Source organism: Microcebus murinus, chromosome 8 (genome assembly GCF_040939455.1).
Source record: "Microcebus murinus isolate Inina chromosome 8, M.murinus_Inina_mat1.0, whole genome shotgun sequence".
Lineage (NCBI taxonomy): Eukaryota > Metazoa > Chordata > Mammalia > Primates > Cheirogaleidae > Microcebus > Microcebus murinus.
Window position 1 is genome coordinate 50,669,529 of NC_134111.1, and position 288,358 is coordinate 50,957,886.

At 41.0% G+C, this 288,358-nt stretch overlaps 2 protein-coding genes, 1 long non-coding RNA gene and 1 pseudogene across 6 annotated transcripts; 2 read left to right on the top strand and 2 right to left on the bottom strand.

Annotated features, from left to right (window-relative positions):
* Positions 1–72,863: 72,863 nt before the first annotated feature.
* Positions 72,864–148,566, top strand: ITGA6 (integrin subunit alpha 6). Of its 3 annotated transcripts, none has more exons than XM_076005655.1 (26): positions 72,864–73,253; positions 105,158–105,282; positions 107,116–107,195; positions 108,717–108,972; positions 110,957–111,088; positions 113,363–113,479; positions 114,608–114,818; positions 116,759–116,952; positions 117,085–117,173; positions 117,775–117,893; positions 122,716–122,814; positions 123,057–123,118; positions 127,743–127,903; positions 128,084–128,227; positions 130,045–130,157; positions 130,282–130,471; positions 130,562–130,645; positions 130,745–130,824; positions 130,978–131,055; positions 131,143–131,245; positions 132,539–132,712; positions 134,104–134,202; positions 134,305–134,415; positions 134,514–134,612; positions 140,299–140,424; positions 146,357–148,566. In XM_076005655.1, exons 1-26 carry the CDS (start codon positions 73,072–73,074, stop codon positions 146,516–146,518), a joined length of 3,390 nt encoding a protein of 1,129 aa, XP_075861770.1. In that variant the 5' UTR covers positions 72,864–73,071; the 3' UTR covers positions 146,519–148,566. The 3 variants fall into 3 exon arrangements, with proteins under 3 accessions (XP_075861770.1, XP_012637398.1, XP_012637397.1); XM_012781944.3 differs by lacking the exon at positions 113,363–113,479 and adding an exon at positions 143,673–143,801 and having other exon boundaries at positions 146,357–146,595; XM_012781943.3 differs by lacking the exon at positions 113,363–113,479.
* On the bottom strand, positions 147,142–180,557 carry LOC142872356 (uncharacterized). The gene is made up of 2 exons (XR_012920567.1): positions 180,443–180,557; positions 147,142–149,054 (listed from the first exon to the last, which is right to left on the bottom strand). It is a non-coding gene; the product is annotated as an uncharacterized LOC142872356 (long non-coding RNA).
* On the top strand, positions 180,229–207,513 carry PDK1 (pyruvate dehydrogenase kinase 1). Of its 2 annotated transcripts, XM_012781946.2 has the most exons (11): positions 180,231–180,552; positions 182,811–182,952; positions 185,179–185,250; positions 187,554–187,738; positions 188,049–188,144; positions 189,150–189,227; positions 190,773–190,849; positions 192,928–193,026; positions 198,066–198,176; positions 202,227–202,340; positions 204,520–207,513. In XM_012781946.2, the coding sequence occupies exons 1-11, from the start codon at positions 180,351–180,353 to the stop codon at positions 204,658–204,660; spliced, it is 1,317 nt and encodes a 438-aa protein (XP_012637400.1). In that variant the 5' UTR covers positions 180,231–180,350; the 3' UTR covers positions 204,661–207,513. The 2 variants fall into 2 exon arrangements, with proteins under 2 accessions (XP_075861771.1, XP_012637400.1); XM_076005656.1 differs by lacking the exon at positions 198,066–198,176 and having other exon boundaries at positions 180,229–180,552.
* Positions 199,384–199,708, bottom strand: LOC142872355 (10 kDa heat shock protein, mitochondrial pseudogene; annotated as a pseudogene).
* Positions 207,514–288,358: the final 80,845 nt, after the last annotated feature.

A 288,358-nucleotide genomic window follows, 5' to 3' on the forward strand; every position in this document is an offset into this window, starting at 1 on the left:
GTTTTGGATGTAACAGCAATGCACCTGAGCCAGCTTAAGAGGAAGGGGACATTTGTCACAGGATACCAGGATGTTTCGTGAAGGCAGGAGGGTTGCCGAGGCCCACTGGGGGAGTTGCGGGCAGAGCTGAGGCACAGATGGGATCCTCTGCTCAGATCCCCTGCTCTGGCCTCTGGTCTGCCTTCCGCCCCCGTGGGCTGTTGGCGCAGATGTGATTGTGTGGGGGGTGTTCCCGGTAGACACGATGCCCTTGTAGGCAAGAAAACAAACTTTGGAGCTGCTCTCCCTTGCAAACTGAGTGACCTTTCCAATTCAATACAGCTACCAGGCAATCCGGGTTCTGTTTTTAGAAAAGAGATCGAATTATTGCAACAAGCATTATTATATCACTAAAGTCTACTGAAATTATTTTGCCTTAAATATTTGTTCCTTATAACCAGAAAGGAGCAAGATACTGTGGAGGAATGAGTTAAGCTCCACATATCTGAAAATAAACTGATAAAGTATTTTTTTTTTTTTAATAGAGACAGGTTCTTACTCATGCTCAGGCTGGTCTCAAACTCCTGACCTCAAGGGATCCTCCTGCCTTGGCCTCCCAGAGTGCTAGGATTATAGGTGTGAGTCACCATGCCTGGCCCCAATAAAGTTGTTAATGGCTATTTTGTGTGTGTCATTGGGCGGGTGGCTATCTTGCAGGTTGCTTGTGTCAGAAAACTTTGTTTGGATTCTAGTTTTTGAGTTGTAGGCATGGCTGATTGGCCCTGTTCAAGAGAATGAAGGTATATTGGTTCTATGGAAGGCAAATTTAGATTCAGAAGGACTAAGTCAGATCACATCCCTTGAACATAGCTATATATAGCGAAACACTGGTATCAAAGTCCTTGCTGATACAGCAGGTGTCTGTCCTGTCCCCAACACCATTCCTGCATCTGGGACCCCTAGCACACTAACCTGGAAGAATGCTGGCACTCCTCACCCACTCCATTACCCAGCTCACCCACGTGACCTCAGAGTGTCTGCCGAGCCTGGGGACGAGCAGTCACACCTGTCCCCCACCATCCTGGTGGCATGCCGGAAAGCCACAGATTGGCCTTCAGAGCAGCAAAGGCAGCAGAGAAGCCTCAAAGGAATGCTGTCATCAGCTGTTAGTGTCTCATGCTCTGCCCATCCTTGGCCCCTCTGTTCCAGGATTCGGTCCTTTGCACACTTGATAAGAGCCAGAGGCGTTGCTGTCTTCATCGAGGCAATTTTAAGGCATGTCAGGAGTGAATCAGGCTGTTCCTGCTGACAGAAGATCGTGAGGCAGATGGTGTGACAGGTGCTCTGAGGGGCTGCCCTTGGGGGCATCTGGAGTGGGAATGTCCCATGGCTTGTGTGCTCAGGTAGGGGAACAGGGAAGAAGAAACAGAGATGGAGGCCGGGCGCGGTGGCTCACGCCTGTAATCCTAGCACTCTGGGAGGCTGAGGCGGGTGGACTGCTCAAGGTCAGGCGTTTGAAACCAGCCTGAGCAAGAGCAAGACCTCGTCTCTACTATAAATAGAAAGAAATTAATTGACCAACTAATACATATAGAAAAAATCAGCCGGGCATGGTGGCGCATGCCTGTAGTCCCAGCTACTCAGGAGGCTGAGGCAGAAGGATCGCTTGAGCCCAGGAGTCTGAAGTTGCTGTGAGCTAGGCTGACGCCATGGCACTCACTCTAGCCTGGGCAACAAAGCGAGACTCTGTCTGGAAAAAAAAAAAAAAGAAACGGAGATGGAGATGTGGTTGGTGAGGACACAGTGATCCTCCCTGCTGAACTCCATCTCTTTCAGACACTAACATCAGTGTCTTCAGGTGGGTTTGACATATCACATGTTCCAATGACCCACTGATGCTTTTCTTATTTATTCTGTCCTTGTGATAGAATACTTCCAGGGGTGGGCAACCCCTTACCTTCTATGGCATACCCTTCTATCTCTGGAGATGACAGCGAGAAAACTCTTCTGTTAACCTGGAAGCAACTTACATGTCCTAGAGTAGGGGGTGGTTGAATATCATGTGGAATATCATGTGGAATACTATGCAGCTGCTGAAAATATATTTTCAAAGAATCTGAAAATGATATGGAAAGATACTCAAAATGTTAAGTGAGAAAAACAGAAACTAAAACTATTTATAATACACAATCCCATATTTGTAAAAATGTATATGTGGGCCTATGTATTTATAGAAACATATGCATATTTGCATTAAAAAGACCAAGACAATGCATTAGTTGAATCACAGAAAATTTTGTTATGGCAATTTTGCTATGGGGCGAGGGGCAACTAAAAAGCCATTCCCTTATCCCTTGCCAGCCTTTTAGAATATAGGGTGGAAAAACCAGTTATCCCTTTTTCAGTCTGTCTTTGCAGCTAGAATTGGCTGTGTAACCCCAGTATGGCCAATGAGATATACAAGGACATCTGAGAAATGATTTCCTTTCCTTACAAAAGGATAGCACCATTAAAGAAACAGTCCTGTTTACTATATTGGCTGCCCCCTCACTGCCACCCTCCTCCCTCACCTTAGGTGCAGACTTGTGTTGTTAGAGCTTCTGCAGTCATTTTGTGACCATGAGGCCACAGACAGGAGGATGGGGCCAACTCTCTGAGGAAGGTGGAGAAGAGTGTTACAAAAAGCCTAGGGCTTACACCACAGACTTCTTCTAGGCATCTTTTTAAGCAGCAGAAAATGATTTTTTATGAAGTCATTATTAATCAGGTTTTCTATTACAGTTAAACCAATACTAATGGGTACATTTGATTTCTTCATTATACATTACTCCAGTTTCTCCCCAAAGTATCCAGCCACCATCCTGATTTCACTCCTCAGAGCCATACAATCCTAATCCTTCTCCATGTGGCAGAATTTTAGACATCTGTAGAGAATTCTCACATCTCCCCCAATGCTTGTCTTTTCCAGCTAAACAGCACTGTTCCTGCATGTGCGGTTTGGAGTTCCAGGATCACACTGGTCATTCATTCTCTGATTGCACTCTGGTCTGCATTCTTCTACGTGACAGTGGGTGGCCCCTGAAGATGCTACTCCAGGGGTATAACCAATAAGAATGAAATGATTACCTACTCATTCCTTTGCATCTCATTTTTTCTATTGGAACAACTTCAGATCCCATCTGCTTTGCAGGTGCCCCCGTCTGAATCAAAACCCTGAGCCCTTTCATGTGTTTCGCAGTTTGTTTTATTTATATATTTTTCTATCTCAAGTGCAGGGCATTTTGTTCATCCTTATTGAGTTTCCTCTTATTAAATTCAGGCTCACATTCTAGCTTGTGGAGACTTTTGTGGATCCTAATTAGGTATTTGCTGCTCCTCTCAGCTTCCTGTCCTCCACAAATTTGATAAGCATGCCTCCTGTGTCTTCGTTTCAACTCCTCGATAACAAGTGCAACCCAGATGTCAGTTGACGTCACCCTGTCTTTTGAGATTTAAATAAAATTAGCTCAATCCCCCTATCACACATCCTGTGGCAAGTCGATGCCCTCCTCCCAAAGATCTTTGTAAACTCTCAGGGCGTTCATGATCACTTGTGGTTACACATTCCTCCTTCCACTGGCCTTGGGCTCAGGCACCCCCCAGCTCTGTGGCTGCTCTCCCTTCTTTGGTTCATGCCAGCAAGGCCCTTTCCCTGCTTCCTTTAGAGAAACTGCTCAGATAAGACTCTTGGGGTGTGGCAGACTCTGTTCAAGACTTGCAGACCTGGGGGCCAGGTGCAGTGGCTCACACCTGTAATCCTAGCACTCTGGGAGGCTGAGGCGGGAGGATCGCTCAAGGTCAGGAGTTCGAAAACAGCCTGAGCAAGAGTGAGACCCCGTCTCTACTAAAAAAATATACAGAAAGAAATTAATTGGCCAACTAAAAATATATAGAAAAAATTAGCCGGGCATGGTGGGACATGCCTGTAGTCCCAGCTACTTGGGAGGCTGAGGCAGTAGGATCACTTGAGCCCAGGAGTTTGAGGTTGCTGTGAGCTAGGGTGATGCCACGGCACTCTAGCCTGGGCAACAGAGTGAGAGTCTGTCTCAAAAAAAAAAAAAAAAAAAAGACTTGCAGACCTGAGGTGTGTGGGGCGTGTGGTGTGATTGCATAACAGGTACTCCAGTCATTAGAATTAATAAGTAGCCTTTTTATTTAAAAAATTCAGGATATTATGCAGATACAAATATTTTGATTATATGTAATGCATTGCCTTGGCCAAGCCAGGGCTACAGTGAGTCCTTCCCCCATACAGTGCCAAAAATCAATGGTGAACTAGCACTTCTTAATTATCCTGCATAGAGATTGATCGCGTCCTTCAAAGTGAGGTATCACAAGAATGGAAATAGGTCACCTTTTTCTGTCCTTGAGAGTCCTTCAGTAATAACACCACCAGGACTTCCTCCCTGGCCTCCCTTCCCCATGTGCTCATCAAAACCACCGGAGAACCCAGTCCTAGGAGTTCACATTTACAGCCCTTGTGCTGACCGGGGCTGGGAGAGGGGAGTAAGCAGTGGGGACACTTCAGGGCAGAGCCTGGCTGAATTCATGGAGGAGTCAAAGTGTGTTTTAGATGTCCCCACTTTCCTTTTTCATTTCATTTTTTTTTTTTCTGAGATTGAGTCTTGCTGTGTCACCCAGGCTGGAGCGCAGTGGTGTCATCATAGCTGACTGCAACCTTGAATTCCTAGGCTCAAGTGATACTCCTGCCTCAATTTCCCAAGTATCTGGGACTACAGGTGGATGCCACCACACTCTGCTACTTTTGTATTTTTATTTTTTGTAGAGACAGGGTGTTGCTCTTGCTCACGCTGGTCTTGAACTCTGGGCCTCAACCAATCCTCCCACCTTGGCCTCCCAAAGTGCTAGAATTACAGATGCCAGTCATCATGCCTGGCCTTAATTTAAAATTTAATAATATATTGCTTGTAATCCAATATAACCAAAATACTATTTTATCATGTATTAGGAGGTGAATTGTGTCTCCTCAAGATTCATGTGCTCAAGCCAGAACCCCCAGGGCCTCAGAATGTGACTGTACTTGAGATAGGGCCTCTATAGAGGGAATTAAGGTAAAATGAGGTTGTTAGGGTGGACCCCAAGCCAATCTGCCTGGTGTCCTGATACAAAGAGGAAATGTGGACACATGAGAGACACCAGGGACACACACACAGAAGAGACCATGTGAAGAGGCAGCAAGAGGGTGGCTGTCTGCATGCTAAGGAGAGAGGCCTCAGAAGAAACCAGGTCTGCCAGCCCCGTGATCTGCGACTTCCAGCTTCTTAAACTGTGAAAATAAACTGTTGTTTAAACCAGCCAATCTGTGGTATTTTGTTATGGTATTCCTAGGAAACTAATACCATGGAGTCAACATAAAAATAATTATTAAGGAGTATAATATGTTGAAAGGTGATTCCCCAGAAGTCATGTCCTAACCCCGGGCACCTGTGAATATTGCCTTATTTGGAAAAAGAATCTTTGAAGATGTAATTAAATTAAGGACCTTGAGATAAGATCATCCCGGATTATCTGGGTGGGCCCATTGGCAAGTGTCTCTATAAGGGACAGAAGAGGAGAAGATACAGAGATACAAGGAGAAGGCCACACGAAGACAATGGCAGAGACCAAGACAATGGCAGAAACCGGAGTGATGCAGCCACAAGCCAAGGAATCCTAAAGCCTGGCCCTGCTGACGTCTTGGTTTCAGACTTCTGGCCTCCAGAACTGTGAGAGAATAAGTATCTAGTGTTTTAAACCACCAAATTGTAGTCCTGTGTTACAACAGCCCTGGGAAACTCATATAAGGAGGGATTTTATGTTCTTTTTTCATTCTTTGAAATGTGGTGCATATTTTTTATTTCTAGCACAACTCAATTCAGAGTAGCCAAATTGTGTGCCAGTTTATTTGGGAAGCGATCCCAGACAGAGTGAGGGACGAGATGGAGGAACGGGGGCGGGATGCCAAGGTGTGTTATCTAGCTGGCCCCCAGCACACCCATCCTCCTTGGAACATCTCACTTTCATGTTCTTGTGCCCACGATGGCCAGCACCTTCCAGGTACAAGGGGACTTTGGGGCTCTCAATTATGTGGGATTTCCCTTCCAGGGCAGCAATTTTTTCAACCACAGCAGGGTCCTTGGCTGGTGCTCATGGCCTCAGACAAGCTGTGACTTGTTGCATGACTGCCTCACTGAAGGTACTTGCCTTGGTGTGGGTGCCCCAGCTTGGCCTGTGCCCTACTTCCTCCCCTGGACTGGGGCAACCCCTCCCCCCCAGAAGCCTCATGGTCCAGCCCAAGGAAGTTTCAAAAGAGCCTATTCTGTTACAGACCCACTCCGCCTAGGATCTTTTTTTGGGTGGCTGGAGAAAATAAAATCTTATTCTCTTAGCCATAGAATTTCACATCCCCTTACCAGTATTGTTGAAAAAATACTTTCATAAGCTACCTAGAGAGGGGACTAAAGTTCCAAGAGACATGGTTGAGTACTAATAGATGTTTGTTGAACTGTTTTCTAATGGAAGTGTTGGGGGACCTTACTGCCATGCTTCTCTTTTGCTATTTTTTTATTGAAGTAAAATTCACATAACCTAAAATTAACCTTTTTTTTTTTTTTGAGACAGAGTCTCGCTTTCTTGCCTAGGCTAGAGTGAGTGCCGTGGCGTCAGCCTAGCTCACAGCAACCTCAAACTCCTGGGCTCAAGCAATCCTCCTGCCTCAGCCTCCCGAGTAGCTGGGACTACAGGCATGCGCCACCATGCCCGGCTGATTTTTATATTACATATATTAGTTGGCCAATTAATTTCTTTCTATTTTTATGGTAGAGACGGGGTCTCGCTCAGGCTGGTTCTGAACTCCTGACCTTGAGCAATCCTCCCGCCTCGGCCTCCCAGAGTGCTAGGATTACAGGCGTGAGCCACCGCGCCCTTGCCTAAAATTAACCATTTTAAATTGAATAATTTCATGGTGCTTAATATACTCACAAAGTTGTGCAATGACCACCTCTATCTAGTTCCAAAATATTTTCATCAACCCCAAAGGAAACCCCTTGTTATTAAGCTGTCATTCTTATTGTCCCCTCCCCAGCCCCCGGCAGCCACCAATCTGCACTCTGTCTCTATGGATCTACCTGTTCTCAATGTTTCATAGAAATGAAATCACACCATATGTGACCTTTTGTGGATGGCCTCTTTCACTTACCATAATGTTTTTGAAGTCCATCCATATCGTAGCAGGTATCAGCTGAGTAACACTGCATTGTATAATGGGAGAGGCAAACTGAGCACCAGAACTGACTTCCCCTAGGCTTGTAGAAGCTGTGTGGGGAGATAGAGAGAAGGGAATGTGAAATTGCGGCCCACAGAGAAAAAATTCAAGAAAAAATTATAGATGTTTAAAAAAAGACTTTTGGCCTGGCGCGGTGGCTCACGCCTGTAATCTAGCTCTCTGGGAGGCCAAGGCAGGCGGATTGCTCGAGGTCAGGAGTTCGAAACCAGCCTGAGCAAGAGCGAGACCCCATCTCTACTATAAATAGAAATAAATTAATTGGCCAACTAATATATATAGAAAAAATTAGCTGGGCATGATGGTGCATGCCTGTAGTCCGAGCTACTCAGGAGGCTGAGGCAGGAGGATCACTTGAGCCCAGGAGTTTGAGGTTGCTGTGAGCTAGGCTGATGCCATGGCACTCTAGCCCGGGCAACAGAGTGAGACTCTGTCTCAAAAAAAAAAAAAAAAAAAAAAAAAAGACTTTTATGAAGGTTTTAGTGTGTGGTGTGAGATGAAATCCTTCTTTGTCTTCCTGTGAAATCTTCATTGAAATTGACATCATTAATGTTTTATGACTTTAGAACCTTTTTGTTTTGATATGATAAATTGCTAAATGCAACGTTATGATCAGGGCAAGCACTGAGTCTCGGATCATCTGGTTACTTGGGTGGAGCAGCTTTGGGTCAGAACTGACTTTCCTCTGGGAGGTCCCTCAGGTTTGGCCTCTCAGTGGCGTGAGTGTAGATGGTGATTCTGCCACAACCTGCATCCAGCCTGTCTGAGAGCTAAGCCCGGTTTTGTCATATCAACATATAATTTGGCTGCCTAAAAACAAAAGACAATCGCTATGGTCTAAACTTCTGTGTTCCCTCCAAATCCATATGTTGAAATCTAAAGCCCCAAGGTGATGGTATTAAGAGGTGGAGCCTTTTGGAAGTGATTAGGTCATGAGGATGAGCATTCATGAATGGGATTAGTGTCCTTGTAAAAGAGGCCCGAGGGAGCTTGGTTTGCCCTTCCCCCAGATGAGGACACAGCTAGAAGGTGCCATTTCTATGGACTAGGAAACAGATCCTCTCCAGACACAGAATCCACTGGCACCTTGATCTTGGACTTTCCACCCTTCAAAACTTTTTTTTTTTTTTTTTTGAGACAGAGTCTCGCTTTCTTGCCTAGGCTAGAGTGAGTGCCGTGGCGTCAGCCTAGCTCACAGCAACCTCAGACTCCTGGGCTCAAGCGATCCTCCTGCCTCAGCCTCCCGAGTAGCTGGGACTACAGGAACGAGCCACCATGCCCGGCTGATTTTTTTTATATTATATATATTAGTTGGCCAATTAATTTCTTTCTATTTTTATGGTAGAGACGGGGTCTCGCTCAGGCTGGTTTTGAACTCCTGACCTTGAGCAATCCGCCCGCCTCGGCCTCCCAGAGTGCTAGGATTACAGGCGTGAGCCACCGCGCCCGGCCACCCTTCAGAACTTTGAGAAATAAATTTCTGTGTTCATATGCAGTCCATAGTATTTTGTTACAGGAGCCTGAGAGGTTTAAGACAATCACAAAATGAGTCAGGCTGGCCTCTAAATTAAATCTTCATTTTGATCCCCTGTAACAGGGTGCGTTCTCCATACCCTCACTCCCAATGTAAAAGGTGGAGGTGGGGGCATCTGATAAGGCCTCATATGAGGAAGGATTTCTGAAAGCCTTGAATTGCTTTGCTCCCTTCCCTGGAATGGGGTAGAGAAGAAAGAATCGACTTTCCTATTTAGATTAGATCATGGGGAAATTCACTGTCGCACAGAAGCATAAACCTTTGGCCAACACAAAGCTTTTCTTAATCTGATTAGGTGCCTGGCATTCAGAATCATTTAGTGCCTATTGCATAAAATGAATAAAAATGTGCTGAACTTCAGCTGCTTAATAGAACAAATAAGATTAGAATTTACTAGGCTAATACATCACAAGAAAGAAGGCTGTTTCCCTTTGGGGAAGCTAGAGACCTGTGCCTGGGGACTCATTTGAACACGGGAGAGCCCACAACAACAGATAACAAACCTGTCAGAATCCAGAAAAGGGAGCGCACCCTTCCCCAGATTCCTCCTCTGCTCTGGTATTTACGGCTGGAACTCACCAGTTCTGATGTTGTTTTTATAGGATCGGCTTGAAAGGCAATTACCTTAGAGCATTGACTTTTAGTATCCAAATGATTCCATCTAGAATATGTAAAAAGGCAGGGGAAACTGCGTTCAACTCCACCTTCCCAACCCTAATTTCCTTCCTTTCTTTTCAGTTAATAGGTCTCAAGAGGCTGTTTTAAGACAGTATGTTCAGAAGCTCTCAATTTTTTTCTTCCGCTTGAAATGTTTTCTCTCCTGATCCACAATATCACCTCTCCACCCAAAAAGCAATGATTAAATATGGCTATGGCTTGGCTTTGAAAAGGAGGGAGAATGGGGTGGGAGCAAGGGTGGGGCAGAGAGGGGCGCATGGGTCTGAAACCAAATGAAGACATGTGTGGCCAGTAGGGACTCCCAGACAGGCGAGGGGCACATGCCTGATAATATCTGGACTCTTTCGTTCAGTGCCAGCCACCTCCTAACAGCGGGGGAGAGGTGGGAGTGCCTGCCGTGAAGCCACTGAGAGTTATGCCTCAAAGATCACCTTGGACTTGACTTCCATTATTGATGTTGATTTTCCCAAATCATCTTTGGCAAAGGAGCATGGACAAATGAACCCAAGGTTATAAATGGGTTTGAGCTGTGAGCACTTGATTGCTGAACACTGCACTGACCGTTCCCAAAGATACCCGGGCAAGGGCAGGGGCCACTTCAACACCATGAACTTCACAACCATGGACAGCCGCAGAAACCTGTCGTTTGAACATTTATCGACTAAATAGGCAGTAAGGACGCCCAGATGGGCAAACCTATTTGGGCTTTTGCTGTTTTCTTTGGTGAATCCACTATCTGAGGACATTTTCTACAGTTCCCCGCCTTGTGTGCCCTGCTCCAGCCCTCCTAGCGTCCTTGCTGTTCCTTGGACATACCTGGGAGGCTCCCACTCCAGGGCCTGTCTAGTATAAACACTGTATTTATCTTATGCCCCTCTATCCTGATGCTCTCTTTCTGATAGCAATATGTCACTCCATCGCCTCCTTAGATCTTGGTTCAAATGCCCCCTTCGCTGAGGGTCCTGTCCCTCCCACCTCCCTGGCTCCTGCATTTACTCTGCTGGACCTTTCACTTACTTGCTCCTCGTCTCTCTCCCCGAGACCATGAGCTCTCTGAGGAGTCTTTGTTGTTCACTGCTATATCCTCATCACCTAGACTGATGCCTAGCGTAAAGTAGGCACTAAATAAGTGTGCAATGACCAGATGAATGAATGAATTTCCTCCTAAAGCCACTTTCCTTGGGAGGAATGACATTTCTGCATGTGCACATTGAGAGGAGGTTAATATCTAGGGCCTGTAATGTGTTTTTGCTATTTTCATAACTACCCCCAAGCAATGCTTTTTAAACATATTTATTTCCTGGTGAAAGTAACAGAAACATAGGAAATTCATTTACTCATTTAGCAAACTTTCCTTGAATACTCACTCTACAATAAATTCTATGGTGGGTGCTAGGGATTCAAAAGTTAACTAAGATGTAATTGTTGACTTCAAGAAACTTCTAACGGGAAAAGAAAAACAAACCAAAGAAAAAAAACAACACGTTTTACAGTGGAAAGTATATTACATTAGTCAGGGTAAAAGGCTAAGCATTGGGGTAAAAGGCTAAGCACCTTTAACAAATAGACGCAACAATTCTGTGGCTTAAGGAAACAAATGTATTTATCTTGCCTAACAGGGCCGGTGGGTAGCAGCATGCCATGCCGCGCACAGTCATGGGCAATCCTGGTTCCTACCATATTGCTTCCCTTCCATCCTAGGACCTCGTCCTTCTCTGCATGGTCGAGGTAGATTAGATTATTGCTCAAAAATAGTTACTTCCTCTCCCAAACCTTTATGCGAGATATATTTTGCTCCTCCCTTTGAATTTGACCTCCATCATGTGACTCCTCTGGCCAAGGTGACGATGTTAGCAGGTGTGGCTCAAGCAGAAGTTTGACACGTGCATGCATAGTTAGGCTTGCCCTCCTCTGTCCTTGCTATCACAGTAAGAGTTTCCGTTAGCTAGCTGCTGCCCCTTCAGCCTGGGCCTCAGAACGAACACTCGTGGAGCAGATCAGAGGTCAAACTCAGCAAGGAGGCAGGCCCTGCCAGACCTACGGCCAACTCTCTGAGAGAAGAAATGATTGCTCTTTTAAGCCTACATTTTAGGGTGGTTTGTTACCTTGTGATAGCTCACTGATACAGCGTCAATGCTAGGTCATGGTGCACCCATATTCCAGCTCACAAGGAGGGGAGAAAGCCTACAGGAACAGTGCAGTGAGGCTGAGGAGTGGTACAAACCACCTCCACTCACATTCCTCACACGGTCACACATAAGTGCAAGCTGGGAGGATGGGTGGAGCTGGCAAAGTTAGTCTCCAGCAGGGTGGCTATGTGTCAAGCTACCACTCTATTAGTATGGAAGAAAGGGAGAATGGATTTTAGGGGATAGCTAGCAGTATCTGCTACATGCAAGCAATGAAAGAAATGCCTTACTCTGGAGAAGTGAAAGGGACCATCGGAAGAGATTACCCAGAAAAACAAGGTACGTGAGCAGAGGCTGGAGGGGAGTAGGAGTTTGCTTAATGAAAAAGGCAGAAAGAAATATATATAAAAGAGAAAGATATACAGGAAACTATGGCTTGATCTGGGGTGGTAAAGAGATTGGTGTGATTGGAGAGTCATAGATGGTACTGGAACGAGAGCAGATGCAAACAGAGGCATAGCATCACTATGATATTTGGGTAGCTGAGAGAGCACGTGGTTGTTTGATTTTACTTTCTATCCTGATAGATCTTTATGATTTTTCCATTGTCACAGAAAAAAATAAAATGAAGCATAAGTTTTACAATTTGCAGAGTTGATTGTGTGTACCCTTTTTGTTCTGACTTTTTTCCACCTAGGAAATGCAGAAGGTGGCTCATGCTCCCACCTGGGTGCCTCCGTGACTCTGACATGGTCCTCACCCCTGTGCCTCCAGGGAATCACAGTGCTCCTTTTCCAAACCTCTGCATTCCTATTCAAATTCCTCAACTTCCCATCTACAGATGCTATCTGGGAAGCACATATATTTTTCTCCCTACCTCCCTAGCTTCTGACTTCCATACAAAAACTAAATGAAGCCAAAAGATTACCCCCAGACCAAGAAATGGGGCTTATGATTTTCAACACCCTAAATGTTCAACAGTAGAAATGCTATTATAATGCAGCTTGTTACATGGGATTCCTTATATAGGAATCATGTCCCGATAGCTGGACGGGCTAACCCTCTAGTCGGTTAACCAGGTATGAGCCATGCTTTCTGACAAGTCCATCATAATGGGCCTTGTCTGTTCTGGACTCTTGTTTCTGCTTGCTCCTTCTCCCCGGCCTGGCTAACAGAAGCTGGAGCCCACATTTTATGTGGCTTCCTGGTCTTTATTCTTTTTAAGTGCTCTCCATGGGGGAGAGCTTTATAGAGAGATGAAATTTATGTGGTGTCAGCAGAACCCAGCCCCAGATGTCCAACGCTGAAAGAATGTTTTCAGGCAGGTGCTGCTACCCGTCTGCTTCAATCAGGCTCTGATAAATGGCAGATGTCTTCACACTGCAACCATCAGCACGAAGTCCGGATACAATCACTCAGGATTCCCGAACTCATCTTCTCAACACTTACAAAACCGCCTAACCCTCAGTATATTAAACCAGCCAAATTAAGCAAACAGGGAAAATAAAAACTCCTTTTAAGTATATTATTTTCTACACGAAAGCTCATTGTCTGTGTGAATTTTTGGAAAAGTTTCCCCATGACATAATGTGCCCGCAGCTACCTCAGAGAAGGTGGAGAAGCAGCCCTGCTCTGGGAGCCTTATAAGGGTTTTGGAAGAAACTCTTGGGATCTGGCTTTTAGACACACTATGGGTTGCTTCCCTCTGACGATTCTGGGCGACTCTCACTCTGAGGAACCAGGAGAAAGTGAGTCGGCTTCTCAGGGGCTGATGGTGCTGCAATTTGAACATTAGGCCTTCTATGTTCCCAAAATGTCCCAGCTCTGCCCAGTCCCGCCGGTGGAAGAGGGAGGCAGCCCAAGGTGGCTCCTCGCCCATCACTAATCCTGCTCTGCGGCCCCTGATTGCTGATTGGACTAGAATAAGCTGTGACCAAGGCGCTGCCATCTATAGGCTGGCCGGTCAACAGAGTTTACCTAATAAGGATAAAGATAGCAACCAGCTGGACCAATCAAAGCCTTTTCCTCTCGGGCTTTGACTATAAACCGGAGCCGGAGAGGAAGCTCCAGGCAAAAGGCACATAGCTAGAGAAAAGTAGAGACAGAGTGAGAGGATGAGTCTCACACTGCTGGGGTCCTGGCGTGGGAACCCATGACCTCCTACGGCTGAGCCAATGGAGAAATTATCTCGTGCAAGATATTGCACTGTGTTGCAGTCGTGTTTAGAGCCCTAACCACAAAACAATGAGAATAGTAAAAGCTGTACACTTGCTGCGTTAGGCGCCGTTCTGAGCATTTGGCGTATTTTACCTCATTTAATCCGCACAATAATACTGTGTGGCTTTTATCCGTCTCTCCTTATAAGGAGGAAACAGACACTGACAGGACAAGAAATGTGCCTAAAACTGCCCAGTTGGGAAGTGGCTGGAGGGGAAGTTCAGGCTTGTGTTCTGACTCCAGACCTGTGCTTTTACCATTCTGAATGCTGCCAGTCAATTCCTGGGGGCTTTCACAGGTTTTTTTTGTTATTGCAAAGGTACTACATACAGGCATACATTGTTTTATTACGCTTCACTTGATTGTGCTTTGCAGATAATGCATTTTTTTTACAAATTGAAGGTTTGTGGAAACCCCTCCCCTTTGTCAAGCAAGTCCACTGGCACCATTTTTCCAACAGCACGTGCTCACTTCATGTCTCTGTCACATTTTGGTAATTCTTGCAATATTTAAAATTTTTCTTTATATTATCTCTGTTATGGTGATCTGTGATCAGTGTCTTTGATGACACTACAATTGTAATTGTTTTGGGGTGCCAAGATCTATGCTCACATAAGACAGAGAATTAATGAATAAATTTAATGAATAAATGTTTTTGTGTGTTCTGACTGCTCCACATCCCACTGTTCCCACTTTCTCTCCTTCTCCTTGGGCTTCCCTGTTACCTGAGACTCAACAATATTGAAATCAGGCCATTGATAACCCTACAATGGGGCCTGGTGCAGTGGCTCACACCTGTAATCCTAGCACTCCAGGAGGCCGAGGTGGGAGGATCGCTCAATGTCAGGAGTACGAGACCAGCTTGAGCAAGAGTGAGACCCTGTCTCTACTAAAAATAGAAAGACATTAGCCAGACAACTAAAAATATATAGAAAAAATTAGCCGGGCATGGTGGCACATGACTGTAGTCCCAGCTACTTGGCAGAAGTATTGCTGGAGCCCAGGAGTTTGAGCTAGACTAATGCCAGGGCACTATAGCTGGGGCAACAGAGTGAGACTCTGTCTCAAAAAAAAAAAAAAAAAATTAAAAGAAAGACAATCCTACAATGGCCTCTAAGTTTTCAAGTGAAAGTAAGAATTTCACGTTCCTCATTTTAAATCAAAAGCTAGAGATGATTACATTTAGTGAGGAAAGCATGTTGAAAGCCAAGATAGGTCGAAAGCTTGGCTTCGTGAGTCAATTTGCCAAGTTGTGAATGCAAAGGAAACATTCTTGAAAGAAATTAAAAGTGCAACTCCAGTGAACGCATGAGTGATAAGAAACCGGAACAGCCGTATTGCTAATAGGGAGAAAGTGTTAGTTCTGGACAGAAGATCAAACCAGGCACAACATTCCCCTAAGCCAAAGCCTAATCTAGAGCAAGGCCTTAACCCTCTTAAATTCCATGAAGGCTGGGCGAGGTGAAGAAACTGCAGAAGGAAAGTTCGAAGCTAGCAGAGGTTGGTTCATGAGGCTTAATGAAAAAAGTCATCTCTATAACCTAAAAGTGCAAGGTGAAGCAGCAAGTGCTAATGTAGAAGTTGTAGCAATTTATTCAGAAGATCTAGCGAAGATCATTGATGAAGGGGACTACACTAACAACAGATTTTCAACGTAGATGAAATAGTCTTCTATTGGAAGAAGATGTCATCTAGGATTTTTATAGCTAAAGAGGAGAAATCAATGCCTGCCTTCAAAGCTTCAAAGGACAGGCTCACTTTCTTATTAGGGGGTAATGCAGCTGGTGACTTTAAGTTGAAACCAATAATACTCATTAACATTCTGAAAACCCTAGCGCTCTTAAGAATTATGCTAAACCACATAGTGAGTGCGATGCACACCGTCTGGGGGATGGACACGCTTGAAGCTCTGACTCGAGGGGAGAGGGGAGGCAAGGGCAGTATATGTAACCTTAATGTTTGTTCCCCCATAATATGCTGAAATAAAAAAAAAATTATGCTAAACCTACTCTGCCTGTGCTCTATAAGTGGAATGAGCAAGCCTGAATGACAGCACATCTGCATGCAGCATGGTTTACTGAATGTTTTTAGCCCAGTGTTGAGATATACTGCTCAGAAACAGACTTTTCAAAATATTGCTGCTCATTGACAATGCACCTGGCCACCTAAGAGCTTTGATGGAGACGTACAAAGAGATAATGTTTTCATGCCTGCTAATGTAACATCAATTCTGCAGCCCACAAATAAAGAAGTAATTTGACTTTCACGTCTTATTATTTTATAAGTGCACTTTGTAAGACTATAGCTGCCATGGATAGTGATTCCTCTAATGCAATCCCCAACCCCCAGGCTGCCGATCGGGTATGGGTTTGTGGCCTGTTATAAATACAAACTGGGTGCACAGCAGGAGGTGAGTGGCAGGTGGGCGAGCGAAGCTTCATCTGCATTTACAGCTGCTCCCCATCACTCGCATCACCACCAGAGCTCCATCTCCTGTCACATCAGTGGGGGGCATTAGATTTTCACAGGAGCAGGAACCCTACTGTAAACTGTGCATGTGAGGGACCCAGGTTGCACGCTCCTTGTAAGAATCTAGTGCCTGATGATCTGAAGTGGAGCTGAGGCGGTGATGCTAGCACTGGGGAGAGGCTGCAAATACAGATTATCATTAGCAGAGAGGTTGCATTATGGTGAGTTGTATAACTATTTCATTTTATATTACAATGTAATAATAGAAATAAAGGCACAAAGAATGCAGTGCACTTAAATCATCCCGAAACCATCACCTCTGCCCCCCTGGTCCATGGGAAAATTGTATTCCATGAAACCTGTACCTGCTGACAAAAAGGTTGGGGACTGTTGCTCTCATGGATCTGGGCAAAGTAAATAAAAAAGCTTCTGGAAAAAATTTACAATTCTAGATGTTATTAAGAACATTTGTGGGCACAGTGGCTCATGCCTATAATCCTAGTACTTTGGGAGGCTGAGGCGGGAAGATCAATTCAGGCCAGAAGTTCGAGACCAACCTGAGCAAGAGCAAGACTGAATCTCCACAAAAAATGGAAAAATTAGCCAAGTGAAGTGGTGCACATCTGTAGTACCAGCTACTTGGGAAGCTGAGGCAGGAGGATCGCTTCAACCCAGGAGTTTAAGGTTGCAATGAGCTATAATGACACGACTGCACTCTACTCTAGCCCAGGCAACAGAGTGAGAACATGTCTCAAAAATAAAGAATATTTGTGATTCATGGGAGGTCAAAATATCAACATTAACAGGAGTTTGAAAGAAGTTGATTCCAACCCTTGTGAATAACTTTGTGAAGTTCAAGATTTCAGTGGAGGAAGTAACTGCAGATGTGGTGGAAGTAGTAAGAGAACTAGAATTAGAAGTGGAGCCTAAATATGTGACTGAATTGACATGTGCTGTCATCTCTTGATAAAACTTGAATGAATGAGGAGTTGCTTCTTATGGATAAGGAAAGAAAATGGTTTCTTGAGATGGAATCTACCCTGGTGAAGATGCTGTGAACATTGTTGAAATGACAAGAAAGGATTTAGGACATGACATAAACTTAATAAAGCAGCAGAGGGATTTGAGAGGATTGATTCCAATTTTTTTTTTTTTTTTTTTTTGAGACAGAGTCTCACTTTTGTTGCCCAGGCTAGAGTGAGTGACGTGGCGTCAGCCTAGCTCACAGCAACCTCAAACTCCTGGGCTCAAGTGATCTTCCTGCCTCAGCCTCCCGAGTAGCTGGGACTACAGGCATGCGCCACCATGCTCGGCTAATTTTTTGTATATATATTTTTAGTTGGTCAATTAATTTATTTCTATTTTTAGTAGAAACGGGGTCTCGCTCAGGCTGGTTTCGAACTCCCGACCTCAAGCAATCCGCCCGCCTCGGCCTCCCAGAGTGCTAGGATTACAGGCATGAGCCACCGCGCCCGGCTGATTCCAATTTTGAAGTAAGTCCTCCAGTGGGTAAAATGCTATCAAAGGGCATCGCATGCTACAGGGAAATCTTCCATAAAAGGAAGAATCAATCCATGTGGCAAACTGCATTGTTGCGTTATTTTAAGATATTGCCACAGCCACCCCTACCTTCACCGACCACTACCCTGGTCAGTCAGCAGCCACCAACACTAAGGCAGGACCTTCTACCGGCAAAAACGTCACAATTTACCAAAGGTTCAGACAAATATTAGCATTTTTTACCAATAAAGTATTTTAAAAGTAAAGTACATGCTTTTTTAGACATAATGCTACTGCTCACTTAATAGACTACATTATAATGTGAACATAACTTTTATATGTACTGGGAAACCAAAATATTAGTGTGACTTGCTTTCTTCCTATGTTCACTTTATTGCAGTGGTCTGGAACCAAATGCTCAATATCTCCAAGGTACATGTTTAACAGACAGCAAGCAAAGAAACCAACTCTACTAAGGTGAACCAAAGAGAATTTATCCGAATGAAATGAGGCAGCTTGGAGAATGTGAGGAAACATTGGAGACCCAGGCGTGGAAGCACAGAAGGTCAGAGCTCTGGTATCAGAACCGAACAGACACTGATGGCCACAGTGGGCTGAAGGAGTTCCAACCCTCTTCTGTTCTTGCAGTGCCAGGCAGGGAGGCCCACTGGCCTATGGGAGCTGGAGTCCAACACCCACCCTTTGGCTCCCGAGAGCAGGGCACTGAGTAGATGGCCCTGTCAAGCCCACACACAGCTGGGAAACAGAGCTTCCCCGGAAGGAAACTGGGAGCTTTCCCCTGGAAAGGGAACGGATGGTAAGTAGGCAAAACCAAAACATGTCTGCTGTTGGATTCATTGTATATGGAGATAAAAATCTCCTGAAATGCCACCACCCAGAGATAATCAACTTGTTACATTTTGGTGAATATTTTTCCAGTCTCCTCTCTTCCTTGTGAGATTTTATGAACACAACCATCACTCACAGCTGTCCCTCTCCTTCCCCCAATGCTCCTCTCTCCCAATCTTCCTCTCTTGCTTAGGTCTAAGACTTTACAAATGCTGCTGATCTGTCTAAATCTTCCCTCCTTCACTGCATCTAGCTCAGTGTTTCTCCAGAGATTTGTGGTGAAGAGTCAATTTTGTTTTTTAAAAAGTGTCCAATCTGTTCCTGACCATTACTTTTGTAAAATGCCATAAAATTAATTACCAGGGAAAATAAAACTTGGAAAACAGATATATAAAGTACATTTCCAATTTTTCAATTATTAGATCAGTAGATATAAAATTACTTATTTGTGGTTTGTGTGTGTATGTGTGTATATACATATATATGTAAAATTTTATCAAAGTGTCTAAACTCTAACTCTCATTCTCTGTACTTGCCCTAGAGTAGACTGGTAACACACTTTGTAGACACTTAGAATGGTATTGTTCTAGATAACACCAACCCTCTCTTTCAGTCTCAGCTAAGATACCACTTCCTCCCCCAATTTTTCCTGATAACACTCCCTCCACGCCACATCTGGGCTGGGTGGTCTCTGAGAATCCTGTGTGTCCCCCTGTCAGAACACTGATCAAGCTGTGTTTGAACTGGATCTGTCTTCCTGATTTGGGGGTGTTGCTAGTTGCCTCTAAGTGTGTCAACCTCTTGCAAAGGTTCAGGGCTTCAGAGTCAGTAGCCCTCACAATCCCTTCTGTAAGCCAGTTGGGCAAAGGAGGTAAGTCTATGTAGACCTGTTTGTATAAGTGAAGAAACCTATTTGTATCTCATTAAATGTAAGGTGCCGTGAATTATAAGATGCACCCTTGGTTCAGCAATGTGAAAATAAGAATTGTAAGACACAACCTGATTTCAGAAATGGTAAAATGTGGGAACACGTGTATCTTTGAACTGATGGTGTGTGGTTGTTGAAATCTCAATCGTCTGTCTTTCGAGTAATTAAAGTCTCAATTGTCTCTGTGGAAAGAAGATTGTGTAGAAAGGAAGAATACATACAGTAAAGCATATTTAGATGTATCATTGTGAATATTCCTGCCAATAGAAGTTATTTGTGGTTTTTTGTAATCCTTTACAGATATTATCACTAATCTCTCCTTCATTCCTCCAAATTATGCATGTACTGGTATTCTTATTCCTCACTCTCATCTTATCCTTTATGTAAGTAAAGCGCTGGGTGGTTGGGTTAGTTACCACGATGTTGCAGTGAGTGACTCACAGAGGAATGGAATATCTGCTCTCCTTAGCCCCAGGTAACATTGCCTAGAGCTATGCTGGGAAGATCGCCCTGTAAGACAATCCAGGAAACCTAATTAACAGGACAGGTCTGGTCCTGACTTTTCACTTTTTTCATCTTTTTATGGATGACCAATGAGGAAGGGCTGTGACAGAGCTATCTGTATTTTCTGGTCTGGGAAACAGTTTCTTTGAAAAGCTCATAAATTGACCTATTAAGACTATTACCAAGGTTCCAAGACTAAACAAAAGCCACAGCTGCAGACTCCAGTAATATATAAACATGAATCTATGTTAATTGGAATGTAAAAGTGCCCAGAAATCTCTCAGTGCCTAAATTATTATGTTTCTTTGTTTTTTTTTTTTGTTTTTTTTTACTCATCTATGACAATTGCTCTCATAACTTCCTCTATTTGCTGGACTTCACTGTGCAGTAACCAGAGTGTGTTTATGTAGATTAAAATATCTATTAAATAGAATGATTTGGGACTTATCCAATTTGATCCAAAATCAGATTTGGCCAGGGCATGGGGAATGTGTGCATTCTAGGATATGGATATATAAATAGTTCATATTGTTTAAAAAGACAACCAACAAATGGCAATGATAATGCCAAGACTCCCAGGTAGACCAGAGATGCTAGAAATAAGGAGTAGAGGCTCAGGAGTGTGGAACATTTAGAAAATGATGGGTCCAGAAAATGTGTTATGTCCTGGATATGAGAAAAACACATTGCCATAGAAACAACATGAAAGTGACCATTAGAGTCCCAGCCCTTCCCACATATAACTGTGTAGCCTACAATGAAGCCACCCTCTTATCCTGAGAGCCCCAACCTGATTACTGGCAGCTAGGATTTGGGAACCAGGAGGAAGAGGATGGAGAAATAAGCCACTTGCCTTGGACCTTCCTTTTCCTGTCTTTATCTTTCCTGGATCCCCCTCCAGGCAGCAGTATTCTTAAGCTGCTTTATCTGGACTCTACCAGACTCTACCCAGGTTTGCTCTTTTTCTCCAAGGGCCCCAAGCATCTCAGTGATTTCCTTCCTTTTTGCCCAAACCAAACTCTCATTCCCTCTTAGCAACTGGAAAGCAGTGTGAATTGACTGGTGCCAATTTGTGTTTGACTGATCATTTCCTGTACTTGTCTATTCTCTAGGTCTGCATTTTTAAAAATTTTCTCCAACCTATGTCCAGTGGGTGGACTATCGGCATTAAAATGGACAGAAGTGAGAAATTTTCAGTGTGTGCAGAAGGTGGATGGGATTTAAACACATACCCATAAACACATGTATATAAGTATGATGAAAATGCACATATATTTGCATGATATGTCAATTATGGTTCTTAGGCGTCAAGCAACAGAAACAAATGCTGATTAATGTCAACAGAAAAGGCATGAACTTGATGACTGTGGAGTAACTCACAGAATCAAAAAGAAAGTTGGAGAATTAGACTTAGGTTGGGTAGGAATACTGAAGTCTGAGTGGAAGGGGAAGGTTCTAAGCAAGAGGACTGACAGATGCTATCTTATGAGAAGGAATCAACTCCAACAGTCATTTTGTCACCTGGTTCAAGATTCAGATTCCTGAGTAGCCTTGCTCGGGTCAGAGACCTTCTCCTTGGCTGGGGGTGGGCAAGGTGCCTTGACTGATGGTCCCAACCAAGGGGAGAAGTTAGTTCACTAGGGTAGGACCGGGGTCCTGTCCCCAGAAGAGTGGAAGGAAGCAGGCTAGATGGCCTACTCTCTGCCAAGTGCTTCAGGCACCAACCTCCTTGACCAGCCATGCTTACAGGTGCGTGCTTAGGATCAATCTCTTACTCTCTACTTTCTACCTTTTTTTATTTTAGAACCCACAGCTTCTAAAACATCCAAATTGGTTCACACAGCAGCTCTCACAGTAATAGCAGCTCTGAAAAGTACCTGGTCGGCATGTCCTAGGTCATTGGAAGTCTGACTGCTTCCTCCCAGCACAGGGCCAAGGGCTGGGTTGGTCTTCAGGTGTAGCACTGTTTATTTTGTTCCTCTGGGCAGTGTTCCAGGGCAGAGGGAGCTCCTTCCATGGAGAATTTCAGGAAGGCTTCATGGTGACATGTAAGCTGGGTCTTTAAGGAAGTTTGGGGATTTTTCATGCAGAGGAAAAAGGAGCCAAAGGACCATGGGATTAAGTCCACTGACATTCCCATCCCCTCATAAAACTGTAGAGTCCTTCCTTTGTGACTGCCATTGATCTGGCCTCTTAGAATGCGGAGAAACCCTTGCTTTGCTTAAGGTAGCCTTCCTGGCAGGTGCCTTTCAGCATTACTTATTTAAACAAAGTCTAATTAATGCCCAATGGAAGGAACAGTGCCACAGATTAATATTTAACTTGTTGGAAGGGGCAACTGTGTGTTGGGGTTTAGTAATAGATCTGCGGCAGAGGTTGACTCAGTCTCTGCCTCATCGGCACTCCTTGGGTCACTCTGTTCCCTAGACCACAGTTTCTACTTGACTTCATTCCCCACCCCCTGTCCCCCATGCAGAACTGGGAGGAAACATGGAAGGCAAAGCCTCAAGCTATGACTTGCTAACTAAAGGCGTAGCTGAATTTAAGTTTAATATTTACTCATCCAGTAAATGCTCCAATTAAGACTAGAGATTTAAATCTTAAAGCCCCACCCTGGAAGAACAGAAATGAGCTCTCCCAAAGGGTTTTGTCCTGGGTTATGAGTAATCCTTTCTGCCCTACAGTCAGATGGGGTTAGGCAGATCTTCCTTCCAAGCTCAAATGAGAGCATACTAGGATTGTGGGTTGAATTTTCATGGGATACCCAAATGGCTTCCCGAATAAGAGCTGGCTGTGTACATCTCCAGTTCCAGATAGCAAAGAAGGAATAGCCCCAAAGCAGAAGCGAAATGGGATTTTCTATGTAGGGAGGGAATTTACTCTAGAAGTAGGAGCAAAAGTCAGACATTCTGGTCAAATCCTGGTTCCACCGCTGCTTCCTGTGTGACCTTTGGGTGTGACTCAAATCTGTAAGCCTTAGTTTCTCATGGGTAAATTGCAGTAATAGTGTCTACATCATGAGGCTGGGGAGAGAATTAAACAAAATAATCCATGTAAAGTGCTTGGTATAGAAGTGCTTCAAGAATATCTGCTCTCATTCACTTGATCATTCATTCAAAAAATATGCCTTGTACTCAAAATGTGTCAAATAATGTGCAAGGTAATGGAAATGTATAAAACTATTCTTTTCCTGAAGAAGCCCACAGGTTAGTGGGGAAGCTAAAAGAGAAGCTATTCTTCTATGTTGTAATAATTGCAATAATAAAGATGTTACCTAAAAGTGCTATTACTGTGTGGAGGGAGCTCCTTCCACGGAGAATTTCAAGAAGGCTTCATGGTGACATTTAAGCTCGATATTTAAGGAAGTTTTGGAATTTTTCATGCAGAGAAAAGAGGAACAGGTATTCCAGAAAGAACGAACATCCTGAGCAGAAGCACAGCAATGAGCAAAATCTCAGTGTGTTTGGGAAGCAACAGAAAACAGCTGGAGTACCAGGGCGCGCGTGGGCTTGGCGGGCAATGAGGCTGGAAGGTCAGGGCCAAGGATGTCCTGGGCCGTGGTAAGGTGTTTAGACTTTATTTTGTACTATCAGCTTTCCATTAAGGAAGATAATTTTACTGTGGCCATGGTGGGAGTATTTACAATGTGGAAATTGGCAAGCATTACAAACCCAGCCTTTTTATTTCCCAGAGTTTGTTGTTAAACATTTACCACCATATCACGGCATTTACACACACACACCTGCCCCGATGGAGGTTTCTTCCATATTTTTTAAACACAGGTGTCTCCACCTTTACTGTATGTCTCAGCACAACCTACCAAGGAAAACCTTGTCACGTATCAAAATATTGTAGTATACGCATCATTCACCATTAGAGTTTCTAACCAAGATATTTATCTGCCTGCCTGTTGTAGTAAGTAGAATTGACATTACAAGACATACTTAGGTACTTAGATTTCTCCCTGATCTCCCTTTAAGGAATTCCAGATTGTGAGGGGCCTCCCCCAAATAAGAAACCTATACCTACTTTCTTAGGTGTGGTATTTTTTCTCCCTATTTTAAGGCCACATTTAAGAACACGCCTGGCATAAAACCAGAAGTCTTACCAATTTCCCAAGTCCTTGGAAGAGCAATCACTCAGTGGCCGAGGCTAAATTTACATTAGATGAACTCTTTTGGCCTTTCTCGCTAGCAGAAATATATTTATGAATTCAGTGGCTTCGCTGTAATGTTATTTCCTTTCGTAGTACAATTAAGCCAAGCACAGGCTCAAAATAGAATCAAATCCTGAGTAAATACTGTTTCAAAGCTGATGTAATATCTTGCTTTTTGCAAGCTGCAATTGAACATACATATCTAACGACTAGCCATGCAGGAGGCGAGCCAATGCTTTCGACTTCTAATCTACTTAATGGTATAAAGGTTAGACATAATTAAATATCTTTGAGCTTGAATCTTTCAGTGCAATAAGTAAATGACATTGAATTAAATCTATCCAGGGGATAAAATAAAAACATTTATCAAGGTAGCAATTCTGAAGGAATAACTCTCTTTCCAGTCATACTTAAAATGGCTTGGCACTTTGGTCAAATGCCTGAAAAATATGTATCAACGTTAGCATATTCTTGGTAATGGCACTCAGAAAGAGAGTGAATGGGAAGGTAAACTCTCTCATCTCAGTCTTCCCTGAACCCCAGGATTTCCTTTTTGTTTTGTTGGTTGGTTGGTTGGTTTCCATATTGTCCTATGAACTTGCTGGAAGAATATTGAAGGTCCAAAAGCAGCAATACCTTGAGCAGCAAAAGTCAGGCCTTCTCATTCGGCCACACTGAAGATTTTTCTGCATCTGATAGCTAAAAGGCAAGATTGAGGACAGGCAAAGACCGCCTTGAGAAGATTATCTTTTCCTGTAATAAAGTGCTTGGCTCTTGAAATGATGAGCGCTCTCCTTGGCCAACGGAGCAGAATTCCAGGAGGTGCTCACAAGCATGACCTCCTGCTGCCTCAGATCCTATCTAGGGCTGCTGCTCTGAGATCCTGGTTCCAACTCAACGTGGATTCTCAGTGCTGGGGGGAGCTGACATTAGTGGCCCCTCTCTACTATTTGCCTGAGAAGACTGTGGTCTGAACAGCTGCCTTTGCAAATGTAGCCTTGCACATCCAGGCTCAACGCTATTCTGTCCTGCCTGTTGACAAGAAAATAAGTCACCTATCTGCTAGCCAATAAAACAAACTGGGTGGACAGGATTCCTTGCAGATAATTCCACAAGGCAGTCTGTACTCATTTGCAGAGAGACCAGCACTGCTGTGAGCAGGGGCCAGAGGCTAGAGGAAGGGAGTGAGTAAAGGAGAGGAGGGGGCTGTGTACCCAGGGCCCTGCACAGAGACAAATCACATGGTGTCATGTGAAAGTGACAAGAATTTCCATTAGCTGCTCTGATGCCCTTGTCTCTAGGATCCCAGGGGTCCCCTCTAATCTAAAATTTTAATCTTGGCCATTTCCTTGCTTATTAGAATTAGGGAATGGAGAAGAGAATGTTGGTGTGGAGATCTTCTCCTACCTTCATTCTCTCTCTCTCTCTCTCCCTCTCCATATACACGTGTGTACACAGGCACACGCAGGTGTACAAATGCATGTGTACACACACACCTACACTTGTGTGTATATGTAAGTCTTTATATCAGAATTTGTTTCTGATCATGTTTTGCATTTTCACAGATATTTTTCTGCATCTCTGCTTTAAGACTACTGGATTGTCCTTTCTAATGATGCCCTATGCTCTATGGTCTTTCATCTCCATATTTATTTTGAGCCACTTATTCTTGACACTAAGTTTTTAATATCCTACACTTCCAATTCTATCAGTGTGCTCCATATAGCATAACATGCTTGGGCCCAATACTCATTTAAAGAACGTGTTTGCTTAAAAGTAGAATAGATTCTGTGCCCTTGTTGACTTACTTCTAGCCCTGGTGGGTGGAATGCCTTGGCCTCCCAAGCTCCCTGATAACCATCAAGGTCACTTTATTTGAGGTGGGGGGGGATGGGGAGTGGGCAGAAAAATATGATGTTTAAACTGTGATAACCAAGTCAAGCTGTTCCCTCAGCTCTAACTATGTAAGAGACAATCTTCCTGGAGGAAATGCAGGAATATACATTTTCATAAAATCCAGAGAAAGGAGAGACAAATACTGGGGAGGGACAGACAGAACTGCAGTTTCAAGGAGTTCCCCAAGACCAGGGCTCCCCAGCTGGGAGCCAAATGACTGTTCCTTCCAACAGCTGGGGAGCTGGATGACACCAACTTCTGCCCATTTATGGATCAAGTACTTCGTATGGCCAGCCCCCTGTGTTGGCGCTATGTTCAAGTCCCTGGACATCCTACTTCTGGAATGTCTGCCCAGGTTCCTACGGCCTGGGTTGAAGGTATAATTCAATCTAGTATTGAATTATACTTTTTCAGCATTTTTTCATACTTTTTCAGCATTTTCTTCTGAAGTAATGAAGATAAAACTGGGACATATGTGTGGCTGACATGGTGCCAGAGGGTTTGCATGGCCATGGGTGCTTCTGTCCAGACTAGTAGCAGCCTAGACTGCCATCTCTCTTCTGAGGCCTGAGATACCCATGAAGGTCCTCACGGGTGGGGCCCCTAAGAGACAAACTGGGGGTCTGAGCTGCTTATGAGAATTTAGGCACAGGGACCAGCTGAGAACCCTGAGGTTGTTAAAAACCTATGAGAGAGTTGGGCGCTATGGCTCACACCTGTAATCCCAGCACTTTGGGAGGCCAAGGCAGGAACATCACTTGAGTCCAGGAGTTTGAGACCAGCCTGAGCAACACATCAAGACCTCATCTCTACAAAAATAAAATAAAAAATTAGCCGGGTGTGGTGGTGTACACCTATAGTCCCATCTACTCGGAAGGCTGAGGCAGGAGGCTGAGGCTCCTGCTTGAGTCCAGAAGATTGAGGCTGCAGTGAGCTATTATCACACCACTGCATTCTAGCTCTAGTGTCAGAGCAAGACCCTGTCTCAAAAAAAAAAATAACCAAAAAAAAAAACAGTAGCTGAAACTCAAATAGTTGTGCTCTCATGCCAACGTTCCCCAAACCTGTGAAACCCTTCCATGCAGCTTTCCCTTTCATAGGACTTTGCACTTGGAGGTGATGCCCCTGAGCTTGCATTGTCTGCAATTTCTATTTAAAGGCAAACCTCAGACGGAGAAATATTTGCCATAAATTGTCACAGCAATGTGACACATGGCTTTTCTGCTACGAAGGTCACACTGCCATCGGCCTCTCACTTCCTCCTCAATTGCTTGTTCATTCCACGAGGTTTCCTCAATTTCAGCAAAGCTTGTGGTGCGGAACTGCCTGCCCAGCCATTTATCACCGCAATAACAAGGAGAGTTGTGATCTTTTACATCTCCACACAATGATCTGAGCCTTGGAAGGCTTCCCAAACGTCCTCTCCCCCTCTGCGGGCCCCAGCCTCTTTTCCTTTCTTAGTGTGACACATGAGCAGTTCAGAGGCAGGGCTCTCCTGCTGCGCAGGAGCTTGTAGGTCACAGCAATGCCCAACAGATTCATTAACATAGCAATCGCAGGAGAGAAAAGAAGGCCGGGCAATGCTGGTGAATGCTGGGCCTTGTTCTAAATCCTCATATAGAATCTTTGATAGACCCTGGAGGCAGGGAGGGATTTGAGGCACTGTTTTGCAAAAGAATTTCAGAGAGCCACCAGCTTGGAAATGGAGCCATCAGGATGGAAAGCCAGGCGTTGCAAAGCCCTCCTGCAAACAAGCTCAGCTCTGGGCAGAGGTCTTAACTAAAACAACAGCCCCGATGGTCAACAAGCTCGAGCTGCAACTGCATTGCAACAGGTGAAAGTATTTTAAAATTCTGAATGAAGTTGTGGGGAGAGGGGAACCCGGATAAAGCCAAGAATGCCTTTTTTGTCTGTCAGTGGTTCTCCTGTGACTTCATTCTCTTAGAAAGCTATGCCTTTTCTCCAGCCCTGTCTTGCAGAACCAGGGGACATTCCTGCAACCTGCAGACATTTCATAGATTTTAATGGACCTACCCTGGCTTTGAGAGTGGGTAGCAGGATGTGCCCATTAAATACCAACTCCGAGAAAACGCATCTCTGAGGAAGCAGGCCTGAGGGTGCCTACATCCATCTCTGTTGTCTCCTTGGAAGTGTCCTGTGGTGCGTGGCCTTGCACACGGGTGCTCATAGCTGGCTTACGCAGCAGCTATGAGTTTTGCCTGTGAGGACCCGAGATTCCAGGGTAGCCCACGGCCAACAGAGAGCCTCCGCACTTAGCATCTGAACAATAGGCCATCTTGAACTCATAACCACATTTTGGAGCCAGGTGTAGTGGCATGCCTATGGTCCCAGCTACTTGGAAGGCTGAGAAGGGAGGATCACTTGAGCCCAGGAGCTCAAGGCTGCAGTGAGCTATGATGACACTACTATACTCCAGCCTGGAAGATAGAGCGAGACTGTGTCTCTTAAAATACATAAATAAATAAATCCCATTTTGGGAACAAAAGCTGTGTATAGAGATTTAAGGAATCCCAAACGTAGATAAAAGAATAGCAATGTAGGCCGGGTGCAGTGGCTCACGCCTGTGATCCTAGCACTCTGGGAGGCCGAGGGGGGCGGATTGCTCGAGGTCAGGAGTTCGAAACCAGCCTGAGCAAGAGAGAGACCCCATCTCTACTATAAATAGAAAGAAATTAATTGGCCAATTAATATATATAGAAAAAATTAGCCTGGCATGGTGGCGCATGCCTGTAGTCCCAGCTACTCGGGAGGCTGAGGCAGGAGGATTGCTTGAGCCCAGGAGTTTGAGGTTGCTGTGAGCTAGGCTGATGCCATGGCACTCACTCTAGCCTGGGCAACAAAGTGAGACTCTGTCTCAAAATAAATAAATAAATAAATAAATAACAATGCTATGGGACTGCAGCGGGGAGGGCGCTGCTTTCTGTCTCAACTACTTTTTGGCCACGAATTCCAGAAAACTTCTGGAATTGCTAATTCCCAAAGTCTGAACTGAAGGACAAGTCTAAAACATTTCCCAATGCTATACCCCTTGGCCAGCCACTTTCTACTAAAAGAATGCACTTTACAAGGATAAGATTTGTAACTTAAAAATAAAACAACTAAACCAATTACCTTTCTCTACTTTGCGACCACACAGAATCAAACACACTAATAAGCTGCATTTTTGCTTTTGAAGCGACCCTATTCCTTCCTCTTTACAGTTTATTCTGGTGGTAAATTCTCGTAAAAAAAACTTGCGTGATGGATGTGGCTTGCTCTGTGCTGGCCTTCCTTCCTTAGCACCGGCTGCTTCTTTGGGTCAAAGAGCCCATGGGACACTCAGGGAGGAGCAGAGGAGCACTGGGTCCCCTCTCAGAGGCCCCTCCTTGCATCACATCACGTGTTCCTCACTCAGAAGACGGAAAATTACCATTTGGCTAAAAGTCACAGCCTGCTCATGTTGATCTGGGTCCCTCTTGTGTCACAGCAAAAGGGGCAGTTGTGGGAGTGGGGAAACAGGGGCTGGGCAGGATGATTTGGTGTTTGGAAAAATCAACGAGCTGGGGACATCTCTTGAAAGCACAGCAAGTTGGAGGTACAGAGGGGACGGGAGGGGACAGGCTCAGCATCTGCAGCTGCTGAGGGAACATGCGTTCCTGCCACCGGGCCTTCTGAAGGGCCACCAGGCAGGGCTGCCATGTTGTACAATCCTAGAGGTCCCATCCACCCTGGGAGTTGTGTCATGCTGGTGCACTGGGTCTATGGCTTCTCAGCTTTGCTGCCTGAGGGGGAGAGGTGACAAGGACTGGGAGAGACTTATGACTCTGCCCCCACCCTGCCTGCCTTCCCATACAGCAGAGAGGCAAGATGTGCCCCACGTGGGAGAGAGCCTCTTTATGGGTTTGCTGCATACTAAACATCTGACAAATTCTTCCATTCCGCTGGTAGAGGCCTATGACCAAAAGAAGGCTTGTGAATGAGTTATTGCAACTCGTCCTTCGACTTTGTACTTCACGCCCCATGGATCTTTCGCCAGAACTTCTTTTCCCACTCTTCGTGATTCTCCGTCCCAAGCCCATTAGCGTGGTGTTCCTGGGAGTAGTCCGGGCTCCGAGGGACTAGAGATTCCCTCAGGCTGCCTCGAGTAATGGCAGATGCTGTAAAAACAGACACAGCAGTGCCGGAGATGGAGATCCCACAAGAGCCCCAAATGGAGGACACAGGTCTCCATAGGAGAGGGAATCGAGTTTGAGAATTGGAAAGATCTAAAACTGCTCCAGGGCTTATTTTGTTGCTCCCTCAGAGTGACAATTTTGTATTCCCACCATTAGGGTGACAGCTCTTCTCATCTTTCCCTGGGTTTTCAAAGCATCTACCCACCACCTGCGCTATGTTCCACCCCATAAATCTTTTTCTATGTCAGGGAGTTCAGCTAGCCCACGGCTCAGGGGTGCTCATGACTCCTGCTTACTCATAGCCGTGGTTCACTTGTGGACTCTCACTGCTCTACCAGTCCATACTCTATACTGTTATATCTTAAATTCAAACTCTACAGTGACTGGCCCAGTTTTGACACCAACAATCCTCTGGATTTCATGCAGAGTCACTTGCCAGTCTGTCATTACCTGCCTAGACCTGTTCTTTAGCAGGGAGTTTGGGGGGAAAGTGTCTTTTCCCTAGAAAAAGACTATGAGCTTGCTGCACTCAATGGTTTCCTCCAGTAAATAAGGCAAAGAATGAAAAGGGAGAAAATGAAATTTTCTACTATTCCACAATAACCCGAAAGTACCCTGACGCCAAGTCATCTTGGGAGCTCATGCTTAGCGAGGTCCCTATTACATACATGGCATTTCTTCCAACAGCAGAGTCTGCAGGTTGTTGGCCTGAAAGCAACAGCCAGCCATTATCTACCTGCCATTTTGTAAAAATATAAAATAAAACCTTTGCTCAAGGCTGTGAATGCTAAACTTTGCCAAAGGAAGTGGTGGGAGCTGTGTTACTTAAATCCTTTCAAAATTGCCTGAATAAAGCACTTCACTCAGAAGCGCAGAGAATAGACTGGCGCTGACCCTGCAGGGCATCCATAAGATGACCTCAGAGCTTTTTTTCCTGTGTCTGGTTTCTGTGAAGGAGAAAGGCTGGAGCTGAACCAATGAAACAAAGAAGTAAGTTCATGCCCCCTCCCACCCTTAAGCCCTTTAATCTTCAGTTGGGTTCTGATTCCAGATCATTTGCACCAGAGAAGTTGTAAAAGCATCCCCACATAATGTCATCCTAAAATACTGTAAGATCGTCCTCTGCATTTTAAAGAGGGAACCCAATTCAAAAAGCCTTTCGTGCTTCCATTTCATCTTCCATAATTACTACAAATGTCATCATGAAAGGACTATGAATAATTCTCCCAATTCCCTCTGGTGCCTCAAAATGACCCTCCACCTTATAGCAGTCAAAGAGAGTAAAATGTTCCCTTGCACAGCTTTTGCAGCATCTGTTATTAAGTAAGGGTTCTTTGCTCTTTGGGATCCAAATAATCACGTAGCAGCTTCTCAGGCCACAGCTAGAATCCAGAAAAGTAACAGGAGAAAGAAATGGGCATCTTGTACGGGAGGTACAGCTTTGCTTTCTTTTCTTTTTTCATTCATTTTTTTTTCTTTAGAAAGCAGATAAGGAGGTATTATTTATTGAGGAGGAAGTATGTGCATTAGCTGCCATGGTAACTCATGTTACTATTGGCACTGTCTAGGCCAATTAAGGCCCTTTCATAAGGTTCATTTTCTTTCTCCGGCTTGAGAAAGCCACTCAAGTCAGAGGCAGATAAGCATCTTATAAGCACTAAGCATCAGGCTTCATATGTCTCTCTGCAGGTTTTCCTGGAAATCTTACTGTGCACAATGGAGCTGCATTTACTCCCAAGCCTCTGGGACGACCCTGGGCCCTGGGATGTGCCTCACTCTAGGTCCGGGCATAGAGAGACCTGCTTATGTAGGGTTCAGCCTTGGCCACTGTACCCTTCTGCACCTGCTTCCCAGTTGCTATGGGAAGTTCTGCTCTGTTCTGCTCTGCAGTTAGAATCTGTGTTGCATGTGCTCAGTTCTATGCATTTCTTTTTTCCCAGGGCTCTTTGCTTAGGCCATAGTCCTTGCTGTTATATCTCTTTAATGTGAAAACTGCTGTGTGCTGAGATTCATCCATTCATCCATTCATTTATTACCTACTATATACCAGATGCTCTATTTGGTTTAGGAATACTGAGATGAATAGAACATGGTTTCTGTCTTCAAGGAACTTACAATTTAATAGATGAGGCAGACAAATAAAAAAGCCAGTGATTTTATATATAGGCCTATAAAATTCACATCATATGAAAGATTTACAGTAAAACATTTCATTGCCACTTCTGTTGTGCAGATCCTCAGTTCTTCCTCCTACCAATTTAAACAAATTAATTGCAATTCTTCAGGGGTATGTGCCTATACCTACACCATGTATCTGGGTTGGGGTGGGCAGACAATGGATGTCTTCTGGACATGTGTACTCTAATTAAAGTGGTGAGTGTATAGAGTCACTCTAGCAGGGACCCTGGGGAGCTATGTCCCAGTTTTGGTACCCTAGCAAATGAACTTTCATTCTTTTCAACTTCCATTCATGCAGCTGTGGGTCAACCCTTCTAGGTTACCATGGTATCTATGATGTGTACCAATCCCTAATTACCTCCTGATCTTGAGACTCCTATTTCCTCAGCCACTTCTTTGGAGGTGACATCAGGCACCCTAAACTTGCATTCCAAATCCTACATGAATCATTTCCACTGCTTCTTTGGGTAGGCCCAACCCCACCACTTCACACTTTATTAGCCATGACGGGTATTCACTGTAATGTAAAATATTGGGCAAGAAGAAAGGCCATGTCAGGTTAAAAATGTGGTAGTCCAACTGGAGGTAGTGTAGCTGAGTGCTAGTGGCTCACAGCATGGAGAAAATACACACTAACAGAAGATTTGTAGCTGATAAAAGTTTGTATATGTTCAGCGCTCACATTCATCCAGTATGCACTGGGACTCCTGCCCTAGTTGCTAATGGCTGCTGTATTTCCGATAACTCAGTTCCCATGCCATACAACTTGAAAACCGTATCTGCGGTTAATAGCAGTAATACAAACAAATACTTTATTAGACAGCTTGAAATAAAAAGTGCCCGTATTTTATCAAGCATTTATGTTAGGCCTGGGATTTAAAAGCATTTTCTAACCTTGCCTTAAATGTTTCTCAGGTGTGACTTCCTTGGGTAAGCAATGGGGCCAAGCAGGCAGGGCCTTGGGCCACCCACCTTTACTTCTCCAAAGCCCCTGCTCTTTTGCATTGGGGTCTCAGTAAGATTTCTTCTGAAGAAAGTGCTCCAGTAATTAGAAAGATGATTGAAGCCCTATGAGGGTTTCATATTAGGTATACGGTGACAGTACTCTGGTGGTGTTTCCCTGGGGACCATGGGGCTACATGGGGAAGGGCACCTACCCCAGTCTCGGGTGGGTCATCATCAGGGAGGGCTTTCTGAATGTGCGTAGGGTGGGATGGGACGAACCTTCCAAGCAGAGGGAGCAGCACGTGGAAATCCCTAGAAACAAGGCAAAGGAAGTTTAACTCTTTCAGAAAAGTGGTAAGTTGTTTAATTTGGCCAGCAGGTTTGGCTTAAGAGAAGCCTGAAGAAGGGAGCTGTCAAGCCTAGTTTATGCCACTTTGTCAGTTTCACCTCCTTCAACCCATGCTCTGGATCTGGGTGGTGCCTCCCAAACTCTCAAACTTCAAACCCAGTGAGGGTTCCGAACGTTCCTCCCGGTCCTTTTGGCACTGCTGAACTTTGACCCCAAACAAATTCTCAGAACCTGCTTCCCACGTGACTGCGCTTGAAAGCCTGGCCACTGAATCCAGGCAGCTCACCTGCGCACCTGCTTCCTTGCAGTCTGCATATACTCATCAACTTTCCACATTCCTCACCCCTGTCATGCCTGAGGCCCGATTTGTCTACACCAAGAGCCAAACTCCCACCAGAATTGAAAATGCCAGAACTTTCCTCCCCTTGTGTGCTGTTGAGCACCATGGTGGTTGCCAGCAAGGGAACTTTGGGAACCTCAGAGTCAAAGAGCCCAGTTCAAAGTCTTTAAGGAGCCGTCCCTTTGTGGTGGAGAAGCCACAAGTCCCATAGTGCTTATTATGGTCTCCAAACTGTTGATTGTGACAAAGCAAGTTTTGTGTACAGGAAACAACCGCTTCCCTTCTCCTTTGGAGGACCTAAAAAAAATCTGATCTTAGATAAGAAGCCATAAATAATTACATAAACAATTACTCAGCCTTTGCCTTTTTTCTTTTAATCCTATAATGGTACTTTAGTAATAACGTCAATACTATTATTTCCCTTCAGTTTTCACAAAATGGACATAAGTACTTGATTTTTAAGACTTTCATTAGTTGTGAGAAGACGCTGTTTATTGATTCATTGCTGACTCCTGTTTTGCTAATTATGCGTGATTATGCAACTAAATGCAAATCCCCCCAAGCTCCATAGACATAGAATAAGAACATTTTTTTTTTTGTTTTTGAGACAGAGTTTCATTCTCTAGCCCAGGCTAGAGTGTCGTGGCGACGGCCTAGCTCACAGCAACCTCAAACTCCTGGACTCAAGCAATCCTTCTGCCTCAGCCTCCCGAGTAGCTAGGACTACAGGCATGTGCCACCAAGCCCGGCTAATTTATATATATGTGTATGTATATATATATATATATATATATATATATATATATATATACACATCTTTTTAGTTTTCCACCTAATTTCTATTTTTTTAGTAGAGATGTGGTCTTGCTGGTCTCGAACTCCTGAACTCAAATGATCCACCCACCTGGGCCTCCCAGAGTGCTAGGATTACAGGAGTGAGCCACGGCGCCCACCTAAGTACACTTTTTAAAGGAAGTTCAAAGGGAACATAAATTTCCCAGCTATATGACATCCTTGGATTAAAACTGTGCTTTCAGATATGAACCACAGCTCCAATATTTAGTTTTAAATATGTAAACTTTACCTACTCCCAAGCCATAAAGAGGTTAAAAGCCAAATCATTCTCTAAACAGAGGTTGGGCTTTCTAACATACTGTCTTCTATAGGACAAAAAGTGATGGCAATGCTCCATGAATGTTAAGCCGGTTTATTCTATGTAGCTCTTCTGTGGGAAGTTAAGAATAAAATATGACCTACCAATGTGAGCAATAAATATTTGCCATGTACTCAGTGATAGATTAGACATGTACTGTTTAGAAATGTTCTGGAAGAAAAAGGAGGGGTCATTTTACCGTGGAGAATAAGACTATCATTAACAGGAAAAAGAATTCCCAAAGAATTCCCTGGATTTGAAGTGAAAAACAGTTGACTTAATGTTTCACATTAGCATTATATGCATTTTTAATATTTTATAACCAGAGCAATACATGCTTATAATTTGGATATTATAATGCTATATAATATGTTGTGACTAGTGAAGCTTATTTTATAAAAATTATCAAGGCGGAAGCTTCATTTGGCACTCTGAAGCAGTTGTGTAATTGTACCTTTTATTCAGTTTAAGCCTGTATGCCTCATAGTACTGTGTTTCCCTGAAAATAATACCTACCCATAAAATAAGCCCTAGCAGGATTTCTAAGCATTTGCGCAATAGAAGCCCTACCCCGAAAATAAGACCTAGTGATGGGCGTGGCTACGCAGTGTATCTGCACAACCCATGCATTTCTTTGTGGAGAGGTAAAGAAGATGAGCAGCCCTTCTCATCTGCCCCATCGTGACAGCTACTATCCCAGAGGTGACCAGAAAGGTGCGGGCAGCCCCACCAACAAGGTCGGCTCCCCCTGTCAGGTCCTGGCCATCCTGTACATGCTGGAAGCTGAGGCTTTGAGGGGAAAATAACACATTCCCTGAAAATAAGCCCTAGGGTGTCTTCTTGAGGAAAAATAAATATAAGACCCTGTCTTATTTTTGGGGAAACACGGTAGTAGAGACTTCCAGGCTGGAGTACAGGGGTTTTGTTGTAGCTCCCTGCAACCTCCAACTCCTGGGCTCAAGCAGTCCTCCTGCTGCAGCCTCCCAAGAAGCTGGGATTACAGGTGCATGCCACCACACCTGGCTAATTTTTAAAGATTTTTTGTAGATATGGGGTCTTGCTATGTTGCTCAGGCTGGTCTAGAGCTCATGGCCTCAAGTGATCTTCAGCCTCAGCCTCCCAAAGTGTTAGGATTACAGGCATAAGCCACCACACCTGGCCTCATTGTAGTATATTTGATAGCATCAACACCATTCCTATGCCTCCCTATGATGCTTTTGTCATTCATTCATAACATCCGTTGAGCAAAGGGCCAAGCCACTCTGTAAGGCATGAGGAATCTAAGATGAGTAGGATATTGTCTTTGCCCTCCTGGAGTAGAACACAAGTGGAATGGGGTGCCTGGTGTGCTCTGACACAAGTGTGAGCAGGATGCAGAGGAGGAACTCAGGGGACGGGGTTGGTATACACAGTCCTACAACGCTAGATTGGCCCATAAAAGATGAGGAAGCGTCAGGAAGAGGATTGTTTTAGGGAAATCAGAAGACTTGAGTGTGGCTCCTCATCTAGCTACTTACTAGATTTATGACCCTGGGCAATTCACTTCAAATCCCCGAGTATTCTCACCTACAAACTAGAGGTAATAATAGCTGCTCAGTGGTTTTAAGGCTTGAAGAAGCTAGTGCATATGAAACTCTTTTTAAAAGATTTTTTTTATATATAGGCTAAGCTATAATGTTCGAAAATGCATTTAATACACCTCACCTACTGAACATCATAGCTTAGCCCAGCCTAACTTCAACATGCTCAAAACATTTACGTTAGCCTACAGTTCAGCAAAATCATCTAACACAAAGCCTATTTTATAACAAAGTGTCGACTACCTCATGTAATTTATTGAACACTACATTTTGTCAAAATCGCAATGGTTTTGCATCATTGTAAAGTCAAAAAATTATAAATTGACCGTCATAAGTCAAGAACCATCTGTATGTCTATATGTACGTGTATATAAACACACACATATATTTTCATATTATGGGCAACTGGCGCCCCATTCCAATTATTGTGGCTACTTCAGGACTTCCTAATGGAAGAGGAACATGAAGAATTTTGAGAGGACTCAGAAGAGTTGGATAAGAAGGTAAAAAAGAATAAAATGGGAAACTCAAGACACCATGTGCAATAAACACAGGAAGGGCTCCAGGTGTTTCCCATCTTTATCAGGAACCAAAGGAGAAGAAATGGACTGAAATCTCAGCACAAGGAATGTTCCTAACACAAAGAAATGTTAAATGCCTGAGGTGATGGATACCCCAATTACCCTTATTTGGATAATTCCCATTTTATGCCTGTATCAAACATGACATGTGCTCCATAAAAATATACAACTATTATGTACCAATAATAATTTAAAATAAAATTATATATATTTTTAATCCCAGCACAAGAGATTTAGGTCAGGGATAAGGATGATTTTGGTTTCTTTCTAAAGAGCTTTTAAGACATTAAAATGGCCAGCAAAGGAAGGTTCTGGTGCTCCCCCTCTCCTTTTAAAGGAGTCTTTAAAAACAGGGAGAAGAGAGCTAAGTTATGGTGGGTCACTGTTCAGTGCAGAGTATATAAAACAGACAGTTTTAAGTACAAGAGAAGCACACATGCTGCCTGGCACAACTCTACATTATTCCTTCGGGGGAGAACCCGAACCCTGAGAATCACATCAGGGCTCTACGCACCCTTCTGGGTGCAGCACATGGAAAGTTATGCCTTCTCTTCTCCAGACCTCATTATTCCTTGTTCCTTTGTATAACTTCAGAGGTTTTACAGCATATCTATATAGCCTGAGGGCCATAGACGTCATTTGCTTCAGACGAAACACACAACTGCTTTCTTTTGAACTCTTAGCCCGGTCCCTGTTCTTGGTGGGAGTCTATGGTTCCAGCCCAGTGCCATGTAGAGCACTATACAGGCTTGGGGACACCAGGCTAACCCAAGCCTACAAGTGATAGCCCTTACTGCAGTGGGGTATATAGTTCAGGGATTCCTGCTATGCGGCTTGCAGGAAACTAGGAACATTGGGACCTAAAGAAAATACTTAACTTGGTTGTTTTCCAGACTGTATGAAGTGAATAAAGTGAAGCAGAATCTTCAATGCAGCCAGGTACAGATCTCGGCCAAAGAGAAGGCATGAGGTAGTCTGTAGAACCAGCCTAGATACACTTCAAAGACACTATTTGCCCTGTCGAAGTTGTTCTGGAGTTTTCTTGAACTGGCACCATGATTAAACCTGGCTTCCATTCCTCCAAGAGACGAGAGCCTGCAAATGAGCAGAGCCCCATAGTGGCTTTGCCAGTCTGGCTCTGGGACTGTCCAGCCATTGCTCCTGCCTCTGCCCTCCTTTGGCTGTGAGAGGAAGAATTCTGGGCCAGAGGGTGCTCCCAGGGGTTCTCTACTTCCCAGTTGTGGTATTTGGGTCAGACCCATTCCTGAAATGGCAATGATCTTCTTAAATGCATTTCCCATCTGATCACACCACAGCTTGGAGCATGGACTGCTTTTTTCCACCCTCCATGATTGGGGGATCAGCCTCCGTGTTTATGTAGACGGCAGGGAAAATGGCAGAAGTAAGAGGAAGTTTCTGTTGTAACTGTCTATTTTTAGTGGCTCATAAACTTCTCAATATTCCTTTGGCCTGAAGCTACACATGCTTGGTTTCAGCCCAACGGGAAGTTATTTTGGAAAGTTTGAGCAAAATCCTCTCCATTGCTGCTTAAACTGGGTAAGGGAGACAGATCTAAATGGGCTTTTGGAAAAACAGGTCAGTCACTTTAGGGCTGGTGGAGAACCGGCTGCTGGAATCCTACCTGGGGCATGCGTCCTCCCCCAGGCTCCCTTAAGAGGAAGGGCTGTGACTGAGGCTGTTTAATAGGCTGCCCTTCCAGTCACAGGACAGGGGCAGCAGCATTGCCCCTGGGGAGAGGGCACATAGCAGGGTGGACAAAACTCAGGAAACTCAAGTCTAGTCAGACCACTGCCTCTTCCTAGTCATGTGGCCTTGGGCAGGTCTATTCCCTTCCCTGGGCTTCAGTGGCCTCCTCTATAAAATGAAGCAGTCAGGCTAGCTCTCCAGTTTTACAGTTTTAATTCTGATCTGAAATAAGGGGATAGAAATAGATTTCATCTTGGGAAGAAAGTACTCAAATAATTGGGGGAAAATTATCTTCATCCTACAGAGGCAACGCTGGTAAAGAAGCCACTGAGACCAAAAGGCAGGCTTTTCCTGAAGCCCATATGCTGGAGAATAAAAAAAAAAAAATTAAGGCTCTGGGGTAAAAACAGAGAGGACTTCTTATTTGTCGAGGGTGGAGATGCAGGAGAGGTCTAAACAAAAGTGGTGATTTTTAGGAGGTAATTCTAAAAATTCTGTGTAGTTTCCCAGAACTGAAACTATCCATCAAAGCAGATGGAAACCAAGCTCAACTCTTTCTTCCAAAAATGTGAAATGCTTTGTTTATTTATTTCTTCAGCTAATATTTGTTGAGTGCCCACTAATTTTCCTCTTGGAGTGGGCAGGGAAATGGACAGGGCAGGGAAAAGGGAAGGGAAGGAAACAGGTTGACCACCTTGACACAGGAGGCACAGTGTGGGGCCCAGGGAACACATTGAACTTGAAAATGCTCTAGGTTCCAGGAAGGGCCTAGAACATCACTGAGCAAACTGAGTGGCCAGATGCCTAGATGAAATGCTTCTGCTTCCCATGTGCTGCCAGGTTTCAGAGGCAAATCCTCCCTACCCCCAACCACCCGCTGGCTAGCAAGATGCTGGGGCTCTGTCCTGAGACTGTTGGCGGGATGCCACCACACCTACATCGAGCCTCTGGCTTCCGTGCTCTGTCATCCATCCCCATGGGAAGCTCTGAGTTCCCACATGTCCTCATCCAGGAAGGTCAGTGTGGACACATCTGTGCGCAGCGCAGGGCACGGCTGATAAGCACCAGCTGCTGGAGCCCCTGGGCCCGGAGCACCACATCCTCTTCCATGTTAGCTGCTGCAGCAGAGCACACACCCCTGGGAGCCTGATCAGAGCAGCCTTTGAGGAGGAGAAAAAGAAACAGTGTGGGCAGCTTGATCGGGTTTCTTGCCAACCGGGCTAGATAGACTTGGTGTTGGTACTGCTGCTGTCTGAAGCAGCAGAGAAGGGCTGGTGGCATCCTTCTTCTGAGGCTTTGGCATAAAACCAAGAGAAATGAACACACATACTTTCATCAGCCCGAGAAAATGATATCAGGGCATTAGAGCAGTCCTTCTCAAGCTTTCATGGCATACAGACCACCTGGGGATCTTCGGCAGGTCTGTGCTCAATCAGCAAGTCTGCGACGGCACCTGAGAATTTCCAGTTTTAACAAGCTCCTAAGTGATGCTCCATGAACCACACTTTGAATAGCAGGGCTACATTTTAGTTTCCCTGACCCCCCTCCCCGGGGTAGGAACATGATCATGAATCAGGTTGGACCAATGATAACATCAAGACATGGGCCAAGGGGTGGGCACAAGACCCCTGGAAAGCCAATCAGAGTTTTTGTCCTTTATTTAACAGTGGATGGGGAGACTGGGGCAGGCAGTACAGAACTGGGAGAAGGAAAGCTCTGTCCTCTCTAGTTGCTAAAGTGTGAGCCAGAGTGGGTACTACTGATTCCCATCTCTCGGAGGACTTGGTCTGAGAAGACTCGGCAGATGTACGAGAGAAGTAGAACAGAGGAACAAAGAGTCTTGACTGTGTTCATTGTCTTGGTTCTAGTTGTCCCTAAAGGTGGCTCCACTTTCTTGTGGATTTCCTCAATGACTGTACAAATTGCCATTTATTGCTTAAGCCAGTGGTGTTCAACTTGACTGCCATTAGAATCCGATGCTGAGGTCACCTGGGGACTGATTCAATGGTCTGGGATAGGACTTGGGCACAGGTAAAGCTCCCCAGGTGACTATAATGTGCTGCCAAGACAGAGACCTGATGAACTGAGCTCATTCAAGTTGGGCATCCATCAGCAGCAACTGAGAGTCTAAAATGGGTTCACAGGAACCACCCATCCAGGAGAAGAGTCAGACTAAGCAACAAGGCCAGGACAGCTTTTACCAAGGGCCTGAAGAGGGTGAGGCTGAGAATAGTACTCAAGCTTTCAGTGACCTCTCTGCTCCCTAAACTCTGTGCCGTGAGATGCCATCACTGAATTATGTGTAGCGCTCAGTCTTGTTTTGTTTTTGTTTCCAAGAGGTTAGCTCGTGCCCCAGATCGTATGCTCTGTAAGGGCGGGGAAGGTATGGGATGCCTCTTTCATTTCTTTTAAAGCCCCCAGCCTCTGGCTGTGCATGTGCTGGCACCCCCATACAGGTGGCTAATGGGCATCCACGCCTGTGCCGTAAGTGGGTGGCCTCACCTTTCACACCTAAGCCTTCCCAACATCCTCCTTGATTGTGAAGAATTCCTAAAGCTGCTTATTTATGTTCTCAGCATGTTTTGGAGGAGGGGCGGGGGAGGTTCATCAAGTGCTTATTTCATAGTCCAGACCCACATCTTAGTTCAGAGTGGATAGAACGTGCCAGAAGTGGAGGATCAAGGGGTTTGTGAACTCTCTTGCCACTTCAGGTTCAACAACTTGTTCTCTTGAAATAGAAATAGCTGCTAGTATTTTTTTTTTTTCCCAAGTTCAGGCCCTTTTCTCAGAAATGCAGTTGCTTGTAGAAAACTGCCACTCCCTAATGAGACCTTAACAGCTGTAAGCCCCACAGCAAGAGTAATTATTCTGCAGGCTTCTTGCTAAATTCCAGCCATGGCCTCTGCCAGGGCCCGAACAGATGGGCTGGAGCTGGTGGGAGCTTTGCAAGCTCTTTGGGTGGTATCCTCTCCCCTGCCCTGGGGAGGACTTGCCCTGGGAGGCTTCCAGCAGACCTTCCACAGTGGGTGTGTGTGAGCAGTCCCAGGGAGTGGGGTAGAGCTCTCGGGGGGAGCCTCTGGGCGGTTCTCCCTGAACTCAAAGAATCTTAAGCTTAATAAGGTACTGATGGTTAAACAGATATGTACCTTGCCAAAAAATAAAAAAACACAACAAAAAACAAAAAAACCCCCCCAAAAAACCAAACCATCCAATAGCTCATTAATATGTAAAAAAATCTACAAATGTGAACACTCTCATTCTTCTTCGGTATTATCGCATGAGTATGAACAATAGCATATGTAAGTTGCCTTCTGTCAAAAGCCCTCTATTAGGAGTGAAGAAGTCGGTTGTGTCTTCTAGATTATCCTACCACTAACTTGCTGCGTGACCTGGGATAATACAGTTAACTTGTCTGGGCCTCAGATTTCTCACGGCCAGATATCTGTGGTCCATTCTAGCAACAACATTTTTACAATTCAGCAAATTATTCAGTAACTAAGGTCAAAAGCCTTCAAATATCCTATGTGGGAAACTAATTACCATCATTGGCAAGGATAGTAGGAGGCTATTTCCAAATGACTTGAATCTACATGAAGTTCAATTCTTTTATTTTGTGGAGCCTTGGCAGAAATAAAAGGCTAATTGGGAAGAAACTGTAGCCTCTTAGTTGTGGGCTTGGTATATTAAGTGGATCCTCTTTGGCTTAGTGAGATAGAGAATTCATTTTTTTCTAGCTCTTTTGAGAGTTTCTGTTGTGCTCTGTGTCTTTCTCCCTCCTTCTTCTCCGGGCTCCATGATATCCAGAGGGGATTTTGCCCAGCACACCTGGGAAAGACATGGGAGTGGGGCGAGGGGGTCCATTCGAGTCAGCAGTTGCTTACTGCACCCACTAAAAGGGCACTAAGCAACTAGCAAGGGATGCCTGCCCCGAAATCTGCCCCTCCCAGGCCATTCCATGGAGGTGGAATCCAGCCAGTTCTTCCCAGCTGGCTCTGAAATCGGATGCTTTAATGACTAATTTTACCATCTGACTCCAAAAGACTTGCATGCTGGGGTAAAAGGGACATCTCTCAAGAGCACGAAAGAGCATGATAATCCACACTTCCTGATAAGGTTTCCAAATACCACTCTTCCCTGTTCTTTCTCACTTGGTTGCAGATCTTTCTGTTGATAGTCTGAAACCCCCCTCGATGTTATAATGAAGTTTCTACTTTTTTTATTTCTAGAATGTGAAGGATCCACAATCCATAGTTTATGTCCTCCACACTACCACAGTATTTTGTATATACCTGTCTATTGCCACATATCATCGTATATTTTAATTATTTGTGTACTTCTCCCATTAAATAACCATCTCCTCAAGGATAAGAGCTATGCCTTATTCATTCCTGTAGACTCAGCAACTAACAGCATGATGTTCTTAGCACATTGTAGGTACTAACTGAGCGCTATCTGAATGACTATTTTGAATGAACTACATCACAGAATTTGGGTCATTTTCCTGAAAAAGTGAGACCACCAAGAGTCAAAATATAAAGAACTGCATAATTTTAAGGTATCGGTAAGGGAGTACATTTAACTCCATGTTCAGAGGCTGAGTTAACTGCTATCAGTATAATCAAATTATTGGTTAAATCGGTTTTCTGTCTTATAAGTAAGACTCCAAATGCTTCTAAGATCACATGAAGTAATCCTATGATTCCTTAAACATGCAGAAGTAATAAAGCTTATATATTTATTTATCCACAAGTATTTGTAAAATGAGTAAATGAAGGAAAAAATTAGTCTCTTAATAAGCAGAATATATATAAATTTCCTTTAAATTTCTTCGAACTTCACTATGAGATAACATAAACCTGGTCTGGTGAGTGCACATGAATGTTGGCTATTTTTATTACTTTAATGTAGATAATGCAGTGGCATGCTTCCTGATTCAATACAAATCCAAGTTAATGCCAAGAATTCCCCACTCTTTTGGTAAACTAAAAGCAAGTAAAAAACAACTTTTGCAAAATTATCTAGCTAAATATACAGAATAATTTCATGCATCTGAAGCACTTTTTGTCTTATAGCCTTTATTCTTCAGTAATGCCATGATATAGCAAGGTAGGAAATATTATTTTCAGTTGACAGATGAAAAAAAATGGTGGTTTAGTAGCAGAATGTGGCTAGATCCCAGGTCTTCTTGTCCAATGTCTCATCAGTGATCTGACTCTGAGTTTGGTAGCCCATAAGTTCTCCTTTTTACTCGGCCTCATTCTCTTTGCTTTGCACAAAGCTTGATGAAGATGATTAACTGTGATACTGGGCCCAGAGGCTCCTCTAACATGGGGCTAGATGAAAGGACTGAGAAGAGGTGGTGTCTTAGTCTTCTTTGTGCTGCTACAACAGAATAACATGGACTGGACAATTTATAATCAGCAGAAGTTTATTGGCTTACAATTCGGAAAGCTAGGAAGCCCACAACAATTCGGAAAGCTAGGAATCTCCACAGCTGGGGAGTAGCATCTGGTGAGGACCTTCTTGCTGTGTCATAATGTGTCGAAAGGCATCACCTGGCAGGAGGGCAAAGAAAGCAAGACAAAAGGATGCCAAAATCATCCTTTTATAAAGAACCCACTCCCAAGATAATCACATTAATCCATTCATGAAGGCAGAGCTCTCATAGCCTAACCACCTCCTAATGGTCCTACCTCCTAATACTGTTACAATGGCAATTAAATGTCAACATGAGTTTGGGAGGGATCAGACATTCAAACCATAGTAGAAGGGAAATAAGGGAGATAGTGTGCATTTTATTACTTACTGATGTCTTCAAAACTCCTGAGGGGGTTTGGCTAATTCCATCAGGGATTGAGAGAGTGTCTTTAATAACCTAAATGAGTGAGATCTTTTTACAGGGCAGGCATTCCTCTTATCATCTATCCACCCCCTCCCTATCTCAACAGCAAGGACAAGGTCCTATCATCAGCACTAGCTTTCCTCCTCCCTCTGAGCCTAGGCTGGGTGTAGGGTGAGTCTCCTTCTCTCCCTTTAGAGCTGCGGTCCCCAACCCCTGGGCCTCAGCCAGGTACTGTTTGGCAGCCTGTTAGGAAATGGGCCACACACCACCGCCTGAGCTCTGCACGACACCCCTCCCCCCACGATATCCCACCACTCCACCCCCAGTCCATGAAAAAATTGTCTTCCATGAAACTGGTCCTTGTGCCAAAAAGGTTGGGGACTGCTGCCGAGGGATTAGATATAGTTTCTGGCTTCATATTACTCTTGTATGCCCAAATAGGGATATGAGAGTCACATCCGTTTTTAAGGATTGTTTTGCTACTTATGAACAGGAAGACAGACAGGAGATGACAACCCTTATGAAGTGCATGGAACCACTTTCTTTGACTCAGATGCAGTCCCCAAGTTAGGGTGAGGCAAATAGGGGTGAGCCACAAAAGTACAGGGTCGGATCTGATCCTGTCTTCATTTAAAATATTTTATTTAACCTGGATTCTTTGCATTAAAACATTAATTATCTTGCTTTCTGATATTTCTGGTACCCCCTTACATTTTGAGCGAGTCAACAGTGTTTCTATTCCCGGTACTGTCAGATTAGAGCTAGTTGTTGGATTGCTTTCTCAGTGGTCTCAGAACAACAGATCAAGGCCTCGGCGTTCCCATGATATGAGGAGGCATCATTTCTTCTGAGTTAACACAGATAAATTAACACGCAGATTAGAAACTCAACAAGTACAGGTTCCCTTTCTTCCACTCTCGGGTGTACAAGTGCCTCAAAGCTTGAAGGGATTTCTCCACCGTAATTAATGTGTTGGAATGGAATGTGGTAGGTGAGGGCGTCTGCGGGTCTGTTCCTGAGATGGAAGGGAGGAGTGTTCCTACTTCTGATGGAAGGAAGCTGTTTGCGTGCCAGGGGCTCCCGCCGCACTTTGTTTCTCCTGGACTCCGGCAGCTCTTCCGCTGCTAGTGCGTCTGTCCACGTGTCTGCCTCCCGCAGGATCTCGCGTGGCTTTGTGCGAGGATGTTATCCTACTCTGTTTCTCCCTAGCACCAAGCGCAGTACCTGGCTGGGCCTGCTCAATAACTGTTTGCGGAGGGAAGGAATAAGCAGTGTCTCTGACGCATGCAAAGGGTTTTTGGGAGATACTTTATGACCGGGCTTTTTGTTGGCATGAACTTTTTGTACCAGAAATTCTTTAATAAATAAGAACCTGGCACTTTCTGTGAATGCTGTCTAGATCTCTCTTCCAATGTTTCCACTTGTGAGAGTCCAATGTATGTTGGGTCTAGTCATTTAGGGAAGTCCTTAGTTTGGGGCCAGAATACCTGTCACTTGAAATCATTATTTTAGTGACTGAAAGTTTTCTAGAATTAGTCAGGATCTCTTAGGTTCCAAGTGACAGACTCCAAGTCAAATTCACTCAAGCAAAAATGGTAATTGGCTCAAGTGACAGGCAAGTCCAGGATAGATAGCTGCTCCAGGGGTTGAAATGATGTAGTCAAGTTCTCAGCTGTCACCCCTGGTGAAGATGGTGGCGGGCGTCCTGAGCCTCGCAGGCACCTGCGTAGCTACCTCTGTGAGGGAGAGCGTCTTCACGTTGTCTCCACCAGGACAGTCCTGGGGAAGACTGGTCCAGACTAAATCGTGTGCTCCCAGGTGAACCCGTCACTAGGGGAACTCGAACAGGACTGAGTCATATTCCCACACCTGTGGCAGAGGAGGTGTAAGAAAGGGCCTGCCCCACCTGCACTGCCCAGCCTGGGCGCCCCTCAAGGGAAGAAGGGCTCCCTTTCCAAAATATGGGGGCAGGTCCTGGGCAGGTGGAAACAACAGACACTTACTACATTGCCATATTGCACATTACACTGGACTCATTACATTTACTTAATTTTTATTTAATTTTCACTTTGCATTTAATCTTATAAACCTAAATCATTAATTAGATTATAATTGGAGCAAATTTTTGGTTTGACCTTTATCTATCTTTTTCCTCTTTTTTTCCTAAGTAGACTGTTTTCTTATTTCCTACTCTCCGTCCTTGGTCCGTCTTATTTACCCATCTCTCCCGACTCATCCTTGGATCAGTAGCTTGCCCTTCATTACTCGGGGCGTATCTTGGGCTTCTGGTTATCAACCGCAGTATCCTGTGTATGTATGCTTGCTTGGGTGCTTGCATGTGTAGGTACTGTTTTTACTCTTGATCATCTTCAAATGTCACTTCTGATGGCTTTTAGCTGGTTTCAACAAGCAAGCTGCCTCACTTCTCTAGCACTCAGCCCCCCTGAGTACACGTGGTCTGGGTGCTTGCTGGGGGTGTTTGGAGAAGACATGCTGATTCTCCCACGTGTGTGTGCCACCAAGCATTTGCACATGCTGTTATCTCTGTATGAAAGTCTTTGCCTGGTCAATTTGTACTTGTCATTCAAGTGTCTAAGCAGGCATCACTTCCTGCAGAAAGCTCTCTGGCTATCCCGACTGGGCTGGGAACAGGGTTCTTCCATAATCAGCCAGTACAGCCATTTATAGAGTCAAATATTTACCGCTGGAGTCAGTTCCAATTGGTCAGTTAAATATCTTTAGTATCACCTGTAATTAGAGCCCCTTCTCTGCGTTCCCCTGAATTCCATATATATCCCTATTGCCAGTATCATATTGTTTGGTATACACTTGTTTGTTTATCTTGCTCTCCTTGAAACTGGTGCCTTTTAACTTTATTCCTGGCATCTGGAACATAGTAGGCCTTTGGTAAATGTTTGGGGAATGAGCCACGCCCTCCACTCAGAGCCTCCTGTGCTCTGCTGCAGGTCCCTGCTGTTCCCAGCACACACATCTGTTTGAGAAACTATTTGTTCATGTGTCTCATTTCCCCTATTACACTATAAAGTTCCTTGTGGTAACCAATTAGATCTCTATTTATTTCTATTATCTGTCTGGCATATATAGTAGGTGTTCTGTAAGTGTAGAAAAATATTTTTATGCTTACTTCTCTTTAAAAATTTCAAAGTGGCAAATTATATACCTTTTTGTTTGTATCTACTGAAATGCTTGGTGTATTTAATGTGACTTTTGTTAACACTTAATTTAAATGTTCCCTAACTGTCCTTAGGTACCAGATGTTAAGTAGCATGATTATACTCTGTTGCTGTTGATATTAGGAGAACAAACTCAGAAACAATGAGCACAATCTGGGCAATCTGTCCATCCCTCCATCCTACTATCTCCTGGGATATGTTTTTATTAGGCACCTTTTGGATGGGGCCCAAGACTTTGAGTGAGCTGGATTCTCAGACCTCAGACTGGAAATGCAAGTGAATGGGGCTGGAGTTTCGGTCCAAAGGTGAGGATAGCGGGAGGGCTGTACCAAGACCCCACCGGTAAGTGGAGAGCCAGAACTGGATTCCAAGTACAGAATGCAGAAGGAGAAGAAGCCAGAGAGCGCCCTGAAAGGAGGTACTGGAAAGGCATCCAGAGGCAATGGGATGCAGCCAACTTGCAGTTGAGTCTGCAAACCTTTCCCTGCAAACTTGTAGTTGAGTCTGTGGGTGGAGAGGGATCGCTTGGGGCATTGAGTGAACCCTGCAGTAGACAAGAAGAAGCTGGCTTCTTGGGTGTAAGCAGCAGCAAGCTTGAGCACCACCACGAGCATGCCACGTGTGCCAGAGGACATGGCATAGACAGAACACCTAGACAAATGTGCCCTGGACTGGTCTCAGCCAGGCTGTCTTTGGGGCCCAAGGGTGGAGGCCACGAATGCAAAGGCAGGGGTTGTTGCTCTCTTCTGTACTGTGAACAGTGCAGATTCTGACAGCAGTCCTCCTCCTTATGCTAGAACGAGGTAGAATCAGCTTAAATATAATAAATCTGGATATTACTGCATCAGATGCAGTTCAGAAAAAGGAGCGCAGACCAAACCCTGGTCACCCAGTGAGTGGTTCACGCTCATTGCACAGCAGCGGGCTCACCACCTGGGCTGGACAAACTAGGACGACTGGGATAAAGCTCTAGGGCAGAGCAAACGAAAAGCTCACTTCTTTTTTTACAATTGCAATTGAGTTTAGCAGGATTTTCAAGTACGGAGAAAACAGACTTAAACCACTTTCCTCTCGGAAGGAGACACTTTCTTTCCCAGCCAGCTTACGTCAGAGTAGAAGATGAGGCTTTGATAAAACAATGTCTTTATTTCCTATGTATATTTCTTTGTTCCAAAAAGAGCACTAATGTGTTTTCATGTTGGGTTCAAAGAAGAGATTGTCCTGGAAAAACCACAGCTACTTGGAAGGGCAACCAGGATATGAAATCCTTTCCACTAAATCTTCACCCTGCTAAGCTGAGAACTGAATTTCCTGAGCCGGGGTGAGCTCTTTGGCTCAGGTGGTTTTTAATTAAAGCAATTTATATTCAAAGAATGTGCACACATGCTGGCTCACACAAAATCAATGAAGTCAAGAGAGGAAACAGAAAAAAATGAATGCAACCAAGAAGCACTTATGTGGAAGGGCTGGAAAAAAAAAGACACTTTTAGATTTAATTGTGTTTAAAATATTTGTATATATAGCTTGGTTTCAGCCAAAATTCAAAATGTATTGCACACTATTTAATATCCCTTTTCTCCTCCCTGTTTTACTCCTGCAAAATAAGGCTGAGTTTCATCCTAGTTTAGGCATTGCTCCTAATTTTTCTTACATTTAAACAAATACACAGTTTGAGTGTCTAGTAGAACACTTGGAATAATTTGTTGCTATTTTCCTTCAAGCAACTCAATGGGAAAGAGGTATTAATAAGAATGTCAAGATCTTGACACAAGGTCCCCCTGTTTTGTCATTTCCATGAAGTTTGCTGGCATATAAATATAATCCCACATTCTTTTATGAAATACATAAATGCAATAAAATAGTTGCTTTGGTTCTTTTCTGGAGGCAGAAGGAGAAAAATGTCAAACTCTCATTGTTCAGTGTTTCTAACAGACCCCTTTTGTATAACCAGGATGACTTTCCAGCACAAAGTTCTAAACTGCAGATAATAGCTTAAAAGGCTATCTGAACCCATTCTGTTATGCAGATGAAAGAAAGTCTTTAAAATTAATCTATGGCATCTCTGAAGAAAAAAGAAGGGCACTCATCCAACTCGTTTCCTTGGGCCAAAGCAGTGAGCAAGCAGGACAAGAATGCCAAGATTCTGCTGCTCAAAAACCAGAGTCTGACATGGTGCAAGCACAGCAGATCAACTACCAGATTTTGCTTCTGACCTGCCACTGTTTAGAAATATGCTGCAGCGTGCTATTATTCAATGTCATCACTAAATTAAAAGTTAACGTAAGGCATCTGACTAAATAAAGTGTAGTGCAATGGTTAAGAACTGCTTTGTAACAAAATGTTATTTTATGAGATGTAAATATTTAAAGGAAATGAAATAATCCTTTTTTATAAATTAGAAGACTGTCGGTTAGAATACTGTTTAAACCAAGGAAATCAACTGAAAAACTACTTGTGTTTGTCTAATCGGGATAAACATACTGGGAAAAATGCATCACCCCATAGTATCAATTTTTTTAATAAAAGTGTATCTCCAAATTTATTTATATAACAGCAAACACTATATTAAGGAATTGAATACAAATATCACCAAAATAAATGATTTAAAGAATTTAGAAGAATAGCATCGGCCAGGCACGGTGGATCTTGCTTGTAATCCTAGCACAGTGGCAGGCTGAGGCAGTAGGATTGCTTGAGGCCAGGAGTTGGAGACCAGCCTGAGCAAGAACAAGACCCCATGTTTATAAAAAAAGAGAAAATATTAGCCAGGTGTGGTGGCATGCGCCTGTAGTCCCAGCTACTCGGGAGACTGAGGCAGGAGAATTGCTTGAGCCCAGAAGTTTGAGGTTGCAATGAGCTGTGAGGACACCACTGCACTCTAGACTGGGCAACAGAGTCTAACTCTGTTAGTGAAACTCTGTCTCAAAAAAAAAAAAAGAGTTATTTAAAAGGGCATCTAGCAGGACATGATGGCTCATGCCTGTAAACCCGGCACTGTGAGATGCCAAGGCAGGAGGATCACTTGAGGCCAGTAGTTCTAGAGCAGCCTGAGCAACATAGCAGGACCCTATCTCTACAAATTTTAAAGATGAGCTGGGTGTGGTGGTGCACACCTATAGTCCTAGTTACTCAGGAGGCTGAGGTGGGAGGATCACTTGAGCCCAGGAGTTCGAGGCTACAGTAAGCTACCATTGTGCCACTGCACTCCAGCCTGGGCAACAGAGCAAGACTCCGTCTCAAAATGAAATAAAACAAAATAAATAAAATTACATTTGCCATTAGTATATTCAGGCAAAAAGGAATGGAAGTACTCAATTATCAGACTAATAAGTATTCAGAGGGATCAGTTATAAAATAATGATACAAATCGGCCGGGCGAGGTGGCTCACGCCTGTAATCCTAGCTCTCTGGGAGGCCGAGGTGGGCGGATTGCTCGAGGTCAGGAGTTCGAAACCAGCCTGAGCAAGAGCAAGACCCCGTCTCTACTATAAATAGAAAGAAATTAATTGGCCAAATAATATATATAGAAAAAATTAGCCGGGCATGGTGGTGCATGCCTGTAGTCCCAGCCACTTCGGAGGCTGAGGCAGAAGGATTGCTTGAGCCCAGGAGTTTGAGGTTGCTGTGAGCTAGGCTGATGCCACGGCACTCATTCTAGCCTAGGCAACAAAGCGAGACTCTGTCTCAAAAAAAAAAAAAAAAAAAGAACAATACTATTCCTATATACAAGCAATAAACAGAAAATATAATAAAAATATAGGTCCCATGCACAGTAAGACACACACACCATAAAATATATAGTGTTATGGTCTGAATGTTTGTGTTCCCCCAAAATTCATATGTCGAAACCTAATCCCCAACGTGATTGTGCTAGAAGGTGGGACCTTTGGGTCATGAGTGGCGCTCATCAATGGGATTAGTGCTCTTATAAAAGAAACCCCAGAGAGCTAGCTGGGCCTTCTACCATGTGAGGACACAGTGAGAAGGCGCTATCTGTGAGGAACAAGTCCTCGCTAGGTACAGAATTTGTGGATGCCTTGATCTTATACTTCACAGCCTCTATGAGAAATAAAATTTGTTGTTTATAAGCCACACAATGTATAGCATTTTTTTTTACAGTGGTCCAGACTATGACAAACAGAAATAGAAATATGCTAGACCTATTTGTAGAGAAAAAATACAATGTTTTGTTTTGTTTTTGAGGCATGTAAAAGAAGATTTAAATACATGGAGAAACATATGCTATATTTCTACCAGAACAGACAAAATATTATTTTCTATCCCTCAAATTAAGTATTGATTTTTAACATATTCCTAATGAAAATGTAAATGGAATTTTAGAGAGAACTTGAAAAAAATATTCTCATGTGCATCTGAAAAAACATCCATTTAAAAGTTTCTAGGAAAATCCTGAAAAAATGGAAAATGGACTTGTCCAGGTTTTAAAATATATCATAGAGTTATTTTGATTAAAACTGTGGTACTATCACAGGAATAGATAAATAGGACAGGAATAAATAACATCATTTTGTTGCTCCACCAATTTGTCAGACACGCTCAGGGGTGAATATATATAGTGGCGACTTTTCTTCCTGTGGAGGCTTCTCACCTCCCAGACAAATAGATCTCTACCAGACAGTTTTTCAGTTTATCAACTATCCTGTGGACCCTGAAGGAAAGGACACTATGATATTCTTCATTCTATCTCTAATACCTGTAGAGTGCCTGGAAAATAGTAGGTATTTAACATCTGATGAAGAAATGAATATATGAATATATGTGCATTTAAAAAGAAAACTTTGGGCCAAGTGCAGTGGCTCGTACCTGTAATCCTAGCACTCTGGGTGGCTGAGGCAGGAGGATGGCTTGAGGTCAGGAGTTTGAGACCAGCCTGCACAGAGTGAGACCCCATCTCTACTAACTATAGAAAAAATTAGCCAGGTGTGTTGGCACATGCCTGTCGTTTCAGCTATTCAGAAGCCTGAGGCAGTAGGATAGTTTGAACCCAGGAGTCTGAGGTTGTTGTGAGCCAGGCTGATGCCATGGCATTCTAACCCGGTGAACAGAGTAAGATTTTGTCTCAAAATACAACAAAACAAAACAAAACAAAACAACTGAATAATATTAGGACAATCTATCAGCTTTAAATCTCTACTTGAAAGTTACTGACAAAACTCCTTTGTATTAATAATAGCTAACATTAGAATGAGATTTTCTATTTAATAAGACCACCAAGCCCCAGCTAATGCCCTCACTCAATTGTTTCTCAAATTTGATTAATTTATAGATTTCTTTTTCCTGGAAAAATTAGTAGCTCAAGTGATGACTCAATTTATTTTTTAAGTAACATTACTTAAATACAAACAAATAAAACTAGCTATATACTTCTTAGGTTTTTGACCCTTAAGTATAATACTAAAATATATGTATCAATTAAATGCCCATAATTATAAAATCAGTAAAATTCAAATGAGCAACATTTAAAAAATGTGATAGATGGTATTTTATGCAAACTAAATTGCTGGTGTTGGGTTTAATAATACGAAGACGTGTTTGGTTGTTTCATGTTTCACTAGCTGACTTGGTTCCTTTGATCTGGGATATGATGAACCATTATTTGAGGCTTCATGGTTGCCATTGCTGTTATTTTTGGTTCTTGCATTTCTATTTCTTAGCCAATGATCCACTGTGTTGATTGGCCAATCAATTTAGTACATTACCTTATATACAATGTTGTATGCAGTGCTGCATACAACATTCAAGGTTGAGCACCAGTTCTCTTGGAAATGCAAACACAGGTACTGAACTCAAGGCAGTACCTGGTTATAAGATGGTCATCTCAATGGTCCAGAACATGCTTGTATTACTTTTCTTAGATCATAAGTCAAAAGAAAGCCCCAAATTTGAAAAATCCTTTCAGAACTTGTGAATCTCAGTTTGAGAAACACCTCCCTAGCTTATTTAAATTAGTAACTGATTTTTAAAGAACATTCCAGGATAGCAGAAGAAATTGGGTAGTCTTCTGTGATTGCTGCCAATGAGATTTTGTGACATTGATCTATAGATCTATATTTTCAACACCCATCTTGGGCATGGACCTACCAATCATCCTTTGGAGATAGGCACTGCTAACCCTATTCTACAGATGAATAAATACAGGCTGACAACACCACTCCAGGGGCACAGAGAAAGTTGTGATGGAATTAGAGTAGAGGTCAGAGTTGTGCCTAATCGAGAGGGAAAGCAAGGAGCAATCACAAAAATTGCTCAGGCTTTGGCTTGCCCTGCCAATCACTTAAGCTGCACCTTTTTTCTTCTTCTGGCGAAACAGGACTGTTGATGTCTCAGGCCACAGTGCAGAGACTCATTAGGCACTTGTGCTAAACACACACTCCCTGCACCTCAGCCCCACGTGTCCTATTTGCCTACAAGGGACTAAATGGAAACTAATGGCTTGTCTAGGCCCTGAGAGTCAGCAGTCAGCTTGCAAGTTGTTATCCCCTTCTAGTTACAGATCTACAAGGGGTGAATACTTGCTGTGGGAAGATGCTAGTCTTTCCCCAGTACCGGTGCCCCTTCTACTTGAACAGCTACCAGGTGCTCAGTGCCCGTGGGAGCCCTTCAGATAAACAGCACCTGAGGTTACATTACCTCAGCCGCGGCATGTTGAGGCACAACCCTCAGGTATCTGGGCGTGGACTTCTTTAGTCATAAAGAGACTGGAGAGAATGTTCCTTCAAATCAGACCAAGTTATAACCACCTCCCCAAATCTCAGGGGAACAGCATCCTAGCCATAGTTACTATTGTAACCAGGAGAAATCACCAGAGAAGGGAGAGCACCAGCGAGATGGTGCCAAGTAAACAGTAGATTCATAATGTGTTAAATAAGATAATATTTAGTATTAAATAGAGCTTTCCTATGCTTCAAACTTTTCTGCAACTCCACAGAATAGCACTGCAAAATAATTGTGGTTCTATAGTTCTTATTATTAACTATAGTGAAAACTACAGTCCTATTTTTAAATGACCAGACTCGACTTGGTTTGCATACTTGAGGTAACCGGCCAAAACTAGTCACAGGTTGCTCCCATCCTGTACTTACATTATTATTTTTTGTTTTTAGGAGCCCTGAAGTAAGGCTTAATACACTGTTAAGAGAAAGTTCAATATATGATCTTTAACGGAGCTTTTTAACGTTAGTCAAGGTTTAAAAGCCAAACACTTATAAACATGTCCCTGCATGCACAAAAAGGAGGATGTAAACCAAACTTGTTAACAATGATCATCTCAAGGGAGTAGCATTGGACAGGGTGGAAAATGTCACTTTCTGTTTTACACTTCTATTGTCTACGTTTCTTTGTTTAATAATGAGCATATGACTCATAATTTAACTTTTTAAAAACAGTTTTTATTTAGAATAACTTCATTCACTTATGAAAAACTTGATTCACACTTATGCCACGAGCAAGTATGATTCAAGGCAAATTAGAGTAAGTTGATTTGATTTGATCGACTGTAGGAAGAACTCGTGGAAACAGACTGACACGGTCCAGGGTCGAGTCTTTCCCTGCAAGCAGGAGGGATGCTGTTTTCCTGTCTCTTCTCATCCAAACCTCTGGATTGAGAAGTAGTATGAACCCAGGCAGATTGCAAGCCCTTGTATAGAACCTAGGTGGCAGTGACAGGTGATCATTGTGCCCTTTCGAAGCAGAGGACACAGCATGGAACTGCCTCAGCCTCGGCCAAGGGCTTGCTGTGCAACTGTATGATTTCTGGGCAAATGTAATTTCCACCACCGTGTGCCACAGCCGAACCCTGTGAATTCTAATGTGTCGAGTTCTTGTTGAGAAAAAGAATTGGCCACTTCCATTCTAATCTGGATTTCTGGGGAAAATACTTGCTGGGTTTAGGGAGACTCACAATCTTGTCCTGATTCTGCCCCTTATCCTACATGAGTCTCAGTTTCCTGAACTCTACACACAGACAACTGAATTTTACATGATCTCTAAGGTCTCTTTTAACACGAAAACCTTATGACTTCTAAAGTGGTCCCTAAACCAAGAATTTTGAATAGTAAGTACCATACATTTCCTTTCTAATCCTTTTTTTAAAAGCCCAACTTCAGTTAAACATAGCAACTCAGATATATAGTCATATATGTCTATGTCATATGTCATATGCAGTATGATAGGTCAGTCAGAGAAAAATCAGCCTAACCACTTCATAGGGATGGGAGTGGGAGAACTGAGAGACATGGTGTGTTCAAGGCTTCTCATGAAACAAATATGGATTTGGGATTAAGATTACATCTTCCATGCTCCACATGGAGACAAGGCTGCCTTCGATTCTCTCTTGACTAGCACCTTAGAAATAAGGATGATGCCACCCCTTTCCCCCCCAAAATATACCCTCACTCAGAGGCAGAGCTGTGTATAGCACAGGCAGTACAGGGCAGCACCATAATTGATATTCTTCTGGCTAAGCCACTCCTGCCCTGGAGAACACTTTGGAGTGAGCCGATGAGTCAGTCTTAGCCTGACTTCCTCAGACATTTACGACGTCCCCAAGGAGGTCTTGTGGAGAGTAGAGAAGGGAGCCTGAACATACAGTGCTTAAACCCTTGGCCACCTACATGTCATGGTCAACTTGAGTCACTTCTAAGCAAAGATGTGGTTCAGTGATGACCAGCCTGTTATTTACTATACTGTACAAACTAAGAGGGGTCAGAGTGACCTTCAGACATCAGTCAAAAGGTGAGTACTGGCCGGGCGCTGTGGCTCACGCCTGTAATCCTAGCTCTTGGGAGGCCGAGGCGGGCGGATTGCTCAAGGTCAGGAGTTCAAAACCAGCCTGAGCAAGAGCGAGACCCCGTCTCTACTATAAATAGGAAGAAATTAATTGGCCAACTGATATATATATAAAAAATTAGCCGGGCATGGTGGCACATGCCTGTAGTCCCAGCTACCCGGGAGGCTGAGGCAGAAGGATCACTCGAGCCCAGGAGTTTGAGGTTGCTGTGAGCTAGGCTGACGCCACGGCACTCACTCTAGCCTGGATAACAAAGCGAGACTCTGTCTCAAAAAAAAAAAAAAAAAAAAGGTGAGTACTAACTTGACCACTTTCTCCAACACACTTCCCTTCTTTGCTTGTTTCTTCTTGCTCCTCTTTTTCTTCTATTCTCCATCTCTTCCTTCTTGACATCTGACTCATGACTTCCCATGGCCTTCGTGGATGGGCATTGTGAATTTCTACCTGCAGCTCAGATCCAAAGACACTACAAAACCATTTTTGTCAACCATCTAAGACTTCCAGCTGTTTTCTAAAATTCTTGAACATCTACAGGACTAGGCAGTCCTTGGCTGCCTTTTGTAGGCTGTCAACAGATTCTTCCTCATGTTGGACAGAAAAGCTTTGACAAAAGCTCATTTTTACTGAGTGAATACAAGAGATAATTGTGCTTAAAAATCTTCCATATTCTCAAAGACAATAAAGAAGTCGCTCCTTAGCTTTCTTCTCTCTAGGCCACATAGTAATTCCTTGTAACTTCATTTGTAAGTCACACTTTAATAATTTTGATTATTGGAATCCTTATCAGGAGCTCTATGTCTTTTTATAAAGGGTGACCAAAACAACAATGTGTGCTAAGTAAGATCTGACTAAAACAGAACAGAAAAAAACCTCTAAGCTCTTTTAAAAAAATCACAACTTAAATTACACATTCCTTTTCATATAGGCCAATGTTGTGTTTCTTAACAATGCTTTTGCATATGCAAATTATTCTTAATTTTTAGGTAATTTTTCTTTTTGTATATCACTATTTCCCTAACTGATTTTGAAGTAGAAGGATTCTGTCTAAAGTGAACCATTTTTTCATTTATCCGATTTTTTGATTAGGCTTTTCTGTTTGCAAGGAAGGAAGACTCTCTCGAGTTATCTAAGGCCACGGGGCTTGTTGTAAGGTCACTTGTGGACCATAGTGGAACCCAAGAGCCACCAGGAACCTCTGCAGCTTGAAGCAGGGCCACTCTCTGGTTTCTCATGTTCATTCCTGTGTAGATCCTCTCGTTTCCCCATTCTCTTTCACTCTGTATTTCTGTCTCATTTGTCTCTAAACTGACCACCTAGCTCTGCTTTCTCAAAGCCTCTGCTCCCGCATTGCTTTGGCTCACACCTGCATATATGTGGTCATGATATACACAGCTCTTTCTTCTCCCTTCCCTACATCATGACTTTCTAACTTCAGTTACTGATGCCAACTAAATCACTGCTTTCAAGGCAAATTCCCAAGAGTAAAGATCTGATAAAAATGGCCCAGCTCATTTTTCACTCCAGCCTGCGTGCAGAGTGACTATAAGCCAAGGGTGACACCACATCCTTGGTCAGGTGTTCACCCATGTCCAGTCATCTGTCCTGGGCATATGAAGTTGTCACTGAAAGAATGAACAGCTGACAGTGGCTGATTGGGCATTGTGATTAACAAACATCTCTGGTACATCTTAAGTGAATTGAATAGTTTTTATAGAACTATTCTCTTCCTTTTCTGAGTTTGAATTTCCATGGTCTTCTAGAATATTAATAATTCCACTAAATTTTTCATCATATAAAAATTGGGTGTATGTATTCCAAATTTCTTGTCCATCTAATAAATACCAATATGAAATAAGATAAATGATAAGAATGAACCGCATGGGACTTCCTTCAGAACATTCCAGGTGGACACTGTCCCATTGAACACTGCTACCTTTTACTTCTATCCATAAGCCCTGACTCCAACTCATACCAAAATAAAGTCAAAAGAGAATACTTTTTCTTGATTAGTTTACTTAAAGAATCACATGTTCTGGGAAGCAGTTGGTTCCGGGGGACTTTTGTACAGGCTTGGGGACCAGCCTGCCTCAGGTCAAATCATGGCTCCAGCACTTCTGAGCTATGTGACTTGGGGGACTTGTGTGTCCCTGCTGCTCCTTACTTTTCTCATGTATAAAATGGGGCCACTAAGAGTATATGATACAAGCTATTGTGAAGATTATTAATCAATTTAAAATGTTCTGAACAGTATCTACTGCAGGGTAAATACACCACAAATGCTAGTTATGTTGTCATAATTAATTCCATAACCTTTGTTGAATATCAATTATATAGCTTATGCTCGTTTCAGGTAGGAGTTCATTTTACAAGCACAATGGCCATAATCAAGAAAATACAAATGGATTTCCTATGTCACCTTCTACCAGTCTATGTGCCACAAATTTATTATAGAAAGAAATTAAACAGGTTGTTATTCTTAGCTCTTTACAGAATCACACTGGTATTTTTCTATCTTCATATATATTATAATATTTCATGAATTTCCTGTTATGCATATTTTCAAGTGCAGGGATCAAATTGAGAGCAATTGCACAATTTTTATTGTCTTCCAGAATACTAGAGACTTGATTTAATTTATTCTAGTTAAAGTTTCCTAATTCGATATAAAATATTTCACAAAGGTAATTTTTTGAATCTTGTAATGATATCATCCTTTGCATTTTTCCCCCTGTATCACTTCTGGGTATAGTGACTTGAAGCTATAAGTATATTGGCATGAGAGTCTTTACTGAAATAGGCACAACAGGTACTCTGGATTCAAGTTCATGAACTGCCAAAGGCCTAATAAACAATGAAGTGTGGTGTTGCTAGAGGTCATCTTGAACTAAGCTGCAAAAGTTCTGCTCTAAGTTTCTGTCACACTCAATGTATTCATCTTGCTAAATATACATATCAGGTTCACTGCCTCTAAACAGGCAGCCTCTCATAACCTAGTGGTAAACATTTTGATTAGTAAGAAGTGTTTTCACATCTGCTTATTTTAAGCATAAGTGCTTTTTTCCCCCTCCTCACGGAAGAATTGGGATAAGGCAAATATCATCAGCTCCATTCACTTCCACTTGCAGTTTCAGCTAGTATGTAAATATAAGGTTAGGAGGACCAGAAGATGTCTTAAATTAACACAGTATTATAACTGCATTGCCCAATGCTGGAGAGTGATGGGAAATTGGCATTCCTAATAGAGCTGTGGTGAATATTCATTTTTCCATCTGGAAACTAAGCATGTGTGATTTAGGAGATTGAAAACTGGTGTGACTTCAGCACTGTAACTACATAAACTTTACAATCTTGAGAGTGAAATTCGCATTCAAAAATGAATGTGTTTCTGTAAAAGTTACATGAATGAGAAATAGAACGGAAACCAATTAAGTCCATTTGTCAGCAGTAACCTGGGGCACAACTGCATTAAAAAAAAAGTAAGAAATCATGGGTGGGGGATCCAGGACCACACTTTGATCACCATTATAGGGGCCATAGGAACTTGGAGAAGTTCTCTGCTCATTTCTCCACAGGGTTCCAATTTCAACAAGAGTTGCCAGGATCTCCTTAGAAATACAGAATATTGGGGAAATGGAAGAAAATTGAGTAACTCAAAGACACACCTTATGCCATAAATAAAACCCCGTAGTTAGAGCTTGCAGTGAAAACCTCCTGCGGATCAACAGCTCATTCCTGTTAGAACTGCTCTTTGGAAATTAACGGGCTTGGCTTTGTATCTCCAACTGTTCTGCACAAATGAACCAAACTGGGAATCAGTTGGAGTCACTGAAGCTTAACACAACCCCAGCTATTGTTTACACGGCTCCCATGAAACCCCTGTGCCAAGCTGATTAGATTTACAGTGCACTCGATAAGCTTGTCTGCTCATGGCACGTAAGGCCGTGAACCTTGTCACAAAATGAAACTAGAGCTGGAGAGGGGGAAACCACACAAAACCTTTAATGAAGAGGGAGGCTGAGTGACTTTGGTGGGTGATCATACAGGTTTTGGAAAGCCTCCTTATGCTGGAGTTCTTAGGCTAAGTGTTGAAATGACACTTCAGGATTTGCCCTCCTGCTTACCAGAAACTCCATAGTGCCATTTTCAAATCTTTGTCATCATGGATATGTTTAATGCTAATGGCAACCGAGGACTAGAAAAGACTCTTTAAAACAAAGATGAAGTGGGTCAGGGAGCACCGTGTGGATCCATGGAAGCCATCCGAACCACACAATGCCAGACAGGGTGGCTTTTGTCTCCAGCTCCCTCTCACCCTTGCCCCAAGCAAGAGGCTGAGGGAAAGTGTATAAAACCTACCCCATGGCACATGCTTTGGACCTATTATTGGGTTGTTGGGAATTAGTCATGGAGCCATGCAATCATCACCCCCCAAATTCTTTTTAGTTACCTTTTAGGCAATATAACTGATGTCATTTCTCAAAGAGCATGACTCAGTAGCTTGGTCAACCACAGCCTAGCACTGTGGACTTGCTCCACTGTGACAGCGGCAGAGGAGGTGGCCGGCTGAACAGCTGACTCCTCTGGCCACTATCAGAGGGGTCCTTCATGGGAACTTTATACCATGTATGATTTGGCTTTCCATTGCTTTATCACAAACTGCCCTAAAACTTAGTGGCTTGAAACTACAAGCATTTTATTAAGATTTCATAATTATGTGAGTCTGAAATTCAGGTAGGGCTTCGATGGGTGATTCTTCTGCTCCATTTAGTGTCAGCTGGGGTTACTCGGTGATAGTCAGCTGGTGGCTGGGCAGGTTTGCAGGGTCCAAAATAGCTTCACTCCCATAACCGTGGCATGGACAGCTGGAAGGCTGGGCTCAGCTGGACCTCTCCCTCTACATGTGGTCTCACGTTCACTCCACCATGGAAATGGACTTCTTACATTGTGGTTCAGAGTTCAGGAATTAGTGTCTCAAAAGTCTCAGGAATAAGATATAAGACTCCTTATGTTTTAGCCTCGAAAGTCCCAGAACACTACTTCTGCTAATTTCTATTGGTCAAGAAAGTCACTAAAGCCAGTTCAGATTCAAGGGGAAGGAAAGTAGATCCTACCTCTCAATGAGAGGAATGCCAAAAAAATCTGTGGCCATCTTGAATCTGCCTCAAACACTTTCTTTTGACCTTAGAAAAAGAATTCGGTATTATAAATCAAGTCATTTTTCAAATCTCTTACCCAATAATGGAAGAAAAAATACAAAAAGAAGATTCTCAAGAAACCCTTACATAGTCCCATATGCCTTTTGAAAAGGCATATTCCTTATTCAAAAGATGTTATATTCCATGCCAGGCTTGATTTCTCTCAGAACAGAAGCTCTAAATTTGGTTTTGTTGGTGTCCCTCTCCCTACCAATGTGGCTTTTAATCCCAGTATGAACCAGGTCCTTAACAATATTTAGTGATGTTTGACAGATCCATTAAACGGAATATATGACTGAGAGTAATTACACAGCTTTCAAATGAATATTCTTGGTGGGAAATCTTACTATTAATCTTGAATAAATCACAGAGAAAACTGATGTTTGTGTTAACAATGGTGGCTTATGCCTGTAATCCTAGCACTTTTGGGGACTGAGGTGGGAAGATCAGTTGAGACCAGGAGTTTGAGACCAGCTTGAGCAAGAGTGAGACCCCATGTCTAAAAAAAATTTTTAAAATGTGCCAGGTATGGTGATACATGCCTATAGTCCCAGCTACTCAGGAGGCTGAGGCAGGAGGACTGGTTGAGCCCAGGAGTTTGAGGTTGCTGTGAGTATGATGATGCCACGACACCTCTAGCCTGGGCAACAGAGGGTGACCCTGTCTCAAAACAAACAAACAAACAAACAAATAAAAACAATATAGCGTATGTAAGTATTAAATTCGGGAATCATACATTGGGATGCCTTTTCCCATTCCTTGCCTCATGGTTTGCCATCTTATTGCTATAATCATACTCCCTCACATACCACCTATGTCTCCAAAATTCTATATATAAGTTATAATTGTGGCTTCGAACCACATCATAACTTCCTTGCATGTCTGAACAGAAGCCTATTTCCTTCCATCTTTACATTGTTATTGCAATGAGAAGTCATGTCCGTGGTATTTTTCAAGCTCATAAACCTTAGCCATGTCTGCTATGATACTCAATGCATGCCTTCTCCCAGCAATCTTTTCCTGAGAAGGCCTAGCTGGCATTGAGCTTCCTACCCTCTAGGCATGTGTGGTTGGAATGAGGAGTGGGCAGGGTGCAGAGACTAACTTGGTTATTTACCAAGTTAGTGGGTTGGGAGGTGAGGGTGTAGTGGTGAGGAGAGTCTATCATCTGAACCATTTCCTTTCTACTTAACCTTACCATGTCTTCATCTTGCATGGTGACTAAAAGATGGGACACATAGAAGGTGATAGCTTTATGAGTACTTTGGGGCAGTATTTCAAAGAATGAAACAAATACATTTTCCAATTTAGGGAATCTAGCCCTCCCAGAACCTTGCTGCTTTTGCTTTGTTCAAAGGACTTCTGGATTTGCAGCCATGATGGCCCCTCTCCAATCCATTCTCATCTTCTCCACTTTCTCTCCAACCTCCCCAAAATTCTGAGCTAAGAATTTCCACTCCAATGCCGGGTATGGTGGTTCACACCTGTAATCCTAGCACTCTGGGAGGCCGAGGTGGGAGGATCACTTGAGCTCAGGAGTCTGAGACTAGGCTGAGCAATAGTGAGACCCCGTGTCTACTAAAATAAATTAGCCAGGTGTGGTGATGTGCACCTGTAGTCCCAGCTACTCGGGAGGCTGAGGCAGGAGGATCGCTTGAGCCCAGGAGTTTTAGGTTGCTGTGAGCTAGGTTGATGCCACGGCACTCTACCCAGGGTGACAGAATGAGATTCTGTCTCAAAAAAAAAAAAAAAAAAAAAAAAAATTTCCACTCCAGATTATGCAGTCCACTTTTTTTCTAGCTATCTTTAAACTGTTGGCAGGATTATAGCATGAGAGACCTGGAGTCCAAAATGATGCCCTGCTAATCAGCTGGCTTGCTGCAGGGGTTTTCCATTTCCATGAGAATTATTGACCTGGGTAGGGAGGATGTGCCCTTCTGATAAAGCACACTGTTAAGTATGTGCCATTTTAAGTATGTAATACAAAGGTCATACATTTTCTTTTCTTTTTTTGTTTTTTTGAGACAGAGTTTAGCTCTGTTGCCCTGGGTAGAGTGCAGTGACATCATCATAGCTCATGGCAACCTCAAACTCGTGGGCTCAAGTGATCCTCCTGCCTCAGCCTCCCAAGTAGCTGGGACTACAGGCACATGCCACCATGCCTGGCTAATTTTTTCTATTTTTGATAGAGATGGCGTCTTGTTCTCACTCAGGCTGGTCTCAAACTCTTGAGCTCAAATGATATTCCTACCTCAGCCTCTCAGAGTGCTAGGATTACAGGCATGAGCCACCGCACCCAGCTCATTTTCCTAAAAAACAAATACAAAATCAAACTTCAACTTCAAGAACTTCAAAGAAGTCTATTGGCATAAAAATGATGACTGGTGAAAGCCCTTAAAATGATGATTGGTGAAAAGTGACATAGGCAGTCATTTTTTGGTAGCTTCCAGGTTCCAGGCTCATGTTTGGCACTGGTGATACAAAACTGACCAAGCCTGGTCTCTGCTCTGAAGGAACTAACAGTTCAATAGCAGACAGCCATGTAAGTGAGCAGATAAGTCACGAATCACTCAATAGGAGCAGAAGAGTGCTGGATGCAGAGTGTTGGCTAAGTCTAAGAAGGAAGAGCCCGGGCAGACGGGCAGGATGTTCACTTAATGCTTACCTTCCTCTTTGAATATTTATTCTAAGTGATGATGGCTGGACTATATCTACATACCTATATATCTTCTTTTATTTATTTATTTATTTATTTATTTATTTGAGACAGAGTCTCGCTTTGTTGCCCAGGCTAGAGTGAGTGCCATGGCGTCAGCCTAGCTCACAGCAACCTCAAACTCCTGGGCTCAAGGGATCCTCCTGCCTCAGCCTCCTGAGTAGCTGGGACTACAAGCACGCACCACCATGCCCGGGTAATTTTTTCTATACATATTAGTTGGCCAATTAATTTCTTTCTATTTATAGTAGAGACGGGGGTCTCGCTCTTACTCAGGCTCGTTTCCAACTCCTGACCTCGAGCAATCCGCCCGCCTCGGCCTCCCAGAGTGCTAGGATTACAGGCGTGAGCCACCGCGCCCGGCCTATATATCTCCTTTTAATTAACATTTGAAAATATTTCAACTTTGTAACATGTTTTTAAAACATTCACAACATTCAAATCATTTTTCCTGCACTTGAATTGTTTTAAAAATACAGATTGAAACTGTTTATAACTTTCAAAGACATTGGTAGCTAACGGTAGTCAGCACATAAAGAAAGTCTCAGAGAAAGAGATATATTTTGGTTATTTACAGAGTGTAAATTAGGAAATTCTGAAAGCCCTTCAAAATCAAAGACGTGACTGTCTCCCATACTCTTACCTCCTTCTCACCCAGTGAGGCATTCGCCCAGCCATTTCTGTAACCAACAGCAACGGGGATGGGTTGGCTACTGGGGGGAAAGTAAACTTCTGGAATGATGAGGGTCTACTTCCTAGTCGGATCTAGGCTGAAAAAAATTCACTCTGGTCCACTGGGCTAGGTAGGGGCACAAATCCCCCTGGTAGTTTTTTGTGCTTTCCATCCTTCTGTAAGCAGGACGAGTAACTAGCACGTGTTTATGTATGAACATCTCTACCTAACTGGCAAAATGTTACTGGTGTTTTTTTCCTGCCAGAAAATACATTGGATCGAGATCACACTTGTGAGCTGCTACAATTCCTTGTTTGGGAAGCAGGAAATTTGGCCTCAATGGACTATTTGTCTGCCAAGGCAAGGGTCTGAAGCAGTGGTCTGGGTTATGAAATCAGAAGCTGGGAAATCCTGAATCTTAATTTGGTCAGAAACACTGGCATTCTCTCTTGGGAAAAGTCCCTGCTTCAGTGTCTCCAGACATAAAATTAGGACGATGGCTTTTGCTTTGTGCAGATGCACTGACTTCAGTGTTTCTAAAGATTTTTGAAAATAAAATGTGATATAAGTATCAGTGAGCCCATTTTTCTCCTTTCTTACCAGGGAATGCCCAGAAATACGTACAATGCAGAAACATTTGCCTTCACTCTTGGACATGTGGTCTGGGACAGCAAAGCCATTGCTATAGGGACATTCTCAGCTATGACGTGGTTCAAATTTCTGCGTTCTTTCTATTTGTTCTATTGAGTAGTACATTCACAGGGCAGAATTTACTGTATTGCCTTAAAATGTTTTGTCAATGTACCCAGTAGAAGGGACCTGCTAAATACAGTGACTACTTAATCTTTCATGTGCCAATGATTTGCTTTCCAGATTTAAAATTTTTGAAGAAATTTTAAAGTTCAAGGTTTGATTTTTCAATCAAGTAGCATGTTCTCTTAGCTATCCTGTCAATTTATTTAATTAGTATAAGGTCTGTTAAGCAACAGGTATTCAATAATATAAAGCTCCAAACAAAATAACAATAACTTTTAAGTTGGCTGTGGTTTTGGTTAATTCGTAGCACTAATTCTCTTTTGGCCAGACAGATCGTGATAAAGATGTGTTTGGAAATGCCCATCGGCTTTCAACTCTCTCCCACCAGGTTTCCCAGCTGGTGAGTCCAACGAGCTGTTTGTCTCTTTGGAAGTTACAATGTGACACGGAATTTGGGACCCATCATTGCTTCTCCAAACACTGGCAAGAGATGGAAGTGGTCCAGAGCCAGAGTGAAGCACAAACTTGCTTCTACGCACACCTCAACACCCAGAAACTGAGACAGACATTACAGTTGACCTCGAATAACATGGGTTTGAACTGCTCTGCTCCACTTACATGAGATTTTTTTCAGTCAAACATGTGGATTGAAAATAGAGTATTCGAAAGTGGGGAACCTGCAAATCCTGAGGGCTTACTTTTGGTACAAGCAGATTTTGCAGGGCTGACTGTGGGACTTGAGTATATGCAGATTTTGGAATAAGTGGGTGGTCCTGCAACCAATCCCCTCCACCCCCTATACCACAGGATGGCTGTATTTGCCAAGCTACAATGGCTAGGGAAAGGTTTATCCTCACCACTGGATAAGTTAATAAGGGATACGCATGACCTTGTTTGCATAGTCTCTCTCCCTGTGTTTAATGCCCATCACCTTTGAAGCCCTCTCATTTAATTTTCTAGTGTGCTTTCTTCTCCTTTATTTTCACAGCGACTATTTTATTCAGCATGTATTTAATAGTGGACATGGTACTGCATACCTCACACATATAGTCTCATTTAATCCTTACAGCAATCTGATGAGGTAAGAATTCTGGCCATTTTTAAAGATTAGAAAACTGAGTCCTACAGAAGTAGGGTTAACTGTCTCCAGGCCTTCAGTTGGGAAGAGAATGAGGCTAAACTGCCTTTCCTAGACACTTACCTTGATCTGAACTGATACACTCCAGAGATCACTGGTTTACGTGCTAACTCACAATCAGCTTGTCGTTTATTTTTTTCACAAAAGACATTTTTATAGAAAGCAAAGTAAATTTTTTCTTTCAAGAAATTAATTAAATTTGTTTAGCCCAAGAGAAAAAAAAAAAGAAATTAACTGAAAAATGTCTACTTTGTGTTTGGCATGAGATACACAGAGCTTCATGGTTGTTTCTAATGAAGGCAGGATGGAAAGTCATATTTGCTAGGTGGGGATTTCACCCCAGCCTTGGGAGTTCAGTTTTAAATTTAACTTGATTCATTTAAGGTTTGAGTTTATTTCTAACTGGTAAAATGTGGCTTCCTGGCTTAGAAAAATTCCCTCAAAACAAACTTGAAAAAAGAATCCAACCTTAAATGGCAAAGTGAGATGTGCTACACAACATTTTAATGAGCTCATTGTAAGTGAATTAGAAACATTCAAATGCAATTTACTTTAAAATAGCTGTGGGTGTTAAAATAAGGGACAGCTGGCAGTTTGGAGTCCCCTGATCCCAGCCATAGGCAGGTTTGCCTCTGTAAAATGGTCTGTGACTTAGAGTGAATAAAATGTCACTTAAAAATAATAATAAAAAAAAACAAAAGTTAAGTTTCAGTGTAGAAGAGAAAACACCTGAACACTTATACAAAGAGATACATAAAAAAGCAATATGAGAAAACTCTTTTTTTCCCTGAAACAAAAAGATCTCCTACTGAAAAGTAGAATTCCTATTTGAAACAGTTTTCTATCTATGTCTAGGTCACAAAACTCTTAAGTGTATCATGGGTCAATGCACAGCTCATAAATGCCATGTTTTGAAGCCTGTATATGGGTGGAATTTATGGCTTTGATACAACATTCTAAGTGCTTTAGATCGAATTAACTCTATTAATGCTTAAGGCAAGGCAACTCTAGGGTGTGGGTGATATCACTCTTCCCACTTCATAGCTGAGAAAAGTGAGACCTAGAGAGATTAAGTGGTCACATGGTTAGCATGGAACAGAGGAAGGATTTGAAGCAAGGAACTCAGGTCCCACAGACCATGTGCTAATCACTCTGATATGTGGCCTCTCATTAAAGGGCTCCAGGGAATATCTAAAAGTGATCAGATGATGTAACCACAGAAGGAGAAAAAAGAAATGTTTTTGATAACTACTTTTTATGTTGCATAAAAGCAGCAAATACGATATTCTCTACCGTTGTGACGATGAAGTCGATATAACAGTAAACCTGATAGCAAAATGATTAAAGTAGGTCCTGGCACATGGAAAATACATCAGGCCTGACATGGATTCTTCAGACTTCTTCATGGGTCACCAATATTCTATAATTATTTGAAAGCTCCCCTACCAAAAGTGGGATATAGAACAAACAAATAATTGTCTTTCAAAAAGTGTATCGGTAAAACCTAAGAATTCAAAGATTCTCATCTGAGAAAATGCCTCTATTTAAAGTTTTCACTGCTTTTTAATTTAAAATTTTCAGTTTGTAAAAGTTTCTTCTGTGATATCATGACTGTGTTCTTAGGTACTCCTTTTTGTTTTCTAGTTTGCCTTTTTTGAAGAAGACGCAGTTTTGCCAGTCAACTGGATTTGTAGGGCCCTTCCTGTAACACGTACATCTTGTTTTTATAGGCACATGTGCACACACATTAACACACACACGCATACACATGCCCCATGCCCTATATGCTCAGCACACTTTTATCACCAAGCTATCTCTCTCCCTTTGGTTCCAAACAAGTATCTTCCTGCCCCAGATTCTTTTTCCCAATAAAACTAGGTACTTCCTCCCCAGAACTTTACTTAATAATTTTTAGGGCTCTCATTCCTTTAGCCCCAGAGACTGAAACGTCCTCAGTGGATCCCGAACAACCTCTAAACCTCCCTTTTGTAAGACACTTTTGTAAAATATACAACTCTGTTTTACCATGGAAATGACAACTGAGTCACAAAACTTGATTGTTATAGCTACTCGGGAAGAGCTGACAATCTTCAAAGAGATTATGTTAGCAGTCTGAGAGTGTGACTCAAATTCCACTATGTTTGGCATCCTAGGCAGGAGGTAGGTGGCAGGTAGGAGCGTGGCTGATCAGTTTTTCATCTGTCATGAGCACCTGGCATACTCCATCCTTGTTCTTCTTCATCTCATCCTTCTCCCACATAGGCATCATCCAATTCAGTGGCACTGTATATTTAGTCATAATATTTAAATTTAATGTTCTTTAGAATTTCAGTTTGAGCACAGTGTTCATTGGGATAAGTAGGTAACTCTGGCTATTCATACTCATTTACTAAAGGGAAGCAAGCACTGAACGGTCCACGGAATTACTATGAGAAGCAAGGGGTGATATCCAGAATAGTTAATAGCTGGTATGGCATGGGCACACAAACTCAGAAGGAGCCCTTGCAGTGCCAGGGTTTAAGGACTTAAAATGTTCATTGCTGGGGGTAGGGGTGAAAGGGCATTTATTGAAACCTTGAAAATTGTACCTCCATAATATGCCGAAATAAAAAAAAATTAACCTCAAAAAAATTTTTTTTCATTGCTGGGTTGTAAGGAAGTTGATGAGTCATAGGAAAGTGGGCCGGGTAGGGGAGGTTGCACTTGGGGAGCCCAGGGAATCAGCATTCATCAACCAGTTAAGGAGTATTTCAGCAACCATTATGGCCATATCACTGGCTCCGAGCTGAGGACCACCCTGCAGTGAGGTTCCTCATGCTCTAACTATAATAGCTGGGCCCCCATCTCTCTTGGAATAGTGTTTAACATGAAGAAGAAAGGCTAATTTGCAACTAACTTGCATGAAAAATCACATTGCAGATATTCCCTAGCTTCCTAGATGATCAGCATTCCCTAGTGTTTTGGGCATGAGAGACCAGTTCCATGGATGACAATTTTTCCGCGGGTGGGGGTGGGTGGTGGAGCTCAGGCGGTGATGCTAGTGATGGGGAGCCAAGTGGCTGTGAATACCGATGAAGCTTTGATTGCCCTCTTCCTCTTGTGTGGCTCCCCTTCCCCCCACCTCCTAAGTTTCATGGAAGACAATTTTTCCATGGTGTAGCTGGGGGGTGGGCAGAGGAGGGTGAAGCCCAGTTCCTAACAGGCCACAGACCAGTACCATGCCTTGGCTTGGGGCTTGGGGACCTCTGTTTAACCTTACCAAAATGGATTTGTTAAAAGATCTCTACTGAATTTAAGCTCATTGCATCCCACTTTGGACTGCATTTGACTGGAGTTACTGACTGGCAAGGAAGTGGCACACACCCCTAGTATGCTGAGGGACTCACTCTGGCAGCTGCTACCACCTGTGGGAACATTTGATGATGTTCACACAGCTTTTCTGGGTGACACATGCTGTTCCCTTGCATACTCCTTGAGGTGAACAAGAGGACCACTCCACCTGCCCTCAACACTCATGCACACACACACCCCTCCCCCCCAGCTTTCCTGGGACTGTATCCTGCTTGTATTTCCACTGCAGGGATGTCCTATTCCATGAGGGGGGGGGCGCGGCAAGGCCTTCCAGGAGCCTTCAAGCCAGCATTTCTTAACCTTTTCATCCCAGGGCCCCTTTGGCAGGCTGCTGAAAACCATGGACCCCTTCTCAGAACAAGGTGTTTAAATGCACAAAATAAAATACATGAAGTTACAAAGGAAACCATGACATTGAAAGAGTTAGCAAAATGTTTTTAAAATTTTGTGCTGTAGCAATATATATGCTTCTTTATTGACATGCAGATCTAGCTGAGGGTCTAATAACTGCTGTAATTTGAGATATTTGCAACAATGGTGATGTGATGTATAAAGCCTATGGTTTCTACTGGTGACTAAATGATAGATATTTATCCTACCGTCACTGTTGTTTGTTGCCTACACTCATAATAGGAAAAATGTTAAATGTCAGTTAGAAGTTAGTGAAAATAAAAATGTAAAATTTTTTCTTCTCCAAGTTCACAGTACCCTTGAAATTAATTCTTCTCCCCTGGTTAAGAAGTGCTGCGAGACTGGGCAAGGTGGCTCACACCTGTAATCCCAGCACTTTGGGAGGATGAGACAGGAGGATTGCTTGAGCCCAGAAGTTTGAGGCTGCAGTAAGCTGTGATCTATAATCATGCCACTGCACTCCAGCCTGAGCCACAGAGAGCCTGTCTCAAAAAAAAGAAAAGAAAAAAAAGCCAGGCACAGTGGTGTGCGTATTCCCAGCTATTGGGGAGGCTGAGGCAGGAGGATTGCTTGAGCCCTGGTGTTGGAGGTTGCTGTGAGCTAGGCTAATGCTGAGGCACTAGAGCCAGGCAACAGAATGAGACTCTGTCTCAAAAACAAAAACCCTGCAGGATAAGGTTGCCCCTAGGGCCACCACCTCACTGGAGGCCTAGGAGGTCCCACCCCATGCCCTGGAGGCAGGAGCCTTCATGCCACCCACACAAACCTCTGATCTGCCTCTTGGCGCAGTTCTCCCCACAACTAGTTCTAGAAATTTGGGGCTAGTTAAGAAGGGCAACACCTGAGTGCCACTTGAAATAACCCATTATTTACTGCTGAGGGGCTCTTCCCCGCCTCAGAACAACTGTAAACCAAGGTTTAAATTTCTGACTCCTTGTGACTTCTCCCACAAACTCTCCTTGTCACCTAGGCACAGATCCCTAGGCGATCTGGGGGCAAAGCTGAGCTCTAATGTTTTCATCTGCAGAAAGAAAATACCCACCTCACAGGATTGCTAGGATTCAATGAGGTAATGGCTGTGTTTGTAAATCTCACGGCATTATGAAAGTGTGTGCTGTTATCATTTTTGACGGCTAGGTCTTTGAGGACCCAGAACAGTCTATACAGCTCTAGTTCCCAAGTACTGGGCGCCCCATGAACACCTGTAGAATGAATGAATGAAGCATGCATTTGCACGTGGGCCCACGTCTGCAGGAACAGGCTGCTCCGGGCAATGAGGCCGCGCATCACTGGCACCTTTCTCTCCTAACAGGTAGTGAACGCCTTTCTCGCTCTGCGCTGCACCGCACCACAATTCCAGCGCTTCTTTCCAGAGGGGGCGGCGGAGTGGGGCAGCTCTGCCCGGGGCTCGCCTCCTGGTGCCCCCGCCACCGCTTCCGGGCAGGTAAGGGCGGCGGGAGAGGCGAAGGGCCGGCGGCGCAGCCGTCGGGCCGGCCGGGAAGGTGCGGGCGGCGGGCCGGGCTCGGGCGCGCGAGGAGGGGCCAGCGGGGTGGGGAGGGGCGGGGCCGGCGTCCTCGTCACTTGATAAAACGCCTGCGAGTCTCCAGAGAACAACGGGCTCATTCAGCGGTCGGGAGCTGCCCGCGAGGGGGAGCGGCCGGACGGAGAGCGCGACCCGTCCCGGGGGTGGGGCCGGGCGCAGTGGCGAGAGGAGGCGAAGGTGGCCGCGGCGGCAGCAGCAGCGCGGCAGCCTCGGACCCAGCCCGCAGCGCAGGGCGGCCGCCGCAGGTCCCCGCTCCCCTCCCGGTGCGCCCGCCCATGGCGGCGGCGGGGCAGCTGTGCCTGCTCTACCTGTCGGCGGGGCTCCTGTCCCGGCTCGGCGCAGCCTTCAACTTGGACACCCACGAGGACAATGTGATCCGGAAATCTGGGGACCCCGGGAGTCTCTTCGGCTTCTCGCTGGCCATGCACTGGCAGCTGCATCCCGAAGACAAGCGCCTGTGAGTTCCCTGCCTCTTCCCACCCCCACCGGGGCGCCGGCCCGCGCGCGGAGAGGGAGGGCGTGCCCTGTTCCCGCCCGCCGGGCGCGCCCGCAGTCGGCCGCCCTGCCCTGCCCGGCCCCGGGCTCCGCCGGCCCGGGGGAAGAGCCGGGCAGCGGGGCGCGGCCTGGGCCGGGCGGGCGCGCCCACCGCCCTGCGCGGCGCCTCCCCGGATTCAGCTCGGGAAGGGGAACCCGAGGGCCGGCCTGGGCCCCGGGAGAGTTTACTTTTTTTTTTTTTTAAATCAAGTGCTTTCCTCCCGGTCTTCCCTCCGGGCATGTTTGCAAGGACCCCGGCAGGTGGCACGCTTCGCTGAGCTTCACGCGTGTGTTTGGGGCAGGAGTAGGGTGTAGGGTCACCGCCTCGCCGCTGTGTAGTTGCTGGGAGCGTTGTTCCAGGATGATCCAGGCCTTTCCCAGACTCACGGAACACCTGGGCTCCCCACCCTCCTGCAGACTCGCGCGCCCCACAGAAGTTGGAAAGCCACTTTTCATGTGTCCTGCGTGACTTTCCCCGGCAGTGCGGGCGCTCCTGCAGGAGATACTTACACATGCTTTTTTAAAGATGAAATTAACCAAGCACCTGTTCGCAGGACTAGATCAGCTGAGTAAACAACTCTCTCTGAGTGGTGTGCTCCGCCGCCCACCCAACTCCCCAAAGTACTGGGCTGCACCCGAGACCTTCTGGGCCCCAGCGTTGGGCGGGCCTAGCCGAGGGGTTAAAGCAAAATGTCCGATCCGAGCCAGGACTTTGAAAACAAGGTTTGGTTGTGACAACCCCCCACCATAGCGCACCTCCCTGGAGAAAGTGGAGACCGGCACTCTTAGCCTGCCTTTTCTTTTTAAAGCAGTGTTTGGTTCCCACATGGTCGAACTATTTAGGCTGGAGAGGGTATTTTGGAGCTTAGTGGCCTTAATCGCAGTGGGGCTGCATTCTTGATCCGTGCTACCGAAAAATACTCTGACAACAAAAGGTCTCCCCTCCCCACCCAGGCCTTTACTTGAACCGAGGTCCTTCCAGGACCAATGGACCGGAGAAAGCAAAGTGCAGCCGCAGTGAAGAGAAGACTTTGTGTTGAGGAGAGGCAAATGGAATTTTAGAGCTGGAGGGAACCTCTTGATTTCAGTAGTTAACAACTTTGGAATTTGTGAATGTTGTGGGCCACTGAATCTTAAAGTTAGATTTTTCTGACACCTTTTAGGTGGAGCAAAGAGATTAGCTGGGGCTGTGCAGGCTCCAGGCAGGTGGTCCGGGGCTGCAGGCCTGGCCAGCTGCTTATATTCTGCTTTCTCTCAGAAATAATGACCGTTGAGCTGTAAATCTGAAATGAAAGGTGGTTTCTGTTAACTCAGTGGATGGCGTTTAGTGTCTCTGAATCCTTAGTGTGTGTATGTGTGCGTACTCACGTGGAGAATCTGAACTTGGTGCAGAATGGATAGTGGGCTGTCAGAGGGAATTCATTCCCTTGTTGTTCTCTGTCCGCATCAGAGGCCCACCGAAACTGGTGGCTTCTTTGAAATACTTGTTCAATCAAACTCTGTGAAGGAGGAGTACTGGGGCAAGAAATATGCCTGCGAGGGAGATTTGCAGAACGGGACTGTGGCCAGGAATTTCTCTTGGGAAGGTTAGTAGTGTGTTGGCTAAAACTTGCTACTGCTGCTGGGCTTCTCTGGTATTAGAGCCGCTGCAAGTCCTCCCTAGGGTAAGGGTTAGCCTGTGATTGGGGTCTGATGCTTCTGGAAATGCTCTTCTTAGGGGCTGACAGAAGGGAGCAGCTGATTAGACACCAGGATGGGGAGAGGCCCACCTAAAGGGGGCTGTATCTTTCCCTAGAGCTCAAAGGCAGTAACTACACTCTATGGGGTGGGGGCTGTGTGGTTTATGTCTCATGCTGCTCCTCACCCTTCTGAGCTTCAGGAATAGCACTGGTCCTCCCAGGAGAACCAGCACACTCAGGCCATATCACATCAGTTGTCACCTTTGACAGGAAAGAAGGTGGGTGTAAATGATAGAGCCAGTAAGATTAAGATGACAACTTCTGGTCCTATTCCTAAACTCTATGGAAAAGCTCAGTGGGAATATTTCAGGGAACCGGTGGGAGAGAAACCTGAGCTCAGATTCCTTCTCAGCCTTTTAGCAGCTGTTAATTTACTTTGAGCGTTAGTTTCTCTGTAAAATGAAGATACTACTGCTTAATAGGGTTGTGGTGAGGATTAAGAGGTAACATGTAAAGTCCTTAATGCCTGCCTGACATGGGTACTTGCTGACTAAATGGTAGCTGTTAATGATAAATATAAAAGCAGCAATTGTGTTCCTCCTGTGTGTCAGGTACTGGACAAGGTGTTTAAAACATTCTGTGATTCTAAGACTGCCTAAGAGTAAAGACAAAGGTGGTTGTTGGGATAATTGATATTTTAAACTCTTGGTTACATTTATGAAACCCATGTTCAAAGCAACTTAATTTTAATCAGTCTTATAACAAAAGTAAATTTACACAACACAGGACTTTGAGGCAGGAGAAGTATTAATAGAATATTAAAGATGTGTGGAAATATGACACAAATGCACTATTATAGAAAATCCATCATAGATCTTTGTGGCTTAAGTTTTCTACAGCGTCATTTAAATATTTAACAACGTCTTAAACTCTAGTTAAGATTTTATAGCAGAATAATGTATCTGAGAGCCTCAAAACATGTTGAGTGTTCCTTAAAGCTTTGGAGACTATAAAACTGAACTAGATATTATAAAACTTCATCTAGGTTTTTAGGCTGCATATTAAAATTTCAGATTCCAAAGGATTATTAGATGGTTGGCTGAGTGACTGAGGTCAGGTTCTGAGTGCCTTGGAGTCTTTAATTTCTCTCAGGTAGTAAGGTTGAGTCATCCCCTGAGGTAGTAGGTATGTGATGATGACTGTGGGTATATCCATCCTGTGAATCATCCCTCTTAGCTCTTCTGGGAAGAGATGGATCTATGTATGGCCACAGGGCAGAACCCAGAAGGAGGAGCAGATGTCTAAGAGATACTCTCATGGAGCAATTTCTCCCAACCCCCATTTTCTTGTCTTGTGGGGGCTCTCTGATCACCACTATCTTCCAGTAGCTCTCCAGGCCCACTGCCACTTCTGTTCTATGACATTCTTGACTTTTTTCAGACTTTGAAATGGTGTTCCAGCTTTGAAAACCATATTTTCTGAGCTAGTGATCTAGTCCACCTGTCTCCCTTTACATATGAAGAAACTGAAGCTGAAAGTTGTGAATTGTCTTGTCCAAAGTCTCACAACTGCCTAAGCAGAGTCTTAACAGAATCTGGATTTGAACTTGGTATTTCTGACTCATGCTCATGCCTTCTCTAACCAGAAAAGTCAGAAATGCCCTTCAGATTTGGAGAAGTTGGCAAGCATTTGAATTTTTGGAAATGTATCAATACTATACATTGTTGATCAATTGAATCATGTGCCATATGGATGGGTCAGGGCTATCTACTTAAATATTGGTGCCTGGATTCTCTTCCTGTTGTCCCCTATTTCAACTGGCCTTGGATCAAGTTTTGGGTCCTTCTTTGCCAGCCACCTCCCCACCCCCAATTCTGAAAAAGCCCAGTGAAGTGTGAACCGTAGCTTTGCCAGGGATCAGAGCTGTATCCAGGATGTGTACCTAAGCACTTGCTTCCTTGCATTCATTCACTCAGAGTGCCATGTGGCCCAGGGCCATCTTCCAGGGATTGCTGGGTCACCTTGTGTCCTGAGAGCAGAGAAAAAGCCAAATTATGCAGGGATACTTAGAAGAAGTCTTAGAATTCTGCAATATAGCAGAAATAGACAAGTTTAATTTTAACACAGTCTGGTGTGAAACCACCCAAGTTGGTTGGTTGGGGGGAAAAGGGTAAAAAGATTCATATAGTATAAATAATTTGTTGGGAAAGTCAGAATAAACGTTTATAAATTAAGTTTTGGCCAGGCAAGGTGGCTCATGCCTATAATCCTGTCACTTTGGGATTGAGGCCAGGAGTTTGAAAACAGCCTGGGCAACATAACAAGACCTCCTCTCTACAAAAAAGTAAAAAAATTAGCCAGGCATACTGTCACATACCTATTATCCTAGCTACTTGGGAGGCTGAGGCAGGAGGATCACTTGAACTCAAGAATTATAGGTTATAGTGAGCTATGATCATGCCATTGCACTCCAGCCTGGGCAACAGAGCAAGACCCTGCCTCAAAAAGAAAAGATCCTCCAAATCCTCCTCTCTACTATAATGAAGCAGTTATTCTGTGTTCTTAGTTGTATAGACTTATTATACATATTAAGACATATTAAGATAACATATTAATAACATATTAAGATCTAACATATATTAAGATTTAAGTTTGTATAACCAAATAGTACAAGAACCATATATGACACATGGTTCCCTAAGGACCAGGGCTCAACATATTAGTGTGGACAGAGAATTATTTGGGATTTTCAAGAGAGACAGTAAAGATACAACAGAAAATACTATTGTATGCTTAGATGACAGGGCCAGTTGTGCCTGCAACACTGATTAGTGCTGAGTCACCCATCTTAAAGAATACAGTCATATCTCAAGAATCAGTTTAAATTTCCCCACCCAGCACTACATCAATCTCTTCTTCCTTTATCTATAGCACATGTGTCTAACAGTTCTGATGGTTTGTGTTTAACTGTTATCCACCATCTTCAGAGGGTGATCTAATCTCTCCCAACTGGATTGCAGGTTACCTGAGGGCAGGGGTCTTATGCTCATTTCTTTACCTGATAGCACCTAGCATATTCCTTGCAAGTACAACAGAGTCGTATCATACACTCGGTTTAACTTGTGAAATCAGTTCTTTCTGCTGAGGGTAGTCTGAGGGAGAAATCTCTTTATTTAACCCTTTGCCCTTCCTCACTCAGGCCTTGGTGTCTGCTGCCCCGTGGAAGGGAAGCTATAACCTTAATGCAAAGAGACACACAAGAAGTCCTTTTGGTTTTGGGGTTAAGGGCCCAGGTCTCAGCTAAGGGATTTTTATGAGTGGTTTTAAATTATGCTTGGCTTTTGCCCTGAAGGCAGACTTTAGAACTTAACCCCAGAAATACAGGCTGCCCTGCACCACAGTGGGTCTGCTGGACTTGCTGAGGTAGTAGTTTGTTAAAATGAGACTAGATAGAAAAGGGTGGCCGTGGAATAGAGATCCTAAAAACAACTTGACACAAGGGCATGGGAGTCACATGGGGGGCATGTAGGGGCACTTGTGATTTGATAACAGAAGGTTTAGTTCTTCTAGCATAGAAAGGGAGCCTTGGACATAATTAACTCTTGGTGGAATGGTGGGAAGGCTGCTCATCCGTCCTGTGGACAGCCTGAGAGCCATAAAACTCGCTCTGGGGGTCTGAGTAACACTCCACTCCTGGGAGGATGGTAAAAATTAGGTGTTGTAGCAGTGGGTGCTGGGTGCAGTGCCAGCCCCCAGCGCCTGTCTCCCCCTTCTGGGTTTGAGTACAACGCTAGAATCAAATAACTTCGTATCTGGAAGGAACCTTAGAGCTTCTGAAACCTGGCTGGTCTTCAGGGTATCTACTCAGGAATCTTTTATGAAAGTATGATTCTCAACTCAGCCCAGATCTGTCGCGTCAGTTTCCATAAGTGTGATCCAGCAATCTGTTCTTAAAGTCTTCTAGGTTCGAGCCAGACAAGCCTGCCTTCTTTACACAGAAGGCAGCATATAACGTTGTGGATAAGAACAGCCTAGCGCCAGCTGGGACCAAATCCCGTTCTGCCGTTTACTAGCTCTGATGTTGCACAGGATTCCTCACCTCTCTGGGCTTCCCTTTCCTCAGCTGTAAAATCAGTCCTGGCCCAGAGTAAGCATTTTGTGTGTGTTAAATAAATGTGAAACCGAGGCTGTGAGAGAGATGAAGTGGCCGTGGCATGTTGAGCAGATTTGGTCTTACAACCACATCTTCTGTGCTCCCCACCCCATGCAGTACATGTGCTTTCTCCTTTTGGGTTTGCTTTTGATAATGTTTAAGTGTGTGTTCTCCCTTTCTTCCATTCCATTTCATTCTCCAGTTACCGTATGTTGGAAAGTACAGCTCAGAAGAACCAGGCCTTGTAGCCCTTTATAGCTGCTAAGCAGTAAATACGTGGCAGAAAAGTTTCATTGTTCAGAGGAGGTGAGCGGCAGGTGGGTGTGTGGGCACGATGCAGTTCCGGGAAGGCAGTGACCGTACTCGGGATACCCTTGGAGGGGGGCCGGGCAGCTACAGGACGGGCTTATGGATAAGAATACCAACTGTGTGGTTCCCAGGCCTTCTCAGGCCTTGTGACTTTGGAAGCACCCTATCACCCCCAGCCCTAGAAGGCTGGATAGCTTGCACTCCACCCAGGGCAGGGTTGACGACCATTTATTTTTCTTAGTCTTTTGTTTGGCATTAATGTTTGCTTGGAAGGAGCTTGATCGGATCTGATGGTTGGCATCAAAACTGCCTAAGGTTAGAAGGTACGTGGACAAAGTATGGAAGTAGTGTCTTCTTAGCAGGTTTCCTTGTTAAACTGGCATTTAGAATTGCAAACTGATCTATTGGAACTAAATTAAGAGGCTAATTGTTAATTAGCCCCAAACTGGGGCAGGTAGATGGGCCCTTTACCAGCATTGGTCCCTGTCAACCTAATGACATGGTGGGCTGACCACTGTCTCATCTACTGCTGTCTAGCTTTTCTGTTGAGATAAACAAAATCAAGATAATTCTAAAAATCCCAAACCAGCATCCTGATTCCAAGGTTGGCGTGTTTGTGGCAGCAGACACTCCCACATGCCACATTATTCCCGTGCTGGACTCTACGGTCACAAAATCTGATCCCAAATTGGCAAAAGACTGTTTAGAAAATTTCTAAGTCTCTAAAACCAATTAGATGGTAAAGAAGACTGTTCTGAATTAGGGGGAACGGGAGGAAGTACCACTAAAAGCAAGTGCAGAGGACAAAAACAAGTGATGTGGAGCCATGGGTATCTGCTTGCATGTTTATTTGCTAACCGGCTAGTATATTTTGCATGTCATATAATCTGAAGCTTGCTTTTTTGAAAAACCTTTTCAGATGTAGTATAAGAAAAGCTTTTAGAGAAATACACTTTGTAGGTCTAGGAATATAGAAATAAAAATAAACTTTGAAATAATTTGAAGGAGGCACGTTGGTTAGTGATACGAAGAATAAGGAAGCAAGGGGCAGTGCCTGTTGGCCCGAGGTCTGCTTGCTTTGTTCAGTGGTATCAGTGTCACCGTGCTTTCTTCATTTTGAAAAGGACATTCATTTGTACTGAGGTTATTGTAATTGTGTGCACGTGTCATGTACATCAGGCATCCTCAAACTATGGCCCTCGGGCTACATTCGGGTGTTTCTGCCTGTTTGTTGTTTTATTTCAAAATAAGATATGTGCAGTGTGCATAGGAATTTGTTCATAGTTTTTTTAAAACTATAGTCCGGCCCTCCAATGGTCTGAGGGACAGTGAACTGGCCCCCCGTTTAAAAAGTTTAAGGACCCCCGATATACATGATAATAAATGTTTCAGACCCAGAGGGTAGGATGTCACTGAGCCATAAGCCTCCTGGACCAAATGACCCCTTTATCCTCACAGAATCAGAAGCCCTCCTCTTTAGCACATGCGGTCATTGGTCCAGTAGTCAGTCTTCTGTGGTCCTGATAAAGCAACGGGATGTAAAGCCAACTAGAGAATCTTTTCAAAGTGAATTACACCCAAAGGTGCTGACTGGTCGTCCCCTGGTGTAGGTGGTAAGAAATCCTTCCCAGGCCCTGTTCCCCCGTATGTCTTGTCAGGTGGTGGCCTGGCTGCCCTCCTACTGACCATGGGGTTCTATTTGTTCCTTGAGAACAAAGGTATTGAAACAACAATAGTAGTGAAATGGAGATGGTTAGAATTCTACAAGGCTCTGGAGAGATTGGAGACAGACAGGAAAAAGACATTTGAAATACCCGAGAACATAAGGTGCTGAGCCCTGTCTATTGGGCTTCAGGAATCCAGCTTTGCTGTGACTGAAACCTGAGTTTCCAAACAAGGAAACACACAGAAAGCGGCTCAGATGTGATCAGGTGGACATGCAGAGACATAATTAGGAAAATGATATTATTTGCCACTGAGGTCTCGTGGCTGATAATGACACTAGGCCCAGGTGTCAACTTAAGACAATACTTGGAAAACGTTGAGAGCTGGCCTAGAGATTTGGGTATTGAGGAGGCCTTATGTGAACTCACAAGTGCAAAGAGAGATGGGTCTGGGCATTGCTGGGCCTTCTAGAAGCTCAAGGACATTGGCCCCAGAGAAGGCTGAAGGAGATACCTACTGAATTCGATGGTCCCAAGGTCCGGGGAGGACTTTAGGGGCCAGCCAGAAAAGAGTTTTAATGCCCAGAACATGGTAAAGCCATTTCGGATACCACATCAGATAAGCCAGTTTGAAAGAAAAGTAATTTCAAAAGCTGTGTTGTATTTGGAAAGGGTACAGGGCTGCTTCACAGTTAACCAAGTAAGGGCTGCAGGAGTGTGGAGAGGCATCCCTGGGACTCTTTCTAAGAGGATGGTCCCAGGAGGTAAGCTCTAGAGACAGTGATCTCCCCACCTCTTTTTTACTGCCCAAGCTTAGCAGCGGCAGCCAGGAGCTGGCTGACAAGGCTTTTTCAATATCTTAGGATAAAAAGTTGGTCTCTGTAAGCTCATTTATTTCTGTGTGGGCATATATATTAATTTATATTTGTTTTCTATTTCAAACTAAAAGAAATAGGGATCTGTATCCTTATTTGAATATGAGAAAGAAGGAAAAACTCTGGGACCTGCCAGATAAACTTTTTTGCCAGCTTTTTTGAGTTTTCCTATAAAAGTTGTTGATTCAACAGATATTCACTGTTCATTCAGCATATTTATATTTACTGTGTGTTTGGCACTGTTCTAGTGCCACAGGTACAGCAGCAAACAAAACAGACAAAAGCCTTGCTTGTTCTGAGGGGACGACAAACAGTAAACAAATGGTATGTTAGATAATAAATCCTACAGAGGAATATAAAGTGGAGGAAGGGAATAGGGAGTTGGTTCTGGTTGGCAGTAGGACAGCCAGGGAAGACTTCACTGAGAAGATGAGGCTGTGCGGGAAGAGTATTCCTGGCACAGAGAACAGCAAGTGCAAAGGCCCTGAGGCAGAAGCATGTTCAGGAAGAACAAGTAGTCTACTTGGAGGCAGATTGGGTAGGGCCTTATGGGTCACTGAAAGACTGACTGAGATGGGAAACCATTGGAAGGCTCTGAGAAGAATATGACATGTTTGACTTAGATTTTAAATGGATTGCTCTGGGGCAAGGATAGAAGTAGTGATACCAATTAGGCAGCTGCTGTAATAGATATGATGGTGGTTTGGACCAATGTGGTAGCAATGGAAATAGCAAGAAGTGCTCAGGTTTTGGATATATTCCTAAAGCAGAGTCAACAACAATAAGATTTCCAATGGACTAGATACTGGGTGAGGGAGAAGACAGAGTAGAAAAGAGTGTGTCCAAGGCTTTTGGCCTGAACAGCTGGAAGTTGTTATGGATGAAGTTGTTATGATTTGGGGAAGATTGTGAGAGCAGTAGATTTTGGAGAAAGGGCAGGAGTTTGGCTTTAAGCTTGTAAGGTTTGAGGTGTTTATACACCCAAGTGGAGCTGTTGAGTAGCCAGTTGAATAAGAGTCAATAAAAAAATGCTAAAGTTTGAAGTTCAGGTGGAAAGATTTGCATTGGAGATACAAGTGAAAGAGTCATCTGCAGTCATTGTAGAGGAGTCTACAGTACTAGAGGTTGTGTTTATGAGGAACTGAATGAGAGCAGCAAGGATAGACACTAGGGACTGGGATGCGGGCGCTCCTACGTGCGGAGCTTAAGCAGAGGAGGGAAACCAGCCCAGAGACTGACAGGAATAGCCAGTGAGGTGGGAGGAGGGCTGGGAGATCCGCTGCCTGGAAGCCACGCGATGAAGGTGTTTCAAAGAGGGAGTGAAGGATCAGTTGTGCCAAATGACACTTACTCAGAGTGGATCTCTGGATGGGTAATGGGCAGGCCTGGTGACCATGTGAGAGCACTGTTGGGGAGGATGGGAGCAGTGCCTGATTGAGTGGGTTTGTGAGAGAACAGAAGGAGGAATTGGAGATGAAGAATAAGGAACTCTTGAGGGGTTTTGCTGTAGAGGGGAGCCAGGGCCATGGGGCTGGAGGGGGGAAAGGGAGCGGAGGGATTTGTTTTGTTTTTTAAGATGGGAGAAAGTTAAAGTGAGCTGATTTGTTGATGAGGATGATTCTGTAGAAAAGGAAAAGTCAATGCAAGAGAGAGGAGAATTGTTGGTGTGACGTCTGAGCAGATGAGAGGGACACAGCAGTGGAGGAGCCTCGCTGTAGCAGCATGGGTTGCTCTGCATAGTTATGAGCAAGGAAGGCAAAATAAAGGGGCAGAGATGCGGGTAGGTGGATAGTCATCCTCATGGACAGTTGTCGCTTTCTTTGATTGCTTCTGATTTCTCCAGTGGATATTAATAGGTCATTTTCCTTAAATTACTCAATACTTGTGTAGAAGTTTGCCTCATTAGGAGTAAGAACTTCATTCTAGAGGCAAACAGATAGGGATTTGAATCCCAGCTCCTTTATGTCCTATTGGTTTTATCTTGTGCAAGTTACTTGTCCTCATCAATCAAATGGACTTATTAATCGCACCTACCTCAAGCTGGGTGCAGCGGAACATGCCTGTAGTCCCAGCTACTCAGGAGGCTGAGGCAGGAGAATCACTTGAGCCCAGGAGTTTGAATCTAGCCTGGGCAACATAGTGAGACCTCCTGTCTACAAAAACAAACAAAAATAGCACCTAACTAATAGGGCTGTGAATATTAAATGTGGTGAGTATAAAGCACTTAGCAGAGTTCCTGATGTTTCCAATAAACATCAGCTTTTATGGTTATGGGTCCCCTAAAGTAAAATATGAATATAATTCCCTCACACTGGGGAGTTTTTGTAGCTATTCTGTTCAGTCTGGTGGATGGCAGAAGTTACCCTTTGGGAATCAGGCCACAGGTTGGGTTGCCCTAGGGGAGGGGTCTACAACCAGAGTTGGGGGCAGTCCACAGGCAGATGGGAACTATACATCGTCGTGATGAAGAGAAGAAGGGGAAATGTGGGACTTGGAAGAAGAGAAGATGGCAGCTTGTCAAACCCATTTGACAATTTCCAGATCTTCATGCTATATTTGAGCTACAGAGGAACCGCAGCTTTTTATTTTCCTAATTTCTCACAGAGCTCATTTTAGGTGTGGAGAGAACTCTTCCCATGTGGGAGTTACCTGCAGCTCCAGAACTCGGTGTCTAGGATGGTTCAGTCTCGGGTATCCTGCAGGCTGGGTGGACGGCAGGGCAGTGACTGGTGGGCACGGGTCCTCCCGGGGGGAAGTGAGCTCTGCCGAGGCCGCACTTCCTGTTCCCGTGGGCTGGGTTGTCTTTGTGATCCTAGTCAATTTACCCAGCGTTTCAGTGCATGTATTGAATAAAAATGACACATGGCCTTGTTGAATTGTCAGGAGTGTGGAAAATGAGGCTAAATCAGCACTTTGGGCTCTGAAATACTGTCAGTTTTCAATCTTTTCTTTCAAGATAAGATTTACCTTGAGGTAAACCTGAGTCCAAAAGAAAATAGAATAGCTTTGAAATTATGCAAACATGGGAACATCAGGGCCTTAGTATCCATTCCCCTGGGTGTGTCACAAATTAAATACGGAACATCTTCTGGAGGAGGCTAGTGGTGGTGGAATAAAAAGCATGGCCCCATTATTATAGTGCAGAGTGAAATATGTGTAAGTTTTTAATATAAAACACAAGGCTTTAAAGACATAGCAAGCTTTTGGTGGTTGCTTTGCCCCGGTAGCCCATCTTGGAGTTAAACCTGTGCTATATAATCTTGCCCTTAATAGAACAGTATCTTGGGTTTTTAAATGTCCCCCACATAATAGCCTGGGATAGAGACAGCAAATATACAGCCACCCTTTACCCTGCTAATTGGGGGCACATTTTTCAGCAGAGTCTCCGAATTCCTCAGGTCAACATTGGTCAGCCCCTGCTGATGTATGGCTGTTTGCACGTGAGACAGCACCTGTCTGCCCTCTTGGCCTCACCACATCTCTTGCATGTGGGAGGCACTCTATAAATGTCTGCCTGATGGATAGGAGCCCTGTTGGTTTGTGAGCTTCTTAAAAGCAAGGCTGATATCGTGTCCATTTTTGCTTCAAATCTAATACACAGAAATGGATACTCAGTAGGTATTTGTTGAGCTTTTTGAGTTGATTTAATTCTCCAAATACATTAAAGACTTCTAGAAAATAGGAACTGGGCTGACTGTTTCTTTAGAATGATCCTTTATGTTCTGGTACCTTTTAAAAAAATTTATAGAAAATTTTATAACATAAAATTTACTGTTTTAATCATTGTAAGTGTCCAGTTCAGTAGTATTAAGTATGTTAACATTATTGTGAACACCCCTGTACTACCTAAACTTCCTCTGAAGTGCTCAGAAACAATGATGTTCCATATTGTAATAGAGGCCATGCAATAATTGAGAAGCTAAACAAACTTGAACTCCCCATAGAACTGTGCTAAATCATATCATTTGATACTATATTCTAAAGTAGATTAGTGGCAATGGAGGTAAAAGTTTAACGCATTTATGGTAGAAGTTAAAATTTGGTCTCATAGCATGGTACATGTTTTCCTGACTTGGCGGAGGGTGCAGCTGCTGGAGTTCAGCAGCTGTGGAGCTGGCTTCACCTGGGGGCTCCGGGGCTCCTCACCAGCATCCTTTGAGAGACCAAGTGATTTGTCTTAAGTTTTTAGCTGAGTTAAAGAGAAAATCTCAACAGATAAAAAGCCTTGCCATATTAGTTTATTTCTCACTTGTATATCTTGCTAGTACTTCTTACTAACTCTTGGTAGCTTTAAAAATGAATCCCAGAGTGTTTTTAGTTGCCTACTCTGTTGAGATCGAAGCTGGGTTTGATATGACAGTGGCACATTTATGGGTCAAAGTTCAAGAGAAGTGCTTGTTTGTTCAGGGAACACTGACTGGACTAACAACTGTCCTGTGTTGTAAGGTCATCTTTAGCTTGTCTTGCAAATACTTGTCCACTGACTTTATCTCCTTGCCCCCTTCCTTTAGAGCCTATTAATCTATTACCTGGGAGCAGTTTTATATTCTTGATATATTTTTTTAATGACTAATTTCTGTATTGCTCAGACCTACTGAGTTAGTTTAATAGACTCTCTCTATTCTTATGTTTTTGTGACAAAATTTCCAATAAACTATTTGGGAGCTGTCAGAATAGAAGCTAATACATAACGAATATAAGCTGTCAGAGTAGAAGCTAATTGAGGGATCTGAATTGTGAAGCCACTGTAGGCAAGCTTGGATGGGATTTATCTGTTTGCTTTAACATGGAGCCTGACACTTGTCACTCCTCAAAAATAGAAAATGCGCTTTAAAAGAAATCTAAACTCATTGCACAAGACATAGGTGTTTTCATGTGCACGAGTGGGCATATTCTAGAAATATTACCCAATAATACTTTTGTGGGTTTCTTTACTATTGAAACTGTTTATCACCTGCCGGAGTTAGGAAGGAACTCAAGGAATGGTCTGGAAAGGTAGATTTACCTTTCATTTTAAAAAGCAAGAAATGGAGGCCCAGGATTTGCTGTAGTCGGCTACTAATGGCTGTACTCACAACTCCCCTTCATGTCCAGACATGTTTCTGCTTCGCTGTTCACTAGAACCCTTTCCCTAAGCAGAGGTCCACCTAGTCAATGTGTCTGTTTTTATAAAATGTCACTAGAAGCTTAAGGAGACCTGTTCAAGTCCCACCAGACTTGTCTGAATCTTTTTCTCATCATAGAGGGTTGCCATCGGGAGTTGCTGAGATGAGAAACGTTTCTCCATGAGGAGCTAGGCCTGGATTTGCCTTCGAGCACAAGTCCAGAAGCAGCTGCGCATTCCCCGTGGTGGTCACCACCCCCTCCGTCACGTTTCTGCACAGGGAGTCCTGGTTCCTGCCATAGCCTCTCATCCATTGCTCTAGGTTAGAGGAAAGGTGAGGTGGCTGACTCAGGCCCTGACACACAAGTGCGGAATACACCCGGCTCCTCCCGGTAGGAAGTGGCTGCTGCAGGCAGGTGGGGCGGGCGGGGTCCAGGCATCCAGGACTGAGGCATTCGCACCCTGCAGCTGTTTAGAAACAGTACCTGCAGTGCTTTAGCTCTCAATACAGGGGCTTCCCTGCACTAGACTGATCCAGTCCCTTGTAAAAGGAGACTAGGAGGGGCGAGGAGTTTCTCATGGATGCTTTTTCCATAGCTGAGGTGTTCCCCCAGTGCTGTCAGTGCCATGGACTTTTGTGTAGTGAAAGTTAGAGTTCTCTCGCTGCTGTCATTGCGATTCACGCTGCACCTTACTTGACTGTAGACAGCTTGTCTATCCTCTCAGCTGTTTGCATTTCCTTTCTTCCATATATTTCCATCTTTCCCTTACATTTGCACTTTATGTAATACCCGGATGGCTGGCACAGCGCCTGGTGCACAGTAGGTACGCGTTTATATGCTTGCTTTATTGAGATGTCGTCATGCCTCTGGAATGGGCTGTAAAAATCAATGTTGGACTTCTTTGCCTGCAACTGCCTACGTAAAGACAGCATGTGTGAGCTTTTTTATGCAATTATAAGGTTTACTTCATGACTTCTGGGCACTGATTTTTACCTCTATGACTATCTGTCATTTTCTTTAGAACTTTCAGTGACTTCACTGTCCACTGACTGATGCCATTTAAAAAAATTATTTATTTTTGAATAGGTAATATAGTCACATGGTCCAAATACAAAAACTACAAAGAGGTATGGAGTAAAAGTCACCCTCTCACCCTTGGTCTCTCGTCACTGTATTCTTCCTGGAGGCAGCCATTGTTTTACTGGTTTGCTGTGAATCCTTTCGGAGATACCTATATGTTTATAAACAAATATATACATATTTTTCACACGTTTGGTAGCATGCCATATATTCTTTCGTACCTTGCTCTTTTTCTCTTGGCATGTTTGAGCCTATTCCATGTTGTAAATAAAGATCTTCCTTAGTATTTAATCTCTGCAAAGTATTCAGTTTTGGATGAACCATGATTTATTTAACCAGTCTGGATATTTAGGTAATTTCTAATGCTTTGCTGTTAAAAGCAGTGCTGCAGTGAAGAACTTTGTGCTTACCTCATGTCACCTTACATGGAGGATCAGCGCCTAGTGCAGTGGTCTGCCCAGTGCCATTTTAATGATCATGGCTAATTCTGGAGGAGTGGCTGCCCTCATTCCTTTCTGTCACAGATTACATCCTACCCATCTGATATTACCATGGGCTGCTCTAGCAGTGGGGTTCGTAGAATCTTTTCAACAACTAGAGTGGACAGCTTTATGCTAAAGCTAACTAGATTCCAGAGGGTTTCAGTGTTTGTGCCCTGCCTGTACCTATACTTGCTAAAATGAACATGTTCAAATTAGAATGGCTTGTTGGAATGTATAAGATTTAGTGTAATGCTTCATCACTGTGATAAGCGTCTACAGAGTTATTTGACATTATTTTATTTGATCCTTGCAACGCCCCACGAGAAAATTTAGGTAGAGCCGTGTCACAGGCAACCCACGGTGATAGCCAGCTAATAGGTGGCATAGCTGGGACTTGAACCCACCACTCTTCTTGTAACTCCCTCGGTATTTCTGGTTATGGTTTTGGCCTGCCAGTCTGTTACGGGGCAGATAAGACGGTGTAAGCTTTCTCTGTATTACTGTATATTCTGTATTCTATTTATTTTCTACTTTATTTCAATTATAACAGGCCTAAGTAGGACTGGTCTAGTATATACCAATAACTTTTGGTTGGTAAATTTAGGTTGAGCGTCCCAAATCTAAAAATCTGAAATACTCCAAAATCAGAAACTTTTGATATGATGCTCAAAGGAAATGGTCACTGGAGCATTTTCTGAAAAAAATCTGAAACACTTTTGGTCCCAAGCGTTGTGGAAAGGGGATACTCAACTCGTAAATAGCTTTGCCCCAAGTCCCTGAGTGTCCCTCCTCATTGCCCTGGCCTCTCTTCCCATAGGCGTTCCCCCTCCATTCACCATGTTTCCCTCCAAATATGTGATGGGACATGTCCTAATACAACTGGGGGCCTCGGGCGCAGCTCCAGTGCTCTGGCCACTGTCTGTGCTCCTTCATTGGTTCCCAAGCCACACTGGTCCTAAATATTTCTTAAATATCTAATTGCTGGAGTAGAGTAGTAAACAGTGTAAATGTTTACCTATATAACTTGATTTCTGTAAATATTTATGTACACTTTTAAAAATTGCCTGCCTTTTTTTAATTCATAGTATCCTATTTCTAAATCTGTCTTTTTTTAAAAAAAAAAAAAAAAAAAGCCCAAAAGACCTCTTTTGGTTATGCTTTGTCTTTGACTTCCTGGTCTGTAAAAATCTGGGTGGCTGGTCTGAGGTGTCAGGACCCAGAACTCACACCCATTGCTCCACCATTGGAGCCTCAACCTCGTGATCCAAGATGGCAGCATCTACATTCGAGGCAGGTGCAGAAAGGGCCAAGGAAGAATAAAGCCAAAGGCGCACACACATCACCGTTTGAGATTCTTGAAGGCAGCAGTGTGTTACCTGTCATGCATCCTGTCCAGCAGGACCGAGTTGCATGGCACATCCAGCTAGAAAGGGAGGCAGAGATGAGTGGTGTTTCTTTAGGGTGGCCTTATGCCCAGCTAAGAAGTCTTTCACAATGGAAAAAGGGGAGAACCGATATTGGGTGACAGCCAGCAGTCTCTGGCAGGGCTGCTAAGCCTGTTGTTTCAGTTATCTCATTTAGAAAATAAACTGTGATCATACTAATTTCCTTTTCAAAACATTGAAAAATTTGGATTTCCTAAGCTATTGGAACAGTAAAATGAATGTGGTGACCTACCAGGTGTGAGCTCATTAAATATACCTTTTTCTTTTACTAGTTTTTATTAAAAACACTCTACTGAAAAATGATGGAACTAAAAGTCACTTTTTCCTTTGCCAATGAGCTATTTGATAACGGCTTTTAAGAAATGAGTCTTTTTTTTTTTTTGTGGTTAGAATTAGCACTGATAATATCGATGCTCGGTATACTTGGCATATAAAAACTTGCTTGGTCAAAACATACTCATTTAAAATTATTAAAAGTGATGAATTATAAAATAAACTTTATTCACTTAGTAGAAATTTAAGCATCTACTACATGCCAAGCACTGTGTGAAGATCAAAGATGGGAGGGTGGGCTCCCGGTTCAATGTATACAGCTCTTCACACTTGGTTTCTTAAAAGGAAAATCACTAGAGATTGGACTCCTGTGAAGGCAAAAGTGATTTGGCAACTGAAAAATCAGGTATGTTATAGTTCAGCAGCTCAGGAAGTGATTAAATGCCACATTTGACAAGATCTGGCAACTGCTTTGTGAAACTAAGAGAATAGTGTTGCTTGGAGACAATCAGCACTTGGACTTTCATTTTTCCTTACTGCATTGGACAGCGTTTTATTGTGACTCTTTGAGTGATGTCCTACCAGTATGAGTCACTTGGTCAGCTAATAATTTTATTTTTAAAACAAGCTGGCTATACATTTATACCTATATGTTATAAATTTTTGTTGACCACTTTAAACGTAGGCCATTGTGATGTTTATGTTGGCACTCCTGGTATTCTTTTTCCTTGAGATTATTTAAATCTTTATTTTTGGGCAATAAGCAAATGCTGGTAAAACAAGAAAATACCAAAAATAGATCCCAGGGATAGAACCAGAATTCCTTCCCCATCTCCTCCTCTAATTTGCTGATCTGATCACTCTTGCTGGCATTTCATTTAAATAGTTGAAATTGATGGTTGTGACTTTAAAAGTTTTTTTTTCCTAGTACATATCTGTAAACCTAAAGATTCCTGAACTTGAGGAGTTGAAAGTTGTGAGTGATAAAAACATGTTCTGCTTCAGGTAGTCCTTTATTGCATGAGTGCCCTTGTTCTTAATCACCTAAAAAAGCATGAACTGAGTCAGGTAAGAACTAGAACCCTCAGGCTCAAACGTCATGAGTGTCGAAGTCACTGGAAGCCAAGTTTAGCTCCAGCATGCACTTTCAAGATGTCTCTTGTGAAATTTTGGAAAGGCCAACACAAAATTGCTGGTCTTGTGATCCAATTAAGGGCAACAAGTATCCTTTGGGCTCCTGTGGCAAAGATCTCAGAACACTTAATAGACCCTAATTATAACTGAGCACACTCTTGAAACATATTCTTTTTTTTTTTTAAGTAGGTAAATCATCTACTTTTAATGATATCATCAGATCAAGCAGAAAGGAGACTGAGTGTAGTGGTTTAGAGCAAAATCTAGGAGCCAGGGAGTGCTGGACACAACTCCTGTTTTGTCACTTACCAGCTGTGTGACCTTGGGCAGGTTGTTCTCTCTGAACTTTTCATCTTTATTTGTAAAATGGGTGGTAGTAATATTAATAGTATCTACTTCATAATGAACTCAGAGCAGAGTGTTTATATATTGTAAGAGCATGGGAGATGGTAGCTGTTGGTATATTAACAATAATAGCTTGTTTGCCCTAATTTACAAGTAGCATGTGTTTTTCTTCTGTAATTTCTTAGAAGGTTATTAGAAATCTCATCTGTTATGAATGTGAGGTTGTAGTTCATCTACAAAACAAAGCCTCAGCCTTTTAATCAACTTTCTGTGTACACGTGACAACCCCAGGCTTAGAGGTGAACAGATTTGTTCCACTGTGAGTTTTAGCTCATACTTGCCCAACTGGATCAACCGGTTAGTACAGTTAAATAGGGTTTTGATTTTTCTTGGCCAAACACCCTTGCAGTTACAAAAAAGTAGGACCAGATTCCTGCCCTCAAGGAGTTTATACCCCAGTTAGGCATAGTTGGGAGAAATCCTTGCCCAGGGAAGTTTACTTTGGAGAGGGTGAAACCCAGAGCTGGAGTTTGGAAGTGAGTGGTGAGACAGCTTTTGTGGAGGGCGGGGTGCAGCAAACACTGGAGAAAGGTTTGGAGCGGAGCCTTTGTGTGCTCTGGGAGATGAGGGGGGGGAGGGGCAGCCCTTGGCTGGGGTGTGGCCAGAGGGGAGAGGATGATTCTGTTTGTAGTGGAAAGAGTGTGGCACAGTGGGGAGGGCATTGGGCTCACACCTCTATCCATGTCAGGGAATGTCTGAGCCTCAGATTTTCATCTCTAAGATGGAGATACCTATCCTCCACCCCAATTGCTGAGTCATGTAAACAAAAGTATATGTGAAGGAGTTTGCAATTATAGAGTGTCCTACAAACATGAGCAGTCTGTGTACTAGTACTATTCAGGTTTGCCGTCTCCCTTGCCAAGAAAAATATTGGGATGCACGATTAGTATCTACCCAGGGTTGCAGCCATTCCACTTACTGAATGGCAAGGATATGCCAGGTACGACTCTAGTGTTCAGGGAACAAGAGAAGAATCCCTGTACCCATGGAGATGTGGCATTCTAGTGGAGGGAAGACGGGCTGTTATCATAATATCAGGCACTGATGAAGATTGTGACTATTACTACGTAGGGTGAATGGAGGGAGTGATTTAGGGAGAGCTTCTAGCTAGGATGATCAAGGAAGGGGCTCTCAGAGTATGTGACAGTTGAGTTAGCCATGAGGGATACATAGAATGCGACCTGCGAGGATCCCAGGGCAAGAGAGTTCTGAGCGGAAGGAAGCAATTGTGGAGACTCTGAGATGGAAACGCAGCTGGTATGTTCTGAAGACAGAAAGGAGGGTCAGGATGGCAGGAGTGCTTACCTGCAGGAATGAGGCTGTTCACCACAGGCCTTGTAGAGGGTGGCAGGAATGGTGCGAATCCCCTGTGTTGTCTCATCTGTAAGGAGCCACGTACAGAATCCAAAAGGGATTGAGTAAGGACATCAAAATCATGAGGGCCATCAGTCCTACATGTATGAAACCAGAAACAAAGTTCAAGCTTCATTTGACAAGTTGATGTTTCCTGAGCTTTCTTTCTAAACTCACTTGTGGGCTCATTTTAATGTTTGTTTTAGCTGGTGAGTTATAGGTAAGGGTGTTTGCATTCCTTAGAATTCCCTTTTGGAACCTCTCAGCCCCTCCTGTGGCTTCCAGGTGCGCTGTGGGCATCTGGGCACACTGTTGTATAGCTAAGGCGTTACCCGGCATCCATTGTGAGAGACCGGTGTCCTCTGTAGCTCTTACAAATGCATTAATTAGTAAGAACTGCTGGAAATTAGAGCCACTGGCTGGCTGCTGTAATAAAGCCAATTAAGGTGGGGATGTGAGCCCTGTCACAGTGAGGAGCTCAGGAGATACTTGCTGAATGGATGGATGAAAGATGGAAAGTTGTGTTTTCAAACTGGCGGCTGGTATTTCTGCGTCATTTTTACTCAAAGATTTGCAGGCAGAACTTTTTGTTTACAATGCTACGTTAATATGACTTTTACATGATCTTTTTTTTTTTAAATCACAGTACAGATGGAATACAAATTTTTTTTAAAAAAAGACCTAGAACCTTCAAAGGAGCGTCTGCAGGATGTCAGCTCCATTTCCCTCTGCTTATAGAGGATCTGCTTTTAGAAATGCTTGAAGGGTTCAGGTTTCTCAGTTTTAAATCCGTGTTGAAATTAAAACGGGACTTTGTCTTTTAATTGTGTAAATTACTTGGTTCATTTATTAAAAACACCCGTTGAGTGTCCTTTAAGTGCTGGCACTGAGTTGGATGCCAGGGGATGCGGCCGTGGACGGAACAGACGAGAGGCCCTGCCCCAGGGAGCTCACCTTGTGGGAGGAGAGAGGGGGACAGTGAGCCAGGCATCTCGTGCACGGGCACAGAGTCACTGACTGTGGGCCCTGCTGTGAAGGAAGGGTAAATGAGAAATTGTAAAGGGTGGGACCTGACCTAGCCTGGGAGTCTTTTAAGCAGAGCCCTGAAGGGTGAGTAGAAGGGTTCCAGGGAGCGAGAAGGACCTGTGCCGAGGTCCTGAGCCAGGAGAGCGCTGGTGGTTGCAGGGGTGTGAAGGAAGCCTGATGTAGCTGGAGGGGAGGGAGTAAGGGAGAGGGTTCACCCCAAGTGTGCCCCTGGGAAATACTTAACCTAAAATGTTCGTGCCTAGGCGGTCCTTCGAATTCAGGTACTTGGATTCTGAGCACGATTTAACATGAATGCTGCCCACAAAGAAGTCTGTGTCCTAACCCTGCAGACCTGGGAGTGTGTTAGGTTAACTGGCAAAGGCGAATTAGTTTGCAGAAGGGATTAAGGTTGCTAATCAACTGCCTTTAAAATTAGGGAAAGTCCCCTGGATTATCCAGGTGGGCCCAGTGCAGAGGGATCCCTATAATGCAGAAGAGGGAGACTGGAAGATGCACTGCCGCTGGCTCTGCAGAGGGAAGGAGGGACTGTGAGTGGAGGAAAGCAGGCCGCTTTGGAAGCTGGAAAGGGCAAGGAAACAGATTCTCTCCCAGAACCTCTGGAACGGAACACAGCCCTGCTGACACCTCAGTTTTAGCCCAGTGAGCCCCCATGGTGGACTTCTGACCTGAGGAACTGTAAGATAATAAATGTGTTTTAAGACACTAAGTTTGTGATAATTTGTTATGGCAGCAATAGAAAACATTAACACCTGCCCAACTCAAAGTCTCCTTGTATAGGTGGCTGTTACCCACAGTCACTTGGTAGTAACAACCTCTGGCACTCTCTTTGCTGTTGGCAGAACAGTGGAGAGTGGCTCTTAAAAATCACACCCTCGAGGTGGAAGAGCTGTGATGATTCCTCAGTGAATATTTGCGGGCCTGCCACGGGCCAGATCCTATTCCAGAGCTCAGGGTAAGTCTGTGGGTGAAAATGGCAAGATACGTGCCATTACTGAGTCCCTTCTAGATACCTCTCAGCCCTGAGCCGTGCAGACGGCCAGCAGAGGTGGGGATTTCACGTCCAGATGCCAAACCTGACAAGGGGTTCCTGCCAACTAGTCCGGAACAGCAGTGACTTTTTCCTTAAAGACGTCAGTTCCCTGTCTTAACTACTTGTGGGAAAACTAGAGTTTTATCCAAGGTACTTAGTTTCCTTCTAGTTGTTTTGCAGTGATTCTTCAGGACACAATAGGACAGACTAAATACAATAATATTTGCTAGAGCATAGCTGACTATGGCTGGATATAACTTTTGGGGAGTTCCCAGATGTATTTGTAGATCTCAAAATAATCAGTCACCCAAATATGGAAAATAGTCATTTTATAACTTTTTAAAAACATATATTTTGGCTGGAAAGCCTATTGTGAGGCGTTAGTCTGTTGATCGATTTTTCTAGTTGCGAGGGAAGAGAGCTTACACAAGGCAGAGGCGCAGGGCTTAGGTAAGAGCACAAGCAAGCTTCAATGCCACTTCTCCTCACCAGGTGGGGAAGGAGGGGGATGAGGAGAGTGAAGGGCAAAGCTCCTCCATGGTCTAGGCGGGATACCAGGCATGCTGAGGGCAGCCAGGGGGCAGTGGAGGGGTGTGGATGTTCCCTGTTGCCCACAGGTCCCTGGAGATCAGGCACTTCCCTGGCAGCCAGGAGGCGACAGTAGTTCTCCAGTGGACACCTGGAAGTCAACCTGGGTGGAAGGGAGTGTTCTTGTAAGGTCAGGGGCATTCTGGTGACCAGACAAGCTGCCCTCGGGTAGCCTGATCTCATGGAGACTGTAGGGTTTCTTAGACCAAAATAACTTACCATTGCCTGTGAAATCACAGCCAGGTGCAAGTACACTGTTGTGATTTCAAGCATGGTGCTATTGAAGTCAAGCTGCTGCATCAGTCAGGTGTCATTGTCAGCTTTACATCTGAGGCTGGGGTGACCATATCACTTGTCTTCCAAATGGGACATCTGTGAGTGAAAGAGGTGGGGGTGAATGTTAAGCTTTCAGACAACAGGTGTGATCCAGGACTGTCCTAGGGAGACCTGGACCTATGGGCAGCCTAGCTAAGGCTGGAAGTCTTAATCATTCGATGGGACGGTCTCACCAAACATGGCTCAGGAAAATGTGGCCTTTAGTGTGGAAGGCCTCTGCCCCCCAGAAAGAGAGGGATTGTCCCCGGTGCCCTCCCGTGCCTGTCCACAGCATAGAGTTCTCTGATGGAGAAATCCAGAAAAGGCATTTTCTTTATATCCCAAATATAAAGCAAGACTTATTTTTACCCCAGAATTATTCCACCTTGTATTTGAGCCTTTACAAAATCGTTCTGAGAGCTGCTGCCTTGATTATTTTGAGTTGACAAAGTTCTGTTATAAATACATTAACCTAAGAGGACTTCAGTGACCTCAATCAATTTTAGTTGTGGATGCTGACAGAGGTTAAATTTAGTTTTAAGATACTTTAAATAAAAATAAATTGATTTTTTTTTTAAAGGGGGGAAAGAAATTTAGCTCACATTTAGTACTAATTCGTCAGGATTTGACATCATAATTATTACAAGTCTTAGATATAACAAACTTCAAAATGTTCTGGAAAACTGGGTTAGACATTGCTCTGTGAAGAAGTAATGCCAAAGAAGCATATGTAGTTTGAATGAAATTGCTTCATGAAATACAAATAAAACTATTTTTAAATGAATATTTAGTATAACATGTGACTTTTAAATGTTTGTATTGACTGGGTGTGGTGGCTCACGTCTATAATCTCAGCACTTTGAAAGGCCGAGGAGGGAGGATTGCTTGAGCCCAGGAATTCAAGACTAGCCTGGGCTGGGCATGGTGGTTCATGCCTGTAATTCCTAGCACTCTGGGAGGCCGAGGCAGGAGGATCTCTGGAGGTCAGAAGTTCGAGACCAGCCTGAGCCAAGAGCAAGACCCTGTCTTTACTGAAAATAGAAAAAATTAGCCGGGTGTGATGTTGTGTGCCTGAAGTTTCAGCTACTTGGGAGGCAGAGGCAGAAGGATAGCTTGAGCCTAGGAGTTTGAGGTTGCAGTGAGCTATGATCATGCCTCTGTACTTTAGCCTAGGCAACAGAGCCAGACCTTATGAAAAAAAATTTGTATAAACTTAATGATCAAATGTTGTCAGTTGACTATTTCATCTACATTTATGCAAGTTTAAATATACAAGTTGGCCAAAATTGTCTTTTCTGGAATATTTTTCCCCATTCATTTATTTTGGCATACCTGGTGTTGGAGACATACACGATATGTGAGGAGTGGTGGTGATTAGAGATGACGTGGATGTTTGGGAGAAAGTCATTCATTTTCGAACTACAGGGAAACTAGGCTGGGATGAAAATCTGATCCCTGCAAGAAATGACTGGATTTTGACTTGTGGTTCCAGATGACAGACTAGGTATACAGGTTTGCTTCCAGGCTCCTCTAAGTTCCCTGATAGCTGAGAGATCACAAAAAGGCAGAAAGCAGATGGGATCTGGCGTATGATCTTACTAGGAGAAGGAGCCACAGTTTGGAGTCCATCGTGCAGGGACTAGGGTGGGGGAAGATGGTCTGCCCTGTGCCCTACCCCCCATCAGGTGAGACAGGGATGGGGGATGGGGGATGAGGAGTAGGTGGGTCTGGAAGTGAAGGACTGTACAGAAGACCAGACACCCACCAGATGACACTGTCATTCCCCACTGCTATATAGAGTACAGGCCGCTGGCATTTGACACCATGGTTGGGGGGCAAAAAACCCATAGCACTTTTGGGGGAGTTAGGGGAATATTGACATGTTTCACAAAGCTTAAATTGATTATAATGCACAAAAATAATTGATTCTTACAGAGATGGGGCAAGGCCAAGTCATGACACTTAAAAAAACAAACCCCCAGAAACTAGGGCTTCTAGTGTGAATGCTAGCACCCCAAGAATTAAGCCCTCCTCATCCTGGCATGTGAGGGTGGTTTGCAGTGTGACAACTAGCTGTCTACTCACTCAGCCTAAAGTGGATCCCTGGAGCCAGCAGGCCCTACCCAGAACTCCCTTTTAGAATTCCTGCCCTGGGTGAGACAGCAGAAATGGACCCTTTTATACAACAGAACAAAAGAACAAGGATCTTCAGGCATATGATGAGGGCTAGCAGTATAAAAGGCAATGGCTGGAGTAAACCAACTGAAAAAATAAAGGATAATCCAGAACACAAAGAACTATAGGAAAACTTGTAGGCTCAGAATTTGGGGAACACGTTAAATCCGCAAAATAAGAATAGGATCTGTTATATAAAAGGCACAATCGAAACAAAGCTTTTGGAGATTACAAATATGACGGCTGGAATTTAAAACTTCAATAGAAATACTAGAAAATGAAATTCAAAAATCTCAGAACCACAGACAAAGAAGGAAAATGAGAGAAACGGTAAATTAACCCAGGAGATTTATCACCTGACTAGTTAACACTAGTTCTAGAAAGAGGACAGTAAACATAACAAATGAAATGATCAGTGTATGGTAAGAAGAGTTTCCTAGAAATTAACGTTTTGAGTCTATAGGGTGAGAGAGGTCATGTGAGCATAGTATGTGAATAAAGGCTCCCAGCCTATCATCACACTGTTCAGAATGCCTGGGGTAAAGTAGAGAGCTTAAAAGTCACCTGCAAGGGAATGAGAATCAGACTAACATCAGAATTTTCAGTGACAACATTGGATATTAGAATAAATTAGAACAGTACCATCAAGGCTTTGAAGAAAGTGTTTTTTCAACTTACGAGTTCTATGCTCAAACCATTAATCAAGGGTGAGAGCAGCATAAAGAAATTTTTATATGTGCAGGGACTCACATATACTCACAAGTTTACCTATCGCACTACTAGGGCAGTATTTAAGAAGATAATTCAAATACAACAGGGGATGCTAGGTAGGTCAAAGCAGATCACCCCAGAATAGCAGTGAAGGGGAGTCCTAGCATGACCTTGTACAGCAGACCTGGGGGAGCAGTGAGCCCACCTTGTAGCAGGTCGAAAGGCTCTGAAAAGGAGGTCTAAGCAAAGATGAGATACTGATTTTTAATACAAGGTGTGACTGGGAGCTTGAGAAGATTGATGCTCAGATGAAGGCAAACGACGTAAGAAAAAAGAAAGGCAATGAGAAATGCCAAGAAAAGCAAAAGTCATGGTCCAAATGTGAAGCACACCAAGCAATTAATAGAATGCAAAAAGAAAAAAGCGAGTCTGTTTGACCTTGACGGTAGGAACAGTTCTTTTGAGGCCAAGGGCCTCTGATACTGGTCCCAGGTGGTAAGATAATAATCTAAATACAGTTTGGCTCAGCACTGGTAATACTTACCTGGCTATGTAAGAGAATAGATGACCAACTTGTGGTTAACAGATATGTAAGTGAAAAAAAAAAAAAAAGATATGTAAGTGATAATAGCTCTTATAAAAGTATAGCTGATAGATGGTGGGACTTGAAGAAACCAAGAGGAAAGTTTGGATGAAAGTGCGGATAGCTTTGTCTCACTGACCAGGGAATTGAGACTTTTGTTAAAAAATGAAGGGAAAATAGAGGTTTTAAATACTTAAAACTTAAAGATTAGCAAATAGAAGAACTAAATCTAATTATTAAATATAGGATGGAAAGTGACGAATACTTTAGTTCCCTTTTCATATTATGGGGCTAATAGCTAATTGCCTAAAACTGATAAATCAAGAAATAAATATATAATAATCCAGAATTAAAGGTAAATCCAAAATAAAAGACAGGAAGTTTATCTAAGGGGCTTGAGATAAGCGTAGAATCTGTTGCTTTCCACCAAAAGTTCTTAATTGTTTATCATCTGTATTTATTACTTTAAAAATTAAATATTGAGTTGGAAGATGGGTTAAATGTAGAGGTGACAAAGTTGCCACGGTAACACCACCTTCTAATTTTTTAGGTCTTAATTTGGGCAATCTAAGAAGGCTGTATTTTGAATGAAGCAATAATAGTGTTCTTGTTCTAATGAAGCAATAATTCATGTTTCTTGGGACAGAGCTGCACAGCTAGGGGCAGAATCTTTAATCCTTGAGGAAATGAATTATTGCCAAAGACAATGAAGCAAGAACTTTTGATTGAAGTAGTTATGCAAAAGTATACCAGTTCTCCTTGGGGGAGAACTTGAATATATGAAAAAGGAGTGTGGCTTACTTGAAGAATTTTAGAATAACCTTATAGTTCATAGCATAATATTGGGTCCTAAATCTTTGCACCCCAAATTCTGATTAGACTCTGAAAACCTGAAGTTTTGTCATATCCTCACTGTCGTACTCAATTAGTTAGAAGTTTACATTGTACTTTATTTCAAAGTTTATCTTTATAGAATATGATGTGGTTTTTTAAGTTTTGAGCTTTGTCTCTTGAACATGGATTTCTGCTATACTGTAATCCCCAGGCAGTTTTTATTTTAGTGCAGCTTTAAAACTCAGTGGAGGCCAGTCACGGTGGCTCACGCCTGTAATCCTAGCACTCTGGGAGGCTGAGGTGGGCGGATTGCATGAGGTCAGGAGTTCGAAACCAGCATGAACAAGAGCGAGACCCCGTCTCTATTACATATAGAAAAAATTAGCCAGGCATGGTGGCACATGCCTGTAGTTCCAGCTGCTCAGGAGGCTGAGGCAGTAGGATTGCGGGAGCCCAGGAGTTTGAGGTTGCTGTGAGCTACGCTGATGCCAAGGCACTCACTCTAGCCTGGGCAACAAAGCGAGACTCTGTCTCAAAAAAAATAAAATAAAATAAAACTCAGTGGAGCTGATTGTCCACCTGCTTTGTGGAAGCAATTAGTAATTTTTTCTGTTCCTTTTGGTGGATTCTTAGTTCAAACCCAGATTCTTGTCCTTCATTTATATAATTTTTCTTCTTTTGACCTGATATGGGAATAGACTTCCTAGACCCTGTTATGTTAATTTCCACCACTTTCCTACAAAGGTTGTAACTCATATCTCCTGGTCCCCTGGTTGTGAAGTAGAATTTTCACTGTAGTTCTGGCTTCTCCCTATATGCTGGGCCAGTCTGTAATCGAGCCACAGCTGCCATGGTCCTAGGTGTTGCTGTGGGCATCCTGGTGGTGCCCAGAGGGTATCTGGTTCTCACACTGAACCATCTGGATGGCCTGGGGCCCAGCTCTTGGCATCAAAGGGCATTGGAGGAAAAGGGAAGAAAGCTGGAATTTGAGCAGAAACTGGATTTTGATGTGTGTTGAGGGTTCCCCTAGGTTCAGACCGTCCTTCCTGGGCCTGCGCTCACTCTGCTAGCTCAGGAGCTGGCCATGGACTGAACTGATTATACCAGCACCCCAGAGCTAGACGACCTCGATTAGGAAGTAGTTGTTCCCTGGTGTCGTTGTTTGGACAGGTCTGTTTCCCCTATTTACTTGTCCTCGCCAGACATAGCCTCAGCTAATGGGCTATGACCTGCTGCATTTAAGGCCGGTTCCAAGCAGAATGAAAGGCTTTGCTTATTTCCTGAACCAGAGAGAGCAGCTTTACCTTGAGGATGAAGGCACTTGCCAACTGTTCAGCGTGACTGGGGCCACAATGTTCTCTCATCCAGGTGCTGCTTGGCCTTATTTGTCTGAGATGTGGCCGGCTTAGCAGGTCCCAGAGCGCCCTCTGCTGTGCGGTGTGTCCCTTCCTCCTGCGGCTGCGGGGTGTGGGGAGAAGGGGGTCCGCTATGGTTGGGAGCACCGTGCCACTTCCCTCCTGTGCCTGGGGTGGGACGGCCCGGGCCACGTGCAGGTGCACGGAGGCAGTGTGACATCTAACACTGTCCTCCGTAGGTACGGTTCTCTTATTGTGAGGAGCTCTCTTTTCGAATGTGTTGTCTTTTGCCCCCAAACCCGCCCTGCTGCTTCCATCCTTCTGTGTGGTCTGTTTTCATCTGTGGAAGTCCTCTTCTACAAGAGCTTGGTGTTGGCTACACTTGTCTCGCTTGTGCATTGTAGCCACGGAGGGGACAGTGGAGGATGGCGGTAATAAGCAGAACCGGGGCTGGGAGGCAGACCCGCTCCAAACCTCCGCAGCTTTTTAAAGCATGGGACACCGGGCAGCCGAGTCTGAGACTCAGCAGGTGTGCAGGCAGAGCTCCACCGGTCTTGTTGCATCATCGTGTCCCACTGCTCATTAGCTGCAGCCTTCGCGTGTGCTGTGCCCCTCACCTGGCCCCCTCCAGCTCTGCTGCCATGTCTTGGTGACACCCTTCTTCCCAGGCAGCTGTTGGCACCCACAGCCTCCGTTGCCTCTATAATCCGTCCCTGTGGTTTAATGACTTGTGCATGGATCAGGCTCTCCAGGCCAGAGTTTGGGGGGTGGGGCAATTCCTTACTCAACCCAGGAGGCTCTTGATGAACATTTGTTGAATGAATAAGTGAAAGAATGAGGGAGTGGGGTAAACAGGAAATAACCCCTGCCTGCCTTTGGTAGTTTAGGAGCCTCTGGGTGTGGGTGAGAAGAGGAAGTGGTTAGAGAAGACACAAGTAGCAACATTGGGAAGCCTGGGCTGCTTTTTATAGCCTTTTCTTTGCAGGTGGTTACCTTTACAGGAAATCTCTTACCTGACCTTAGCCCCACGGAACTACAATAATGCTTTGACTCTCCCTTCCCTGGACTTGTCTGTATTTAAATCTTAACTCTTTAACTGCCATGTGAGTTTTATTTAACTGCCCCTAGTTTTGAGCCTGGGGCCTGGTGAAGCATTTGTAACTGCAGTTGGTATGTGAAAATCTTGTTGATGTTCTTATTGTTACAGTTAATATTGACAATTTAATTGCATATGACCCCCACACAGAAAAAAATAAAAAAATTTTCATTAAATTAGAAAGGATTGTTTTGTTTTCGAAGTTTTTACTCTATTTTCATAATAAAACACCGTGACCCCAAGGAAAAAAATTTTGTTCTAATATAGCAGTATGTTAAATCTGTCAGCATACAGAACAGTTTTTGTTTCAGTGTTTCATTTGTGCAAATTTTGCCCTTTCAACTAGGTTGTAAACTCCTTAAAATCCTGGGTTTTATTTCCTTGGAAGTATTTTAAAGGAATGGAGACAACATTGCCTGGGGGTCATTTTTGTTCTGGCTACAGACTAGCTGTCACATCTTAGGGGCAGAGTTGATTAACCTCCTTCAAGGCCTGCCTTTCCTTATCTGTAAAATCAGAAGGCTGGACCCTTTCTCAGGGCCTCCAGTGCTAATGTCCTGGGCTTCTGTGCCTCGGGACCAGCACCCTGCTATCCTCCCAGGACCCCACCAGCAGGCTTCCACCACCAGCATCTGCCAAGTGTAGTACTTGAGCACATTCACCTCTCCGGTACTTGTTGGAGCTCCTGGGATGGTGGGGCAGACCTCTGGAGACCCCTGCGTCCCCAGCCTTGCCTCTGCCCTCTTCTAAGAAGTTTCAGGCACTAAGGGGGCCATGCGTTCCCCACGAGCCACCCCTGACTCTCTTCACTGCCTCTCCATGGGCAGTCTGGCTCCCCTCCCTATTTTCCAAGTGCATTTGACCCCTGTTGCGCCTGTTTTGCATTGGCTTAAAAAATACAATCTTTTATTGGGATGAGTTCTTTATTGGGATCCAGCAGGGAAGGGAGACGGTAGGAGCTGTTTGGTTAATTTTTTTTGTTTGTTTTTGCTTTTGCATCTGAGATTTAGGGATTTCTTGAAGGCCAGGAGTGGCTTGCTTTTATTGTGGGAGTTTGTTTTTTTGTGCACATTCCTGTTCCCAGCCCTTTTCCCCAGCTCCAGTCTCGTTTCCAAAACTTTCAGAAACCTCCAGGTTTCTGTCCAGTCAGGTGTGTGTTCTCTTTGTTTGTTGTCCTAGTTGTTCCATTAGTCAGCCAGACCCCAAAGATTGTAAAGCTAGTGATGAGTAGAAGTGTTAGGAAAAGGAACCCAGCAACTAGGTAGGGGGATCTCTAAAGAGCCACTTTGGCTGTGAGATATTGAAATTTTAAGGATTGTGGGTCTGAATTGGGACCCATCTTAACAAGAATACTGAGGTGAGAGGGCAGCCAGCATCTTACCATGCCTAGTGCATAAGTGGAGCTTCACCAGTTGTCCCTGAATCCTTTGTAGGATATGATTGGATGAGAATGGAGGAGCTTGTCTGAGATGACAAGAGTGCATAGAGGTAAGAATTGACTTGGAAGACAAACATCAAATTGTATACCTTAAACATACACATTTTCTATTTGTCAATTATACCCTAATAAAGCTGGGAAAAAATTGACTTGGAAAGAGGTCAAGGCTGCAAAAGAGTATGATTCAGTGGAGTTGTATCTTAGGTAAAAGTTAGGTTCTAAATTGGTATACAAACTGAACATCTAGGATATCATCGAAATTGCCCTTGAATTTCACAGTGTTAGAAGTTGACATATTATTGCTTGTTAAACTATACATGACTATTTCTCCCTTCCAGTGTTGGGAGTGTTTGTTTTGTTGGTTGAGTTCCATATGATGTCCTTGGCTTAGCTATTTTTTTTATGAAAAGTATCTTTTAAACACCAGACTCACACATAGCAAGAGTTGCTGATACTATGAGAGATAGGCATATTTTTCCTCTTTCAATATCCCCTTTTGCTTCTCTTGTGTAGTTATATTTGTGTGTTTTGCGTGAGCCAGTCATAGCACTCTACCTTTGCTCCCCTTCTCTGCCTAACCTGCTGAAGAATTAGTGTACTCTTTGACAAAGAATAATTTCGCTATCTCTTGGTTCCAATTTAAGTGTTAAATGTATATTAAATTCATATCTCTAAATTCTCTCTATTTCATCAACAGGTTGCTGGTGGGGGCCCCTCGGGCAGAAGCCCTTCCACTGCAGAAAGCCAACAGGACAGGAGGCCTGTACAGCTGTGACATCACCTCCCGGGGGCCGTGCACACGGATTGAATTTGATAACGATGGTGTGTTCCTCTGCCCTCACTCAGTGTTCACTCGGCCAGCTCGCCTATACCCTACATGCCCTTTCTGTGAGGAAGGAAAGGGGGTACAAGCATCTGTTCTTGCAGACAGGACCTCCTTTAATTGCATCAACCTTGACTTTCTTACTTCCCCTGAAAATACTTTCCTAATCACACAGGGATGCAGCGGTTTGCCATTCCTCCTAATCCTGGTTTTGAAACTAATTTGGTGTATTAATACTGCCACCTAGCGATGTATTGAGGTTCTACAGGAGGCTGTTGAAAATGTGAATTAGCGGTGAAGAAAATAGAATGTGCCTATCTTGTACTCAGCAGCCAAAAGTTCTCACATGCTATTAAAATTTGGGGGGGGGGAGACTATTAAATATCATACCCCTGTGAAATGAGAGCTGACCAACATGGATAAGATTTGCCCTACTGTCTCCGATAGAGACTTGTTTTAATGAGGACTTGGGGTAGCTGGAAGGTGCCATGACACAGCACATTAACATCAAGTTTGTCTGCTTCCCTGTAAGGTGGGCAGAGTGATTCAGTGTGCCGAGAAGTCCTCACCAGACCTGATTTGATGTGCTTGGTTGAAGTAGATTTGCAGATTTATGTCTGTGTTCTTGCCTTGCTGCTTCATCTTTTAGAAATGTCATTTGTTGTATTTTACTGATTAGAAAATAATACATATTACTGTAGACAACTTGTAAAATACATAGACCTATAAAGAAAAATACCAAAATCCACTGATAATCTCAATATCTAGACATACTTTTTTTGAGAAAAAGTCTCACTCCCCGGCTAGAGTGCTGTGGCATCAGCCTAGCTCACAGCAGCCTCAAACTCCTGGGCTCAAGCAATCCTTCCGCCTCAGCCTCCCAAGTAGCTGGGACTACAGGCATGCGCCACCATGCCCGGCTAATTTTTTCAATATGTTTTTTAGTTGGCCAATTAATTTCTTTCTATTTTCAGTAGCGACAGGTCTCGCTCTTGCTCAGGCTGGTTTCGAACTCCTGACCTTGAGCGATCCGCCCACTTCATCCTCCCAGAGTGCTAGGATTACAGGCGTGAGCCACTGTGCCTGGCCTAGACAGACTTGTTTTTAAAAGTCTAGTCAAATACTCTTCATTTAACGTTTTGGTATTTTTCATTCTGTCTAAAGTTGTTTAGTTTTCATATTTTTGTAATAATTCAAGATTGAAAGTTGTGCTTTTATTCTCATTGAGGAAGGCAAAAATTTGAATATAGGGTCATACAGTGGTTTTAAATTGATACTGAAATGTGCACATGGTGGTATTTGTGGTTTCTCTTTTTTTGAAAACTAAAAATAACTTTCTGCATTGATAAAAAGATATTTTTTTCAGCTGTGAGATTCTAAAGTAAATCTAAGGCCTTACCTCCCCATCTCCAGTAAGAACACGACAGTTCATGCTGTTACGTAAAGAAATACACACTTTTTGTTAGTTTGGTTAGTTAGTTGGACTTTGGAAATCTGATTTACGTTGTGTGTGTAAGAGACACATGTTGGAGGGCTACCCCTTAAGTGTTTCGGTTTCAAATACCTTTCTGTATTCAGGACCTGGGGTGTCAAGAGAGGGCAGAGGGGAATGTTGGGCAAAATAGGCCATGACGTAGACATATGTATTTTATGTATAGGATTTTATGCAAGATTCTTACCACCAGTCACTTCTCCATTTTCTTGAGATGAGAAATAATTTTTCCAGATTGAGTAGCTGGGCTCAGTCCAGGTGATTCAGAAACAGTTTCTTGTATTTTTGTTCATGCGGTTTGTAGCCACCTTGGAAGTGCTAACTGTACTGCTTTCCACAGCTGACCCTACGTCGGAGAGCAAGGAAGATCAGTGGATGGGGGTCACCGTCCAGAGCCAAGGTCCCGGGGGCAAGGTGGTGGTAAGTAGGTAGAGAAATGTGTTCATTCCACAGCATCAGGAGTGCTAATTACGTGCTAGTACCAGGCTCTCAGCTATAGATGAGACAGAGCCCCTGCCTACGGGGAGTGGCCATTCTAGCCCACTTACTGCTTTAGAGCAGGAATGGATGTCAAGAAGAGACCAAAGCATTATTTTTTCCTGATGATACTCTGAAGCAGTTATATATCCTGCTTTTCTTTAGAACTTTCAGATTCAAAGAACTTATTAATACACCTGCATTGAATATTTCTAAAACTCTACGTGGTCTTAAAGCAAAACAAAACTACACATAGTTTCTGTCCTAGGAACTTTGTAGCTTTATAGATAAGTTATAAAAAATATGGCAAAGGGCTGGGCATGGTGGCTCACGCCTGTAATCCTAGCACTCTGGGAGGCCGAGGTGGAGGATCACGTGAGCTCAGGAGTTTGAGACCGGCCTGAGCAAGAGTGAGACCCCATCTCTACTACAAATAGAAAAATTAGCTGGGCATCCTGGTGTGTGCCTGTAGTCCTGGCTATTTGGGAGGTTCAGACAAAGGGATCACTTGAGCCCAGGAGTTTGAGGTTGCAGTAAGCCACGATGATACCATTGCACTACCTAGGGTAGCAGTAAGACACTCTCTGTCTCAAAAAACAAAACAAGGAAAGTAATACCAGATATTTTAAACTCATTTGTTATTCTGAACTTCTTTCAGTGGAAGTAGTAGTGAAGAAAAGAGATGCTAGATGACTGTGGATGTGCTTTTCAGGTTGGAATATGATCTTTTTGTCTCTTTCAACATCTGGTTGCTGTAACAAAGTTTATACAGAATTTTGAAAAAAAATGAATACTTCAGTGAAGATTGAATTTTGTTATATTAGGGGTACACTATGGGAAATTGACTTGGATATTACAAAGTATTTTTAGTCTTCATTAGGTGTGGAGTAGCTGTGAATACCCTGTAGAAATTAGAGAGATTATTTCATCTTTCCTGGCAATGTAATTCTCTCTGCCTTTTAAAAATAGGTATATTAAAGGAAATAATGCCAGAGTTCAGAGTATAAGTTAGAACTGATTACAAAGAAATAGTGTGGGTAAAAGGAAAATATCTTTGTTTTAGCTGTGTTTGCTTGATCCCTGTGAAAATGGGCATGATTTCTCTCCTCCAGAACATAATTTACTCATTTTCACACTGATGTGAAGGTTTATTACAGCCACTAATTGTCAAATAAATTGAGAAAATTAAGTAAAAAGGTGTTTTCCTTTGTTTATGTGACAGGTAAATTTATAGATAAATTGCCTGTACATGCAGATTGACATTCAGTATTTAGATTGGAGCATTATTATTCTCTGAATAATTAATAATGGTCTCCTCGGTGCCACTTTGGGGAAGATTTGCTAGTTTGGGATCCAATCCCAGGATAAGGACGTGAATAATCATCCTATTTAGAATTAACCTCTTTATTGAAAATTAGAGGGTTAATAGACACGAGTGGGATCCTTTATTCCATCTGTTTGCAGACATGTGCTCATCGATATGAAAAAAGGCAACATGTTAATACGAAGCAGGAATCCCGAGACATCTTTGGGAGGTGTTACGTCCTGAGCCAGAATCTCAGGATTGAAGATGATATGGATGGGGGAGACTGGAGCTTTTGTGACGGCCGATTGAGAGGCCATGAAAAATTCGGCTCTTGCCAGCAAGGTGTAGCAGCTACTTTCACTAAAGACTTTCATTACATTGTGTTTGGAGCTCCGGGTACTTACAACTGGAAAGGTATGATGTTTGTATTTATAGAAATAGAGATTAGAATGTCCCCATAGTTTCTATAATATGCACCACGACGTACATAGCACATTTTAAGGCATTTGGGTATTATAAAAGCAGGATAGGATATTAAGTTCTCTAAATGATGTGATTTTTGTAAAAACAATGGTAGAAATGTGTATGTCTTAGTGTTGAGATTTTCTCCTCTGTGAGTACTTTACATTAATATAAGTAGTTAACTTTTTTTCTTTAGGAATGTAATAATTAACATTAGTTGTTCTTGCTGTTTTATATTTGTCTCATGAAACTAGAAGTTTTAATTTTAAGTTAGTGATCTGAAAACCGAATAGGATTGAGTGGAGGTGTGTACAAATAACAGTGTATTTATATGGGCATTTTTTTCATTATACATAATCTCCAAAGGCCGTGTGTTGCTAATAACACAGTAAAGTTAGAAGGGCAGATGACAGACAAATTGGGGAATTTCAAGATGATGATTTCAGATAATTTCTGAGAAACAGTTGTTTATTATTGTTGTATGGGTAAAGGAGATATTGGGAGGGAGGGAGGAAAACGGCCCACATATTTTGGCTGACTGAACCTGCTCAGTTCCTGAGATACGGTTTGACTTCCCTGAAGAAGTTAAGCATGTGTAGGAAACTCTTGTATCATAAAAGACAATTAGCTTGACTCTAATCCATGATGAAGAAAAATACACCTGATTTGGGAATAAGACTTCTTTTGAGAAACTTATTAAAATCATGTAACATTTTCACTTACCAGGAAAAACTTAGGAAAATGTTCCCTTTTCCATTAAAAAATGTCCAAGTTTTAATTCTTATTACAAATGATTCTTGAGACTACCTTTCTTCATATGTCAGCCACGGTCACCTTCAAGAGCAACTTCCTTTTTTCCTCCTTTCACTTACAACAGAGTCTTTTGTGTAACAGTATTTGTCTGGTTATTTTGACCTAATTGAAATTATATGTTGAATTTAGAATAGTTTTATTTTAGCAAGAACAGATATCATATATAATAAAAGAAAACAAAACACCTAATGATTATGTATATTTTAATTATGTATCTTATCTACTATATAAGCCCTCATCTAAAATGTTGCCCTTTTTTGGCCGGGCGCGGTGGCTCATGCCTGTAATCCTAGCTCTTGGGAGGCCGAGGCGGGCGGATTGCTCAAGGTCAGGAGTTCGAAACCAGCCTGAGCAACAGCGAGACCCCGTCTCTACTATAAATAGAAAGAAATTAATTGGCCAACTGATATATATATAAAAAATTAGCCGGGCATGGTGGCGCATGCCTGTAGTCCCAGCTACTCGGGAGGCTGAGGCAGAAGGATCGCTCAAGCCCAGGAGTTTGAGGTTGTTGTGAGCGAGGCTGACGCCACGGCACTCACTCTAGCCTGGACAACAAACCGAGACTCTGTCTCAAAAAAAAAAAAAAAAAAAAAATTTAAAATGTTGCCCTTTTTAAAAGTCATAGTGATTTGGGCTAACTATATGAAATCTTCTCTTTTAAATTCTTAATTATAAGAATTTTTAGAAGATGCAATTTAAGTGATTTAAAGAAAAGATCAATATATTTCACTTTTACACTACAGAAAAAAGAGACATTGATTTAGGATTGCAGAGAACATAAAATATCATAAATCAAGTTCATGTCATTCAAAAAAATTTGTTTTCTGTAGATTTTGTTAATTAAGTGAATATTCCATTTTCCATCTGGTTTCATGGCGTTATAAAGATAGCTCATGGAAATGCATGGGGCATTTTTTTAATTACTCAAATTTCTTTCACATGAAAATGTATACAATCATCTTTCACAACCTTAGAAGCCATCTCTCTTCCTTCCACCTTTCCTTTCTCCCAGTTTTTCTTCCTGTAGGCAGTGATAGCATGGGGGATGTTTAGTAGGAATCATTTTATTTTGTTTCATCTTCATTTTTTTGTTGTTGTTTTTACCATTTCATTCCTTTAGGGATTGTTCGCGTAGAGCAAAAGAATAACACTTTTTTTGACATGAACATCTTTGAAGATGGGCCTTATGAAGTCGGAGGAGAGACTGAGCACGATGAAAGTCTCGTTCCCGTTCCTGCTAACAGTTACTTAGGTAGGAGCGAGCGTAGGTGGCTGCTTTTGCCTACCTTTCCAGACACCTCGTGTGACGTTCCCTCGCAGGGCCCACAGACAGGCTCCTGGACCTCTGGGCTGCGAAGAGGCCAGGTGGAGCTGGGGCCCGTGGCCATATTTGCTGGAAGTTGATAAGCCTTGTTGATCCCGGAGATAACCTGACTGATACCTAGGATCCTTCCCTTCTGACCTGGTCTCCTTCCAAGGGGGGAAGAAACCTATTATCATCCAAAATTGTCCATCCTCCCTCCCACTTGGAAATCTGTCTCTTGAGCTAATGGCAGCCTCTGTAACCTGAAACAGGCCATCCATGCAGCCATGAAAAAAATGCGTGGGTGTTCATAGTAAGCTGGGCTGCCTTCCCCCTCCATTTGGTGTCTCTTTCTAGAGATACTCTTAAAGAGCTACATTTAATAAAGTTAACTCTTAAGTGGCAGGTCAAGACCTCCAGGTCCTTCCTCTGTGATTGCCATTCTCCGAGGGTTGGCCCTGCTTCTGGAGTGTGACCCTCGTGTCACAGGGCCCTGGCAGGTGGCACGGGGGCTTCCGGGCTGTGGCTGAGCAGGACTGCTAAAGAGGCTCTGAGGACACCCGGACTGTGTCTAAGTGCCAATTCCCTAACTCCTAAGGCTTGTTTGCATTACTCCTAATGGGTGTCCTAAGTTATTCATGTGCATTATGGTAATTACACAAAGGCTTTTAAAAGCTTTAATCCTTGGTATGAGTTGACATAAAGAATAATTACTATGCATCTCTTGGGAAAAAAATGTAAAAAATCTTCTAAACCTAAATAGTAACCTATTTAAAAAAAATGGCATGGAGAAAAGTACCCATATACTAAGATATTACTGGAACAATGGAAGGTTAAAAAGGAAAAAACAGATACAGATATATGAGTAATTCCAAACAGTGTGCTAGGAAACATGCACTGAGTTCCAGTTGTATAAATGTGTGAACACAATACTGTTAATTAAAAAACTTTTGAATTCATATACTCCACATCTTACCCCTAAAATAACTTGGCATGAAGGGATAGAAGAATGAAGAGAAAAATTATACTTAATATATGTTAAGCACATTCTCTGTGCTATAAATCAGGTACTATACTCAGTGCTTTACATATCTACTATGAAGTATTATTGTCCCCTTTTTACCATTTTCCCCTTAAAACCATGATTCAGGGAGCTTAATTTTCTAGCCCAGGGTCACACCAGTAATGATCTCCCAGGCAAGGAAAGCAACACTCATGAAAATGCAGAAGACGGGAAGCAGCTGGGTGTGTGAGTAGCAAGTTAGTGGCCTTGCAGGATGGGAAGGGAGCTTGAGAGAGTGTGGTTTGGAGTCTTGAGTATTAAACATGGGATTTCAAGTTAAAATTCTTTTGAAGATAAATATTATCAACCAACATTTTATTTGAATATATTTTAACAGACAACTTCTTTATTCAAATGCATTATTTAGGAATTATGTTTGAGGGGAAGTATTTAATTTTAATTGCTGTGGTCAAGAAACTAGTACTTTGGGCCAGGCCCAGTGGCTCACGCCTGTAATCCTAGCACTCTGGGAGGCCGAAGCGGGCGGATTACTCAAGGTCAGGAGTTCGAAACCAGCCTGAGCAAGAGCGAGACCCCGTCTCTACTATAAATAGGAAGAAATTAATTGGCCAACTAATATATATAGAAAAAATTAGCCAGGCATGGTGGTGCATGCCTGTAGTCCCAGCTATTCGGGAGGCTGAGGCAGCAGGATCGCTTGAGCCCAGGAGTTTGAGGTTGCTGTGAGCTAGGCTGACGCCACGGCACTCACTCTAGCCTGGGCAACAAAGCAAGACTCTGTCAAAAAAAAAAAAAAAAGAAATCAGTACTTTGGTCTTTAAGATAGATGGCCTGTGGGTTTTATAAACATAGTTGCTGTTAGAACATGACATAAAAAATAGGAAGCGTTTTTTTTTTTCCTTAGACACATTTGCCACTTTTAGAATGGATTTCCTCAAAAGTGTTGCCCGAGAAAGAAATCAAGTTGGTATTGTTACATTTTGCTTGTCCATGCTGTGTGTGAATCTGTCATTTCAAAAGATGTGAGTGGGTTTGGGGAATAAAAGGATCTGCCTGGGGTTTTGGAGGCCGGCAGAGAGGCAGCTTGCCGGCTGCAGTGGTGGTCCCCTGGGCTGGCGAGAGTGCCAGTGGCTGCCCTGCCTCTTTACCTGGCGTGATTATTTTCTCTTCCATCTCTTCCATCCCATGCATGTGTGCAGGCCTGCTGTTTTTGACCAGCGTTTCCTATACAGATCCTGATCAGTTTGTTTACAAAACTCGGCCTCCCAGGGAGCAGCCTGACAAAGCCCCCGATGTGCTGACAAATAGCTACCTAGGTTTGTGACCTCTGAGATGACAAATTGTCTTGGTCATGGTCATTTAGAAATTTTTTTTTGATCCACACAGAGCATAAATCTTTTTATTTTCTATTTCATCTCAAGTGATGCCCACACAAAGCATGCTGTGGTCGAGGCTCTGCTGCCAGGTGGCTTTCAGAGCTGGATCTGATGATATCACCCCGTTTTAAACTTGTGGCTCATCGTATTTTTCAACTCACTTCACAATTTGAGAACTGCAACAGTAGTGGTGAAGCTTTTCATAAATAAAACCCACTAAAAAGTGTGAGCTTGCGTTACTCTGCATCTGCCTCAACCTTTATATAGAAAGATGTGCTTAATTTGAATGGTTTTTGACATGGGCATTTATATTTGCTTTCCACCAAATCTCAGTATCCTACCCTGCATCCTACCCTGATGCTTTACAATCGGGAGTCCTAATGTTTTCTGCCCTCAGAACAAGCGTGTAAGTCATGTTAGTGACACCTTTCTCACCTCTATTGTTTATAGTAGGTTCTCAAATACTGTATGTCATCAGTCATGGTTTTGTTTGCATGTTTGTGTCTGAGAACTAAGTCGATCCAAAATAATGAAATGCTGTCTATGGTATATTAATGTTTTTAGCATTTGTTTTTGCCTGATTACCAAGGAGATTGAATATGGTCGTTATTCATGTAAAAATACTGGTCCTTACGTTACAGCACAACCTATAACATTCACTCAGCTATGCTACAGGTCTGGCTGTAGTCTCTGTGTGTATGATGTCACATTCCCATGACAATTCAATATCTGGTTTGATCTCCTTGACCATAGTTCCAGTATTAAAGTAGGGTTTGAATTGATGCTTAAGGTGCACGAATACCTCGCAATTCAATTTATACAAATGCTGCATAGCATAGATGCTTTTCCTTAAAAGTCTTAATATCCATAGAAAGCAGTGAACTAGCCCTAGCCCTTTGTCCTTGTGTGAGATCTCTTAGCTCCATAACTCGTAAGTGTGGTAGCCGGTGGGAAGGTCAGGAAGAGAGAGGATGGGAAGCCAGAGGAAAGGTTAATGATGGAGCTACCAATGTCATACACCTCCTGAAATACAGGATTGATGTGAAAGGCTGTATTTTGTTTTTCTAGGCTTTTCTTTGGACTCAGGGAAAGGTATTGTTTCCAAAGATGAGATCACTTTTGTATCTGGTGCGCCGAGAGCCAATCACAGTGGAGCTGTGGTTTTGCTAAAAAGAGACTTGAAGTCTGCACATCTTCTCCCCGAGCACATATTTGACGGGGAAGGTCTGGCTTCTTCCTTTGGCTATGATGTGGCAGTGGCGGACCTCAACAAAGATGGGTAAGAATGTCTCGGGTTATTTCATACTGCACATAGTTGCTGCTTTGGCTTCTGTAGGTCTTCAGAAAAGCCATCCTTTCATGTTAGTTGTTTCAAGAAGTATTTTTACTACCAGATTTTCACTATCCCATCTTCATCATTTGTAGGATGGCAGCAGACATTCATTCCCCTTCCCAGGGTGTAGGGTTACATTTTTGATTTTCATTTTTTACTCACGTCTTGGGATCATGGGTCCATGAGAATTTAACATTTTTAAAAAATTAAAGAATGACGCCCACGCATTTCTGTTCTGTGATTTCTTAAGGAGCTGTTGGAGCATCCAGTATGTCCTGTTGTAAGTAGATATTGGGGACAAAGTCAACATCTATGGCTGCTGGCGCCAGTTGGGGAGCCTGGAGGGGTGAGGTCTTTACCAGGAGTACCCGCTGCAGTACGGTTCTGACTTGAGGAACTGGCTTTGAGTTCTTACCCTTGATACTTTTCTTGGTGTTTACCCTTGATACTTTTCTTGGCTACCTTGGTTTTTAAAAAATGTTTTTAATTGGATCATAAATTCCATATTTGAGTTTCTTTCTATTAGGTTATTAAATATGGAATGACTTCCTTAAGTACTAAGTTTGACAGTTGATATCTGTGACATTTCGACGCTTTTTTTTGTGTGTGTGAAGATACATCCTCATTCTTTCAAGAACATGTTTTGGCTTGCGATTATGTTTCAGATTTTTTTAGAACAATTTTTGTGAAACCATGGATAAGTCAAAAATTTGTTATTTTTGAACATGAGTTCCATTGTGGAAATAATGCAGCGCAGAGAGCTCAAAATCTCAACAAAGTGTTTGGGAAGGATGTGGCATGGTATGTCGATGGTTTGAGAAGTTCAGTTCTTTTAATCTTTTTAATTTTAATCTTGAAAATGAGCCATGTGGGCATCCTGAGACTAAGCTGGAGAATGATGAGCTGAAAGCTATAGCAGAAGTGAATCCATCTCAACCTATGCATGAATTAGCAGCAAGGTTTGATGTTACTATTCCAATGGTATTGGACCATTTGAAACAAATGGGCAAGGTAAAGAAGCTGGATAGATGGGTGCTGCATGAATTAAATGAGTATCAGAAGAGGAATCATCTTTGTTTGCTGTCACAACATAAAGGTGAACCATTTCTACACCGTATGTTATGAGCGATGAAAAATGGATTATTTTGGACAATCACAAGCATTTGAGAATGGTTGGATAAAGGTGAAGTGCCAAAATACAGTCCAAAACATAATATTCATCAAGAAAAGCTAATGGTGTCTGTTTGGTGGTCCAGCACTGGTATTTGTCCACTACAGCTTCATGAAACCTGGTCAGTCCATTACAGTGGATGTCTAGTGCAACTAATTGGACTAAATGATGAGGATGCTTGTGATTAAGAGCCAAGATTGGTCAGTAGAGATAGGCCAGTCCTCAACTACATGTTGTTGAGAGACAGGCCAATCCTCTTGCAAAACTACATGTTGTACGAATGCTGCTCAAACTACAGAAGCTGGAATTGGAAACTCTGTGTCATTCACTGTATTCACCAGACCTTGCACCAAGTGACTACCACTGCTTACAGGCTTTGGACCACTTCTTGCAAAGAAAAATATTCAGTTATCAACAAGCAGTGGAAAACACCTTTCATAATTTCATTGCCATTCACTCTCCAGGCTTCTTCACTGCTGCCATAAATAAGCTACTGTTAAGATAGCAAAACTGTATCTATAATTTGATTAATTGTACTGCTTCTTGTTTGAGATATAATAAATGAAACTTTTTTGAAATCGGACATTTCATATTTAATGACCTTAATCTTGTATTTCTTTGAGTCCCTGTTACACATGGACTGGTGGTATTCTTCTTGAGCTTGCTGGTATTTTAGCTGATAGGTCATAATTTTTTCCCCTCATTATGTTTTTAGGTGGCAAGATATAATTATTGGAGCCCCACAGTATTTTGATAGAGATGGAGAAGTTGGAGGTGCAGTGTATGTCTACATTAACCAGCAAGGCAGATGGAATAATGTCAAGCCAATTCGTCTTAATGGAACCAAGGATTCTATGTTTGGCATTGCAGTAAAAAATATTGGGGATATTAATCAAGATGGCTACCCAGGTAGATAATAGTTTGTGCAATCAGATAGATTATTTGGCTGTTTAAATAATGAGTGCTTATCTTATTTTAAAACACTGTACTGAAGTATTTTAAAAAATGTAAATGTTTGTTAAAATGTGATATTGTCAACAGATATTGCAGTTGGAGCTCCCTATGATGATATGGGAAAGGTTTTTATCTATCATGGATCTGCAAATGGAATAAATACCAAACCAACACAGGTAACCAAATAACCTGTATTTCTACAGCTAGAGTCTCAGCTCTTTTGCCTTGTAATAGAATGTTTATGTGACTTTTCAGATTAAATACTATTTTATTCACAAGTCTACAATAGTATGAATTTTGTTTTTTAAAAACTTACTACTAAAAGATAGCTTCGAAAGATAGCCTGACAGTATAAAGAGATGGAAGTGTGATCTGTTTCCTTTAGTAGCATAGTAAATAGAAATGAAATTGGGCAGAAAAAAACATGATTGTAGTTACATGGAGAATTTAGACACCAAAAATTAAAATTACTTTAGAGAAAAATAAGACTTTTATGGGGAAGGTAGGGAGGATTGGTTTGAAATAACGATTGACTTAATATATAATAGTAAATCTCATCACAAATTGGCTCTTTTATCCTTTGAGATACTATATAAATCAGATGATTTTTATGAAATGTATGAAGTGTTAGATTGTGTGTATATGTATGATTTATAACTTATTTATAAGTGAACTCTTACACTTCAGTTCAAAAGAAACCTATCTGTCTTTTTCAAAGCATAGCAAAAAAGCTCATTTTGGCGACCCGTGTCCATTCTGATGCCCTGTCTATTTCAGGTTCTTGAGGGTACGTCACCTTATTTTGGATATTCAATTGCTGGAAATATGGACCTTGATCGAAATTCCTACCCTGATGTTGCTGTTGGTTCCCTCTCAGATTCAGTCACTGTTTTCAGGTATATTATCTCTGACTTTAGTTAAATATGTTCAATAATCAGATTACACAAAAATGTTGACCTTTTGCATTAAAATTTATAATACCTATACTTCAAAGGCTTACATGAATTTTGAAAATATTTCTTTTTCTTTTGAGGTTAATAATATAATAAAAACTTATTTCATAAAAGCTTGCTAATTTTGAAGTAATTGAGGAAAATACAGGTCCAAATTAGTGAAAATTTTTATTTCATAAGTATTTAAAAACCATAATTTTGATGAAAAAACAAAACACATAAAATTTGACAGTACAAAAAACATAAAGAAGGAAATCTCCTATAATTCACCATCCAGTCGTCAACTCCAAGACTTTGATTTATATTCCAGTCTTTTATTTTCTGTGATTTTACGTGTATAATATATTTAACAAAATCGAGATCATAATTGTACATAACTGTCTTCGAACCTGCTTTTGTCCATTTATGATGTATAACCATGCCATGGAGTACTTTTCCAAAATGAAGTTGGCTGGGCACAGTAGTTCAAACCTGTAATCCCAGCACTTTGGGAGCCCAAGGCAGGAGTATCACTTGAGTCCAGGACTCCAAGACCAGACTGGGCAATAGCAAGACACATCTCTACAAAATATTTCTTTTAATTAGCCAGGCATGGTGGCATGTGCCTGTAGTCCCAGCTATTCAGGAGGCTGAGGTGGGAGGATCCCTTGAGCCCAGGAGTTGCAGGCTGCAGTGAGCTAAGATGGCACCACTGCATTCCATCCTGGGAGACACAGAGTGAGACCCTATCTCTAAAAAAAAACCAAAACCCCACAAAGGCTACAGCTGGTTTGCCTATCAGCTGTGCCTGAGTCTCCCTTTCCCAGTGCTTTCGTCACTGCTAGAAATCACCATTACAATTTTTAGAAGTAGCAGGTTCTTAAAAAAAAAAGTTAATACAGAATTGTAGAAAGTGCAAGCTCCCCATTATTCCCATCTTCAATAAAACAACTTTTAAGTTTTGTGTATTTCTGTACTTTTAGGGTATCATCAAATGGCCACATTCTAACTGCTGTTCTCTAATCTGGTTTTTAAAAGTCTGATCTCTGTTGGGTGTCTCTCCTTGTCAGTACATATACATCAATCTTATTCTTTTTAACAATTTAATATTACTATATTATAGACATTGAATTAATATTCAGTTGATGGAAATTTTAGTCTCTGATGTTTACCTATTATAAACAGTATGCTATAGTATGTTGTATATGTCTCTATGTAATGGGGGTTTTCAAAGAAAAATTTCTATAAATAAAATTCCTAGGATGTAGGTTAACCCCCTTTTCTTTTTTGAGACAGAGTCTCACTCTGTTGCCCCGGCTAGAATGAGTGCTGTGGTGTCAGCCTAGCTCACAGCAACCTCAAACTCCTGGGCTCAAGCAGTCCTCCTGCCTGCGCCTCCCGAGGGGCTAGGACTACAGGCATGCGCCACCATGCCTGGCTAATTTTATATACATATATATTTTAGTTGTCCAGCTGATTTCTTTCTATAAATTTTTTAAGTCGAGATAGTGTCTCGCTCTTGCTCAGGCTGGTCTCGAACTCCTGAGCTCAATCTGCCCGCCTCAGCCCCCCAGAATGATAGGATTACAGCTGTGAGCCACCACGCCTGGCCTCTTTTCTATTAGTACCTATATACGCTGAGATAAGTTGTAACAGTTTATGCTCATAACAACCTATGAGAAGGCCTATTTTCAAACAGCCTTACCAACATTGAATATGATGAATCAATTTAATTTTTTCCAGTGTAATATGTGACGTTGTCTTTTAGTTTGCATTTCTTTAATTGCTAGGGAGAATAAACCATACGGTTGTTTTGTTTTGTTTTTTAAAGATATTTGGCTTATAGACACTTTTATTCCTTAAAAAATACAGAATTGGGCAGTAATGCGCATTGAAATTCTTAAGTGAAAAAAGTTCTGTTCATGTATGCTTAGTGCCTTCATTGTTCTGTAGCCTTCCAGGTGTACACGTAGCCTCAGTATCTAAAATATCCCAAACAAAACCCCTAGGAATTAGAAACTGACCCCAGGACACTTCTGAAGAGAATATGATATAATGAAAGTCACGCATGTGGAAAAAAATCATTTTCCAGTGAAATGACAGGATCTGTATGAAAGCCATCTCATTGTGAAAACTAAGGAGCACAGGAAAAGTTACAGGTGGTAAAAGTAGGAGCCTAGAAAATAACTGAAGAAGAATGTGTCTGAGCTATTAATTAGGTCAAAGGAAGAAGCCAAAAAAAAAGTTCAATTAAATAAATGAACATGTGTATGTAATCTGGGAAGGAAAGAGCTCGGGAAGGTGTTAGTAGCAGCTGGTGGTGTTGGTCACGCACCTCGGCCGTCTGGGCCACGCGAGCCACACCCTGGGGGCGGTGTGGTACTTACCGTGTGCTCTCCCAGCGAAAGCGTTGAGAATGTGCTGTGTCTGGCGGTTCTCAGACGCTGCGTATAAACGCAAGCTTCTCTCTGCTCGAATAGCTATTGAACTTAAAATAATATGTTTTGAAAAGGTAAAAGAATATATGATATTCGGCTATTTTAGCTAAGTTTCCATCAAACAGCAATTTGAAGTTCTCATTTCATTTTGAGGTATAACCCTCAACTTATCAAGGAGCCTTGACTTCCTGTACCAAAACCTGGTTACCAAGTTTTCCCTAATAGATGACCAAACTTTAGTCAGTTAAATATTTGCCTCTCTCTGTGTAATTGATATCTTAATACCCTTACTTTCTTGTCCTTGAAAGTAGATTGACTTAACAAATCCTGTAAACTTGTTCCCTCTTTCCTCACAGTTAGTGTGAAAGTAAATTTCAAAATCCTTTGATAACAAGAGGAGGACTAACCCCCTTATTTTACAAATGAGGAAAGTGAGGCTCAGGACTTGCTTGAGCTTTTAATTTTAAGGCTGGATCCTGAGAGACAGGATGTGTATACCTAAATCTTCCCAACTTCAGTCCTGGGCATTTTTTGGCCACTAAATCATACTAGTACTTCAAGGTAATTAATAAATAAACACCAGTTAAACATGAGGTAGCCAAGCCAATAAAACAGAAATTAAAGTAGACCTTAGGCAGAAATGTGTGTTAAAAATATTTTCTTTTGAAATTTTTGTCACATTAAAGCATTAATACTATGATATGTAAAACACTCTATGTCTGTGGGAACTGATTAAAAAAATGCTTGTGTAATTTTGCCTTTTAAATATGCTCTCAAAACTTAATGTATTTAGTTTGTATCTTAGAAAGTAGCAGCTGTCTAAATATGAAATAAAAATAGAAAGGTAAACAATTGTGAGATAAAGGAAAATGGAGAATCGGGAACTGTGGTGGTATTGGCCCTGCCTTCACTGTGAATGGACTCGTGCCCTTTCTAGCCTACCAATAAATTGATTCCAGAGGTTTGAGCTGGCTGTTTGGGATTTGGAATGCATATTCTTGTAAAAACACTGTTTCCCAGGATGGCTGGGTTTGCCACAAGCCCACTAAAGTCAGCCTAACTGAATCCTCATGGTTAGTGAAACCGTAGACCTCATTCTGGGTTCTGGCGGAGAGCGATGGAGGTGGGAGCTGAAGAAGTTTCTCCCCATCCCACTCTCATGCCTAACCACTGTGTACCTGTATTTCTTGTGCCTGTGGCAGAGGTCAGGCCGTAGCCCCTGGCATCCCCTTTGGCTGCAGGGAACAGGGGAGAGATGCGGAAGGGGGGAGAAAGGTGTTTTTAGAGGGCGAGCACGGATGAAGTGTGGGAGTCCAGTTGTTCGAATGTTTCCAGCTTTTCAGCGTTGGGGTGGGCAGAGAAGAGGTTGGAAGAGGTTCAAGTTTTTGCTTACAGAGATACTGTGGGGGTAGAAAAGTTGTATTCAGTCTTGGCAGCAGGAGGCAGAGACTTAAGGTTGGGAGTGGGAGATGGAGGGAGGCTGAAGAAGGGCAACTGTTACAAGGTGAGACTCACAAGTTTAGGATTTCCTGCATTGCTAGGCTTACACACTGTAGACATCCTGATTATGAGCATCCTAGGTGCTGGGTGTATTTTGGTGTAACTTCTTTGGAGGGTATTTTGGCAAGATTACTCATAGTTAAAAATGCACATATTCTTTGACTCAAATTCTGCTAGGAATTTATCCTACAGATGAACTCAAGAGTGTGCATAGATGTATGTACATTGATTTGTTGGAGCAGAACATGATGTCTACTGATTAGGACTGGTTACATAAAGGATGTTATTTTGAGACAGTGCAATACGACCAGTGTGAAAAACAGTGAACTAGGTCTATGTGTATAAATGTGAGTAGACTTCTGCAATGTTAATGAACGAGAAAAAGCAACATATAGAACAATGAGCATAAAAAGTTCCTGTTTAGTTATATATATAACAAAATTATATATTTTTATATTTTAAATATTTTTAACAGAAGCACATATAGACAGATATGTATTTGGAAGAACATACAAGGGTACTTGAGTATTTGGGTGGGAATGGAGACAAAATATTTGCTTTAAAACACTGAAACTTTTACGTGTTGGATATATACTCATAAGTCTATAAGATTTTAAACAAATACTGTATGATCTGATTTTATATAAACTTATATCTATATAAACTTACATCTATTCATTGTTGTTTTCTTCAGCAATGGGGAAGAAAGTCGCATGTGCGAATATTTTTTTTTCCCTGTGGTTTTAAGGATACACTAGGCAACTAAGGATGCCACCTGGTATGTGAATTTAACCTCATGTTCAAGGTAACAAAAGGCTGAGCTTATTTTTTCACTCCTTTGTGTTCAGATCCCGGCCTGTGATTGATATTCAGAAAACCATCACAGTGACTCCTGAGAGAATTGACCTCCGCCAGAGAACTGCGTGTGGGGCCCCCAGCGGGATATGGTGAGTGTCCCTGTGTTGGTGACTCATCCTCCGGTTCCTGCCTCTGCTTGGTGGTGACCCTGTGGCCCTGAGGAGCACAGGGAGGTCCCAGGAGTGCTGGGTGAAGGGAAGAGGCACCCGTCAAGTGTTTATATAACATATTACCAACGTGCAGTTGGAGGGGATCAAAGGTGGGGGATGTGTCAGGTTTTTTCCACTGCAATAATGCATCTTTTAAGAAATATGTGTTTGATTTTATACAGCCTCAAGGTTAAAGCCTGTTTTGAATATACTGCCAAACCTGCAGGTTATAATCCTTCGATATGTAAGTACCTAGTACATTTAAGTGTGTATACATATATATATATATATTTTTTTTTTTTCTGTCTGTCAGGTTGAAAGTTTTGCATAAATCACAGAAACATAAAACTGCAGTGGCCAAAATGGGTCCATAAATTCTTGTTTAAAGAACGCAGGGTATCTTTTGTCTGCCCTTTAATCAAGAAGGCCCCAGCACAGCGAGGGAGGAAAAACTCTCCGTTTAGTCTCCATTTGAATTTTCCAGAGCAGATGGTTTAGGACAGAATGCCTTGGAAAAGTACTTACTTGCTACCACAACCGTTTCCTCCGTTTCTGCCTTTGAAAAGCAGTGTGGAAAATTGGTTTTGTGGCCGGGAGGTGGTGGGTGGCGGTGGGAGGGGAGCCGCAGGAGCCAGAGCGCAGCGTGGCGCTGTTGCCAGGCATGCTCGCCGCTCCGGGTCGGCCTGCGTGGCCCAGGACACCCAACCTGGCTTCCCGAGTGCCCGCCCCTCAGGGGTGGCCCTGAGCAGGCAGAGAGCTCTGAGCTCCTGGTTGCAGCCTTGATGCTGCCAGACCCTGCAGTACAGGGCAAGTCCCTTAACACTTGAGTTTTTAATTTTCCCATCAGTTAAAAAAATACATATATACCTCTAATAGTAAAGACTATGTAGGATTGTGGAGGAGATGAAATGAGAAAATGTGGTGAAAAGCAGTTTGTCATTTGTAAGATCTTATTCTGCTTCCTTTCTTTGTAATCCAAAAGGGTTTTTGACACAGCTTTAGACGTTGCTAACAACAGTGATCCTAGCTAAGGTCGCCTGTGGTGTGTTTTAGGAGTGGCCACCCCTCCTCAGGTGTGGCTGCAGGGTCAAGTGTAGGGGTGTGGGAATTTAAAGAGAATCTTTTCTTCAAAGAGGAGGTGAAAAGAATGAGAAAACTCCCATCCTGGGTCAGGCCACGGTCCCAGCGGCTCTAGTGTATCATGTTTGCCACCAAGGGACTTTGTGAAGGACAAGGTCATTCCGTCCTTTCGTATGTTTGTCAGTCTTTACTACACCTTGAGGTAATTGAGTTCTCTCTAGTTTTCTCCTTATTATCTAGAGTATTACTCTGTATTCTTTATTAAAAAAAGATGTTCCTTCTAATATCCCAGAAAGTAACCTAACTCACATCATCTAATGTTGTTTGAAACTGAAAAAATAACCTCATTAAGGACTAGGGTTCACAGTGGGGAGTCTGCTCACGCAGGTCAGGACTCTGTGTAACTGTACTGTAATAATTACTTAATTTTATGTGGAGTTCTTGTGTAACACTCATGAAAGTACCTAATAAGGTAACAGAATGAAGATACTGACCTGATAAAAAGATTCAATGAATTATGAAGAATAATGGTTTAAATCAATATGCTGTGTCTTTAATAAAACGTCTGCCTTCACCCAATTTTCACTGTCAGAGGCTCACTTGACCTTAATCTTTCCAGATTCTAAGCTGTCCTCAGGTGGTGTCTTCACCTCTGTGGGGCCGTCTCCTGCTGTATGGTCCCCAGTGGGACTCATGCCTTTCACAGAGTGTCCTTAGGGTGGACGCATTAGGACCTGGTGCACAGGGGCACTGTGGCCTTTCACGTGGCTTTCTGATGCCGTCGGCATTTTGTCGAGTATAGAAAGCAATTCTTTGTGTGGCTTTTTAATGACAAGAAAATGTATACCATGACTCCTCAGGATCTGTCATCCTTTTGGTATCGTCTGTGTTATTTTTACCCAAAGGCAGTACCTTCCACTTGCCCAGTTGAATAACAGGCCCTGTACCATTGTTGGGAGTGGATTAGAGACACTAGGAGAAACAGTGATTCTCTGACTAGGCAGGGGAGAGGAAATGGAGAAACATTTTTATTCTATCCTGATTGTTATTTTTTCAAATCACTCTCAGTTGGACTATAGATGTGAAGTCTCATCATAGCATTCCTTGTCTTTCCCTACATCAATAATTTTTATAAAATAAATTACAAGTTTTTTCCTAGCTTTAATGCAGCCTTAGATGCCACGTGTATTTATTACTTGTATATTATATAACTACTCCATTAACCGAGTGTTCATTGATGGTCTATTATGGGTAGCACTTTTTCCTTGGAAGACATTTAGAGAACACTGGCTCTCATTGCTCGTACTTCCACAGCATTGGGAAATTCTAAATGAGAGAAAACAGAACTTACACAAAGCTGTGTTAAATTAATACAGCTGAAATCTTTCCCCAGTGTCCCAGGATACTGGGAAAGTACTGAGTTTCTTATTTTACCAGGCTGTTTAACTCAGCAGTCCTTAGATATGGTGTTCCATACATACTGAGATCTGTAGTAAGTATTTTACTTAGCTTGCACCTCAGAAGGTCAGCAGAGGGGCCTGCAAGGATTTTTTCAGTTGCTGTGAACTGTCGGGAAGGTTAGAGCAGGTAGAGTGGGTTTCATAGGTAAATGGTTTTCTTGCCCCCACACCTCCTGTGCTGTCGCCATGAGGGGCTCAGCGTGTGAGCCTTTATCCGGGTCATTGTGAAGTTAGCAGGTCACTCACAAATGCACGATGTCAGGGCCTAAAATGGGGGAGCATTTGGCAGCTGTGACACTTAAGAATTTTTCAGATGAGCCGGGCGCGGTGGCTCACGCCTGTAATCCTAGCACTCTGGGAGGCTGAGGCGGGCGGATTGCTCGAGGTCAGGAGTTCGAAACCAGCCTGAGCAAGAGCAAGACCCCGTCTCTACTATAAATAGAAAGAAATTAATTGGCCAACTAATATATATATATATAATTAGCTGGGCATGGTGGCACATGCCTGTAGTCCCAGCTACTTGGGAGGCTGAGGCAGAAGGATTGCTTGAGCCCAGGAGTTTGAGGTTGCTGTGAGCTAGGCTGACGCCACGGCACTCACTCTAGCCTGGGCAACAAGTGAGACTCTGTCTCAAAAAAAAAAAAAAGAATTTTTCAGATGGACATAAAAAGTATTATTAAAACTGTCAGTGTTTCTGAATTTTGGTCTGATCTGAATGGCTATTGTTTCGGCGTGAGAATGATGTCAAATTGTGTGTATGTGTGCACACGTTCACGTGAAGCAAGTTATTCCCTCTTCTGTTCGTCTGTTCTACAAATCGCCTTTCTGTCAGGTGTTGTGCTAGCTGCTGGGGAGTGCGGTGGTGAGCAAGACTGACGTGGCCCCTGTCCTCAGCTTTGCCTCACTTTGGAAACAGGCGGTCACAGTGAAGTGTAGGGATTGGAGAAACCAAATATGCTGGGGTCACAGGGAGAGGCCAGGACAGGCTCCCTTAGGAAATGAGCTCCCAGCTGAGATCTGAAGGGGAGGTGGGGGAGGAGGGAGCCCCGCCAGGCAAGGTGGGTGCCTCCTGCAGAGGCCTGGAGCCCAGCCAGTCGAGGACGGCTAGGAGGCTGTGTGAGGCAGTGTCTTCTGTGTTGGCGGTGGAGACTTCAAAGCTGGCGATGCCTCTGCCCCTCGCTGTATGACCCTAAGCCTCCATTTCTTCATCTGCAAAAAGAAGCTATTAAAATAGATGCTCGCAAAAAGGTCTCTTCCAGCTCTAATGTGAATTTTAGAATGTGGGTTGTTGGTTTTCTGTGTTTTGTGTAGCAGATTTCTGTCCTTGAGGCTGCCTTCTCTGGCCCTCTGCACACTTTGGTTTGCTTTCCTTTTGATGGCTAGTGAGTGCTTACTGAATGTAAGTAATTTAAGTATTGGCCCACGAAAAATGTAGTTAGCGACCACATCCAGTGAACCAACAAAGAATGCATTCTGAGGTCAAAAAATGAGATTTTGATACCCCAAATCCTGGCTTGCCTCCAGGCTCCACTAGTACAGGGTGACCAAGAGCAAGCTGTTCCCTCCAAACTGGTGGAGGTTGGAAACTTTGATTGTGAGAGCCATGTTAGGCTGACAAATGGGGTCTCCTGCCACTAAAAGGAATATAGTTTACCTTTTAATTCTTCCACTTTTTAAAAAATAAAGGTCTCATCCTACTGTCAAAAGACTTCTCTAATATATATTATCGTTCTGTTTAGACAACTACCCTTTATCAGTGCTTCTTAAACTTCAATATGCATAAGAATCTGATGCTATTAAAACACCAATTCTTGTTCCTTGGGTGCGGATGGACCTGAGGTTCTGCGTTCCTTACAGGCTCTCAGGAGTTGCTGCTGTTCTAAAGACCTTTTCTGAATAGTAAAGGCACAAGAACACTTAAGCATCGGATTTGGAAAAGGAGAGAGCTAGTCTAGGCCCTTCGGGAATGTTGGTCCCTCTAGTATCCTTAGTATTCTGTGGGTTCATGAAATTCAGTCAGAAACTGATCAAGTCTTATTAACAGTAGCTGCTGCCAAAAGGTTTTTGACTTATTCTCGAGCTCCCCCAGGTGGCCCCAATGAAAATTTAACTTTGAAACATCGCCAACATGAAAAGGAAGGAAAAGACAGCTTGACTTGAAACATCACAATCATCCAGATGTCCGTTACCAAGAAATAGAAACAATGGCAATGGGCGAAAGTGTTGTTTTAGAAGGAATTAAATATTTTAAAAGGACCTCAACATACTTGTAGCTGGATTGTGCACGAATGCACTTAAAGTTAATATAATTTTGTTAATTTTATCTAGCAATCGTGGGCACACTTGAAGCTGAAAAAGAAAGAAGAAAATCTGGGCTGTCATCAAGAGTTCATTTTCGAAACCAAGGTTCTGAGCCCAGGTATACTCAAGAACTGACTCTGAATAGGCAGAAGCAGAAAATGTGCATGGAGGAAACCCTCTGGCTACAGGTGAGGGCTGCAGACAGTCACTTCCATTTTTTCTAAATAGGATGGAAGGTAGGTTTTATGGTGATATACAGATTTATGAAATTTATTGTAGCAACCCACTAATCAATACAAAAACCATTGTTTTGGAATTCTCCAATAGCATTTATACCATGCTTAACTATATGGCTGCATACTTTTTAGGAAAATATCAGAGATAAGCTGCGTCCCATTCCCATAACTGCTTCAGTGGAGATCAAAGAGCCAACCTCTCGTAGGCGAGTGAATTCACTCCCAGAAGTTCTTCCAATTCTGAATTCAAACGAACCCAAGACTGTTCATACAGATGTAAGTCTTTGATTTTTGTGTGGCTGAAGTTTTCATCACATTACGATGCTAAATTAAATGTCTTTGAAGGCAATAGAACTAGTGAGTGGCTTTAAAGGTCATTCCTTTGTGTTAATATGCTTCTTCTCATATATGCAAAGTTTGAGAAGACTCATTTCCCAAATTAGCAATGATAGAAACATGAAATATAATTTGGGACCACGTATTTTTTTCATCATTTTGGGCCACTGTCACTTATTGAAACAGAGCTTATATTGTTGGCAGAGCTTATATTCTCACATCATTTCTCCTGTAGCTGTATGTAGAAAGAAAAATACATCATATTTTACCGTGGAGAACATTAGAATGTAGAAAACAAATTGCTATTACTTGGAACATTAAAATCAAGGAATGTCAAAATTCAGCAAAACAAAGTATTATTTGCAACGACATGGCCATTTAGTGCCTAATGTAGCCTAAGTCATCTTTGGAAGAAAGATTTATATGATATGGCTTGCTGGATACCTTATGAGGGAGAGGTCTTTTTGCTAGGGTATAATAGGATGGTTAAGGATTAGTCTGGCAAGCTATGACATCTTTTTTTTTTTTTTTTTTTTTTTTTGAGACAGACTCTTACTCTGTTGCCCGGGCTAGAGTGAGTGCCGTGGCGTCAGGCTAGCTCACCGCAACCTCAAACTCCTGGGCTCAAGCAATCCTGCTGCCTCAGCCTCCCAAGTAGCTGGGACTACAGGCATGTGCCACCATGCCTGGCTAATTTTTTCTCTATATATATATTAGTTGGCCAATTAATTTCTTGCTATTTATAGTAGAGACGGGGTCTCACTCTTGCTCAGGCTGTTTTCGAACTCCTGACCTCGAGCAATCTGCCCGCCTCGGCCTCCCAGAGTGCTAGAATTACAGGTGTGAGCCACTGCGCCCAGCCAAGCTATGACATCTTGATTTGGCATTATGCACTTGCTGTCACAATCCAATGGCAATGGAGTGTCTGTCCATTCTGTGGCTTCTGGGTACTGGTGGCTTGTGAATGTAGTTTTATAGAAGTGAGCATTCCTTGCCTTAGGCTCAGGAGCTGATGCCTAAATCTACACTTGGTCAATCTTGTCACCAAATATAATTCCCTATATTTTTGTATACTTTCATGTACTTCAACATTATTCATTATCATGTTACTATTTCCTTATATGCATTTCCAGCTCCATAGCCATGTTAAACATAAGCAAGGAAACAGTTTTCCTAATTATATATCAGTGTGATTATGGAGCACTCATTAGCATTGTGCTAGACAACTCTGCCATTGGCTTATTTGACTTTAAGCTCTGATTCCTCATCTGTAAAATGGGGCTCCTAATAATAGTATCTTCCTTGGAGGTCTAGCGTTAAGGATTAAATGAGCTAAAATATGTAAATTGTGGGTTAGCTAGCATCATCATAATTGATATTTCTTACAGTAGCCCTATAAAGTAGGGTGGCAGTATCCCCATATGACTAATGATGAAACTTAGACTCTGAAAGATTAAGTGACCTGCCCGAAGCCCCACAGCTAAGTAAGTGGCCGAGCCAGGTGTGGAACCCAGGTCTGTGAGGCTGTGGAGCTCACACTCCTTACCACACTGCACTGCCTCATTGCCCTGCTCAGTGTTCTTAAGACACAGTTTTGCTGAAGGATGAAATGGGAGTTAGATGCATGGCAAAGTACAATTGAAACTTGAATTCTGCAGTGGTATTTGTCACAGAGGGAAATGAACTGCCAGTCACCTATTTAGATGTTTTGCTGAGTCCTGAATGGCATAAATGATAATGGTTTTATTTTCCTACAGGTACACTTCTTAAAAGAGGGATGTGGAGACAATGTGTGTAATAGCAACCTTAAACTAGAGTACAAATTCTGTACCAGAGAAGGAAGTCAAGACAAATTTTCTTATTTACCAATGTAAGAATCGCTCTATCGCACTAGCAAAAATGACTCTGGCTTCACAGTGGCTTTTTGTTAAAAAAGTGTTACTGGAAATGTATTGAGGACTTTGTCTTTTTCTTTGTTTTTTTTTTTTTAATAGTCAAAGAGGTGTTCCAGAACTAGTTCTAAAAGATCAAAAGGATATTGCTTTAGAAATAACAGTGACAAACAGCCCTTCCGATCCAAGGAATCCCACAAAAGATGGTGATGATGCACATGAAGCTAAACTCATTGCAACATTCCCGGACACTTTGACTTACTCTGCATATAGAGAACTGAGGGCCTTCCCTGTGAGTACTCCTAGAGACCAGCTGGGAGGGAAAAAGTAACCTGGTATGGCAGATGAATGTATTGTGACCTGGTATGATTTTCTGTTACAGGAGAAACAGCTGAGTTGTGTTGCCAACCAGAATGGCTCACAAGCAGACTGTGATCTTGGAAATCCTTTTAAAAGAAATTCCAGTGTAGGTGATGCCTTCACATATTGTTTTTTTTAGTGTCTTAAATTCCATTACTGTGTCTATAAGCATGGCCTGTGTTAATGGCTATTTATGTTTTTTTAGGTTACTTTTTATTTGATTTTAAGTACAACAGAGGTCACCTTTGACACCACAGATCTGGATATTAATCTGAAGTTGGAAACGTAAGAGTTACTTCAGCCTTTCCATTCAGAATTATTTCATGAAAACATGAGTAGTCAGTGAATTAGCCCTGATCTAACTCATAAAAGAAATGTAATTGTAATGAGAAAACTGACTGTTAAAATAAAACCCTATTGTTTCCTTTTCATTTTCAGAACAAGCAATCAAGATAATTTGGCTTCAATTACAGCTAATGCAAAAGTGGTTATTGAACTGCTTTTATCGGTCTCTGGGTAAGTGTTTGTGTTTAGCATAACAAATCAATGCTTGAAAGAACTATTTACAATCCTCACTAAAACTGGTGGTTTTTAATTTGACAGAGTTGCTAAACCTTCCCAGGTGTATTTTGGGGGTACAGTTGTTGGTGAGCAAGCGATGAAATCTGAAGATGAAGTGGGAAGTTTAATAGAGTATGAATTCAGGGTAAGTTGGAGCGATTGGTTCTTTTGTTATACCAGAAGCTAACATATATAAGATATGGTCTTGAGTATGTAATTTTAGCAAATAAGTAGCAATAAATAAGCATCATAAATAAATCTTCAGTTAAAAATGAATTTGCCAGTTTTTAAACAACAATACTGGCTTATAATAAAAATTTTATCTTCCAGAATGGAGAACAACAACATAGGACTTTGATCAGAATCCCATGCAGTTTTGTATAGGTGGTATAGAAACAAAGTAATACTTGATTCCCCCCCCCAGTCTATAAAACAAAAAAATCACAAAGTAATTTATATTTGGCTTTAGAATGTTTATAATTTATTTCTTCTTCCATAATGAGGTCATGTTATTGCTTGTGGTTTAAAGAATATTAATGTTTGTTTACCTTTCACAAACCCAATTTTGTGATGGTGAATATAGATTTGGTATATGCCAGTAAGGAAGGCTATGATCAGCTCTGAACCACTTCAAATTAGGCAATCACGGTGACTCTTAGTCCAGTGGAGAGAACACAAACACCTGATATGGAGTCCACTCATAATTCAGTGTGGGTTTAGGTCTGTATGGCTCCAGTCACATCCCTGAAAGCATAGTGACCGTTATGGCGTGAAAGTCTGAATTGTTAAGAATGGACCCACCTCTGATGCCAGCAGGATGAAGAGGCTGAATTCTCTTCTCTGTGTCTCTTAGCATTGTAGACACAGCCGGGACAGGTAGTGGTGGTGGTTATGATCTCTGCAGGTGTGCTTGAAGAAGAAGTCTGTGGGTTCCAGAGTAGCCCCCACACAAAGAGGGCTCTTACCTCCTGCTTTTGGCTTATGCTGCAGGAAGTTGTTTTCTTCCTAGCCTGGACGCTCAGATTCATGGCTGTCATGTGGTTTTACACAAAGTCTCCCCTGGAACAGAGGCAGCTTCACTTTTGCAGTGAATGGGCTGTTCCAGAAGCAAGTTGGTGGTGCACAGGCTTTGTCATCTGCCAAGCAGGGTGCTTACAGAGCGATTCACAAAAGCACATGTGATGTTTCCCTGGGCTTGGTGAGAACATAGCATATCTACACTGCTGATTTTGTTACACACAGAAATTGTTCCTGGACTGAATTAACAATCATTTATCTCTGACCTTTTTTTCCCCCTGTTTTTATTGACAAGAATCTTTAAGCACAAATCTCTATTTTGATTATCCTATCTATCGTCTAGTTTTGGAAATCTGTGCTTTTATTGTAGGATTATGCTGGATATTTTTTACCTTTTTTCTCTTGTATTATTTTCTAACAGGTAATAAACTTAGGCAAACCTCTTAAAAACCTTGGCACAGCAACTTTGAATATTCAGTGGCCAAAAGAAATTAGCAATAGCAAATGGTTGCTTTATTTGGTGAAAGTAGAATCCAAAGGATTGGAAAAGATAACTTGTGAGCCACAAAATGAAATAAACCTCCTGAAACTAAAGGTATGGTGGTGGGTTTACCTAATGTCTCTGTAGCTATAAATAAGAGAAGCTAGCTTTTCAGGAGAATATGATAGTATCCTTAGGAAACTGGCAGGTCGACTTTTTCTTTGGTTGTTACACTCCCTCTCCTAAAGTTGAGTCACCAAGTTAGGCTGAGGCATTTTTGCTGCTTAGGGACTGTTAAGCACATGAGGCAGTCATTCAGTGCTTGCTAAGGCAAATGACATTTTCAGAAGCTTTATGACCCAATAAGAGATACATAAAATAAAAAGGATTGAGATGTGCTCCTGGTGTTGAACCCCCAATGTTAACTCCAAGTATAGAACCAAACTCACTGCAGAAGATATTGGCACCTTAGCAAATGACCTTGAAATTTTTCCATTCTTATTTTTTAAACTAAATATTTATTGAGGACTTGTGTCTCAGGCACTGTGCTAAGCATTTTGTTTGCATTTTCTCACTTCATTCTCTTGTTAGTCCTGTGCGGTATTTTGATTATCTCCGCCCCTTCACAGAAGTCATTGAGATTCAGAGAGATTAAGTAACTTTGTCAGAGTCACTCAGCTGTTAAGAGACAGATTCTACATTCAAGCTCCATTCTGCCTGATTTCAAAGCCTGCAATCTTCACCCCTCCCTGTCCTGCTTCACACTTACATAACTGGTTTATTTATGTCCCAGTGTGATGAAATTTTGCTTTGTCATGGCATATGTTTCTTTTAAATTTTAAGGTGACTGGGTATGATTAGTGGTTGTAGTTGGTGGCTTATAGCATGATCCTCTACTCATCAACTTTAAAGAACAAGATGATCAGCCTCCCCCCAAAAATGATCCTCAGGGATGAATGACCCTCCCCACAAAAAAACACCAAAATGGACCATTATTCCTAATCTTTGCTATAAGGAAAATGCAATTTAATAGTTCTTATGGCTTACTTTTCAGTGTTTTGCTCTGAATTAGTCATATAATGGGTCTTTTTGCTTCTTTCTCTGTTCTTTGGTGTGTATTATTCATTCACGATGTGCTGTTTACCACATGTTAGGTACAGAGCCGGGTGCCAGGGACATAAAAATGTGATTTGACCTCTGATCTCAATATGTTTATAGTTTGGTGGGGACAAGAAAGCATCTTTCTCTTTCTCTGAGATTGAAGGGCAGAGTAGGAATAAATTCAATCTAGCCTTGTGAATAAATTGATAAACTTGAATTTAGAGTGGTAATACCACTTACTGGTTTTATACTTACCTCTGTGCCTTTAGTGGCAAGAGAGGGATGAATATTAATTGTTGATTCTCTGAACTTAGCATTATTTGTGAGGGCATGCTCAAGAGCTTTGTAAGGCAATAATAAAGAATTGTACAATATGGAACTATTTTGGGTATACTTCTTTTCAGGAATCTCACAGCTCAAGAAGGAAACGGGAAATTGCTGAAAAACAGATAGATGATAACAGAAAATTTTCTCTATTTGCTGAAAGAAAATACCAGACCCTTGTAAGTATTTTTCGAGAGCTGTGAATATTTGACAGAGGATGAGGGGGGAAGGACTTCCCCAGAAGGGCGGCTTTTGGTGACCGGTCTTCCTCTTCTCCCTAGAACTGCAGCGTGAACGTGAACTGCGTGAACATCAGGTGCCCGCTGCGAGGGCTGGACAGCAAGGCCTCTCTGGTGTTGCGCTCCAGGTTATGGAACAGCACGTTTCTAGAGGTGTGGCCCTCCTGTGAGGCTGTCCCCCTGGAAGTCATTTGCCACCGCCTAGGACATCTCTCACTCCCCTAATGCATTCACTAACTGTCTCCAAACAGGAATATTCCAAACTGAACTACTTGGACATTCTCGTGCGCGCCTCCATCGATGTGACTGCCGCTGCCCAAAACATCAAGCTGCCAAACGCAGGCACACAGGTGAGAGGTGCCCAGCTTCACTCAGGTTGAGAGCAAGTCCCCTTTCCCTCTGCCCCACGCCCTACGCCCTGGGCCTGAGGTCATGCTCTTCGGTGCTTATTTCCCTAATATTCCTATTACTCCCGTCAAAGAAAAGACAGATAATGTCTTGACGTGCTGCCACCTGATGCTGTATTTTAATAGAATCATTGAAAAAAAAGGAAGGAAATCTCGAGTTACCTAGTTCAGCAGTGGCCATGTGGATTTGAGAGCTGTTGGCTCCGTGAAAGAATGGGTGCACCTTGCAGCCCTGCAGAGACCCTTACGCTGTCCCTGAGGCTGCAGCCGTTGTTGGAATATCCCAGTGACGGAATGCATATGCCACAGGTGGCCAGTTGCAATTATTAGAAAAGATCTCTTTAAGTATGAAACCTACATTGAATCTGGTAAAATAAGTCCCTGATTATGCCTCTTAGAACAAGTCTAAAATAAGTGCTGTTTCTGGGCCATGTAGCAGGGTTTTTAGGTGGTTAAAGGAAACGGTCATGCCTCCTTGGACACGTCTCTTACTCCCTTCAGAGCTATGCAGCCAGCTCTTCAGTTATCCGGCATATGGGGCACAGCTGGACTGGTCCTGGCCTCTCCCTGCCAGGGCCTGCCTGCCCTGTTGGACACTGTGACTCCCAGCTGGGCAGATTAGCTGAGATGTGGTCTGCTCAGTCCCGCTTACCCTGGGGCCTTTACCTCCCAGCCTTTCAGCACCCACACTTCTGTCAGTCCAGCCTAAAATTTGGTTTTTAAACTTTTGCTGAGGATTGTGTTTGAATTTTTAGCAGCAGCTATTTTTGTGTTAGTGTTCTACTGAAACTTTCAGATGTTTTCATCAGAATTTGTTGTCAAGCTATGCTTCCAGTATCCTGTCCTTGAGCAGTTTTAAATAAAATCTAAAAGCATGACTTTAAATGTATCCTCACATTTTATGTGATTTGCTTTGGGCTGATTGTTTCAGTTTGCAAAGTAATTTTGAATCTTGATCGTTTGCTCTCTCAACTCTCTATTCCTGCAAGCTTTATCTTTTTTAAAACCGAGAAGCGTGCCTTCATCCAGGTAATTAACAAAAACATTGAACAAGACTAGGTGCAGAACCTTGTGTTTTGAACCACCAATGAGGGATTCCTGGGGGGGGGGCGATCTAGAACTCACAGGGACCTTTATCAGGATCTTGAGGCAGAACCACTGCATGTCATGGTGCAGATCATGAATGAGAAGGTTTTGCAAAAGAGACTAGAGAAAGAAATATTGTGAATTCCTGCTCTTATGTTAATCTGCCAGTCTGCTTATGGAAATGTTCTGGCATCAGTTGTTTATAATTTATCATCCAAGCCAGAATACATTTGTTTGGGATAAATCCAAACTGGGCAGGATGCTGGGACAAGTGGTGTCAACCAGGACTGTCCCAGGCTCACCAGGACATGTAGTCACCCTGGCTTTATGTTATCTTTTGCAGGTCACTCCAGCCCACCTTTCTACATCTTATCAATAAGGCATTGTAAGGGACTTTTAAGTAAACCACACCTTCCCTGAGAATCCTCTCTCTGCATCTCTGACTGAAGGCAGCAGCTATAACTTTATGTAACTGTAAATCAGCAACTCTGAGAATCACTGAGGTTTTAGAGCTGGAAAGAGAACACTATGCGGGGAAGGGACTAACATTAATTAATGTCCACAATTTACTAGATTCTTTATACTCTATCATTTAAACTTGGGAAGAATGCTGAGGTAGAAACTGTACCCATTTTACAAACAAGCAAATTCCCAGAGGAGATGTAATTTGGGGTCCTGGATTGAAACTCATATTTGACTCCAGGGCTCCTGCTCTTTGACTTTGTGACACTTGGTCCCCACATCTCAAAGTGAGATGAGAAAACTGAGTCCAAAGAAAGTTGTCTCCCCTTAGGGTCATGCAACCAGCACGTGGAACAGGGACCAGGCCTGGGGACTCCTCTTTAAGCCCTCTTCCTCTGGAAGATGGTAGAACCGGAGACCCTGGGATCGAGTCCAGTGGCTGAGTCACAAGTGAAAATGAGGTTCTCTTGGGCATTTCATGTTCTTAGGACTTGGAGAGCTCATGCCTCCTAATGAGAACTGGAGTCTTTGCTGTGACCCTGCTTTGTTTCATAATTGGTAGACTGAGAATGGATTACTGGTCCCTTATATCTAGAACCTGTTTTTTACCTGTAGTCTTCTGATACTGATACCTCTTCTATTTTCTGTGATTTCTGAGATACAATAACTCAGATGTTATCCTCCACTTTCTTTAGTATTTTAAGGTACAGCTTTTCCAGCCCTAAAGATTTGAGCTTGATGCCGGTATCAAGATGCCTTCTCCTTACTCATTGTGGGTTACAGTTGCACTTTACCTTGGTTTCATCTGTCCTTTCCAGTCTGAAGATCATTTTCTTTAGTGATGGAGGCAAAAGAGGTTGAGTGATTCAGTCTTTTCTTTTGATCTGAATGTCAAAACAACCTCTTGTTACCTTTAATCCTGGCTTTAAAACAAAAAAAACTAAGAAAGAAAAAAACATTTTGTTTGTTTATAACCCAACCAATTTCAAGAATTCTGTGTTCTCCTCTCAAACACTTTTAAATGAAAACATTGTTATAACAAAGTCAGAGAAAACAGAAGTCACCTAATTGATCCAGCTGAGATGATTACATTTTAGCATCAATTAAATTAAATCCATCCAGTTATCAAGCACCTATTAAGGACATGTGTGTGCCTCCCTGGGCTAGATGCTAGAGAAGCAAAGTTTAATAAGATACGGTGTCAGTTAAGAACTTCATGTCTAGGAGATGGAACCAGGAAAGAATTGTTGAATTAAGCCAAGGAAGGAGGAGTTGTTTATTGGTTGTGTTTATATATCCCCGCTTCATTCCTAAGGAAGCAAGTAGAGAGTATCCAAACTTCTGGCTGCAAAAGGTAAAAGAAAATAGGATAGATAAAAAGCACCTAATTCTTCAGGGGAAGGACATTGTCTTCTTTGGCTCTGATAAATTCAGAGAACTTGAGAGATGGATCCTTTTATAAGGTGACCACTTATATGAGGGACATTCACTAAGAGGGTATGCGTCCTTAATAGATAGTTTTGTAAAAGATATGAAAACCCCCTTACCAAGTGATTTCCTTTACTGATGGTCAATAAGAGCAGTGGGCGTTACATTACAGAGTAGTTTAGAGAAAGTGTTTTGGCAGTTGTCACGCTGATGTGGTCTAAGCACTGCTACTGGTAATCAAATTTAATGCCTCAGCACAGCTGAAGCCCTTTCCCCTTATGGGCATGTGATGAATGGGGTTCACATGCATAGGTCATCCCCATGGAAATGCCTACATTTTAATGAAACCAAAAGAAAGAAATTGTTTTGGAGTTATAAAGCTCTGCAGTCATTTCTGTTCACCTTAAGCCATTGTTGTTCATCAGTAACAGATGCTATGACAAGATGAGACAAGGCTTCTCAGAGCTCTGGGAACTGCAGTTGATCCCCGCCCCCTACCCCACCCACCTGGTTCTGTGGCCAGCTGCCCCTGTTCCCAGTCCCAGCTGGATAATGACTGTCATACCAAAAGGAAAAAAAAAAAACTTCAATTGACACTTTAAGCAAACAGCCAATAACATCTTGCACACTGTGGCCTCTCAGTTTTTGAGACCACAGAGCACATCTGCCCTTTAAAAGTGTAGCCAGCCCATCCCCTAACTTCAGTGAGTTTATCTCCTAATATTTAAAAGGCTCCAAGTCCTGGTTTGAATGTTGGCCAGACCTGGGGCTTAGAGCTTCAGCTGGATTCCCATCCTCCTACCCACCCACCCCTCCCCCTGCAAAATCAAAAAGCCCCGTGTTCACGCCTTACGCGGTTGGTTGTGCCGTTTATGGGAGCGGTACCAGCAGCACCGACACACGGTGTGATTTCACCTTGCCGTGGGCCAGTCTCCACTTCCAGACTTGAGAACTTATTCTTGCAGATGAGGACGGCCCTTCCCCAGGGCACGCTGTGCCTTCCCTGTGCTAAAGAATAGGGAAGCAGAGCTAGGTGAGATACAGCACAGACCAACTGAAGTCATCGTTTTGTTTGGGTTGTGTTGTAGTCAGCTTACCAGTCACATAATTGTATCATTTCTTCACTGGTCTGTCTGTTTCTTCCCTCCTTTTTGGGTGCCCCTGTGCTGGATTCAGTAATTGCAAAGCGTTGTTTTAGCTGAAAGCTGGGGCACCGTGAGGGAGGTGGAAGGGGAAAGTGAGCCTAGGAAACCTCAGAGCATAACAGGAAACCTGGTGGCTGGGTAAGGTGTGTTATGCCTGCCTGCTAGCGTGCTTGGCTGAAAACTCCTGACTATTAAATGTTTAAAGAAAAGCACTTTTGCTGCTTTTAAGTATTTTCTGTAAGTCAAATGAAGTTGATGAACTGTTTTCTAGTAGAAGTGGGAAGGGAAGTATTTTAATGTAGAGATTTTTAGAAAAGAATCATAGTGTAGAAGTATTGGAGCACAGTGGAGACATGGAAGAATTTTTTATTTTTTTATTTTTTTTTTTGAGACAGGGTCTAATGCCCAGCTAACTCTTTCCTGGTGTTTGTAGAGATAGGTCTTGCTATGTTGCTGTAGAAGCATTTTTAAGCAGCATCCGTGGTTCAATACTAATATAGAATACTTGACTAAAAATGTTTCTTAGGCATTAAATGCTCCTTCTGAGTTTTGTTTGCCCTTTATATTCGCTTAATTCAGAAATATCAAAAACTTCAAACCGGTAAATCTCTAATGAGTGTAGTTGACGAAATCTTGTCCATAGCAATCTCCAGGTCTTTAACTTTGAAAAATAGTTTCTGGCATCACAAAAGTCCACTTGAATTCTAAACCCATATAACTGGGTTGTTGTGAGTTGCCAAGAGCAACTTTTTCAGTTTCAGAGTAAACACTATTGAATTAGAATTTGCCAACTATCAAATGTTTCAAATTTAAGCTTCCCAGCAGCAGCAGCTTCAGCTCTAAGCTGCCTCTGAATGAATCCAGGGTCTAGTTTGTCCATACATATTTTTGTAGAAGATTGCACCAAGCCGTTTCAAGAAATTGTATTGTTTATGAGGGTCTTTAGTTTGATATCCTAAGAAAAAGTGAAAATGGTATCTATCAGTCACGCAGTACCATCCCTATTTCTATATTTCATAACATCTTTACAGTCTGAGTGAGGAAGGTAGGCTAATTGTGCATAAGGAGGGCCTTTTCTTCCCATTGCTGAAAATTAATTAAAAGAAAATGTGATCATTGTGAAAAAGATACCAGGTTCTATAGCTGCAACGAGATTGGCTGTGTATTGTTAATTGTTGAAATGGGGTGGTCAGTACATGAGAGTTCATTATATAGTTTTATCTACTTTTGTTGATAAAGAAAAAATTTTAAAAGATAAGTTAGGAAAGAAATAGCCACTGTTAGGACACAGTCTGGCATTTTCAAGATTTTGTGACTAGATCTTCAAGGAATGCATCCCAAAGCAGTATTCCATTATTAAGGGAAAGGATCTTGCGTCATCAGAAAGTCATCTCCTCCGTCCACAGGATGCATTGTCCAAGATGTGTTCAGGAGCAGAATTAGAACTAAAAACTCTTGCCGTTAACTCTTGCCTACATAGTGATGCTGCTTTCTTTTATGCCCTGTAGGTTCGTGTGACTGTGTTTCCCTCAAAGACTGTAGCTCAATATTCAGGAATACCTTGGTGGATCATCCTAGTGGCTATTCTTGCTGGGATTTTGATGCTTGCTCTATTAGTGTTTTTACTATGGAAGGTAAGTCCTATCTGGCATTTGAGTTTCATGATATAAACTTTATTTCGTGTTTTTAAAAATGTGAATTAACACTGATAGTATGTTTTATTTTTAATCACTTCCTTTTTCCCAACATTTTATTATGAAACTTTTCTGACACAGCAAATTTAGGAGAATTTTACAATGAACACTGGTATATCTACCTAATAGTTTGTATTTAAAAGTGTATTATTTGTATAAAGTTTCTTAAATGAATAAATTATGGTGTCTCTCACATAGAATGTGGCATGTTTGGAAAATAGATTTAAATTTTACTACTTTAGCATGTCTTCTTCTAAGATTATAGTCTGGATCTAAGCCAAATGGTTAGATGTCAGATTAATCTGAATCCGTATCCCTGCTAATTTCAATTTCTGTAAAGAACTGTTCATGGCAGCCATTGAGGTTTGTTCTACTTGCAGCTAGATTAGGAGTGGAAAGCATGAGATGAGTGAATATCTCAAGGAGTCATCATAGCCAGTGTTAAACATCTAGGCTCAATATGATGTTCCTTGTTGGAATTTGGTCCTTTGGCTGCAAATAAAACATAGTGTCTTCTCCCTGTATCCTACCAGTGAGTAGTCTGCATTATGAAAAGTATATATCAGATGGATGCAAACTTTCAAAGATTATAACCTATAGATGTTGGATTGTTCCCAGTGAGCAACAGAGGTCTACAGTCCCTTATCCGCAATTCCACATTCCAAAAAACTCTGAAAACTGAAAGTTTATGACAGTTATTTATTTGGAAGTAAAACCTGACAAGATGTGAAAAGAGGCTACGTATAGTCTTTATCCTTTAATAGTTTCACTGCAGAATTACTAATATTTTGATTAGGATGACATTCTATATATGCAGCATATTACTTTACTAAAATGTCAAAAATTCTGGATTCCCAAAAACGTCTGGTCCATAGGGTTTTAGATGAACCATTAACCCCCTAGGATCAAACTATCCTTTTCTTTTCCTTGGATCCAAAAGTATAATAGACAAGGGTTCAAGATATTCTCACATTCAAATTTGGCATCTCTTTTTTACTTTATTTTTCCAACTAACTTTCTTTTGCTAATCTGAGATAATTTTCTCATGTCTTCCAAATGTGTAATTAAAGCTTAATATCTGCTCATATCCAAATTCCTCAAGGCATGATGTTCAGGCAGGAGGTTCATCTGGCCAGCACAGCAAGCCAATATAGGAGATGTCCTGAAATTATTATGATATCAAAAACTAAATTTGGGATTGATATTTGAGGATGATGTGTTTTCTGGGAGAGGTCACAGGACAGTCTTTTTTACAGCAGGGTCTTATTGGCAGTCTTTGATGAGGGAGAGATGTAGCAGTGGGTTGAGAATTAAGAAACCCAAGCTGTATATAATCTTGGACAAACCATTCCACCTTCCTGGGGCTCTGGTTTGCCTCATCTGGATTGGACTAGATGATTTCATTGGTTGGTTGGCTTGTGGGTTTTTGTTTTTATTTTGAGACAGGGTCTCCCTCTGTCACTTGGGCTAGAATGCAGTGGTGTTATCATAGCTCACTCCAACCTTCTGCCTCAGCCTCCCGAGTACTGAACTACAGGTGTGAACCACCACACCTGGCTAATTTTTCTGTATTTTTGTAGAGACGTGGTCTCCCTATGTTGCATAGGTTGGTCTTGAGCTCCCAACCTTGAATAGTCCTCCTGCTTCGGCCTCCCAGTATGCTGGGATTACAGGCGTGGGTGCCCAGCCTTCTTTAGAGCTTTTTTTTTTTTTTAAAAAAGTATCCAGACTCAGAAGGGGACTCTAAAATAATCAGATAATATATACAACCCCACATGAGAATCATTTTTATTATTTTATACTCTTCTTTCTTAAACTGGACTATTTTTTTTTTATATGTTTAAAGTAACAGGATTTTAGGGTCAGAAAGGATTCTAGTTCAGTGGTCTTTAAATTGGGTTTCATATGTCCATGCAGGTGGCAAAACTAAACAGTAGATGGGTTTCGCCACTTCAATCAGAGCAATTCTGGTTTTATCTATTTTAAATATCAGCCTTCTGCCCAGGATTTTGTTTGGAGGTGAAAAAGAAAAGTCCCCTCTGGGCTAGTTCATTATTCTTCCCACCCTATTTACTAGCTTGTATTATTGAAAGTTGGCCAGATATGTTCATTGTTAATTAAATTACATTCGGAGTCACAGTGTATGCTGCCAAATACAATTTTCTGTAATGATGGAAACTTTCTGGAACTGTACTGTTGAATATGTGGAAGCCATTAGTCACGTGTAGCTCTTGAATAATTGGAATATGGTTAGTGGAATTGAGGCATTGAATTTTAAATTTGATTTAAATTAGTTTAAATTTGAATAGCTTCACATAACTAAGTTAGTAGCTATCATATTATACAAAGCAGATCTAGATTTTTGCCTTCATGAGTTGCCAAACTAGTAAGCAGAATTTTCCAGGGGAGATTTATTTGACCAAGTTATATTTCAGAAGGCAATTCCATGGCCTTATGAACTAGCTAAAAGTAAATAAAAAGGTTCTCTATCATTGAATGCAGGAAATTATAGTAGAAAGTAGAATTATACTTTTATACTCATTTAGAGTGACCTAACCTGAGGAGCATGGGTACCTACCATTTAAGGGTTATATGGTGGGTCAGAATTTGGGAAAATAACAGCAATCATTCTTTCATGATGGTGTATTCGAATTTATATTATGATTCACCCCAGAGATCCAAAGGCCTTAAGTAGGTGGTATTTGTTCTATAAAATTTACTGTAAAAGGCAGAAAAATACCCACAGTATATCTGTATTTTATTTGGATTTGTGCTAACTTAGAGAATTTTCTAACCTTTGTCTCAATAAACTGCAGAAGTCAATCTTTTGCCTCTTTTATAGTCCATATTTTCCTGCAAAAAGAAACTACCCAAAGCTACATCGGATGTGTATACATTTTCCCTTTTATAATGATTTTTTTGTCCTTAGGATGTCTGTTACAAATAGAAAAATCAATTAGCCGACTAGTGTCATCCATATAAACACTTGATCAGAGACACATGGTGATGGAATGTGTTGAATGTCACAGTGAAACACAGTGCAGTGGCTGTTATACTTTTGGTTGATTGAAAGTAGTCTCTTTGTAAATGAGCTGTCAATAGAAAACAGGTTAAAATCTGAGATATTCTTTTGTTTAGCTCTTCTACACAAAACTGTGAAATTGACTAAATACCTTGCTTCCTTGTAGTGTGGTTTCTTCAAGAGAAATAAGAAAGATCATTATGATGCCACATATCACAAGGCTGAGATCCATGCTCAGCCGTCTGATAAAGAAAGGCTTACTTCTGATGCATAGTAGTGATCACTTCTGTAATTGGTAATTGATCAATGTTTTTTAATTGCTAGCTGTGGGACCTGCTCTGGTTGTGGTGGCTAACTTTAAAAGCAGCAGCTTGCTGTGTGTGTGTCCCATTAACAGATGTTTCCAAATGTCCACACTGGCTTGCCTTGCTTGGATTTATTTTATGTATTTCACTCGAAAGTTCACGGTTTTGTTTTTTAATGCACAAAGAGTCTTTTGTTGCAGGTGAGTTATGTTGTGTTCTTGTTTTTAAACATCACCAATGAAGAAAATTGAAGAAAATCCGCAATCTCTGTACACACAAAAGGAGGCTTCACACCTCCTTAGTAGCCCCTTTTGCCATGTGTTGTTCAATACAGTATGTAGCATCCCACTCAGAAGTTCAAAGATGCATAAGAAATCATTCCAGATTTCTTGTTCATTTTGGAATTTCCCACACATAGAAGCTTGTGTTGACTGTCTAATTAACCTTTGCATGTTGGAAACATTGTGTTTCTCTTGATGAGGGGGCTTCCTCACTGTCATCTTTTTGTTCTCCTTGCTATAAAGCGATGGGGAAGGCTTAGAATGCTTTTTACTCTTGCTCAGAAATCGTTTTATGCTAGCTAAGCATGCAACTTCCGTTTCCTGCGTATTTCCTAAGGTCAAAGACCATTACAACAAACTATGATTATCAACATAATGGGCTTTATGGCCAGCTTCAAAAGATGATCATCTACCAAAGTAACCTTCAGTATACAAAATTCTAGCACAAAAAATGCCCTTGCATGGTTTTTATTTTAATGTTGTAACGGAGTTTGACCATGTTTCATGTTGCTAGAGATTTTATTCAACCTTGGCTCTAAGTTGATTTTAAATTCATCATGTTTTGCTTTTCTTATTTGTAAATCCATGGAAACAGGAATTACTGGTGATTCCCTTTTCCATTTACGTGGACATAAGAGGACAGAATTACGGCTCTAATCCCTTTCCATGCACTGTCATGATGAATCCCAACGTTGCCATCTTACTTACTTACCTCATCTGTAATTTCCTTCTTTCCTTCTTCACCTGGGGCAACCAGCAGTCACATTTTGTAATAGATAGTAACTTTGGCCTTTTTGCACAGAATAATAAATGAGTCCATGTAGAAATGGCCTGGAATAAAACTTCTTGATCCATTTTGCCTGTTGATTTAGTGATAACTATGTATATAATTTTATCTTGCCCCGTGGGATTTTTATAATGTAGCATCATTCAATATAGATGTTATATTCCTATTGATGTCACATAATAAGCACATTAATCAACCAATCTAAGCATCTTCCTCATCCTTTTAAGTTCCATTTTTAAGTTGAAAACATACCTTTAAAAAAAAAAACATGTATTTTATTCATTTAAAAATTTAATCTGGGCCGGGCGTGGTGGCTCACGCCTGTAATCCTAGCAGTCTGGGAGGCCGAGGCGGGAGGAACACTCAAGGTCAGGAGTTCAAAACCAGCCTGAGCAAGAGTGAGACCCTGTCTCTACTAAAAAATAGAAAGAAATTAATTGGCCAACTAAAAATATATAGAAAAAATTAGCTGGTCATGGTGGTGCATGCCTGTAGTCCCAGCTACTTGGGAGGCTGAAGCAGGAAGATTGCTTGAGCCCAGGAGTTTGAGGTTGCTGTGAGCTCAGCTGATGCCATGACCCGCTAGCCCAGGCAACAGAGTGAGACTCTGTCTCCAAAAAAAATTTAATCTGATTTTAAAATTTTCAGATATATTCTCAATAAAAATATACTTTGGATCAGATTGAATATTTTTAAGTGAATAAAATATATTCATTAACAATTTAAATGTAAATATTCTTTCTTTTTATCAAAAAAAAAAAGGGGGAAATTAGGGAGTGCTCTGAAATTCAGTATAGTGATACTTTCCTCAAGTCCTATCTGGTACATGATTGATTTTATTGCAGGACACAGTTACTGTGTGGTTTATTAATGAAACAGCTTAATTGGGAACACAATAGCAGATCCAGGCAACATAAATTACCTTCTAGCTAATGAGAGATATTATATATGTACTGAACCCTCAGAGGAGAGAAGATTCTTAAATTGATCCATTGGAATACTGGCATATTCAAGCAGTAATTTATAAAATATTTGTAATATGATTTCCATTTTATTAGCAGGAGAGGGGCATAACATAGTCTTCGGTTTACACCTTTAGAAAAATTCTTAAAGTGATCTAATAATCTGGAAATTAGACCTTTTACATATAATATTGTGATTATTTTTAAAAATGGAAGCATGGTTTCATAAGCTCTTCAAATGTTAGTTAAGGGGTAGCTTACATTGTTATCAAATGTTAAGACAAGATGAAATGGAGTTTTCTTCCAGTTTTACAGCTGCTCTTCTCTTCCATTGATCCCCACTGGCTATTACTTCTTTTCAACCTGTTAGTTCTTTCTTAAAAGAAAATCGTATCTTTTTCCCCTTAGTCCAAAGGTAGACATAGCTGAACAGAAAGCTTAGAGATTCCTATTTAGTGCACTTGCTGTTCTTGAGATTAATTCACCTGTTTCTGTTTCTCTTTCCCCTTCTCCAGTGTGGATTCTTTAAACGCTCTAGGTACGATGATAGCGTTCCCCGATACCATGCTGTGAGGATCCGGAAAGAAGAGCGAGAGATCAAAGATGAAAAATACAGTGATAACCTTGAAAAAAAACAGTGGATCACAAAGTGGAATGAAAATGAAAGCTACTCATAGGGAGGCCAAAAAAAAAAAAAAAAAAAAAAAAAAAAAAGCTTCACAGTACCCAAACTGCTTTTTTTTTTTTTTTCTAACTCAGAAACTAAAGTGGGTTTAAAAGCCTGTTCAATACCCGAGGATTGATTTCAGAGTGACCACACACTTTATGAACCTACAGTTTTAACTGTGGATATTGTTACGTAGCCTAAGGCTCCTGTTTTGCACAGCCAAATTTAAAACTGTTGGAATGGATTTTTCTTTAACTGCCTTAATTTAATGTTCAGGGTTGCCTTTGGTTTTGGTGTGGCTGACTTACAAGTGCCCAGCTGAGTTGCACTCAGGCAGCATCCTCCTGATAGCGTAGCCGGAGGAAGGCACCTCGGATCACCTGCACTAACAGAGTGGCTGTCCTCGGCACTGCCGCTGCAAACATCCTTCCGGTTAACTGTCCCACATCACAAGACTGTGCCACCAGGGTAGTGCTGTCTTAAATTAAATGTGCAATAGAAGGTGATGTTGCCATCCTGCCATCTTTTTCCGTTTCCTAGATGTGTGAATACTTGCTCACGCCAAATGCATCCGGGTTTCATTCTCCCTTTTACTAAAACACACAGGCCCACAGACTTGAATGCTAGTTATACTTATTTGTATATGGTATTTATTTTTTCTTCTTCTTTTTTTTTTTTTACAAGCCATTTTGTTATTGACTAACAGGCCAAAGATTCTCTAGTTTACCCTTCACATTGGTTTAGCAATCAGAACCTGGGAGGTCATTGATTTGACCTAAATCATTTACTGCAAAAAGAGAATAATTATGAATGGACCAGAGAGTTGTTTTAATAACTTAAAAACTTATTTGTAAATTATAATATCTCCTTCATGACACACACCCTCCCCACCCCCCAAAACAACCCTAAAGGTTTAAGAAATATGAGTAACTATAAGATGTTTAATTTTTATCAGGCATGAGATATTTTTTAGTTCAGAGCCCTGTGTGATATTTTCTGAATTTCATGTTATAACTTTCAGGAACTTTTGGGAGCAAATGGCTTTGTTCACTGAAGCAGTTTACTCGCTGCTGCAAATACTGTGTATTCAGGACTTGAAAGAAATGGTGGGTGCCTATGGTGGATCTGAACCGATCCAGTATGAGACTACTGAAAGAATATCTGCTACCAAAACGGTGATTCTAGTCAGATAGAACATCATGGCTTTTAAGTTTTTAAATGTTATAGGAACCATTGAATCAACGAGTCAATGTTCTGTGTTTTGTTTCATTTCCTCCCCTATCTATATTCCCAGAATTACTTTGGGACTAATTTAACAAGAACTTTAAATTTTTTTAAATTGTAAAAATGGCAGGGAGGGTGGTGAGAAATATTATTCTATACATTCAGTAGACATTGAATAGATATGAAAGCTAAATTTTTTTTAGTTACTGTGCTTCAAAATGTTAAGTTATATGGGGAACAACAGCAAATAGGTGCTAATTTGTTGGCTATAGTACAAGCAGTGTCTGAGTCTTTTAAAGGAACAAAATACAATTGTACGTGCCATTGTTGCTTAGGAGGGTTTTTGTTTTTTTTTTCCTTTTCAGAGATCTTCTACCCCTAAGATACTAAAGACATTATTTTGGTTGTACTTGGCATTTTTATTCATAAAAATAGTTTTACAAATCATACTTTGTTTACAAAAATTTCTCTGTAACAGGTTGTAACAGTGTTTAAAGTCTCAGTTTCTTGCTTGGGTAAGTTGGAGCCTGATGCTCTGGCTTTTAAGTTGCTAAGGAGCTGGTATTTTGACAGTGTTTACAGACCTTTGTTATAAGAATAAATGCCCTGAAAAGGGGGTGTGGGACTGGGGGGGGGGGAGGGATTCAACAACAAAGAAACAAGAATGTTAAGGCGTTTAAATTTGTTTAAAATGTCATCTCAAGTCTAGTCACTGGTCTGTTTGCATTTGATACATTTTTATACTAACTAGCATTGTAAAATTATTTCATGATCAGAAAATACCTGTGGATATTTGTATAAAAGTGTGAAATAAATTTTTTTACAAAAAGTGTTCATTGCTTATTAACACAGCATTTTATAATGACAACCCAAATTGACTTCCTTTTTATTTCATCAAACCAAAATTTCAATGTGTTTATTGTTGTCTCATGTAATCTCAGCTCAAAGATATTAGTGCCAAAGAAATGCAATGTAAATGTGATGAGGGTTCTTTTTGTTCTGCTATCTAGTTGATGCTCAAGTCTTTAAAATAATTTTCCTTCTCTATTAGTAAAAGAAAGTGGTCTTAAAGATGGTTTACTCAAGGTAACTACAAATTTGGAGTTGTCTGTTTGCATTGAGTCATCTGCTTCAAAGGCTTATGCCTGTGGAAGGATAGGGTATTATTTAGCATGATAACATGGCATAAAAAAATAAAAGTTCTGGTCAGGCATGGTGGCACATACCTATAATCCTAGTACTCTGGGAGGCTGCGGCGAGAGGACTGCTTGAGGTCAGGAGTTTGAGACCAGCCTGAGCAAGAGTGAGGACCCACCCCGTCTCTACAAAAAAAAAAAAGAAAAATCAGCTGGGTGTAGTTGTGCATGCCTATAGTCCCAGCTTCTACTTAGGAGACTGAAGTAGGAGGATCTCTTGAACCCAGGAGTTTGAGGTTGCAGTGAGCTATGATGATGCCTCTGCACTCCAGTCTGGGTGACAGAGTAAATCCCTATATGAAAAATAAAAGTTCTGATGGCTAAGTTGCTTCTTTCTTAGAACACATTTTGGATATAAGAGCAGTCCAGCTGTGACATGTGTCACAGGTTAATCACCAGGACTGATTTGGCAGAATCAACCAGTCAAAAATATTTTCTTCACCAAAGTATTTCATTTAGATTCAAGCAGTTTATGAAACTACTTTAGCTATATTATCACAATTTAATATGAGGAAATAAAGCATGTATTAAATACATAGTGCCTAGATAATACAGTAGGCACTACCCTGAATGAATTTCCAATCTAGAATGTATTATCTAAGCTGGATGTGGTGGCTTACACCTGTAATCCCAGCAATTTGGGAGGCTGAGGTTGGAGGATTACTTGAGTCTAGGAATTCAAGACCAACCTGTGTAACATAGTGAGACTGTCTCTACAAAAAATAGAAAAACTAGCTGGGTGTGGTGGTGTATACCAGATAGTCTCAGCTATTTAGGATGCTGAGGTTGAAGGATTGCTTGAGCCCAGGAATTTGAGGCTGCCTTGAGCTATGGTCATGCCACTGCATTCCAGCCTGGGCAACGGAACAAGACTCCATTTCTAAAAATAAAATACTGTCTGTCCAATATATTAGGTAATAGTTTTCCACTGTACTTGGTATTATATAAAATCCTAGCTTCTTTTCTACCCAAAGAAATAACATGTTTTGCATTTTTTAATGATTTGGGCCAGTGGCTGTGAACCTTTTCTAGCCTCAGTTCATACATCTGGTCCTGTGGTCCCAGAATAAATCACAACAATCGAGTAATCAGCATAACCATTTAAAGTATCAATCTCTGTGGTTTGACAAGGGCTATGGCCCATCCAGTCATAACTCCTATGCTCCCACCCCTTGCCTGCCTTCTCAGAAGAGTCACAAGAATGCCTATGAGTGATGGTGGTGGTATCATAGGGCTAGCTTTGGATGTATTTGGATTCCTAGAGGAAATCATTGCAAGGATTGACACTGTATTATTGGTTGCAAATTCCTTGCCACAGACCTCACAATGGGTCGTGCATAGTCATAGCTTATGTCATTCCCTCATGGCTGAGATATTCAAAGATGTGGGATAGATGGAGGTGGGAGCTGCTTTATATTGCCCAGGCCAGGGAAGTGAGGATAAGAAGGAAGCCTTCTCTAAATGCAAACATCATAATGAGAAATTGGTCTCTAGCACACTAACCCACAAAAGGACAACATGGGAAGACAAACTGGGATTGGGAGACTCTTTTTTTTTTAAGAGGGGAAAGAGTGAAATGCCGTAGGTGGTTGGGTTCCGCGTAAGTACATCCTCAGGGGTGCGAAAACAAGTGTGTGGGGAGAGTTGTTGGATCAGCTTGGGCAGCGTAAAGTGAGTGGTTAACCACTTTGGTACGAGCGTCAACTATAGTCGATAGCCACAGATGAACACGCACAGCGACTTTAGCTGACAGCTGTGATAAGAAGGCGCACAGCCGAGCGTCGACTTTAGCATTAATAAAACTTGACTTTTCTAATTTTTCATTTATCCAAAATAAAATTGCGAACATTTAAAAATAACATAATGAAAACATGTATACGTTACCAATTCTGATTTACATCACAAGTAAAGCTGCCTGTAAAGTAAAACAAGCTTTCAGTGCTTTAAAGCTTTCCTCATCACACAAGAGCAAAACGGATCCGTCGACAATGCACAGCACAGACTATCGTGCGGACTGTGAGTGCCGGCTGTGGGCAAGGTTTCCCGGACGGCGAGCGCCGTACCGAAGTGGTTAAAGGCAGTTCCTCAAGACCAAAGGATAGGTCCACCATTGGGGAAAAGTGATGTTCAAAGAAGTGAAGAAAATGAACTTCAGAATGACTTCAAAAGAATGGCTATTGCAAAGCTAGTGGGCGTCTCTTCCTATAGTTCCTGATTATGGTCAGTAGCAAGTAAGTTCTTTCTCTTCTGTACCTTAAAAAAATGAGTTTTGCCAGCTCCAAAACATGTCTCATCCAGCTGTTAGAATGTGGGAGAGCTGGGGACTAGGGGCTGAGGCCAGGTCTGCAGAGATATTACCATCAGAGGAAATTTGTAAGGGGATTCATGGTCAAATTTTCTAAGGACAAGTGAACTGTAGAACACAAACCAGAGTAAGGAAGTGGTCCAGCCCAGTGCAAAGGTGGACCAGGTGCCACAAAGGGCAAAACTAACCAGGTAATGGCTGATGATTACACTGCAGTGAGGGAGTCAATTGCAATTTTTGTAGCAGTCCGCAAAGCTTAAGTGCCTCAATCTTCTCTTTGCCCGTGCCCTCGAGTCATCTCTCAGTTATGCTGCCTGTGCCGGGGTCAATGGAAACAGACCCATGTTAGGAGAGGTCAAGTAAAATTTCTCACTATTCATCATTCTAGAACACCTGCCAAAAATCTCAAGAAATTCCAAGGTCAGAGTGTGCTGCTTTTGTCATCTCAAAGTCTTAGCAATTTTCAGTTCACCAATAACCAGCAGATAGATTTCAGTCAGTGTTCTGTTAAGATCCTGTCATTTTGAGATGGATTTCAGTCAGTGTTCTGTTAAGATGCTTGTCATTTTGACATGTGGTTTAATCATGTTCCAACTGGAAATAAATGTCTAGGGATGTTAAATTAGACCCTAGAGATACAGATACAAATAAGACACTGGCTCTCACCTTTTATAGGAAGCTCATAATCTAAAACTATGGTTAATATTGACAAGTATAAGCGAATTAACTTTATAGGTGGCAGAATTAAAAACCTTGAATTAAGATAGCCATGATTGGCCGGGCATGGTCACTCATGCCTGCAAGCCTAGCACTCTGGGAGGCCAAGGTGGGCGGATTGCTCGAGGTCAGGAGTTCGAAACCAGCCTGAGCAAGAGCGAGACCCCGTCTCTACTATAAATAGAAAGAAATTAATTGGCCAACTAATATATATAGAAAAAATTAGCCAGGCATGGTGGCACATGCCTGTAGTCCCAGCTACTCAGGAGGCTGAGGCAGGAGGATTGCTTGAGCCCAAGATATTGAGGTTGCTGTGAGCTAGGCTAACGCCATGGCACTCACTCTAGCCCAGGCAACAGAGTGAGACTCTGTCTCAAAAAAAGAAAAAAAAAATCCATGATTGACAGCAATACCAGATCCTCTGTGAGTGGAACTTGCCCCTGGAAAAACCCCATTCCCAGAAAATTTGTAGTAGCCATTCTCAACCTGGGCTACACATTTGAATCAACTAAAACCCTTTTTTTTTTTTTAAATACTGATGCCCAGACCCTCTGCCACACTGAGGGTGAGATCCAGGCATTCGTGCTGTTTAAAGTTCTAACTCCTAAAGAGCAGCCATGGTTGAGAACTGCTGTAGAGGTCTGAATGGCCTGAATCTTTATCAGAAGGGCTCTGCCCACTATAAGGATTCGCCATGTTCCTGTCTGTGGTACTTCACTACACCAGTAACAGGAGCTGAGGAGCTGGACGTGCATTTGCCCTAAAAAAGGAGGCAACTGTGCAGTGCATAAGAGTGGGGCTCTGGAGTGTGATTTAGCTCCACCTCTTAAGAATATAACCTTGAGTGAGTTACTGGTATCTCTGTGCCCCAGTTTCTTCATCTGTAAAATGTGATTGATTCCTTGCAAATATTAAATGAAACGATCTGGAAGTGCTCATGGAATTTTAGCTATTTTTATACTTATTTATAATGTAGAACCATAAAATGCTAAAATAGGAAGGAAGCATGGAAATCTAGTTCTACTTCCTTGCTTCGCAGCTAGGAAGCAGAATTTGTTTTTATTGTCACTGGAACCTTTTATCTCCTTGTTCTTCAATGTCTACCAAGCCATGACTTGGTGATGTTAGTAACTGCAATCTGCAAGTCAAAGTACCCTCCACTACTAAAAAATACTATGAACCTAACTTTAGAGTGCTTATCAACACTGGTCATTTTGAACCATGACAGTATTGACCTTATTTCTATGTTAAACTTGGTCTCAGCTTTTAACACAATGACCATAATGCAGATTTGGGTTGGGGTCAGAGCACGCACAGAAAGTCAATGTGTTAAGATAATCAAGTAGTCATCTTGAAATTTCTATGCACTGATTCTTCCTGATTTATTTTTTCCCCTGAAGTGGAAGAATGAGAAAAGAGCAAATTATTTTTTGAACCCTTTCTCAGAGTTCTTTACACACCATCGGTTTTTGGTTTCCTTTCGTGGGAAGGCAAGGTGCAGCTGTGTTGCTTGTTACCTTTACTATTGTGCAGAAGAGGAAATGCTCGCAGAACTCGCCTGGCCCTTGAGTTACACCATGTTTGTTAGACCAGCATTGTCATGGGAAGAAAGAGTTTGAAAACTTTCTGCCTCCCACGTGTCATGATAGTGCATGGACGGAAAAATCTGTTAAAGGCAAAAAACAAAGTTTTCCCTAGGAAGACTGGAGGACTGTGATTCCAAGATGTCATCAGCTTGCTGATGGAACCAAAGTTCTAGGGTTCTTACCTGAGGAAGCCACAGTAGGTTAGGAAGTCTCAGCAGAGTGGTTAAGAGCAGTCTTCCCAAAATATAACTTGCCTAAGAATCACCTGAGAATCTTGTTAAGATGCCAGTTGTGATTTAGGCAGTCTGGGCTAGAGCCTGAGAGTCTACATTTCTAACAAGCTCCAGATGCTACAATGCTCCTGATCCACCGATTATCCCTCCAGTATCAAGGGTCTCTGGAGTCTTCATTGAAGTCCCTGCCGGGCCACTTCCTACTGTGTGTCCTGGGCAAGTTTAAATATCTGATGCCTTAATTGCCTCATCTGTAAAATGGTGTGTGGAATAACCAGGATTATAACCTCAGCCACTAGAGAATATACACCATCATGCCTGCCTCTACACAACTTCTAAACCCCTACATCCTCAAGTGTGTACAATTTAAGTCTGTTTTATCTGAATATATAGTTTTCACTGTCTTAACAGGATAGACGGCATTTGTCTTAGGATACTTGTGTGGGCCATGCCTTTAAGATTCCTGCCCCATGAGAAGTAAAATCCCATGACAATGAATAGCATTACAGCTGAATGGGGAACTATGTGCCAGTTCTAGTAGCTGACCCACAGAAGCACTGATACATTGATCTGGTTATAGTAACTTCTCTAAATCAGTGACAAAATAAAAAGATTGAAAATGTAACAGAGGTAATGGCCTGAAAAAGGGTAAAATGTTTTACCAGCTGTCTCTTTAAAAACGCCTTACACTTTTGGAGAATTAAAACCTGCATCCCTGCCCAAGCCGTTGTGCCACAGGAGATGGCTTAACGCAATTGTTATGGCAGAGGTCATGAGATTGTCTCCACCAGAGATGCTATAGTTAAACAGCAATGACCCTAAGCTGAAAACTCCCTTCAAAAAGCTTTCTATTTCTGCTTAAAAGGAGGACAATGGTACTTTAAGATGTGAGTCTGCCATTCTCCTCATTTATAGCAAATTAATAACCTTCTCTTTCCTTTTCCTCAAACCACTTGTTCTGATTCTTTGTTTGGCCATGGGGACAAGTACCAAACTTTCAGAAACAAAAAGGTTCAGGCTGGCTTAAAGAGAAGCTTTTGCAATTTGACATTTCCCTTCTCAAGCAACATCTATTCAGTTTTCCCTTGTCTATTCCCACCACAAACTAGCTGAGTACCCCTGCCAGAAAACAAAGGTAAATGAATAAAACTCTTTAGCCATTGGGGCGTATATCTGTGGATTGGCTTGCTCAACCTCTATTCTACCCTTTTTCTAGTTGAAAGGGCCAGAACTCTAAAAATACTTTTCCAGACTTTCTTGTGGCTAGGGTTGTGCATATGAATTTGGGTCTATGAATTGCATACCTTCATTTGAGATCGAAATGTGGACCCATTTCCAGAAAACTGGATGGCTGGAAAATAAAACAAGAAATGTGGACCCACAGGGATTGTTTCTTCTAGCAAGCATGGAGTGGAGTTCCAAGGTTCTCTGTAGAGTGTCTTTTAGCTTTCAGCATCAGAGAAGGACTAACAGGTAATGCTCTTGGTTCCATTTCCCTGATCTATCTTGGATTGCAGCTACAAGTATTTGTCTTCACCTCCACTTCCAGTGAAAGCCTCAGAGCTCCCCAGGGAAGTTACCACTTTCAAAATTATACTCAGAGGCCTAGCCTAGAGACCACTTCAGTCTATTTTGTATACATATAATCCCCTAAATTAAATTCCTTCATGCCAATGAAGGGCCTCAGGAAATTTTACCTCAAAATATGACTCCTTGGTATAAACAGTATTTTGAATTAAAGGCCCTTTAAGATCTACAGACATTCAGCTGGGTGTGGTGGCTCACGCCTGTAATCCTAGCACTCTGGGAGGCTGAGGCAGGAGGATCACTTGAGCCCAGGAGTTTGAGGTTGCTGTGAGCTAGGCTGACACCACAGCACTCTAGCCCGGACAACAGAGTGAGACTATGTCTCAATAAAACAACAACAAAAAAGATCTACAGATATTCAAATGGGCATTCCCTCTATATGTATAACCAGACAGACCCATCAAAAGAACAACTTACTTCCCTTACCCTCTCTGTTATCTATCTCACTGTATTTCAGAAAGAAAGTCAAGAATACAACCAAGCATGGGCCGGGCCTGGTGGCTCACGCCTGTAATCCTAGCACTCTGGGAGGCCGAGGCGGGCAGATGGCTCGAGGTCAGGAGTTTGAAACCAGCCTGAGCAAGAGTGAGACCCTGTCTCTACTATAAATAGAAAGAAATTAATTGGCCAACTAATATATATAGAAAAAATTAGCCGGGCATGGTGGCACATGCCTGTAATCCCAGCTACTTGGGAGGCTGAGGCAGTAGGATTGCTTGAGCCCAGGAGATTGAGGTTGCTGTGACCGAGGCTGATGCCACGGCACTCACTCTAGCCTGGGCAACAAAGTGAGACTCTGTCTCAAAAAAAAAAAAAAAAAAAAAAGAATACAACCAAGCATGGCCCAAATCATTTTCAATATATCACCTGTCTCTCAGGTTAATTTACAAGTCAATCTGTTTCCCCCATCCATTCATTCCCCCAAGTATCCATTCATCCTCCCTAGAAACCAACTATTGCCCCTAAACAGAATTACCTATATTCCCTATCTCCCTCTCCACTATAAAAGATGTCCATAAAAATATCTGGATTCTATTGGGATACTGAGTTATCACTCTGTAATTCTCCCCATGTGCATGGTAAATAAACCTCTTCCTCTTATTAATCTGCTTTAGTTGTAGGTTGATCTTTCAGTGAACTTTCAGGGGAAAGGAGAAGTTTCCCCTCACCCCCACACCAACAATATCTAGAGTGTTTTTTATTTTATGCACCTGCAGGGATCAAAGACCTTTGGCCCCTCAAAAGTTTGCCTGACTCTAGGGAGCAAAGTCCCTTGGCCTTATAAAGGTTCTCTGAAAAATGACTGACATGAGACAGATTAATAGGAAGAAAAGGATACAAACCTATTTAATGTGTTTATATGGAAAACCTCAGAAGATTCAACTCTCCCACAGGGTTTAGAAGCTTACATGTCTTTTTGGCAAAGTAGGTTAAGGAATGGGAAAAAGAGGAACTCTGTCAGGGCTACTTCTTTGAGATCTCCAAAGATTTATTCATTTCTCTGTGTTATCTCTCATGTATACATGAGATATACATGTTAATAAACCTGTTTGTTTTTCCCTTGTTAATCTGTCTTTTGTTACAGATTAACAAAAGACAGGATTCCATCACAATTAAGAACTCAGATTGATTAATAGAAAGAAGAGGATTGATTTAGGTTTTTTAATTAATTAAATCAATTCTGTTTGTTTTTCCCTTGTTAATCTGTTAGATTAACAATTACAGATTAACAATTACAGGGTTCCATCACAATTAAGAACTCCCAGCAAAAGAAACAATCAAGAAATGAAGGGAATAAAAGTAGAGAAAAATGTAAAAAACTATTATTCTTCAAGTTTGAGAGAATATCACATTTCATGGATTGAATGTTTATTAAATCTCACTAATGAATTCTAGCAAATTAAAAAAAAAATCTTCAGCTAGTAGAAATTTACAAGGATAAGTGAAATATAAGAAAAGGCACTTCCAGTGTGTGTGTGTGTGAACCACCTCCCAACTATTCCCAGTTGCCTGGGGTGGGAACAAGGCCACAGCCTGCCTAAGCAAAGTCTTTCCTGATGCTTTCCCAGAGCAATAAGGAGAGAAGTGCTCACTACTGAGATTTTGCTCAGCTAGGACTACTGAAGCCTGGTGCTACTCTGTCCATCTCTGTGTTAACTGAAAAAAAAACAAAAAAAACCCCAAACGCTGTAAAATAATTTAAAGAGGTTTTTTTTCTCAGCTGAATGTGTGTGATTGTTGGCCCAGAGAGCCATATTCAAGAAGTCTTGAGTAAGTGGTCCCAAGATGACTGGGTTAGTTTGGTTTTATGCATTCTAGGGAGACAGGAATTGCAGGTAAAATTATAAATCAATACATGGAAGGTATACATTAGTTTGGCCCCAAAAGGTGGGACATCTTGAAGTAGAAGCTTATAGGTTATAGGTAGTTTACAAGATTATTTGATTTGTAATTTGTTAAAGAAATAAAGCTTTATCTAAAGGCTTGGAATATTATAAGATAAGATAAGGAAGTCTGTTAATCAGAGACAAACCACAATGTATGTACTCAAGTGATTTATTAAGCAAATTGATGGCCTGCAGGTGTGATTTAACCTTTGCTTTGCCATGGACTTAGGTCCTGTTAATAATTTAGTATCTTATTGCCACAAAGTCTGTTATGTCAGTATTATGGTCTCTGTTTTAATATTAATGCCAGCCAATTGTTGCATCTAAACTCTAAAAGGAAGAGGGTATAACGAGGTATGTCCAATTTCCCTTCCTTTCATGGTTGGGAACTCAGTTATAACGTTTTTCTAGGGTCCCTTTGGTCCATTCAGTGGGCAGGGGGGACTTAGGATTTTATTTTTATTTACACTTCTCATCATGAGGAAAGCTGACACCAAGGAAAGCAGAGCTTAAATATGGAGAGGAGGAAAAAGGAGGGCAGGTCACACTCTGATGTTTTGGATCCGCTGTCACTGAAGAATTTTCAGTGACATGAGACAAAATCGTCTGCTTTTATTTAAGGAAGTTTGAACTGAGTTTTCCTGTACTTGAGTCTGCAAGAGGCCTGGTGAATACAAAGTAAAATCTGTCAATGTCATTGCATCTCTGGAAGGATTATCAAAATAAAATAAATACAGGTTATTCTGAGTTTCCTCTCCTTAGATGGTTTACACAGTGGGTTTCTCCCACATTTTCCCTTAGCTTCAGTGTGCTCTGCCTCCTGCTTCACAAAAAAATAAAAATTATCATGTAAGGGTTTTCCCAGTTTTCTGCCTATATGTGGGCCCTGGTCTAATTTACTTTTAGATATACATTCTCTTCACAGGACTACATAGCCTCAGCATCGTCCTCTATAAAAACAACTACTTCACTGGTTAGTGCCTGTCCCCCTAAAAGGTGCTCAATAAGAGAGGTAGTCAGAATCCTTGGAGAAAGTGAGTGAGTTAGTCAAGATTAACCTGTTAGAAAGTGCTGGAGCCTTGATTCCAAACCAGGTCTGGCCACGTAAGATGGCACACATTTCTTAAACATAATGCCAGTGCACCCCAATCAGAGGGGTCCCCGCTCACATCCATGGCCACACTGCCAGCCCTCCAGGACCTTATTCAGGCACCTCACCTTCCCTCCGCTTTGTATCTGGCACTCTTCATTGGTCCCTCACCTCCAGCATTTAGACCCACTTAAGATTTTCTTGTAAAATACATACATAAACCTATTCAACTCCAGGGTCCTTCCCAGCAACTATATTTATTTACAGTCATCTCAACTTCATCACTGCTCCCATGAAATCACTTATTCCAAAGCCACCAATGACCTTTTAGTTATTAAATCTAAAGTATATTTCTGAGTCCTCATCTTGCTTGACTGCTGGAGAATAGTTGACAGTATTGAACACCCTTCATTTTTGAAAGCACTCTTCCCTGGGCTGCTACTCGTGCTCATCCCATCAATATTAGTGCTTTTAGGCATTGTCTCCAGTGTCATCCTCTCTGCAGGTGATCACAACAACCCCCATTATCATTTGCATCAGAGACACTGAGTTGTCTACTAATATCGTCTCTCTCCTTTTACCATAATAATAAAAATGTTAGCTGGACAGATATTCCACCCAAAATAAAGATCATTCTTCTTTCTTTTGTTGTACCTCAGCATGGCCATATGCCATTAGCTTGAAGGAGACTAAAAGTATCTCACACCCAAATATACTTCTTTGACCTATTTCAATATGGCTATTCAGAGGTGCTGGAAATACAAAAATAGCTAAAAAGCTGTCTTTTGTGGGAGAGCTGTGTGCTTAGAGGAAATGCAAGCAACAGATATAAGCGGGCTTTCTCTGAAATTCCCCCTTGTCAGGATCTAGGAAAGATTAACTGACAGTCTGACACCTTTAAAATTTGGAAGGAGTAACACTGACCACAGGCTACCACCTATTCTTTCTGAGGGCTGCTATCTGTGAGGTTTCATCTGCATAACAAGACCACTCTTGCTAGCCAGGCCTCTTCTCTCCCTCCCACAATGTGCCTTGCCACTATAACCTGATTTGCTACCATAACCTGTTTTGGCCATGTTGTGAGCCCTCATTCTTTCTGTAACTTCAAAATGATATAAAAGCATCAACCATCTGGCCATTTCTTTGAGTTCTTTTAAAAATATATTTTATATGACCCCTGTGCACATGTGTGCCCATAAAAAAAATTTGTAAGCCCCTTTTTTCCTGTTAATCTATTATCAGTCTGTGTTATAAATGCAAATTAACAAACCGTTAGCGGAAATATTGAGCTTCCCTACAAGCTCAATGGAAATATAGGGTTACAGGCAAAAAGAAGTCAGATGTTATAAGCTGGAATGCTATGATCCTTGTTTTACTGTGCAAAACATTTAATAAAACTATCATCTGAGGCCGGGCGCTGTGGCTCACGCCTGTAATCCTAGCTCTTGGGAAGCCGAGGCGGGCGGATTGCTCAAGGTCAGGAGTTCAAAACCAGCCTGAGCAAGAGCGAGACCCCGTCTCTACTATAAATAGAAAGAAATTAATTGGCCAACTGATATATATATAAAAAAAATTAGCCGGGCATGGTGGCGCATGCCTGTAGTCCCAGCTACCCGGGAGGCTGAGGCAGAAGGATCACTCGAGCCCAGGAGTTTGAGGTTGCTGTGAGCTAGGCTGATGCCACGGCACTCACTCTAGCCTGGGCAACAAAGAGAGACTCTGTCTCAAAAAAAAAAAAAAAAAAAAAAAAACAAACTATCATCTGTGGTAACTTGGAAGGCAGACTATGCCAGCCAAGCAGCAAAAGCAGAAAACATTTAGTGTTGGTGTGTATTGTCTGCTTCTTGGCTGCTTTTAGCACAGTCTTATGACAGTGAAGATCTCAGGCAGGAGTAAGCCAGTTTGAAGTAAAGATGGAAGGGAATACAACTCTCATAATGGGGCTGTTTTACTCTTGCTGCCTAAAATCTTAACCTAATATAGGTCTTACAAGTTTAAAAAAAGCCAGCTACCTCTTTACCCCAGACAAAAACAGTTAAACCATATTTCATCACATCTAAGGCACTATCAATTATAAGACACACCATTATTAATGAACAAGTAGAGAAAAAATGCCAATGACATCATGTTTTCTTATTCCTTAGAATTTTATTAAAAGCTTTCAGATATTATAACAGTGTAGTCACCCCTCCTCCCATAGATATGGAAGGGAAATATTGACAGTGAGGAATATGTAACAGAGGGAATGGCCTTTTAAAAAGGCAATATATTTTCTGTCTCTTTAAAACATCCCCCACTGCTTTTTAAGAACTAAAACCTGCATCCCTGCCTCAGGCCAGTGGTTGGGAGAGGCAGGGTCATGTCTTCTGTTCTTTGTGCTACAGGAGATGGCTCAGCATGGACCTAGACCTAGCAAAGGGAGGTCCTGGATGGAGGTCATAGGATTGTCTTCAGCAGAGATGGGATGATTAGAATCACCACCTGTAATTGAATAGGAATTGCCTGAAGCTGAGAACCCAACCTTTAAAAGCTCTGTATTCTGCTTATTATTAGGATGATGGCATTTCAGACAAGAGTCTCCATCCTCCCCATTTGCCAACACATTAATAAACTTCTCTTTCCTTCTCCTCAAACCACTTGTTCTTGTTCATCTTATGCAGCCTTGAGGACAAATGCCAAACTTTTGGTAACAATATTGTAGGGGAGGAGAAATACCTTTTCTTCACCTATACTCCAAGTTTATGGGTAAGGCCCCTATAGCAAAAGACAGATTAGCAAGAGAAAAACATACACATTTATTTAACACAAGTTTTACATGACACAGGAGCCTTCATAAGGAAATGATGACCTGAATAAATGGTTGAACTTGTATATTTTTATGCCAAACTTGGTGAAGAAGTGGGTAGTCACAGAGAAATATGAGTGGACAATGGGGTTATAATCTAATGGTAATAAATCGGGGGAAATTTAGCAAGGTCTACTTGTTCAGATTGTTCTCTATTGTAACAGAGGTAAACGTCTGAAAAAGGACTACAAAATGTTTTACGAGTTGTCTCTTTAAACCGCCCCCCACCTTTTTTGGGATTTAAAACCAGCTTTCCTTCCCAAGGCTGGTAATCAAAGGGGTGGAAAAAATGTTATTTGCTGTTTGTTTTCTAGTATCTTTAATCACAGGAGATGACTCAGCAGAACTGTCACGACAAGGGTCAGGAGATCCTTGTCAGTGGAGATAAGGTGGACCAAAACTACCAATTATAGTTAAACAATAGCCTGAAGCCACAACATTTGTGACACCCTGGAACCAAGCCCAACCTCTTAAAATATCCTTTTAAAAAGTCTTGTATTTCTGCTTAAAGAGAGGATGGTGGTCTTTAGAGATACTAGTCTACTGCTTTCCTTATTTGCTAGCAAATTAATAAACTTCTCTTTCCTTTTCCTCAAACCACTTGTCCTCGTTCTTGGTTCTCACTGATTTGGCCTCAGGGACAGGCACTGAACTTTCAGTAACACTATGTTCCTGTGTCTTCAGAGTAAGCATGCTCCTTTCCCCCAAGTATATGAAGGACACTTCTTGAATTAGAGTCTTATGACCTGTTTCTGGAGAAGGTCAGAAAATCCTTCCTAGTCTTGGGTCCCAGGGGTTTCCCTCAGTCCTCTGAAGGTTCGCTAAAAAATCAGCTCACACCACTGCACTCTATCCTGGGCAACGGAGTAAGAACCTGTCTCAAAAAACAAAGAATGAAAACAAAAACTCAAACTCCCTGATGGCTTACAAGTCAGGGTTTTTAAAGGCAGGGCTACACTTCGGGCAGGCAAAATTGCAAATCAATACATGGATTGGTCTGGTCCCAAAATGTGGGTTATCCTGAATTGGGGTGCATAGGTGGGTTCAGAGATTCTTAGATTATGGGGAAAGAATGTTAAGATGGATGTGATAGGCCCCTCAGGGGGAGATTTAGAATAAAGAACTATGATCAGAGTTGAATTCCTCAGTTTCCCCTTACCTGCATTTTCCGTTTGGTGTTTTTGAAAAACAACTCAGAACCTATGTTAAGTTTCTGTAGGAACTCAAAACACCTTGTGACTCTGGCTTGCCTGGAGGACCATTGCTATTCCCATTTCCATTTTAAGGCTAGCTGGGTGCTTGGAAGTTCCCCTGAATAAACTCAGGATTTTCCTTTAATTTCCATGCTTGGGGGATCTAGTAGGCCCCTAATAGGGGTCCCTACTCTATCTCAATAACATGCCTAAGGAAACATTTACTGAATGAAGGTTGAACGAATAAACCCCAGAAATAGGCAGCTAGGAACCTAAGAAATGAAATAAATGTGTAGGGGAGAAAGGAAAACCTCCCCTTTATCCCTGCAAGGGTCACTGAAAGATCAACTCACAATAAGGCAGATTAATAAGAGATTACAAATTTATTTTCTATGTGCCAGGAAGGATCACAAGTGATTACACAATATCCTATTGGGGTCCAGATATACCCTCATTTTATGGGGAGGGGGATGAAGAATATAGATAATTCTGTTGAGGGGAAACAAGTGATTACTAGGGAGGACGAATAGATACTTGGAAGAATGAATGGACGGGGAAGCACAGGTTGACTTGTAAATGACTCTTTGGAAATTAACTTAACCTGAAAGACAGGCATTATTTTAAAATGGGTTGGGCCAGGTCTGGTTGCATTCTTGATCTTCCTTCCTGGAATAGATGTTGAGATAACAGGGAGGGGAAGAAAAGACAATTGTTCCTCTAGATGGGTCCATCTGGTCTTTATGGAGACAGAGTGAAAGCCCCTTCTAAGGCCTGTTGATCTCTGAGGGCCTTTAATTCAAAACACTCTTTAGTCCAAGGAGTCATATTTTGGGATGAAATTCCTTGAGCTCCTTCAAATGGAAGAAATGAAGAGAAATCTATATTGAAACTAGAAATGTGAATCTCCTCACCTCAACAAAAAAAAAAAAATTTTTTTTGAGACAGGGTCTCACCCTGTTGCCCAGACCAGAGTACAGTGGCATCATCATAGCTCACTGAAATCTCAAACTCCTAGGCTCAAGGGATCCTCCTGCCTCAGCCTCCTGAGTAGCTGGGACTACAGATGCATGCCACCACCATGCCTGGCTAATTTTTCCATTTTTTGTAGATATAGGGTCTCGCTCTCACTCAGGCTGTTCTTGAACCCTTGGCCTCAAGCAATCTTCCCACCTCAGCCTTCCAGAGTGCTAGGATTACAAGAATGAGCCACCACACCCACCAACAAAATTTAAAAAGAGAACAACTTGAACTTTCATAGTGGCATATGTAGAGGAAAAATAACAACCCCCATAGGTTCTCAGTTAGAATGAACCCCTGTTGCAAAGGACCGATTTATAAGAGAAAAACAAACAAGTTGATTAACATGTATATTTCATATATAGATGAGAGACAACACCCAGAGGATGAGTAGTTCTCAAAGAGGTGGCTCTGAATTATAGCTTATATAGCAGCTTCAACAAAGATCAGTAAATTTTTAGAGTAGAGATAAGATAAAGGAAAAGCACTTTGAATCTCTAGGGGTAGCAAATTGTGGAACAACAAATAAATGGAAGATAAAGGCCAGTTAGTAAAACTTGTTAATATAAATTCTTCTGGTACTATGTCCAGGCTGATGTGGATCTAAAGCTGTCTTCAGTGGTTAACCTTTGTTTTCCCTGGTAGAAGGATAGAGGGGCAAGACACATTTTTTTCTTTGTAAATCTGTGTCTTGCTTTTAAGCAAATAGAGGGAGGGCAGAGAGCTCTCCTATATTTGTTTCTTCTTAATTATTTCCAATTCGACAATCTTTCATATTTTGGGGAAGTATATTCTGGTCCCCCACATATGTATAATTCAGACCCCAGCAGGAGACTTTGCTTCTCCCAGACCTAGGCTCAAATTGCTATTGAAATAATTAATTAGGACGCCATTATATTGAGGCAGCTCAAGCATTCTGGGTTCTTAGTCAAGCAAACCAAAGCCCAACCCAATGTAAATGGTAAAATGAAACTTAAGCTTAATCAATAAGAAAATGCTGTTAAATTAAGGTTAGTTTAAAATTGCCTCCTTATACATTTCAAGTTTGGCCTAAAGGTTTCTCTGTACTGTAACCTACCTAGATGGCACACAGATTACACTGTGCCAGTCACTGAGTTTCAGCCAATCAAAGGCAGCCAACTGTTCAAACAGTGTTCAAATAAGGCAAACAGCAAACTGTAACTAATCTGGTTGTTTCTGTACCTCATTTCCATTTTCTGTATGTCACTTTCCTTTTTCTGTTCATAAGTCTTCTTTGACTACGTAGCAGCACCAGACTCTCTCTGAACCTATTCAGGTTTGGAGGGCTGCCCAATTCGCAAACCATTCTTTGCTCAATTAAACTCTGTTAAATGTAATTTGTCTGAGCTTTTGCTTTTAACACTGCTGACTAACCTCTAATTAGAGACTTTGCACTAGAATAACCAAATAATGCTCCACTTTAATCAATCAAATATCTTCTTTGTCTTGCTTCTGTGTTCACACTACAAAAGCCTTCCCTTTGAAGCCTCTATAAAAGGTTTCCCTTTGGAACCCAGAACCACAGGAGAACTAGCGCTGCCCAATTCATGAATATATCTGTCTGCTCAAATAAACTCTTTAAAATTTTAACATGCCTAAATTTATCTTTTAACATCACCAATCTCTTTGTCCAAATCCAGGGCTCTCCCTGTCCATGTCTGTAAATTCTTAGGGCTCTACAACCACATATTCCCCCTACCACACCCCACTTAAACACTCCTTATGTGCAAATGCTGTCCCCATTGGCTCAAATTATCATGAAAAATTCATCCTTCTCTCCAATTTATTTTGTTTACTTGTTTTTTAAACAGTGTCTTGCTCTCTCACCTGGGCTAGAGTGCTGTGGTATCATCATAGCTCAATGAAACCTCAAACTCCTGGGTTCAAGCAATCCTCCTTCCTCAGCCTACTGAGTACCTGGGACTACAGATGTGAGCCACCATGGCTGGCTAATTTTTCTATTTTTAGTATAGATGGGGTCTGACTCTTGCCAAGGCTGGTCTCAAACTCCCAGGATCAATCAATCCACCCATCTTGGCCTTCCAGAGTACTAGGATTATAAGTATGAGCCGCCGTGACCAGGCCCTTTTCTCTAATCTTCACAAAGGCACAAGGCACAAAAGATCCAATCTCAACAATCTCTTTGTGTGTGTAAACTTTACTGAAGGTGTGGGTTATAAGGAACACTCACATTGTGAAACAGCCTTTGCAATCTTCTGCCTCCTCCCCTTCCCCTCTGCCCTGCCAAGTGCAATCCTCTCCTGGCTTCCTTCAGAGTTGTTCTGTGAGACTTCCACAGGGATCTTTCCCTTCACTCCAGCAGTATATCCAAGTAAAAACTTTTTATCCAGATAAAAACTATGTTTTTCCTTTAAAAAATCCTGTGAATAGGATGACCTCCACATCATTATACAAGTAATTACTTGAATACAAGTACCCCTTAAAGAAACAAGGCAAATGTACATAGGGAGAAATTATGTTTTCCTCGAATATTATGTTTTGGTTAGAGCACAACTTTCCAGGATATCTTATGCTGAGTCATTGCCTTTGAGTTATTTTACAACTTTGTAAATTGTAGATATCTGATAACAATGCGAATAATTCTTACCTATATAGGTGCAAACGAAACAATCCTCACACCTCAGCCTCCCAAGTAACTGGGACTACAGTCATGTGCCACCATGCCTGGCTAATTTTTTCTATTTTTAGTAGAGATGGAGTCTCACTCTTGCTCAGGCTTATCTCAAACTCCCGAGCTCAAGCAATCCTCCTGCCTCAGCCTCCTAGAGTACTAGGATTACAGATGTGAGCCACCATGCTCAGCCCTAGTCTAGCTTATTTCTATTGCTTCTTCTACTCTTTTCAGTCAAATCAGTCCAATATGGATCATACATTTTAAGTGAACTTAGATGATCTGGCCTGAGGCTGCTATATAAAAAATTTTTTATAAAGGCTTAGAGTATGAGTAAACTTTGTATCTATATAGGTGTCTTCATCTTTTAGTGCTGCTATACCACTATACCTGAGACTGGATGATCTGTGAACAACAGAAATTCATTTTTTGATGGTTCTAGAGGCTGAGAAGTCCAATAACAAGGTGCCAACATTCAGTGTCTGGTCAGGGATTTTGTGCTGGGTCCTCACATGGCAGAAGGGGCAAAAAGGGCAAAGGGATGAATGCTGTGTTCCCACATGGCAGAATACCCATGTAGGAATCAAAGGCCCCTGGTGTCCTACCACCTCCACCAAAGGTTCACCAAACTATAGGGAGAAGGCCTCTGTCCCCCAAAAAGTTTCTCTGAAAAATCACTGACATGAGACAGATTGATTAATAGGAGGAAAAAATACAAATTTATTTAACATGTATTAGATAGGAACCCTCAAAATGAAGATTCAACTCCCTAACAGGGTTTAGAAGCTTATATATCTTTTTGGTACAGTGGGTTAAGGAAGAGGGAAAGAGGAATTCTGTTGAAGGATAAGAAAAGACTCCTAGGGAGGATGAATAGATGGGAACAAAGATTAACTGGTAAATAGTTCTCTTTGGAATCTGAATGAGTCTGAGAGATGGGACATCATCTTCTTAAAGGATCTGTTCAGGTGTGGTCACATTCCTGGTCTTAAAGGCAGGGGAAGCAAGGCACAGTTGTTCTCCTAGGTGGGTCTGGATCTCAGGAAGATAAATAAACTTTTGGGGGAGTGCTAATGGTGGAGGTTGGGGGAAGGTCAGAGAGATTTTGAGGCTTCTTCAGTCCATCTAGCATATCAAAATGCCATATTTTGGGGTAATATATTTCTAATTTCTGGTTGGAGGTTGTAGTGATCTGTGATGTCACTGTACTCTACCTGGGGCAACAGAGCAAGCCTCTGTCTCAAAACTAAATATATAAAATAAAATAGACTATTTTGAAAATCTCTGTGGTGAACTGGGGTGGACTGCAGGTTTTTGGAAAAGGAGACACTGACTTATACAACATCTCTAGCATCTGGAGATGAGCAGGTAATGGTAATTTTAAAGATTGTGGGTAGATCGGAGCCAGGGCCAGGAGAAATTTGGACAAAGGAGTGGAGGAGCAGTCACAGCTGCTTTTCGAGGAGCTGGCATTGCCAAGAACACACACAACCACTTGGGATTCCTGTGGCAGAGAGGAGTTGTGGAGCAGAACATGAAGGAGCCGGATATCACTGGAGATCAACCACTGAGAGGCTTGGAGTCCAGCAAGAAGAGTAGGTGGGGCAGTTTATTTCCCCCTCCCCCAAATCTCTGGCAGTCAGCAGCTCCTGAGCTGCTGGAGAGCTCCTCTACCCTCACAAGCCCAAAAGCTGCTGCCACCAGTGAACTGGGAGCTTCTTAAGGATGAAGCACCAGACTGCCGGCGCCCTCTGGGACACTTCCCAACACCACAGACCCAAGCCAAGAAGGCAGGCACCATACTGCTTTTCCACCCACTGTACACCTCTGTCCTCCTCAGGGGGCTTCACCTCAGTTTTCATCTTGCTCATTCTCACACAAACATTTCCCAACTCCAGCCCACACAGTGGGAGCCACAGGAAGCCAGTGGGTCCCGGGAGATCTGCGTGACCCCAGAGCCTGGACATTCTGGGTGGTCTGCCTTCTGGAGAGGGGGACACAGATGACCAGAGTGCTAGCTTTTTTCCGTTCAGACCCTTTTCCCTGCCTCCCCCCTGCCTCACCTGTGGCTGCTGACAGACAGTGGAGACAGGGCTCATAGGAACTGCTTGTCCTCTCTGTTGGTGCAACTACCACACTTTGGCTCCCACAAAGTATGGGGCTCAAGCCTTTCAGGACTCTTTTTCTCCCCCCTCGCTTCCCCCAGCTGCGGCTGCCAAAACAGACAATTCAGCCACTACACCAAGGCTTCAACAGAGTGTGAGGCTCAGGCCTTTCCTCCAGGCCTCCTGCAGCAGATTGTGGGTTGCTTGGACTGTGAGCTCCCTGCCCACTGGCCCTCCCTGGTGCTACTTGCCCAGTGACTCTATCAGGACAGGGCACACTCTGAGGTGGTGGGACACTGAACCTGCTTGAGCTCTCTGTGGGCAACTCGGGACCAGCACGCTTCTAGCTGGCATAATCAGGGTTTGATTGTCAGGGACCCAGATATGGGCCTGCAGTCCAGATCCCATACACCTAGTTCTCAGTCACATCACTCAGTGGCAAGGAGGGGAGATTTGTGATTGGGTAAGGCCACTGTGGCCCCTCCCTGGTACCCTTGCGTGGAAGCTGGGAGCAGACCTTTCACCCTTGCTGAATCAGATACCTTGCCAGCTTTGGTGGAGCCTGAGGGCAAGCTCACCCAACCCAACTCCATCCAGCCATATTCCCCCACCCACCTCTGCTATGACAGAGGATAAAGACTCACCTGAAGTTCCAGGGCCCCACCCACCACTGAGGTAATCAAGTGCTTCTCCTGAGGGACTAGAGCTGGTCACAGGATCCCAAAATAACATTGCAGCTTCTTCCTTCTGGCAAGTGCCACCTACTGGCAGGGAGGTCAATTTGCATGCCCTTTACAGCATTTACTGACTCAATCATGCAGGGCGTAGTTGAGTCTCACCCATAAGCACTACCTACTGACTTAGAGATTAAACTAGGCATACCATTATCTAAACAAAAGAAAATCCAAAAATAAGAAACAAAAGCTGCTCCAGATGAAAAGAAATCTGCAAAAGATCTCCAGACACATGAAAAATTAGAATAAAAGGATGCACTAAAAGAAAACAATAACTCCATACCAATGAAACAAACCAAACTGAAATGACTGATAAAGGATTTCAATATGGATTGTATGGAAGCTCAATGAAAAACAAGAGAAAATAGAAATCCAACACAAAGAAACCACAAAGCAATGCAGGAAATGAATGAAAAATTCACAAAAGAAACTACCACACTTTGACTCCCACAAAGTGTGAGGCTCAAACCTTTCAGGACTCTTTTTCTTCCCCCTCCTTTCCCTCACCTGTGGCTGCCAAAACAGACAATTCAGCCACCACACCGAGGCTTCAACAGAGTGTGAGGCTCAGGCCTTTCCTCCAGGTGTCCTGCAGCAGATTGTGGGGTGCTGCAGGACCCCACATTATTAGAAATTGAATTATTAGAAGAAAAACATGCAGAGATTCTAGATTATTGAATTATTAGAAAAAAACAAGCAGAGATTCTAGAAATGAAAAATTCAAGGAAATACAAAACACAATGGAAAACTTTAAGAATAGGCTAGATCAGGCAGAAGAAAGAATCTTAGAGCTATAAGAGAACACTTTTGAATTAAACAAGTCAGTCAAAGAGAAAGAACAGAGAAATAAGAGGAACTAAAAAAGCCTGTAAGAAATATGAGATTATTTAAAGAGGCCTAACATTAGAATCATAAGCATCCCCGAGGGTGAAGAAGAAAATAAATAAGGGCTGGAAAACCTATTTGAGGGAATATGTGAGGAAAATCTCCCAGGTCTTGCTAGAAATCTAGACATCTAAGTACTAGAAGTGCAACAGCCTCCTGGGAGATTCATTTCCAAGAGGCAATGACCATGACATGTAGTCATCAGCCTGGCCAAAGTTAACACGAAAGAGGAACTCCTATGAACTGTAAGGTGAAAGCATCATGTGACTTACAAAAGAAACCCCAACAGACTAACTGCAGACTTCTCAGCTGAGACCTTGAAGCCAGAAGGGACTGGGGCCCCATTCTCCATCTTCTCAAACAGAATAATGGCCAGCTTAGAATTTGTATTTTGCAAAACTAAGTTTCTCATACGAGGGATTAATAAAGACTTTCTTAGACAGCAAACACTGAGGGACTTTGTCAAGACCAAAACTGCCCTACAGGAAGTACTCACATTTGCATTATACACTGATCAGCACATCAGACACCCACCAGTGTAAAACCAACCAAATGCTAAAGTTCAGAACCCAGTTGCCATACTGGTGCAAGAGGCAAAAAAAAAAAAAAAAAAAAAAAAAAAAAAAATCTACACAACAGGATGAACAAAAATCCACCCAAATTATCAATTCTTTCAATAATTGTGAATGGCTTGAACTCCTCACTGAAGATACACAGGCTAGCTGAATGGACAAATAAATACAAGCCAAGCATTTGCTGTCTCCAAGGAACACATCTAACCCACAAAGACTCATTCAGACTCAAGATAAAGGGATGGAAAACAATATTCCATGCAAATGGAACCCAAAAGAAAGCTGGTGTAGCCATTCTCATATCAGCTAACATAGAATTCAAATCAATAAAAGTAAAGAAAAACAAAGACAGTCACTATATAATGGTGAAGGGAACAATTCAACAAGAAGGCATAACAATCCTAAATATCTATATACCTAACACAGGTGTGCCCAGACTCTTTAAGCAAATCCTACTTGATCTAAACAAAATGATAAAACACAGTGTTGTAATAGCCAGGGACTTCAACACCCCATTGACAGAACAGGACAGATCCTGCAAGCAGAAAATAAACAAAGAAACAATGAACTTAAATAAGACTCTAGAACAAATGGGCCTAACAGACATTTACAGAATATTCTACCCCCAAACTACTAAATATAAATTCTTCTCATCAGCTCACAGAACATTCTGTAAGACTGATCACATCCTAGGCCATAAAACATATCTCAACAAATTTAAAAAAATAGAAATTATACCATGTATTTTCTCAGATCACAGTGGAATAAAATTAGAAATCAATTCCAACAGAAACACTTAACTCCACACAAAGTCATGGAAATTAAACAAACTACTGCTGAACGATTATTGGGTCAAGGAGGAAATTAAGATGGAAATCAAAATATTCTTCAACCTAAATGACAGAGGGGACACAAGTTTTCAAAACCTGTGGGAGTCTGCAAAAGGAGTCCTAAGAGGAAAATTCATAGCCTTAAATGCCTAGGTCCAAAAGACAGAAAAATCACAAACCAACAGTCTAATGAATTACCTCAAGAAATGAGAAGAAGAGGAAACCAATCCCAAAGCCAGCAGAAGAAAAAACATAACTAAGGTCAGAGCAGAGCTAAATGAAATGGATTCCAAAACAGTTATACCAAAGACTAATAAAACAAAAAGTTGGTTCTTTGAAGTGATAAATAAAATCAACAGGCCTCTCACCAGATTACCCAGAAACAGAAAAGAAAGGATTCTAATAACTTCAATCACAAACAAAAAAGGAGATATTACAACTGATACCACAGAAATACAAAATATCATCTTGGAATACTATAAAAATCTCTATGTATGTAAACTTGAAAATGTTGAGAAAATGGACAAATTCTTGGAAACACATAACCTCCCTAGGCTCAATCAGGAAGAAATAGGACTCCTGAGCAGACCAATATAAAATAATGAAATTGAAGCTTCAATAATAAAAAAAAATCTTCCAACAAAAAAAGTCCCAGACCAGATGGTTTCACAGCCGAATTTTACCAGACCTACAAAAAAGAATTGTTATGTATACTGTAGAAATTATTTAATAACACCAAGAAGGAAGGAATTCTCCCCAACTCATTCTATGAAGCCAATATCACCTTGATACCAAAGCCAGGAAATAATATAAAACAACAACAAAAAAGAAAACTACAAACCCAAATCCCTTATGAATATAGATGCAAAAATTCTCAATAACATCCTAGCAAACTGAATTCAGCTACACATCAAAAAAATAATCCACCATGACCAGGTGAGTTTCATCTTGGAGATGCAAATATGGTTCAACATAGGTGAATCTACAAATGTGATTCACCACATAAAAAACAAAGACCATATGATTCTCTCAATAGATGCAGAAAAAGCATTTGACAAAATTCAGCACCCTTTTATGATAAGAACTCTTAACAAAATAGGCAGAGATGAAACATATCTCAAAATTATAAAAGCCATATATGACAAACCCACAACCAACATCATACTGGACAGGGCAAAATTGAGAGCATTTCCACTTAGAACTGGAACTAGATTCTAGATTGCCTACTGGCAATACTTCTATCCAACATAGTGCTGAAAGTCCTAGCCAGAGCAATCAGGCAAGGAAAGGAAATCAAGGGCATCGAAATGGAGAAAGAACAGGTCAAACTATTGCTCCTTGCTAATGATATGATCTTATATCTAGAAAACTCCAAAGATTCTTCCAAGAGACTCCTGCAATTAATAAATAAATTCATCAAAGTCTCAGATTACAAAATCAATGTACACAAATCAGTAGAATTCCTATATGCTGATAACAGTCAAGCTGAGAATCAAAGACTCAATATCTTTTACAATAGCAACAAAGAAAATAAAATATCTAGGAATGTATTTAACCAGAGAGGTGAAAGACCTCCTGAGGGAGAACTATGAAACACTGAGCAAGGAAATCGCAGAGGATATAAACAAATGCAAAAACATATCATGCTCACAGATCAGCAGAATCAACATTGTTAAAACATCTATACTACCCAAAGTGATTTACAGATTCAATGCAATTCCTATTAAAATACCAAAGTAATTTTTTGCAGATCTAGAAAAAAATAATTCTATGCTTTGTATGGAACCAGAAAAGACCCAGAATAGCTAAAACAACCTTAAACAAAACAAACAAATTGGCATCACTTTACCAGACTTCAAAGTATACTATAAGGCTATAGTAACCAAACGAGCATGGTACTGGCAGAAGAACAGAGACATAGACCAAAGGATCAGAAAAGAATACCCAGATATAAAACCATCCTCATATTGCCATTGGATCTGTGACAAAGCAGACAAAAACATACATTGAGGAAAAGAATACCTATTCAATAAATGGTACTGGGACAACTGGGTAGCCACATATAGAAGACTGAAACAGGATCCGCACCTCTCACCACTCACAAAAATTAATTCACAATGGATAACAAACTAAAACCTAAGGCATGAAACTATAAGAATTCTAGAAAAAAATGTCGATAAAACTCTTATCGACATCAGCCTAGGCAAAAAATTTATGAATAAGACCCCAAAAGCAATCACAGCAATAACAAAAATAAATAAATGGGGCCCAATCAAATTGAAAAGCTTCTGCACAGCCAAGGAAGCAATTAATAGAGTGAACAGACAACCTAAAGAATAGGAGAAAATATTTGTATGCTATATATCCGATAAAAGACTGATAACCAGAATCTACAAAGAACTCAGGCAATTCAGCAAGAAAAAAATCAAACAACCCCATTCAAAAGTTGGCAAAAGATATGAAAAAAAACTTTTCAAAGGAAGATACACTTAATGGCCAACAAACATATGAAAAAATATTCAACATCTCTAATCATCAGGGAAATGCAAATCAAAACCATAATAAGATATCACCTAACTCCAATGAGAATAGCTTATATGAAAAAAATCCCAAAACAACAAATGGTGGCATGGATGTGGAGAGATAGGAACACTTATGCACTGTTGGTGGGACTGTAAACTACTACAACCTCTATGGAAAGTAGTATGGAGATATCTCAAAGAACTAAAAGTAGACCCAGACCTACCATTTGATCCAGCAATCCTACAACTGGATATCTACCCAAAGAAAAAAAAAGACATTTTATAAAAAAGAAACCTGCCCCTGAATGTTTATAGTAGCACAATTCACAATTGCAAAGATATATAAACAACCCAAGTGCCCATCAATACATGAGTGATTAATAAAATGTGATGTATGTATTCCACGGAGTACTATTCATCCATAAAAAAAATGGTGAACTAATACCTCTTGAATTAACCTGGATGGAATTAAAGACCATCCTTCTAAGTGATGAATCACAAGAATGGAAGAACAAAAATCATATATACTCACCATTAAATTGGAACTAATTGATCGACACTTATGTGCACATATGGAAATAACACTCATCGGAAATCAAGCAGGTGGGGTGGGGGGAGATGGGGATGGGTAAACTCACACTTAAGGGGTACAATAACTTTGACCCAAACTGTACAAAAGCAATTTATGTAACTCAAACATTTGAACCCCCATAATATTCTGAAATTAAAAAATATATTAAAAATTTAAAAAATACATTTCTAACTTCCTTCAGATGAAAGAAACAGACTCACTCCCTCAAGCCCTTTTAGAAGGTGCTAATCCCAACAATGAGGGCTCTACCCGTATCACTTAAGCACTTCCTAAAGGCCCCATATCTTAATACTATCACATTGGTGATAAAGCTTCAACATAGGAATTTTGAGGGACACATTCAGGCCATAGCAATAGATAAGTAATGCAGGTCTTTACTAAAGTCCTTGAAGGTTCTCTCCAGTTTCTGGACCCTAGGTGTTTGACTAAGAAGCACAAAGTTGATGACATTTATAGGTGCTCTTATATACTCATTCTCCATATATTGGGTTGAAGCTCAATGAAGATGCTGTGCTTGGAGAAAAGAAAAAACACTTTATAAAACAGTTGATTACTTCCTGGGAAAACAAATCTTGGTAAAATGAACCTTAAGGTTTCTGCTGGGCCTTTGGGCTTCCACACAGGTCAATGTTCAGCTAAGTATGCTCAAGTGGAAAGCAGTAAAATTGCAAGTAGGAGTTGAAAGAGTTGTGCCGTGGTTGATAGAGTGGAAGAATTTAGAGCTCAGAAAGTGAAGGAAGGAGAGAAGAAAGGAGGAAGGCAACTTGAGAGTCTGGCGTAGAGTTGTGGAAATGGTTGAAGGATTATTATTTAATTTTAAATGGTTTTCTCCCAAATCTTTGGTAAAGCCTACTTCAGGAAAAACACGGAATTTAGTGGTTCTAATAATGTCTTAATAAGAAAATAATAAAAAACCAGCAATAATGATAAAAATAGATGCCATTTATTGAGTGTCTAATATGTCCATGGCATTGTGCCAACACAGATAGCTATTTTGGGGACTCAGAAAACAATACTATAAAACGAAGGCCTCAAAAGCAAAAGGGTTTCTCTGCCCTTCTCCTGTCCTCCTGTCTCTCAATCCTATTCTCCCCAGAGGCCCAATCAGGAAGAAATAGAACTCCATAGAAATAGAAATAGAACTCCATAGAAACTAGCATCCCTCTTTCTCCAAGGCAGGTCATAAAAACCAGAATTGCTTTTCCCCCGAAGCCAGCCATAAAACCTAAGAATATTACTGCAACTTCCCCTCCTCCACCTTTCTGTGGCAAAACTGGCCATAAAGAAATTATCTAACCTACTTTGTTTGACTGTAAGTCACAGCACCCCAATTCCAGAGAGGGTCCTGCCCCATACCCAGAATAAAGGAATGCTGCACAGAGAGGCCATGCAGAATGTAGATGGACAGAGCTTGCTGGGTTTCCCCACTCAGTCTATTAGCATTAGATCATACACACCCTTTTTGCTTAATATTTCTATACAGCTGTCCATATTTTGTTAAACTTAAGCATAACAATGGACAATTTCCCCTGTATCTTTGGTTCTTCATTCTGAAAGCTCTCATGTACACATTAAATAAATTTATATGCCTTGTCTCCAATTAATCTGCCTTTTGCAAGCTGATTTTTCAGTAAACCTTCAGAGGGCAAAGGGGAACTTTTCCCGTGGCCCTAACACTATACTACTTATATCACAGCAACCAAGTGAGACAGATATTATATTCCTTTTCTAGGTAAGAAGATGGAGGCTCAGAGAAGTTAAGTAACTTACTCAAGGGCATACAGCCAGTATGTGGCAGAGTCAGGATTTGAAACCAGAACCCAAGCCCTTTTCATTATATTACACTGCCTGCCTGTACTCCTCCCTGCACCGTCCATATAAACCTGCTGTGGAGACTCTCAATTTAAGGTCATTGACAAGAACCCCCTCCTCCTCCTCCTCTAAAGCTGCTCGTTTCAGAGAACTGGCTGTAACCACGAAGAATTTTCCATGTTGAGTTAGATTTGTCTCCTTGCAGTTTCCATCCGCAAGTCTTCCATCTGCTGTCTGGGCCACCCAGAACAAACCTAATCCTTTTTTCATGAGCAGGCTATCTCATATTTGAAAATATGGAATTGAAGAGTACCAAAATGTGCTGTAACAGGGAATGGACTGGAAAACTACTCCCACTCTTTTGGGAACTGCATCCTGTGGCAGGTTTAAGTTTTTTGTTAAAACTCCCAGGTTGCACCAGCACCCCCAGGTGGGCGGCTAGCAGAGTTCACAGGCTTTGCTTTTTGGCAGAGATGGGAGGATTAGAATAATTAACCACAGTAATGGCCTAAAGCTGAGAACCCTTCCTTAAGGTATTTCTGCCTACGGGAAATTTGGGATTTTGAGCCGAGAAGGTCTACCACATTTCCTTCATTGCTGGCAAAGTAGACTCTCTCTTTCCTTCCTCCTCAAACCGCTTGTCCTTGTTATTCGGTCTTGTGGACAAGTGGCCGAGCTTTTGGTAACAATGCCACCCCAAAATATGCCTCTTTGGTATATGCATTATTTTGAGTTAAAGGCTGCTGAAAACCAGCAGACACAGGAAAAGTTCTAAAAACAGTTTTTCTTCAGTAAATTTCCAATTATATAAGGAGACTTAAAAAGCTTCTTCCTTTGTCTTGACACTTCTCTAAAAATGTCCTGTTCTTTGCTGCAGATGCTATATAAACTGTAATTCAAAGCCACCTTTTGAGAATTACTCATTCCTTGGCTATCTCCCACATATATATGAGACATAGATGTTAATAAACTTGTTTGTCTTTCTCTTGTTAATCTGTCTTTTGTTACAGGGATCTGTTTCAGCTAAGGACTTATGAGGATTGAAGAAAAAATTATTTTCCTCCCCTACGCCCCCAACCATATACATTTGTTTCCTTGTTGTCAATGTTCTCCTTCATGCAAAACACAATTCGTTGGACTAATACAGCCTAAAAGGGACTCTCATCTCATTCCTTGTATTTTTGTTTACAACAAATGACCTGACCACCACGGAGAAACAAAGTGTCATTCTAGACCAGCAACTGCTAGATATTAGGTTACTAAGTATGAAATGTCTGATTTCCTTAAGAACTAAGTTTGACAGCTGATATCTCTGACATTTCACTTTGACACTTTCTGTTTTACTTTTATTGTGAAGGTTCACACTCAAGTTTTTCAAATGTACATTTTGACTTGTAATTATCTTTCAATTTTTTTTAGAGTAATTTTTGTGAAACCATGGATAAGTTAAAAATTCATGTTATTTTCGAATACAAGTTCCATCGTGAAACCAATGCAGCACAGACAGCTTGAAATATCAACAAAGTGTTTGTGATGGACATGGCTAATGAATGCATAATACACTGATAGTTTGAGACGTTCCTTTCTGGTAATTTTAATGTTGAAAATGAACCACGTGGATGACCTGAGACCAAGGTGGGTAACAATGAGCCGACAGCTGTAGTGGAAGCAAATCCATTTCAACCTACCCGTGAATTAGCAGCAAAGTTTGACATTACCATCCTAACAATATTGGAGCATTTGAAAAAAGTCAGCAAGGTAAGGAAGCTGGATAGATGGTTACTGCATGAATTAAACGAGCATCAGAAGAGAAATCGTCTCAAAGCTTGCCTTTCTTTGCTCCTATAACATAAAGGTGAGCCATTTCTATACCATGTTGTTACATGCGATGACAAATGGATTCTTTTTGACAATCACAAGTGTTTGGCACAATGGCTGCATAAAGATGAAGTGCTGAAACACAGTCTAAAACCGAATATTCATCAAAAAAATGGTAGTGTTTATTTGGTGGTCCAGTGCTGGTATTATCCACTATCGCTTCATGAAACCTGGTCAGTTGATTACAGCAGATGTCCACTGCAACCAATTAGACGAAATGATGAGGATGCTTGTGATTAGCAGCCAAGATTGGTCAATAGAGACAGGCCAGTCCTCTTGCAAGAAACACTCGACCATATGTTGTACAAACAATGCTGCTAAAACTACAGAGGCTGGACTTGGAAACTCTCTGTCATCCACTGTATTCACCAGACCTTACACCAAGTGACTACGGTACTACTTCCTCCAGGCTTTGGACTTCATTTTTACTGTTTTATTTTTTGAGACACAGTCTCACTGTGTTGCCCAGGCTAGAGTGCTGTGGTATTAGCCTAGCTCACAGCAACCTCAAACTCTTGAGCTCAAACAATCCTCCTGTCTCAGCCTCATGATCAGCTGGAATTACAGGCACCCACCACCACATCCGTTAATTTTTTCTATTTTTAGTAGAGACCAGGTCTCCCTCTTGCTCAGTCTGGTTTCCAACTCCTTACCTCAAGCGATCTTCCCACCTCACAAGGAAAAATATTCAATTCTCAACAAGCTGTGGAAAACGCCTTTCTCGATTTCTTGCCACTGGCTCGAGCTCCAGGCTTCACTGCTGGCACAAACTATCATTAAGATGGCAAAACTGTGTCGATAGTTTAGGTGCACACTTTAATTGTACTGCTTCTTTGATATAATAAACTTTTGATTCAAAATCGGACATTTCATATGTAATGACCTGATACGTATTACGTGATTGATAAACTCCACACCCATGGTGATTTGGTTGCATGTAAGGCACGCCAGAAGTGGAGGGAAGAAACAAGTGATTCTTTTAATATTAACTGCAGTTCTGCTGATGGGATTAAACCAATATTAGAAATTGTCTAGTCCTATATTCATTATTCAGAAAACTGGAAAGGACAGAGCCGCCAAACTGTGTCCCTAAGAAGGTTGTTAAGAGAAGGGCAGGGGGAGTGGAGGGACACTTTAAGTACACTGCTGACCCTGGGGAGAATGCCCACAGAGAAAGCTTCAAGTTGGGCTGGCGAGTCTCTTCTCCTGGGACTGCAGTCGCTGTGATATTTAGGGCCACACACTCCAGTGTTCAACCTTCGTGTTTATGTACCACTGTTTGGCAGGCGCGGGATCCTGAAGCTCTGGGGTCTGTGTCTGCACCGGTAAAATGTGTGGCTTGCATCCTAGAGGAGCGGTTCTGGAACGCGCTCGCAGCAGGACGCGGCGGTGTGGGCAGGCGGAGCGCAGCCCAGTGCTTGAGCCTTCTGGCTGAGACCCGGAAGGCAGAGGAAGCAGAAAGGTGGGATGTTCCAAAAGTGCGCGGGAAGGGGGCGCACCACACTGCGGGACGCAGGAGGCGGCCCGGGGTGCCTTGGCCACCCGCACGCGTTGCAGTTGCGGTTGCCCGTGGGGCAGCTCCCCGCGGCCTAGCTTCTTAGGGTACCAGGTCCCGCCGCCCGACCGAGTCCCCGCGGGTCGGGGGCTGGACTTCGGCGAGGGGCGGTCCCCACTCGCGCCCGCCCCGGCCCTGTCCCCGCCCCTCCCGCTCCGCGCCCCGCCCAGCGGCCCAGGAGGCCGGGCTGCAGCGAGGGGGCGGCGGCCGCCGCGGTGACAGCCGCTCCCCGCCCCGCAGCCCGCCACGTCCCTCACGTAGCGCCCGACCGAGCACTGAGCGGCGACCTGGCGCCGGGGCTCCGGCTCCTCCGGCGGGCTGGGCATGAAGCTGGTGCGGCTGCTGCGCGGAGCCGCCTCGGCCGGCCCGGGCCCGGGGCTGCGCGCCGCCGGCCCCCGCTCCAGCCGCAGCCTTACCTCCGACTCGGGCTCCGGGCCGGCGCCCGAACGCGGCGTTCCGGGCCAGGTGGACTTCTACGCGCGCTTCTCGCCGTCCCCGCTCTCCATGAAGCAGTTCCTGGACTTCGGTGAGTGCGGCCCGCGCGCCAGGCCTTCGTGCGCCGCCCCGGCGGGGAGCTGGGGCCGCGGACCCGGGCCGGCCGGCGCGGGGTCCTCGCGCTTCGGGCGCACCCCTTCTGCTTCGGGTTCCGCCCCCAGCGCCCTAGGGACTTCCTTCCTCGGGGAAAATGCCGGCGCCTACCACCGGGGTAAACAACCGAGGCATGTGGCTTTTTACGGTGTATTGTTGAAAGCCAACCAGCAGGGCCGCAGGCTGAATGAGCTCCCGCCTTTCCGCGCACGTGTGCAGGTGCGCGCTCGCGTCCGGGCCCCTTCCGAGCAGCCGAGCTCGAGCCCCGGTGGGAGCCCAGGGCCTGACACCTCCGGGAATCGCGTTTGGAGCCCACAGAGTGATAATAAATGCCCAGTTTTGCATATGATAATAGAATTGGTGTGATGATAGGGAAAGCAGATTATAAGTGGCTCTGTGTTTCTCAGAATGTTTCCCTTGGCAGTGGCCTAAGAGTGTTTCTGCTAACAGCACATTCATTTCATCAGCTGCAAAGCGCTTGAGCATGTGTACAGAGCGTGATTAGGAGATGCTCTGGTGTTTACCACATTTTACCCTGGTTTTCTCTAGAAGGCGTGCAACAGATTGCAGAAGGAATTGCAAAGTTAAACGCTTCACTTTGACTTCCCATACGGGGGTAATGAGGGGAAAAGGGAAAACTCTTAACACAAACTTTAATGAAGTCATAAAATTTGAGTAGAAAAAGTTATCTTCTGCCTTGTGAGTGTGATTAGGTCACTAACGTCACTAGTGGGCTTGAAAGATACCTGCATGGATGGCAACTTTATCTTAAAACTGTGGTTTACAGTAGCAAAATTTTTGGCTCAAAGCCTTCGGTTTTTTGTTTTTACTTTAAAATGACTTTAGTTTGATGAAGGTGAATTTGGTCTTGTTAGAAAGTAGGCCATGAAAACATCTTCACAAGAAGATGTTTTCCTTTAATACCATAATTTCTACTATTAACAATCTGGTTTTTGCTAAGGTTGTCTCTGCTACAGTAGCAAGATTAGTGAGTTTAAATTGCATTATTGTTCTGGGCAAGGTGTCTCAGACCTGTAATCCTAATACTCTGGGAGTCCGAAGTGGGAGGATTACTTGAGGCCAGGAGTTCGAGACCAGCCTGAGCAAGAGCAAGACTATGTCTCTACAAAAAAATAGAAAAATTAGCCAGGCATGGTGGCAGTACCTGTACTCCCAGCTACTCAGAAGGCTGAGGCAGAAGGATCGCTTGAGCCCAGGAGTTTGGGGTTGTAGTGAACTATGATGAGACCACTGCAGTCTAGCTTGAATGACAGAGCCAGACTCTGTCTCAAAAAAAAATGTATTATTGAAATAATAAGACCTTTTATTTTAACTTTAAATGGAGCTGCTTGCCAAAGGCCATTCTGTAACTATGCTGTTTAGTATCATGATAGAGGAGTGGAGAAAGGGGCAAGTGACTTTCCAGGAATCAGATGATTGAATGGGACCTACCCAAAGATGGTTGCTTAATAGGCGATGGTGATTTTTGCTCTCTGTTGCCTGAAAGCCCTCCTCTGCACTTACTCTTTGCTTAGGGTAATTAGTGTTAGTGGTTCTATATAGAATCAGTGGATCTTCTCATGCACATGTCAGAATTTCCCTGTTTAGTCTTTTGAAATGAATTTATTTTTTAAGGCTAATCAAATGAAGCAGTGGGAGTGGAGAAGGAACAAAGAAATTTGTAACTGTTTGTGATTAATTAGTTCTAAACAGCACTGCACTTGTTGGACCAGCCTAAAATTTCCCTGTTTCTTAGACAGGTATTCACTCTTTTTAAACCTGGAGTTAGGAAACAGATTTTCTAAATGATAACAGCAACAAGGTATACAGAATAGGTTTTCCCAGGTTCTACTATTAATTAGACTCTGAGCATTGCTCAGACATGCATAGGTACCTTAGTTCTAAGATGAGTGATCACTGTAAGGATGCAGGTAACGGAGACATGAAAGTATCTTAATTGTTGCACACCACCATTGGAATGTCAGGAATTGGAATGTCATTCTGGACGTTTATAACTTGAGATTAGGTTATTTCATCCTTTCCAACCCTCTGGCATGAGTATCTTTGCCTCCTATTCCCTGCACTTTTAGGGTGATTGCACCTTGCCAGCTAACTCCGTATTTCTTCTCCCTGCCTCCTGGTTTCTGTTGCCTTATGCCTTCTACTTACTGCTTTCTTCATCGTGTTTGGTTGCAGGATCGGTGGATGCTTGTGAAAAGACTTCATTTATGTTTCTGCGGCAAGAGTTGCCTGTCAGATTGGCAAATATAATGAAAGAAATAAGCCTCCTTCCAGATAATCTTCTCAGGACGCCATCCGTTCAGTTGGTACAAAGCTGGTAAGATTCCCATCTTTTATTTATGTTTTTTCCTTTTTTGGTGTGTCTGGGCTTATGCCCTGAATTCTTGACTCTACCACTCCTTGATTTTGAGAAAACCAATCAGAACTTCAGAACTGCACTAAATATCAAATTTAAGATTTGTGTCATTAATTCTGCAGGGATCCTATATTATAAGAAAAATATCTACCATTTGCTGATTGCTAGGTATTTATGTATATTACCTTTAATTCCTTCAACAACTCTGCACAGCAGGTATTTTCTCCATTTTACAGACGAGGAAGCTGAGGGACATAGAGGTTTAGTCCTTTGTTTAAGACTATACCACTGATATAGAGCTGAAATTCAAACCCAGATTTGTCTGAATGATGAAATGTATTAAAGGATATATATATTTTTAATAAACTGAATTTATTTTATTGAAGTACATCTTTTTATAAACCACAAAAGTTAAAACGTTTATTCTTCTGTTTCAAAACAATTAAAAGTTATTGGAATCATGTAGAAACTGTGATCTCCCCAAAAATGGGTTGAGGTGTTCAGGATATGCACTCATTTGTGGTCACCTCTATAAGCCTTTGCTGTTAATGTTATTAATTTAAAAGGGTTATTCTCTTAAGCACTACAAATTTCAAACAAAAGAGTTGCCCAGAGTTAAGTCTTAAATGGAAAAAAATTCAGTTGCAAGATGTTTCCCAGTCGTGATTCATAGAAGATCCTAGTTTTCCTTTGTAGTTTGAGAGAGAAGCTGATCTAACCTCAAATTAAAAGGTAAATGAAAGAAGTATGACTGCTATGTATGTGATTATCAGATGCTAACTAGTCTAAGTGTGGAATAGCTATGTCGTTTAAGTGAGACGCATTTGTTTAGGAATTATGATAGAACCCAAAGGAGAAAATATGATATTCTATGGAAGCTTTTTCCTATTTTTAAAAGTTCTTTATTAAAAATGGAATATTCTGCTTTTTGAAATCTGATCTGTGCCTAGCACGTTATAGGTACTCAAATCCCTCTCTCTCTCTCTCTCTCTCTCTCTCTCTCTCTCTCTCTCTCTCTTTCTCTCTCTCTCTCTCTCTCTCTCTCTGAGACACAGTCTTACTCTGTCTCTCAGGCTAGAGTGCAGTGGTGGGATCACAGCTCACTGCAACCTACAACTCCTGGGCTGTAAGCCATCCTCCTGCCTTAGTCTCCCAAGTAGGTGGGACTATAGGTGTGTGCCACCACATCCGGCTAATTTTTAAATTTTTTTTAGAGACAGGGTCTTGCAGTATTGCTCGGGCTAGTCAAATATCTCTTGAATAAAAAGCATAGTTTTTCTTGCCAGTGAAAAGAAAATTAAGGGTTAAAGCAAAACAGCAGTTATCAGAAGCACTTGACTTTGGAATGCAGTGATACATATTGCTTGTCAGGAATAGCTTTCCAAACCAACATGGATTTACAGACTTTCAAAACACTTTCATTGCTCTTGGATGCCTGCTAAGTTAGGGCAGTTGTTGATAAAGTACTTACAAGCCAAGTGGACCTTCCACTGTTGAAGAAAGTAATTGGATGGTAGCAAGGTATTTTTAGCTCTGGCCCTGCAGTGCCATTGTACTTGGCTGCATGACCACAAGAAAATCATTTGGCCTTCCTCATTTTGCTTGTTACTTAACAGGTGCTTTGCTACTTTTAATTGTTAAAGGAATTAAAAACCTACATTTTCATGACTTTTCTGCTCAAAAGAACTGTGTGGTAGATTGTAGGCTTTTAATAAATATTTGTTGACTGGACACAAACAGCTAAAATTAAGGTTTTGAAGCATAGGCATTTAAATTAGATTCTTAAAGCAAAATAGGCTGGCCTCACTTTACTGATACTATTAAGTCATTTATCCTAAGATCACATAGTTATTGGTAACAGATTCAGTTATTAATGATCATCAATATTTGTACTATAAATTTAAAAACTATTTTAGGAGATAGAACTTAAAAAAGAGTAGGAAATTTTAAATTCTTAAACCAAATTTGACCTGCACTTTGGGGAGAAAATATACACCTTCTACTACTTTGTTCCCAGCACTTCGTGCAAATGTGAATGGGTATAAAATTCCTACTTCAACCATAATTTATAGCAGTACTCTAAATTAAAAATTATAAAATGCTAAAAATAGCTTTTGAACTAATTTTCACAACACTAAACCTTCAGAATGTAAAAGAACAAACTTCTCCTATTGATTTGCATTTTAGGTATATCCAGAGTCTTCAGGAGCTTCTTGATTTTAAGGACAAAAGTGCTGAGGATGCTAAAGCAGTTTATGAGTAAGTTCACAGTTTTGAGTGCAATTTTTGTGTCCTTTAAACATCATATAAAAAATGTAAATGTCTTTAGCTTCAATCTGCTGGAGGGTCACTTTAGGGAAATTGATTAACATTTAGGTTCTTACTGCTTTGAAACATACGGTAATATATACATGTATAGCAGCTCATACGGGCAAGGCAAATAACATAAATCAGTAAATTGGACTGGGCATAAGAAATGCTTCGTGTTCCTCTGTATATAACAAAAGACAAAGTTTAAGTGTGACGATAAGCTTAAGTCTAGACGTGGCCTTAGTGCCACTTGGACTGTTAACCCTGGAGAGTACTTACTCCCAAAGGACAGCCACCTTCAGCTCTAGCTGATCATTGCCATGTGAGAATGCTGTCCAGATCATCTGATTTTTTCTGATTTTAAAGAAAAGCTGTTTGTTTAGATTTTTAATGTAAAATCTCCCAATTTTGAAAGATTGGCAACTAATTAAAAAATTTTTTAAAACACAGAAGGCCTATACAAACACGATTGTGGCTCTCTAGTTTATGAGCTATGGTCTGTAAAATAATGTAAATAATATGACTGATTTAATAACCAGCATCAGAATCAGTAAACCCACGTAGTCACCTTAGGTAGGCAGTTACTTGCTTATTCTGGTGAATGCTACTCACAACATAATGACCACCTCTTATCCTCAGAGTCTGTTACACATTTTTTGGACTATCTTTAAAGGGGTTGGTAGCACATTTTTTAAACATGATTTTGATCTAAAAATAATATTCATTAAGAGCTTACGCTGTTCCTAGGTATTGAGCAAGCTTTACATGACAGGTTTCATTTAATCCTGAAAACAACTCCATTGAGATAATATTGTTTTTGTACAAAGAAGGTGACTTAAGGTTGTTACGTAGCTCACAAAAAATGATAGGACAGGGATTTGGACCCAGGCTGTCTTACTTAAAAGTTAACGTTATGCTGTTGAACTGTCTGAAGACAGTGATTCAGAGCTGATTCCAGAAAATAAGGTAAGAAGTCAGGCAGAAAGATACAGTTTTGTTTTGTTTTATTTTAAGAGACAGGGTCTTGCTCTGACATCCATGCTGGAGTCCAGTGGCATGAACATAGCTCACTGCAGCCTTGAACTCCTGGGCTCAAGTGGTCCTCCCACCTCAGCCTCTCAAGTAGCTGAGACTACTGGCATAAGCCACATGCCTAGCTAATTTTTTGTAGAGAGAAGGTCTGGCTTTGTTGTCGAAGTTGGTTTTAAACTCTTGGCCTCAAGGGATTCTCCTGCCTCGACCTCCCAAAGTGCTGAGATTACAGGTGTGAGCCACCTAGCTTGGACCAATTTTTTGTTTTTATTTTACTTTATTTTTTTAAGAAAAAAGAGAGAGAAGATAAATGAATAAAGAGATAACTAGAATAATGAGTTGTTTGTTGTTTTTGAAGAGTTTTGTTGGTTGTATTTTGGTCTAACAGTTTGGCTTTGAAGCTAATTACAAACTAGGAATTCCAAAAATGTTTTGAGCAGTGAAAACATCATTAGAATAAGTTAATAGTACTCAAGATGATGACTTTGAATGGGAAAGCACTCATTTGGAAGTGTAAATTCTGATGGGTATGTTGGAAGATTGATTTTGTTATTTCATAATTAAGACTTCTTTCCCCTTTTATTTAGTTCTTTATGTTAACCATGCAACGTCTTATAAGTGACAGAAAGGGAAAGGCTGGATGATTTGAAATTTTGTCTCTTAACAGAACAGTCTACTTTTCTCTTTTGTAAACTCATAGGATGAATGAAATTAGAATTCTATTTTTCTTTTCTAAGTGGTTCTTTCTCTCTTCGAACCCTAGGGGATAGTTCCAAAACAGAGAGGCTTTATTGGCTCATTCATCTTGATTCCTTACAGAGCATGTGTTCCCTAGAAGCGAGTGCTCTGTCTTCTTTTAGCAGAATGTTCCTATAATACCATCCTCATAGTGAGTGCTCAAGTGACCTTAGTTGGTAACAGTTAAAGAAAACCATTAACGTTTTTCAAATTATGTTTTGTGACAGCTTTACTCTTAGAAATCCAAAAAAAAAAAAAAAAGAATTAAATTTCAAAAGTTTTATTTTGGAGGTCCTTATACCTTCATGGATTCAGTATATATTATGATGTGAAATACATTTAAATAAGTGTAGGAAAAAATGCACTGGATATTCCTTTTGCCTATTAGGAAATTCTGCTTACTGTAGTTGGTTAAACTTAAATTTTAGTATGAAATTCACTTGTCAAAATATTTGGCTGTTTTGACAGACGGGTTTGTTTAGCTTTACAGATACCGTGATACGGATCAGGAACCGACACAATGATGTCATTCCCACAATGGCCCAGGGTGTGATTGAATACAAGGAGAGCTTCGGGGTGGATCCCGTCACCAGCCAGAATGTTCAGTACTTTTTGGATCGATTCTACATGAGTCGCATTTCAATTAGAATGTTACTCAATCAGCACTGTAAGTGTCTTGCGTAAAGAGAAGCTAAACAAAATGTACTGGTATTTTTAAAAATCTATTTAGAATACTTCCCTTTGGACAGAACATTTAGGTTTACTTTTTTGCTTATTAAGAAAATTAAATGCAGTGCCATACAAAGAAGGTATTTTTATTGACTGTAAAATGCAATTGAATGTTTATGGAATGCTTATCTTTAAGGAAAATATTTGCTACTATTTGGTACCATATAGAGAAACAGTATTCAAATTTGGAAAAGAGCATTAGGTAGTTTAGCTTATTTTGGTTTTTTTTTTGTGTGTGTGTGTGATAGCTTTATTATTTGGTGGAAAAGACAAAGGAAGTCCCTCTCATCGAAAACACATTGGAAGCATAAATCCAAACTGCAACGTAGTTGAAGTTATTAAAGGTAAATACTTATATTTTCTCCTTTCAAAAAAGATGCAAAAATCAAAATCATTGAGTATTATTTCTTGCTATTAAAACAACTGTTTGTATCATGAAATAAAATGTTAAAATAAATGGGTTTGAAAATGACTTTATAACATTAATTGTGCATTATGTATAGGATGAATATTTTGTTGATATAGTTCTTTGTTTGGCAAAGTTTGGTGATACCATAGAAGGTATCTGTTTTACTTGAAAAAAATTCAAATCCCAACCCCCCCCATCCCCTGCTAATTCCTTATACTAGGAGCAATAATTCATAACAATTTGGTTTGCAACTTTTTACACATTTTTGTACATATACACAATTGTTATTGGTCTAACATTGTTTTTAGAAAATAAGTTGCTTTGTATATTTTTTCTAGAAGTTTACAGATATCTTACCATGTTAATACTTACGGATATACCTCAAGTTTTTGAATGACTATATGGACTGTATCAGTATGTATTAATCCATCTTCCTGTTGAGGTACACTTGGATTGTTTTCATGTTTTTGTATTACTAGCAATACTGTAGTGAACATCCTTAGATATATGCTGACTTTTGCTAGTATTTTAGAAGATGGGATTTCTAGAATTAAAAACATTTAAATACATTCAAATTTTGATACTTCCAAAAAAGTATCAAATAATGGATAAGAGTACCTATTTCCTACCCCTCACCAATTCTAAGTTTTTGTTACATATAGTAATTTTTTTTCTTAAGCCTGTTATTTTTTTTACTTTGCTTATGATGTCTTTTAGCATATAGATGTTTAAATTTTTTTGTAGTTGTATCTGTCGTTCTTTCTTTATGGCTATTAGACTTTGTCATGTCACATTTAGAATTTCTCTAAACTAAGATTATTAAAGTATATTTTCTTCTGTAGAAAGTTTTACATTTTCATTTGTCAGTACTATTGCCATCTTAATGCATGAAACAGAAATAAATTTATTTAATGCCTGTTTTTGTTTTGATTCACACTAGATGGCTATGAAAATGCTAGGCGTCTTTGTGATTTATATTATGTTAACTCTCCTGAACTAGAACTTGGAGAACTAAATGGTAAGCCTGAAATTGCCTTTTCCTCAATGGTTAGTGTTCTGATCACCTGAGAAGGAATGATAAGAATTTAAATTTGTTTTAATAACTTTTAATAAAATTTGTTTTCATCAACTTCATTGTATATGAAGGCTGAAGGAGAGCAATCATGTAAAATATATGTATATGTAAACATATATGAAAGTTAGATTCCTTACGAAAAGCATTTTGGCTTTTTCTGCCCCATATTCCTTATTTTTAATTGCTAACTTTGATTCTTTGCTTATTTTTTATTTTCTGGCTAGTGATAGAAAAAAATGATACTAAGAAAATTGCATTTGACTTTTATATGTCTTTCAATAATGTAAGGTTTGCTGTTTTTCTACTTCCTGAGTTATAAATCATTTTTTATTGTTGAGGAAGTAAAAAGACTGGAGTTGTAAGAGAAGAAAGATGATCATCTATTTGAGAATCTGTTTCTCTCTGATGTTCTCCTTTTTACCCTGATTAATAATGCCTTTCAGACAAAAGGAGTTTAGATGCCTTGAAAGGAAATTGATGAGTCTTTTTCCTAGAGGCATTGGTAGTTTGACAGAGAAAAAAACATTTCCTACGTTAAGATGACACTTTAAGAAGGTGGTGGGAAGAATAAAACTAAATAGACTTTTACTAAGCCATATTCTGGACCTTAGAGTGGAAGAGCAGTGAAGAAGTTACTCAGTTGCAAATAGAATTGCTTGGTGGTTTCTAAAGCTGTATTAACTCTTTGATCTGTGTTGGTACCGTTCAGTAAATAAGAATCACCATGTGCAAATGATAGTTTGGGAACTTGAACTGCTGTGGGCAGCTTCCGGATTTCCCATTCACGTTCCCAGGGGCGAGCTTACTCGGAGGAGAGTCTGATTTATTGGTTGAATTCCAATTCTATGCTATGCCGAGTCTTACTCCTTTGCTCTGCTGAAGGTCTGTTTTACACATTTACCTCTGCCCCTATTAAATGTTTGAAAGTAGAATTAATATCTCTTGAGAAATTGATGCTAGCTCAAATTTTTTTATTCAGCTCTATATCCATAGAAATGCCTGAAATAAAACAGACAATATTCTACCCAGGTGAAGCATTTAGAAAATGGCTTCTTAAAAAAAAAAAGAATGTATTTGTATGAATTGGACTATAGAATTTATAGACTTTTTTTTCTGTTTAAGATTTATTGTATTTTTTCTAGAATTTATAGACTTTAACTCTTCTCTTTGAAGAGTAAAATTCCTATGTGAAGGCTGGGTGATCTTTAAAAAGACTTATGTCCTAGGGAAGACTGGGAGCATGGGTTGGTTAGACAGCTATGCAGGATTGTGAGAAATGACCACAGGACTCTTGTTATTGTCAGTTATAAATGTTTGTGAGTACGGGGTTCAAACACTAATACAGTGAAGAAATTGTGTGGCAGTTCTCCCCCAAATAATACTGTCCTCCACAGTTAATGTTTTCTTTTCATCACTACACAATTTATTCTTAAAAATGCTTTAAGCACATCTCTCTGTACTTTCATATTTTTCTCTTCTGCTCTGTAGCAAAATCACCAGGACAGCCAATACAAGTGGTTTATGTACCATCCCATCTCTATCACATGGTGTTTGAACTTTTCAAGGTTTGTAAAATGGTATTACATAACCTTTACCAGTCCTTTCCTCAGGTTAGGAATCTGCTATGAAAGTCAAATATTCCGCTGGGTTCTCCTGTTTCATTAAAAGATGCAATTTCATGTCAGTATCATGTTGCATTGCAGGAGATCAGCCTTTTGTCAACAGGGACAGCCCCCTCTATGTAGTAGTGAGCTCAAGACTTTGGAGTCAGAAAGGCATGGGGTTGAATCCCAGTTCTGTCACTTTATATGTGTGTGACCTTGGCCAAGTCACTCAACCTCTCTGAACCTCAGTTTCCTCTCCTGTAAAACAAAAATAACACTACCCAGGGTTGTTTTATTTTATTTTTAAGAGATAGGCTCTCACTGTGCTACCCAGGCTGGAGTGTAGTGGTGCAAACAGAGCTCACTGTAACTTCAAACTCCTGGGCTCGAGTGACCCTTCCCACTCACCCTTCTGAGTAGCTGGGACTACAGGCAGTTACTGCAGTGCCTGGCTAGTTTTTTTTTTTATTGTTTTGTAGAGATGAGGTCTCACTATGTTGCCCAGCCTGGACTACCCAGGATTCTATATGAAGACTGTGAATAACATACTAAGTGTCTAATACAATGGCAGCATATTATAGGTGCTCAATACAGTTAAATTTTTTTATAAAATTTTTTTATAAAACAAAATATTTAGAAGAGTGATTCTCAGCTTTCCACCATCAAAGGATCAAAGTCCCACTGATAAGTCTGCTTATTTTTTTCTTTGAGAAAGTCATTTATATTGACTTGGCTTCTGCTGCTGTTTTTACTCTTTGTAACAAATTCTGAAAACTAAATAAAATTATGAGAGCTTCTCTTCCTGGTTCTTCCCAGAATTGGGAAAAGCTGGGTTGAGAAGGTAAAAAAAAAAAAAAAAAATTATGCTGGTAATATTGAGAGTACCTTTTTTCCACCCAGTGACACTTTCTGGTTAACAATAAAATGGATGAGGAGTGGCATGGATCCCTCTGGCTAAAATGACTGCTGTACATCAGAGGCCTGTAGTCTCTTGTGCTTTGGTTATTGTGTCTTCAGCTAGCAGCAAACTGGAAGAGAGAAGTGGTGGCTTTCAGTCTGATAATGTAAAAGAAAAATAGGCTGAAACACAAGGAAACTGACTGAATATCTCGGAACAGCACCAGAATGCTCTTTTGTTCTATGACAAAAAGAATGTAACTAATACCTTACAAAAATCTTACTATCAAAGAGGTTAAGTGAATAGTGATTGGCACTTAAAGGGTAAAAACTAATTTTTTTTCACTGAAATTTCAGTCACATAAAGATCTTATGCCCTATTATAGAAGTATTCCATATTATATAACGTAGTTTACATGATCTCACTAACAGCTTTCACCTAACCTTTAAACTGCCTTTGGTAGAAATGGTGGAATCTCCTCAGGCTACTCATTGCTGATTGGTGTGCCAGGGCCACACACCCTTATTTCCAAATTCAGTCCCATCTTTTGCCCTTTGAGTTACATCTAGTCTATCAGTTTCTACTCCAGTGCTACATGTCATGTTGTTTAATGCTCACAATATGTTGGCATTTTGTACCCTGTTTTCTTTAGAAATTGATCAGTTTTGCAATGTAAATATCCTTAGTTTCAAACTAGAGATGAAAGGATTTGTTTCTCCATTACAAGAGGCTCTTGCTGTTAATAACATGAAAAAAATTATTTTCTCTTAAATTTATGATAATTAAAGTGGTTTTAAAAAAGAGCTGAAACTACATTTTCAAAAATAAATTTTGCCTGTTATTTACTACAATTATAGTGTTTGGACAGAATTTTCTGCTTTATTATAAACTGGTTAAAAGTGTTTTAGAGGTCTGATTTGGGAAAATATGTAGGATTTAGTTGGAATCTTAAAATAATCCTCAAATGCCGTGATAAATTGACGTAAATTTTTTAAAAAGTAACTCTTTAAATATCATTATAAGAATTATGATTTTTTGGCATAGTTCCATTGAATTTAAAACCATAAATAGTGTATATGTATCTGACAGTTATAGTTTCCTTTTTATTTAAAGTTGTGTTTTTAATATGACCATATTTCAGAATGCAATGAGAGCAACCATGGAATACCATGCTGACCAAGGTGTTTACCCCCCGATTCAAGTTCATGTCACACTGGGTAATGAGGATTTGACTGTGAAGGTAAATGTGTTTGTTTGTTTGTTTCTTAATTGATGTACAGGCATGCAAGGATTACCATATGCATAATTTCAAGAAGACATAATTTATTCTCATGGGAAAGAAATCTTGTCTGTAATAGATAATAAGCACATTGCTTCATTTATCTGGCAGATTATAGAATTACCCTTTGAGTCTATTTCTATTCTGGTCCCTAATCAAAGTGTTTCAAGTTAAAGTAAATCCTGGAGACAGGTAATTTAACAGTAATCATGAATTTTTCTTTGATAAGTATGATAAAATCTAAAAATTGGGGTATTTGCAGTGTTATGGAGATAGTACATAATTTTTTAAACAGTACTTTTTCATCTACTTTGTTTTGTTCGATTCTCTTAACAGGTCCTTAATGGGGAGCGCAGGGAATTTTATCCTCAATTTACAGATGAGAAGACTAAGCCACAGTAGTTAGCTCAGGATCACACAGGCAATTTAAATGCCACAGGACAGGAAATCTGTCCTCTGACCCCAGTGCTATGCCTTTGCCACTGCATTGTTCAGATAACCCAGTTTCTTAAGAGGATGATGGTCTTTCTCTTTTTCAAATAATCATTTTTAAAATTTGTATTAAAGTAATAAATATGGAGAATATAAAAATCAAATACATCAGTTCCTGTCCTTTTAGGGGCCTCACTACTCAGATAGTCTTTTAGTTATTTCTTCTGATATTTATCACTGTATTTCTAAGTAGTATTCTGATATTACGATTTCTGAATTTTTTACATTTTAAACAGCAAATACTAGCTTTCTGTTGTGGTGGCTGAGGAGAGCACCTGCTCCCCTCCCCCACCCTAGCCCCAAGTGCCACTTTCCCTGCACCGTTTTCCCAATATCTAAGTTCACATATGGAATTCTAGGTTGCAAATAACAACTTGCAGAATTTTTAAGGCACCAAAGTGCCTGCACCATTTTACATTCCCATCAGCAGTGCATAAAGGTTCCAGTTTTCTATATCCTTGTCAACACTTGTTATTATCTGTCTTTTGACACCAATTTTAAAGGTGTAAAATTCAGTGGATTTTATTATATTCACCAGTTGTGCACCGTCACCGCAGTCTGATTTCCATTGCTTGAGGTCATCCATCATTGCATGGATCAAGGTCCACTAGTCTTGTAGGCACTCAGCAGAGATTCCTTCTGTGCTGGTGAATGGGCTTTGCTTAGAAAATCTGTCTATTTGATATAAAGAAGGATTCATAATGATACCACATTTCCGCTCCTATGTATGTACCCTAAAGGACTGAACAGGTATTCAAGCAGAAACTTAGATATGAATCCTTATTTATTTATTTTTTGAGACAGGGTCTAATTCTGTCGCCTGGGCTAGAGTGCAGTGGCACAGTCATACCTCACTGCAACCTCAAACTCCTGGGCTCAAATGATCCCCTAGCTCAGCTTCCCAAGTAGCTGGGGACAACAGGCGTGTCCCACCACACCCATCTCTTTTTTCTATTTTTTGTAGACAGGGTCTTACTATGTTGCCTAGGCTGGTCTTGAACTCCCGGCTTCAAGTGATTCTCCCACCTCCACCTCCCTAGGATTACAGGCATGAGTCACCCCACCTGGGCTCACACCTATGCTTAAAGCAGCACTATTCACAATAGTCAAAAAGTGAAAACAAGCCAAATGTTCATCAGCTAAGAATGAATAAACAAAATGTGGTATATCCATACAATGGAATATTATTTGGCCACAAAAGGAAGGAAGTGTTGATATATGCTGCAAGATGGATGTTACAACATTGAAAATATTATGTTAAGTGAAAGAAGCCTAAATGCCCAGAAGAGGCAAATATATAGGGACAGAAAGCAGACTGGTGGTTGCTTGGGGGTATGATAGCTAAGGGATCCAGGGTTTCTTTCTGAGATGATAAAAATATTCTAAAATATTTTTGTGGGGTGGGGAGAATAGGGGAATGCCTGACTGCTCCCCCAGTATTCTAAGATTGACTATGGTAATGGTTGCACATATCTGTAAATACATTAAAAACCATTGAATTATATACTTAAAATGCATGCATTATATGGTATGTAAATTATATTTCAATATAGCTATTTAAAATAGAAAGGCTTGTAAGGGTCTTTAAAAGACTGTTCTAGAAGCCACTATAAAAGCCTTACCTGTATTAATGGCTCTGCCTCCACCTACTGCTCCTCCATCCACGGTCACATGAATGCACCTACTCTTGCATCTCTCTGCAGGTTTCTTCATAGAGCTTTCATCCCCATCACTCCAGACTTTCCAAATCAAGGCCTGGGTGCCTTGATTCTTTAGACTTTCCAAATCAAGGCCTGGGTGGTTTTCCCCACATTCTTTTAGCTTGTTCAAATTATTGACAGTTTTTACCTTTTACTTCTCTGCTAAAAATCCTACAGATAAGTTGTTTTTTTCTGTCTTACAACCCTAGCTGCTCTTTCAGATTCTGTATTTGGGCTATATTCCATAAATAATATAAGTGTTATAGCCATACGTCTTTTAAATTAAAATTTAAATGTCTTGGTTCATTCACTGTTGTTGATTTTATAAACTTAACAGTGAAAATGCTGTTGGCTAAGAAACTTCAGGAGCTCTGGGTGAATACTGGGTGAGTGAATGTCCTGGCTTCAGGGCTCTCATCAAGTCAGAAGTGGTTCATTTCCTCCAGGCCTGAAATTCACATGAATTAGCCCAGGGAGCCCAGTGTTACAGGAAACAGGAAGTTAGGGATGGCAGCTCTTGGTTAGATGACATTGAGAAGTGGTGATTTTGTGCACTGAGAAGAAAACTTAAACTAATTGGCAAACTTCCTTTCCTCAGCCTTCCTGTTGATATGACTTATCTCTGTCATAATCTCTTTTCCTTGGCACTGGCTTATGTTTACGTGATTCTAGTTTTTTGTTTTTTTTTTTTCCTCTACAAATAATATTAGTCAGGTTTCTTGTTTAGTTTTCACCTCCCTATATATATATTTGTCATCAGAGTGCCATTCTTTGTGCCTTAAATATATACAGACCAAATGTCTGTCCCTCCCATCGTTCCCTCCTTCCTTTTCCCGAAGAACTCACAGCCTCTGATGATCTCTTATGGCTCTCTTGAAAACTCTTTTGACCACTTTAAATCTGCTGGCTCTGGTTTATTGTTTTGTTGGCTGCAGAACAAAATAGGCAAAATAGGTTGCCTTTATCAGTTTTTAACTGTTTTCCTGCGGTTCTATTTGCCCCTTTACCTCTGGTAAGCTGAGGCTTCCCACAGTCCCCTTGTCCTCTGCCCACCTTCCACTCTTTTTCCATACAGCCCACAGCTGGACCCACTTGCCATGTTGGTATAGTCGCTCTGGCCGTGAGGCTAAGGAAAACCAGGAAGTAGTTATTCAAATCTACCTTTTAATCTTAATAGCTATTCTAATATAATAATGTTTACTTAATATTTACAGAACACCCACACTTACTCATGTTACCAGCAAAATGTACAGCAGATCATTGGAGTAAAGGATGAATAATTAACAAATTGATGGAACTTCAAAAATACCCAGAGCTCTTTATTCATCCTACTAAAATAAATTGCTTTACAGGACTTTGAATTCATAGCCAAGAACAATTTCAAGCATAATGGTACATATAAGTTCTTTAAAAAGTCCTTTTGTATACTTTTATATGGTAATTACTTGATTTTAGAGACATTAGAGGCAGATCTTCAAATGGTATTTCAAGGAAGATTTTTTAATTTTAAAATTAAAATAGCTATATAATTTTATTATAGAGGTTATATATATACACTATAAAGACTTTTAAAGAATAAAGACTCAACTATAAGCCATTCAGCCTATTGACTTGTAATACATATCCTGTGCTATTTTAATCTATCTATACGTCTAGTTACATATATTAAAAATTTTATATATGACAACTGCATTCATGTTATAGTCTGTAGATAAATTTAAGTTTTGTGACAAAGGAAAGTGACTACAGTAGATTAGGAATATAAGCTGTACAATAGCTAGGAAAATAAGTCCATGTTAACTGAAGGAAAACAATGAAAATAATATGTAAATAAATTATAAAATTCAATCTACTATATGTTTATTTGCGTTGAAAAATGGTATAAAGACATATGTACTTACAAACTCATCAGAAGTTGTCTGGGGTTCTGTGATGTCAGATTGCTTGCAGATGAGAACACAATGAAATGGCGTTCTGTTTTTTTCCTCCCCAAAAAGGAAAATTACACTTTTTTCTATATTAAAAGTAATTATGAAAAAAATTCAGAAACAGAAAACCCCCAAAAAGAAAAGAAAATCACTCATTCCATAGACAATAAAATTATATATTTCATACTTTTTTATAATATAATTTTTATAAAATTAGAATTTTATAAACATTTCTTCTTAACTTGCTTTTTCCTGCTTAACAATGTTTTGCAGATATCTCTCCTACCGATATATATAGTTCTATGTAATATTTAATTAGTGATTAAATAGTATTCTATTTTAGAATGTACTTTTAGTTTATTTAAGTAATCCATTTAGGTTTTTTTTTCAATTTTAGTTATTCTATATAGATCTGTGATAGATGTTATCATACATTGTTTGCATACTTTGGTGCTTATTTTCTTAGGATGAGTTTCTGGAAGTGACATTGTTGGGTCAAAGGGTACATGCATTTTTAGTTTGATTCTAGTCACCACATTGCCACCAGAAAGGAATAACAAATTTTTTGTTACATCGAAGGTAGGCTTAGCTTGTGTCCAGTTCTGTGCTATAATGCATTGCTAATGAGACTTTGAAAAATACACAGAGCCACATCAGTATTATGATGGGTTTTATTATGTATTAGAATTTCATATATTAGAGGAGTTGTGTTAGGTCCATTAGTGAGGGAAATGTTTATATTTGCTACTTGGATTGTGTGATATTCATTTCCAAAAGCAATACTTTCTCACCAGCAGTTAAACTGTTATGCTGTGAATATACATTGGTATTTTGTTGTTTGGGGAACTTGGTCATAGAGCATGATCCATTCTTATCTTAGATGAGTGACCGAGGAGGTGGTGTACCTTTGAGGAAAATTGACAGACTCTTCAACTATATGTATTCAACTGCACCCCGGCCTCGTGTTGAGACATCTCGCGCAGTACCCCTGGTATGTGATCGAGAAATAGTGTATGTATTTCTGTGAATTGCCTTCAGCAGGCTCTGGCTGCCACATAAATTAGCTAAGCCACTGTGTAGGGTGATCCACAAGGGAGAAGGGAAGCTGTTAAAAACAAACACTTTTCTATAAATTTAAACAAGCTTTGGAACACTTTTTTTTTTAATTGAAATGGGCATAAGACAAAGATTATTATTTTGGAGTTATTGTTGCCAAGTTTGATAGTCTTATAGCAGTGGTTTTCCTGGGGTGATAAACCATATTTTGATATGCTATTTTTTTTTTGAGACAGAGTCTCACTCTGTTGCCCAGGCTAGAGTGAGTGCCATGGGGTCAGCCTAGCTCACAGCAACCTCAAACTCCTGGGCTCAAGCAATCCTACTGCCTCAGCCTCCCGAGTAGCTGGGACTACAGGCATGTGCCACCATGCCCGGCTAATTTTTTCTATATATATTAGTTGGCCAATTAATTTTTTTCTATTTATAGTAGAGACGGGGTCTCGCTCTTGCTCAGGCTGGTTTCGAACTCCTGACCTCTAGCAATCCACCTGCCTCGGCCTCCCAGAGTGCTAGGATTATTGGCATGAGCCACCACGCCCAGCCTTGATATGCTATTTCTAATGGCAAGAATAAATTACTGGTTTTTACTAGTATTTGGTCAACACTAATGTAATCTTTAGTATTGACTTTCTTAAGTATTTATAATTAGAAAGATCTCCTATTCTAGACTCAGAAATAACGTTCTGATTTTTTTAATTACCAACCTGAAATCGACTCAAATCATAATTGTTTTGAAGGTGTTTTTATTGATTTTAGTGTCATCTATTTTCAGGTTTAATAAGATCAACTTTTGAACTGACTCCATCTTTATCTTTATCCTCCAACTTCCCAAAAAAGCACTTTGCCAAATTTTTGCCCTATAATTCTGGAATTCTGGAAGGAACTCTATTCTTCCAGACTTTGAAACTTCTCTGGCATATCCACTGGAGTTAAGCATGATGGACTATAGTATAAGATGAATCTATTTTAGACCCTTTCCTAGGAAGTTATTAGCAGGACTTTATTCTGTTTTCCCCCAGCAATTTAGATATCATTAGTTTATTATAAAAGAGAGACATGGAAATTATTTACATGATAGATTTCAGAACTTTAGTGGAATGAGCAGCTGCCGGTTGATGCCATTTCAATAGTGATTTATTTCAGTCTGCATACTTTCCAAGAATGTCACCATCTTTAAATAGGAAATAATCCTTGTTGTCTAGAACTACTTTGATGCCTCTATATTCTGGGAGAAGAACTTTATCTCTGACTTTCACACTAACTGTTTAAATCCCTCCACCCTTTCCTTTAGAACCTGATCCAACAGCTACTACTGTTGCTATTGTTGCTTGCTATACTTTTCCTTGGAATTTTTCTGGAAAAATTGTTGGTTAAAAATTCTGTTGGTTACAGTTTCGGCTGCACGCCTTTCAAGCACTGCTCAGTCAAAGACTGGAAAAACTTTCTAAATACTTGTCCAGCCATGACTCCAGCTGCTGCTGCTGCTGCAAGGAGAGACCCCAAGACTTTATTCTAATAGTTTTATCTGTTGCATAGTACAAACCCTGTGGCTGCAGCTCTAATACAATTTGAAATGATTGCTTTAGTAATGTGCTTCTCCAACTGAGATATGTGGCTTCCAGGAACAGGCATTCACATGCCAGGAGCAGGCAGACAATGTTAAATGACAAGCATCTTCTTAGAATTATAATTGTACTCTAAAAAGTAGGGAGAGATGCTGCTTTTGTAGTAAACAAATATTATAGAATTTTTGTGGACAGTGGTGTAGTGAACTAGTCCAGACTCTGAAACTATCTGGTTCCATTCCTGACCCCACTACATCTTAGCTTTGTAGCCTTGGGAAAATTAGTGACCTCTCATGCCACAGTTTCCCCAACTTGAAAAATGGAGTTATCGTGAGGATTGCGTAAGTTAATATACATAGAAGTGCTTTTTATAGTGCCTGGCACATAGTAAATGCCATGCAAGTATTTGGTTTTTTAGGATGCAAAATTTATTGAGTTTTTAAGAAAATATGCCTAACATGAAACAGGCTCCTGCATACATCTGTGCAGCCTTAGCCAAAGTTTAGACTGTTAATGGTATTAAGCTCTTGCAGAGTATCATGACCACTTTGCAGGTGGAGCCAATCAGCAAGTGCTGGGGTAGCTGGAGAATGGCTGCCCAATATCCACAGGAGTGGCCATCTGGTCCACCTGAATACTGAGCGCTTCCTCCATGTGGATGTCTTCTGGTGGCCATTGTCATGGACAGGATATCCTCAAACTCTAAGCCCGTTCAGAGAGGAGCATCTACATGTGTCTCTTCCAGACCTCCTTCTCATCAGTTCTCCAATTTTGTTCTTTCCAAGTCCCCAGCCATGCAGCCAACAACCTGTTTGCCACTGCCCATCCTGGAAGGATTTTCTTTCACCACTGTCTTTCAGCCCCTGAGAGGGGTTGTAGTGAAGGGCAGTCCACTTTGGGCTGGTGTTAGCATGTTGGGTAGATCCATCTGTGGACTAGGCCCATGCTGTTTTTCTTCTCTGTTACTTTTTTTTTTAATTTATTTATTTTCCAAAGTTCATATCTTGAAGTTCTCTATTACTTAGTTGTAGGGGAAGCCCAGTGAGTCCACAGGTGTGGTCAGAGGAGAAACAGTGATAAACTAGGTCAGGTACCACGGGAGCCTGGGCTACCTGCTCATACAGTTTTCTTGTGGCCACTTCTGGAACCAGTTAATGTATCAGTCAGAGCCAGAACAGGAAAGAGATAGCTCACTCAAATTATAATTCAAGGAAGGTTTATTTACAAAAAAATTAATTGCATAGATGTAGCTAGGGATAGTACAGGACCCAGTGCTGGCAGCAGCAGAGCCCTCACCACCCTGGATCAAACGAAGTCTGAAGAATCCAGAAGAAGGGAATGTTGCAGAGTAGCTGCTTCCTCTCAAGGGGCCCAGCCTGCCCCAGGCAGCCTCACAGGGAAGGACCCAGGGGAATGAATACCCTGCCTTGCCTCCCCCTGAACTGTTGCTGGGTTCTCCAGGACCTGCTGGAAGCAGAGGGCATGGGAATCCATTGACATAATCCCTTCAGGTCAGCCTCCCAGGGCAGGGAGAAGTATGGAAATTGGATAGTTGATTTGTAGGGGCAAACAGAAACTGATTAGAAAAGTCAAGTAATAATTGGTAGAGGCAGGTAAAGTTGGAGCCTGGGTTTGTTAATAGCACTCTGATTCCTGAGTCTACATAAAATCTCAACTAACATGCTGTATGGGATGTCATTGGACATATAACTTGGTAAGAAAAACCATTTTTACATTTATCCAAATGTTTTGCATTAAAGAATTGGTAGGATTTGTCCAGGAAAAGGAGGAGGCCATTCCAGACACTGGGAACAGAGAGAACTGACACAGAAGTGGCATGTTTAAGGAGCTAAGTGCAGGGGATGTCGTTTCGCCAGACTGGAAAGTGGGAGGCCGAGACCTGATCTTGTTAGGTCTAGAAAGCTCTTTTTAGAAGCTTGGATTTTTATCTCTAAGTCAATGGGGTGAGGGTGATGGGAGTGGTCGTGTGCTTTGAAGATTTTTAAGCAGGGACGTGACCTGTCGGCGAGATGTAAGAAAGTAGACCTGTTACAGGTCTCTCCAGGTTCAGAGCACAGGCTGGAAATTTTATGGTATGAAGTCATGAGATGTATTTATTAGGCTGCAACGAGACTTTTTCTACTTTTGCCCCTAAAAGAGGTAATGTGTTTTATATGATATTGCCAAAACCAGTATTGGGATGCCTTAGAGCAGGGCAGCGAGGAAAAAGCAAACTGATTTTTCTGGACCACCACAAATTATATCCACCACTTCATCACTGTCAATACTTACATATTAGCAAATCTCCTAGATGCAGGATCTGAGAGCCCTGGGATACTCTGGCATTTGTCTTTATTAGAAAAGTAGTTCGATGTGTGTGGCTGTCTGAATAGAATTTTGTTTTTCTTATCAAACAGGCTGGTTTTGGTTATGGATTACCCATATCACGTCTGTATGCGCAATACTTCCAAGGTGACCTAAAGCTATATTCCCTGGAGGGTTATGGGACAGATGCAGTTATCTACATTAAGGTAATAACTATAGTCTTCTTGACTTAATAGTGTTTCTTTTGATGACACGAAAAAAATGCCAGTATCTAACTGTAATGAAATTTAACTCTGCCTCATGCTATTTAAAGGCAAAAAAATTATGGTTTTACACATGGGATCCTGTCCATGTGGAGAGATGGTCCTCTTGACTATGGGAATCATCCTGTCATGATCGGGACTATGATCGTTAATAGGAAAAAAATTGCGTTAAAGTAGAGAATCATACAAAGTTATATATCATACAAATATCATTTTTATTTTTTATCCATTTATTTTTTTAGAGACAGGGTCTCACTCTGTCACCCAGACTGGAGCACAGTGGCTTGCTCATAGCTCACTGCGACCTCGAACTCTTGGGTTCAAGTGATCTTCCTGCATCAACATCCCGAGTAGCTGGGACTACAGGCATGCACCAGCATGCCTAGCTAATTTTTTTTTTTTGCCTAGCTAATTTTTTTTTTTTTAAGAGATGGAGTCTTGCTATGCAAATTTAATTTTAACTTAAAACACCTGAATGGACATTGACCCACCAATCTTTTGATGTATTTACTGCTAAGGCCTTTTCCTTGTATATGTGTCTACAGATTGGAGTGTCACATTGTCTTTCTTGCAGAAGTGATACTTAACAATGTATCATTTTAGTTTCTTTAAACAAACAGATGCATAGTCCTTTTGAATTTTATGCATTCCTTTACAAATGTTTTCTGACTCTGATTTGATAGCAATTTTTATATGTCTTTCCTTTGTGAATTTTTCCAAAGCATTCATCTTAGTTTTCAAAGAAGCTGTCACTTTTTTTGTTCTTTGTTTACATAATAATAAAATTTTATGATTATAATGGCAGATGTAACTGCATAAACAGATTTGGAAACAATCACAGGTGACTCTTGGGAAGCCTATAGCTTACCTGGTGGGAGCAGAAGCACTTAGCCTCCTGGCCTGAAATATTCATTGTGTTTACAGAGGGATCAGTATATATTTACAGGGATGGCAGAAGCACTGGGCCCCATCAGTCCTCTTGGTTGGTTAAGGGGTGGGCTGTTGGTGCATAATTATTAGTGATGCTAGTTTCTTATTCTGGCCACTAGATGGCGCCTATTTTATAGGAAATACTGAAGAATTTATATGGGAGAAAATAAATTTATCTGAAAAGGTTAAATTCTTTCTAGATAATAGTTTTCTTTAACCATGTCACTTGAGAGGAACTTAAAAAGGGCAATATCAGTGCAACATTTTTATCACCAAATTAACGTTTTGATCCAGCCTATGGATCAAGAAATCCTGGGATATTTAAAGAGAATATAATATATAGGTAAAAGGTTTTTAGTTTCATTTTAGAAAAAATAGAAGACAAGAAGTCTTAAAGAATCATTAAAATCATCAACATCAAAGACTTTACTTAACATTATCAGACTGAAATTTCTGGTTCAATATATGGCCTGAGGTTGAAATTCTATTAAAAAATCCTAAATGTAGTTTTACCCAGGTTCCAGTGATTTGCAGGAAGCTGAAATAGAACAGTGGACTAATGGTAATGATATATTGTAAACATGAAATCATGTGTGATATAGAAATCACATGTACTGTGACTGAAATTGGAGACAGGAGGAGAAGACACAGGATCAAACCCAGAGCCAAGAATTATTTATACTAAAGCCAAAGTGCCTTATATATTTATGTTTTATATTTATTGATAATAATAATTTATAAAAGTACAGTAACTATGCTGAAATAAATAGTATTTCTTCTAATAAATAATTAAAATAGATTTCATTGAATGTATGTACACATATTAAGGTATATATGTCAATTTTTTTATGCTTTTATATTTAACCAGCTTTTTCAGTTAGCCAACTTCTGGTCTGGGTCATGTGCTTTGTGTAAAATTTCAATCCAGCAGCTTCCAGGATGGCTGGGGAATTACTGCATGCAACAAACTCAATCAGCATGCACATTAATCAGTGCCATAGATTTAGTAACTAGCACATTTCAAATATATACCCTATTTAAGAGTGTATTTAGTGTTATGATTAATAAGGTATCGGTATTGTTTAATTTACAGTAACCTTTTTGCCATTGTCTGTTTTCTCAAATAATGAATTCTTAAAAATGCCAGACATATAAGTCCTGATTTTTCCTTTCTTTTCTTTTTTTCCCCCAGGCTCTGTCAACAGAATCCATAGAAAGACTCCCGGTGTACAACAAAGCCGCCTGGAAGCATTACAACACCAACCACGAGGCTGACGACTGGTGCATCCCCAGCAGAGAACCAAAAGACATGACGACATTCCGCAGTGCCTAGATATGCATGGGACACCTGGGAAACCCAAATGTGGTTTTCGTATTCAATTTGGAAGGGATGGTGTTCAGAACCACATTATACCAAATACTTCATGTGTCATTTTCACAGTTAACTATGTGGGTAGAATAAATGGAAACTGAATTCCATTTGTACCTGTTAAACCACCTGAACTGAAGGACGAAATTGTACCTATTTTACACTTATATTTTCACAGTTAATTGAACATATTTTTAAACTATGGTAGTTTTGGTCAACTTTCCTCTTTATGGTAGACTTCAGAAGCGTGGAAGTCTTTGGATTTTTACAGAAAACTGTGTAGTTTTTTTAAGAAATACTTTCACTTATGTCTGCTAGAAACGTTTTCTAAATAATATGGATTAGCTGGTTAGCTATCTTTTTGTTATTTGGAGGAATTCTGCCATCCTTTATGTGGCAGTGACCACTGTAACAGGGTGGTCTTTGTGTGTACCAGAGCTTCATTTATCGGACTGCCAGTAAAGCAGAAAACGGTCACCCTGTAGTATAGAACCAGCCACCTCTACATGCATTGTCTTAGCTCTTAATTTATCATTTTAAAATTTTATTGTAAAGGAATGTGATCTGTAGCTCCCTATGGATCTAAGCCAAGATCACAGGGCGTCTATTTTGAATGTGTTTGTGATTAAGGCAAGATGACATTTTTATATTAAAAACAAGCAAACAAACTAGCAACTACTAAAATAGAGAAGAAATCGGGGGCAAAGCAGTGAGTCCCAAAAACTTAATTGATTACTGAGATTACCTGGGAAACTTTTGAAAAAGTAGAGTTTTTCTGGGTCCTACTCCAGACACACTGAGTCAGAATCTCTAGGGACAGGAATCTCAATTTTTAAAACACTTCCTAGATGAGTTGAAAACCTAGCCTGGTTAGGGAACCACTCTTTTAACATGAATAGTATGACATAACATTTGCTAAAGTAACAGAGTGATCTTTAGGTTTCAGTTTCCACCTATTTAAAGGTCATATTCCTAGACTGTAGGAGAAGCGAGCTGAATCTCGGGCCTGGTGCAATTAGCAGCAGCAGAACACAGTGACTACAGGCGGCCAAGGGGTTAGAATCATAAGTACACAAATCTTGACAAAGAACATATGTCTCCTAAAAATATCCAGATCTTACTATCACGGACAAGTCAGCTTGGGTTTATCACAGCAATCCTTTGCATATTCATATTGTGATTTGTAGTTTCCAAATACTTTGACATATGACAACTCTATTGGTCTTCAAAACAAAGCGATACAGAGTGGGTGGTGTCACCGTTTTTCACTGAGAATGTTGCTCAGAATTGGAGCCGGAGCCTAAGCTGTATCTGCGGATCACGTCATCAGCCGGCACGTCTGGGAGACTATGAAGTTTAGAGACTATGTTTTTAGGCACACCTCATCTTCAGGTGACAGGGAATTACATTGGAAATAAATTTTAAAGTCAGTAAAAATGCAAATGTTCAAAGAACAGCTTCGCCACTTACATGGGGGAGTTTTATTTCTCTGGAAAATACATTGAGTTGAAACACCTCATTCTTGGAAGGATTTTGTGAGATTAACAATGCCATATAAGTTTATAGATTGGAAGGGGTATGGAAGGGCAGGTAGAGCAGTCCCTCATGTCCAGTGTCCTGAGCCTCAGAGGATGTGTTGTCTGCTCAGGGCTTCTTGGCTAATGAGACCCAGTGTTGGGGGGAAAAAAAAGATATCTTATCCAACCTACTGTTCCTTAATGATGGATTTTGTGAAAGACAATAGCATATGTTAATGGGTGATTTATAGTAGTTCAATGTGTGATCATTTTTTAGCTTTAAATGATACTTTTCTTGTCGATGATGAAGTATTTTAGAATCCTTTGAATCTAAATGTCCACTCTTTCTTAAGTGAGACATTTGTCCAACTAACATAAACTTGATGTTTTTACTTATGAAATATTCTTCCCTTCTGAAGAAAATTAAAGCTTTTCCCTCTTTAAGAGCAAAGAAATGGTGTTTTAAAGGAAAAGTGAAATTATTTTCCTTTAGCTTTCTTTTTAAGGCATAACAGCTTCTTAGTCCGTTACTGTGGTAATGGACCGAAAATTACATACAAAAGTATTCTTGGAGAGCTTGCTCCTAGTTGGTTTTAAATCATTGTGCTATCTGAAAGGTTTTTAGATTCTACCTGAGCTGTTTTGTCCACCAGCATTAATGTGATGCAGTTTAGTTGTAAAAATATACTGAAGGACAGAAGTGGATACTAAGTGATTTTTATAACCTGGGCAGTTTAATGAATGTGCCAATGTTTTTTAGGAAGGGATAGCAAAAATATTCTGCCCTATACTTAAAATACTGGCTGGATTTTGATGTCTTCATACTTAATAGTGATCACTTTCTTGCACTGTGAAGTTTTTACATGAAGATGTTGAAGTCTACCATATTATTTTATAAAATGTTTTCTGTATGGCAATAAACTGAAAACATGGATCAATTCTTACTTTGAAAATAAACTGAGTCAATTTAGGTTTTTAAAAATATAATCATGTCTTTTAAATAGAAGTTTCTTCAGCCATCAAGGCTCAACCTTCTGTAAACATTCAAAAACTGTAGCTAGGTGGCTGGCACTAAATTTCATTATCTTCAATTGAGGAACCATTATGAACTTAGATTTCCAATATGTGTATTCTAATAGAGAAAGCAAGAGGTAGAGTTTGTATGGCCTGAGTTATCCTAGATTTTCATCATCCAAACATACCATAGATGACTGACTGACTGCATAAATGAAGATCTTCTGTTGTGTGATTTTGAAAGGCTATAAATAAATTTGAAGTTTGAATAACTTTTCACAGTAAAGTAATTGTAAGAATGGTCTTAATTTAACCAACATTACCTGCTGTCTACCCCAGTTTAATGTCAGAGCTAAACTCCTGTAGTCAAAGGTATATTCCTATCTTAGTTCTAATTGGTAGGCTATAGACACTACAACCTTCCTTCATTGTTGAAGCCAACAACCCCCATAACAGAACTCCAGAGATAAAGAACTGGGGAAATACTCGTTTCATAGTCCCACTGTTGCTCAGTGAATACTAGTCAGAGAGGAAGCAAAAAAATCAACTAATTTCAGTTTATGTCTTCAGTGGTGATGTAAGTATGAAGATTCAACAGATGGGTAATTGGGGTTGAGTTAGGTGGTTTGCAAGCATGGTTTTTTTTTTTTTGGGAAGTAAAGTTGTGGATTTTATTTTTTTCTACATTTTCCAAATTTTTCAGTATGATTTAACATGTACATGTATACATAAATTATATACATTCATAGATGTATGTCTTTACTTTTGTTTCCCTCTTTTTTTTTTAATTTTTTTTTTTATTTTGGCATATTATGGGGGTACAGATTTAAGGTTTCAATAAATGCCCATTTCCTCCCCTCCCCCCAAAAGTCTGAGTCTCCATCATGACCATCCCCCAGATGGTGCACATCTCACTCATTATGTATGGATATACCTGCCCCCCTTCCCCCCTCCCACCTGCCCAATACCCTATTACTGTAGTACCTATGTGTCCACTTAGGTGCTACTCAGTTAATACCAGTTTGCTGGAGAATATATCTGGTGCTTGTTTTTCCATTCTTGGGATACTTCACTTAGTAGTATGGGTTCCAGCTCTAACCAGGAAAATATAAGATGTGCTATATCACCATTGTTTCTTAGAGCTGAATAGTACTCCATGGTATACATATACCACATTTTATTAATCCATTCTTGGATTGATGGGCACTTGGGCTGTTTCCACAGCCTTGCAATTATGAATTGTGCTGCTATAAACATTCGAGTGCAGGTGTCTTTTTTGTAGAGTGTCATTGGATCATTTGGGTAGATGCCCAGCAATGGGATTGCTGGATCAAATGGTATATTCACTTCTATCGCTTTAAGGTATCTCCATATTGCTTTCCTCAGAGGTTGAACTAGTTTGCAGTCTCACCAGCAGTGTAGGAGTGTTCCTCTGTCTCCACAACCAAGCCAGCATTTATTGTTTGGAGATTTTTTGATAAAGGCCATTCTCACTGGGGTTAAGTGATATCTCATTGTGGTTTTGATTTGCATTTCCCTGATGATTAGAGATGTTGAGCATTTTTTCATATGTTTGTTGGCCATTCTTCTGTATGCTTTAGAAAAGTTTCTGTTCAAGTCCTTTGCCCACTTTTTAATGGGGTTATTTGATTTTTTTCTTCCTGATTTTCGTGAGTTCTAAGTATATTCTAGTTATCAGTCCCTTATCGGATGCATAGGATGCAAAAATTTTCTCCCATTCTGTAGGTTGTCTGTTTACTTTCATGACTATTTCTTTGGCTGTGCAGAAGCTTTGTAGTTTGATCATGTCCCATTTATTTATTTTTGTTGCTGCTGTGATTGCCTTTGGGGACTTCTTCATAAACTCTTTGCCCAGGCCGATGTCTAGGAGAGTGTTTCCAACTTTTTCCTCTAGAGTTCTAATAGTTTCATACCTTAGGTTTAAGTCTGTTATCCAGCGTGAGTTGGTTTTTGTGAGAGGTGAAAGGTGTGGGTCCTGTTTTAGCCGCCTACAGGTGGCTATCCAGTTTTCGCAAACATGGTTTTTGCTGGAGAAATTTTTCATCCTGTATTAACTTCTGGACCCAATAATTAATCTTATAGTCAAACCCAATGCACTTGAAAAGTACTGTGTTTCCTCAAAAATAAGACAGGGTCTTATATTTATTTTTCCTCAAGAAGACACCCTAGGGCTTATTTTCAGGGGATGTGTTATTTTTTTTAAGTATGGTACAGCAATTTACATTTATTCAAATATAGTTAAGTTGTCTTCTTCTAAAACATCATCATAACTCCCCAAACCCCAAATTCCATCCTGAATTTCTTGTGACTCTATTTCCTTTAGAACGATTGGCCCCAGTCTCTCATGTGGAGCACTAGAGCTCATGGGGCAGATGAGAAGGGCTGCTTGTCTTCTTTACTGCTCTGCAACGACATGCATGGGTTGTACAGGTATGCTACGTAGCCACGCCCATCACTAGGTCTTATTTTCTGGGTAGGGCTTATATTGTGCAAATGCTTAGAAATCCTGCTAGGGCTTATTTTATGGGTAGGCCTTATTTTCGGGAAAACACGGTAATAGAATTAGTGCTATGTGAGAGATTGTTTTGCGAGTTAGAAAAGACTGCACCACTAGTTTGCTTAGTTCTGGCATTCACTAACTACTGTGCCTTCTGTTCTATTTACATGTTTGGAAAGAAGAATTATATCATGCCACCCCCTTTTTCTAGACGCTTTGCATTTCTTTAGCAATTACTAACCATAGGTTTTTAATAGCAGAAAACAAGATTGTCAGGTTTTGGTGCAAAGCTTGAGTGTTTTTTGTTGACTTGAAAAGCTGTTATTTATATTGAGAATAGTGACAGCTGTCTTTTACTTCATTAGAGAATCTTGAGCAAAAATATACAGTTTTATCCCAGTAAGGTAGACTTCCATGTGAGGGTTATCTTCATTCAGGCATTATTTTCTCAGACTGGAAGTTCAACTTTGTGCAGTTGTCACAGACAATATTGTCAGAATTTTTGTAATTTTGATTGAAATGTTGCCATCTACATATATAAGTTAAAAATGCTGAAAAAGTTACCTTAGGAAACAGTTTATGGGGCCAGAAGATTTTTAAGTTTAACTCATATTTTAAAAGCTACAGTATTCTTGCCATGGTTTTGCACTTAGATGTATCTCATTTTGGGATTGAGAATGTAGCAGTTATGGTGCTGTATGAAAATGCTTACTATACAGTTAGTTACAGTACTACATGAAAATACAGTATGGTATGAAATTAGTTGTCCAAAAGTTTACTCCAAAAATGGAGCCCATATGATTATGTAACTATGAATTAGTATGAGAGAGGAAAATAATGACTTACTTCTGTGTACTGTAGTGTGAAAACTTCTGATCTAATATGAACTATTTCTTCTAATTTCTTTACTCCCAGTATTTGCCACACGCCCAGTATATAGTAGGCACTTATATGTATGTAGGCACTTATAGGTATGTTTAGAAAATGTTCGTTATAAGTAATAATGAAATTTAATAATGTTTCTTGTGTCCGTTCTTAAAATGATAAAAATGAATCAGTACAACAAAGAGAACTATGGTTAGTAACCAACACAAGAAAAAACAGCAAAACAATAAAATACAAAAGAAAATGAGAAAACTTACAGGGGTAGCAAAACAACATTGCTGAAGTTACGGGTTTATTTTAAAATACAAAGAAGTAAATAAGCAAACAGTAGGTAAAGCCACAGCTATAGCAGTATACAGCTAGTAGACATTCCTGATTGAGGCTTTGCAGGCTACTTCAGAAGGGACACTTCCAGACAAACCTTTAAGAAGGACCAATCAGGAAAGAAAAAAACCCAAATGAACAATATTTAGGTAAAAACACAAAAAAGAGATATAACTGCAAATAAAGATTTAAAATAATCATAAAATACTGTTCATTTTGGAAGTGTATAAGAAATTGACATATTTCTAGGAAAACAAGTATTAGCAAGATTCATCTAAGATTTTGACTATTTATTTACTTTTTTGAGACATAGTCTCCTTATGCTACCCTGGGTAGAGTGCAATGGCATCATTTTAGTTCACTGCAACCTCAAGCTCCTGGGCTCAAGCGATCCTCCTGCCTCAGCCTCCCAAGTAGCTGGGACCACAGGTGCACACCACTCTGCCCAGCTAATTTTTTCTACTTTTTTGTAGAGACAGTGGTTTCACTCTTGCTCAGGTGTGGTCAGGCTGGTCTTGAACTCCTGGCCTCAAGCGATCCTTCCACCTTGGCCTCCCAGAGTGCTGGTATTACAGGTGTGAGCCATTGCACTCAACCCGATGGCTCATTTTCTGTGGTGCACAGCTGACTGTGATTGTTGCTCTTGGGTCAGGCATGGATTGTCAAGAACTTGTTTAACAAGTGGGAAAGTAAGGTTAAATGTTTGTAAGCAATGCTTCTCAAACTTTAATATATATACCAATCACCTGAGGATCTTAAGAAAATGCAAATTCTCTTTCAGCAGGCATGGAGTGGGGCCTGAGTGATTCTCTGTATTTGTAACAAGTTTCCTGATGATATTAATGCCATTGGTACATGAACCACACTCTGAATGGCAAGGGTGTAAAGGTTGTGTGATAAACTGCTATCAGCAGCCCAAAGGCCAGCTGGAGAGATGAGTACCATTGCTGTGCCAGGTAGATCTAGTAATTTGATTAAAGTTTAGAGTACTAAGAAAGGATCAGAAAAATTCATTCCTCATATCCAGGGTACTTGGTGGGTATACCCAAGACCTTGAGATCCAAATCTCATTAGTTAACTCATCTTTGAGAAATCAGAGTTGTGAGGGTCTTACCCAGTGGAATGTGTAACTAATGAAGTCCTGACAGTTGGTTCATGCAAGAAGATGATACTCATGTGTGATGCTTATCTTTGTATCCATTCCATGGGAGGACGGTCGAAGGTGACAGCAAACTTTGGTGGTTAATGAGAGCTTCACTAACCTTATTGTCTGCTTCAGGCAATAAGCAAAGTCTTCTGGCAGTGGAAAGCATGGACCCAAGATGGAATGTTCTGGCACTTTACAGCAGTGGGGGCTGGGGGGAGGTAGGACTTACTACGACCCTTTACAGCAGGGTCCAAGTGAAGATTTCTCTGGTGAACACTAATGTGGATCCAGTCTCCATGGTTAGATCCGGGCAGTTTACATAGACGTCAATTGGTAAGACCTCTTACACCTGTGAATGGAAGGCCTTGACACACTTTATTATTAATGTTTTACAATAATTTAGCAGATGACTGTAGTAACTTAGCATAACCTAATACGTGAATGTCCCGTATGGGTGACTGCTGAGGGTGTAGTGAAGGAGAGTTCGTTTATAATTTGGCTGGTCAAGTGGATACCCCTGTCCCTATTAATGGGCAAGGATATTAACAGTGATATCTAGAAAAATTCTGCTGAGGTTTCTATTGTGATGAATTAAATCTCTAGACTAATTTGAGGAGACTTTATGTCTTAACAATATTGAGCCTTTCAATTTATGAACATGGTGTATACCTCAATTTATTTAGGCTGCCTTTGGTGTCTTTCATCAGTGTTTTGTTGTAGTTTTCAGCTTACAGATCCTGCACATATTTTGTTAGATTTAAACATAAGTATTTTATTTTATGGAGCTATTATAAATGTTTTTTTAAAAAACGTTTTGCTTTCCAATGTTGACTGCTAGTACATTTGACCCTTCAAATCCCTGGTATACCCCCTCAGAACAAATCATGGCCTCTAGAGGTTTAATGAGGGCTAGAGATAGCTGAATGAGATGGTTCCACCTGTTTTTATGTGGTCCTTGAGTCTCTGGGTAACAGGAACATGTCCAATCCACCGCGATGCTGACATGAACTTGACCGTGTCCTCCTGTCTAGCCCTCTGCATCTAGACTACCAGAAGTTCACTTCACTTGGCAGGGTCCTCAGTATAATTTCACTGTCCCACTCCAAGGCTACTTTACTGTCTTGTGCCATGATATGGTATGGCCAGACCACTTCTCTAGTTCTGCCTTTGAGATTATTTTGGAGCTTTATATTGGTCATGTCCTTATTGAAGTATAATCGAGGTATTGATCTTTTTTTCTTTTCTTTTTTTTTTTTGAGACAGAGTCTCACTCTGTTGCCTAAGCTAGAGTGCCGCAACTTCAAATTTCTGGGCTCAAGCAATCCTCCTACCTCAGTCTCCCAAGTAGCTGGGACTACAGGTAGGCACCACCCCCACACCCAGCTGATTTTTTCTATTTTTAGTAGAGACAGGTCTTGCTTTTGCTCAGGCTGGTCTTGAACTCCTGACCTCAAGCGATCCTCCCACCTTGGCCTCCCAGAGTGCTAGGATTACAGATATAAGCCACCTTGCCCAGCCAGATCTTTGATACCCGTCTGTCACTCATCTTCCAAATGGCAGAGAACCGGTGGCTTACTAAGCAAGTATAAGGTTCAAGGTCTCAGCCCCACAGTTTCATATTGTACGTATGAGGCTTAACATTCCTGAGGCTCTCAGAGAAAAGATTCCCCTCTATAGACTCCTGTCTTTAACAGGGAGGCACAAGGCTTGGTTGGCCCATTTAGTTACCGACACACCTGTATTACTCTCATTGGCACTTACTCCAGCCCATCCATTTGGTTATGTCAGTCTTCTATCTATAAGTGAACAGGAGGCACAAGAGCTAGAACCGAATACCACAATGCCTCCTTCCAGTCTCCTGCAAGTCAAGAATACCGGAGGCCTCTAGGTGAGATGAACATGGATTCAGGAGCCTCTGAGCTTAAAGAAGTGCGTATAGATGGATGCCCATGTTTGCTCTACGCCATACATTTTGAGTCAGTGACTAAGCTCATTAAAGCAGTGCCTAATGGGTTTCTTTCAATTTTCATATTCATCCCTCATTAATGCTAATATTAATTGTTAGAAAATAAACTCACCTACTTTGTTTCTCTCTGAGCAACACAGGAGCAGGATCTGTGGAAAGACATTTTACCTCTCATTTAAAAAGTTAAGTATGTTGATATTCATTAACTACCTGCCCCTCTCACCTATGAACCTGGTAGGTGCCATACACTTCTGCAGTCCAGGCCACTATTCCCACACTATATGGGCCAGATTATATACAGAATTTGTGTGACCATAAAACTGTGTACCATTATAGCTATGGCTATAAAACCATTTAATTTTGTGGATGACTCCAAAGGTGGTGTCATTGGGGCCCTCTTGGTTAGCATATTCCTGTGACCAAGTGGGTCAGTGGTTAATCATGCTTCACGAAAAATATGATGCCTGCAGGATGGATCCAGGCCAATTTAACAACAAATGACTACCACTGGAGACCTGGGAAATATTGATTAGACCCCAAGCAGAAATTGGATGCTTTAGCAAAACCGAGCTTTTGCCTGCATCATCTGGAAGGTAAAATGTGCCAAGATCATCTCTCTCTCTTACAACTTAATCAAACTCTCAGCATCCACAGATGGCTAGGAGGATGTAACGAATGCTGATTATGTTTGTGGAAGCTTGCAGTCTTTTAAATGGCCTTTCTATACTTTGGTGAACATTCACATTATGAGTCTTGCTTCCTCAAGTTTCCTTTGGTCTAGGGTGAAGACCGTAACCCTGGTTGGCAATGAGAAACATCTGTACTAAGAAAGATAAAGAACAAGTTCTGTGAGGTTTCTCTACGCCAGCATGAGCTTTGGCATATGCATCTGGCTCTTGGAGGGCATCGTGGTTACAAGGTCAAGTTCCTGATACAGAAAATGGCATTGGTGCTGTTGTCAGTGGCTGTAGTAAAGTCAGGTTCCTAGATTTCAGTGCTCAGTGGTGGCAGAGAGGATGGTCGTAGTTTCTTTTTCCTTTCCTTTTTTAAACTTTTTTCTTGTTGAAGTGAAATTCATACGACATAGAACTAACCATTTAAAAGTGTAATTCCATGGCATTCAGTACATCTGCAATGTTGTGCAACCACCGCCTCCATCAAATTCCAAAACATTTTTATCACCGCAAAAAGAAACACTGTACCCGTGAAGCAGTGGTCGTTTCTTTAGCATGTCAGTTTTGTACCATGGGTTGGGGTCTTATTCCTGGCGTCTTTTTCTACAGTGGTGTAATTATGTAAGGGTGGAAAAACATAAAAGAGTAAGCCTATAGAAACAGTGCCTAAATTAGCTCTTGGGCATATTGTCTTCAAAGGAATGTTTTAAATTTGCCAAAGACTAACATCAACATGCTTACATTCTGAATCCAAAATTAAATACCCAAAATAGTAAGTGCATTGATTTTTTATGAGTTTGGAAATAGAACAAACAATTGTGAAAATATAATTGGGCAAGTTACATATACTGTTCCCACTCTTCACCCTTCTCTCTGAGATGTGTTTGAACCAGCCAAGGAGTAGGGCTTCAACATGCCTCCAGTTGTCTTGCTACCCGTGGCCCCACCTCAAACCAAAATAAGACTCGCTGTTACCCTGAGACAAGCCAACTCTCATTGCATCAGCCACCTCTGCAATAACAGGCTATCACATCATGCCAAGCACTGCTCTTTCTAACTACTGGAATGGAGTGGGATGGGAAGGACACTCAGGTGGTGGTGAACCCAAAGCAACGGCACTGGGAACGACGTTGGCCAAACTCAGAGTGAGGCTGAACCCATGCCTGGCTGTAGCAGAGCCAGTCCTAGGGGAACAGAGTCAGAGGCAGCAGCAGGGGCTGCAAGGACCCGCAGGCAGTAGGGAGAGGAAGAGGAACGGGGTGAGGGGACCCCAGGAGCGGAGTAGTATTGACAGCTGGCATTCGGAATTTACAGCTTCCAGTTCAGATCAGTCCACCATATTTACCATATACTTATACTGCAAAATGTCTCCTGGGCAATTATCTAGAAAAGACATTTTTAAAAGGAGCTGTGTTCAGTGTTAGACCATAGTCATCCACGCAAGCGATATCAGATGGTGTGCAGTTTTTGTAGTATAAGGCAGAAATCTGAATAATAAATTAAGATGATTAAGAACAGCCTAGTCAAAAAAAAAAAAAGAATAGCCTAGTCAATAGTTGACTCAACTGACAGTGAGACTCCTGATGCAAAAAGGTAAGTTAAAAGATAAATTTAAAATTTCCATCATGTAAAATTATACAACTGTTTATAACTCACTGTGCTTTCAGTCTGTCTAGGTGAAGCCAAACCCACAGGTTTACCAACCGCTATTTTACCACCCCTAAACTATCTTTTGTTCTTTTGAATTTTATCTCTTTGCTTATTCCATTTTCTTCTGTTTGATTAAAATCCTTAATGTTCTCCTGTGTCATATGTCATTTTTGTGTAAGGTGCCTAACCCTCTGAGAAAAAGTTCAACGCTACTTACTTTATGATTATTCTTTCATCGAACATATATTTTTTGAGTGCCTACTACTGTGTACCAGGCATTTTGAAAGGCACCGAGACGGAAAAGACAAAAAGACATGCACCAAAAGATGGCTTTTCTGGGTCCTGGAATTGAATTTCTCTTTCCCCAATCATGTAACAGCCACTCAGTTGGTTGGACTCCATTTTTAGTTAGAAAATTTGGAGGCTCATAGATAATTGGATATTTTCATAAACCACATAAAATTGTATACTTTTGAATTTCTATAATGCAAAAACATGTAAGTTCCAAATCAATGAAGATTATTTTGACTTATTATGTAAAACTAAAAATATACCTGCCTCATATTTTCTAAATATGAGGCTTTATTTTCTAAAGAGATTGAGTTAATAATGGGCACTTTTGAAATAGCACCCTAAATGCACTTTTAATTTCCAATCAGCAGATAGAAGCACTTGATTTCAATTCAAAGAGGAAGGGAGGATGGTGGTCTGTGTGAATGCTCGCTATGACAGGCACACTTAGAGCTTCCAAAAAATGATTCTTAAGTGAAAACTGAACACATTCAAAATTGGAGATTCTCTGGTTTGTTTTAGGGAAACACTATGGTACTTTGGTCAAGTATCCTTAATTTAACAAGGTGGAAAACAGCCTTTATTCCTCCTCAGTGTAAGCAACTGGCTTCTTCCTTTTAAGTATCATATTAAACACAATCTGAAATTATATTTACTATAAAGTAAATAATATTTTATGTTTTTTTTTTTTTTTTTTTTTTTTTTTTTTTGAGAGTCTTGCTCATGTTGCCCTGGCTAGGGTGCTGTGGTGTCAGCCTAGTTCACAGCAACCTCAAACTCCTGGGCGCAAGCGATTCTCCTGCCTCAGCCTCCCGAGTAGCTGGGGCTACAGGCATGCGCCACCATGCCCGGCTAAATTTTTTTTTTTTTTTTTCTATTTTTGGTAGAGATGGGGATCTTGCTCTTGCTCAGGCTGGTCTCGAACTCCTGACCTAAAATGGGCCGCCTGCCTTGGCCTCCCCGAGTGTTAGGATTACAGGTGTGTGAGCTACCATGCCCGGCCAAGCATTCACTTTTAATTTGTAACTTTCCAGCTGAATTACCTCTTGTTCATCTAGCGTATCCTCTGCTGTGAATTCTGTAATACATTATTTCAGATTTATGTCCATTTGACAGTGGTTCTTGATTTGTCCTCTCCAAAATGGGTCTACTGTATGAGTTGTCCCTCTTGTGCTGTAGTCATCACTTGACAAATAGGTCCACAGAGTGTTTAGGTGCTCCGGTCTCCACACCACCCCTCAGAGCTCTGAGCACCAGGCACACGACACATGCCTGAGGGCCAGCGCCAGCCACTTGGTGGCTCCTCCTTCCACCTAGGTCTTTGTAACACCACGCCTTGCCTTCCCTTTTGTTCTCCAGCCCTGGGTGGGACTGAAAAATCATTTTCCTGCAGTTAATAATCTTTGAGTTACCACACAACTTTTTTGTTTTTTTAATTGTCTGTGTAATCAATTCCCTGCATCAAATTCCCTCTCTTTGAAATTCTTGCTTTCTGTTTTCCTTACTGGACTCTGAGTAATACAAGTATAAAAATAGCAAACATTATTTGCTATTATTGAAGCATTATTTCAACAGCAGAGGAAGGTTTTTATTTTCTAGACTCTGTGTGTGATGTCAAGTGAAACATTTATGTGGATCGTGGGGATTTGGTAGCATAAAAAGCCAATAAAATCAGAGATTTAGGGTGGCAGAAGGGAAAAAGTCCTCCAAATCACATTCGGCAATGTTTAGATCCACGAACAAGTTGACAGTTAAATCCTGGTTATAAAATACTTTGCATTCTATCAACTTCTTCTCAAATTATAGTAAGATCTTCATACATTATGTGATCCCCTTATTGAATGCTTTCCTTCTTCCCTTAAGAGCAGCCAGTAGAAAACCCTTAAAATACCAAACTCAACCAGAATGAAATAGATACTGTGCATAGTCCTTTAACCATTAAAGAATTTGAATCTGTAATTTAAAAACTCCCAAAAAAGAATCTCCAGGCCCAGATGGTTTCCCTGAAGAATTCTATCAAACATTTTTTTAAAATTGTCAGTTTTACACAACCTCTTCCAGAAAATAGAGCAGGAGGGAAACATTTGCCAGCTTATTCTATAAGACCTATATTATCCTGATACCAAAACCAAAGACAGTACGAGAAGAGGAAAACTACAGACCAATATCTCTCATGAAATTAGATGCAAAAATCCTCAATAAAATATTAACATATAACATCCAACAATGTATAAGAAGTATATACCATGTTCAAGTGTGATTTATTCCATATGTTCAAGGATAGTTTAACAGTCAAGCATCAATTGATGTAATCTGCCACATATACAGGCTAAAAGAAGAAAAATAAAAGAAAATGAAAGAAATATTAAAGAAATAAATATAAAAGAAAATAAAAGAAGAAAAATCAGTATCAATTGACACGGAAGAAGCATTTGACAAAATCCAACTCTATTTAAAATAGTCAGGGGTCCCATTTCAGGATGTGATACTGCTGACCCCATTCTCAGGCAACTTTTTTTTATCCTTGATACTCCCTGATGTAAGAATAATGCTTTTCATATCTCATTTCATGAAGCAGTGGGTCAGATTTTAAGAGAAATGCATGGATGGAAATGGCATAAACCAAACACAGATCTACCATAGCATAATTATCCAAGCCACAATTTTAAAATGTATTTTCTCATAGAGAAAAGAATATGTTTCTAAATATATAATATATTTGGAAAATTCATAATTATTCCTATAGTATACACTTTACTGGACTAACCTAATAAGCACCATTTCTGTTCCCAAGATCCACCATTATACATTAACATTCGAATGAATACATTCATTATGAAGTCAGGATAGCAATTTCCAGATCCAGTGCTAATGCACTTCCTGGCTAAAGCTGAAACTCTTAAGAGCAATTAACTAATTCATGAATTAATATTGGTTAGACATCAGCCTCTAGAACTAAATGAGATAATGTATATAAAATGTTTAGCACATTTCCTACATACAGTAAATAATAAATGATAGCCATTAGTATCAATATCATAAACTAAGGATGTTATGATGTTTTCTACATTGATTACTAAGTTTTAAAAAAAAGTGAAGTATTTTTAAGCTAAGGGTAAATTTCTCAAATCCATGGTCCTAGGTGATGGGAACACTTTCATATGTCCTAAGTCCAATCACCACTCTCTCAATTCAAAGTTCAATTCCAGAATGTACTAAGCGTTTTTCTCTGTAGTAGACTTCAGCCATATACACGCTGTATATGCATGTCAGTAAAAGCAAATGCTACCTGCAAGTGTTTTAATTAAAGCCTTTGCTACAGAGAAGTTGTGTCAGTTGGGTACTCTAGGAAGCAGATGCTGAGACAAAGTCAGGGGTGCAAAGGGTTTATTGGGAGGGGTGACCAAATAAAATTGAGAGATGAACTGGGGAGGAAGAAATACTGAGCAGGGAGAGACTCACACCATAATGCAGATCTGGCAGTCCTGGCTGACACAATGAGGAGCTCAGGAGCAAAGACTGCCCATGAAGAAACCCACTAAGGGCAGAAAAGGCCAGTCCCCTGGTCCCCTGGTCATGCTCTGTCCTTGGCGGGGTCGACCTTGGAAGGGTGTAGCCTTGGCTTGAAAGCTGAAGCACAGGCCTGGCGGGCGAGGTGGCTCACGCCTGTAATCCTAGCACTCTGGGAGGCCAAGGCAGGCGGATTGCTGGAGGTCAGGAGTTCGAAACCAGCCTGAGCAAGAGCAAGACCCCATCTCTACTATAAATAGAGATAAATTAATTGGCCAACTAATATATATAGAGAAAAAATTAGTGGAGTGTGGTGGCGCATGCCTGTAGTCCCAACTACTCGGGAGGCTGAGGCAGTAGGACCGCTTGAGCGTAGGAGTTTGAGGTTGCTGTGAGCTAGGCTGACGCCACGGCACTCACTCTAGCCTGGGCAACAAAGTGAGACTCTGTCTCAAAAAGAAAAAAAGAAAGCTGAAGCATAGACTGAAGTCACCAGCAGATGGAGTTTATCAGCTAATGCTCTCCCTCACAGCTAAACCCGAAACTCTTTCCTGAAGGAAGAGCAGAACAGCACAACGCCATAACTTCTTCAGAAGAAATGCTGGAGAAGACAAATAGAAATAAAATCCTTATTTGACCTTTTATTTTTGTGCTGCTAATGATGTCTTTACCTATACTCGACCTGATAGTCTTCTATCCTGACCCTCATGAGAAGGGTGATTTTAAAATCCTGCTTCTGTGGAGCACCTATCAGCTAAAGATATGTTAAAAATAATCTATTTCTAATTCAGAACAGTTAGAAAAAGATTTCATAAAAGTTAAGGTTACGGATAGACAAAAGTTTCTGAATTTTAAGTTCTCTTCTATTAATTGTTCATAACTTGGATGCCTTATGACATATCTGTTAATTATTAGTACACAACAGTGACAGGAACATCAGAAATAGCTGTTTATACCTTTTCTTAAACATAATTTTGTGGATGTGACTTTATACTATATACTTATAGTATATAGTATACTATATACTGATAGTATACAGTGTATTATACTTATATTACTTATTTTTCTATTAGGAAAAAATACTGCTAATTTGTTTGTTGGAGCCAATATTTCATGTTTTTATGAAAAATCCTTAGTATTCCAAAAACAGCAGCACTCTGAGTTGTTCAAGCCACTAGAACAAAATTGAGAACTTCTTTATTGCCATTAAAACTAAATAATAGAAGCAGAAGACTTCCTCACCGAAGGTAACTAGTATCTTATGCAAATCATCTTTTTAATAATTATATGAACACTTTTTGAAATAAAAAATAAGTTTTGCAAAAAAAGTCATTTATCAGCCAGTTACACTAAACTGGCTATATATATTTAAAACTTATTAAACTAAAATGTTAGGAAAGTAGGGCTTATAGTTTCCTGTGGTTAAATATCTTTCCCAAATTAACAGGTCCATTCCTAACTCTTATTTTGCTACATGGGGCTTCATTCATTTATTCAACAAACATTTAGGGAGTGCCCACAATGCAAGAGGCACTGTGGTATACAGCTATGAACAGGCACTTTACAGAAGACCATATATGACCAAATCTCTTAAAATTTTTTAAAAAAATTATTAGATTAATTTAAAAAGCAACAAAATAATGCTCCTTCTTGGATAGCATATTTCTGCATCTAAATTGGTTAATGGCAAAACTGACAGTGGAACCCATATTTTCTGTTTCTCAGGCTAGTGGTCTTAGAAATTCTTAGAAACAAATAGAATAACAGAACACAATAGCATACACTATATTTTCCCACTAAGGTGTTATTTTTATTTTTAATTTATAAAAATAATGATTAGTTATTATTTTAAAGTTCAAGTAATACTAAGAATATTAAATAAAAATAAATTCTTCCCCCTGTCTTAGTCTGTTTGTACTGTACATCAGAAGACCTCACATTGAGTAATTTATAAAGAACAGAAATTTGTTCTCTCACAGTTCTGGAGGCTGGGATGTCCTGCCACTGGCAGATTAGGGCTCAGTGTCTCTGCTTCCAAGATGGTACCGTGAACACTGTACCCTCTGGAGGGGAGGAAAATCATGCCCTCACATGGCAGAAGAGTAGGAAGGAGCAAAGCGACTTCCACAAGCCATTTTAATAACAGCTGTAATCCATTCGTGAGGGGGAACCATTATGATCTAGACACCTCCCATTAGGTCCTATCTCCCAACACTGTTTCATTGGGTAATTAATTAACATTTAATTGGGCATTAAGCATCCAAAACATGAATTTGGAGGGGACAAAACATTGAAACCGTAGCACTCTCTGAACCTCTCAACTTCCACCATTCCACTCCCCAATATAATAACTGTCAAAATGTTTGTGCAGTATTCCTGATATTTTCTACATATATAGATACAAACATATGTACACTTATATACACCAAACAAATATTCTTTTAAAAATAAAAGCATAAAACCTGTTTGCCTAAAACTATTCTTCAACAACCTATTCTTTTACTTACAAAACATTTGTCATGTCAGTGCCCATAAATAACCCTCAATATTTTTAGGGGTTATATGGTTTTCCATTTTAATGTATATGTCATGATTTATTTTAAGCACTCACTTGATGACAGTTATTTAGGTTACTGCACTATAACAGGACACAAAATGAGACTCTTTTTTTGTGTCTCAAAACTAAAGCCTCTCTTTAGTTTTAGCAGAGGCTTCCAAGTCTGCAAATAAAAGAAGCCAACTATCCCTACATTCTAAAGTGAAAAGCTAGAACACAGGTAGCACTTGTGAAACAGATCTCTAAAAACTGGCTTGGGACCCTGAAGTCATCATCCATCTTAAGATATGAAATTGTTCAAGTTTTAAGACTGAAAAAGAAAGGTTAAAAACCTTAGAATGGGATGAGATTTTGAAAAATACTAACGACAAAGCAAAGCGTCTTTTTTTCTTTTACTCAAAAGAAGACGGCAAGGACACATTGGTCCAATGTTTGGACAATGATAGTAACAAGCAAAAAAGGTTAAAACATTCCATTTCTACTTTGCCTCACTTTCATAATCATTATCAGATAGGAAAAAGTAGAAGTAAAATTTGTGTGAGATAACCGAAGCAAAAGATGAGTGAAGAAGGAAGTATGGTGGTGCACCAAGAACCTCTAAAACAATTTATCTCCACACCTAGAAAGGTTATATTTGGAGCAGAATTATAAAGTCACAAGTTACAAGCGCAGGTGTGCAGATGTCTTAGATTGGATCTCCTGGAAACAAAATGTCACGGAGAACTGAGCTAGAAAATGTGTTGGGGAGAGTTCTCAGGGGATATATCTGGAAGGAAGTGAGGCAGGCAGGATTGGGCAGAGGAGAAAGCTTTCCTGCAATGTGGTGGCAGCTGAGGTCTCACCCAATCCTTCTGGGAGTTCCAGAGCTGGGGTGGCTCCTCAGAGTTGTCCCACACTGACGCTAGAGGGCTGGGCCATTTTATTCCTGCATCCCCCAGCACTGGACACAGGTCACCCCCTTGTGGGGACATGACCTTGGGTGAAGCAATGACAGTCTGCAGCTGACATACCCAGCAGCCAGGGGTTAGGTGCATCAACTCTAACCGGGGACTCTGGCTGAAGTGCAGCAGTACCCACTACAACAGGTCGTGCAGGTTTTTTTCTTCCTGGTGCTCATGAATTTCTGTTTTAAGCCCCTGTCTTTGAATAACTTTTACCACTTCTGCGGTACTCTCAGGCCCATGGAAATCATTCTTTCATCCCCCAGTTGCTCTCCACTGGGAAGAGCAGGGATCTGTAAGGTTGTCTTGGGCTGCCTAGGTACATCATTTGGACACTTCCACCCATGCTGGCCATCCTGGGCTTGAGAAAACCTCCAAGCCTTGCCTCTCTCACAGGGAATGCCCACATTCTCTCTTGTTCTTGGTTTTCCAAATGTCTTGAGGATTTCCCCTCTCTCTTCCCCTGGTCTGAGCAAATTTCTCAGTGGGCCAGAGTGGAGATGAGGGGAAGCAGAGGATCAGAAAAAGCAGATTCTCTGGCCATTACACATTTTTTCCCCATTTAATTTTTATGACCAGAGTTCCCTTGAGGCATAGTTTTTTGTTTTTTAATGTTCAAAGGCACAAGCTTCAGAAATTTTAAAAGCCTTTCCTTTGCTTTTTTACTGTAATAATTTTCCCCTGAGGCAATGAATGCATTGACTAAATGGAAAGGGGCAAAAAGTGTAAAAGACATTCAGGGAAGGAAATCTTAGGTAACATCTCAAAATATTATACTGACACAATATTATACTGACAGAATCATATCCAGAACCTTTGTGTGAGCTCTATGATACTTTGTAATAGTCTTTAATGGCTCAAGGAGAAGAAAAAAGGATAAGATGATTAAAGTCAAGGAAACGTATCAATTTTATTTAAAGTAGAAAGAAAAAGGGCCAAGTGCTGATGTCTATAATCCAGCGCTTTGGGAAAACAAGGCAGAAGGATCACTTGAGGCTAGGAGTTCAAGACCAACCTGGACAAAATTGCAAGACCTTGTCTCTAAAACAAATTTAAAAATTAGCTGGGCATGGTGGCATGCCCCTGTAGTCCCAGCTACTCAGAAGGCTCAGGCAGGAGGATCACTTGAGCCTAGGAGTTCAGGGCTGCAGTAAGCTATGATCTTGCGACCGCACCCTAGCCTAAGTGAAGAGTGAGGCCCCAGCTCTGAAATAAGTAAGTAAGTAAATAAATAAAGTAGGAAGAAAGAAGATGTTGCAAATTATAGAATGGTAATCTTAATGTTCCACACAGGCAAAATTCCAGACAAAATTCATCTCATCTCTTTTTTTGATAGTTTGTCTTAGACAAAGGTGATTGAATAGGTATCTGGACTTCAGCAAATAATTTGACAGTCTTCTGAGATATCATTATGAATAAGGTGCAAGAATGGAGACAAGAAAACAGAAGGGCTGGTGGATTTGTGACACAATGAACAGCCGTGCCCAAAGAGAACTGGAGCATGGCCAAAGTATCCAAGAGGGAAGTGGCTACAGAAACTATGACACATAAGGAAAACTGCACGGAACTGAGGACACGAAGCCCTGGAGAAGAAAAGCCTCCAGGAACACATGGAAATCTGAAAATGAGATTACCAGCATCCTATGTAGGCTAATTCTGTGGTGCTCAAAGGAAAAACACTAGAGGAAATTTCTTTTTTTTTTTTTTTTCAGAAATTTCTGATAATTAGAATTTGTCTCAAAAGCAAACAAAAACAAAACAACAAACAAACAAAACCCTGGGATGTTGCGAGGTAATAAATTTGCCTGCAGTGTTGAGAGAGTCATTCATTCCACTGAAGGTACAGAGTCCTGCACTCCTCAGAGAGAGACGGAGAACCAGACGAGATATCTTCTGAGAGCTCCTGCAGCTCTGGGCAGCTAGGATTCTATTCTTAGAAAATGCAAGTGCTAAGCCCAAACCAAACGGGTTGCCACTTTTTTTTTTGTTTGTTTTTTTGTTTTTACAAAATGTTTTATATGATTTACAGAAAAGCCAGTGATTCAGGAAGAGTTTTATAAAAGCCAGTGGATACACTCGGAGTCAATTTTATGGCTCATGACTGGCTATATTAATGGAAGCACTAATAAAAGTTATGATAGGTGGTAATAAAACACCTAAGCATCGACTCATAAATCATAGTCCAACGGGATTTGCTAAGGCAGGTCGTTTTCCCCTTGTGATTTAAGACAGAATAGATTTTACACTAAACTTAGCTTTCCCTCAGGAGACCTATAAACCTCAGCATAGGCTAAAGACTGAGGCAAAACTATGCTGTTTCAAAAATAAAACACGAGCGAACACACAGATATGAAAAAAAATGTGACATTCTAGACTTACAAAATGGAAATGGTTTAGTCATCCCACTTGTTAGCATAAGAGTATAGAGGGTTGCCCATTAGATATTCCTAACTTAAGATTCCATAGGTTTTCTCCCTTTCAGTTCTACCAAGATTCTAGACCAAAGTTTGATGAGGGATTAAAACTTACTCTAGCTTTGGTGATGGCTATTGTTTTTGTAGCTATTTACCCCTGTCTTCTGGAATCAGACCCCTTCTCTGTTCTGCTCAGGGACTACTTTTCCCACGGCGGATGGAGCTGCTCATCAGAAGATCTCCCTGCCTCCGGGGTGTGACGCAGGCCGGCCTGTCAAGGTTCCCCATCCACCTGGACGGCGACCAGCCCAGGGTGCCCATTTGACACAAGGAGGTCCAGAATCCCTTTTCAGGGATTACCAGGGATGCTATGAGGAGCACTGGGGAAAGCTTATCTCCTGAGATCATGAACATTAGAGACCATTTGAGGGAAGGTGCTGGGAACCCATCCTTGCCATCACAGAGAGAGCCTGCCTGGGAGTGAACCAGGGCAGAGGAAAGCAGAGCTGAGAAATAAAAACAGAGAGACAGAGACCTGATAATATCCTTTGAATGCCTGAATCCAAAGAAAAACCATGGAGATATGTATGTGTGGTTAAAACCTATTTTCTCGGGTAATTAAAGTGGTGTCAAAAATTAATACTTAGGGGGCTTAACTCTGGTGGTTACATGGCGTTAATAGTGAGAGGAGGCCTTTTCAGATAGAAGTGAAAGTGTACGATGTGAAACTCAGAATCTCCAAGTGACTGTTTAACTTTTGGATTCTGTTCAACCTAGAAAATGGCGAAAACAAATGCCTCAATATTAGATCTGTGTCTACCAATTTGGAGCTCTGCTTTTGAGTCAGTTTTGGTTGGTGCAATGTGCTCTCCTAACCCATTTTGTGTTCCTCATGGGCTCACAGCTCATCCTCATTTCCCAGTCTTCTGCAGTTAGATGGGGACAACACACACGCAGACTGTCAAGAAGGTGTATGGACAAGGGTGCCCATCACCACATTGGTAATGACAGCAGAGATTTGGAGGCAATGAAAGTCCATCATGGTGGGAATGGAGTCTAGGGTTTAGTGCAGTGGGCTGGAGCATGCTGATTGGGGTGGGACTCCCAACTGCTTCACCATTGAATTGCTCCCACCCTCTTATGTGTCTCAGTTTCTCTTTTTGGGGATCTATTGCCTCTGAGAGGGCTCAAAATGCTGAGTGATCAGCTCTTATATGCATTTCCTGGACTAGCGTTCTTTTAATTAATTTGCTGGGGGTTCCCTATGGAGCCACTCACGCCTCAGGGAATGACCCCAGGCAACTCCTACTCAGGCGCCCAGTCACCCAGGAGTGCCTTTTGGCTGGAAGGAATAAAATGTCCCTTCTCTTCAGAGCTGAGGAACTTAGTCTCTCATTTATCTACAAACAAGACTGTTTGGTTTCATCTTTCACAAATGTGCAGAAAAGACAATTAAGATTAATTTAGGATGAAAAGGCAATGGAGAAGACCCTTTAGAATGCACCTCCAAATCAAAATTAGGATCCCAAACAACAAATTCCTAGGAAAAAAACCAATAGCTCAGAATAAACCGGGACCATCAACCAAAAACAGGAGGTCCGGAGCTCAGGAGGACTTAACCAGTACTGCCAAGGAGAAACACAAAGTCAGGGGTCCCAAAGGGGCCATGCCAGTATCTGGCCCCAAGTTTGGGCTACTCTTTCGGGAGTCCTGAGTCTTCTCTGAGCCTCATGTCTGGGTGCCAATCTTATCAATGGAAAAGAAGCCAAACTCTGTTTAAAGAGGTTTATTCTGAGCCCAATTGGAGGACCTTGGCCCAGAGCTATGCCCAAGAAGCCTTGAGCAAGTGGACTGGCTGTGGCTGGGTTTCAGTTTGGTTTTATACATTTCAGGAAGACAGGAGTTACACATAAAGTCATAAATCAACACCTGGAAGGCATATATTGGTTTGGCCTGAAGTGGGGAGGGGGTGGCGCTTATAGGTTATAGATGGGTTTAAAGACTCTTTGATTTGTAATTGGTTAAAAAAATGAAGCTTTGTCTAAAGGCTTGGAACGTTTTAAGTTAAGAAAGTCTGTTAATCAGAGACAAGCCACTGGACATATACCCAGACTCAAGTGATTTGTTATGTATTATTGAGGACCTGAAGGTTTGTCCTGCATAGCCTTAAGCCTATAAATGAGTTACAAAGGGCCAGCTGGAGGCTCACACCTGTAGTCCAAAAATCTGTGAGGCTAAGATGGGAGTATTGCTTGAGCTTAGAAGTTCAAGACCAGCCTGAGCAAGAGCAAGACCCCATCTGTAATAAAAATAGAAACAATTATCTGAGTATGGTAGCGTGCACCTGTAGTCCCAGCTACTTGGGAGGCTGAGGCAGGAGGATCACTTGAGCCCAGGAGTTTTAGGTTGCAGTGATCTATGATGATGCCACTGCACTCTACTCACTGCACTCTACTTGTGGTAACAGAGGGAGACTCTGTCTCAAAAAAACAAAAGAAAGAAAGAAAATTAAAAAAATGAATTATAAAAGATATCTACAAGGGACAGGAGACATAATGAGGCATGTCTTACCTCCCTTTTCTTGGCCTGTAACTCAGTTTTAGGGTATTTCTGGGTGCCTAAGAGGGTGCCCAGTCAGTCAGCTGGGGAGGGGGAGCTTAAGATTTTATTTTAGTGCACAGTTGGTTTTTTAAATTCTGAGTTTGATTAATTGCTGAAGCTCATTTATTCTCTGAAATGCAAGCACTTAACAGGTTTCCATAGTCTAAGTCAGATACATGCTAGATTTCGATGATTTTTTTTCTTTGAGATAGGGTGATAAGTGGTAATAGTAGTGGTGATGAATGAAAAGGAATTTACACACCTACACCTTCTATTGGCATATCAGTATTGCCAACATTTAAGAGGCATACTAATTTTGGAGAAGAGGAAGGCTTTATAAGGAATGAAATAAAGTAACTGCTGTCTGTAGTTTGGAAATCCATATAGACATTAATTTTCATTATTGTAAAGATATAGTTTTGAAATTAAAGTGTCACACTTTATTTTGGTGGAAGTCATTAATCTATTTAAGAAATCAATGAAAGATAAGGTAAACTATTAGGTCAGTAAATATGAAGTGTCCAATTTCAAATTAAAAGTTTAGTTTATTATATCTCAAACAAGAAGCAGTACAATGAATCAGGGTATGTGCCTAAACTATTGACACAGTCTTCCCATATTAATGGTAACTTGTTTATGCCCACAGCAAAGAAGCCTGGAGAGTGAGTGGTGATGAAATCGCAAAAAGTGTTTTCCACAGCTTGTTGACAATTGAATATTTTTCCTGGCAAAAAGTGGTCCAAAGCATGGAAGAAGTGGTAGTCACTTGGTGCAAGTTCTGGTGAATATACTGGATGACAGAGAGTTTCCAAGTCCAGCCTCTGTAGTTTGAGCAGCATTGTTTTCTGCTTTTATGACATGTGGGCTTGCAAGAGGATTGTCCCATCTCTATTGACCAATCTCAGCTGCTTAATTGCAAGCATCCTCATCATTTTTTTCCAAATGATTCCAATAGACATCTGCTGTAATTGATCAACCAGGTTTCATGAAGTTTAATGGAGAATACCAGCGCTGGACCACCAAATAGACACCATTAGCTTTTTTTGATCAGTATTCTGTTTTGGACAGTGTTTCAGTACTTCATCTTTATCCAACCATAGTGCTGAAGGCTAGTGATTATCAAAAGAATCCATTTTCCATCACATGTAACAATATGTTGTAGAAATGGTTCACCTTTATGTTTTGACAGCAAACAAAGGCAAGCATCAAGACAATTTCTCTTATGACATTTATTTCATGCATCTGTCTAGCTTCCTTACCTTGCCAATTTGTTTTAAATGGTCCAACATTGTTGGAATAGTAATATCAAACTTTGCTGCTAATTCATGCATAGGTTGAGATAGATTCACTTCCACCACAGCTTTCAGCTCATCATTATCTACCTTGGTCTCAGATCGCCCACATGGTTCATTTTCAAAATTAAAATAACCAGAACAGAACTTCTCAAACCATAGATGTACTATGTGTTCATTAGCCACATCCTTCCCAAACATTCCAATGGTATTTCGAGCTATCTGGGCTGCATTGTTTCCATGATGGAACTCATATTCAAAAACAACACACATTTTTTACTTATCCCTGGTTTCACAAAAATTGCTCTAAAATATATTTGAGAGGTAATCACAAGCCAAAACATGCATTTATAAGAATGAAGATATACCTTCACAATAGGAAAAAAAAAAACAAGTGTCAAAGTGAAATGTCAGAGATATCAACTCTCAAATTTAGTACTTATGGAAATTGGACATGTCATCCTTAATAACCTAATACAAAGAGACCATTGATAATGTCTTACAGAAGGCACAGTAAAACATAAATGTCCAGTCACTTTCTTCTCAGCTCTGAACACTTATGAAAGAGTTACAAGATCAACTTCTACAGAAAGTAAAACACACACACATAAATTCATTCCTGCAAAATTCTAAAAGAGAGAGAAGAAGAGAGAGGTGAGAGAGTGAGAATCTGAAAATGCTTCAACGTTGCCATAGGAATTCAGTCCCAGGCCCAGGCATATGATTATGTGAATCATTTCAAATGTAGAGGGTTGAATAAGGCTAAGAACCTTGTTTGAAAAACTAATATCTAAACCTGCACCCAGAGCCACCTGTGGACTGTCATAAGCTCTGATCTCCTTGGCCCATTCATTCTTACGGTTCTGATGGTTTCAGTTCAACATGTAGACATTTCCTGCAACAGAGGTTTCACAAAGCATTATGTTCCTTAGGGAAATACTTCAGTGGAACATAAAATAGTCTGTCATGCAAAAGCAATAGCAGCTGGTGGAGTTTATAGAAACAAGCACAGCCCAATATGATGAATTATAAACATGCTTATGTTTAAAGCAAGCACGACATGAAAGAGGCAACAGAACACAGAGCATGCTTCTATTTAGCTCAAAAAATATGCACAGTACCAAGAAAGCCATGATAGTGATTAGAAGATCCAGGAAATTCAGATACCAGAACATATTTTGCTCTCCCCACCTCTGGACATCAGGTGGAGAGGGTTGCAGCACATTGTCATCACTCTTTGCAGTAGCCCTCTCTCTTTTTCCCTCTGTCCCTGCAGCCCTCTTCCTTTTCACCCTCTACTGCGTCGGTACCAAGAATCTCGTGTTTGATAGGTGGCCTTGGTTGTGTGAGTATCTTTCAAAAGTATATTACCGTTTCTGTGGGAGTTGATGTTGAAAACCTATATCAATAGGATTACGCTACATATCTCAATCTGTTTCTTACCTTTCTCACCAAACACTAGATTTTAAAGCTCTATCTGTGTTGCTGTAGGTAGTTTTGCTTCGTCCTTTCTGACTCTAGAGGAATAATCCATAGTATGCCTCCATTGGAGTTAACTCTCCATTCCCACCACGGTAAACTTTCATTGCCTGCAAATCTCTACTCTCATAAACAACGTTGTGATGGGCACCTTTGCACATACACCTTCTCGACAATCTGTGTGTGAGTTGTTCTAGGGAAGGTGAGATGGATTGATGGGTTATTTGATGTACACATACCTAACTTTACCAGATTGTTTTCCAAACTGGCTGAATCAGTCTACTCCCCAGCCTTCAGCAGTGAAGGAGGGTTGTTCTTCCCCACAACCTTACTAACGCTTAGGATTATATGACTTTCTAATTTTAGCAATGCTATCTTATGGTTTTAATTTGTATTTTTCTAATGACTTATGATTTTGGATTTTTCATATAATTGCTAGGTGTTTTGGATTTACCTCTGTCAACCTATTTACATTCTTGAGCTGTTTTTCTGTTAGTCAATCTTGTGTTTTTTTCTTGTTGATTTGCTACAGTGCTTCAAATATTCTAGTTCTATACTGCTCAAAATGGTAGCCACTGGCCACATATGGCTATTAAAATTTAGGTTAATTAAAATTACAAATCCAGTTCTTCAGTTGCACAATCCTTATTTCAACTGTTCAATGGGTAGTGGCTACCACATTGCAGAATACAGAGAAAACATTTCCATCATCACAGAAATTTCTATTGGACAATGCTACTGAGTATTAATTCCTTGTCAATTTTTTAATTTTGAACATATCTTTTCCCAAATGGTGACCTAATTGTAAATCTTATATATTGAGTCCTTTCATTAAATAAAAATCCTTAATATTCATGTAGTCATATTCATCTATTTATTTAACCCTCAGATGGGATCTTAAGAAGTAATTCCCCACCCCTAGGTAGTCAAAAAATATTCTCCTGAATACTCTGCTATTTACTTTATAGCTTTACATTTCACAATTAGGCCTTTTATCCATTTGGAAGTCAAATTTATAGGTGGTGACAGAGTCCCAACTTTATTTTTCTATATATAATGTGCCAATTTTCCAAACACCATCTGTTAAACAATCCATCCCTTTCCTGCTGATTTGAGGGGCCACCTTTACCAAATAACAAATTCCCATGTGTTTATTTCTATTCTATTCTATTCTATTCTATTCTATTCTATTCTATTCTATTCTATTCTATTCTATTCTATTCTATTCTATTCTATTCCATTTCATCCTATCTCACACTATCTGATCCTGTCCTACCCTATTCTATTCCATGGTTAATTTGTTTGGCTATGGCCAAAAGTACACTGTTTGTTTTGTTATTTACTTATTACGAGAAGACTAAGTCTTCCCTTAGAGCAGACACTCCTAATTATGTACTCAATATTCATTTTCCTTTGGGACAGCAATGTGCCCAGCCAAAAATATTTATTTTCTCAGCCTCTCTTGCATCAAGGGTTGGTCATGTGGTACAGTTATAAATAATGAGATGGAGACAAAATTCTCCAGGGGTTATTTCCTTTCCTAAGTAAAAAGGTCACTATAGACAGTTTGATCTAGTAGCGGGAGGGGAGAGAGGAACCCAGAGAGCTCTCAGCAGCCCCACCACCCCCACTGGCCTGGTTACCACCACACCCGGGGAGGAGTACCGGCTGCCACAGCTGACCCCAGTCACCTTCACTGCCAGCAGCCGCCCCACACCTGCCCTCAGCACCACCCCACCAAGCCCACTGGGCAGTGGCACAAGGAGTGGTGGCCTGGGTGGCCTCGTATCAGGCAGCACCTGTTGGCAGGGACAAAAATGTCATCACAATGAAGGTTTTGGGAACAGTAAAATGGTTCAATGTAAGAAACAGGTATGATTTCATCAACAGAAATGTCACCAGGAGAGATGTATTTGCACGCCAGACTGCCATAAAGAATGACCCCAGGAAGGGCCTTCCTAGTGCAGGAGATGGAGAGACTGTGGAGTTTGAGGTTGTTGAAGGAGAAGAGGGTGCAGAGGCAGCAAATGTCATAGAGCCTGGGGGAGTTCCAGTTCAAGGTAGTAAGTATGCAGCAGACTGTAACCATGCAATTGCCAGCAGAATCCGAAGAGTGAGAGTGGGGAAAAGAACAAGTGTTCCCCAGGGCCGGGTAGAGCTTCCCACTAGACCACATGAGGAGCCCCTATGGGCATGGACCATAGATTCCTACCCTCTGGTACAGGGACAAGTGATGGAGGGGGATGACCACCAGGGTGCAGGGTAACCTTAACTTGCTGTCTTTGAGATTAATCACATGGGTCTTAACTTGCTGTTTTCAAGATTAACCACCTGCTGAGATTGTTTTTACAGCATTTGAAAAGAGCTGATCAGACAGAAAAGAAGTGTAAATCCTCCTCCTTTACATTTGCCAGATAGTTCTGCCAGACTACATTGATAAGCCATCTCCAGGAGAAGGAAAAAAGGGAAATACAAACACCCTAACATCTCCTGCTAATCAATTTATAACAACAACGTTTTCTTTACCAGCTTTTTCCTGTGAAAGTCCCAAGTACCTTAGCCTCAGGGGTGGCACTTCCTTTTTCTTTCTTTTAGGTGCTGCACCATTTGCCTTCTCTCTCTGTCTTTCTTTTCCCTACTCTCAGAGAAAGTAAAATAAACTTTTACTTTTTTCTACCCTAATCTTTGTGTTGAGAATTCTTTCTTCATCCGAACTGTGAATTCCCTACCCTAACATCACTCTAAAAAAGTACTTGCTTTTTGCCTGTTGACTAGATAACTTGAACTATCTGCATTATCTATGTAGCATGGGGTTTTAATTATATCTACCCAAAGTCACCCTTTTTGGTAATAACAAACATGATTTTTTTAAAAGCCTGATTTTTCTCAATATGCCTTTAAGGGTTTTTAAATTGTTCCATATCTAATCAAGTTGAAATTCTTAAGAACTTCATATTTAATTTGTAATAAAAGTTTATAAAATTGATTTTTTTTTTTTTAAGACAGAGTCTTGCTCTGTTGACCTGGCTAGAGTGGAGTGGCATCATCATAGCTCACTGTAACTTCCAACTCCTGGGCTCAAGCAATCCTCCTGCCTCATCCTCCCAAGTAGCTGGGACTATAGGAACATGCCACCACACTTGGCTAACTTTTCTATTTTTTGTAGAAACAAGGTCTCACTCTTTTTGGGAACTAAAAACCTGCATTTCTGCCTCAGGCCAGTGGTTGGGAGGGGCAAAGTCTTTTGTTCTTTGTGCTAAGGAGGTGGCTCAGTGGAATTGTCTGTGGAGGCAGAGGTCCAAGAGGTCCAGGTGGGCCTACCAGGTGGGCAGAAGTCATGAGATTGTCTTTCCCAGAGATGCAACAGATCTGAATCATCAACTATAGTTGAATAGCAATTGCCTGAAACTGATTGGCCTCCCTTTAAAAAACTCTGTATTTCTGCTTATTATCGGGCAATTGGTACTTTGAGATGGGAGTCTACCATCTTCCCCATTTGCCGGCAAATTAATAAATCTCTCTCTCCTTTTCCCCAACCACTTTTCCTCATTCTTCTGATGCGGTATCGATGACAAGTGCTGAACTATCAGTAACAAAGGGATTATTGCCATCTTGCTCTTGCAGGACTGGATTAGCTACCCTGAGAGCTGGCTGTTACAAAGCCAGGCTTTGTGTTTGGTCTCTTTTGGGCAGGTGTCTGCTTACTGCTCTTGCACACACTCCTGCTGTGTTATAATGTAGCACAAGGCCCTCACCAGATTTGTCTGTCCTTTCTACAACTTCCCAGCCTCAAGAACTGTGAGGTAAGTAAACTTCCTTTCTTTATAAATTATCCATTCTCAGGTATTCTGTTATAGCAACAGAAAATGGATTAAGACACTATATTAGTAAAAATAATCATTTTTATTTAAAATAAAGCGATTTAGCTTGAAAACTCCACATAAAAAAATGTGTAAGTGAAATATTTCTGTACTGAAACCCTCTTAAAAGCAGTGAAATGAATGAGGAAATCTAGTGCTTTCATCAGACTTTTGCCCTGAGGGGCTCCAACTTTGATGTGGGTTTTAGGGAAGACACATTAGGAGTTGGCACGATTGTTGATTGCTGTGGCTTTGGTCTATGTACTCAGGTCATGGCAACCAACACTGGCTGAGTCAGTGACTGCACTGGGTTCAGCAACAGATCATTAAGTGGAAGGAGAAACAAATGTGATTTGATCAAGGCAGTAGGACTGGATTATGGAAGCCAGTGGGCAGACCAGAAAGTTGGAGAAATTTTCCAGATGTAAAGAATGTGATAGAGCCAATAAGCAACTGCCAGAAATTTTGTTTTATCTTTAAACATTATCCTGTTTCTTTCTTTTTCCCCTTGAAGAGGGATAGAAAGGTACTTACTGGAGAATTTATACATTTTGGTAAAGTTAAGTTATGGGCTGTATCTACCTAGTATGTAACCAGCCCCCCTATTAAATAAGTTTTAATGACCCCTATATAATCCTCTCTCTTAATTGACCCCTTGAACTTTTGAGTTGTTGACCAGAAATGATGGATTTTCTGCAAGACAAAGGAGTTTAGATTCCCAAGGCCCCCAGGCAGACTTCCTGAGGCCAGCACTCAGATTTCCTTTAGGAATTTAACAGCTGACAGTTCTTTCAGTGCTCCCTTGGTTTGTTTGGGGTTTTTTTGCTTAAATACCCTGGGTATGTGCTTATAGCATGTGGCCTCCTGCTCACAGCCAGGTGAGGCACTAGTCTTTTACACGGAGTGGTAAGCAGTTTTTGTTAGAGGAGATAATTTGCTAAAAATACAAATAGGAAGGGTTTAGATAGCATCACTAGTCACAAATCCTAAAGAAAGTTAGAAGTGTTTGAATTGTGTTTGTTTACACTAATGGTGAAAGTCAGTATTTTCAGAGATTGGATTCCCAAGAAGCATCTCCAGTCCTCACCACTGGTGGGGAAGAACACAGGGCTGAATGGAGCATCCGTGGTCTTGTTTGTCTGATGGTAGCAAAAAGATAAGCAAGACATTGTGATTAAGACTTCTAAGATTTACCATTACCTTGGGACAAGGCAGGTGCTTTTTCTTTTTTGGTGTGCAAATTGCTTATATTGTTGAGTTGAATCTCCTACAGGGGCACTTGGGGTGAGGACTGGCTGTCGCTTACATAATGAGGTGGGCGGGAGAGGGAGCAGTTATAGCCAGGAGCTGTGCTGTGAATACAGCGTAGGAGTGGCTGGGAAACCCTAAAGCAGAGGTTCTCAACGTGGAGTCCCCAGACTACAGCAGCAGCAACATCCCCTGGGAACTTGTTAAAATGCAGAAGCTCAGGCCCCATCCCAGGTGTACCGAATCAGAAACTCAGAGTGGGACCCAGCACTGTATTATGGTTGAACAAGCCCTCCAGGTGAGTCTGATTTGTAAGAGAACAAGTTGAACCCGGTGTGCTTCATCGAGCCCTCCCAACACAGTGGCTGGTCCCACCTCAGGTGTATCCATGCTCTGGGCTCCCTACCTCAGGTACTCCAGGTCTTTGCCAAGGCTCTGGATTTATTCTTTTTTTTTTCTTTTTTACTGCTGAGATTTAGGAAATTTAAGTGTCAAACCTTTAATCTTTGGAGATCATCTGCTTTCACATTCAGTGAACTAAAATAATGAAGATTTTGCATATTCAAAAGAGGAGTCTGGAGGGAGGTAACACAAAGTCACCCAGATTATATATAGGGAAACGTCCTGAAGTCTTCCTTTCAATTACAATGTACTTCTTTTTGGAATGTCATATGTTTGTTATGAGTCATTAGCCCAATGACATGGCATTAAGTTTCACATTGACCTTGTTGAAATCACGGACTGAAATATTGACTTTTAACCATTGGGACGAAGCTGTCACCTCATAATGATGGCAGTTTTATAAATATTAGATTACTACTTCATCTTCTTTCTTCTATTTGTCAAATACTTGAGTCATTCAAAATGAATGCCCACAGGTTCAAAGCCCTATTTCAGGGAGAACACACTCCCGGCTCAGCACAGGCTCTAGATCTGGGTGAGGGGGCCTTGGCCCTGAGCCTGTGCTTTGCAGGGCTGTGCTTGGGTTCCTTTCCAGCCTCAGGGCATCTCTCTAAGCCCCTAGAATTTCCTGCCCAAACACCCCGAGTTCACATCCAGGTCCTAAGCAGGCCTCCTCCTTCGGTCTGTCTTTCTGGAGACAGGCCACAGCTCCCTAGACTCAAGGGGTGGCTTGGCTGGGCAGAGGGACCTAGCTTGGGTGTACAGGCTGGGCGTCCACATTCACGTGTGCAAGGACAGAGACAGAGCGGGAGGAAAATGGGACAAGCCTTTGATCAGGGGTCAGTTCTCCCTGACCTACTATGAGAAACTCTGAGGAGTTTAATAATTCTACATTCAAACCTGGCCTCCTAAGGCATTATGAAGAACAGAATATATTTTAACAGTTTACTGGCTTGATTTATAAGGCTAAATATTTAGACAAATGGTACGTGAGCCTCCATTAACATGGTTGCCCCAGGACCCACAAATGTTAGGGGTGGGCTAGCCACCCTCAGTGACTTATGTCCCCTGCCACCGTTATAGGAAACTTGAACCTTCAGTTCCCATCCTTGAGTTCTCTGAGTGCCATCTACGAAGAATTGTTAATATCAAATAGGGTGACAGGTTTATACAAGGCAGACTGGGAGAGCAGCCCTGCGGTAGTGAAGAGGCACCAGCTACTCTGGATAGTGCACACCTGTGTAGGTAAGACAAGGGGCAGTGACTACAGATAGGATAGGAAGAGAAACTTGTAAAATGTTCGAGGAATCTAACAAAGAGTTGGGCCGCGGGGCATAAAATTCAGCCTGCACCTCGGTCAGCAGTGTTCTGAGATAGAATAGGATAACAGGGAGTTAAGAGTTCAGGCTCTAGAAACTTGCCTGGGACTTAAATCCTGGTTGTGATAGTTACTGTTCATGTGAGCTGAGCCAATTTTTTTTTTTTTTTTTTTTAGCCTCCTCTGTGCCTTAGTTTCCTGCATGTAAAGTGGAAATAAAAATAGTGCCTATTTTATAGGTGGTTGTGAGATAAAATGAAATGGAACACATAGAGTGTAGATGCCTGGGACATTACAAATATTCAATAAATGATAGCTGGTATTATTGTCAGTCCTCATGGAGAAGGTTTGCCTATAAGGATAATAAGCAAAGTTTCTAGTGAGAAGCAAACTCTGCAATGAACAGACTCAGCTCTGAGCTGCAGGGTAAGTACAACTTGATCCCAAGAAGGAAAAGGCTTTGGGTCTCACAGCCACCGGAGCAGTGGCTTCATGTTCCAACGTTAAGGATGCTTTTGGTTCATCTGGGAAGATTCAAATGAGAATTTCAGTAACTCTTCATCTTATCCCACCCTTACTGTGCATTACAGAGTATAGGGTCAGTCGGTGTAATGTAATACTAGTTTTAGCCTCACGGAGCCCAAGTTTACGTCCTAACTTTACCATTTGTTGTATGACCCTACTTTTCTTTATGCCCTTGGTTTTCTTATCTGTAAAATGGAGACAACAATAATAGGATAGCAACAATACTGATGCTCGTGAATGGGCTTGCTGGGCGGATTCCATGCAGTGGATGTGCTAGAGCCGGCTCCTACGGTGGGCAGACTCAACTGTTACGTTTTCAGGATTTGATAAGCCAGTCGTCAAACCACTAGGCAGCTTGAAATGAGCCGTGGTAGGAGTATTTACACCACGGAAATCGGCAAACAGTACACATCAGGCCTATTCTCCCGGAGAGCCATTTACTAGCACAACACTGATGACGTTGCATAGACATGTAAAAGGCTTAGCATTGTATGCAGCACAAAATAAAAACTGAGATTGTGAAATATTTATAGTTGTTTACTGAGCATTGAATATGTGTCTACTTCTATTTTAGACACTGTGTGACTCTGCAACTAGAAGATGATGGCTGTGCACGTAGCCCTTCAAGAGAGAACAACAGACTGTGCCTAGAGGACAGGGCAAGAGTAGGGGCTGTCATTACAGCCATCATGACGGAGCAGCAGTCATTGCAACCTTCTCCATCTCTATCACACTCTTTTATTTATCTTCAGTTCCCTGGATTCAGAATACTACTTGGCAGAATATATGTTTGTTGGCTAACGGACTGAATAAATTAGTTTGATCATGCAGTAATAAAATAATGTATGTGATTGGTCATATAGCACATAAAACAGTGATTTTTTTAAAGCACTTAACTGACTGGTGGCTTGAGTCAGGCTATTATGGGTAAACTTGGCCAAAATACCCATTCCTCTCTTTTCTTTCTAAGCATGTTCCTTTAACAATAAAGCAAATAACACCTTTTAAAATACTAAATAAAACAGCATAATTGCGTGGCGTGTACTGCCTCAACTGGATTATCATAATTTACCTCAGGGTTTGCCATGGACAGATAATGATGTGCAAATTGATAAATTAAGACACAACAGAAAAGAAGGCTTCTTATATGTGTCTGCTGGAGAGTGATTCTCATTGTACAAAAAGTTTCAATTAAATGACAACTTAATTAACATACACTTTTTTTGTCCTTTTTTTGGGCATTGTTTCCCCTGTGAGAAGGACGCTAGAAGTCAAATGAAAAAGGAAATGGTGCTCTGTGTTGAAATATCTGTATCATTCTTTGCAAACAAGAATCCACTTTTTTTCCATTCGGATTTGACAGCTTTATAGAGGCCCTGAGTAATCTGTTTGGAACAGTTCGGGTGAGCAGCAGAGAATGTTGAATTATGAGAATCTTAAACACATTCAAGGAAAAAGAAAAAAACAGTCAATTTGGAGCAGTTGCTTCAGGTAGGATTTAGCGGGTTGAACTGTGTTCAATCCCCGGAAGAGCTCATTAAAATGCCGATTCCTAGACCCCCAGCCCAGAGATTCTGCTTCCTTAACTCTGCCAGAGGCCCAGGAATTGCATTTCTAACATGCTCCCGGCCGCTGCTGCAGGTCTGCGGATCAGCTCGAGTAGAGGCCAGTAGGGCCAGTACAGGCCAGTAAGGAATGTACTTCCGTAAATTATGGAGAACAGGGATTCCCAAGCTTGGTTAAGCTTCAGAATCATCACCTAAGAAGGTTTTTTTGTTTGTTTGTTTTTATTTTGTTTTGTTTTACAAAATCTAGATATAGGCCCACATCAGACCTGCTAACTCAGAATCTCAGGAGGTGGCCCAGGAAATGTGATGACCCTGATGCACTGTGAAGCTGAGGTCTTCTCCTGGTGGGTCACTCTTGGTAAGCCAGGGTGTTGGTCAGGACAGGTGGGACTGAAGGACTAAGGGACGTAAAGGACATTGAGGAGCACATGCTGAAAAGAGACAAACCACAATATTCAAGTTCAAAAAAAATAATGGAGACTTGTCGAAAGGACACAGGAGACAACCAATGGCTAAAGCAGTACACATTTGAGTCCATACTGACATAAACAAGTGAATGAATTAATAAATAAATAAGTGGCGGAAAAGAAACTACTCCTCCTTGAAGAAGAATTCTAATTAATAACGTAAAAGGAACGGGGGTGGGGGTGGGGGGAGAAAATCACCATTAATTAGCTGAGCAAAGTGGCATGCCTGTGGTCCCAGCTAATCAGGATGCTGAGGCAGGAGGATCATTTGAGCCCAGGAGTTTGAGACTACAGTGAGCTATGATGATGTCACTGCACTGCAGCCTGGGCGACAGAGTGAGACTCTATCACTAAAATTAAATTAAAAAAAGAAATTAAGCAAGCTCTACAGTATTGTTGCAACAAAAATCCACTAATGGATGGCAAATTTAGTGGGTGAAAATTTGATGAGAAACAAGACACTTACATGGTCTCAAAGTATTTCTCCACAAGATATTTATTAATTTCTAAGGGAAATTCAGTAACTTTACAATGGAGAAATCCAGCAGACACCACCTTTACCAGTATCAGGGTGACTATCACGAGTAATGAGACATCTCATTATGCACTCTGATACGACGCACTGAGAAGGGCGAACCATTTCTGCAACTTTTGTGTCCCAAATGCTTTACTTTGATCTAAGCATGAGAAAATATCAGATAAATCTAAATTGAAGGACCAGTAACTTTCCAAAGTTTTAAGGTCATGAAAGACAAAGAAAAATTGAGAAACTGTCATAGATTGGAGACAACTAAGAAGAAATGAAAACCACATGCAATATGGGATGCTGAATTGGACCCTGGACCAGAAAAAGGACATTAGTGGAAACCTGGTAAAATTTGAATAAGGCCAGAAGCCATGATGGCTCATGCCTAAAATCCTAGCACTTTGGGAAGTGGAGGCAGGAGGACCGTTTGAAGCCAGGAGTTTATAGTGAGACCTCATCTTTACAAAAAATTAAAGAAAAAAACATTAGCCGATGTGCTAGTGCACGTCTGTAGTGCCTGCTACTTGGGAGGCTGAGGCAGGAAGATCCCTTGAGCCCAGGAGTTTGAGGTTGCAGTGAGCCACTGCACTCTATCCTGGGCAATTTAAATTAGGTCTATAGTTTAGTTATTAATATTATAGCAATATTAATTTCCTGGTTTTGATAATTGTACTAGGGTTACATAAGATGTTAACCTTAAGGGAAAGTCAGTGAAAGAGAAAGGTATATGTTAGTAACTCTCTGTACTGTTTTTTTTTTTTTGCAACTTTTCTGTATATTTAAAATTATTTCAAAAGAAAAACTAATTTGAATTTCAATGTACTCTGCCTTATGAAAACCCTAGTTGCCTAAGCAACTCGACTGCCTCCTAACCTGCCTATGAGTAAGTTGTAAGTACAGTTTCACTTGGGAGCTTACCCAATAAAGGCAGAGCAGGCAATACAAGCATCAGTCCTGTGACCTGCCAGGGATTGGAGTCTTGTCAACTATACTCAGTGCGGCCTTGTCATTCCCTCCCCCCAAGCTGCTACTCCATGGATGGACTGAGCAAGCATGGGAGTCTGCAAAGACTCCAAGGCTAGCATTTCCTGTCTTTGAATTACAAGGGGAACTTCTGTAGCTCCTGACCCACGCTTTGACACACCTTCCCCACCCGGCCTGCAGCCCTGCTTGCCGTGGTAGTAGGAGGCAGCAGACTTCCATAGCCAGGCAAAACCTTTCTCACATTTTTTGGTCAGAATGAGGCCCATGGGGTCTCTGCTTTCAGGTGATAATCTGTCCCCAATACCAGCTTTAAACTTCTATTTCATTCGAGAGCATTTGATTGAAATCAAACTCCTTAGGCAGCAGTGTTCACACTTGCCAGTGTGGATCAGGTGGTGGTGTTAGTTATCCATCCACTCATTCTGGGTCTCACCAACTCACTTCCAGTGGCTCCTCTTGGGTACCTTTGGCTAATCCCACTGATAAAAAGAGCCCATTTCACTCCTTTTGTTATTGCACGTTTGCACCACCGCCAAGCTTAAATTTGTTTAACTTTCTCTTCACAAAGAAGGTGAAAAGTGCTAAACTGTGTTTTCCAAGGCATTATTGGATCATTTCCTAGTCATTCTGGAAGCAGCATGGTGGGGGAAGTCCCAGGGGCTGCAGAAATAGATTCAGCTGGGTTTGGCTTCTGGTTCTGATCTTACCCAAGTCTCTTTATGCTTTTGAGTCTCAATGTCCTTTACTACAAAAATGAGGCAAATAATACATATATTCTTCTTTTTTAATTCTTCAAAATTTTGTATTATTTTATTTTTCAAGACTAGTCAAGAGCAGTAGTGAGAAGGAGGAAAAGAATAGAATAAGGAGTTCAATCTGTAACTGACTGTGAACAAGCAGCTGAGATAACTCACTACCTTTGGACCAGCCTATAAACTTCTTGAATTATTACGAGGGTTGCATGAAACCCTTAGAAAGGGTTGTAGAATTAGAAAATAAATCTCTCATTTATTAGATATAATAAAAATTATCCAAATTTCCTTTCTGCCCAGCCTTAGTGAAGAAGGAAATGTATAAACAAGAAGCATCTTACACAGAGTGGAAGCTGTCTCTAGACGCACTCATACTTTATTTGTACAAATAATCTGCTGGGAATAGCCTTTCTTTGAGCTGAAAAAGAAAGAAACTAAACCAAGAGCCAAGTCTCATTAAGACTAAACTTAATTATGCCCTGTTTTAGACACCAAATGATAAACTTCCTCTTGTTGTTAACTTGTTTTACTAAGACTATCTTTAACTTTCTGTTGAGTAAACTTTAACCTTTAGCTTGAGAGAATAGCTGGAAGTCATTAATCACATTTTTGGCAAGAAATAGTGGAGCTCAAAAGATTTATGTCTGAATGATTCTTCCCTTAGTTGTTAATTATATCACCAATGTTGTGGGCATAATGGGTTTTCGTTTGCACATTTTTTTGCACTCTTCATATATATTGAAAAACTCTAAATGAAGAAAAAGCTATTGAATCTCTTTCTCCCAGAAATTGAAAAAAAGAAATTGTAGAAGATGGAAACAGATGGAAAAATCTACCTTGTTCATGGATTGGTAGAATCAATATCGTTAAAATGTCACTTTATTACCTAAAGTGATCTACAGATAAATGCAATCCCCATCAAAGTACCATCATAATTCTTTACAGATCTAGAAAAAATAATTATTCACTTTGTATGAAACCAGAAAAGATCTAGTATAGCCAAACAATCTTAAGTAAAAAGAACAAACTGGGAGGCATCAGTCTTCCAGACTTCAAGCTGTACTATAAAGCAATAATAATTAAATCATCCTGGTATTGGCACAAGAACAGAGGCATTGATCTTTGGAATAGGACTGAGATTCCAGAGATGAAACCATCTGCATATGGTAATCTAATCTTTGATAAAGCAGACAAAAATATACATTGGGGAAAAGAATGGTGCTGGGAAAACTGGATAGCTACATGCAGAAGAATGAATCAGGATCCCTACCTCTCACCTCTCACAAAAATCCACTCAGGATGGATAACAGACTTAAACCTAAGGCATGAAACCTTAAGAATCCTAGAAGAATATGTTGGGAAGACCCTTTCAGACATCAACCCAGGCAAAGAACTCTTGAAGAAGACCCCCAAAGCAATCACCACAGCAATAAAAATAAACAAATGGGATCTGATCCAAATTAAAAAGCTTCTGCACAGCCAAGGAAACTATCATTAGAGCAAATAGACAACCTACAGAATGGGAGAATATATTTGCTCTCTACACTTCCGATAAAGGTCTGATAACAAGAATCTATCTAGAATTCAAAAGAATTAACAAGAAAAAATCAAACAACCCAATCAAAAAATGGGCAATGGAAATGAACAGAAACTTTTCCAAAGAAGATAGAATAGTGGCCAGAAAACATATAAAAAATGCTCAACATCTCTAATCATTAGAGAAATGAAAATCAAAACCACAATGAGATATCACCTAACCCCAGTGAGACTGGCCTCTATCAAAAAATACCCAAACAACAAATGCTGACGAGGATGTGAAGAGATAGGAACACTCTTACACTGCTGATGGGACTGAAAATTAGTGCAACCGTTGTGGAAAAGAATTTAGGGATACCCCAAAGAGCTAAAAATAGAAATACCATTTGATCCAGCAATAGCAGCATTATTAAGCATCTACCCAAAAGAGCATAAGACATTCTATAATAAAGACATCTGCACCCGAATGTTTATGGCAGCACAATTCACTATTGTAAGGGTGTGGAAACAACTTAAGTGTCCGTCAATTCATGAGTGGATTACTAAAATTTGGCATGTTTACAATGGAATATTACTCAATTTTAAGAAATGACAGTGAACTAGCACCACTTATATTATCCTGGATTGAGCTTGAGCCCATTATCTGAAGTGAGGTGACATACGATTGGAAGAATGGGCCCCACATGTACTCACCATCAAATTGGTACTGACTGATTAACACTGTGGTGCTCAAATGGTGGTAGTGTTCACCAGGGATTCGGGGGATGGGAGGGTAGACTCATATCTGAGGGGTGCGGTGAGCATTGTTCTGGGAAGGGGCATACCTCTGACCCTTGCTAGGGAGAGGCAAAGATATAAAATGCAACCAAAATGTTTGTACTCTCATGTTTTCTTGAAATAAAAATAAATTAATAATAATAATAATAATAAACCAATAGGGTAAAGAAGGGACTTTGGCATGTTTTTGACTTAAATCCAGCATGAAGCTTGATTTTTTGGATACACATTTTAAACATGGTAGATATTCAATAAATATTAGTTACCTTTTCCTGAGGCTTTATAGTTTGTCCTCCTTACACATCACTTGTTTGTATTTGAAGCTTTATAGTCTGCATAAAATTCACTCCAGATTGTTTCCATTGTTCTTTCTTCAAGGCTTGACATTGTCCTCAAGTCCAATTAGACAGCTTTATTTCAGAACAGTAGTTTCAGAATTTCTAAGTATTTTTTAAACAAAAATAATTTCCTGAACCTCCATATAATAGTGAAAATACCTAACTATAAGCTACTACTAATTCAGTATTGTTTTTAGCTGTGCTAACAGAAAAAAAAATCCAAACTCCATAAAATAATTTAAGGAGCTTTACTCTGAGTCAGATATGTGTTACCATGACACAGGGAGTCCATAAACCAAAGAAGCCTTAAATAAGTGGTCCCAAGGCAGTTGAGTTACAGTTTGGTCTTACACATTTTAGAGAGATAGAAATTGCAGGTAAAATCATAAATTGATATATAGAAGGTATATATTGGTTTGTCCCCAAAACGTGGGACATCTTGAAGTGGGGGCAACCATGGGTCTTCGCCTGTAAGAGCGTCATCTTTTCCGGATGAGGGAGTGAGGGCCCATTGCTGGAGCCTGTTTAGCTCCAGGGAACTCCTGTCTCTCTCTCCCCAAACTAGACACAACTCCTCACAGCCTGAACCTCATTGGGGAAAAGGACACAGATTTGGGACAAGTTGTAAGGAATTCCCTTCTGCCCTTTTGGTAATGCCCCCAGGCTACCCACCATGACCCTTGATTCTACCAATTTGGGGAAGGTTATGAAACTTCCAGCCCTGTGGCAGGGCCTTCATGACACCACAGGTGTGGAAGTTACAGTTGAGCGAGACTAGGGAACCTGGGGGTTCAACCCCTTTTGGATTAAGAGAACTTGTTTTTGTGTGTGTGGTTCCCATTTGTTTGGTAGACCTTGGCATTGAGGTTGTTTTGCATTAGGAATTCCATGTATCATCTACTTGTCAACTTGTGTTTGTTGTTGTTTGTGAGTTTTGTTTCAACATGGGAGGCTCCATTTCTATTCCATCTGGAAGTCCCTTGGGGAGAATCTTGGCAGAATGGCCAACTTATAGCTATAAGCCTATGTCTAAAAAGAGAATGGTGTTTTATTGTAATACTGCTTGGCCAATGTATGTGTTGGAGTGTGATAAGAAGTGCCATTGAATGAAACCTCAAATTATTATTTGTCAAAGATCAGGTAAAAGGGACAAGATTCTGTATGTACAATCTTTCTGAAATTGCATAATAAAGAGGCTGAAAGGCCTTGGACGAAATTGAGGTGGAATTAACCAGGTTGAATCTCATGAACCCTTTCAATCCAAGCCTTGCAGAACCTGGTTCCCTACTGCTAGCTTCTCTATACCTGCCACTGCTGGTGGAGGGGCCCTCACTCAGGGGAGGTGTGACTGGAACTAATTCTTCAGTCCCGTGCCCACCGGGTTATGACTTGGGAGTGGGAATGGTTTCTCCTTTCAAGACCTGGCAGGGAACTTAATTTGATCAGAATGCACCCATACATGGGGCAGGGCAATTTCCACTATAGAAATATCTGATAGGGGGCTTAACGGAAAGCTAATGAAGAGCCCTCTGAATTTTTGGATCACATCTATCAGATACATTGGAAGTATACCGATGCAGATCAAGAGGCCCCTAAAAATTTACACATGGTTAATATGACTTTTATAGGGCAGATGCTCCAGATATAAGGAAGATAACTGCAGTGCGTAGAAGGGGCAATTGGCATGATCCCTCACAGTATGTTGCTATTGCCTTTAAAGTATATAATGCTAGAGAAAAACAGAAACTAAAACCTATGTGTGTTTTCATAGCTGCCCTGACCAACGGTCCTTTGAGACACTCAAAAGCAAAGGGTAGAAAAGTTCAGCCTAGGTTAGAGTACAATCAGTGTGCTTTTTGCAAAGAGGAAGGACTTTGGAAAGAACTCTGTCTGAAATTGCAGAGGGCTCCAGATAACAAGAAACCTGGACCCCTAGTGCAGCAAATGGTTTCTTGAGCCCAGGACTCAGACGATGAACGAGAATGCCCAGGACTCCATGCCTCACTGGTGACCCTGATCCAAATATCCTCACAGAAGACCTGAGCATAAATGACAGTGAGGACTTGATTGGTGGACTTTTAATTGACACAGGAGCTACCTTTTCTGTTCTAAACTCTAAACTAATATCCCTTAGCAAGGGCATGGTGCAAAACACCAAATGGTGGACAATACCTGTGTAGTGGGAGGGCCTGGCTTTTCCTCCCAGCTTCTCCTCCTGGGAAGTGATGATTCTCTGTATCCTCCTGTCTGTCTTTCCAATTTTGTGGGAGGTGGTTTGTCCTGTGAGTTCAATTCTCTGAAAGATCTAAGGAGAGTTGTTGATTTTCAGGTTGTTCAACTTTCTTCTTGTTGTGACAATGGAAGTGATGATTTCCAATCTCTTTACATGTTGTATTGGAAACCAGAAGTCTCTCAATATTGTTTTTTTTTTTTTTTTTTTTAATTTTAAAGAGATTTATTCTGAGCCAAATTTGAGGACCATGACCTGGAGCCACTGCCAAGAGGCCTTGGGCAAGTGGACTTGTTGTGGCTGGGTTACAGTTTGGTTTTTATACATTTTAGAGACAAGGGTTAATGGTAAAGCCATCAATCAATGTGTAGGAGACATACATTGGTTTGGCCCAAAAAGGAGGGCCATCTCGAAGCGGGGCGGGGTTGGGGGGGCTTACAGGTTTATAGGTAGGTTTAAAGATTCTTTAGATTGTAATTGGCTAAAGACATGAAGCTTTGTCTAAAGACCTGGAATGTTTTAACATAAACTGTTTACCAGAGATAAGGCACCATTTGTTGCATAAATTGAGGGCCTGCAGGTTTGTCTTGCATACCCTTGTGCCTATTAATGGGTTACAAAGGAAGTCTCCAAGAAGGGAGGGGGACATAAGGCATGTCTGACCTCCCTCCTCTGACAGGCAACTTTGTCTCAATATTGTTTTTAAGTGAATTTTAATGATAATACTTCTAAGAACATTTGCTTATATTTTTAAAATTGTGGTTTTCATATGTGCGGGTTGCATTTTCTTTCTTTCTTTCTTTCTTTCTTTCTTTCTTTCTTTCTTTCTTTCTTTCTTTCTTTCTTTCTTTCTTTCTTTCTTCTTTTTTTCCTTTCTTTTCTTTCTTTCCCTATAGCACCAGGTATTCCCAGGCAGTCTTCCATGCAAGTACTAACCAGGCTCAACCCTACTTAGTTTCAGAGATCAGATGAGAGCAGGCATCAGGCAAAATCACATGAGATTCAGGGTGGTACAGTTGTAGACAGTGTTATTTAATATTGATAAACTTACAGAAGAAGTTTGATACACTTATGGAGTCATAGATTTTTTACAATTACTGAAGGAGTTAAGAACATGCCACCCCAAAGTATGCTGCTCTGGCAAATTGACTATTTTGACTTAAAGGCACTTGAAAAATAGCAGATGCAAGAAGATCACTCTGACCTTCCTTTTGTTTCTTAAATTCAGGAAGTAAAATTCCCATGTAAAGATGTCCTCTCTATACCAGAAGGAAAGTATCATTCTTATCATCAAAGATAAAGAGTAGATGCCAAGGGAAATCTGTACCAATAGACCTTGTTAAACTAACCCTTACTTTCTTAGCCACTTCACCAAACTAACTGCTCTAGCCCAAGCCCCTTTGTCCTGTCACATTTTCATAAATTACTACTCTGTGTCCAATTCAATATATAAGTGTACAATCCTAACTGCATCTTTGGGTCCTGATTTCCTTATGAGGTTCCTGTGCCACGTCAAACTTGGATTAAATAAATATGTATGCTTTTCTACTATTGAGCTGTCTTATGTAAATTTAATTCTCATGCCCAGCCTCCTATTCTTCCCCAAACCCCTAAGAGGGCAGAGGTAAACTTTTGCCCCCCTACATTACCATTCCCCACATACTAGGAACCACTGTTTTAAAGTACACTAAAAGCTCACAATTTTGAGTCAACTGTGAAGAAAGCATCCAATCAGTACATTTTGAAAAGAGATTACTTTGGCATGAATACAATGCTGTTAGTTTTAAAAACGGTGAAATAAGGTGCTTTAAAAGGCACTCCTGGCTTCAAATGGTTCCTTCCAAGCCCTGCCCAGACTATCTAAAATACTTACATGATCAATTCCTTTGAAGTAAGTTATTTAAGTCTTTTTGGTAAGGAGCAACTCTTTTTCTGGGAAGGGAACACTTTCAAACCACTTTGGCTAGACTTGATCAGCTAGAGTATTGGCTAATCTAATAATCTAGGTTGCCATCTAGCAGGAATATGAGAGAATGACATTCAGGGATGAGGACATTTATGAAAGTTCTGCTTGTTGAGGAGTCTGGTGACCATTTACGCAGCCAGAGAAAACAGTGGAACCTATGGGGTGAGGGCAGAAGGAGAAGGACTGACCATGGGCTCAGGGTCCCACAGACTAGAGATTCCAGAATTGCTTGCTAGTGCTTTAACAGGTTAAAGTGGATGATTTGTGATTAACATGTCAATGTGCCAATCTGAATAAAACTACTTTCTCTTATACTGTGTATCTCTGAATGGGAATTGTGAGCTCCTTAATCATGCTGTTCTTTTAAGTAGGCTAATGTCGCCCTTGGCATTTTTATTTACACTATTCACCTGTGACTGCCTCAAGGGCACTCCTGCTTGGTGTGGGCAGCCCTGGTCTAAGCTGGCCTTGAACTTCAGATCTGTGGACACTTTGGGCTCCCTTTGGTTCCTGTGCCAGCTCTCTTTGCCCAAGTAACCTTCTTCAGTTGCCCTTTGTTCCATACTCGGCAGGTGCAGGGGCTCTGTCCTGCTGCCACTAAACAAGCCTGAGCCAGAGTCTCAGCCCCACACTTACCTGCCTGGAGTGGGAGGTAGAACAAGAACAAATACTCTTTGCTTTTATGAGTAGATAATAGCAATAGAAATAGGTTGATAATGGTGCATAAAGAAAGGCAAAAATGGGATTCACAACTGATGTTGGGGGGGTGGTATGGACATGATGACTATGTGACTTTACAAGATGAAAGAACTACAAGGTCAAGAAGTGAAGGTGACGTTTCATTAGGAATGTTCCACCGTTCTGAACAGCAGCTAGGGTTGGGCCTCATGGTTTCCAGTTTGATGCAGCTGCGCTATTGCAGATCCACCCTTTCCCAGTACACTCCAGCAGAGGGTGCGGGAGCTGGCTCCTGAGAACTGATGGTTACGCTGCAGGAATTTTTTTTTTTTTTTTTTTTTTTTGAGACAGAGTCTCACTCTGTTGCCCAGGTTACAGTGAGTGCCATGGCGTCAGCCTTGCTCACAGCAACCTCAAACTCCTGGGCTCAAGAAATCCTCCTGCCTCAGCCTCCGAAGTGGCTGGGACTATGGGCATGCACTGCCATGCCCGGCTTATTTTTTCTATATATATATATATATATATATATATATATATATATATATATATTAGTTGGCCAATTAATTTCTTTCTATTTATAGTAGAGACGGGGTCTCACTCGTGCTCAGGCTGGTTTCGAACTCTTGACCTTGAGCAATCCACCCGCCTCGGCCTCACAGAGTGCTAGGATTAAGGCGTGAGCCACTGCGCCTGCCAGGAATTTTGTAATCTGGTGGTTAAACAGTCATTATTCAACCTTAAATCATATGTAATTATCATATAAAAATTATTATATACAAATTGCATATTGAAAACAAAGGTAATAAATACTCAAAAGCCATCACTTCCTAATTGTCCTACTACATTTGACTGTTACTCCTCAGGTTGTGCTGTACCTTCGTGCAGCATGCACAACACAATGACACGCTGCTGCACGTCTCTCCCGCCTCCATACTCAGTGATGTCCGCCATGAAATCAGCCGCGGCTGGAGTATTTACACCAAGGAATTGGCAAATGCTGCAGATCATGTTGCTTCGTTATTGTGTTGGTTGTCTAGACTCAAGAAAGTATTGGAGAAAAACGTCAGTGCTGATTAAACATAAGTGTGCTGTGTCTATAGCTGTTACAATGTGAAGAGTACAAAAATTAAAAGAACATTCTTCTTGTTTTTGAAAACTATTATTTGATTCAGTAAGGAAGTTGTTCACATCATTGATGAATGAGTGAAGTTCCACCATATATTTTCATTATTTTTGTCTTGCTCATTAAAATGAAATGAGGCCAGGCACAGTGGCTCATGCTTATAATCCTAGCACTGTGGGAGCTCAAAGTGGGAAGATCACTTGAGGCTAGGAGTTCAAGACCAGCCTGAGCAACATAGCGAGACCATGTATCTACAATAATAATAATGATATTAAAAATGAAAATTTTTAAAAAGTAAATGAAAGCATCAACCAACACTCATGGTGGAACTACACGTGGAGGTACAGTTGTAAAACATTTACCAACATACAGCTGACAGGAGGCATAATTCACTCTGAAAGCCCAGTGCTGATAAACTAGCATCACCCTCTGTGGACAGAAGAGAGCTTTTGTTCATTGTAGAAAATCTTAAAAATGTATGGATAAGCAAAAACAAAGTAAAAATCCCACATAATTATCCCACCAAAAGATAATACTGACTCATATATATACATTTTTGAAAAATAAATACTCAATATGTAGCTATAAGTGAATACTATTTTAACAATTGTGTGTGTGTGTGTGTGTGTGTGTGTGTGTAGAAAAGAACATTTGGAGAGCATCTTTCCACATCATTAAGTGTTCCTCTAAAATCTTGACTGTAATTATTTCACAAAAAGCCATTGTACAGATTGTCGCAGTTTATTTCACCAATGGCTCAATGGTGGAACATTTGGTTTGTTCCCTATGTGTTCCAATTTAAAATATAGCCCTAAAAAAAGGAAAACAAAAAACAAAAATACAACTCTACAAGGTATGTCTTTGCAGCTAAATAATATGTCCTTTGTTTTCTTTGGGAGAGATTTCCAGAAAAAAGGTAAATATACTACTTAGCCTTTAAAACATCTCCCCTGATAAATTGGAAGCTCCATGTGGGCAGGGACAGTGTCTGCAAGTTCATCCCTGGAGCCTCAACCCTTGGCCCAGTGCCTTGTACGGGTACATATTCAGTGCACACTCGCTGAATTTAAGAGGGAAAGAGAGAGCGTTGGTGTATTATTAATAGATTACTAGGGCTGCCATAACAAAGTATCACAGACTAGATGGCTTAAACAACAGAAATTTATTTTCTCATAGTTCTAAAGGCTAGGAGTCTGAGATCAAGGCGTCAGCAGGGTTGGTTTCTTCTGAGTCCTCTCCCCTTGACTTGTGTAGGTGTCCGTCTTCTCCCTCTGTCTTCACATGGCCTTCCCTCCCCGAGTGTCTGTGTCCTAGTCTCACCTTCTTCACCAGGACACCAGTCATTTGGATTAGGGTCCACCCTAATGACCTCATTTTAACTTAATTACCTCTTTAAAGATCCAATCTCCAAATACAGTTGCATTCTGAAATGCTGGGGAGCGGGGTGGTTAGGGCTTCAACGTAAGAATTTTGCAGGGGATGTAGTCCGGCCCCTGACAGCTGTGTGGATTGTCATGTGGGCTCGTGGTGAACCAGAGCTGAGACAAACGGATGCCTTTGGAGGTCAAAGTAGAGATCTTTAAAGAAAGGTGATGATAAGGAGTTGGTAAGAGCAGGGGGCTAGTGCAGTTATACCCTTTTTTCTGAATTAAATTTTAATTCTTTATAAGTTAGGATATAGTTTAAAACAAAACAAAACAAAAACAAAAAGCTACCAACAAAAATACACAGTCTCGGGTTTATAAGGTCTCAGTTTGACACCTGCTCTACTGCTTATTTGTCATATTTCTAAGGAGAAGTGTTTTACTTCTATATGAGTTTCCCTTAACTCTTGAAAATAGGGAAGGTAATGCCTGCCCACTTCCCATATAGAAACCCCTATAGGGTTTCTACAAATCAAAATGAAATAATGCATGGGAAAGTGCTTTATAAAATGTCACCAAACTTCCCATTTTAAAGACTTTAATAATTTCTGTGCTGATTCATAACATGAGTCTTTTTAACAGCAAACAAACAAACAAAAAACCCAAGTAGAATAAACACCCATGGAATACAGAATTATTCCTATTATTCCTGCTAAGGGGCTCAGGGAAAGTTACTTAAAAAAAGGGTAGAGCATATAGCATTGACATTCATTTTATGTATGTTTTTGTTTTATTTTATATTTATAAAACCAAATCTATTTTCTTTGATAATGCTAGTTATACATACTTTAGTGGTTTATAACTGGAATAGTGTTTTATAATTTAGGTTTAAGTAATGGACAAGACGCTATCTGCATTCAGCAGATCACAAACCAAGAGTTCTGCTACTGCACAAATCGTGATTTAAAATAAAATTTCTTCCTTGTGCTGGAAATACAAACAACGTTAGCCTGACTGGTGGCCAATCAATAAAATAATTCTCACCAAGGTTGGCAGACATCTGTTGGCAGCCTGCGGAGCACCTATCCAATGAGGCCATAATTTCCTATGAGGTGAGAGTGAGATGAGAGACTAAAATAATTATTTAAGTAACATTTTAGACACATTAATACCCAAGCTTATATCTGTAGCTAATCAGCAAGAGTAGGCCACTTGAGTTCAAAATTCAATTATAAAGGGTACACACAATCTATTTAGTTAGAGAAAAATAATAATCATAGAATTGAATCACAAAGTTTATGACTCACAGATAATTATTGGGTTTTTTGTTCTAGAAAGTAGAGATATAAGTGGCATATCTGGGACCTAACAAGGATATGACTTTGAAGATTTCTTTGGGTCTTTTAAAACAAAGCCTTTTAAACTTTATTTCATTGCCAAAAAGTAGAGATGATCAGCCTAGAGTGTTGGAATTTTCCTAATTGTTGCTGGCTTGCAGTTATTGATGATGCCTAGGAGACTACCAGACGTCTAGATTTCAATCAGGTTTGCTATGATTCATCTTTGGGAAGGAATTCAATAGCACATTGTACGTCCAGAAAGCAGAAGTTGAGAAAACTCTTCCTGGAACTTCTCTTGACTTTCTCAGAGTCAGTCCTTTTAAATAGGCTCCCAATTTCAGACCAGAAGTGAGAAAATTATGACCTAAAGTTTATTATTTAGACTTTTTCAAGAGCAGCTGGACAGACTTTTGCTCTGGTTAAAGCATAATCCTGTTGGATAACAATGCATTAGGAAGCATGAAGCTTGGGGTTAATTTCCAGTTGTGCTGCTGATTAACTGTGCTGTCATTGGCTGCATTTAATATTTTACTGAAAGTCAATAGCATTTATTAAGACTTATTTATTGAGGGCCCACAAGGCAGAGAGCCCAATACCAGAAGCTATATGAGTATCTCATGGTACTGTAGATTTTAGTACGGGTACTTAGTATGGAGCACTGCAGAATACAGAATTAGCTGATGAATTAGCTTATCTCTACCAAGAATGTTTTATTAGACGTTCTTCACGGGAAACTGAGGGTAATTGCAATAATGTGTATGAAAACCATGCTTTCAGTTTCTGTATTCAAGGCTTTGACATCTGGTGCCTTGCTGACTCTGGAAGGACTGCCGCTCTCAGGGTTGGCTAATTTCTAGAGACAGCAAACAACTTGCCTTACATACACAAACCAACTAATTCAGAGTCTGCAATTCCTGCCAGGCAACAATGCCACTACTCCAGGCAACTGTGTTTCTTTCCTGATCACCCCAGGGCCTGGTACCGTCTGGTGGCAATCTGAAATGTTGGTTCTTGGTGCGCTCTTGGCCGAAGAAGGACCAGGCACACCAAAAGCAAGGGAAGCACAAAAATGAGGTTTATTGGGAGAGAAAGATAGGATTATAGAGGAAGATACAGATTTACAAGATACATACACCACCGATGACAACCGAACCCATTGTCATAGCAAAAGAGAGCTTGGTTATGGTCTGGGTCTTGTTTTATAGTGTCTGGATTGGGACTTCCCCATGGTTCAGATGCCATCATGGAACCACTTTGATGGACAGCTGGGAGTTACATGACCTGAGTCTTACCGCACATGCGCATCTACCATGAACCTCTCTGAAAGCCCATTTGAGGTGGGGGTGCACCACAATAGCACCCTCTTTTGTCCATTAGAGACCTGGAATCCCTTGCTATCTACCTAACAGTACCAGACAACCAGGGACAAACCCTATGCCCCAGACCCTGCTGAAATTATTCCAACTAGCCAATCCTACATCTGCTCACTCTGTTTTGCCTGTTCCTCCTCAAGGAAACCACAACAAAGGTTCCTGCCCTATTCTCCTCTGGCTCCCTCTGCCTCCTGTTTCTAGGAATATGTGATTGTTAGAAACTTCTTTCATAACAGAAATTTCTGTGTTTGTGTGTCTTATCATACTTGGTTAAAACAAATCCTGGGTATCCTTTTATAACATGTATTATTCAAAAACAGAGAAATTAAGCATAAAGCATCTGGATAGTCAAGATCATGTAGTCTATTCAACAAATAATTACTCCTCACCTCAATGTTTATTGGTTCAATTCTTTATTCAAAAGTAGCCACTGAGCACTCACTATGTGCTAGGGAGTGTAAATCCACCCTGTGATAACAGAAACAAAAAAGCCAAGAAAGTTTTCTACACAATAAGCATTTTTCTATTTTATTTTCAATTTAGACTTGACATTTTCTCAGAGTTTTTCCATTTGGAGCCCTCTCTATTTACCTACCATTACCTTCTTTCTGCCCCCCTGCCTCCCATCTTTCCAAATTAGCACTGCCCTGCTTACCTCCCTCCTCCCCAGCAGGTGTACAGCACGCCGGGTGCACCCAGTCCCTCCCTGCCTTGAGCATGCCCCACTCACACGCCCCCTGGTTGGTAGCATCTGACTCCTGGCAAAGCAATTTTTGCATTTCACACTGTGGACTATGAATAAACCAGTGAATAAGAAATTTGGCTAGTGACTTCTTTTAATGTGCATTTAAGTATTGCTTATTTTTTTATATTTTAATTTTTGAACAAGTGCAGGCAGAAGCATTGCTTATTTATACCAAAAGGTGAGATTATTGTCAAAGTACAAAATGAAAAAAAGCGCATACACTACTAAAGAAAGGTACCCATGGGAATGTTTATCACCTTCTCCGTACTTCTCTAATGACTCCTCTTGAGGCTTTTAACACATAACTGATACACGAGGGGACTGTGTGCAGCAGGTTAGTAGGAGCCCAGACAGCTGAGCTGTGAAAGTGATCATCTCTGCCATGCAAAGGAGGAAATGCCTCAGTACATCAAGGTATTGGTCATATATATAACTCTGAACAGAGGCCTAAAAAGTCATGCCTTTGTTAAGAAAGGGGTTTATATTTTTTACATAACCAGAAATCTGGGGACAGGCACTCCAGAGTTCATCAAATATTCAGGCTTTTGCTGTTTCTGTTCCATCATCTTTATCTTTTGGCTTCTATCCCTATAGCCAAAGGTAACTGCTGCCCCTTCAGGGATTATGTCTGAGTATTCCAGGAAGAAAAAAAGAAAAAGGAAAAAGGGCAACAGACATTCCCAGGAGAGTCTGATTATTTTTACTGAGACTCAGACTTCCCTACAAACCCTGACCAATAGATGTGTGCTTACATCTCTTCGACCAGTGTCACCTGGAAATTGAATTAAAATATCAAACAAGCAAAAAACACCAAAGCCATGTGTTTATTTACTCCACTGCAAATAAGGGTTTTGTTATGAAGGAAATGGGTGGGCAAATTGCAGTGTTTGCTATTGTTTTCAACAAAAGTGAGGTTAATAGACTTCAGGGTAGGTTCAGCAGTGTAGTTACCTGACTCTTCACAGATTCTCCGCAAATGATATGAACAGCAGAAGCAAAAATTAAATTCACAGGCAAGCCATACCTTCAGCACAACCTGAAGACAGAGAATTTCCAAGTTCAAAATAATTATGAATAAAAGGAGAATACTCCAATCCCAGAACACAATGTCTCATCCCCTCACCACACCCCAGCCCTGCCACGAGGCTCTGGGGCAAAGAAAACAAACCCAGAGAACTGCAGGGAGGCAAAGTAGGGAAGCTCATGAAGGATCCTGAGTCTGACTTTAATCTGATGCCAGAAAGACTAAGTCCACCCTTGTCTGAGATCAGAGCGTGGACTTCAGGAAGGAACTTTGAAGTACAGGTGATTTAAAGGAGGCAATCTGGAAACTCATAGGAGTTTTCTTCAGAGGATGGAAAAATAATTCAAAAAAGGAAGAAGAAAATGCTCTTTGGCATTAGGTGGGAAGAAGAAAAAAGAGAAATTTTAGGTTCATACAAGATAAAAGGGAAACAAGAAAGCAAAAGACTAAAAACTCTCTCCATGCCACAAAAACAAACCACATCATCCTGCCGAAGTACCTGGGCTTGGCTATACCAACATAAGATGATGCCCTAAACCAGAATCTTGAAAACGCTTTAATATCATGGAAGTGAACAAATGGAAAGTGAAGTCCATATAGAGTTATATTAAAAACAAGGAAATAGAATTTTATGTATATCAACTGAGGAAAATTTCCTCTGATAAAACAACCAAGAGGAAGAAGAAAACTGTAAGTTCACACAGCAAGCAGAACTAAATATACCCTCACAAGCATTTGAAGATATGGAAAATTATCTTCACTTAGAAATACAAAAGCTAAAACTAAAATAGACCCACAAAACACAGGAAGAAATGAAAAGTGTTGATTGAACCAGTAAAAAAATGAAAGAAAAAGGCAAAATTATCTCAGAAATAAAGAATATATTACCAAATGCCCAAGGGAGAATATATTCAAATATAAAGCTAATAAGGGCATTGAAGAAAGGTGAGCAAACAATGAGGAGAATAAAAATGGCATAGATAAAGAAGTGAAAAGGGCCAGAGGAAAAGTAGTGGACATGGAAAATAGGGGAAAAAAAAGGAATAATTTTTTGTGTTATCAGAGTCCCTGAAGAAGAAAAACAGAACAATGAGACAGAGCTAACATTACAAACTACAGTCCAAGATAACTGCCTAAGTGCAAAAAGACCTATGTCTACACATTCAGAAAGATCACTGAGTACCAGGAAAAATTAATCCAGAAGGATCAAACTCCTCGACATATCCTAGTGAAACTATTAGATTTCAAAGATAAATATGAAATTCTCAAGGCCTCCAGGCAAAAAAAATAAAATAACTTACAAATGAAAAAATAGTTAGCCTGGCATTAGACATTTCAAAACCAACATATAAAGCAAGAAAACAATGGAATAGGATTTTTTAAGAGCTCACAGAAAGGAAATGTGAAGCAATCATTTATATCCAGCTAAGCCGACCTTCCAATATCAAGCATATAGAAAAATCAGCTTATAGAACTTAGAGAATTATGCGTCCTTTCACCCTTTTTTGAGGAACCTACTAGAGGAAATCAAGTGATGACTGGAAAAATTTCAGCAAAAGGACTGATGGTGAACATTTAAAATATACGAATGCACATCCAAGACTAGAACAAAAGTGGGTGTGAGAGTGAGAACTAATACACAAATGTTATACGTTGCTAGAAAATAAAAAAAATATTATAGATAAAAAGTTATTAAAATAAAATTCATGACTGCTTCATCTCTGCTATTAGTGAAAGTGGAATTATCTTTATGGGAGGCAGGCAATAGTGATATTTCAGAATCTAAGGTTGTGTGGCTCTGGAAGTGAAAAGCCAGAAATGGAGAAGTATAGACAATATCATCAGAACAATTACTCTAAAGACACATTTAATATACAAGGTCATTGAATAGAACAGAATATAGGCCATAGGAATTGTCTCTGAATGCAAACTCCTAGTGACACTGGCTACCTGGTAAATAAAGCAGGTTCATCATCCGAATGTCACTCATTGAGGACTCATCAGAGCTAGCCCCATGGCCATGCTGGCCGTCCTAAATACCATGTAACTCTGCAATTTCTCCACCACCTGTTCCAACCTGCCCACCTACACATCCGAAACTCCTTACACTGTAAGATATTTTTCCAGGAGAATTGCTCTTACGATACAGATCAAGAACATGGCCTGAAGAAGCAGTCAAAAGGTAATATTATGCTTGAGAGATTCATGCCACACTTTTAATTTGTATTTATTTTCTAGGTATATGTATGAACCATATATGGCTAGTATGCTGAACACGGCTCCCACGGGTCTCCTTTCCTGGGTGAGTCATAGATTATGAGCAACAACTATGACTATTTCAACAATGGCTTCAAGCACCATCAGCCAAGCTTGCAGATTTTAGGGGGAAAAATTCCTGTTCTTAAATATGGAGGGTGGCAATTTTGCAACTTCACATTGATACAGTCTGTTTGCTAATATATAGTGTTATTAGCCATTTATAACTTGTAGGCCACCTGTTTTGAGATGCAAACATAATTTTGTGTCCTTATATTTTCTCCCTTGCTTATGTTCTCAAACTATTTGCATGAAACTAAGTTTTTCTAATTTTAATGATTCAAACTCACTGGGCAGAGTATCCTTCATCTTCTAATGTCACCAAGCAAAGTATAAAAAGCAAAAAAAAAATCCCAAAGGTCACAGGATTCTTCACACTCATCTACACACTCATTATTCAGTTCTGCTCTTTGAGCTTCATATTGTTGTTTTTCTAGATCAACTACTTTAATGCCTAAGTATAGGCTTGGATTTTTATTTTTAATTAACAAATAATTATATATATTTATAGAGTATGATGTGATGTTTTAAACATGTAAACATTGTAGAATGATCAAATCAAGGTAATTAGCATACCCAGAACCTTTCAAATATTTATCATTTATTTAAATTTATCATTTATTCAAATATTTATTAAATATTTATCATTCTTTTGTGATGAGAACATTTAAAATCCTTTCTTATAGCTATTTTGAAATATATAATACATTTTCATGTATGTGACTATAGTCATCTTGCTGTGCAATAGAACGCCAGAACTTATTACTCCTATCTAACTAGAAGTTTGTACCTGTTGACCAACGTCACCTCCCCTTTCCCTGCATTCCAATCCCTCTTCCTCTGGTAACCACTGTTCTACTCTCTACTTTTATAAGTTTGACTTTTTTAGCTTTCACATATAACGTTATATGGCATTTGTCTCTCTGTGCCTGGCTTATTTCATTTATAATAATGTCTTTTAGGTTCATCTATGTTGTTGCAAATGATAGGATTCCCTTTTTTTTCTTTTTTAAGGTTGAACACTATTTCATTGTGTATATATGTCACATTTAAAAAATTTTTTTGTTGGACACTCATTGTTTTCATATCTTGGCTATTTTGACTAATGCTGCAATGAATATGGGTGTGCAGACATCTCTTTAGCATACTGATTTCAATTTTGGGGGGTATATACCCAACAATGGGATTGCTGGGTCATATGGTAATTTTGTTTTTTTGAGGAATCTCCATACTGTTTTCAAAATGGCTGTACTACAACCCCCCACTGCTAAATTTGACTGGCTAAAAAAAAAAAAAAAAATGGCTGTACTAATTTACAATACCACCAACAGTGTACAAGTGTTCCATTTTCTCCACATCCTTGCCAACACATGTTATCTTTCCTTTTTGGTTTGAGGTGATATGTCGCTGTGGTTTTAATTTGCATTTCTCTAATGATTAGAAATGTTGAGCATTTCTTCATATATCTATTGGTCATTTCTATGTCTTCTTTTGAGAGACATCTACTCAAGTCCTTTGCTTATTTTTAAATTGGATTTTTTGTTTTCTTGTTTTCGAGTAGTTTGAGTTCCTTATATATTTTGGATATGAGCACCTTATATGATGTATGATTTGCAAGTATTTTCTCCCAAGGTTATCTCTTCACTCTATTATTTTCTTTGCTGTGCAAAAACATTTTGGTTTGATACAATCCTATTTGTTTATTTTTATTTTTGTTGTCAAGGCTAAAGATTTTGTAAAAAATTTTAATTTGTAAAATTTATACATATTTTAAAGACAAATTACCATGACCTAAAATTTTCATATTCTAAGATCTCTGGGACTACTCAAAGGGATCATTTCTATAATATGGCCTACTGGCAAAAATAATGACAATTATGATTTAATTTATTAAATCTAATATACTTGTGCTTTCAGTTGAATGAGAAGATGTTAAGTTTACCATCAATATTTACATACGGAAATTTAGTTTGTTAAATTTAAGATAACAAATTTAATTCATGTTATCTTATTAGTATGTGAATATTTAGATATATGTTAATTGGCTAAAGGTTTATAGAGTAGACTTTTGACAAATTACATATAGTGAACATTCTTTTCCTCATACAGAAGTCTCTTGGGCCTTAAAGAAATACTCAATTAAAGAAATGGACATTAAAGAAAATATCAATATTTTCTTAAATGTTTTAAACACTAAAATATAGAGAAACAAAACCAATATTGCAACAATTACAAAACTGATCAGGATTACATCTGATCACTGATTACATCTGATTACATCTGATCAGATTACAGATCAGATTACATCAGATTACATCTGATCAGGATTATATCTGATTACTGATCAACAAAAGTATTTGCATGATGTATTTAGATTTAGTTTTTAATTGTATTTATTTACATTGCTATTCCTTTTCAGTTTTACCTCTCAAGCTCTCTAAGGTTATAAGAGGGGTTGATAGTCCATGATTCAGGGCTTGAGATGGGAGATTTGAATGTCTTTTCCAAGATGAGTTAACCTGAATCTGTCATCCAATTGCATGAATTTTTTATAGTTAAACTTTATACATCATCCCAGGAGTTACAAAATGCTAGAATTATTGACTTTAAAACATCAGAAAGGTTTTGATTTTTTGTGACCTAATCTTTCTCCCAAAATGACTCATCTTCATAGGACATATGATGAAAATCTAATTTCCCATTCTGTTTTGGGTGTCTTTTTAAAAATAACACGCAGCTAAATATATCTTCTTTGGAACTGTTATATCTTTGCATTTTCATTCATTGTAGGATAAGTTCATTTTGCTTGTTCAATTACTTGTTTTGAGTCATCTTGGTCTTCTTTGTTGAATCTAAAGACTGGACAAATTTGGCTTTCTTTCTCACCCACCATTGAGGCCCTTAAGATTTTGTCACCTTTATATTTCAGTATTATAAATGATTATATATAAATTATAATTATAAATGATTGCTATTTGATAATTACATAAATAAATAATAGATACATAATTTCAAAGGTAAAGTTTCTGTTCTTTGGAATTTTCAAGCTAAAATAGCCAAAAATAGGTTGGAATATATCTATGAGATAATGCTTTTCTTCTTTCAAGCTCTTAACCTTTTTAGGCCTTTGTTTCTTCCTCAGGATTGTAATACCTCTTCCATCTATTTATTTATTTATTTTTGGTTGTTATAAAAATAACTTGAACTAAGGGTTGTGAATACCTTTTTTAGACTACTGTTTTCATGATTAATTTTGATATAAAGACTATTCTTGATAGTACATACTGACAATGTAATAAACTGATAAATCTGGGCATAAATAAATAGTAAGAAGGAATTACATCTTTTTGTGTCTGTGTGTCTATGATGAAACATGACTACGGAAGAAAGAGAAGAGTCAGTGTTTCTGTCTTAGATGAAAATTCTACCATTACCCTCAGGATGTCCCTCGAAAGTTACAAAGAAAGTGAAAAGAGGTAACACAGTAAAAACTTCAATACATTTAAGAGAAGGGAAAACAAGATGAAAACTTGGAGAAAGATGGATTTTCAATAAATGTTTATTTTGTGAATGAGCAAATTAATTGGATAAGAGAACAGTAGCTTTTTTTCCTTTACTATTTCCAGGGAAACCCTTGGGAAAGATAAGCCCAATGAGTTGGTTGAAATGGGAGTTTTGATAAAGAAAGTGCACTTGATTTTGAGAGAGATGAAAAGTATTCTTGGAATGCTAGGAGGTCTGCAGAGAGGAAGACAAATGTGGATCCTTCTCAGAACTGTTGATTTTATACTCTTTATCTCTGAATCAGCTGGGACTCTCAGTCATTCTCTTGCCTTTTCAAGCTGCTGAAAGTTTAAAATTAGTATCATACATCAGAACAAAGTCCCTTGCTAAGTCATAGCTCTCCTTTATGTGTTCAGTGGTTGTATTTTTATCCATGAATCACCAGCCAGTTCTCCAGATGACAAACCTTTCCTCTGCTCCTTAAGTAAATTTGTTTTTTGTTTCAACATTTGTTCTCTTCATGGTCTAAATGTCAAGCATATTTCCACAACTATTAAGAATTCGTGATTTTAGATCGTGACCCAAAAGGGTGCTGAGACCCTATAAAGGCATACCTAGTTTTATTGGGTTTCACAGATACTGCATTTTTTACAAGTTGGAGCTTTGTGGCAACCTTATATCTGGGGCACTTCATCGTTAAGAGGTTGGGGAGATAGGGAGAAGTCAAGGAAAGTGATCAAGTAGGAGTAATCAGCAAGAAAGAACGACAAGCAGGGAGTGTGGTGGGCTGGGAAACGCCAACCTGCTTAGATGGACCTTAGATGTCCAGAGCTCCGTGCTGTGCACTGCTGGGGCCCACAGCCCGGAGGAAGACTGGAATGGCTCCTTGCCTCTCAGGAGCAGGAGAAAGACACCTAAACTAGAGACCGTGTGATGAGAGCCACCCTGGAAGCTTCATTGCAGAGAATACCCTGGCAGCAGTGTTAGCAGGTTGGGAAATGTTTGGATTCTATTCCTTGAGAGGGAAGAGGGAGATATATTTTTAAAGCAACAGTGATAATCAATCGATTCTGTTTTAGAGAAAGAACTGGTGGCAGGAGAGGGAATGTATGTTTTGGGGAGAAGATGAAAACTTTATAGATATTTAGAAGACCCATAAACCAAGTCAGTCATCTCAAATGGCCTTGGATCAATACCCCAATGACTGTTTTTTTCTTTTATCATTTATGGGGGTACAAATATTGTTAGGATTACATATATTGCCCCTGCCATTCCTCTCCCTGCCCCTCGCCTTGCCAAAACATCAAGCATGTCCAACCCCTAGGTGGTGTATACCGCACCTATTTTGTAAGTATAAATATCCTTCCCCTTCTCCCCCCTCTCATCTGCCCTCCACCCGATAAAAGTTTTTTTTTCTTTCCTTTTTTTACCTTTTGGTTACATTGTATATCTTTGCCTTTCCCTAGGAGGGGTTAGAGGTATTCCCTCCCCCCCTCCACAATGCTCACCACAACCCTAAGATGTGCATCTCCCCCTCCCCCAAACCCTGGTGAACACTACCCCCATTTGAGCACCATAGTTTTAATCAATCAGTACCAATTTGATGGCGAGTAGATGTGGAGCCCATTTTCTTGATCTTGTGTCGCCTCACTTTGGATAACAGGCTTAAGCTTAATCCAGGATAGCATAAACGGTGCTAGCTCACCGTCGTTTCTTAGAATTGAGTAGTATTGACTTTAATCAAGCTGGGATTGCGGGGCTGACTGTGAGTGCAATTTCCCCCACCCCCCAACCCCAGTCCTTCTCCTGTGTCCTGTGTCTCAGCAGGGGTGTCATTATCCACTCAGTTTCTCATGCAAGGACCTGTGAGCTATTTTTAACACTTTCCTCTCCTTTAGCCCATGCCCAATTAATCACCAGATATTTAGGAGGCTGAAGATTTGGGCCTCCTAAATATTTCTCAAAGTTGTCTCCTCCCCTCCAATACTCTCCCACCACACGGTCACCTGAACCCCACAACAGCCTCCTGACTCTTCAAAATGGCCCCTGAAGATCCCTCTGTTCCTAGACCACACCAGAGGCAAGGGGAGCTTTTAAAAATGGAAATCTTATTACCTCGCTTCCCTGCCTTCCCTTCCTCCTGCTTTAAAATCCTGAGGCTGACCTTCACGTCTCTACATGGTCTGATTTCTGTGTCTTTCACCAGCCGTGCACAAGGACATATTTGCTAAATGAATGAATGGATGCACAGACTAAGACACAGCCTCACTTTGGGTAACTAATATTCTAAGTCTTAGTTTCCTCTTTTTTTTTAATTTTTTTTTTTTTTTTGGAGGCAAGATCTTGCTTTGTTACCTAGGCTAGATTGCAGTGGCATCATCATAGCTCACTGCAACCTCAAACTCCTGGGCTCAAGTGATCCTCCTGCCTCAACCTCCCAAGTAGCTAGAACTACAGGCATGCACCACCAGGTCCAGCTAATTTTTAAAATTTTTTTATAGAGATGGGATCTTGCTGTGTTGCTTGGTCTGGAACTCCTGACCTCAAGCAATCCTCCCACCTGGGCCTCCCAAAGTGCGGGGATTTCAGGTGTGAGCCACCACACTCGGCCCTTATTATTCTTTTTACCATATATAAATTATGTATTTTTGTATTGATGAGGACATATATCATTAAAGTAAATTTTTAAAAAGGCTCAAATACAAGATACTTGTGGCTCTGGGGTTGTATAATAGTAGTTCACAACCTTTGTATGTTTTGTACACTCTTCCAAATATTAGAACATTTTGCTGTCCACATGATCAAAAGACACTAAACAAGTCTGCAAGAATCGCCACACTACTGAAGCGTAATTGCCTCACAGAACCTACAGAAGCATCCTTTCTGTCACCACCCTCTTTTCTAGGTCACCACTCAGCACCCACTGGGTGGTGTTTGACAGAGCTGTGTACTGCCCTGACCAGATTCCTGTCCCAGGCCTTCCTGGAGAACCAGCCTCACCCCACAGTGAGCCTGTACCTTCAGCAAAGCTCTGCTCTCACCCCTGTCCTGTGACTTGCTCAGCCCCATCTGACACATCCCTGCAGTGGTAGAAAAAATACATTGTACGCATGAGTCAGAATGTGCTTCTGCCCCGGGAAGCGTTGCTGGCTCCCTGGCTGGAAGCCATTGGCTCACAGGCTCGGGAGTCACTGCAGCGCCTCGGTGCGCAACAGTCCACGCGTGGGAGTGGTGCCTGCATGGGTGGCAGCGCCTCAGATGGAATTCTGGCTTTGCCATTTACTGGATGTTCAAGCCTACTCAGGGTGGGGGTAGGGGCCTCCCACCTCCTTGGAGAGACCACAGCAGAGAGGCCTGAGGCTGGGAGACGGGAAGCACAGAAAGCCACTCTTTCTCTTTCCCACCCTTCACTGCAGGACGTGGATTCCCAGCCTGCAGAGTAAAACCTCTTCCTGATCCTTAACGCCGAGTTAAGAGGATTACATTTTGCACTATCTTTAAGTAAGGTTTTTGCAGTACTCTAATGCAATGTTCTCAAAGTAGTAACATAAGAAGAGACTCCCCAAGCATGTAAGAATTTAGCATTCCATTTTTTTGACAGTTGCCATTAAAATCCTATAGGAACTAGAAAAGAGTGGAAAATAGGCAATAAAAGAAATGCAGCAGGTCTTCAAATAATGTTTTGTTCAACCTCTTTTTGTTATAATGTTGATGAGAAAAAAAACCGATTCCCAGAAGGGGCACTGCCCATGTGGAGTCTGTACATTGTCCCTGTGTCTGCGTGGGCTTCTCCAGAGACTCCGGGTTCCTCCCACATCCCAGTTAGGTTAACGGACGCGTCCACGCGGCGTCTGTCTGAGCGTCTGTGGGTGTGAGTGCACCCTGCGAGGGAATGGCACCCTGGCCAGGGTGGCTTCCCACCTTGTGCCCTCTGCTGCCAAGATGGACTTCTAGCTACCTGCAACCCTGAACTAGAATAATTGGGTAAATAATTATCTTATTTTTTAAATTAATTTTTCTTAGGCATGTGTGTAGCTCCCATTTATTTCAATGTTAGTAGTGCTTGAGTCTTTAGAAGTTTGGTATTTTTTTTTTTTTTTAAGACAGAATCTCACTCTGTTGCCTGGACTAGAGTGCTATGGCAACAGCCTAGCTCACAGCAACCTCAAACTCCTGGGCTCAAGCGATCCTACTGCCTCACCCTACAGAGTAGCTGGGACTACAGGCATGCATCACAGCACGTGGCTAATTATTTTTTCTATTTTTAGTAGAGATGGGGTCTCACTGTTGCTCAGGCTGGTCTCGAACTCCTGGCCTCAAGCAATCCATCCACCTCAGCCTCCTAGAGTGCTAAGATTACAGGCATAAGACACCTTGCCTGGCCTAGTGGTGTTTTTGTGACAAGAAATATGCCATAGGAACTTAACTTTTTTTAATATCAATTGGCCTGTGGTAAAATTGGGTTTGCTATGTGTCCTTTACTTAAAGGTGTGGTTTCCAAGAACAGATTGAAGACTGTAAGTGAGGTTGTACTGTAGTCTACCACATTGTAAGGGAAGGGATGAGGAGAGAGTGAGACAGAGGACTTAACTCTTTGTGTTGAGCACTTCCTGTGTGCCAGCCCCTGTGTTCTGCACTCTTGTGATGCACACAAGGGTCCACGGGCTATGGATTCCAATTCCTACTTAATAGGTGGGGGAAAATGAAATCCAGGAAGGTTAAATAAATTACCTGTGGTGGACAGACTCCAACCCCACCACCACCACCTCTACCAATCCTGCTTTCTAGGGCTTACACCTCTCCTTGAGTGTGGATGGGAAACGAGACTTGCTTCCAACCAACAGAATGTGGATGACAGATGCCACTCCTGTTGTTGGGGGCTTATTCTGGCATTATGCCTTATACTAATCATTCACCATAGCCTGTAATGTACGTGCGCTGCATGTCACAGCGGTAGCCAGTATTTTCTTCAGACACGGTTGCTGCCTCGAGACATGGTAAGAGGCCTGAGTTTCTGCACGTAAGCAAATGTTGCCCAGCTCCCACACAGTGGGCCCCTGTGGTGGGAGTCTGGAGGCCATAAAGATAAGAAGAACATTCCCAAGGCCTGGCCCTGTGAGATGGTTGATAGTCAATGACGGGTAAGATTCCTCAAGGGAGGGACGACCTAAGAGAGCTGGAGCCAGCTGCTGCCTGGGAAAGAGCCACTGGCTGGGAAAGAGAACAAGAAGTTCTTCAGATGGCTGCATTGCTTAATGTAGCTTATCTCGGCCTTGGCTTTTGAGCTATGTCTGGCGCCTTAAGTAACCATTTTGAGGTCTGAGAGCATGGGACCATTGTTCCCTTGTGAAACAACTCCAGAATTGATGGCTATCGCTGCTATGCTCAGATGCTCACATACAAGGGACTAACTTTGGGTCTGGAGGGTATAAAAATAAAGCGGCCAGTGCATTGGGCACTCGAGTCATGTACTGTCCTTGTGTGTCTGTCTCATTCTTTTACGTTCTGTGTTCATCCCCCATCCTGTAAATGGGCCATGGCACTCCTGTAATAATGTTTTCTAAGACTCTGTCTTGCTAGGAGACTGCTCTAGAGGATCTCCCTGCTAACTTGATAAAGTAAGCACCCAATATTGGGAAAGGAACTGCACACAGTCCCTAGGAACTGCAGATGGCTCGTGGGAACTCCAAGCAGGCTTTAAGGAAAGCCTCCAGCCTGCAGCCAGCAAGAAGCTGGGGCCCTTGGTCCTCTTGCTGCAAGGAAATGAATTCTGCCAATACTCTGAGTAAGTTTAGCAGAGTCTCCTCTCCTAGTTGAATCTCCAGATGAGAGTGCAGCTTGGCGGGCACCTGGATTGCAGGCTTGTGAGACCCAAAGCAGAGGACCCGGCTAAGCTGTGCCTGAATTCCTGACCTAAAGAAACTCTGAGGTAAAAAATTGTGTTGTTTCAGGCCAATAACTTTGTGGTCATTTGTTGTGCAACAATAGATAACTAATACATTACCCAACTCCCAAATAGGTTTTTAGTATCTTCTCATTTTAGTTTTTTGGTGATGTAGAATTCTACGTAACAGTGACAAAGTGTTGATAAAAGGCACTATTATAGAACATCTTTGACTGTGGGCCATTTTGATTTAGTGGTTCTCACAATTTTCTTAAGAAGTTGATTGTTGAGAAACGCACATAACAATCATAATATGCTTTAGTATGGTGACATAGGATTATTGACATGTTAGGATTTAATAATATTCTAATTGATTATTTTCTTTCTATTTATACTGTCTGTAACATCTCACCAATTTCAGTACAAAGAGTAAATTTAATTTTATTGCTTTATATTTCTGTATTGCTAAAATTCTAATTAACGTTTTTCATAAGGAATCCTATGGAGTATCTAAATATCCTCTACAAGACTACTCATTCATGACATTTTAAGATCCTTGTAGTGTATGAAATTATTCTAAAGTATTACACACCTTCAAAACAAATAATATATAAAGGAGAGATAAAGAGTGGTAACATTCTTACCAACCAACCAACATTCACAAATTGTATAGTATATTCTAATTTATTAATCTAACTCTACCCCATTTAGTATTTTTTTTAAGGCATAGAGTCTGTTGCCCAGGCTGGAGTGCAGTGGTGCAATCATGGCTCACTGTAGCCTCAAATTCCTGGGTTTAAGAAATTCTCCTACCTCAGCCTCCCATGTAGCTAGGAATATAGGCACACACCTTTGGGCCTTGGTGATTTTTTTTTTTTTCTAGAGATATCACTATGTTTTCCAGTCTGGTCTCAAACTCTTGGGCTAAGTAAGTCCTCCTGGCTTAGTCTCCCAAGTAGCTGGGATTATAGGTTCAAACCGCCACACCTGGCCCAATAAGTATTTTTTTCTATGTTTCTTCTAAAAGCATTTATTTATTTACATAAATTCACTTATCCTATGCTTGTAAAGTTGGTAAATTTGTTACGGAAGGTATTTAACAGCATATTTCCCAACTTATCTGGGCAATGACATTCCTCTGAATAGAGAGAGCTTCTCTGTGTTAATGCTACTCATTTGCTGCCTTGCGAAAATCTCCTTCTCTCATTTACCACTTCTAGCTGGAAAAACCCACTGGGCAGAATCATTAAGCCAACAAGTAATTCTGTGGCCATTTCCCCAAGATCTGCAATTGGCCCTGTCTGTACAGTCTCAGAGACACACGATGGGAGAAAGTAAGGAATAAAGGCCATATTTAGTTTCATTATAAATTTGCTGGCAAACTATATTCCTGGATATTTTCCACTATAAATATCTAGCTTTAACAAGCCTCTGACACTTCCAGAATATTTCTTATGTGGATATTGATTACACCAAGTATAGCACTGGCCATATTAATCAGGATGAATGGAGCAACGGTTCTTATCTTCAGAATATGTGTGCTGAGCAGTGAGTGATGTGCTACAATCCAAACTGGGCTCAAAATGTTTCTGCTAATTAAATTACAGTCTTCTAAGATACTTAGAGATGTTAACCCCAACAATTAAATTTGGTTCTCCCCAAGATTAAGAATCTACTTAAAAACGATTAGTGTGACCTTAATCTTTTGATAAACACTTATAATCCTTATCTTAAGGCCATATGATGAAAGAAATTTCCCCATTCTTAAGGTATTGGCTCCACTAAACAGAAGTCAAAATGCTTGTATATCATTCATATTGCATGTTACCACAGTTATTATTTTAACAGAAACTGCGCAGTGTAACCTTATCATATGCTACTTGCTAATGAGGAGAATTGAAAATATTGTCCAAAGGGATTTTCCATGGCAACTACCAGAATAATCTCATTGGAAAGCTGGAAACCCTATAAAATGATCAAAATTTCAGCATTTGTTCATTCTGAAGCATGGGATGACACCCTGTCTGCCTGAAAGAACTCCTGATCTATTGTGTAATTTTTATGATAGAGAAAAAAAGTCATCAGGGTCTCCCTAGATGGTTACATGAAATATTTCCTGAAACCAACCAATTTAATTTGCTTTCTATTTATGTGTAACTACACACAGGTATGCATGGATATGCCCCCACTTTGTTCTACCAAACATTTAGAGACCCTAATTTCCATGCTCTCTAGACTTCTGATCATTTTCCTGCCCCTTCCTTTTCTCTCCTCCAAGAATCTTCCTCATCTCATGCAAAAAAATATGATGTGGGTTTGGGCTAATTTGTAAGTGTGGCTCAGTTCACCAAGGTATGATTAATCTTGGTAAACCTATCATAGAAGAAGAGCATCTTCAGCCAAGTCTCTCTTCCACCCAAAGTACTACAGACCTTCCTACCTCCCCACTGCAGGAAGAGAGTTCTACCTATATCCTCCCTCCTTTGTTAACTGCATTCTTCTGAAAATTCCTGTTTTATATTCTTTTCAGTCTAATGGTTTGAACTTGAGCGTACACCAGAATTCCCTGGAGGCCTTGTTAAAATACACATTACTGGGCTCCATCCCCAGAATTCCTGACTCTGTACATCTGGGGGAAGCGGGAGGATTTGCTTTGGTAACAAGTTCCCAGCTGGCATTGAAACAGCTGGCCCAGGAACCAGGCTCTGAGAACTACTGTTTTAGGCAACAGTCCTCAACCCTGACTGCACATGAGAACCACCTGAGGAGATGACAATACACATTCCAGGCTTTTCTCAGGACCTGGTACATCAGAAACTCTTGTGGGTGGGTCCCAGGTACTGTTTGTTTTTTAGAAGCTTCCCTGGTGATTCTAATATGCCACCAGTGTGAGAACTGCTGCCATAACGGCGCTGATGCCAAGCAGAGATGCAAGGAGGGGTGAGATTTGAAGATTTGACTCAAAATCTCCTCTATAGACTTTTGTATTTTATGTGAGGAAAGCATATTTAAATATTTTAGCAATGTTTGAAATATTTCAGAAGCCATTACACATTAATATATGTCTCATGTCCCTAGAATTTGTTGGCATTCTATAAATATTAAAGAATGATAGTAGTCATAATAGCAGCAACCTTTCATTTTTGCTGCTGCAACTGGGTGGCTAGAAATTTAATTATGCAATTTTTTACGGCAAGGTGAATGTACCATTTTCTATGGAGAATAAAAATTTGCAGGATTTGAGCACAGCAAGAACTTAATAAATGGCATGGAAAACATATTCGTTATCAAGAGAATAATTATCAGTAGACCTCAACTGAGTAAAACTAGAGCTTCTCAGTGAGTCTGAGCTATAAATAAATTTGGGCTTGGAAACGAATTCTTCAATTCCAGCAAGTAGTCAACTGAATCTTTGATATTTTTTCTAAGACACCTGATTTTGAATACAGGCCTTGCCTGACTTTTTACATTCTTGGAAATGTAAAAAAATTTACATTTTTTACATGTAAAATCTCAATTTTACGTGATTGTAAAAGTGAAAAACAGTCCACTGGATTCTCATGACATGAGACCACTGAGAGTCTGTGGGAAGGAGTCAGGTGACTGTAACCAATTTTCAGGCTGGACTTCAGTCTTTTCAGGTTTGTTTTCCTTTTGCCTAGCATAGCAGTTGGCACATAATGGATGCTCCACAAGTATCTACCCAATTTAACTGCATATTATTGCCCTGTTTCAGAGGAAATAAATGTGCTTTTTTTTCTTTCTTTTTAAATTTAATTTTGATTTGCAGCAAAGTAATAGATGCATATAGTTTAAAAAATCATGGCCTATAACAACAACAACAAAAAATGAGCATCTTGTTCCACCCTCCTTAGCCCCCAAATTCTGCTCCCCAGATGCATTAGCTTGGTGCAAATGTAATTGCGGTTTTAGCAGTGTTGAAATTTGCTGTTTGATATTGGAATACACTCTTAAATAAATACATTCTTAAATACATTCTTAAATGCCATACACCCTTTTAATGCACATTTATCACTTTATGTTTTTTTTGTTAATGACTTATTACTTGCTGTTTATTTTACATTTATTTTAGACTATGGAAATGATGTCAGACAAAAAGCAAATTCGAGTGATTTTCTTACTTGAGTTCAAAATTGGTTATAAAGCAGTGGAGACAACTCACAACATCAACAAGGCATTTGGTCCAGGAACTGCCAACGGATGTACAGTGCAGTGGTGGTTCAAGAAGTTTTGCCAAGGAGACAAGAGCCTTGAAGGTGACAAGCACAACGAGCAGCCATTGGAAATTGACAACCAACTGAGAGCAATCATCGAAGCTGATCCTGTCACATGAGAAGTTGCCAAAGAACTCAACTTTGACCATTCTACAGTCATTCGGTATTTGAAGCAAATTGGAAAGGTGAAAAAGCTCGATAAGTGGGTGCTTCATGAGCTGAAAATCAAGAAAATCATCGTTTTGAAGTGTCGTCTTCTCTTCTTGTATGCGATAATGAATGAATCCTCGATCGGATTGTGATGTGTGATGAAAAGTGGATTTTATACAACTGGTGACAACCAGCTCAGTGGTTGGACTGAGAAGAACCTCCCAAGCACTTCCCAAAGCCAAACTTGCACCACAAAAATGTCATGGTCACTGGTGGTGTGCTGCTGGTCTGATCCACTACAGCTTTCTGAAACCTGAGGAAACCATTCCATCTGAGAAGTATGATCAGCAAATGGAAGAGATGCACCAAAAATTGCAATGCCTGCAGCCGGCATTGGTCAACAGGACCCAATTCTTCTCCACAACAATGCCCGACCTCACATCACACAAACAAGGCTTCCAAAGCTGAACGAATTGGGCTACGAATTAGGCCTCATCTGCTATATTCACCTGACCTCTCACCAACTGACTCCCACTTCTTCAAGCACATTGACAACTTTTTGCAGGGAAGACACTTCCACAACCAGCAGGATGCAGAAAATGCTTTCTAAGAGTTTGTCAAATCCTGAACCATGGATTTTTACACTACAGGAATAAACAAACTTATTTCTTGTTTACAAAACTGTATTGATTGTAATGGTTCCTATTTTGATTAATGAAGATGTGTTTCAGCCTAGTTATGATGATTTAAAATTCACGGTCTAAAACCACAATTACTTTTGCACCAACCTTGATACTTTCTGCTTAGCCAAGTTGTTTCTTCTGGTATTTTGATCCACATAGGTGGGTCAAAGTTGCCACAGAAGATTGTCTTGATAAAAACTTGTGAGACAAAGTACCAGACGTGAGGAGCCATGTTTGTTCATCTCCTTGCCAGCACAATTACACAAAGCCCCTGGCTCTGTGAGGGTGTACAGCTCTCTGGAAAGATGCTTGGAAGACAAAACAGGATATAGCACATGCCCTGCCAAGAATGTTCCTTAAAAGACAAATGACCCTAGTCCTCACTTTTTCCTACACACAAGGTAATGTCTGACGGGGTTAGGGATTATGCCCCTGTAATCTATAACCAGATACTCTCACACCCAAACCTTGATGTGATTCTGCTTTAATGTAACTTCTGAGCAAGTTTGAGTGGCTTCGCAGGGACAGAACCCCACCAGCAGTATATAAGCAGTGGGCTGAAACATGGTGCGAGCAGTCCCATAGAACCTCCCTGAAACTGCTCCTGGATTATAGCCTAGGTCTACAGTCCTCAGTAAGACTGTCGAATAAAACTCATTTTAACTCTTTAAAAGCTTGATGTTTTTCTTTAGTCAACAAATTGATACTATGTTTTGATGAAAAACAACAGCAAGCTGGATTTAATGAAAACTTGTTAGACATAACAAACTTATCAAAGCATATCCAGGATAAACGGTTTGGTACCTGAGGCCAGGTTAGTTGTGAAAGCAGTTATCTTTCCACACATGAGTCCAAAAGAGCTGCTAACTAGTTTAAGTGAAGGTTTATTTGTTTTTTGGAACACAAGAATTCTATTTCTACTTCTAGTTCTGTTAAATTTTGTTTTATATATTTTGAGTATATCATTAGATACATGCAAATTTAGAATTGTTATGTTCCTGGTGAGAACTGAATTCTTTATTATGAGATATTTCTTTTTATCTCTAGAAATGCTAATTATTTGAAGAGCCAAATATTCATTTATATTTACCTATATATTTACCTTTAGCTGAGATCTTTTACTGGGATCTTTTAACCTTTAGCTGAGATCTTTTATTTTACTTTTACTTTGCCTGAAGAATTCCCTTTAGTATTTCACTTACTATATACCTTCTGGTGACAATTTTTTTAGTGCTTATTTATTAATAATGTTACTGTTTCTCCTTTTTTTTTTTTTTTTTTTGAGTCAGGGTCTCTGTCACCTAGGATGGATGCAGTGGTACGATCATAGCTCACTGCAGCCTTGAACACCTGGGCTTAAGCAATTCTACTGCCTCAGTCTCCCAAGCAACTAGGACTACAGGTGCATGCCAGCACGTCTGGTTAATTTTTTTGTGTTTTGTAGAGACAAGAGTCTCACTCTGCTGCCCAAGCTTGTCTCAAGCTCAAATGTCCTGGGCTTAAGTGATCCTCTCACCTTGGCCTTCCAAAATGCTGGGATTACAGGAGTGGGCTGCTGTGCCCGAACTCTCCTTCATTTTGAAAATATATATATATATATTTTTTTGTTGAGACAGAGTCTCACTCTGTTGCCTGGGCTAGAGTGCTATGGCGTCAGCCTAGCTCACAGCAACCTCAAACTCCTAGGCTTCCGCAATCCTTCTGCCTCAGCTTCCCTAGTAGCTGGGACTACAGGCGTGTGCTACCATGCCTGGCTATATGTTTTTAGTTGTTCAGCTAATATCTTTCTATTTCTAGTAGAGACGGGGTCTCGCTCTTGCTCAGACTGATCTTGAACTCCTGAGCTCAAGCAATCCTCCCACCTCAGCCTCCCAGAGTGCTAGGATTACAGGCGTGAGCTACCACGCCCAGCCTCATTTTGAAAATATTTTGATTGGGTACGTTCTTTTCTTCCAAAAAGGATTTAATTTCCTTTTGGCCAACAACTAGGTTAGTGGAACAAGCAATACCAGTTAATTTTATGTAAATAAAGGTTCAGATGACTCAAAACTGGGCTGGCTTATTTCAATACACCTCTGTTCCTCAGGTGTATTGCTTTAGGGTTTCAAACTAAAGATAGATTTACCAGGGCCCCTCTCACTGTTGGACCTTGAGCTACAATTGTTGTCTCTCTTACTCCCTTAATCTACCAAAACCTCTACTCAGCTTCTCTGCCTCTTAACTGCCTTTTTTGAAATTGGCAGATACCTCCAGGGGAAAAGCCGCCAAAAATACTGGGCATCTCTCTAGGTTTGGATTTTGGCCCTATAATCCTTCACTGCTTTGAATACACGCAGATAGATTTTTTTTTTTTTAAATTGTGTTGGTCTTTTCTAGTTGCTCTAAATAGGATGGTTGTTCTGAATTACCTAGATTACCATGACTAAAGGTGAAACCGTTGATATCCTGCCCATATTCTCTTGGCAATACCTTTTTCATGTGCGCTGACCTAATGGGTTATTCTATCACATCATAGACTGTCGGAATATGAAAAACATCCACCCAGAATATCAGGTCCTAATCCCTGGAACCTTTAAATGTTACCTTATAAGAAGAAGGATCTTTGCAGGTGTGATTAAATTAAGGATCCAGAAATGGGGAGATTATTCTGGATTTTCTGGGTGTGCCCTGAATGCCACCCCAAATATCCTTATAAGAGAGAAGCAGAGGGAGATTTTGGAAACACAGGAGAAAGTGCTGTGAAGACAGAAGCAAAGATTGGGGCGATGCAGCTGCAAGCCAAGGAATGCCGGCAGACCCCAAAAATTGGAAGAGTCAAGGAACAGATTCTCCCCTAAACCCTTTGAAGGAGTACAGTCCAGCTGACACCTTGATTTTGACTCAGTGATACTAATTTTGGACTTCTGGCCTCCACAACTGCAAAAGAATAAATTTCTGTTGTTTTAAGCCACCAAGTTTCTGGTAATTTGTTACTGCAGCCACAGGAAATGAACACATAGATGGTTTCAATCAAAGCCATTTTTATTAATATATCTTTTCCCTGTCTAATTTAATTAATCAAATACTACCAGACATCTGGTAGGTTAGAAGCCTTGAGTCTTTGGCCTTCGGAAACTCACAGTCTACTAATATAAGTAGTTCTGACCTAAGTAGATGACGATAAGTAGATGTTACAATTAAAATAAAGATCAATGAAATGTGGAGACAGAGAAATTAATTTTAGCTGAGGGAACTCAGAAAGTCATCTTAGATGAGATCACATTTGAAGAAATTTTGCTGCCTTCTAACTCCTTGCACTTCGCGTTCGTTTGTTTGTTTGTTTTGAGACAGGGTCTTGCTCTGTCACCCAGAGTGCAATGGTGTCATCATAGTTCACGGCAGCCTCAAACTCCTGGACTCAAGAGATCCTTCTGCCTCTGCTTCCTGAGTAGCTGGGCTACTACACCCAGATAATTATTTATTTTTTGTAGAGACAGGCTTTCTTTCTGTTGCCCAGGCTAGTCTTGAACTCCTGACCTCAAGAGAACCTCCCACCTTGGCCTCCCATAGTGCTAGGATCACAGGTGTAAGCCACTGTGGCTGGCCACTTTGTGTTTTTCATGTAGATTTTCTTTACTGATTGCTTTCTCTTCCAATTGCTTTCATTTCATTTAACAAATACAGTAAAATGGAGTTTAAAAGCATGTTCCTACTGTTCCACTTCTCCTGTATCTGTCTATTCATATCGTGTTTGACCTGCCTTTGGAGAAATAGACCACTTCAAGGGTTCCTGGAATGGCAGCAATAGAGACACGCACGTGGTGCCCGAGCCCGTATGGCTCTCAGGTCTACCTTCTAGTGAAAGAAGGGCAGCGGACAGAAGCTGAAGGGGGCTGTTTTCAATAGGGGTTTTGTGAAAATCTGGACACAAATAATGATGCTTGGGGTCCATGTGTCAGAATGACCAAATTGGGGCCGGGCGCAGTGGCTCAAGCCTGTAATCCTAGCCCTCTGGGAGGCCGAAGCAGGCGGATAGCTCAAGGTCAGGAGTTCGAAACCAGCCTGAGCAAGAGTGAGTCCCCATCTCTACTTAAAATTGACCAGCTAAAAATATATCCAAAAAATTAGCCAGGCATGGTGGCACATGCCTGTAGTCCCAGCTACTTGGGAGGCTGAGACAGTAGGATCGCTTGAGCCCAGGAGATTGAGGTTGCTGTGAGCTAGGCTGACGCCACGGCACTCTAGCCTGGGCAACAGAGTGAGACTCTGTCTCAAAATAAAGAATGACCAAATTGGGGTGAAAGGGATTACTCCATATCTTCTTAAAGTACAGAGTGGCTTGCAGGGTGCACTGAGAATCAAAGAGAATGTCGAGGTTTACAATCTCTGTAAAAGGCAGTAGCATTTTCAGGGGAGACCACAAGAGGGCAGTGTTAAAAAGGATCAATTTCTACCCATTCTAGAGAGCATTAGAGTCAGCACAAATTGAATTCTTGGCCAGAGCATGCACTGAGGTCTTTAAAAATGCCATGCTCAGCCTCACAAAACCCCAGATGCTTATGTGTTTTATTTTATCATGTACCCACCTGGTAAGATATAGGAGAAAAAACCAAAAGCCCCAACAAAAGTTGTATTCTCTAGCCAACAAGAGATTTTGTTGGGGCTTTTAGTTTTTATGTGTATAAAATTATAACCCTGTTGTAGACAGACTCCTTCCCCAGTCTGTCTCTCGCTTTGGGAGACCGAGTGAAGAATTGGTCACATAGAACTGCAACCAGGATTGTACAGGGACGATCTATAAACTTTCCCCCTATTCTACAGGTAAAGGGAGTTAAGGAGTCTCAATATCAATGAAATACAATGACTCAGAAATCACATCAAAGTCACATCAGTTCCATAAGGTCAAGAAAGAATAAAAAAGTCAAGATCTTCTAACAAACAGAAAACAAAGACCACTCAATAATCAGAGAAGAAATATAAATATTTAACAGTCTGTGGGGAATTGACAATCTCATATACTGTTATGGGTTAATGTAAATTGCTACATGTTGGGGGGCAGATATGTCCATATTTATTAAATTTTTAGATATGTATATTTGTTAATTCATAAAATCTACTTGTAGGTCTGAATCCTTCAAAAGATAGCTATAGCCGGGCAAGGTGGCTCATGCCTATAATCCTAGCACTTTGAAAGGCTAAAGTGGGAGGATCACTTGAGGCCAGGAGTTTGAGATAAGCCTGGGCAACACAAGGAGACCCTATCTCTACAAAAAATAATAATAAAAAAATTAGCCAAGCATGGTGATGTGCATCTGTAATCCCAGCTACTGGAGAGGCTGAGGCAGAAGGATTGCTTGAGCCCAGGAATTTGAGGTTGCTGTGAACTATTGTAACACCACTGCACTCTAACCTGGGAAGTAGAGAAAGACCTTATCTGGAAGGAAAAAAAATACCACAAAAGTACCCAAAGATACAAGTCCAAGGATTAACTTCAACAATTCTGCTAAAGGATTTAAGATCTGATAGTTCTTTTCTTTCTATAGATTGATCTTCCTATAGAATCATTCCTATAGGAATTTCTGGGTGTCCAGTCCTTTGCATCATTAATTCTTGATGTTTTAACTCTGCACAAGTCTCTAGACTTTGCCTAGCCCAGGCAATCCTTGAGTGAAACTTTCTCCCTCCTGTCCTGTCCTACTACTGTCACCTAAGTATAGTTCTTGCCACTAGATCTTTGACTTTGCCATAATTCTGGACTTTCTGAAAGATCCATTACCTTCTGGCTCAAACATTTCCTCAGTCCTGATTGGAGTAAGATTATCATAAGCCCATAATTCTTAGATTTAATATTCATCAGACATAAATTGTGGTTGTATCAGTTTGTCAGTTTAATCGTGCTTGGTAAGAAATATTGAATGAAAAGCTCTTTATACAAGTAACTTTGTGAATGTATAGCACTGGATTAACTATTACCCTTTGTTTGAAAAGGAAGAAGATTATAAAGAATATTTATAAAACAGTTGCTATACAATTTAAGTTAAATACACTTATTCTGTATTTTGCCTTCATAAAATTGAGTTTCTGAGTCTGTTTACAGAAAAGGGCATGTAACTTACTTGTGGTATTGACAACTGTGGGTTTTTTAAATAAATGTTTTATTTCGAGAAGATTATAGATTCACATGCAGTTGCAAGAAATAATACAAAGAGATCCCAGGGACCCTTTACCCAGTTTTCCCCAGTGGTAACATCTTGCAAAACTACAGTGTGGAATCAGCATAATATCACAACCAGGATATTGTCTCCATTATAGTCAAGATGCAGAACATTTCTGTCACCACAAAGATCTCTTTTACCTTATAGTAATGTGTTTGTTTCTTTGTCTGCTTTCAAAATTTTTTCTTTGTGTTTGAATTTCAAAACTTTAACTATGATGTGTCTTGGCATAGATTTCTTTGGGTTTATCCCTATTTGAGATTTGCTCAGATTCTTGAAACTGTGAGTTTATATGTGTGTGTGTGTGTGTGTGTGTTATCAGATTTGGGAACTATTCAGCCATTATTTCTTCAAATGTTTTCAGCTTGATCCTCTTTTTTCGATCCTCCTCAGACATTAACACACTGATACTAAATATCTTTAACAGCTGCACTCATATCCGTTCTTACTACTTAACCATGAACCTGTTCTCGTTTCTATAATTTTGTTATTTCAAGATATTATTTCAATGGAATTGATACAAAGTTACAGTATGGAACCTTTTGGAATTGCCCTTTTTCACTCAGCATAATTCTCTGGTGATTCATTTGTTCAAGTCCGTTTATAATTACTTACTGTAACATTTTCATGGTAATTATTTTAAAATCTTTGTCAGATAATTCCAACATCTGTGCCATCTTGTTCTTGATGCCTGTCAACTGGCTTTCTCCTCCACTTTGGGTATTATGTTTATGACTCTGGATCTTATTTGAAACTTTCGTTTTAGCTGTCTTCTGATGCCTCTTTGGCAGGGCAAGGCGAGAGGGAAGCCACCTCATTGCTGCCAGGGTGGGCTGAAATTCCAGGTTTCCCACTTGGCTTCCATTGACATCCTCGTGGGAGGAGGGGCTCCTGGTTACTGTTTGGGGAGGGTGGGAGTTCCAGGTCTTCCTGAGGCCTCCTTTGCTACCACCCTGGCCAAGAGGTGTGGGAGTGCCTCGTTACTGTTTCCTGCATGGCCCCCTTGACACCATGGGGTGCAGGCCTTGTTAGCACTGGGCAGGTGGAAGTTCTGACTCTCCCGCGGGCCGCCGCTGATAGCACCCAGCAGGGAAGGGGGCGCTGCTTTGATTTTCTGGATATGGACCCAAGTCAAGGCTCCCCATATGGTCTCCGCTACTGCAAGATGTGGTGGTGGCAGGGGGCTTCCTTAGAGGGATGAAAACCCCCAATTTCTACTTGGTCTTCTCTGATTCCACCCTGGAGAAAGGGTGGAAGGTTGAAGCACTTTGTCATTACAGCGTAGCGTGGTTAGAAGTCTCCTTTGCTGGCACGGATGGGAGTGGGACCACAGTTTCCCCCATAATGTTTGGCTGGCGTAGAGTGGTTATTGCCTGAGAGTCTTCTGATTTGCCAGGCTGCCCCTTTTCTGGGACAGAGAATGCAGACGTTGTTGGGCTTTTGTCGTCTGTACATACTCGCTGGTGCTTCCAGGCTGCCAGCTTCTTCAGTTCCAAGTTCAGGATGTGTGAGACAAAAAGAAAACCTGGGAATTCACACCGTGTCATTCCTTGGATCTGGAGGTCCCTGATCAGTCTGCCTTCTTCATTCTCCCTTCCAGAATCTTCTCATGTTTTATATTTAATGCTCGAGGTTTTTGGTTGTACATAGCAGGAAGAACAGGGAACAGTATGTCTACTCCATCTTCCCAGAAACAAAAGTCTTGAGAATTGTGTGTTAATAGTTATTAATATTTTCTAAACAACATTGACATATCATCATGGACCATATATCTTTGTTGTAGGAAACTTCATTTGTTAGAAAAGAGAAATCTGTTTGCTTGAAGTTCTAAATTTCCATGGAAAATGGAGTTTACTTATCAAATTATGGTAGCTATGATAATTGTCCAACCAGTGTATAAGAACTGCGAGGAGGGTAACAGAGTGCTTTGACAGTGGGGACTCCATAGAGGGTGGAACTGCTTAGAAAAACTGCCAATAGGATTTAGTGATTAATAGATAATCAAATAAAAACTAGGGTTGTTAGTAAGTCTAAGGAAAGCAAAAACCTGTTTTTGTTAATAATATTTAAATTGTCATGATAATATATAAGCCCCAACTATTGATTTAAATGTAATGGGAAGACAGTAGCAAAGGAAATGTGTGAGTATGTGTGTGCCTTGGTTTATATCACATATATGTGTGAGTATATGTGTGCCTTAGTTAAATCATCAACTATTTTAATAGCTTTTCACTAGGTAATGACTAAAATGGATAAATTAAGAAATAAAAATATACATGTCATTTAATAAATGGAAATAAATCCTAGGAGAAACAGCTAAAAGAGTGGATACAGGTTGAATATCCCTTATCTGAAATGCTTGGGATCAGAAGTGTTTTGGATTTCAAATTTTTGGGATTTTCAAATATTTGCATGTACATGATGAGATATATTGGGAATGAGAGTCTAAACACAGAATTCATTTATGTTTTATATACACCTGGTACACATAGCCTGGAGGTAACTTTTTGGGGGGAATGCTGAAAAACTGCGTGTTGCACACCTGTGTTTTAACTGCTACTCATCCTATGCGGGCAGGTGTGGAATTTTCCACTTGTGGAGTCATGTCGAATAGTTTTGGGGCTTGCTGTATTTTGCATTTCAGATTTTCGAATTAGGGATGCTCAACCTGTGATTGACACCTGTGATAAGAGGTGGCTGAGAAAGAGATTTGTTGTTTTTCTTTTTTGAGCTATTGAACACTATTTTACTTTTTAAAACCTTTACACATACAATGATCTCATTAAAATACAAATTAATTAGAAGATAGGGGAGGATATTTTAAACATAATGAGTGGATAAAACAAAGCATCCACCACCCCACCACCCTCAGCTTCTCACGAGCCACCTGACTCCTGGGGCCCGGCCTCCCGCTCTTGCGGGGCCATCTCTGCTCCCCACTTGCTTTCGCCTACCGCCGCTCCTCTCAGTTCCTCAGCCCCTCACCATTTCAGAAACTCAAACATTTTTATCTTCCTATGGAGAAGAATATAGATTTGTTCCTTGTATTTTATCAAGGCATGATCTGAGTGCTCGGTCAGTCCACCTACCAACTGACCCATCAATGCGTTTTGCTGAAAATAGAAAGAAGGAATATTCTGTCGGGGGGAAGGGAAAGGCAACTATCATCCCATGTTAATTTTCTGTCAGCTTTAAAGCTAGTTCTTGTTTCACTGCAGTAATCTGTTTTTACATTCTTTGTGGCACAGAGGTTGGCAAATAGAGGTGGTCCCCACTCAGCATGGTTCCTTTATGTACCAATTTCAGTCACCCCAGTTTAGTTAAATATCAGCACCTCCCCCAACAGCACACTTCAAGTTTCAGCTGTTAACTGTGAGACATTGCATAAAGTATCAACCTCACTGCTAACTCCTCAGGCCACAAATCACTAAGTAAATAACAGATATGCATTGATGAGCAGAGGCCAATCACATCACTGCCTTCAAAGTCTGTCCCTGACCGGTCCCTGTCATTCAATTCAGTCATGGACAGCAAAGCATGTAGTTGTGTTGTCTTCTTATGGCCCAGTGATCAACGCATGTGACATTTTACAAAAATGGATAAATAAAAAAAGGCAGTTGGTCAGCAAAGATGAAATTGCAGCAAACAGTGATTATGCTGGAAGCGAAATTAGAATCAAACATAAACAGAGTTGTAGAAGAAATAGCTGACCATGGAAATGTTGACAATGCCACCATTGGAGACACTCCAGATATGGAGCCGGGGGAACTGAGTGCATGGGTTAGCTCCATGACATAAGTGAAGAAAGTGGTCGTGACAAGAAGGATGAAGGTGCCCCAGAAGAAGGGATGCTGGCAAAGAACGTCACATTAAAGGAAGCTATCTCATGGCATTGAAAGTGCAAAGAATATCATGCTGGAAGCTGATCCAAATTTAGAAAGGAGTAATGACAATTAGCCAATGCATATAAAAGAGATTTGTTTCCTGCTGTAAGTTCTGCAACAAGAAGAAGACTGCAAGCCACTATTCAAATTCTCTTCATAAGTTTTTCTGGGTTTTTTTTGTTTGTTTGTTTTGGAGACAGAGTCTCGCTCTGTTGCTCCAGCTAGAGCACAGTGGCATCATCACAGCTCACTGCAACCTCCAAATCCTGGGCTCAAGTGATCCTCCCTCCTCAGCCTCCCAAGTAGCTGGGCCTATAGGCGTGGGCTGCAATGCCCAGATAATTTTTCTACTTTCTTTTTCTTTTTTTAGGTAGAGACAGGGTCTTGCTCTTGCTCAGGCTGGTCTCCAACTCCCGAACTCAAGCTATCTTCCTGTCTCGGCCTCCCAGAGTGCTAGGATTACAGGCGTGAGCCACCACACCCAGCCTTGATAAGGTTTTTCTTTTTTTTTACAAAGAAATTTTAACTCTCAATGTTTCTAACTTTTTAAATGGTAATGTACTAAATAGATTCCAGCTTTACTATTTTTCATTTCCTCATACATTATAATTGACAGTGAGTTTTAATGTTTTGAAAAGGTTTTAATGTTTAAAAAAAATCGTTAAAGGTCATGGAACAAGCATAACTTTCCCATTGATTGTCAGGATTGCTTTGCAGGGTTTCAGCTTGCACAGTTATTTTTATGGTCCTGCAAAACTGGGCAAAGCAAGGAATGCCTATAAATGAAATCAAGAAATTCATGTTTTCTCTCTTTTCTCTATACCTGCCTGCCCTCTGCTGGAGGTGCCAGAGATTAGTGAAATTGTCCAAAGACTATCAAGCTACACATAGGTGGTCTCAAGCTCTTATTCTCCTCTGCCTTACCCCTTTGATGCTCCCTTCAAGTATGCAAAGCATTCCTATCCGAAGCAAGGATGCTCGAATTCTCAGCTGGGTTAGTCATTAGATCCACATTGTGGAGAAAACTGATGCTATTAAGCAATCACATCACGTAACTAAGTTTTTAAAATTTAATTCTGTGCTCTGAGGTAACCTGATACAAGCCAATTATTGGAAGGACATTGGAAGTTATTTAGTCCTATTGCTGGCTAATGCCAACTTCATTGCAAAACTAAAATTTTTCCTAGGTTGTAAATGTGAGCTCAGAGATGATCATCTTTAAGTCTAAATTGGCTTTTTGACTTATGCCAAATTTCCTTTACATTTTCTTCTTTTGTTCCATTTCTGCAATTGTCCTCAACTGGCTCAACAATTACTCCCAGGAATGTTTAGTATTATTAATAATAGCTACATCAAAATGTCTCTCATGAATGATAAAGCGCTTAGTCTTTCAGTGTATTTCTAGAATTTTCAGATCTGTTTCCAGACTATTTGAGTTCCAAGATACTGCATTAATCTCCTTTTTCACCCCATGCTCACAATTTACATTTCCAAATCATGCTATATGATTTTTTGCCCAGTGGTTTAGCACAAGCTAGATCCAGAACATTAGGACCACTGATGTATTTTACTTCATCAGAGTAGTAATTTTTATTATATTTGCTTACATATTCCTTAAAATCATTTTGAAAAACAATGTGCCTTCTCACACATTTTTGTGTTAACATCTGAAAGTTTTACTCTTCAATTTAAATAGTAACAAAGGATATAATCATATTGTAAATATTGACACTTTTAACAAAAACCTATTCCATCCTTCTTTTCAATGTATACTATATAATCTAAATACCAGGATACTTTTATATGCACTATCATTGACTTTACAAATATATGAACAACCTCTTTTTTAATATCAGGGCAATTTTATGTGGTTCTTATTTCCCTTTGAACTTGTGTTTCTATTTTACTTTACCCACAGAATATTTTTTTATCTTTGAAAGTTTTTAAAAAATTAATTACCTTATCATACTTTTCTGTAACAAAAAAGGTGTCTATGTTGACATTTAAAATAAATGTTTCCCTTATTGATAAAGCTGAGTGGTAAAATTTTCTTCTGCATTGTGTTATCACAATTATTAGTGCACAACTGAACATAACAAATGCATTATTGAATTTGATAATTATTAAAGATAATAAATAAAATGTTACTGGGACTAATGAGATGGATGAAGCATATTTTCCTTTTTTATTTAGTTCACATATCAGCAGACATATATTACTTATTGTTCAAATGTGACTGGATTCTGTAGAAATTGACAGCCGAAGGAAATTGTTGGCTATTTTTACATGTATGGCTTATAAATGTTGTATTTTAAGCTAAGATAGCTCTAAATTAGTACATTGTAGGATAGGATAAACTGGTAGAAAGTGGTTGACCGATATGAGCAAACAGGAAATGCATCCAAGAAAAAAGTGATTATATATTTTTCTGAACTTTTAATAATTACTTTTATGGAATAATTAATTACAAGTTTTCTCTTTGAGTCCAAATGAATATATAAGGAAATACAAAACATTAACTCACCTCCAATATATGTTCCTGGTACTTGAAGATGTAGTGTTGCTAGGCAGGAATCATTGTGGAAATTTGCATCTCTTCTTCCTTGAAATCACACAGCTGAGACACAACCAGTGTGTCTGATGAAGACAGCAGTCCTGTAGGCACTGTCCCCAGGCCACGCCCGCAGCGGGATCCAGGCGGCCCAGAGGTTTGCCTTTACTTTATGAGCGTGTGTGAAGGCTGCTGGGAACGAGGAGCTGGGAAAAGGCTGGGCACGATGCCTTGGTCGAGCAGACTGAAGGAGAGTGCGCAGGGCAGGTGAGGTCTGGGAGTGGCCCCTTCAAACCACTCTAGGTCGCATACGCTTTGGAAAGCTTCCACACCAACACTGGTTTGAAGACCACAGTAGAGACCTCTGAAGGCCTCAGTGTATTTCAAATTTATTTAAAATTTTTAGAAAGCCCAGGGACATGAAGGCTGCCTAGGAAGTTGAACAGGCTCTTCTGTCAGAGGCTTGAATCACTGTGTGACAAGTGCCCTCCTTAAGGGACTGCAACCCCGCCGACTGGCCGCTGAACAGTAGGGTAGGACACAGGCAGACAAAACATGCCGGAGGACTATTCAGAGCTTTTAATACTTTTTCATCTTTGAGTGAAAGTTTATGTTCATAAGGAAAAAAATGAAAGTTGTTATGTGTGAACTGGCTGCCCAACGAGTATTTTAGTAGTATAATTAAGATAAAAATGTAATGGAAAATGATGAAACAAGGTCATAGTCACCACACTGTTAAATTTTGTTTTAAGATCCTTTGAAGGGCTGGACTTTGTTAAGTGAGCATTCTTTTAGTGATCTAGAGATGAAATAAATGAAACTATTATGCTGTTTTCTAAGGCATGTGATAAACATACATATCACAATCTAGAGTATCATAATTGTGATTAATACTTTTTAAGGTACCAGAGAACATTTCATTATATTATAATGATTTTTAAACTCCTTTTAAAAATTGCCACAAAATAATAAGACATTTATAAATTTTTTAAAAACTTCAATCCACTAGCAAAAATGAACAAAACTGATATCCTGCCCTTGAGATTTTGGAATGTATCAAGATGGATGTGTAGAAGACACACTAATTAATAATAAGAAGGTGAAACTATGTTAGAAATAAGAGTTACATTTTAAAAAGTATTTTCTTGGCCTGCACATTCACCTTCATATTTCTCAGTCTACACCCTTTCTATACACTTGGCTAAAATATACACTTCTTACTAAAGTATTTGATTAGGTTGGCCTAATTTTCTGATTTGATAAATAATTTATTTTCTTATTGCTAGAACAAATACATATGTAATTTGTTCAAAGATTGTGCTTTTCAGATTTACTTA

Bases quoted from the DNA above. Each gene is read 5' to 3' on its own strand.
- ITGA6 (XM_076005655.1), top strand. From the start codon at position 73,072: ATGGCGGCGGCGGGGCAGCTGTGCCTGCTCTACCTGTCGGCGGGGCTC. The intron at 113,480-114,607 runs GTTTGTGACCTC...TTGTTTTTCTAG, and splicing joins GCTGACAAATAGCTACCTAG to GCTTTTCTTTGGACTCAGGG. The intron at 116,953-117,084 runs GTAGATAATAGT...TATTGTCAACAG, and splicing joins TAATCAAGATGGCTACCCAG to ATATTGCAGTTGGAGCTCCC.
- PDK1 (XM_012781946.2), top strand. From the start codon at position 180,351: ATGAAGCTGGTGCGGCTGCTGCGCGGAGCCGCCTCGGCCGGCCCGGGC. The intron at 180,553-182,810 runs GTGAGTGCGGCC...GTTTGGTTGCAG, and splicing joins GAAGCAGTTCCTGGACTTCG to GATCGGTGGATGCTTGTGAA. The intron at 188,145-189,149 runs GTAAATACTTAT...GATTCACACTAG, and splicing joins CGTAGTTGAAGTTATTAAAG to ATGGCTATGAAAATGCTAGG.